The sequence below is a fragment of the Mustela putorius genome, unplaced genomic scaffold (assembly GCF_011764305.1).
Source record: "Mustela putorius furo isolate JIRA1106 unplaced genomic scaffold, ASM1176430v1.1 tig00003853_pilon_pilon_pilon, whole genome shotgun sequence".
Classification (NCBI taxonomy): Eukaryota; Metazoa; Chordata; class Mammalia; order Carnivora; family Mustelidae; genus Mustela; species Mustela putorius.
The window spans coordinates 9,221,080-9,463,165 of NW_025422005.1; the positions used below are offsets into that span (position 1 = coordinate 9,221,080).

A 242,086-nucleotide genomic window follows, 5' to 3' on the forward strand; every position below is an offset into this window, starting at 1 on the left:
GGCTTCCTCCTTCCTGGCAAATTCCAAGAAACCAGTCCCCTGGATGCACAAGCAAGACCTGCTCTTGGTTTTGTCTTCACAAAGACAGGCTGGCCTGTAGCGTATCATGTGCCATTGATTCAGTCTCTGGGCTGGGCTGGAGCGGGTTGTGTTTGTACCCCAATCTCTGGGCTGGGCTGGAGTGGGGTGTGTGCATGTGCGTGTGTGTGTGTGTGTGTCCTGGATGGTGAGAATCTTCCAGCAAGCCAAATAAAATCTCTTTCCTTTTGCAACAATTTATGAAACACAAACTGGAGGCGAGGGCTACAAAGATGAATGGATCAGTAAGCCCCTGGCTTCGGGGAACTCCAGATAGCCTCGGGAAGGTGGGCACCATCGCTTAGAAGACGTTGGGCTCAGTCCTTTACAGCGGGATGGGGGTTGGGTGGTCCTAATGCTGGGAGGAGGTCCAGCCAGGCAGAGGGACAGGGCAGGGTCTTTAAATTGGGGACACACACAGATTTCCCCAGGGGCATGCCAGCAAGGGAGCAATTTCTCAAATCCTCAACATCCATAAATGTTCCTCTAAAACCGTAGGGACAGATGAATCAGCATCTTCACAAATAACCCCTCTCCTGTTTACAAAAGACAGGCAGCTCCTTATGCAATCCCCAGTTTTATTATGGAGAATTTTCTGGGATGAAAAAAATCCGCTTTAGCTCTGGGGGCCCATTGTATACACTGGTTTTCCCTGTTTTCGCATGCATCCTGTTAAGGGTAGAGGATGGCCCAGGCTGGCTCGTCCTAAACTCCCGATCAGAATGCCTTATACGGGGGATCAAAGTTAACACTTGCCTGTGCTGGGACCTGCCATTCGGAGCTTCCTCCATGATGCACTGAAAAAAACTCTGGTCATTTCTGCCTCCTCTATCCAAAAATGCATACCTGAATCTAATCACGAGGAAAGATCAGATAAACCCAGACTGAAGGACGTTCTACAAAGTAACTAGCTTGTCATCTTCAGAAAGCATCAAGCTCAAGCAAGACAAAGAAAGGCAGTGTTTCCACATCTCCTGGGGATGTGACAGCCCAGTGCAATGTGTGGCCTTGGATTTGATTCTGGAAAAAAAAGAAAAAAGTCTATGAAGGATACAATTGGGACAGCCGTCAAAATTTGAATACGGATTGTGGATTAGATAATAGTATTGTATTCATATTCGATTCTGTGCTTTGGCCATCCCACAGCACTTACAAAAGAAGAGGTCTTTGTCTTTAGGGAATTCAGGTCCAAGTGTTTAAGGCTACAGGGCAGAACCTCCATTACTCTCAAGCGATTCCAGTCAAAACCCATAAGCAAACATTTTAGACCCAGAGGTAACAACGACAAAGAAGCAAATAAGGCAAAACACAAAGAGGCGAATTCAGGTAAATCTGAAGTTAGGTCAAAAGAAAAAAAAAAATGCAAACCCACAAGGAAATCCGGACACATAAAAAATTTTCTATTTTCCTGGTTTCCGCGTTTTCTTTAATGGATATATATTTTTATAATGAAAAATTGATAAACGCACACCATTTTATAAAAAAAGAATTTCTGGGAGTGCCTGGTTGGCTCAGTCAGTAAAGAATGAGACTGTGCCTATCAGGGTCTTAAGTTCAAGCCCCATGGTGGGTATAGAGTTTATATATTAAAAAATTTAATAAATAGATAAAAATAATTTTAAAATAAAAATAAATTTTAGAAAAGAGTATCTGTTAGGGAGGCTCACTCTCTTAAGCATAACTGGAAAGTTTTCTAGATCTTCTATCAAAAAATGACCATACGTATGGATTAAAACTCATAGATAAAGTTTTCATGTAACTTTTTCACGGTCAGCACTTATTCAATGTTAACAAATTGTATCGTGGAGTATTTTTTCCAATGACAGTCCGTCTTCACCTTATTCCTTTTTAGGAAGTAGTTAATAGGTCCTACCTCCTGCTAAGCATATACTTACTTACCTCTGTGATTAAAGATGTCTGGTGTCTTGTTTCTCAAAATTCTCTCTGGGGGTCTGCAAGGTCTGCAAAGTCATGTGCACCCCAATGAAATGGGCATGAGTTTGATTCTGGCTGTTGGAAGGGGCAGTCAGCCTTGGGGAGACCCCTAGGGGAGTTCTGGCAAATAGAAATCCAAGCCAGTTCTCCATCATTTTTGGAATGGCAGGATCCAGCCTCCAGGTAGGGTCCTGGTGCCGAGCACTCGTTCCCACATAGAACTAGGACATAATCCGGCTTCCCAGAGGGGTCCTTGAGGGACCCTGGACAGGGATCCTGGATAAGGATCCCAGGGATAAGGCCCGAGGTGAGGGCTGGACCTAACAGAGGACAAGCTGATGCGAAGTCCTCATGTACCGGACCAGCTGGGTGTCCTAAGGCGGAAAGGAACCAGTTCCACTGGGCCCATGCTGAGAACCTCTGACAGAGGGACTGGCTGAGGATTCCCGTGGGCACAGGGGGGCACAGGTGGGCGCTGGAGGATTCAAGAGGCTGAGAACCAGACAGGGCCCGGCAGAAACAACCATCATAGCAATCATGGCAATTACAGTGTTGGTTGTGCACAGAGTCCTTCCAAGTAGGAATAGCACGCCCATTTTAAAGATGCAGAAACTGAGACTTGCATTGCCCGAGGCCACCATGGAGCTGAACTGTTGAAGTTGTCTTAGAACTGATTCTAAAACACTCGGGTTCCTTCCAGCAAACCAAGCTGCTGTGAGTTTCTACAGCCCCACACCGCTCCCCACCTGTCTTCCCCACTCTCCGCCTCATCCCGTTCCTGCTAAATACATTTTGGACCCAGCTGTACACCTAAGTGCATGATTTACTCCCGAGTCACAGAGCTCACTCACCTTGACACCAGGTGCCATCTGGAGCAGTGTGTGTTGAGAAGTAAAAGAGGCTTGAGAAAGCTTCCCGGAGAGCATGGGGAAGCTCTCAGACTCTGTGGGGGCCCCCAGAGCAGGCAGGCAGAATGAGAGATCCCGACTTCTACTCTCCAGCATCCCTCCACAGGGAGGCTCTCAGGTAGGCTCTGTGTCTTCTCCTTCTGCAGCCTGGTCCCCCACCCACAGGGGCATCATGCTCCCAAAAAGCAACTTAGAGACCTCTCCCTCTACATCCTTAAGCAAAACGGAGCCCTATCAATAGGCTTGAGTTGTGCAATAGAAGGACAGTAGTCCTGCCACTCGCTTCCGATGACCCTGGAATGTTTGTGTTGTCTCTAAACCAGTGGTTCTCCAACTAGGGCCCCGGAGCCAGTGTGTCACTTGGGAACTGGTTAGAAATGCAAACCCTTGGAGTCTACTCTTGATCTATAATCAGAAATTCAGGAGTGGGGCCCAGAGATCAGTGTCTTAATTTTAAAAAAATTTGGGGGGGCGCCTGGGTGGCTCAGTGGGTTAAGCCTCTGCCTTCGGCTCAGGTCATGATCCTGGGGTCCTGGGATCGAGCCCTGCATCACACTATCAGCTCAGCAGGGAGCCTGCTTCCCCCTCTCTCTCTGCCAGCCTCTCTGCTTACTCGTGATCTGTCTGTCAAATAAATAAATAAAATCTTTAAAAAAAATTTTTTTTTAAAGAAGTTCTATGCCCACTGTGGGACTCGAACTCAAGATCCTGGGCTCAAGAGTTGCATGCTCCACGGCTCTACCAAATGAACCAGCCAGAAGTCCCTCGAGGTCTTATTTCTAACCAGCCAGTCCTCCACTCAAATTTGGTACACACTTGCTTTGGAAACCACTTTGGGAACCCGTTTCCTTATGTAACGGGTTTTATCAGTGTTCTTACCCCAGGGATTATTTTGAAGATTAAATGAGATGGTGTTAGAGTTCCTGGGGAATGGGGTGAATAGCACTGTTACCTTACCAGTCGCTGTTTTAGGGGGCCCAAACTCAAAGAATGGAGGAATCTCCTGGCACATCCTCTCTGCTTGTTTCCTTCTTCCTCTCATCTGGGCTGCTCTCAGGCTTCCAAATCTGACACGCTTTATCAAAGGCTCTTTAGCCTAACCTCGAGTCACTCAGAGGCATCCCGGCTCCGACCCCTATGCCGGAGACCGAGACCAGCATCACCCCTCTCTCCTCTGTTGTTTGCAGTACTGAGGAAGGTCCGTCCACTAGGTTCCTCCAGCCTCTCTCCCGTTACTCAAGCCAACAGCATCTGGACCATGTCCACAGACTCCTTTGGTCCTGTCCCTCCCCCCCTCCCCAGGATGGCCTCCAACACGGCGCAACTCCCTATGTCCTCCGCCTCCTTCATCCTCTACCAGAAGGTCCAGTAACAAACCTTGTAGAATTTAGACTCATTCCCCAAGCCCCAACCCCCCAGCCCCCCGCAGGCAGGTGCCTGGTGGTGGAGGTGGGGAGAGGGGCATCTCCTTGAGTAATAACCTAGCCCCAAGTGCCCCTCCAGATTAGCTGATTTGAACCCATTCTCTCCCACCCAGGCTTCCTTCCATCCCTGTTTCCAAGTGAAGAGAGTATCTTTATCTTTCTTTTATTCCACCTTTTTTTTTTTTAACTTTAGAATGGATTTGCAACGTTTCTCCATCGAACAGGCTGTATCATTCCATCTGTGAACAAACATTCCTGATAATGCAGTAATAAGCTTCTAAAAGATGGGGGAGGCAGCCCGATTATCTTCTGTTTTATCTCTACACTTTCGACCCCTTGACCCTGAGGGCCCTTTAGGTCAGATGTCAGCTCCTATCTTGTAGCTCCAAGATAAAACATTGTCTAGATTTTCAAAAATGCAGACTCTCCGCACCCAGACCCACAGGAGTGCACCTGCACTAACCACACCGTGGTGTTTCACAAGCAGTTCAAGAAGCAAGGCCAGTGGATAGGGTTTATTAAATACCCCTGTGGACAAGTTCTCCTGTGATCCTGACTTAACACGTAAATTCCCAAAGGGCCTGATTTAAGGAGTTGGGGGTGGGGCCCAGAAATCTGAGCCTTTAAAGCAGCCAAGCCCTAGTGATTTTTATGACACAATACATTTGGAATCAGGGTCTGGGATGAGGATCTGAAAATAACGAATTTTCATTCCAGCCAGGAGTTTGGGGCTTTACGTCTTCAGGTTCTTTCTGTGGAATGGAATTTGTGGCATCTGGGAAGGGGCAGAGACCACAACCCTATCGCCTCTTCTCAAAAAATTTTCTTTTTGGGACACCTGGGTGCCTCAGTCAGTTAAGCAGCTGCCTTTGGCTCTGGTTATGATCCCAGGGTCCTGGGGATCAAAGCCCCCAGCATGGCATCGGGCTCTGTGCTCAGCCAGGAGCCTGCTTCTTCCTCTGCCTCTCTCTCTGCTGCTCCCCCTGCTTATGCTCTCTTGTGCTCTGTCAAATAAATAAAACCTTTAAAAAATTTTTTTCTTTTTAGAAGAATTCCAACAGTTCAGAAGAAAAGATTTAAAAAAAAAAAAAACCCACAAGTTTATCTGTTGCTAACACCGGGTACCTGAGATCAGGGCAAGATCGCTTAAAGCAGTAAAGTGGGGGCCACATTCCAGAATTAAAAGGGATGGAAGCAAACACAGATCTGGTGATCAGGTGGGTCCTTGGCCATCCCTGGGCTGTGGCACCTCACTCACTGCCCATGGCTGTCCGTCTGCTCATCCATCTGTCCATCTGTCTGTTCGTCCATTCAGCACCGCAGCGTGGCATCCAAAGTGAGGAGAAGCCCATCTCCAACAACCTTTTTCTAAAACAGTCAGAGCTGGGGAGTCCGCCAAACTCCCCACCAGCTCTCGGGTGCAGCCCCCACCCCCCACCCCCGAGCTACTCTACCAGCCCGATCCGCCCCTGGCCCACCCAGATGAGGACAGACACTTAAAAAAAAAATCAAATTCAATATTTACAGGAACAATCCCAGGCTCGGTTGTAAAATTACTGGCCACACAAGGAAGAGTTTACTTCTCCTAACAAACAAACAAAAAGCCTGTGACTACTCTTTAGAAAAAACAAAAAACAAAACAAAACAAAAAAACAAAACCCAAGAATAATAAAGTAAAATATTTTTAAAAAGTAAAATAAATTGCTCACTGAGGCTCCCCCTTCCCCTCCTGTTGGGGCTCAGGGCTCTTCCCAAGCCCCGGGGCAGCCCGGCAGCTGTGGCCCTGTAACTTTAAACCTGGCCTGAGGTCATCATTTTAGCGCTAGCCAAACAGAGGCAGAGGGCGGTCCTAGTGAGCCCCAGACGGAGACCACCTTAGGGCCAGCAGCTCCCCGCCCTCCTAGGGAGAGATAAATGCTGACTCCTCGCAAAGTTTCCAATTGCAAAGTTTGCTCCTCAGCCGCAGAGGGAGAAGGAAGCTTGGGGATCCCTCCTGCGCTGGGTTTTGCTTTTATTTTTTTAATTTTTTTTATTTTTTTTTGCTCCCCGCCTCCCGGCCCCTGTTCTCTGGCCCCACTGGGCCTCTGACTACAAAGCTTTTTCATCTAACCCCCAGCACAGAAACCAAGGGCTCGGCCCCATAGAGAGCAAGTCAACCGAGAAGATGTGGAAGGTGCCAGTTCTGCTCTTGGTTTTGGGAAGCTCGTGGCTCTGGGATCCAGCAGAAGGAGGTAAGACCCAGCAGAATGGCTCCCTGCCACCACTGCTGGCGGAGATGAGCGAGCTGAGACTTGCTGGAATGCCTGGGCCTGGTATTTGAGGTTGCCTGGGAGAGCTGAGGGGAGCTGGGAAGTGTGTGCGTGCCCGAGTCCAGGGGACCTGCAGGAGAGACAGTGGCGTGGCTGGTGCCTGGGGCCAAAGCAATGGCTGAGTGGGGGTGGGAGGAGGAGCCCACGCATCTCATCCACAGGCAGCAAGGGAGGGGAGCAGAGGGGACCTCCCTCTGGGGCAACCCCCCTCCAGCACCCCCCTGCTCAGCTCGTGAGACATAGGGTGGAAGGCTAGAGACCAGGAGCCTTCCCCTGGCTGGACCGGGCTTTCCTATGGGGCTGTGTTTTGGAGGAATGCAGAAAGGCCTCAGAAGAAGTTGGCCCCCTGTATGGAGGTGAGGGGCCTTCAGCGATCGTTTCCCTATGGGGGCCGCCAGGTCTTACACCCTGCGCACCAACACTGGAAACCCTCAGGGCCCCATCCATGGGATGGTCTGGAAGAGGCCTCCGTTATCTTCCCTGGAGAGAATAGTGTGCACAGAAGGACTGGAGTGGGGAGGGCTCCTGAGTATTGGGAAGCAGGGGAGGATGGTTGTGAACCTTGCCGTGTAAGTTGGTTTCGGGCCGTGTGTTGTGCTGAACTTGGCCAACATCAATGACTGAATGAGTGTTCGCGTCTACCTTAGACCGTTCCTGTATTAGATCTGATGGTGGGGGCTCCCCTGGCCCTTTCCCCTTCCTGACTCCTACCTCCCCTTCCCATCTTGCTTCCTTCTGTTGTCTGTCAGCATTTGATTTGATTTTTCTTGGGCTTTTATTTTGATCTGTTTCCCCAACAGAATATAAGCTCCCAAGAACGGAGCTCTGTCTTAGCCTTGATCCCCAGGGTCAGAACAGTATCAGGCACATAGTATTTGCTCACTAAATACGGTGGAAGGAACTGTAAGCTCACTAGTGATCTTGGGGGTTGGAGGCTGCTGAAAGGTAAACTTCTACATTTTCCAAATTGAGGATAGAGGTGGGTCAAGTACCAGGCAAATCCTTCTTGGAGGGAGTGATTGTGTCTACCCCCTTCTTGAGGGGTAGACAGTAATACCCAGCCCTGGGGAAATTACACAGGGCGTATGACTCTCTGCCGGGCTGTAGGCTTCTGAGGGACATGAGCAACTATCTTTATAGGGCCATGGGCTATTCGTGGCCGTCCTATCTTTGGAACTTCTCTTTCCTTTGGAACACCCACAGCTCTGCACTTAACATTTCCCTTTTGTCGAGACAGTATGCAGATGATACCATTCTGTGCTCCCTGGGGCAAGGTGTGGGAGACCCCCAGACTGAGCCACATCCCAGGTCAGCTAAGGAGAGGGAGGCAGCATCCTCTGTTTCCTCCTAGGAAAGGGCTGACTGTAATTATCATTAAGCCAGTGTTTGAAAGTCAGAGGTCCTCTATCTGGAGTGGTTTGCAGGAGGGGGGAAACTGACCTTAGGCATCTATAAATCTGGCCTGGAAAAAAACCAACCAAACAACCAAACAAAACCATCAGCTGCTAGTCGGTGCTAGAAACTGGCTGTTAAAGACAGAGCCAGCCCCCCATCTCCCACCCCCACCTCCCCAGGCTGTGGGGGGTGCTGGCCATGTGTGTGGATGCTGAGTTGCTGGGCTGGCAGCAAGCAGCTGAGGCCCAGGAGGGGTTTTGTCTGAGGATAATGACTGCAGTGCAGAGAATATGGATGAATAACTTCATTGAGCTGAGCTATTGTGGCTCCTGGGGCTGGGGGTAATTATGGTGATGAATTTTATTATCCTTCTCCCAGGATCCTACTCCCCCACTGGGTTTCCCTCATCTCGTGTATAATCTGGTTCGGTTTTGTAATCTGGTCCCATGTGTCTGTCTCTTTGGAACGGAGTGGATTCAAAGGAGCTCTGTTGTCCACACATCTGGCATTTTCCTCAATTGTCAGGACCCCGCCCCCGCTCTGAACTTCCATCCAAAACGCCGACATCGGGGCCTCTCTGTGAGTTGGTTTATTTTGTAAAATTCTGCAAGCAGCCGCTTGCTGCGAGCCCGCACGTGATTTTCCGGGATGAGTCCACCCAGGATTCATCATGCGGCGAACAAATTTCCCTGTGATTTCCCCGAAATTCTTGGCAGTCAGTTTCGGTGCTTCTGAGGTCTTCAGGAGTTGCTAAGGGTTTTTGTTGCTCTGAAGGCATCTACCAAGCCTTGAATAAACACCAGGTCCGTTCGAGTCTTTGGGAGGGAGGTCTATCCATTACATTGGTATATGAGATTCAAAATAGCATTTAACGGTGTAAAAGCACATTTTTAAGAAGTATCCAAGCGTGAGAAGGTGAAGTCCAGACATGGTGAGTAAGGCAGAATGCTGGCCGAGCCTTCTCTCTTTCTCTGGTCTCTGACGTGCGTGGTCCATGAGTCTGTCCAGACCAGAGAATTATAAGGACCCCAAACCTTGGCATGATGGAGTGTGGTCTGGCCGAGGAGGGAGGACCCCACCTTACTCCCATTTCCACCCCCACCATGTGCTAGGAAAGTCACCGTTCCCTCATTTAATCATCTCCTTCAATTATATATCATAATCTTCAGAATATGCCAGAACTAGGATTCAAAAATGAGTCTAACTCCAAACCCCAAGCTCTTTCCAATATAGGACAAAGCCGCATGAAAAACTAAAGGTTGCACTTGAAATTAAAGATTAATGTCACTTTAAGCTCCTTACACATGAAAACAAAAAAAAGTTGGGGTGCCTCAGTGGCTCGGTGGGTTGAGCATCTGTCTCCGGCGAGGGCTTGATCCTGGGGTCCTGGGTACAAGCCCCTGCGTTAGGCTCCCTACTCAGCAGGGAGCCTGCTTCTCCCTCTGCTCCCCGCTTGTACTCTTTCTTGCTATCTCGGTCTCTCTCTCAAATAAATGAATAAAGTTAAAAAAAAAAAAAAAGAGGAAAAATGTTAAAAGTATTAAAAAAGTCCTTTATGTTAAATATCTGCCGTGTTATTCCTGTAAGAATGAAGATGTCATAGTGCATTAAAATAGGGTTCATTAATTCATTCCCCAAAAGGTAACCCAGCATCTCCTGAGCTCTTGGTACAGAGCCAGGGGCAGGATTTGAGCTGTGTGCTCTCTGGAGAGAGGCACGCCTAACTTTACAAAGCATTCCCTGAAGTCTTCGCCAGCAGAGCAACGGACCTGTGCTTTACATTCCGTTGGCTTATCTGAATATTTGTCATATTTCTGGCTCTAAGAACAGACACACCAGGCTACAATGTATGGAAGTGGTTCAGGGGAGGACGTAGAAAGACCGGAGGCTCAGATACCTAGCAGTGCCCTTCTGAGACTCATTGGAGCGATCTCAGGAAGATTCTGCAGGGCTCTCCAAGGAAGTCCCTCAAGGAAATTCCCAGTGGGGCTGATATGTTGGAAGAGAATCCAGTGATTGGGGGGATGGAGTGGAGAGCATTTCTATAGATAAGTCAACAGTTACGGAGATAAGTCTTAGGATTCCCGCAGGGGTGGGCAAGAGATAAAAGCAACTCTGGATAGAAATCTTGAATCCTTTCCTTGTCGATTTCATCAAACTTTTTGGGAAAGGAAAGAGATCAGGCATTTTCTCCGCAGGCTAAGAGATGGAGCCGGGTTAGGGAACAACGGGAGTTCTGCCAACTTCACCCGGGCGGAGAAAACAAGGTGGCTGCTTCTGTCCTTGCGGCACCCCAGGCCTCACCAACCACTGGCTCCCGGAGGGCTGGCCAGTCCCAGGCAAGCATTCCCTGGAACTTCAAAGATAGGGGTGAGCAGGCTCTCCCTTCATGTTGTCTGGCCAGGTGCTCTTGCTGTTTGAGGGGAATCTCGCTTAAGTCCAGAAGGAAACCTGCAGACCTAACCCCCTCATTCACTAGTTATCAGAGGACCTGCAAACTGACATTGTTTAGGGCAACCCTCAATTTCAGGCAGGGAGAAAGAAAAAACAAAAATCAGCAAGCATAGGAAGATGGGCTCTCCACCTGTATCCTGGCGGATAAGGCTACCAGTGGCCCCCCACGCCACAGTATCACTGTGGACGCAGTATCACTGCAGACATGGGGTCATAATTGACATTGTTAGTGTTTGAAACCTGCAGGGGGATGTCAGTTACACAGACTACAGATGGGAAGGGGGGAAAGAGGCCACAAGATAAGTAAACACATTATTGATGAGAATGCAGTATTTCCTGCAATTCATTACAATGTCTCCATCCAGGAGAATAAAACATGACTATAACTGACGGAAAAAGCTGTTATCTAATGAATAGTATCCTGCCTGAGGAAGAAAGGTGTCTGTTTGCATAGAATCCAGAAAGGGAGAGAAAAGGGATGAGGATTTGATGACGGTAAAGCTGCCCTGCCCAAGGAATTCATTTATTTAGCAAGTACATACTGAGTGACTGATTTGTGAGTCAGGCAAGGTACATGTTATCCAGGCTTACGGCTAGTATGCGAGATGTCCTGCAGGGTGGTTCTACGATGAATCAGGGAGCTCTGTTCCATCACAGTCTGGAAATGATTCCATCTAAGAGCCCCACCCTTTGCCTTGTATATACACCAGGTATTTCAATCTTTCGAAGGGCAGTGCCTTGCTTAGCAAATGCGCACAACATTGGAAACACATTTCCTGTTATAAATAAACTATTGGGTTTCCTGGCCTCTTGTAAGTTTGGCTAATGTGAAACAGCATCATGTGAGCTGGATCACCCGGTAATAAGATTAAATTTCTGAAACTATAAAGCCAAGGGAACTAGATTCTGCATGTGTGATGTTAACAGTAGTAACTATAATGGCTAACATCCACTGGCTTAGCACTTTTCCAGCACTTTCCAAGCCCAGGTTCATTTAATCTGTGCAACAGACCTACGAGGCAGGAACTATTTGTATTTTATAGATCAGTGTAGAGGCTCAGAGAAGTTCAGGAACTTAACAGGCAGACACAGGTAGTAAGCAGGAATGGTGTGACTGTTGAATCCAGGCAACTCAACCCCAAAGCCCATGCTCCTAACCACTCAGCACGACGACCTCCTGTGCCCTGGCCTCAAGGCTTCCAAGGACACCCAGAAAAGTCGGTCAATTGATTTCTTCAAGTACCTCTTACAGCAGCAATACCACGGTTGTTAGATGCGTACTTCAGACTGAAGCCTTGGCTGGCATTGGGGTACCGAACTGAAGCACATGGGCCTGCCCCCTTACGCATATACAGGGCATATACACGTTAGTAAGAACTTTAAGAGGTAGAGAAGCATTAAGTGGAATCACAGCTCACGGAGAGAGGCAAAACAGGTGTGTGTGGTGTACGTGTATAAAGAACATAGAGACAACATAAAATGGCATGTCCTGAGTGGCAAGGGCCATTTTTGCTGCCCAGAGTTTGTCAATGAGATTTTTAGGCCATTGTTGGCTGGAGAAGGTCTTGGGGAGCAGATGGGGCTTGATCTTGGCTGTGAAAAATGGTAGAATTGGTTGGACACGGTGGCAGGGAAGGGCAGTCCAGGCGGGAGAGATTGCTTGAACAAAGGCACAGAAGTTAGAACAATCTGGAGTTTGTATAAGAAGATTCATGCCGGCTCACTGGTGTTGGAGTGGGAGTAGTTGGGAAGCAGGATGAGTCCCTGCTAAGGGGGAGAGCTGAACCTTTTTCTGTAGGCAAGAGGCAATAATTGCACATGGGAGTAAGGGGGGCCATGAATGGCAGTTGTTGGGGGAAAAAATGATGACAAGAACCATACGGGATTGAATCTAGGGGATCACTTGGGTGGGGGTGTGGGGGTCAGGAGATGAGCAACTACGTGTGGTGATCACATAATGGGGGATGAGATCAGATTTGGGGGAATCATAGCCAGCATGACTTAGAGCTTGGAATTTCCTGATTTCTTATTCTCTCATTTCTTGAGTCCCTACTATTCACCTCTTACAACATAACATTATTAATTTTTTTTATTAGTAGATAATTCACAGATCATAAAATTAGCTGTTCGAAATTGAATAGGCAGGGGCACCTGGCGGGCTCAGTCAGTGGAGCATGCGACTCTTGATCTTGGGGTTGTGAGTTCAAGCCCCACGTTGGGTGTAGAGAAGACTTAAAAATAAAATCTTAAATGGAGAAATAAATTGAATACCAAACCATTAGAAGTTGCTCCCCTTTGCCCTCTCCCCCATTTCTGGCAGCCACAGAGCTACTTTTTGTCTGTCTGGATTTGCCCATTCTAGACATTTCACGTGAATGGAATCTGACAATATATGGCCTTCTGTGCCTTGTTTCTTTCATCCGGCATGATTTCAAGGTTCATTGTTGGTGTAGTGTGTGTGTCAGAATTTTATTAAACTCCAATGGCTGAATAATACTCAATCTGTTATTTATCTGTTCATGACCGATTGATGGACATTTGGCTTGCTTCTGCTCTGGGGCTATATGAATAGTGTGGCTAGGAGCATTCATGTACAAATCTTTATGTGGATTGATGTTTTCATCTCTCTCAGGTATATCCCTAGGAATATAATTGGCCAATCATATGGTAACTATGTGTAACTTTTTGAGGAACTGCCCAGCTGTTTTCCAAAGTAGCTACATTATTTTACATTCCTATCAATGATGCAGAAGGGTTCCAATTTATCCACATCCTTGCCAGCACTGGTTATTTTCATGTTGTTTTGTTTCTTTTCATTTTTTGATGGTAGCCATTTCCTAATGGGTGTGAAGGGGTATCTCATTGTGATTTTGATTAGTATTTCTCTAATGACTGACAATGCTCAGTATTCTTTTCATGTACTTGTTGGCCATTTACATATCTTCTTTTTAAAAAATATTTATTTTTAAGTACTCTCTACAGTGTGGGGCTTGAACTCACACCCCGGAGGTCAGGAGTCGCATGCTCCACCAACTGATCCAGCCAGGTGCACCCACATTTTCTTTCAAGCAATGTCTATTCAAACCTATTCCCCCTTTAAAATTGAGTCGTCTGTTTATTGTTGAAGTCTTTATATATTCTGGATACCAGACCCTTATCAGACACAGGAATTGCAAATATTCTTCCCATTAAATTTCTTGATGGTGTCCACTGAAGCAAAAATTTTAAAATTTTTGAAGTCCCATTTATCTGGTTTTTTTTCTCTTTTATTGCCTGTATGGTTTGTATCATATCTAAGAACCCATTGCCTCATCTAAGGTCACAAAGGTTTACTCTTAGTTTACTTCCAAAAGTTGTGTAGTTTTAGATTTTACATTTAGTTCTTTGACTCATTTGGAGTTCCTTCGTACATGTGATATGAAGTCGAGGGCCCACTCTTTTCTTTTGCATGGGGCTGTCCGGGTGTCCCAGAACCATTAGTTGAAAAGGTAGTTCTTTCCCAGCAAGTTATCCTGGCACCTTTGTCAAAAATCAACTGCCCATAAACGGAAGGGCTTATTTCTGGACCCTCAATTCTATTCCGTTTTTCTAAACATCTATCCCTATGCCAATGCTACACAGTCTAGATTATTTGTAGTAAGTTTCAAAGTTGGGAAGTGCGAGTCCTCCTACTTTGTTTTTTTTCAAGATTGCTGCACACTTGATCTTAGCCAAAAGGTCGAGAAGGGATTCGAGATTGCTTCAATTAATCACTGATACTCAAAGAGATATTTGCGTATCTCTTGCCCATTAGAGAAGAGGGCAGTACCCATGTCTTACTCTGCACTTGAAAGGACACATGATTGGTACATAGTAAACATTCATCAGGAGGAAGAGGGAGGGAACCACAAAGATCACAGTCTTTGGGCAGAAACAACAGAGGCAGGTGATAGAAATATAAAAATCAGGTTGGAGGGATGATAGGTTTGGAACCAGTGTTAGAAGGAGGAGTTCAAGTTCAGGCACTCCGTTTTAGATGCAGGGACTTGGAGGTAATAGTAGGACATCCAATTTGATGTATTTGATGGGTACCTGGAAAGATAATCAAAAGGACATCAGAGGTACACCTAGAGACACCGTTTGCTGCCTGAACTCCTTCCCATTTATCGGATCAAGGGGAAAAACATGGCAAGGAGGGTCAGAAGAGATTCACCCCAGCTAAGAAAGATTGTTTTTAAAAATCTACCGAAGCACACTTCAGACTCCCCAGCCAGGCCCAGGATCAAGGCCAAGGGCAGCTAATGGAAACACGGCCACATTCTGCACATTCCTGTAAGGCCTCGTCCTCCTCCGTGCACAGCTGGGCTGTCTGTGAGCTACATGGGTGGATGGTGAGGTCAGAGCCAAAGGGGCTTCTCTTTTCACTCTTGCAACATCAGGGCCTGCTCAGCTGACAGCGCCGAGTGAATCAGAAGCTCGGTTTCCGAGCAGATGGCGAGAAATTTCCCAAACACTCTGCCACCCCGTTGAGATGCTCTGCTCCGGGGCAGGACTTCTAAAACAGGTTTTAGTCCTTTGGTTTTTTCATGTACAAAACCGTCCTCTCTGTGAGGTGGCCTTTCCAAAGGGCCGCTGGACGCAGTAAGTTCCAGAAAAGTTGTTAGCGAGGTGTTGACTGCAGTTTACAAAGCTGAACTTATTTCCTCTTTTCCTGAGAACATTTCTGCTCTTGGTCAACAGAAAAAAACCTCTCCCCAGGTTGAGTAATCTTGGTAGAGGTTGTAATCAGCAGCCTTGAGTTTTAACACTTGAGGAGTTCTGAGCCCCAAGATTGTGGTTGCGGGGAGGGTTGGGAGGGGGAGCGGGGAAGCTGATCTGTGAATGCTGAGAAGTGTGACTGTCCATGCGTTCATTCATTCCGCTCTCGGAGGCCATGCCGGAGGCTGGGCCGCGAACCTATAGCAGAATGGGATGCTGTTCCCAGGAAGCTTATGGACGCTAGCAGAGCAAAAGAAGTCAGTGTTGGTGCTATCAAGCCTCGCTCAAGTTTAGGGGGATTGCTTTCTCTTGGCATCCTGGGAAGGCGCCGAGGGAAGAATGTCTCACCTGGGTCAGGTAGATGAGTAGGTAGGGTTTAGATGGGCAGTGGAGTTGGAAGGATGAAACTGCGGGTGACCTTGGCATCCAGAAGCCCACAGAGCAGCTTTGGTACCATCCCAGCCCTGGCCACGTGGCATAGAGAGCCTATGAGGGGAGCTGCAGAAAAGCGACAGGCATAAATACAGCCTGCGTGACACAGTGGTTCGAGCGGGGTTAGGCGTCTAAGAGGCCCGATGTCTAATCCCTGCATCACCACTTTCTGGCTGTGTGGACGGTTTACTCTCAGCCTCGTGGTCCTTGGTTTCAATATGAGAATGACTTGAGCATGTAAGGCTTTTGTAAAGAGTGCTTGGCACCATGTTTTGGACGTTCTCCAATAAATTCAAAATAACAACCATTTTTACAATATCCGCCTCCTTAGAAATGCAAACTGGTATAGCCACTCTGAAAAACAATGTGGATGTTCCTCAAAAAATTAAAAATAGAACAACATGGGCAACTGGGTGGCTCAGTTGGTTAAGCGTCCAACTCTTGATGACAGCTCAGGTCATGATCTCAGGGTCCTGAGATCGAGCCCCAGGTGGGGCTCTCTGCTAGGCATGGAGCCTGCTTGGGACTCTCTCTCTCTCTCCCTCTACCTTTGCCCCTTCCCCTCCTCCCTGCTTCCACTCTTGCTCTCTAAAAAAAGGAAGGAAGGAAGGAAGGAAGGAAGGAAGAAAGAAAGGAAGGAAGAAAGAAAATAATAAGGAAGAAAGAAAGAAAGGAAGGAAGAAAGAAAATAATAAGAACTACCACATGATCCAGTAATTCCACTGCTGGGTGTTTATCCAAAGAAAATGAAAATACTAACTTGAAAAGATACATACATCCCTGTGTTTATTGCAACATTATTTACAATAGCCAAGATACAGATGCAACTCAAATGTCCATCCACAGATGAATGGATAGAGAAGAATGGTAGATATAGACAATAGACTATTACTCAGCCCTGAAAAAGAATGAGATCTTGCCACTTGCAACGACATGGTTGGAGCTAGAGAGTCTAATGCTAAGTAAAATAAGTCAGAGAAAGACAAATACTATATGATTTCACTCCTCTGTGGAGCTGAAGAAACAAAACAAAGGAAAAAAGAGAGAAACCAAAAAATAGACTCCTAACTATAGAGAACTGGTGGTTACCAGAGGGGTGGTGGGTGTGGGGGGTTGGGGGAAGTAGGTGAAGGGGACTAAGGGTGTCCTTATTGTGACGAGCACTGACGAATGTGTAGAATTATGAGCCGCTATATTGTGCACCTAAAACTAATGTAACACTGTTATAATTATAGTGGACTTGAAAAAAATTAAATAATAAGATAAAATACAATACCTCCTTGTTGGGTGGTCATGGAAAATAACCTTGAAGATTTGTGAAAGGCACACAGCAGGCCTCAGTTGACAGGTGGCTGGGAAGCCTGGTGTCCTGTCGAGAGGACTCCATGTCCTGCTCCCTCCACCTGCTGGTGGCCTGTTGGGAGGTCTTGCTAGGGACCTGAAAGCTGAGTCCCCAGCCACATGGCCCTTCTCCTTTCTTTACTGCTCATGTTCAGTGACAGAGACCTTCAGAATGCTGTGTCTTTGGGGCATGGCATCTAATCCCCCCTCTTTGAAGTCCGGGAACACGGCTCCAAGTCTTTTTTTTTTTAAGATTTTATTTATTCATTTGACAGACAGAGATCACAAGTAGGCAGAGAAGCAGGCAGAGAGAGAGGGGAGGGGGAAGCAGGCTCCCTGCTGAGCAGAGACCCTGAGATCATGACCTGAGCTGAAGGCAGAGGCTTTAACCCCCTGAGCCACCCAGGCGCCCCTTCATGGCTCCAAATCTTAATCTGCAGCATTTCTCCTGATTTTCTCCCGAGGAACAGGTAACACTTGTCTGATCTCAGCCTTGACATGTCTCTCTTGAGTTTCATGGAAGAGGCACACGTCCCCAGTGCTGACAGTGGGTGATCGCAGCTCAGTATCAGCCTGGGCCTGCAGGGGACACGCGAGTGGACAGGCTGCTGATCACTACACCTTGAACAGCAACACCACGGAGCTTATCCACAGAGGGGATTGTCCTATTATCAGCCAAGTTCAGAGGAAGCTATTTAATAACCCTTGAGTGCAGCCCAGTGGACAGCAAGCAGCAAGAATATTGCAACATAAGAGATAATTCAAAAGAAGTGTCAGTGTGTTCATTCAGTCGTTCAACAAACATCTGCTAACTACTTACCATGGTGCCAAGCACTGGGAATATGGGGCGGTTGTGGGCTTTAGGGTAACACTGTGTGTCCTGGAGGAAAATTATGGATACTGTAGGATACTGAGTGGCCGGGCCGAGCCCTCAAGAAGCCGCCTCGATTTTCCATGGCCACACTTTTGATCCGGTAAGCAATTTACCAAGAACCAAGAGCCACAGGAAGGGTGGGTGTCGAGGGGAACTCACTGGCCACATCAGTGATCATACTGGCCGCAGCCCAGTGTCTGCCAGGAGTTGAAGGCCAGCACACAGCTTTGGGTCAGCAAGTGGTTTTCAGAATTCCAAGGAAAGACTTCCTCACAAGGTCAGAGGACGGGCCAGCCTGTAGGCAAGAGGATTGATTCAAAAGATGTGGTAAATAAAAGCAAAGGTCCTAACACCTTTCTTCTGGTTGCAGAAGCCTACTTGCTGGTAACTAAGGGAGCAGCATCAAACAGCTAAATTTGGGCCATTTGAATTGAGATGAAGGACCCTATGAAGATCTTAGCATCAACGTGGGTGGTCTGCGGGGTGCTAGGAAATGTTGGAGCTGGCACCTTCCCACTGCTCTAGGTGTGTTTGTTTTCAGCCTTCTGAGAGCAGGGTTGAGACATGATGGAAGGGTGATAAGCACAAGCCTGTGTCGGGGCAAAGGCATAAAAGCAGGCACTTTTGCTTGTGTTTTCCAAACAGATGTTTTGACCTCTCTCCAAAAGCATTGCTTCATCCCAAATGTAACTGGGAGGCCAAGGGGGTGGAAATGCTAGGATCAATTATTTAAAATTATTTATTAATTATCCTACAGTTACTCCTACAGGGGAAAACCAGAACTTCCTAGGATGTCGTAAGAAAAAAAAAAAAAAAAGAGCATTCTCTTTCTCAACGGTCCCAAAACCCATTCCACGGCCATGTAGTCATCCATCTTCAAAGCTTATCTGGGCAGTGAGATGCCGGAGCGCTGAAGATGCTGGAAAACCTCAGGCAACACGAAAGATTGCCTCAATCAGTTGGCTGATGCCGCAGGTTTTCTTTGAAAATCCCGAGGATAACTCAGCTTGTGACTTCTTTATTTTTAAAATCAACTTTCTTCTTTTTTTAAAAAATATTTTATTTGTTTATTTGACAGAGAGAGAGAGAGAGATCACAAGTAGACAGAGAGAGAGGGGGAAGCAGGCTCCCCACTGAGCAGAGAGCCCAATGTGGGGCTCGATCCCAGGACCCCAAGATCATGACCCAAGCCAAAGGCAGAGGCTTAACCCACTGAGCCACCCAGGCACCCCTAAAATCAACTTTCGTAAGACAAAATCAGAGAGGCATGCAAAGCACAAGAGACTCTTAACTATATAGGAAACAGAGTGAGGTTGCTGGAGGGGAAGGCGTTGGAGGGAGGGGGTGACTGGGGGGGAGGGGCTGTTAGGAGGGCCTGTGATGAAATGAGTTCTGGGTGTTACAGGGAACTGATGAATCACTAAACTCTGCCCCTGAAACTAATCATACACTCTATGTTAATTAATTGATTTTAAATTTAAAAATGTTGAAGTATACCTTTAAAAAGGTATAAAAAAAAGTATGGTTAAAAGTATATTATCTGAAAAAAAAGTATATTATCTGAAAAGCTACAGTTAATTTTAGAACTAAACATCGAAAGGTAAAACATAAAAATAAAATCAACTTTTCTGTTTTAAGATAAAATGCTTATTTTATGGAAGCTTCTCCTGCTGTCTGATTTTTGAGGCTTCGAGTCAGCAGAAAGAGGACAGCAGGGAGCTTCTCCCTCACGTGGACATGGAAACAGCAGAGGCTCTTCAACTTAGGGAGGGGACTTTCGTGGCTCTCTTCATAAAACAAGGGGGAAGTCCAGGAAAGGACCCCGTGTCATAGTCCCAGTACATCCCTTCGTACCCTGAATGTTGTATCTCCGCGGAGCTGTAACAGGTTGGAAAATGAATTTTCAGGTCCAAGGTTTGGTATTTCTTTTCCTTTTTCTTTTTTTTTTTTTTTTAAGATTTTATTTATTTATTTGACAGGGAGAGAGAGCTCAAGCGGGGGAGAGGCAGGGAGAAGGAGAGGGAGAAACAGGCTTCCTGCTGAGCAGGGAGCCTGATGCAGGACTCCATTCCCAGGACCCTGGGATCATGACTTGAGCCAAAGGCAGGCGCTTGGCCTTCTGAGCCACCCAGGTGCCCCTGGTATTTATTTCTGATGGTTGGTGGGTGATGAATTCAGACATATCCTGATCAATACTTGCCTGTTTATTTGTTTGTTTGTTTTCCCCTTGCCACCTCACTGTCCCGGTGCAAGCGTCAGCTACTCCTGCCAGGACAGCAGGGTAGCCTGGGTGGTCCCCCTGCTTCTGTCTAATCCCAGCGCCCTCCCCGATACACACACCCCATTCACATGGCACTCCGAGGTGACGTCATCTCCTAGCTCCCCTTCACATACTCCCAGTTGAAAGGAGAACCCCACCCAGCGGGCCCTCCACACCTCCTCCAACTCATTTCTTCCATCCAGCCCCACCCCCCACTCTCTGTTTCTTTCTTTTATTTTTTTAAGATTTTATTTATTTATTTGACAGAGAGATCACAAGTAGGCAGAAAGGCAGGCGGGGGTAGGGGGGAAGCAAGCTCTCTGCCAAGCAGAGAGCCCGATGCGGGGCTCGATCCCAAGACTCTGAGATCATGACCTGAGCCGAAGGCAGAGGCTTTACTCACTGAGCCACCCAAGTGCCCCCACCACTCTCTGTTTCTTGAATGTACACTGCCCCAAGCTCATTCTGGGCTTCCGGGTTCGTTAGGTCATTTCTTCCCATCTGGAGTTCATTGCTCATTCATCAGCTACTTAGTGTATCCTATGGGCCAAGTATTTTAAGGAGAAGCCAAGTAGGGAAGATACAGCACAATGAGTGGTTGAGGGGGCACCTGGGTGGCTCAGTGGGTTAAAGCCTTTGCCTTCGGCTCAGGTCATGATCCCAGGGTCCTGGGATTAAGACCTGCATTGGGCTCTCTGCTCAGCGGGGAGCCTGCTTCCTCCTTTCTGTCTGCTTGTGATCTCTGTCTGTCAAATAAATAAATAAAATCTTTAAAAAAAAAATGAGTGGTTGAATATTCTGCCACGTGTTTGAGGGTGTGTAGGGGAGGTACTGATTTCAGTTATGGGGGGGAGGCCACTGCAAGAAAGTGCCCTTTGAGGACAGATCTAAGGGGGTAAAAGAGTGCTATCTTGAAATTTTCCTTGTTTGCTTATTGTGAGAAACACCCCCCACCCCCAACAACAGTACCTAAAATCACAAGACATCTCACCTCTGTCTCTAGTGCCCAGAATGGGGCCCAGCACTTAGGTGAACAGGGACTATTTGGGGATATAGAGGTGAGCCTTGGGAAGGTTCTAGTCTTGATCGTTGCTGCTGCTTTCATTTGCAGAGCCAAGGAGAGCTGCTGCTGAAAGAGAAGGAAGCATGCTCTTAGAAAGCAGGTCACACCTGCCTTCTATAATCTACCACGTTGGAAAGCTTAGTCCCTAGAAGGGGCTCGCTTAAGGAGCCTGAGATTCTGGTTCCTAAATAATTGGACTGGAAGATTCTAACCAGGGATTTCATAAAGGAGGACACGTGATGCAAGAAGAAGCAGTTGCTTCTGACAACCAGGATTATAATTTATGAAAGGGTGAGGTGGTGAAGCGGAAGGATGTCAGAACCCAGGAAGGGGCCAGCAGGTATTCTGGCTCATGGGGACACAAAGATGTCTTTTATGTGTTGGTGAGTACACGGATGAGCCATTAAAACATTTGGCTTTGTGTCCACTCACTGACCAGGTGAACTAGGCAAATCATTAAGTTTCCAATGTTAGACAGCTATTCTGACACTTGATAAAACAGTTGGAAGATTTTATTTAAGACTACTGCAATAGGGGAGAGAGATGGTTCAAAATACAGCAACGATAGCTGGGGAATTATAACCAAGGAACAGAGTATGGGGGAGGGGAGATGGAAAAGTACAGAGAGAACACATCAAGGGTAGCAAGGGTTCTTGCTAAAGGCGAGCCTTCCACTTGGACATCAAAGGTGTGGAATGGGGAACTTGGTCAGGTGGAAGCACTCTCTCTCAGCTGACTTAGCAGGGTTCTTGCTGAAACTAGACTCTTGTAAGGATGGACAAAGAAACCCAACTAGAATTTGGTCAAGGAGAGATCTTTGTCGGCCTCACTTTCCAAATCTGATAAAGGGGACATTGATGCCAATGCAACTCACCCATGTGGCCATTTTGAAATGAAGTCAGTCAAAGGGTAATAAACAAATAAACCCTATGCGGTCCCCATGAGGGGGGTTGTTATAAAGCTGGGCCTCCCATGTGAAGTAGAACCTACAACTTGGGAAGACCTCAGTGCACTTCTGTTCAAGTGGCCTACCTACTCTTCCTGCTCACTCTCTCTACACACCTACACCCATGCTGCTGAATTCACGCGGCGGCGGTTAGTGGAGTTGAGGAGGAAGGGGGACCAGATGGTGAGGGGAGCATAGAGTTAGAAATCAGTTCTGGAAAGGTATGGAAGAGGTATGGAAGTGAGGGCAGAAGGTAGTGCGTGGGCCATTTGAGCTGGTCCTCGAGCTGAAGGTTTACTCCCATGGCCACGGCATGGTATTTGAAAGAAGACATTTGTCTCAATGAGAGCTAGTTCTGAAGCAGTGGGGGAGAGAGGGTTTATTGGGAATTAACCGCTCAGTCTTTTGGGGGGAATCAACATATACCCCCATTTTACATCATACTTCAAAAGAAACACAAGACAAGGAGAAATATTCAGTGTGAGAACAAAACCATAGGGACAATCTAGTGAGTATTCACAGAGGCTTGAGTTAGGGTTTGTAAGTTTCACATCCAAGGGGAAAACAAGCTTAATGTTTGATTGGCGATGGAGCTCAGGACTTATGAGAGATGTAAATGCCAGCTCATCCCAAAAAAAAAAAAAAAAAGGGTTTGTTGCAGCTCTTACAAAGAATATTTCCTAAGGTATAAACATACGAAACTGTAAAAGAGATGAATGCCATCAGAGAAAAATGGTCACAGAAGAAGACCTTTCTAATGGCCAAAAAATTAATGGAACAAAACACCACCATTAACCAGGAATGTAAATAAAACCAGAAGATTGCAAACACTTATTTAAAACATTTTTACCAGGCTGCCTGGGTGGGTCAGTGGGTTAAAGCCTCTGCCTTCAGCTCAGGTCATGATCTCAGGGTCCTGGGATCGAGCCCCGCATCAGGCTCTCTGCTCAGCAGGGAGCCTGCTTCCTCCTCTCTCTCTCTCTCTCTCTCTCTCTCTCTGCCTGCCTCTCTGCCTACTTGTGATCTCCGTCTGTTAAATAAATAAATAAAATCTTAAAAAAATTTTTTTTTCCTTGAGACCTTGGGACTATTACTATTCTAGTAACAGTTCTAAACTCTAAAATATTTTAAAAGGAAAGGATCCCATAAAAATAGGTAAACTGGAATAATTTCTTTAGAGAGATCAGGCTTCAATGCAAAGAGGAAAGTGGTTCCCAATTAGCACTTTCAGACGATAAACATCTCTTCAGTTCTTGCATTTAAGCTTGAGAAGCTGAAGGTAAAATTGATTTGTCCCATCTTTTCACGGTTAACGAAGAGGTTGGCCCAGCTTTCGAAAGAATAACACCTACACACAAATTACAAAGCAGATGGATGGATTGACACCTTATTTGGAAACTTCCATTGGTTCTAACCCGCAGGCTGGGTGAGGCTGGGTGAGACAGGAAAAGGTGTTCACGTGAGCCTGAGGGCACTGGGTCCAGAAGGGACACTGTTATTGTAGGTTCGTCACTGTGCTTATGTAAACAGCTGCGTGTGTGCCCTGTGCACATGCACGTGTCTTCAGAGGGAAAGAGAATCCGAGGATGGAGGCATCAATGCACAATTTGAATTTCACCGGCCAAGGGAACAAGGCGTCCATCGGTGGCTGGAAACTCGGGCAGCTGAGCTCGTAGGAGCTCTTCACCCAGGAAAGCCTTCAACCAAAAAAATAAGACAGACAATTGAAGATCTCTTGTTAGAGATCAACTTTCCCATGGAGCAAAAGAATGCCAGGGCAGTGTGACAAAAGCTATGCATCTTAATCATGACTGCCATTCTTCCTTAAAACACCCTTTGTCTACTCACGGTGAGGTTAGTCCTTGGCTCAGGGGGCCAAGTAAAGGAAGGAATTTTTATCAAATTACGTTTTCGGTGAGCTGAATGCTGTATGAAATAATTCAAACCAGCTTTACTCAGCACTTGATTTCTTTTTTTTTTTTTAAGCAAGGAAGTTTTGTTTCATTTTGTAAAGTTGGAGAAAGCCATGTAATACATGGTTTTGCTGAGCAGCCTCCAGAAAACGTTGCTAAAATTGATGATTTACTAACGGTTCAAACCAGGAGGGGAAGAAAAGAAAAACGGGATGTGGGTTGTGTGTGTGTGTGTGTGTGTGTGTGTGTTTAATAAGGACTACTTCCCTGGCAAAGGAATATTTCCCCCTTGAGCTCAGTAAATACATTCAACATTTGCCTAACATCGCAGTCATAAATCCTGATGCGAGCCCCTCGCTACCCACCCCCACCCCAGCGAGCCACTAGGAGGGGAGGCAACACTTTGCATGCACTGAAGTATTCAGTTATTCCTAACTGGTGAAAGCCACTTTCCCCCAGATGAAAAAAGAAATGCATTTGCTTAGGGAGCTCATCCAAAGCTGTTGATCGATATCACTGGATCAGGGCTTCAGAGGCGAAGAGAAGGCTCCCAGAACCAGTGAATTTACTCTTAAGGCTTTCTCTCTCTATGCATCAGTAGAGAAGTTGTGATCAAATATTTATTAGCTGTGCCTTTGGCTGGGCTTTCTAAGCACAGGGAGAAATAAGGTATCGGAAGGCGAGGACGGGAGTGCTGACTTGAACACTGCCCGGACACAAACACCTACTTTTCAATTACACAACGAGGTCTCCAAGCATGCCCCCACCTCCCCCAGTCTCGCCCCTGGGACGTGTATGCTTGCTTAGTTTGCAAGTGTATTTAGTCATGGAATTTCCAGAGGATGGGGAGGGGGCCCATGACCAATGACTCAGATTTTGAATTCGTGAAAAAGGTTATTTGATGAGCTGAGAAGATGTCCCTGCTTGGTCGTGATTCATTTGGATCATTGCGACAGAGGTGAAAGGAAAGGCCACTGCTGCTCTCTGTCCTGCTCCCCTCACTCCTCCTTCGTGTGGAATTCAACCTGCCACTTCCACTCCAGCCATCCCCTGATCCTCTGGAAACCTTTCTCATGGGTACAACAGGGTCATTCATTCAGTGTTAATGCAGAAAAGCCCAGGCAAGGGACACTGAGTTCCCTTATTAGCATAGCTCTCCCCGTAGTAAGACTTCTGTTGGATATCTCAGCACCGTTATGTACTTTACTGACTTTCCCCCATAGATAGTAACCTCAACTATAAAATCAGAGGTTGACCATACCTGTGATGTCTATGGTCAGAGCCAACGGTTCTCATCATTCAAGAAAACATCAGGCTCAAAATTAAATGGAAAGCAAGCTTGACTTTTAAGAGATTGGGATCTGCTTTTGGACATTCCGATTTGGTATGTTTAAGATGGAGCCAGCAAATTGGAATTTTTAGAAATCTTTCCAGGGACTCTAATTTAGAATGTTTCCAGGTCTAAATGATACATTATTTTAAGATTTTATTTATTTATTTTTGTGAGAGAGAAAGAGAGAGAGCACGAGTGGGACAGGGGGCTGGGGAGGGGCAGAGGGAGAAGCAGACTCCCTGCTGAGCAGGGAGTCCCATGTGGGAGTTGATCCCAGAACCCTGGGATCATGACCTGAGCGGAAGGCAGATGCTTAACCAACTGAGCCACCTAGGCATCCTTCAATGATGTTCTGTTAACCTGAATGCACTATTGTATGAACTTGTGCAAAATGGCATTAGAAATCTGGTTCCTTACCGAAAAGGCGAAGCATACATCCCTTTGTCACCCTGCCATGGCAGAGGCGGGAGATGGGGGAAGCTTCATTGTTTTGCATTTTTATCCCTCTTTGCTTTGCTATGGAGACCACCAGGCCATTTTATGCGATGGAGGTACAGCAAGGAGAATGGTTTGTGGTAAGCTGCAAAGGTGACCCCCCAAAAAAAAATTCCTAAAAGAAATGGTAAAGAAAATAATCTAATTGTAGCTGGCCAGTTAGGTCTGGCCACACTATTTCTACCTTAAGCCCTGACCTAGTCTTTCTTTCTCAGCCAGCACAGTCCGGCCAGAAGATGACATAACAGTCCGGCCAGAAGATGACATGACACCAGCTGTAGAAAACAGCATGGTGACCCAAGGTGTCGAAGATAACGTGATGACCACAGGCACCAGCGAGGACCCCTATGAGTCTGGCTTAACAGCTCTGGTGAGTGTTCCAAGAAGAGTGGAATTTGCTCCGTAGGCATGTGATCATATGCAAGGATTTTTATGACTGTCTTATTTCACTTAGCATAATATCCTTACGGTTGTAACACTTGTGACAATGTCCTTCCTTTTCAAGGCTGGTAATTCCATGGTATGTCCCAAGCACATGTTGTGAATCCGTTCATTGGTCATTAGATGTTCGGGTTTCTTCCAACTCTTGACTCTTGTGAATAGGGCTACTGTAAAAATGGGTGTGCAAATACCTCTCCCAGACCTTGCTTTGAGTCAGGTGTATACCCAGAACGGGGATGGATGTGTCCTATGGTAATTTTATTTTTAATCATTTTGAGGAACCTCCATCTTGTTTTCCATAGTGGTTGCACCATTTTATAATCACAGAGTGCACAATGCTTTCGGTTTCTCTACCTTCTTGCCACTATGTTATTTTCTGTTCTTTTGAGAGTAGCCATCCTAACGGGTATGAGGTGGTAATCTCATTGTGGTTTTAATGTGTATTTCTCTGATGACTAGGGGGTACTGAGCATCTTTCATATGCTTATTGACTGGATATCATCTTTGGGGAAAGGTCTAGGCCAGTCCTTTTGCTCATTTTTGGTTTTTTGTTTGTTTCATTTTTGGTTTTGATTTTTTTGAGAGAGAGCAAGCGAGTGAGCGTGCACGTGTACAAGCTGGGGGGAGGGGCAGAGGGAGAGGGAGAGAATCTCAAGCAGGCTCCACTCTTAGCATGCAGCCCAATGCAGGGCTTGATCTCATGACCCTGAGATCATGACCTGAGCCAAAACCAAGAGTTGGACCAACTTAACCAACTGAGCCACCCAGATGTCTCCTTTTTGCCCATTTTTGAATCAGGCTATCCGATTCTTTGTTGTTAAGTTGTAGGCATTGTTCATATCCTTGTAAGTTGTGGGAGTTGTTCATAACCTTATCAGGTATATGATAGGCAGATATTATCTCCCATTCCATAGGTTGCTTTTTGACTCCGTTGATTGTGTCCTGTGAGGCACAAAGTTTTTAAATTTAAGTGGTCTCATTCATCTAATTTTGGGTTTGTTGCCTGTGCTCACTGACATATTTGTTGAATGCTACATCGGCATGAACTTTGGAGTCAACAGAATCACTTCCAAGTCTTCTTGCTTGTTGGCTGTGTGATTTGGGGCATGTTGTCTAATCTCTCTAGGTCTCATTCAGACTATAGAACTATTAATAGGATTAATAGGAACTATTACAGGATTGTTTATAGACTAAATGAGAAGGTCTTTAAAGGGCCTAGCTACAGTAAGCTCTCCATAAATGCAAGTTATTGCACTAATTGGAGGAGGGAAGGCACTGAAAGATGATACAACATAATATGTACCAAATAAATCTTACAGGGAAAAAAATGTCATTCACTTTCAAGGGAGAGAAAGAATTAAAGCCCAGTGAATTGGTATTTTTTGAAGAATTAAAACCCTAGGAAGTCAACTTTTTAGATTAGATTAGATTAGTCAATTTAGTCATGCTAAATATTTAGTATTTATTTCTGGAGTACATTTGGTTTCATTCCTGTCCCCAGTCTCTCACTTCTGTTTGTTTGTTTTCTTGTTTCCACTTTAAATTTATGTCCTCATATATTTTATATATTCATGCCACTTTAAATCTTCTATTATAAGGTTGAGTATATATTTGAAAACATTAGATCTTATTTCTTTTTTGCCTCATTTCCTTCTCTAATAGGTGCCAACAAATCCAACAAATACAGAGAGCATAACAGACGTACGCATAGAGGATGGGCCAACTCAAGAAAGCACAGTTCATGCCAAAGAAGAAAGCCAGAGCACCACAACTGTATTGAATGTAGTGACTAGTCATTCCATAGGTAAGAAACTCCATAGGTCAACTCTATAGGTTGATCTTCTTTTCTATAATCAGTACATACAAATATCCACGAACAAAGCTAGTGATTAGTAGTATTGGAATGCCAAGAGCGAGCTCTGAACCAAGCCTTATGTGCTCGGTTCAGATTCAATGTATAGGGTTGCTAAATTGAATTTGGTTGATTGAGTTGCTGAACAAAGCTCTCCCCTTTCAATGACAGCTAGTGATCATGTCCCCACAGGGAGAAGTTAGCTACTGGCGTCATGTTGGGGATAGTAAGTTGATACAATATTACACTAAGAACTTGGTGTTGATACTCAAGAGCAGGAACCTTGACCAACCTACATAAGTTGTAATAGATTCTATACTAATATTTACCATCTCACCCTGAGTTCATGTCTGCACACACACTAAAAGAATCTATTCTTGGGGGCTTCACTTTGATTCATAGTTGGCACCTCCAGCTGTGTCAAAGACCACTGTCTTGGGTATTTGTCATTATTTGAGGTGTAGACCATCACCGAGAATGAGGAAAAATCATTGCCATTACAACTTAGCAATGGAAAGAAAGAGAGCCTTCTTTTCTAGAGCTTTCTTATGAGAAATGTGGCTATTTGGGATTTTTATTTTAAATTTTTTTAATTAAAATTTAAAATTGCCTTATTTTGTAATAAATAGTGTGGGAGAGGGAGAGGGAAAAAACTAATCCTTCTATAATTGCAATGAGTGCTTGTTAATGAGCAATTTTTAAGATTTTATTTATTTACCTGAGAGAGAGAGTGATAGCCTGGAAGGGTGGAGGGAGGGGGAAAAGCAGTGGGGAGCCCGATATGGGTCTCAACCCCAGGATCCCAAGATCATGACCTGAGCTGAAGGCAGACACTTAACCAACTGAGCCACCCAGGCGCCCCGTTAATGAAAAATTTTATATAGATTATTTTATATAGATGGGTATTTCTTTCTTTCTTTCTTCCTTTCTTTCTTTTTTAAGATTTTATTTATTTATTTGACACAGAGAGAGAGACAGTAAGAGAGGGGGACACAAGCAGGGGTAGTGGAGAGGGAGAAGCAGGCTTCCCACTGAGCAGGGATCCTGATGCTGGTCTCAATCCCAGGACCCTGGGATCATGACCTGAGCTGAAGGCAGACCCTTAATGACTGAGCCACGCAGTGCCCCTAGGTACGTATTTCCATTTAAACACTTAGAAAGTTACTTTGTTGTTCAATACATATTTCTAGACCCAACCACCACTCTGGTTTTATTTTTTTAAAAAGATTTTATTTATTTATTTGACAGATAGAGATCACAAGTAGGCAGAGAGGCAGGCAGAGAGAGAGAGAGAGGAGGAGGAAGCAGGCTCCCCGCTGAGCAGACAGCCCGATATGGGGCTCGATCCCAGGACCCTGGGATCATGACCTGAGCCAAAAGCAGAGGCTTTAACTCACTGAGCCACCCAGGCACCCCACCACTTTGGTTTTAAAAACTCTATTGCACTTCTGAGTTTTTTTTAAGAATTGCTTTATATTTGGGGCACCTGGCTGGTTCAGTTGGCGGTGCATGAGACTCTTGATCTCAGGGTCACGAGTTCGAGTCCTTCATTGGACATGGAGCCTATTTAAAAATTTTTTTTAATTGTGTTACATTTGTACACACAGTGTCCATAGCAGCATCATTCACATTAGCTAAAACATAAGAGCATCTCAGATGTCCATTAACAGAGACATGAGTAAACAAAACGTAGTATATCTATTTCATTCAGCCTTTAAAAGGAAGCACATCCTGATACCTGCTACGATATGGATAAACCTTGAGGACATTATGCTACGTGGAATAAACCAGTCACCCAAAGAAAACTACTGTAGAATTCCACTTAGAAGAGTCAAATTCATAGAGACAGAAAGTAGGATGGTGGGTGCCAGGGGCCAGGGGGAAAAATGGCTGGGGACTTGGTGTTTAATGGGGATGGGGTGTCGATTTTGTGAGACAGAAGAGTCCTGGAGATGGACAGTGGTGATGGTTGCCCAAGACTGAATGTACTTAATGCCACTCAACTGTCTATTTAAAAATGATGAGAACAGTAAGTTTTATGTTACATGTATTTTAGCACAATGGCGGGAATGGGGGGGGGATCTTTATGAAGTACTTTGAAAATAAAGCCTAAATAAAGGTCACTCTGAAATGACAAAGAAACGGTGAACATTTAAACACCCAATAGAACCAAATAGGGCTAAGCAAAGAAAGAATCATTGATATAATTTGTCACTGGAAAACATTTCAAAATTTTGGAGAAGAATTGATCATTTGTTAAATAAGTTGACAGCTCATTAGCTGCCGAAAATGGAGTGTCCCAAGTTGAGTATTCTTCCCATCACACGAGGATACCTCTCCTATCCTTTAAAACAACATTCTCAGTTTTCTGGAAAATACTCATGATTCTCCTCCTATCCTGTCTCCTGCCCCACCCTGTCACAAAAAGTGTGACTTATGGCCCATTTCCACATAATACATCAGTGTCCCAAGAAATTTTCACATATGAGTTTAAATGTCATTATAAGCACTTGGTTTTTTAAGAGGTGATTTTATTAGGGCAGCAGATGTCTTTCCCATGAAACACCCAAGTACGATGATGTTCACATACGTGACACACTGTCATGACTACAGTCCGTATAATTGGGCTGGAGCTAGGGAGGATAGAACTAATAAGTTCTAATTTGGTAATGAATCTTCCACATTTTTTGGTAATGTGTTTTCTGACCAATGGTGTCACTGATGGTGAGAATGATGTGTTAGAGAATTCTGGAACTCAACAGCCACCATGTTAGGACACGATAAACAAACAATTGACTTTTTCTACTGGTAGTTGGCAGCCAAATGGATGACCTTTGAGGAGCGATTCTGTGATACATTTGTTCCAGGCTGGCCTCAGACCCACCAGTCTTTGAGCCATGTGTGTGTGTGTGTGTGTGTGTGTGTGTGTGTGTGTGTGTGTGTGATGGGACCACCATCAGCTTGAGCTCCATGTAAATGCCCCAGAGCCATGGCTTCAGCTTATGCTGGCAGAAGTGGGTTCAGAGACCCCTGTCCTAGGGCCATCTTGAAAAGGTGCCCTTTTTTAAAGAGTCTTGGTACAAAGACTTCTTTCAAACCCACACATTAGAAAAAGGAAGCATTTGTAGATGATGTTTTCACCTTTGATTGGAAAAGCTCTTGGTTATCTGCGATATTTGCAAGTTATGAACTACAGTTCTAAGGTGGGACCTGACTGATTGACTTCTCTCCCTTGTCTCAATAAACGAAAGCCCTTTGACTTTTCCTCTGTTGGCAAACCTGGTAAATGACCACCACCCACAAGAGTTAAAGACTTGGTACGAAAAGAAGGTGATGGGAAAAACAAAACCAAACCAAAAACATTTACTCTTAAATTAGACATTGTGTAAAATTATCTGAAAGAAGCTCGCAACTTTATTGTTTACTTGCTGTGAGTTCACTCAAACCCATGCCATAGGTAAATGGGAGTAGTTACATTGTAACTATTGGACTAGGTCTGGCTGCAGAGAGAAATCCTAACATAATAGTAACATAAACACGAAGAGTAATTCCTTAATTAAACTTGGCTGGGTATGTTGCTGCCCTATAAGGCATGGGCTTTGCTACTAAAGATAAAAACAGGGAATTGCTGTCATAAGACAAATCAGTCTTCTAGAACTAGAAGAATCCCACCTTTTAGAACTAGAGTCTATTGCTCTCAAAATAAAATCCTTCAAAATAAACTTTATAACAATGGATGAGTTTTCTATGGTCTTGATATTAGACCAAGAATCAACAGCTTTGGTTTCTTTGGTTACCCAAACCCCATTTCTGTGGGCCAATTTCCCTGACTCTGTTCCCTAAAGTCGATGAGAAAACAGGAAGTTACACCAAAGTACTATGCACACATAGGTGTGAAGAGCGTTCATAAATTCAGTAATAACAGTTTTGAAGACAAGATCATGTCAGAACTTGCTTAAAAATCCTCTGATCCAATTTATTTAAGAAATTACATTCTTTGCTTCTGTCGTGCTACCTTCCACTTAAGGTAAATTCATCTTTTGCCAATTGTTAAATTATAGTTATTATATCCTAATAATTCTGTATCATTACATCTCTTTCTTTACAGAGAAAGTAGGCGCAGAGACAACAGTTCACACAGAGACAACAGTTGAAAAAGGTGGGTGAGATTTTGTTATCAAAATATTTTTATAGGAGTTTTTAAAAAGAAGCTTCTCTGAAACTAATCTTGTGATGAATTACATTCTTTCCTAGATTGTAGTCAACAAGAGAGGAATACAGGGGGCATCTGGGTGGCTCAGTGGGTTAAAGACTGCCTTCTGCTCGGGTCGTGATCCCAGGGTCCTGGGATCGAGCCCCACATCCAGCTCTCTGCTCAGCGGGGAGCCTGCTTCCCTTCCTCTCTCTCTCTGCCTGCCTCTCTACCTACGTGTGATCTCTGTCTGTCAAATAAATCTTTAAAATAAAAGAGAGAGAGAGGAATACAGAACCCTCTGAGAACAGGTTTCAAACTTCTTTAAAGAGAGAAAAGAAAATTGCCTGTATTTGAAAACATGCAAACCACAAATGAGTCTCATCACCTAAGGGCAACCATGGAGAATGGTGTCATATCACAATTTATTGTGATGAAGAATGAAAGTAGGGACTCATTTAATCCCAACGCTACCTCGTAATTCACAGTGAAGCCATCCAGTATGAATGGTATGCTGGGCAGATGAGAGCCAGGAACCTTTCCGTTCATATGGCGGAATGAGAGTACCCCAGAGTTTCATCTCCTTCAGGTCAACTTCCACTGAAAAAGCAGAAGCAAATTAGAACCTCATTTGCTGTCTTCAGTGGGGCGGTGGTATTGTCTATAAACGACACATTTTATCACAGGCCTATCATTTATCTTGGTCTCGTGCTTTCTCCCCCCCTCCTTCAGATGGTCTGGCGACAGTGACCCTGGTTGGAATTATAGTTGGAGTCTTACTAGCCATTGGATTCGTTGGTGGGGTCATCATTGTGGTTGCTCGAAAAATGTCAGGAAGGTACTCGTAAGTAAATATCTTACAGTCCTGTGGTAGGTAAATGAGAGCGGGCATATCCAGATCTCCAAATCTTAGAGCTAATTGAAATCTCTAACTAGAGATCATGTTCGTGGATGTCTAGCTGCCCAGTGGTTGGAGCATACAACTCTTGATCCCAGGATTGTGAGTTTGAGCCCCACGTGGGGTGTAGAGTTTACTTTTTAAAAAAGTCAATTTCAGCAGCCCCTTACCTCCGTGAGGACTATATCTGAAGTTTCCCCAGGAGAACAGGCATCTACTTGGCTCTTCTAAGTTTCCAAGAAAAGAGAGGTAGAGCCAAAGATGGCTATTTAATTGACTCCCATTGAGATCTAACCAAATTTGGCCTCTTGTCCTAGTTTTTCAACAAACTGAACTTGAAAGAAAACCCCAACCAAGTTTCAACTTGATACCTAATTGCCTTGACCCAGTCATCAGAGGGAGGGAGGTGGCTTTCAGAAGAACGGGCACTGCAGAGCCCAGGCACCATTCAGACGAGAATTCTCCTGCTGTAGGGGTCCCCCTCCCTCCACTTCTGCCCTGCACATACCCACATGTGGTAGTGAACTCCTAGCAGTGATTATGGGTGAAGGGTAGGAGTTCTTCTCTCTATGAAAATTCAGAAGATTCAAACTCATAACGAGGGGAACACTTTTTCTTATTTCTGTTGGGGAGATGATATATAATGGGAATTGGGGGTGGCAGAGAGGACAAGTGAGGGTTGAGGGATATGTCCCACAATATAGTCTCAGATTGATGTGCTTGGAAATGCCTGGGAACCTGCCCCTGGCGGTGTGAGGGCCAGACATGCAAGAGGAATGAGCAGGGACAGGAGAACAGCTCCAGGTTCCGGAACTCCCAGATTTATACGAAAGGACAATAGGACCATGACTCACAGGATTACTATTCACAGTGCCAGTAAGAGAAGTGACAGTCACCTTTTTCTTTGTTTTCACAGGCCCTAAAGAGCTGAAGAGTTGTTCCCTTCTACCAACACGTTTGAAAGAGAATTTTGGCCTTCCCCATCCCCGGGCGCGTGGGAGAAGATGACCCATGGAAATCACTTGGCGGTCCCATTCCAAATCCATGGTGATCCCTCCGCTTACCAAAAGTAACCCAAGGAAAGACATTTCACGAGACTCGCTCCTCTAGGCATTTGTCTTCTGAAAATATTTTTAAATACAAATTTTGTAAAAGATGATTAAAAAGACAAAATGTATAGAAAATGGAGAAAAGCCATGTAAACTGATTTTTAACTAAGACAATATAATTTAATCGATGTTAGAAATTATAATCCTGTCTCCGTTCTGACCATTCTCTGGTATTGTTAAAATGCAATCAAGTCTGGAAATATTTATACCGATGGAGTCCCTGAGATCGGTGGGTGCCATGCTCGTCAATGGCATAAAGCATTGTGCAATTTCCGCTCTGTTGAAATGGACACATTCCAGTCTAGTCTGGTCTGTTTTAAAAGCCTTAATTTCATGCGAATAATCAAGTAGAAAATCTAAACTTGTTTAACGTCGTGAGTAACTGCCTTTCACTGGTCCAGACAAATCATTTCCAAGGCACCCATGTTAGGTTATAAACAGGAAGTCTATAGTCTGGAGAAGGGATTTTTGTTTCTCACAGTAAGTTCATCGGGCAGGCTCTAGGCTGGCTTATTGCCTTCTCCAGCGATGACTTGGTGACTCAGATTTGCTCCTACCTGCCATCTTCTCTTCCCTCAGAGAACCAGGAGCCAGAGCTCCCGGAGCAGACTTTTCTCTTCCCATGACCTAAGCCCTCCAGATTGGCTGCTTTGTTCTGGAATATGGAAGTCCAGACTGTGGAGACTGATGGAGGCTCAGTGGTGCCTGAGGCTCAGATGTTCCAGAAGCCAAGAACCATGGTCCCCAAACAGAAGGAAACCCTGTGCATGCCTCTGGTCTCATTACCTTCTGCCTCAGAGGAAACATGCGGGACACAAAAATAATACCATAAGATAGTGATTTTAAGAAAGCATGTGGGTTTAAAGACTGGACGTAAACATAAAAGAAATTCCCAGTCTTTGTGACACATAGCACACATTTCCGTGGGGTCATCACTGAAAGGGTCCTCAGGGTAAAGGAGCCCACGTTGCCACCTGGGGCAGGCACCATTTGCTCAGTGCATTTCTTCCCGTAGGTCAGCTGCCTTCTTTCCCCCCAAACACAAAGTTTTTAATACTGAGCAGACGAGTTCAGTCATGATGGTGGCTGTGCAGGCTTCTATCCTCTCAACTTGTATGAAAAAGTAAACTGTCCTTTGGAAAAGCACCTCCCATTCCTCTCTTTCTTGTAATAACGCAGTGATGTTCTCTTAAACAGCATGCCCTTCTGTTACCCAAGTCTGGCTGGTCACCAACCCAAGGTCCGTATTTAAACATCTGCTGATGGAGAGAAGGGGCTTTAGAAGGGCTTTGTGTGCTTCGGTATCTGTCTGTTTCAACGCTCAGACTCCTGAACGGGAGTCGGGGACAAAGTCCGTTTTGTCTTGCGTGTCCTTTCTTTTTTTCCTCTTGCTGTGAACAACAACCGTCCACCCCAAGTCATACACTGGACCCGCTGCCTGCTGGGACAGGACCGTGGGTTTCTTGGTCACATCTGCGTTGGTGCTCCACGCAGTGTAGACCTGTTTTTAAAATAAAACAGATGATTGCGTATAACCATGAGTCAGACCTCTGATTGGAAAGATCCCTTCTGGGTCACGCTTTCGAACATTTCTAGAGACTCTTATCAGTTGTGGAAACCTTTGCCTCTTCACTTGATGGGGAGTGAATTATAAGTGGTTACGGGAAATACATCCACTGGAAAGAAAGAGAACTATGTCTTTCATGGAGGGCTCTGCCCAAGTGGAGAGGTGAAAGTCTAGCTGAGGCATGGGATGAGATAAGGTGGCACCGTGGCACTTATTTTGCTCTCTGGTCACCAAGGGTGGAAAGGTCCTGCCTGGCTCCTGACTTCCCTGCCCTGGATGGGAGCCGGGTCAGGGAGCCATTACACCTGCTCCTGCCAGCCCTGTCAGCCTGTCCCTCCAGAATTCCTGCTCCTGGGACATCTCACGGCTCCACGGCCCTCGGCTACAAGAGCTCTGCCTGGTCTGGAGACCGTAGTGACCAGACACTCAGCCTTTGTCCCTCTGTCCCTCTCTGGCCATTTACCTGTGGCTTCCCCACCTACACTGTTCCACATGGACTCCCGGGCCACACCCTCGGTCTTCTCCCAGCCAACCTCATCCCTGCTCCTAAATGTTGGATGCCAGGAGCAGGAGAGCCCTTAGCAGCATGCCGTCCCCATAGTGCTCCATTTCTGTTAAGTCAGGATTGTTGAATTTGGCAGACATCAGGAATTCTGAGTGCCTGTCTCCTAACTGGTGGAGCATAGCAGAAATTTACATATATATAAACAGGATTTGAGTGCCATTCTCTAGTTAACAACAGTCATCCCTGGGGTGACCTTTTCGGGCTATAGTTTCTTCCTAAGAATGGCCATGAGATGGTTGAAAAAGCATTCCTTTTCTGACAGAAAACTAGCGATGTCCACCCAGCCCCAGAGACAGGGAAAGAGAACAGGGAGGGCTCTTGGCTAGCTCACGTGTGCAGTCACAGTCCCTTACCTGCTCCCGGCACAGGAGAAACGCCCACTCACGGAGCTGCCGGGGCTGCTGGACGTTCAAGGGAACCGCGTGCACTCTCCCATCAGAAGCGCCTGGGAGCAAGGCACGCTTCAGTGAACCGCCCCCCATGAAAGCCTGGTTTTACCCCCTGCCCTGCCCCCTTCTTTGTTTCAAGCAGGGAGAGCCAGTTGCAAACCAGGACTTAGTTCTGCCTCATGGGGCACCTTAATGACCGGGGAGAGAACAAGCCACTGGATTCCTGGCTGCGTCTATCTGCATTTTCACTCGTATTTACTTCGTATTCAGGGCATGGGGCTGCTTGGGACAAATGCTTCCATGGGGAAAATTGTGTAATCGGACATGAAACCTTTTTTTTTTTTTTTTGTCTAATTAAAAGTCCAGTGGAAGTGGGGGAAGCGGTTCCCCGGAACGTGGCTGGATTGGGCACCTACTTGGAACACACCGTTGTCCGCTTGTGTGTCAGAAGACTTGCTTTCCCTAAGAGATGGCACTTCTCCGTCCTCTTCCCGAAGCTTAACATGCGGTTAGACTGTGTCGTAGACCTGGGTCCTTAAATTTAATACATGTAAATGACGTGGACACAGTTAATGGGCAATGACAGGATAAATTTAAAATTTCCGAGTTGGGGGCACCTGGGTGGTGCAGTCTGCTAAGCGACTGGCTCATGGTTTCAGCTCAGGGCATGATCTCAGAGTCCTGAGATCAAGCCCCATGTTGGGCTCAGTGTTCAGCAAGGAGCCTACTGGAGAGCCCCTCTCCATCTCTAAAATAAATAAAGTCTTTTAAAAAAATAAAAAATAGGGGCGCCTGGGTGGCTCAATGGGTTGAGCCTCTGCCATCGACTCGGGTCATGATCTCAGGGTCTTAGGATCGAGCCCCACATCGGGCTCTCTGCTAGGCGGGGAGCCTCCCCCCCCCACCTGCCTCTCTGCCTGCTTGTGATCTCTGTCTGTCAAATAAATAAATAATAAAAATCTTTTAAAAACATAAAAAAATAAAATCTCGGTGTTGAGGCATGAAGACAGACCTACTGCTGTGAAGAAAGTGAGATTTTTTTTTTTTTTTTATATTTTGTTTTGGCTGGTGGGTCCAGCGTACATGAATGTGCCAGCCTGGATTCCTCACTACCCCCCCAATTATTCCCCCATCACTTCCGCTCTCTCTGGGGCTCATCTTATCAGACCCTGATGGAAAACTCAGTGTGTTCTACCCCGGCATCCAAGGGCTCCAACAACCTGCAGGCAATCCGGTCCGCAACCCTGACACCGTGCTCCGCCCAGCTGTTTCTTCCTGCTCCCATCTCTGATTGAGAACTGGTCGATTAAAAAGCCCGAGTGATGGGGCACCTGGTTGGTTCAGTTGGTAGAAGGTGTAGCTCTTGATCTCAGTGTGGTGAGCTCAAGCCCCATACTGGTGCAGAGATTACTTAAATCCTTCTTCTTTTTTTTTTTTTTTAAAGCCAGTGTGATCATCTGAGCTCAGGATACTGGTGGCTCAGACCAGATGGCTATCCGGATGCGGCATGAGGTGGTCTGGTTCTGGTTGTAATTGAATAATGTCAACAGAGTTATCTGACAGGTTGGACATGGGATAAGAAAAAGGCAGAGAAGTCAAAGGAATCTTAAGGAGGACTTTGCCCTGGGCAACTGGAAAGTGGAGTTGCCATCGAGTCACTGGGGAAGGCGGTAGGTGTTGTAGGTTTGAAAGGAAAGAATAGGACTTCTGTCTGGGACATCTAGAATTTCCCTCCTGTGGTTCCTACGCATCACCAGCCAACACCACCCTATTTCCTGGCCTCGGCTGATAAACAACTTCCACAAATTCCCAGCTTAATCACAGATGGGCCAGTGGTGTCCCCTAGACACTTCCAGCCTGCCGAAGCGGCCTCTCTCAACTTGGGTTTCTGCCCACACTGGCCTGATTGACTCTGCATTTCCAAGGCGTCACTGCCCATTCCCTCTGGGCAGGGGTTGGTTCTGGAGGAAAGAGCAGGGGAAAACCATCTGCCTTGGAGCCTTACTATTTTTTCTACATGAAAAATAAAACCCGTAGAAAATAATACCTACCTCATAGAGCTCTTATCAGCCTTAAAATCATGAATGTTTACTGCCTGTTTGAAAACAGTCACTGCTCAGTCATTAGCAGCAATTACTCCAACAACCCCTTTTTGCCTCAGTTATTACAGCCTCATTTATTTTCCCTACCTCCCTGTGAAGTAGGCAGGAGATCACCCCCATTTTACAGATGAGGACATTGAGGTTCAAACAGGTGCCTAAAATTACAGAGTCACGCACGATGTGCCTGAAGCATAACCGAGGTGCAGGTATCTTGATTCATTCTCTGGATCTCCTTTGTTGGGTCCACATGGCTCTTTCCTTTTTCTTTCTTTCTTTCTTTTTTAAGTAATCTCTCCACCCAGCTTGGGGCTCAAACTCATGACCCTGAGATCAAGAGTCACTCGCTCCATCAAGAGTCAGCCAGGTGCCCCCACATATCATCTTCCAAAATCAATTGTTTCCCTATCAGCTCAACGGTAGTGTATTTTGAAGACACAGTTTCCCCAGCCAGTGGAAAAGAGGGAACTCATTTTTTAAATCATGAACTATTTTAAACATACAGAAAAATGCAGGAATGAGAGCAAAGCCCCACACGCCCACCATTCTGCTCTAGCAAATCCTAACTTTTTCTCATATTGTCTACATATTTTTTTTTTTTCAAGAAGTAAATCCCCTGCACATACTGTCCCCGGGGTCCCTCCTGACATCAGTTCCTTCCTGTTCCCTTTCCCAGATGGCCCATTCTCCTGAATCGGGTGTATTGCATTTGGAAACATGTCTATTTTTCCACTACTCTCCTTATCTTATAGGTAGGCATCCAGAATCAAGATACAGCATTGTGGTGCATGTTTTCAGCTTTAAATACATGGAATCCTTCCCTGCAGCTTGCTTACTGGTCTGGAGGCCACAAATTTGAAATCAAAGCATTGGCAGGCATCAACATTGTGAGATGGATCCTTGTGGAGCACGGGGCTCCACTGCGTCTCTGCAGCTGGTAGGGAGCACCATTTACTCAGCATTTACTCATGCTTCTCCTGCCAGTGGATAGTTAGGATGTTTCCAGATTTTTGTGTGTCTTTTTTGTTTTTTTTTTTATTTTAGTTTATTTATTCAACAGAGATCACAAGTAGGCAGAGAGACAGGCAGAGACAGAGAGGGGGAAACAGGTTCCCTGCTGAGCAGAGAGCCCAATGCGATGCGGGGCTCCAGCTCAGAACCCTGGGATCATGACCTGAGCTGAAGGCAGAGGCTTTAACCCACTGAGCCACCCAGGCGCCCCAGTTTCTAAATTTTTGAATTGCAACCATGCTCTGACAAATGGGGTCATAATAAAATAATTTCCATGTTCCTAGGCACTGGGATTTTTGTCCCTAAGGAACAATAAAAGTAAAAGTGGGTTCATGTTTTGGATATTTAATTATCCAGATTTGACTAGGAATTATTTAGCATCTCTTAGAATTGTGATGCTCAGAGGAAGAAGGTCTAGGTTAATTGGATTTAAGTGGGTAATAACTTCAAAATGACCTTTTATCCCTATTCATCTCTTCTCTTTCAGATGACCTCCTGATATTCTCTCCCATAGGAAAACATTTTAATAAAATACATTTATTGTTTCTTTTTGAAATGATAGCAATGTCTCGCCCACCTTCCATAACAACATTTTTAGAGCTAGTTAATTACTTCTAATAAAAACAGAACTTCGTGAATTTAAAAATTAACATTTTTTTTAAAGTACAATGTGATATATCCGACGTTGGAAGAGGTTTTCTAATAGGTAGCAGAAAAGGAGTTTAAAGATGTGAAACTGGCTCCTGAGAAAAATCCTTCTGGGGACCCAGAGTCCAAAATCTTTCCGGGGAAGTTGTCAAAATAGAAAGATTTCCTGATAGTCACCTTCTTTGAAATGAAAAAGAAACTTCCAGGCACACAAAATTAAATTGCACATTTTCCTCAATTCCAGCAGAAAACCAGGAGTACGCTTGGTACCAACAGGGAAATTCTCCACAATTGTTTTATGAGCACCACCTTCAGAAAGCAACTGGGGCCAACCCCACCTGGAGTGGTCGAATTGTGGTCCCCAAGATGGGAAGTCCAAGTCCCAACCCCAGGCGAAGCGTGGTCCCTGTGAAGGTGACCTTATCTGGACAAAGGGTCTTTACAGCTGTAAGATGAGATCGTATTGGACTAACTGGGTGAACTCTAAATCCTATAACGAGGGTTCTTTTAAGAAGAGAAGACACAGAAGAGGAGAAACAGAGGATGAAAAGCCATGGGAAGACATAGGTAGGTTGGAGTGATGCCGTTACAAGCCGACGAACATACACCCCCACCCCAACCCAGAACTATCAGAAGCTGGAAGATGCTGGAAGTCTCCCCTAGAGCCTTCAGAGGAAGATGTGCCTGCCAACGCCTTGATTTCAAATTTGTGGCCTCCAGACCAGTAAGAAAATAAATTTCTGTTGTTTTAAGCCACCCAGTTTGCAGTAATTTGTCACAGCCACGCTAGGAAATTAACACACCCCCTGAGCAGCCCCTCTGGGGAGGCAGTTCCCCACTGCCTATCCAGCCCATCCCAGATGGAAAGCAACCCTGACCTCTTCCTCTCTGACCTTGAGCCATTCCCTCGATTCTTCCAAACAATGGGATGGCAGCTATCATGCTTCCTTTGTGACAGACAGATGTTACTAGACCTTCCCATGCTGTCATTCCAATTTTTCACTCACATTGGAGGAATCCATGGTGAAAGAAATATGTAACCTAGAACAATAGGGAAAGCCAACTCCTGCCTGATGAGCGGAATTAAAGGCAGACCCAATGGCACTGATTTTCTCCACCCTTCGTGATGACTAACCTTCCAATGCCTCCCTCACTCAACACTCACCCTGCGTGATCCGAGATATTTTAATGAAATAAAACACCCACGGCGACTGAGGGAGCGTCCAGCAAACCTTCATGGCGCACTTCCCTGTGAGTCGGGCGCTGCCATAGACGTTCACAGCGAGAAGAATTATTCTAACAATTCATAAAGCGTGCCAATAAAAATACCCCTTTTTTTTCTGTGGCTAAAAGAAAAACTTTGTTTTCATAGGTCTTCATTCATAGACCTCCAATGGGATTAACTTTCAATGGCCAAGGTGTTGATGGAGTTACTGTCAGACAGCCGAGCACACAGCGCGGCAGAGATGGCGGCGGCCACCTTAGGGACTTCTGTGGTGTTCTCCCATCTCCCCTTTGTTCAGTCCTCTCCCCGAGGCTCCTTGTCTACACTCCATTGTCATGGGCCTGCCCTCAGCAGGTTGCCAACCGAGTCACTGACAACGGCTGAAAAACACCATGGTAAAGGCGAAGCACGGGGTTCAAGTTGGCCTGCCTGGCTTACAGTCCGTGTACAGCACATTACCTGTCTGTTTCCTCATCTGAGAAGATAGAAATGATGGCAGTCCACACGTTGTTGGCTTCTGGAACACATCCCTAGTATGCATGGAAGTGCTTTATAAATGCAAAGCAATGGGGGCTCCTGGCTGGCTTGGATGGTAGAGCACGAGACTCTTGATGTCGGGGTCATATGTTCAAGCCCTACATTGGGTGTAGAGATGACTTAAAAATAAATTTTTTTTTTAAGATTTTATTTATTTATTTGATAGAGATCACAAGTAGGCAGAGAGAGAAGGTGGGGAAGCAGGCTCCCCATTGAGCAAAGAGCCGATCCCAGGACCCTGAGATCATGACCTGAGCTGAAGGCAGAGGCTTAACCCACGGAGTCACCCGGGCACCCCTTAAAAATAAAATCTTAAAAAAAAAATACAAAGCAATACACAGGAGCAACAGGAGTTGCTGTTTCTTTAGCGACCACTACGTCCTGGCACGTGCTGGACTCCCTACATGTGTTGTGACGAGTCGTGAATGTGGGTACCGTTATTGCTCTTTTCCAGGTGAGAAGGCCAAGTGTGGTCGAATCACCCAAGGCCACCCAATAGGAGGGGAAGGAGCTGGTGCCCCAAATCCACGGCTCCTTCCCTGGGCCACTGTGCCCAGGATATAAGTCACCATATCTAAAACAGGCTCACTGAGATGAAGATTTTTGTCTTGTCTAGAGAGATAAATTGGTCGAAAAATTTAAGGAGCAAGTTATGTAACTCCCTCTCTCTTCTGGAAAACTTCACCTCACCGCCTAGATAGCCACTAGATTTGTTTTCCTTGTATCGTAGTCCATCATCTTCTTTAAGGGACTAAGCATGTTGGGAATAGAAAACTTAGGTGTAGTGGGTTCTATTTGGTGCCCCAAAAGATCAGTCCACGTCCAAGTTCCTATAATCTGTGAGTGGGATCTAATTTGGAAAAGGGGTCTTTGCAAATGCAGTTAATTTAAGGATTTTTATTTATTTACTTTTTAAAAAGATTTTATTTATTTATTTGACAGAGAGAGAGACAGCCAGGGGAATACACGCATGGGGAGTGGGAGAGGGAGAAGCAGGCTTCCCGCTGAGCAGGGAGCCCAGGGCAGGGCTCCATCCCAGGACCCTGGGATCATGACCTGAGCCAAAGACAGATGCTTAACCGACTGAGCCACCCAGGTGCCCCAATTTAAGGGATTTTAGTTGAGCTCATCCTGGATTACCCTGTGGGCCCTAAATCCATTGTGTCTTTATAATACACAGAAGAGGAGACGTCACAGGAAGAAGAGGAGGAAGCAATGTGACCCCAGAAGCAGAGGTTAGAGTGACCAGGATACAAAGCAAGAGACGCCAGCAGTCACCAGAAGCTGGCGGAGGCAAAGAGCAGATTCTCCCCTGGAGCCTCCGGAGGTAGTGGAGACTTCCACCTCCATGGCTTGGGACTCCTGGTCTCCAGAATCGTGAGGGAGTAAATTTCCATTGTTTTAAACCACCATGTTTGCTGTAGCTCGTGATGGCCTCCGCAGGAAACCAACACACTAACCCAGTGTCCTCCAGCCCCCAGGACTAAGGGTCTCCGCCATGACCCTGTCAAGGTAAAACCAGTGGGGACAGAGACCCATCTTCGAATGGCCCCCAAACCCTCCCCTGGGGTCCCTCCAAATGCGGTCATCAAGCTTCTGATGGAAGCTGGCTATTTCTCTTCCCTGAGCCCTGCACAGAGAACATGGCTATTTATCGGGGAAAGCTGGGCTCACGGGGATCAGGCCGTCCTCAGTGGCCCAGCTAACCTGAACTCAGCCCCCCAGCTAACCCCGGGTCATCAGCCTGTGGGTTCTGAAGGGCTTCCACGGTGAGCAACAAGATGGGGAGCACGCAGTCTGGGGGGCCAAGCAGAGGGAGTGCCTACAGTGACAGGCGTCTGAGTCACAGATCTGTGCTGTCCTCCGGCTGCAGCCCAAGCCCACTTGGTAAATAAACCCCTCATCACACCAGCTATGGGTCTCTCTGTCTGCGTCTGTGGGTCTAGGCATCGGACCAAACCCACAGACCCTCTGGTAACAAACAGCTGGGGCAAAGTACAAAGATCTCCATTCAACCTCCTGGCTTGTTACTCTCTCCGTGCTGAGGAGACCAAGACTTAAAACCTTGGGCAAATCAAATCTGAGGGCATTTGAATAGGCTGGGCTCTTTCCATGTCACCCGTTATCTGGTGTAAGGATTTATAATCAGGGGAGTGGCTCACTCATTTTTATCAGAAGCCATCTTCGGGACGCCTGGCGGGCTCCGTTGGTGGAGCACGTGACTCTTGATCTCGGGGTAGGGAGTTCAAGTCTCGTATTGGGTGTAGAAGGTACTCGAAAAAATAAAACCTAAAAAGAAAAAAGCCATCTGCAGGGGGAAAGCCAGTCACATGACAAGTTTCCCGAAGTTCTTAGTAGGACATGGGAGATTAAATATCTCTTCCACAAGCATGTGCTCAGGCCTGTCACACTCCCAGGCCCTGAGCCAACACAGGTACCCCCAGGAGTATGTCAAAGCCCTGGGCCCAGCATCTTTTCCCAGCCTGTCTTTGAGTCCCAACCCACACCTCCTCCCCCTGCCCGTTCTGTCTAGCCAGTCGCGCTGGCTCACCCTGCGGACCTCAACCCAAATGGGATAATCGTAGCAAAAACGCATGCAGCCTTTGTCCCGGGCTGGACATCGTTCTAGGTGCTTTACATATCCTCAACACCCCAGGAGGTGCCTGCTTTATTCATCCTCTTTCACAGCAGGGAAACTGAGGCTTGGAGAAGTCAAATGTCCTCAACGTACTCAGTGTACTTGGCAAAGCTAAGATCTGAGGTCTTAGCCTCCTGCTCTGCTGCCTCTCGGTGTCCCCACACCCCAATCCCAGACCAGGCTAGTCATCGGTGCGCCCCCCCGCTTCACATAGTCATCCCTGCTGTGCACCATACCTATCTCTGGGATTAGTCTTTAATGTCCGTCTCCTCTGCTGGGCTGGAAACTCCCATGCTAGTTTCCTTAGGCTGATGGGACAGATCACCCTAAACTGGAGGCTGGAAGTCCAAGACCAAGTTTTGGTCATGCCCCCACTTCCAACCACCCAGAAGCTTCAGGGAAGAGTCTGTTTCTTGCCCCTTGCAGATTCTGGTGGCTGCCAGCGTTCCTTGGCTTGTGGCCGCCTCCCTCTAACCTCTGTGTCCGTGTTCACATGGCCTTTCCTCCTTGTGTCTCTCCTCTGTGTGTCTGTTCCCAAACTCCCTCTGCCTCTCTCTTATTTGGATACATGGGATTGCCCTGAGGCTCCACCTGGCCAGTGGAGGATAAACCCCTCCTCTCAAGATCTATTACTTAATCACAGCTGTGGCCAGATAAGGTTTCCAGGGATTAAGACATGGACCCATCTGTTGGGGGTGGGGAGGTTGCATGGATCCACTATGATTCTTAAAGAGCAGGAAGAGGATGCCCTGATCCCCAGCTGTACTCCAGTGATGCTAGGGCTCCCTTAGGATTCTGGGTCCTCCAGTACATTTCTGTAAGCCTGCCAATAGCCCCAGCTCTCTGTATAAGGGAAAGCTAGGGCTGCAGTGTGTACAAATTGTTTTTCCTGTCTCTTTGGCAGCACTATCATTACCCCTCTGGGCTGAATCTGCAGCAGTTGTTCCTACAGGAAAGGAAAGCAGAAAACCTCTCCTCTCCAGGACTCCCTTCTTGCTGAACCCCATCAGTCAGTGTGTATTTGTGAAGGTCACCCATGTCCCCAGGAGGGATGAGTTGATTCAGAACTGCATGTTTCCCAGACACACTGGCCAACCTCACAGGGAATGAGTGAGGCTGGTGTTTTTTCTGAACCACAAGTTTTCCAAGGAGAGTGTGGTAGGTGTGTACTGGTGTGGTTGATCTACCAGCTCCAGGACTTGATGTGCAGTGGGAAACATCGGGATCCCCATGCCTGATGGATACGGAATCCTTTGGAAATGTGGGTTTGCCCCTCCCCAAACACTCCTCCTTTCTGAGAACACACAGAACCCAACTCCCTTCCACAGAACTTTCCCAAGCCAATAAACTCCCTTCTTTAAAACTTGAATGAGTCTTGTTTGCTAAGGAATTCACTGTGAAGACTGGTTCTGGAAACTGAAGGTCCCAGACTGCCACCCAAGGGGAGACCATACTTGGACTTCTGAACGCTCTGAGAACCAGAAGCAAGAAGCAAGAAGCAGAACATTGAGCAACATCAAGGCAAGGTGGCAGCCGCAAGAATGAATAAAGAATTTCTTCACTGCTTTGTGGACTTCAGGCAGAAGCCCCCACACAAAGAGCTCCTTACCTCGCTTCCCATGAGTGGTGAGTTCCACAAGGATGAACACAGTCCAGTTCTAATTCACGGATGGCAGAAAGTCGATAAAAACCAATGATTACAAGATAGAGCGTGGACACTTTGATGGCTTCAAAGAGACTGAAAATTATGTTTAAAACGTTATACATGTAGGATAATCTCATTTTCAAGACCAGCTTGAGAAAATACAACTTTGCATCCAAATACAACAGTCCAAGGAAGTGTCTCAGAGTCTCTCTCTCTCTCTCTCTTTTTTTTTTTTAAGAGAGAATGTGAATGAACAAGGGGAGGGATAGAGGGAGAGGGAGAGAGGGAATCTCAAGCAGACTCCACACACATCATGGAGCCCCACACAAGGCTCAATCTCACAACCCTGAGATCATGGCCAGAGCCAAAATCTGGAGTTGGACGCTCAACCAGCTGAGCCACCCAGGCACCCCTCAAAGTCTCTTTTGTTGGTACATAATATATCCTTGCATATCACTGAAACCTGGACTTTGTTTTCTGGGCTCTCCAGTTGTAATGGTTTTATACAACGGTTCTACCACCTCATTATTTGAGGAGAAAAATAAAGTCTTAACCTGCACCTTGGAAGTTAGTGTCCTGCATTGAAGAGTGGAGCAGAGTACACGCTTCTATGTAAAGAGGAAAGTTCAGGGCACTGATTTTATTTCAAATGAAATAAGTGATAACGATATTTTCAGAATTTATCTGTCACCATTTATCCTGAAGAGCTGCAATTGCACTTAAATAATTTTTCAGTGAAAGAAATGCAATCTGAATTTTGTATGCATTGGGGTCATCGCTGACAAACTAATTTTAAAATGCCATCCATTTCAACATGGTCTCATTGTCGATGACTACCCCAGCATGTGGCACCCCAGGTAAGTTCAACACCACCAACGTGGTCTACTGTAGTGACCATCTACTTGCTTCAACAGGGTTGGTCCCTGATGGGGAGCTTGGATGTCACAGCAAGGTCAGATTGCCATTAAATGTTCTCGGTGTTTGCTCTGGATCTCTGAACTTTCTGTCCATGAACCAGTAACAGCTCTCAGACCAGCACCAATCTGCTCACCGATCCGGTCCAATCCCCTCTTGGTACAGATTTATTCATTTACTTATTCATTTGTTCAGCAAAGAGAAGTAAAGCATCAAGCACGTCCCAGGTGCTGGAGCCAAAATAGGGAAAACTCCTGATACAGCCCCACCCTCACAGCATTTACACCGCTGTTGGGGAGACTAACTACAAACACAAATACATGATATAATTTTAGGTTGTGACCGTTGCTGTTCAGAAACACAAAGTGAAGGAAACAGGGAGAGAGTGAAGGGGTGGAGAGGGTCATGGAAGCCTCTCTGAGGTGGGAGAGGTGGGCCTCTGAGCCTAGAAATGAGAGGAAGCTCGGGAGGTGGCCATATGATGTTCTGGGAGAGGATGTTTCCAGATAAAACAGCAAAGGCAAAGGACCTAGGAGGGGAGGAGCTTGGTGGTTTTTGGAAAGAAAAAAAAGCCATTTGGCTGGGGAGGAGTGAGTGCAAGAGAGAGGGGTCAGGAGGGGAAGGTGGAAAGTTGTAGGAGCTAGATCACGTAGGGCTGTGGGGTCAGAAGATTGGTAAGGACTGTACCTTTCACGTTATGGGAGACAGTGGGTTTTGAGCAGAATAAGTTTGATGTCAAAATGAGGAGTAAGGTGAGTTAAAGTTGAGTGAGACTATAGCAATGGCTCCCAATGACCCTCACTTTGTGGTACTCACACCCTTTTGCAGACCCTTTCAACATTAACCTGTGTAACTAATAGAATACTACAGAAATATTGCAGAAATGGAAGAGGTCAGCTTACAAAAGGCGGTGTGGCTTCCTCCTTGCTTTCGCTCTCAGATCACTTGTCTGGTGGAAGTCGGCAGCCATGTTGGCAGGGTGCTCACACTCCTCCCCGTGGAGAAGTCCATGTGACGAAGAACTGAGTCCTCCTAACAACGACCACACTGACAAGGCAGTCACGTGAGCAAGCTGTCTTGGAAGTCGATCATCCAGCTTCAATCATCCAATGCCTCAGCTGATCGCAGCCCAGCCCGCCATCTTGACTGCAGCCTCGCAAGAGACCCCAAACCAAGCTCTGGCTGAGCTGCTGCCAAATTCCCCATCCACAGAAACTGCGAGATAGTTAAGTGTTGATGGTTCTTCAAAGATGCTAACCTTTGGAGTAACTTGTTTGCAGCCGTAGATAGATCACACAGGAAATGTTTTTAGAATCCTGGAGACTCATTTATCAATGCATCTTGCAGGAGAATGAGGGGATCCTACAAGGGAAGTGTCCCAGTACACAAATGTGCAAAGTGTTTGGAAATGAGTGTTAATCCTGACCTGTGTCAGTGAGAATTCCAGAAAGCGGAATGAAAAGTGCATCAGGCAAAGTGGAGAAGAATATTCAGTCTGACCATCACATGAACACTTGGCACAGCTCAGTGAGGATCCACTCTCACTGACTCATTTTTGTGTCTTCTTCCCAGAAGGGTAACGCATCCATGTGGAACATCTGCCATTCCTAAAATGAGAAGACTGTTGGTTGATGATGGTAAAAGCTAGCTCCAGGAGGATCCTTCCTTGTTTCCCTCTCTTGCCAATCAGTATGTGCTCTGAATTCCCAATGCCACAGCTCCTCCACAAACAACACTGTGAGAAGTCTGGGAGAAGAAATTTGTGGCAGGGCAGAATTGCTCTGGCTTGGAGCTTTGGGTGAGATTCAGTACCCCAATCACTATTCCAAAGAGGCTCCTTGAGAATAAGTGTCTCCAGCCTTAGCATTGAGCCCCAAGAACCCAAACAAACATTTGCATGTATTAACTTTCCTAAATTTGTCAGATGACTTTCAGTACAACCCATGATTGATGCTAATTTTTCTTCAAAGTGAACACGGTTTTCTTGTCCCCGAATGTGCGTTCGGGAAGTGGAAACCAATGGCTCCTTTAACGAACTGGTGCTCTGGAAAATTACAAACTTTCCTGCACTGTGGGGATAGTCAACCACTATAGACTTGCATGTCAACAGCAGTGACATCAAGAAATCAGTTCGAGTTATAGCAAAAGGACTTTGATGTTGCCAGCACTGGTCAAAGCGCCACGCCCAGCTGTTCAAAAAGACAGAAGAACACAGAGGGTGTACTATAGGGCTCCCCGGGACTATTGCCCCTGACTCCCACGGTCTCGGTGATTCAGACCCCGAGAGTTAACCCCATGGGCTGACCATTGTTGTAACCACTGGGAATAGTCTGATTCATAATGAGATACTGCACTTTTCTCTGGCCATTTCACTGTACAGATTTGTCATTTATAAAGGGAATGGACAATCTGTGGTTGACACCCCAACATCCATTATCCCTAAGCAACCCGTCTAAATCAATCACGGATCTCATTCTCCTTTCCAGTGACTGATTTAGAACCAGTGAGGGAACTACTTCTGACTTCTAAGCAGACAGGGCAAGTCTGCTGGGGCCAAGAGACTCTGGAAAAGGTGCTTTACCGCTAAGACTCCATCCTTCATCTGTGTCTTCCCTTCAAGAGCTGTTGCAAAGACTAAGTTTCATCCTTATCAAGAAGAGGCTAGAAGTAAAATGAGGTCAGATTTTTCTAGAGCAGCGGTTCTTAAGCTTTTTGATCCTGGGATTTCTTTACACTCAAATATGATGTAGGACCGCCAAGAGCTTTTGTTTATGTGACAGATCTACCAATATTCACCATATTTGAAATTAAAACTGGGAAAGTTTAAGAATACCGATTTACTTAAATGTATTCTTTATCTATTTTATCTATCTACTTTATTTATTTATTTATCTATTTATTTAAAGTGTAATCATAATCCCATATCTACATTACCCTAAATAGTACATTTCATATGTACTACATATTCCAAAACAAACCAGTTTCCTGAGAAGAGTGGCATTGTTTCCCAGGTCTGATGATCTCCTTCATGTCTAGCATAACTGAGGACAGTTGGGTTCCCATACCTGCTTCTGCATCCCATCAGTTGGGTTTTGGTTCAAGTATGTGAAAAAAATCCTGCCTCACGCAGACAAGTTACAAAGGGAGAACCGCCAGAAAGGGCTACCAGGATCCCTCAGGAATTCTCGTATCACACTCACTAGGGCATACCAGAAACACTGTCTAGGAAACCAAACATGGACCTGTGGATCCAGAAACAAGCTATTGTGTTTCATTGAAGACAGGCTCTCCAGCCAGAGGGAAGGTGGCTGATGGATCCCCACAACAGGAGTCTGGAGCTTCTTTTATTTACCTGTGAACACACTTCCAGGTATGAGAGCCTTTGGCTGAGAACTTACATTTGACATTCTGATGGACAACTTGTGTGCTCAGCTGGCAATGGGTTCCAAACATCCCAAAGGATCTCAAGAGTCAGACGGGAGCTCAGAATGATCTCCTGGCTCCTGTTCTGTTCATGCCGCACCTGCGAGCAGACATGCACTACCTCGTGAGATGCCATGTTCACAGAAGCACGGAACTGGGGATCCCTTGGACACTCTCTGACACACTTTAAGCGACTTGCTACAGATCCTACAGTTCATGACGAGTACAACCAGACTCTTCTCATTCTTGACCCAGTATATCTCTTCACCTCCTTACTTAAATTTTTTGAGTTCAGATCACAAAAACATTTGTCCTTTCATGTGCTTATACTGAAGAAGCACTTCTTCCTGGGAATGAATAAACCACATCATTTGGTTCTATACAGTGTATGTTTTGGATCCGTGCGGCACTTTTTGCTAAATGAGCCGTTTGAATCAGCCTGATCAGTTCAAGAATAGGAAGGTTTCGAAGTAAAATGTTTCTTTTAGGGGACAGTGAAGACACAGCAGCTCTCATGGCCTCTTGGAGCACCTCTCACTCCCGTCTTTGTACGCATTTCTTCTTCGGGCTACCTGGGGAGGTCGCCGTCAGCGCCTGTGTGCAGGAAACTTAAGGACCAGAAGGTCTACCCTAGGTGATCCACTCAACATCTGAAGTCTTTTTAGCAAAGTGCGCAATGATCGTTGTTTCATCTTTTATGCTTTATTGTGAACATTTTTATGGCAAAAGTACAGCAAATAAGATAACCCGTTTCTCTGAATTAGCAATGCCAACATTTTTATTTTGTCACATTGGCTTTAAGTAGCCAGTCCTTACCCCTCTCCTTCCTTTCTTTTCCTTCTGTCTTTTATCCCCCCCCAACAATAACTTAAAGCATATTCTGAACACCATGTGGTTTCACCTTGAAATGTTTCTGTAGCTATTTCTAAACTATAAGGCCATCACCCACAATAGCATCATCTCGTGTAACTTAGATTAAAAAATCCTGGGGTGCCTGGGTGGCTCAGTTGGTTAAGCATTTGACTCTTGATTTTGGCTCAGGTCATGAGAGAGTCTGAGATCAGGGTTGTAAGATGAAATCCTACATCAGGCTCTGTGCTCAGCGTGGGGTCTGCTTGGGATTCTCTTTCTCCCTTTCCCCCTACCCCTCTATTCTCTCTCTCTCCCTCAAATAAATAAATAAATAAATAAATAAATAAATAAATAAAAGCTTTTTAAAATAAAATAAAATACAAAATAAAAATTATAATTCCTTAGTACGAATGATTAGTTCATACTTTAATTTTCCACTCATTACATTTGATGATTGATTATTATGGCTCTTTTTTATCACCTGGGACATCTTCCTGCCTCTTCCACCCTATTTTAATTATGCCCTTGACTTTTTTAGAAACTGGATCTGTTTTCTACAGGACGTCCCACATTCTGCACGTGTTGGGTGACTTTCTTCCAGAGTCATTTAAATTGCTCATTTGTCCCTTCTTTGTTCTGTAAACTACAAATGAAGTTTTTTTTTTAATTCAATTAGCCAACATACAGTCCATCATTAGTTTCAGATATAGAGTTCAGTAATTCATCAGGTGCATATAACACTCAGGGCTCATCACGTTAGAAGTGAGGCTTAAAGGGGCCTCTGGCTGGCTCAGTGGGTGAAAGCCTCTGCCTTCGGCTCAGGTCATGATCTCAGGGTCCTGGGATCGAGCCCCACATCAGGCTCTCTGCTCTCTGCTCTCTCTCTGCCTGCCTCTCTGCCTGCTGTGATCTCTGTCTGTCAAATAAATAAATAAAATTTGAAAAAAAAGTGAGGCTTAAAGGCTTGATTGGATTCTCTGGGAAGAATACATCACAGAAGGACTTTCTACTGGACTCTGTTTACAGGTGTACTTTCTCTGGCTTCTCATCAACAGGCCCATAGTTTGGTTTGGTTGGTCTACCTGTAGTGATGCTGAGACGGACCAGTGGGTTCAGGTGACGCAATCTGATCCCTCCTTAGACATATCCCTGCCAACCAACATCCATTAGGTTTTGCATCCATCGAATCGCTGGACCAATGACTTAATTTGGAGTTGAAAACAGTGAATGGTGATTTTTCCTCCTGTTTTTATTCTATTTATTAGCTGGAATTTCTACATTTCTTAGCTGGGATTTTCTCGCAAAGAAGAGCTTTTCCTTTTCGACTAGAACTATTTAATCACCTAAAACTACAGTCCACTTGGAACAAGCAGGATGAATGCTTAATGCTTTCCCTTCGATCACCAATTCTCAGGGTCAGCAGTCAGTCTTAGTTGAGGCTTCCAGCGTAAGATACCCCACACTGGGTGCCTTCAATAATGTTTTTAGCTGCAGAGTCCAAGAGCCAGGTGCCGGCAGACTCAGGATCTGGTGAGAGCCCTCCTCCCAGCTTGGAGACGGCCACCATCCTGCTGTGTCCTCTTGGGGTGGGGAGACAGAGAGAGAGCTCCAAAGGCCCCACCTCTGACCACCTTCACTTCGGAGCTGGGGTTTCAGCATTTGAATCTGGAGGGGATACAAACATTCCCTCCGTAGCTGACTTCCCACAGTCAGCTTCGATAGTGCCCAGTGGATTTTTTTAGCTAGCGCAGCCATTCCTCTCTTCTTCCTGTTCTCACTCTGATTATCACTGTGAACTCACAATCTTATATATTTGTTATGTGATCAGTTACAGTCGTTGTTACAGTTACAGTTACAATCGTTACAGTTACAGTTGATCAGTTACAGTCGTTACTCTTGATGCTCCAAGTGTCGCATCGTAGGCCATGGCGGCCCGACATGTCGGCTTTCTGACGTGACCCCATTAATCTTTGCTTCCTTGCTTTCTGGTGCAACAGGAGCCCCCGGGATCCACTCATACATTTCCTGCCTCCCATTTGGACTGCTATTTCTCTAAAAAAACAAAAACAAAAACAAAATACAAAACCTTGTTAGTTTCAGTGGGGGAACAGTGTGTTCGCTGCTATCGAGTTCTTACTCTTCTAGCAACCAATTCAGAAAATACATATTTTTCCAAAAGCAGTAATCTAGGGGCACCTGGGTGGCTCAGCGGGTTAAGCCGCTGCCTTCAGCTCAGGTCATGATCCCAGGGTCCTGGGATCGAGCCCCCGCATCGGGCTCTCTGCTCAGCGGGGAGCCTGCTTCCTCCTCTCTCTCTGCCTGCTTCTCTGCCTACTTGTGATCTCTGTCTGTCAAATAAATAAGTAAATAATTTTTTTTTTAAAAAGCAGTAACCTAAAGTATTCGCTGTGATATTTCCACTTCGAATTTAACATCATGGGGTTTAAATTCTTTAATTTCATGCTTGAGTGTCTTTTCTGTCGTATTACAAATCTTGATTTCCTTTTTTTTTTTTTGAGTTTGGGTTTTTTTTTTTTTATTCAGTATAATTCTCTGAAGATTCATCCTAGCTTTTATTATATCAATAGTTCTTTTTATAAACATATAATATATTTTTATATCCCCAGGGGTACAGGTCTGTGAATCACCAGGTTTACACACTTCACAGTAAATCTTGATTTCTAACAAGAATTGCAGTGCTAGAACGACATATTCACCTACAATACACATATGATAATTTCAAAATGTCGACATTCATTCTCACAAACGACGACCAAATGACGTTCAAATTTTCTTTATAGTCCTCGTCAATCTTAGGATATTCTACGAAAGATGTGCGGTCCGAATGCTGCCTCCCCGAGTCCCTTGACATGGCTCCTTTATCCTTGTGGTTCGACATCAGTTTGATACATAATTTAGTACTTGGATTTGTTTTTTGATTTTAAGGAATGCTTCCCACCCTCACCCCCCACCCCGGCCTTTTGATTTAATGTTCTTTTTGGAATATGTAAAATATTTTCTGATTCCAAAGTCAAGGCTTTATAGTAAGATTTATTCAGAGAAATCTCATTTCTATTTCTGCTTCACCTCACAGTCTCTCCCTCTCCTTCCCAGTATTTTTCCCTCCTGGCTTATCCTTCTTGTATTTCCTTTTGGAAATATGAGGAGGTGTGTGTGCCAGTATCCCTCTCTCCCTTTACTCAGAAGGTGGTGCTCTATATGCGGTGTTTTGTGGGTGGTCTGTTCTTTTACCAATATATCCTGTATATCACTCCATTTAAGAGTATGGAAATAGGGGCGCCTGGGTGCCTCAGTGGGTTGGGCTCTGCCTTCGGCTCAGGTTATGGTCCCAGGAGTCGGGCTCTCTGCTCAGTGGGGAGCCTGCTTCCCCACCCCTTCTCTGCCTGCCTCTCTGTCTACTTGTGATCTCTGTCTGTCAAATAAATAGATAAAATCTTTTAAAAAAGAGATAAATTAGAATAAGCTTTAAAAAAATTATTATAGGGCGCCTGGGTGGCTCAGTGGGTTGGGCCTCTGCCTTTGGCTCGGGTCATGGTCTCAGGGTCCCGGGATCGAGCCCTGCGTTGGGCTCTGGGCTCAGCAGGCAGCTTGCTTCCCTTCCTCTCTCTCTCTGCCTGCCTCTCTGCCTATTTGTGATCTCTGTCTGTCAAACAAATAAATAGAAATCTTAAAAAAAAATTTTATAACAACTTCATGTGCACTAACAGGATGTCCTTAAAAAAAAGAGAATCTGGAAATATCCCACATTCCTTTTTACAACACAGCGTGCTCCATCATGTGACTTTTTCATACTTTATTCAACTATTTCCCCATGGATCATGATCTGATCTGTTTCCAGTGTTTCACCATTACAAGTTAACGTTGCTGTGAGTACCCAGATGCATATGAGTAATGAGTAATGTAGTTCAATTGTTGGTTTGCAGATGTTCCGCTGGGATGTTTCCTAGAAAGGGGATCTCAGCGTCAAAGGAAAAGTGCCAATGGGATTTTGCTAGATATTGCCAAAGATCCATTATTAGTAGGAATCCAAAATAACATAACCCCTTATGTTATTTTGGATTCCTACTAATAATGGATGAGAATTCCTATTTCCTCCCCACCCTCACCTATGGCATTTGGTGCCAAGGTTTTGAATGTTACTCTGATAGGTAAAAAATAGAGTTTGAGAGCAGTTTTCCCATTTCCCCTATTGTGAGTGAAGATGAACATCTTCTTATTTTTAAAAACTGTTTGCTTCTCATTTTCAATGATGTGTTTGTAAGTTTTATCCATTAAAAAAACACTTTTTCTTCTTGACTTTTAGAGGCGTTGTCTATAAATTCCTTCTCTTGCAAATACAGGGCACCAGGGTGGCTTAGTTGTTTAAGCGGCTGCCTTTGGCTCAGGTCATGATCCCAGTGTCCTGGGATCAAGCTCTGCATTAGGCTCCTGCTCCGCAGAGACCCTGCTTCTCCCTCTCCCTATGCCTACCACTCTGCCTACTTGCACTCTTTAGCTCTCTGTCAAATAAATAAATTAAATCTTAAAAAAAAGTTACAAATACTTTTCCCTCTTTATTATTTGTCTTTTGCCTTTGTGTATAGTAGTTTCATCATTTAAAAGGACTTTGGTGTGTTTTGCTTGCTTATTTGTTTATTTATTTATTTTTCAGATTTTATTTTTAAGTCATCTCTACACCCACCGTGGGGTTCAAAACCACAATCCCGAGACCAAGAGTCATACACTCCACCAACTGAGCCAGCCAGGCTCCCCTGTTTTGTTTTATTTGGGGGAGTTAAATTCACAATCTCTTTTCCTATTGCTTCTGGATTTCAAGTCATAATTACTGAGGTTTTTCTCCACACCTATATTACAAAGGAATTTACCCATTTTTTTTCTAGTACTTCTATAATACCATTTATAAAATTTAGATCTTCGGTCCATTTAGAAATCATGTTTTCTTCTTCTTTTTCTTTTAAGTAATCTCTACACCAAATTGGGGCTCAAACTCACGACCCCTAGATCAAGAGTCACGCGCTCCCACCGACTGAGCCAGCCAGGCACCCCGGGAGTCATCTTAACATACTGTGTGAGGGACAGACTTTTTCCAACTGGAATTGTGATTAATTGTGGTTTTGACACAGTTAGCTGAAATAACTCCTGTTCTGGTTCATTGGCCTGCCTTAGTTAGAGTAAGATAATATCTATCTCACATTTTCAGCACCTTATCACTGATGGGCTAAAACTCAAGACTACTTTAAAAGTTACAAGTCAAGGGCACCTGGGTGGCTCAATGGGTTAAGCCTCTGCCTTCAGCTTGGGTCATGATCTCAGGGTCCTGGGACCGAGCCCCACATCGGGTTCTCTGCTCAGCAGGGAGCCTGCTTCCCCCTCTCTCTCTGCCTGCTTGTGATCTCTGTCTGTTAAATAAATAAATAAATAAATAAATAAAAATCTTTTTTTAAAAAGTTACAAGTCAAGGGGTGCCTCAGTGGCTCAGTTGTTAAGTGTCTTCCTTTGGCTCGGGCCATGATCCCAGCATCTTGGAATCAAGCCCTGAATCCGGCAGAGAGCCTGCTTCTGCCTCTGCTTGTGTTCTCTCTCTTACTGTGTCTCTCTCTGTCAAATGAATACATTTTAAAAATCTTAAAAAAATAAATAAATAGAAGAATTCTATTTTTAAAAATTTACAAGTCAAAAAAATTACAAAAATGAAAGTTATCAGTCGGTATTATAAGAAAGGCTGTTACCTTCATTCCACCTGTCGTTTTAGGTTTTCTAACGACTCTGCTCACATTCGTGTCTCAACAACAGCGCAGCTCGCGACCTTCCGCGGGAAGCCAGGAGGAGTAAGCTCTTCTTGCTGGCTGAGCTGCCCACTTCCTCTCAGTTTCCGGTGAGATATTGCACACCAGCTACAGCTGGGGAGAGGAGACTGTCACGCTTGTGGACAAACACCTGCGGCTGGTTCACGTGTGTCACAAAACACTGCCCTCGAGAACACTTTCCATCCTTGATCCCCCCAGTGGGGAGGAACCACTCTAAGTGATCTTCAGAAATGCCAGAGTTAACACTTCAGATGCCTGAATTCAGAGAATTGCAAATAATGACATTTCTGACTAATTTCAATGGCTTTTACAGTTGTTGTTTTTTTTAAGGGTCTCTCTACACCCACCATGGGGCTCGAACTCACAGCCCCGAGATCAAGGGTCACGTGCTTTTCCGACTGAGCCAGCCATAAGCCCCTATTTCAATGACTTTTAGAAGCAGAACTTATAATGATGATAGTATAATAAAATGAAACTCAACTGGTGAAAATTTCTTGAATGTCTTGAAAAGCGATATGTATATCAAACTTAACCAGGAATTAAAAAATAAGAATAAAAAAATTAAAATAAATAAATAAATAACTTAACCAGAAATAGAATTGTCGGCATATTTTCATCCACAGACGAACCTTTTCGTCTTTGCCTTTTCCATCTTTCTGTTGTCATAAAATCTGCTCTTCTTCCCTTGTTGACGATAACAGAAGTGAACAGTGGACAGTGGGATATGAACCTTGTATTGTTTTTCCCATAATGGGAAAGACCGCACATTTGCAAAGAGGCTTTCAGACCTCTGGAAGGCAGTCTTCACCATATATATAAATGATCCAGTGTAAAATTGTAAAATAAAAAGAGAGTTCTGCCTACCTATCTAGCTCCGTTGCTCCCTTGGAGGAGGACTTTCAACAACACCATTTTGAGGATTTATATTTTTATTAGGATGCCTCTCTTTAAAATCGCTGGCCCCCAGATGCACCATGTATATGATAAGACTCAAGAATAACCCAACTAGGGCACCTGGGTGGCTCAGTGGGTTAAGCCTCTGCCTTTGGCTCAGGTCATGATCTCAGGGTCCTGGGATCGAACTCCCTATCGGGCTCTCTGCTCAGCGGGGAGCCTGCTTCCTTCTCTCTCTCTCTGCCTGCCTCTCTGCCTACTTGTGACCTCTTTCTCTGTCAAATAAATAAATAATCTTTTTTAAAAATAGAATTAAAAAAAAAAGAAGAATCCTACTAGCTTTATGTGTTGGAAGTGACAATAAAACCAGAAAACCTTGGTGCTGAAATTTTTATTTTTAAAAACTTTTAAATTTATTTTTTATTTTCAATTTTTATTTATTTATTTAAATAGATTATTTATTTATTTATTTAATTGAGAGAGAGAAGGAGAGAGTGCAAGTGGTGAGTGGAGGGGCAGAGGGAGAAGACTCCCTGCTGAGCAGAGAGCCCGATGCAGGACTCGATCCCAAGACCCTGGGATCATGACCTGAGCCAAAGGCAGATGCTCAATGACTGAGCCATCCAGGCACCCAAAAGAGACTTTAAAGCTCCTCTCATTCAAAAGGAAATCTCTTCGATCTTTGTAAGTGCAGCTGTGTGGCGGCAAGATTGGGGGGCTGCTTTCCTCCACGTCGATAAACTAGCGTGGAAATGACATAAGGGCATGTCATCCAGCAAAGAGGAATGACCCACTTAGGGTGACTAATCGGGGCAGAGTCGATGTAATCGAATGCTTACTAGCAGTATCCTAGCACCAGCTAGTGGCAAGAATGAATGAATACATTGCATGCCAGGAAAAATAGAATATTTGCATTAAGGACATTGTACATCTCAATTTCTCAACCACTTTTTTTTTTTAAGATTTTATTTATTTACAGGGAGAGAGAGACAGTAAGAGAGGGAACACAAGCAGGGGGAGTGGGAGAGGGAGAAGCAGTCTTCCGCTGAGCAGGAAACCCGATGTGGGGCTGGATTCTAGGACCCCGGGATCATGACCTGAGCTGAAGGCAAAGGCTTAATGACTGAGCCACCCTGGTGCCCCTCTCAACCACTTTTTAGGCACCTTCAACAGTACATAATTTTTATCCTCTTGACTAAGCAGTAGAGACATCTTTATTTAAAATACCAAAGGATGCTGTTCAGCTGGAAAAACTATGAGCAGCTTGTCTGATACGGTTGTCAGAATCCTGGGAGGAGGGTCCAGGATGGGGTTAGGAAAGAAGAAAATAGAAATATCTTTGTGCTTGGCAAAAAAAAAAAAAAAAAAAAAAAAAAAAAAAAACCCACCCTTGAATATGTACAGCTTTCCCAGAGCTCGTATGTAGCAATTTCTTGGTCGTTCACTATAATTCAGCCTGAAGGGTACTCTAGCTGTCCTTGAGAACGCTCATTCACCATCAGACCAGCCCATTTATCATATCCAACACTCTGACGGAAACTGGAATTTCAAGCAGACTCACCCCTCACATTCTGAGCCCGCTCTGACAATGTCTTGCTGGGTCTGTATAGACAAACGAGAATTAAGGACTTCGACGGCAAATGCGACATGGGTAGCTACCTTGCTTTGCCATGGACAGTGCAGCACTTTTGCACATCCAAAAAGTCAAGGGAGTCCACACAAGTACATGTAGCATTAATTCCTGGTGATCGTGAGGCGATGAAATGGAATGCAACAGCTATCTTGTGGGGCTATAGAGAAAAAACTGGAAAACGCACCCTTGTTATCCAAGGAAAGTTTCTTTAGGACTAGAAATCACAGGAATAAGTATTATCTTGTTGGGGTTAAAACACATTTGAAAAGATCGTAATCAAAGAATAAAAACCTAGGGGCGCCTGGGTGGCTCAATAGGTTGGGCCTCTACCTTCAGCTCGGTTTATGGTCTCAGGGTCCTGAGATCGAGCCCCACGTCAGGCTCTCTGCTTGGTGGGGAGCCTGCTTCCCCCTCTCTCTCTGCCTGCCTCTCTGCCTACTTGTGATCTCTGCCTGTCAAATAAATAAATAAAATCTTTAAAAAAAAAAAAAAGAAGTTGTATATGTGTTTATATATGGCCGTATTTACAACAACCAGACACAATGGAGTCCTTACCTGTGTGCTTTTAGCTGCCGAAAGGTAGCTGGCTCAACGTATATTCATTATTTCCCAAACAACGTCCTTTTTTTTTTTTTTAAGTAAACTCTACCCAAAATGTAGTGTTCTAACTCACGACCCCAAGATCAAGAATGGGGTCTATCAAAGCCAGCGGGGCACCCCATGGAATAATGTCCTTTCATGGCTGTGGCTTCTGTACCCTACAACTGTGAGTACCCCTTATTGGACTCCTTCGTGGCAGGAAGCTCTTCCCAGCTCACATGCTACTCACAGGCGGAAAGAAGCAGCTCACAGACTCTCCATCTCCACAAGTCAGATGGGTGGGACCTCGGTAACCTGCATGCCTCCCTCCAAAACAGAAATAGTCAAGAGAATTACCAAACATGTCCAGACCCAAAGTCTGAGAGTCTTACACCAGCTGCTGCCTCCCCTCCTGCCCCATTCCCCTTGCTTCACACCAGGACTCCCAGTCCATAGACACCGCGGTCTGCAGCCACAGTTCCCATCTCGTCCACACAAACCTTCATTCCCTGGCTCACGCAGCTGTTCAACACAGACTTATTTGAAACCACATGAGATGGATGCTGATATTTCAGCGATGAAGGACCCAGTCCCTGCCCTTACAGACCTCGCAGTTTAGCGGCAAGAAGGAGATGTCACCTGACAAATAATACAGAGGAGGAAATAAAAATTTTTAAATTCCTAAATTGTGCTAGCACCATGCAAAGAGACTAACAGGAAACATCTCATGTAATCCTCACACAATGATCAAGAGGAAACCCTTCCTATCTTCACTTTACTTATGCAAAAAAACAAAAAACAAAAAACAAGGCTTTGGAGAGACGAGCAGTTTGTCCATGATGATTCCACTGGAAGTGGCAGAGGTAAAAGGAAGTGACTCTGTCTCCAGAGTCTAAAAGCTAGCACATCTCTAAAGGCGTCTTCAAAAAATACAGCAAAAAAGCTTTCTTATCCTCCAACCCAGAATAGATTTATTTATTCTTCCCCGTTTATTTATATTATTAGGGACTCACCGATAGCCATTTTATTCTTCTGTTTACAATCCACTACTACCTTGTTTTATTGCTCAGGTTGTTCCAGCGATGACCACTGGGAGGCGCTCTTGCAGCTGACTCACGTGTTTCTTCTTTTTTAAAAGGTTTTATGTATTTATTTGACAGAGAGAGACACAGCGAGAGAGGGAACACAAGCAGGATGAGAGGGAGAGAGAGAAGCAGGCTTCCCGCAGAGCAGGGAGCCCGACACGGGGCTCGATTCCAGGACTCTGGGATCATGACCCCAGCCGAAGGCAGATGCCCAACGACTGAGTCACCCAGGCACCCCTCACATGTCTCTTTGACATGTCTCCATCGTTGTTAATTTTTATGTGAGGACTTTTTAATTTTCTGGCACTACAAGACTTGTCAATTTCCTTGTTGGCTATGATGAACAATGAAATTAATGGTATCAGTTTGGGCAAACTATCAGCCCCTGTGCGGAGAGCACAGATCTGTGGCGACAGACTGAGTTTCCACAATATTTTAGTTTGGTGTTTCTACCATTCTTTTGGATGGCATTGGTAGCCCTCTGGATTTGACCACAAACCTATGATCCTGACTTTGAACCCTTGACCCAAAGTCCCTGATCTGTACTGATTGACTCACGTAGAGTTCGGTTCATTCTTTCCATCGTGCCCAGTAAATGGATGAAATTTATCAGCCTCTTCACATCACGCTGTATTCTCCGTTCTGCTTTTGTTGAACATTTTTGGGAAAGTGTGGAGGCCATTCCATGACAGCAACACGAACATAAAAGTCAGTTGTTTCTCGTCCAGTTGGAGAAAAAGGAGGGCAGAAGAGCCTCCTCCACCCTGGCATTCTTGACATCTGGGGCTGCCTTCTTCTTCATCCTGGGGGGCTTCCTGTCCTTGCAGGTTACTTAGCAGGATCCCTGTCCCCACCTACTAGATCCCAGTAGTACTCACCAAGTTGTGAAAGCCACACCGTCTCCAGACATTGTCAAATGCCTCCCCTGGGGGAGAAGGGAAGGGCGAAATCACACCCAGTGGAAAATCATCGTTGTGTAGTAATAAACCAAGAGGGTTTTCTTAGCAGCATTACAAGAGAAAGGGGACTGGGACATCTTGGAGTAAACACCCTGGCCCTTTTAAACCCTGTCATCTGGGGGCGCCGGGGTGGCTCAGTGCCTTAAGCCAGGGTGGCTCTGTGGGTTAAGCCTCTGCCTTTGACTCAGGTTGTGATCTCAGGGTCCTAGGATCAGGGTCCTGGGATCAAGCCCCACATGGAGCTCTCTGCTCAGTGGGGAGCCTGCTCCACCCCCCCGCCCACCTGCCTCTCTGCCTGCTTGTGATCTCTGTCAAATAAATAAATACAATCTTTTAAAATAAATAAATAAAATAAACCCTGTCGTCTGATCAGCTTTGATTCCCTGGGCAGGACTGACCTGGGCAAGCCTTTGCAAAGGAGACCTCCAAGAACCAACCAGGGTGGAATTTGGGTAATTTGATAAGTGACTTAAAAGGTTGGAAGTTCGCTCCGGTTCATTCACTGGAACACCTGCCCCTAAGTACTGAGTTAACTGTGTGGTCCTGGCCCTTTTCCAGTCCAGGTGATTGCAAATTACCTTCTGCAGCGTTCCTTCCAATTTCCGGGGCGCATGGTCCCTTTCTTTACTTCTGCACCACACAGCATGACTAAACCGTAATTATTCTCTTAGCTTCTAGAGATTAGTTAGGGGATATTAATTTGTGATTTGCTTGTTAATGTTTAAAGTTGGCAAAGCACTGGCGGATGGAGAGGACAACTTGAAGTTTCTCATTCTGGCTCTGTGGGATGTAATAATGGAGAGAGAAACCTCCCTTAAGCTATCTTGCCAAAAGAAAAAAACAATTATCCAATTGTTCATAAATCTGCAAAAGGCTTTCTTTGATGAACACCAGTCCTAGAGAAAGTAGAGAAGAAGCCAGATCACAGTGTCACGCACTTTGCTGTGTAGATACAGTCAAAGGACCTCAGGTCTTTGTGTATAACTTCCCCCAAACGTGCCCCTCTCCTACCCCTAGTCTCTGATCTGATGTCTTACTTACACCTGACCTTTAGGGAAAGTATGCCACCCTCCGGGATTTTCTCAGTCCTTGTTCCCATTTAAACCACCAGCCCTGGGCACCTGAGTGGCTCAGTAAGTTAAGCAGCTGCCTTCAGCTCAGGCCATGATCCCAGGGTCCTGGGATGGACCCCACATCTGGCTCCTTGCTCAGCAGGAAACCTGCTTCTCCCTCTCCCTCTGCCTTCTTCTCCCCCTGCTGGTGTTCTTTCTCTTTCTCTGTCAAATTAATAAATAATCTTTTTATTTTATTTTATTTTATTTTATTTTTTTTAAGATTTTATTTATTTATTTGACAGACAGAGATCCCAAGTAGGCAGAGAGGCAGGCAGAGAAAGGGGGGGAACCAGGCTCTCCGCTGAGCAGAGAGCCCGATGTAGGGCTCGATCCCAGGACCCTGAGATCATGACCTGAGCCGAAGGCAGCGGCTTAACCCACTGAGCCACCCAGGTGCCCCTAAATAATCTTTTTAAAATGTTTAAAAAATAGGGCGCCTGGGTGGCTCAGTGGGTTAAGCCGCTGCCTTCGGCTCAGGTCATGATCTCAGGGTCCTGGGATCGAGCCCCACATCGGGCTCTGTGCTCTGCGGGGAGCCTGCTTCCTCCTCTCTCTCTCTCTGCCTGCCTCTCTAACTACTTGTGATTTCTCTCTGTCAAATAAATAAATAAAATCTTAAAAAAAAATAAATAAAATAAAATGTTTAAAAAATAAATAGAAAAACCACCAGCCCTGTAAATGGACTCCAGTAGAGGCCTGGCCTTAGGGCAGCAACAGAACGAGTAAGATAAACCTGGGGAAGGGGGCTGGAAGCAACATGTCCTGGTTTGTCCAGGAGATGCTCAAATTGTGGAAGTCCATGTCCCAGGCTACCTACCGTTCAGTCCGGGACAACCCGACAGTTGGTTACCCTAACTCCTTAAGGGCAACCACCAGAGTTCATCTCCTGTAACCTCACACCTGTCCTAACAATTCCCAGAGCCTGGGTCAGGACTTGATTTTGCATCTTTAAAAAAAAGGGCTGGCCAAGAGAGACCCGGAAATTAACCGCAACTCTCCTATCGGCCACGAGGGGGAGCGTTCTCCCACGTATTGTGCAGTTCAGCCTGGCAAGGGGAGGAGGAACCATCCTGGTTAGGAGAGACCAAGTTAAGCTCTGGTGTGAGGGTCAGGGACTGTGGGAGGGATAGAAATAAAAAGGGACAGTCCAGTCAGTGTCATTTCTGTCCTTAAAGCACGCACACACACACACACACATACACACGCACACACACACAAACACACACACACACACACACCCCTTATGAAATTAACCTTCCGTTCCAGTACCACCAGGTTCCAGGAGCCTTACACCCCTTATTCTCAACCCTCACCATGACCTTGCAAAGGGGGAGCGGCGGTTAACTAGCCTAAAGTCACAATACTGGGTGAAACTTCAAAGACCATTATCTTTTCACTAATACCACATCACCATTTTTAAGAACCATGAAATGGCGAAGTTACAAACTGTTTCCTTGGCTTAGGGTAGGGGTTGGGACACAGGTGGGGGCAGGGAAGGCCATGAGATTGATGCCTAACAGAGACCTTGATCCATGCCCATCATGGGGAACCGGGGGAGCTAAGGGCACTGCTTCACTGGATGGACACCAGTAGGGGGTCTGGGTGGGAAATGGGAACACACCAGCCCCAGAGTGATGGGGAGGCAGGAACTTGCAGCCTTAGATCCTTTTCGTTTCCAAGTCAGCTGAAGACTGTCACTGCTGCACCACATTAGGAAGCTCAGCGAGCAAAGCAGATGTTATTTAGGCACCATGTAGGGGTCCCTCGACCTGAGTACTAACTGGGAAGTCCTTCATCGAAACCTGGGCTAGGCAAGACTGAAGGTACCCCAAGCGCCAAGCAACCTGTGAATGCCGCCTGCCAAAAGGAGCTGGTGAAGCCAAACCAAACTCAATTCAGAACTGAAATTCCGAAAATACTCATAGAAGACAAGCATCTGACGTTCATCATCAAAGCAAAGAAAAAGGAAGGCTTTGGCAATTCTACTAAAGAGTTGTCAGATGTCTTAACCCTGGGGTTGGTGCAAAAGACACGCAATGTTCTAGAAAAGGGTAAGGTGGTTGGCGGGGGGTGTTAAGGTGGTGTGGGGGGACTCTTTTAGAAGAGAAATCTTTAAATTTGGTTTAATTTAGATTCCTCTGCTGCTTTTCACACTTTACAGATATGCTGCGGGGTCCTGGGTTTCCATTGTAATTTTCTCTCTTTTAATAAAAAAAACCTCAGCAATGGGTTTCATAGAATAGATTTTTTTTTTTTTTTTTTTTTTTTTTTTTTTTGGTCAGTGTCTATCATTTTGACAATTATAGCTGCTGAGCAGTCAGGAAAAGGACTCATCTTCACATTACTTTAACCAAAACAGTTATGGATTTTAAAACTATAAATTAGATTCCTATATCTGTCCCAAGTTACTTGGCTGCCACCAGACAAACTAGGCTACCATTCCTGAATTGCAAATAATCCTTTCTCCATGGATATTTTTATCCAGGGCAATATCCCTCTAATTCACGGCTTGAAAAATGATGCCCACGTGATTTCAAGAAGATGAGCACTTTTCAGTTGTGAAGCATGTTGTAGCTTAAAAAAAGAAAAAAAAAAAAACATAACCTTTCAGGAGAATTATCTCTCCGGTAACAACAAAGAACAAAACAAAACAACAACAACAACAACAAAAACCTACAAAAAACCAAAAACAGCAACATAAAACAAACTTGATGGAGACAGCTCTTTTCAAAGTGCAAATGAGAGAATGACAGCAAGAAGAGGTTTGGGGGCGCCTGGGTGGCTCAGTGGGTTAAAGCCTCTGCCTTCAGCTCAGGTCATGATCTCAGGGTCCTGGGATCGAGCCCTACATCGGGCTCTCTGCTCAGCAGAGAGCCTGGTTCCCCCCCTTTCTCTGCCTGCCTCTCTGCCTACTTGGGATCTCTGTCTGTCAAAAATAAATAAAATCTTAAAAAAAAAAAAAAAGAAGAAGAAGAAGAGGTTTGAAATCCTTACTCATTTAGATGGTACCTTTGCTCTTTTAGTGTAAATATTGATATATAATCCGGTTTTCCCTGTTGAAAATCAGTCGCGCATACAAACATGCTCAGAATTTAATACACATATTTTCTGTTCCTTTCCTAAATCCTATATTCTTTTCTTTATAACACCCTTCCCAGAAGAGCAGAGAGTGTGATTTACAGCCAATTTTTAAGATCTCAGCTCTGAAGAGCACCCAAAAAATTTGCTCATAAACCAGCAAAGGAGCCAGTATGTTTACATAAGCAAAGGTCTCAACACGTTCCAGTCCAGTTGCATTTTTTTCAAGAGGATTTTTTTACATTTTTTAAAAGATTTTATTTATTTATATTTGTCAGAGAGAGAGAGAGGGAGAGGGAGCGAGCACAGGCAGACAGAATGGCAGGCAGAGGCAGAGGAAGAAGCAGGCTCCCTGCCGAGCAAAAAGCCTGATGTGGGACTCGATCCCAGGATGCTGGGATCATGACCTGAGCCGAAGGCAGCGGCTTAACCAACTGAACCACCCAGGCATCCCTGGAGAGGCTTTTTTGAAAGAGTCCTGGGGGTCTTGGGTGGCTCAGTCAGTTGAACATCTGACTCTTGATTTCGGATCAGATCATGATCACAGGGCACGAGATGGTGCCCCAACTTGGGCTCCATGCTCAGTGAGGAGTCTGCTTGGGATTCTCTCTCTTTATCTCGCTCTGCCCCTCTCCTCTCTCTCTCTCTCTCAATTAACAAACAAATAAATATTTTAAAAAAGAGTCTCAAGACATACTTCCATACAGAACTGGACTGTGTAAATATGTTGTGGAAGACAGGATGGGAAGGAGGGATGATCCTCAGTCAGGGCTCCCCAAGCCAACAATATCAGCAGAGTATATAATGGGGTTTTAGTGTACAGGCAACTCCAAATTGATTTTAAAATTCTACGTATTTGGGGGGGTCTGGCTGGTTCAGTAGGAAGAGCATGCAACTCTTGATCTCTGGGTTGTGAGTTCGAGCCCCACGTTGGGTGCAGGGATTATCTAAATAAATAAATAAACTTAAAAAGAAAATAAAATTCAACATATTTTATAATTCATTACAATTCTTTTTCTTTTTTTTTTAAAGATTTTATTTATTTATTTGACAGACAGATCACAAGTAGGCAGAGAAGCAGGCAGAGAGAGGAGGAAGCAGGCTCCCCGCTGAGCAGAGAGCCTGATGTGGGGCTCGATCCCAGGACCCTGAGATCATGACCTGAGCCGAAAGCAGAGGCTTTAACCCACTGAGCCACCCAGGCGCCCCTACAATTCTTTTTCTTTAAAGATTTTATTTTTTCAAGATTTTTTACTTATGTATTTGTTAGAGAAGCAGCAGAAGCACAGAGAACTACAGGCAGAGCAGGCAGAGGGAGAAGCAGGCTCCCTGCTGAACGAGGAGCCCGATGTGGGACTCGATCCCAGGACCCAGGGATCACTACCCGAGCCAAAGGCAGACACTTAACAGACTGAGCCACACATGCATCCCTCATTATAATTATTTAGTATATAAACAAATAAAACATATTTTAAATAAAGAACAATAGTTTATATTAGTGAATAGGATAATGCTGTTTCTTCTCTTTTCTTTCTTTTTTTAAAAAAATATTTTATTTATTTCTTTGGCAGAGACAGATCACAAATAGGCAGAGGCAGGCAGAGAGAGAAGAAGAAGCAGACTTCCTGCCGAACAGAGAGCCCGATGCGGGGCTTGATCCCAGGACCCCGAGATCATGACCTGAGCTGAAGGCAGAGGCTTACCCACTGAGCCACCCAGGCACCCCTCTTCTTTTTTCTTAAAAGAAAAGTCTATGGATGATGGATCAGTTGAACCAAAAGTATGGCTCCAATGCCAAGTGGTTTTGTTGTCTACAACCATATCACCCTGCACGTGCCTGGTCTTGTCTGATCTTGGAAGCGAAGCAGGGTTGGGCATGGTTAGTACTTGGATGGGAGACCCATTGGTTTTGTTTTATATTTATTAGTTGCTTTCTTTCTCTTGAAGTGATAAATATCAAATTCGCTTAATTTTTCAAAAGAACCTACTGGTTGAGACAATCAGAACGTTCAAGGATACTGCTAATTTTAGACATGGCTGGATCTAGGCGCTCAAATGATACCATCAAGAACATGCCCCTTTTCATCTCTTGGATCTGGGTTTGGGGTTTTGTTGTTGTTTTTGTTGATTTTGGTTTTTTGTTTTGTTTTTTGCTTCCAATCTAGTCCTTCTGTCCATGTGGCAGCAAAGATGATCCCAAGATATTTCACACGTATATACCTTATTGCCTATGCTCTCAAAAGAACTGGGAGTGTCTCCTTCAACAAAAACCCTGTGAAAATCTCCCAAAGGGCAGATTGATTACAAATCCATCTGCCCAGATATAAACCAATCACTATGCCCAGGAAATGCCAGAATCACTGGACAGGCCCAGACTTGTTCCCATCCCTCAAACTTCGGTTGGCATCCACATGGACCACACAGCCTGAGAGGAGGAAAGAGATAATTTCCTGAAGAAAATTTAGAATTCTGTTATCAAAGAAGTGGAGCATATGTCTGCTGGGGAAACACAACATTTGTCCACTTCATACACTAAATTCCTCTTGGAGAATGGGACCGAACATTTGGTGGCTCAGATAGTTATGAATATGCAGCTAGCAGAAAGGCCAGAAATTATGGGCAGGTCTCCCAGGAAGTCTCTTTTCCAGGGCTCCGTACCTGGCAAACCCAACCAGCATGTCACACATGTTCTGGAAGTTTCCATTTCCATTTGGGTAGGAACCGAGTGCGAATTCCGGTCTCCTGTTTACTTGTTGCTGGCATGGATGGTATTTCTTCATGTTGTGTAAAACATTTGGATGTGGTCTTAAGATTGTTGAGTTAGGTCTTCATTGAGGATAAAAAATTATCGATTCTCGGGGGGTAAAAAAAGGAAATGATTGGACCATGGGCACCAGAGTTTAGTCTCCTAAAAAATCCAAAACCTTTGTGGACTCTGTGAAAAACTGTGCAGTCTCACCCTTAAGTGAGAGATTCTAGCTTGTGGGATGCACCCCTTGAACCCAGCCCCAGTCACGGCAGAAATGTTCTTTGCTGGATGGTCAGTGTCATGGACAAACACAATCACTATCCTTCAAGTCTAAGAATTTCTTAATTTTTCTTTTTTATTTCCTTTGCAACCATGGGTTCTTCCTCAATATTTTGTGTTTCAGACATATGGCATCTTTGTGGTCATCCTTCCATATTAAATTCTAATTTTCTGGGCACCTGGGTGGCTCAGTGGGTTAAGCCGCTGCCTTCGGCTCAGGTCATGATCTCAGGGTCCTGGGATCGAGGCCCACATCGGGCTCTCTGCTCAGCAGGGAGCCTGCTTCCCTCTCTCTCTCTCTGCCTGCCTCTCCATCTACTTGTGATTTCTCTCTGTCAAATAAATAAATAAAATCTTTAAAAAAAAATTCTAATTTTCTTACACGATAGTCAAAGAACACGGTAAATATGGCGTATGTGATCCTGTTCCTGTGGAATTTATTGAGGTCTCTTTTATGACCTGATCGATGGTCTACTTTTCTGATATATTCTCCATATGGACCCAAAAGTGTGCAGAAAAAGATGGTGTGTTCTGCTGTTTGGTACATAAACTTTCCTCTCTCTCACTACACATATACATAGCAAAACTCTGAAAAATACAATTAATATGTTCAAGCGATATAAAAATGTGTACATATGTGCATATAATATACACATATGTATACATTGCATATGCATGTAGGGCCCACATACACTAATGTGTATCAATGCCTCAGCCCAGCAGGGAATCGTGGTGCCTTCAGACACCAATGACCTGGGATTTCTGTGATAAAGGGGGAGAGGCAGTTTGGGGATGAAGCAAGAGGAGAACTTAAGATATTTTGAAGTGTATTTACTGCTCATTTCCTTTTCCATTATGCTCAAAGTTCGTAATTCCAGCATAGAGATTTGACTGCCTTTGCAATTTAAAAAAATGAATGGATAACCCACCTACCATAAAATTCACTCTTTTAAATTCACACTATTCAATGACTTTTAGCCCATTCCCAGAGTTGTACAACCATCACCAACTATGAATTCCAGGTAATTGTCATCACCGCAAAAGGAAACCTTATACTCATCACCCTCTCCTCTAGCAACCACTAACCTGCTTCTTGACTTATGGGTTTGATTCACCTATTCTGGGTTTCTATCATCAATGAAATCTTACAATATGTGGTCTTTTGCATTTGTTTTGCACCTAGTGTGATGTTTTCAAGGTTCAGGCTTGTTGAAGCATTATTCGTACTGAAGCACGAAGCATTCTTTGAAAAGCAGCGCTGTATCCTATTTTGTGAATGAAGAGTGTTCCATTGCATGGATATAGCACTATTGTTTATCCATTCATCCACTGATGGGCTGTTTGCACCTTGGGATATTGTAAGTCATGGTGTATTGAATATTTGAATAGACATTTTTGCGTGGACATATGTTTTCCATACTCTCAGATAGATATCTAAGAGTGAAATCACTGGGTCTTATGGCAACTCTACTTTTTACTTCTGGAGAAACAGCCTGCCTGTTTTCCAAAGCCACTGTGCCATGTTATATTCCTACCAGCCTTGAAGGAAAGTTCCAGTTGTTTTCATCATTCTTTGCCAACATTTGTTTTTTGTCTGCCTTTCTGATAAAAGCCATTCTGGCCGGTATGAAGTGGTATCTTGCCCATCATTCTCATTTGCATTTCCCTATGATTAACAACATAGAACACTTTTTCACTTGTTTACTGGCCCTTTGGATATCCTGTTTGGAGGGAAAACCTATTCAAATCCTCTGCCCTTCTAAAAAAAACTTAACTATTTTTCTTTTTATTGTTGAGTTGTAAGTGTTCTTTATATATTTTGAATACTAGACTCTTATCAGATATATGGTTTGCAAATATTTTCTCCCATTGTCTGAGTTGCCTTGCACTCTCTTGATAATGTCCTTCGAGGCACCAATGTTTTAAATTTGTGACTCATGCTGCCTGCATAGGATATTCAAATAAACACATCATAGTCTTGAAAAAATAGAAGTAAGCTCATACTTCTTGATGTCAAAACTTGCTACAAAGCGACAGCACTCAAAAGTGTGATGCCCGCCTAAGGACAGAGACTGATAGGATAGAATTCCGAGTCTGGAAATAAAGCCATATTGAGGAAGGGTGTGAACTATAAGTTGATATGCCCAGGTAAGGAGCTACAGCAGAGCAGGGAAGTGGGAGCAGATCCATGAGTATGAAGTCATCAGAAGAACCTCAGAGAAGGGGAGAGTTTGGGATGGGGGGGAAGGGGACCAGGAAGGACAGATGTCCATGCATGAGGAAGATGACGGTCAGGGTTGACAGCCACTTCATTATTGTCTTCCTGAAGGTCATCAGGGTCTGGAGAAGCAGGGACCAAGGGCCAGTAATGCTTACTCCGCACCCTTTCCATTCAAGGCTATGGACCCAAACTTCTACATACGACTGAAGTATGGTTAATCAGAACCTTAAGTATTTACAGGAAAACAGGACGAAAAATTGTCATTGCAAACATTTACACCCCAACTCACTTGGTAGATCAGACTCAATGAAGTAAGTGACTTGCCCAAACAAATCACTAATTCATTAAGTTCTTCATTCCGTAAGCTGCATCTATGGTGCGCAGGGCACTCTGAAAGGTGTGATCACAGAAATAAATAGCCTTGGACCCTGTCCTCAACTAAATTAACAGTCTACTTAGAGAGGTAAGATGTGGGTACAAATAATGAGAATTCTAAGGCAGAAAGTTCAAAATGCAGTAAAAGAGGCTAATAAGCTCTAGGAAGGATGGGGAATTCTGGGAGTATAAGAGTAGGAGGAACTTCTCCCCACCGCAGGATGAGGAATGGGAGGGGCTCCCCTGACAAGGGGACAGATGAGGAGTGGTTGTGAATGACCACTGGGACAAGTGGATAAGGGACTTCTTGGGGAAAGCAGAAGTTAGGGGAAAGCCAGTCTGCCGGGGCAAGGGTGAGACATGGGGAATAAAGGTAGACGAAGCTGAGAGGTAAGTTAATGGGGTGGGCTACAAGGCCTCGACTTTGCAGCAGAACTGAGGGTGCTTGGTCAACAGACTATCAATCCTAATCCCAGGAAGCCCAGGTCATGCTCTGTCATGCTCATACTCAACCTCCCAAAGCTTCGTCTCTGCCGAGAGACTGGGCAAATCCAGACTAACCGAACCTTCCCTTGACTCCAACTCAGCTTAGTGATCCAGACAGCCATATTGTCACAGTTTGGGATCAATGAATCTGAACATGAACAAGGAAGTGAAAACCGGTGAAGAAGGAAAGGCGAAAGGAAAAATACGAAGGTAAGGTACAGCAGGTTCTGTTCCTACAGAACTCTCAGGGGAAAGGAGTTGTTTAAGGGAGAAAATCATTTTTACACTTGATGTCATATTTGTATCTTCTTTAAAGATTTTACTTTTAGGTCATCTCTGTACCCAACGTGGGGCTTGAAGCCACAACTCCAAGATCAAGAGTCACACGCTGCACCAAATGAGCCAGCCAGGACCCCGAACTTATATTTGCATTCTTATTTTTTGCTTTCAAATTTAACCTCATGTGATATTTTTCCCAGTACGTGCTCTGTGTGTGTGTGTGTGTGTGTGTGTGTGTGCTTACATGTGTATGTTGGAACAACAACATATTTTCCTCTAAGAATATGGAGGTGCTTTAGTAGAAATACGTTTCTTTCTATTGGTTGATAATGTTCTTTAAAGATGTTTATATTAAGACTAAATGATATATGTTATAAAGCAGTACCGAAGCAGTGACAGAAGTTCTCAGACTTCGGGTCAGGACTTGCCCAAATGCCACACATTAATCTACAGCTAAAGACACGGAAATATAAAAGATCTATAAACACGATTGAGCTTGTTTTTTCTTTGCCTAAGTACATCTTTTTTCCTTTCCATAAGATTAGTCTTCACTCAGAAGTTCACACGCACAGAAAAAGTACAATCAAATGCGGAAGACTCAACAGCATTTAGTGCTACCCTTTAAGGGGAATTACTGTACATTTGTGAAAATCCAAGTTTACCCAAAGGCACGGCCTCTTACACAAAAGTTGCTGACAGAAAAAAAGAATTCTATTTGAATGTTCTAATTAAGATGACTATAAAATACTTAGGTACCAATGCTACATTGCCATTAATATTAGTTTTATGAAGATCCGATTCTTTTTTATAGTATTACTCTATCTTTGTGATGGTTTATTGTATGTATCAACTTGGATGAGATTCTTTTGGATGAGAGTAACATTTAAACTGGTAAACTTTGGTGGCGCCTGGGTGGCTCAGCGGGTTAAGCTGCTGCCTTCGGCTTAGGTCATGATCTCAGAGTCCTGGGATGGAGCCCTGCATCAGGCTCTCTGCTCGGCAGGGAGCTTGCTTCCTCCTCTCTCTCTGCCTGCCTCTCTGCCTGCTTGTGATCTCTCTCTTTCAAATAAATAAATAAAATCTTTAAAAAAATAAATAAACAGGGGCGCCTGGGTGGCTCAGTGGATTAAGCCGCTGCCTTCGGCTCGGGTCATGATCTCAGGGTCCTGGGATCGAGTCCCATATCGGGCTCTCTGCTCGGCGGGGAGCCTGCTTCCCTTCCTCTCTCTCTCTGCCTGCCTCTCTGTCTACTTTTGATCTCTCTCTGTCAAATAAATAAATAAAAATCTTAAAAAAAAATAAATAAACAGGTAAACTTTGGGTAAAGCAGACTGCCTTTCACGAGGGAGGGTCTTATGGAATGGGTGGGTCTAAGAATGGGTGGGCCTCGTCCAACCAGTTGATGGCCTGAATAGAAAAAGACTGGTCTCCACAAAGAAGAAATTCCTCGGCAGACTGCTGTCAGATTTCCTCTGGATCATAGGTTTTTCTGGATTTCCTGCCTATTGGCTCACACTGTAGGGAGATATATACCTATGAATACGTGTGTGTGTATTTACATATTTGTTTATTCATATCAGGTGTAGGAGATGCTCTATGTTTCTACCATAAAGATGTTGAGGTATTTTCACAGCAACTTCTGTTACACTCATCTCTTTTTTTTCCTTCCACCTTGTTTTCTTTATTCATTTTTAACTGTATGCACTAGTGTCACCCACCTGTATTATTTTAAAAAGTGAGGTGGAATAGAAATACATAAATGAATCCATTAATGGCATTCCTTTTATATATTTTTCTCAGAAATCTTAACAGGAAAGAATTCAGTGAACCCAGAAAAGATTAAAACACCATTACAATATTTACTAATCCTGTACATACCATTCTTATAATTTTGTTTTTAGAATAAAAACTTCTTTTAAAATAGACATTGCAGATTTAGAGAACATTATTTTTCTTGCTATTTCCAAGTCAACTCCTATTCTATTATTCAGAAATCTTCCAACTCTGGGGGAGAATTTGTAACAATTTCTTTTTTTTTTTTAAGATTTTTTTAAAAGATTTTTTTAAAGATTTATTTGACAGAGAGAAAGAGACAGCGAGAGAGGGAATACAAACAGGGGGAGTGGGAGGGGGAGAAGCAGGCTTCCCACTGAACAAGGAGCCCAATGTGGGGCTGGATCCCAGAACCCTGGGATCATGACCTGAGCCTAAGGCAGACACTTAATGACTGAGCCACCCTGGCACCCCGAGGTCATATAGATTCTTAAAAAAAAAATCCTTAACCACAAATTCTTAAAAACAAAGACAAAATACTAAAATAACTTCAGAGACTAAAACAAATATTTTTAAAAGGAACCTAGGAGTCAAGTTTACATGTAGGACCCATATTACCTTGCACAACGCATTACTTTATTCCCTGATAAAACATTTGTTTGCTCACCTGCAACTATTGTCATAATCTTCCATCACACTCAACTATAAAAAGTGGCTGAGGTTTGTGGTTTGTGATTCCACCTGGTTAAGTAAGAAACAACTCATGGGAATGTCTTTTGCTAATTTCAGTCATATCAGAAGAGAAAGTTTGAAAAACATTGCCTGGGGCATGCCGTGCCCTCATGCTTGGTTCTGTCTCTCTCTCCTGTTTGGCATAAAAGGATATTAATGAAGCTTCAGTCTTGCTAGTAAATATTTTTAGACATTTGCTCCCAGAGTAGTATACACAAAAAGAGTATGGTTAATATTAAGCTTTCCATATTGCTATCTTTATGCCTTCCATCAGGAGATACATTTAGAAAGAGGGAAGGTGCCTCTCTGGTCCAAATGCAGCCTGAGTTTGTTGATATGTTTAGATTAGGTCATCAAAGTACGAGGAAGTGGAGCTTTGGTTTTCTCCTTTTGGGGGCTTTTTTTTTTTTAATTTTATTTATTTATTTGACTGAGAGAGACACAACGAGAGAGGGAACACAAGCAGGGGGAGTGGGAGAGGGAGAATCAGGCTTCCCACAGATCAGGGAGCCTGATGGTGGGCTCGATCCCAGGTATTAAAGGCAAATGCCTAACAACAGAGCCACCCAGGTGCCCCTCCTTTTGGGGGTTTTAGTTCATTTTTGGGCATGCTGTCTCTTTGGATCTAATAAAGCACAATCCCGATCTTATAATGAAAAGCAATTTGGCATGAACAACATTCATTAGTAAAACTAATTGGGGAAATGTTATCTTATGGATACAACAGCCCTATTTTAATCAATGTATTCAGCCTTTCTACTAGTGAAATTTTTTTCTCATAATCAGGATATTATTAGTTTGAGTTACACATTCTCTATATAGGGGCTTAAATTGGTTCTGGTGGGATATAGAATCTTAACTATAAAACATTTAAAAATTCTTGGCCATAAATTCTTTTTTTTTTTAAAGATTTTATTTATTTATTTGACAGACAGAGATCACAAGTAGGCAGAGAGGCAGGCAGAGAGAGAGGGGGAAGCAGGCTCCCTGTTGAGCAGAGAGCCCGATGTAGGGCTTGATCCCAGGACCCTGAGATCATGACCTGAGCCGAAGGCAGTGGCTTAACCCACTGAGCCACTCAGGCACCCCTCTTGGCCATAAATTCTTAACAACAAAACAGAACACCCTAAAATTTCCAAGGCTGAAACAGATACATGGGATCTGAGTTGATATTTAAAAGCTATTTATATGCCCAGAAGTAAACCCTCACAGATCTGACCAAGTGGTTTTCAACAAGGGTGCCAAGACCATTCAATAGGGAAAAGCCAAATGGTGTTGGAAAAACTGGTTATCCACATGCAAAAGAAGAAGAAGGAAGAGGAGGAGGAGGAAGAGGAAAGGGGAAGAAGTTGTTGAATCTTTTCCTTATACCATACACAAAGATTAAGTCAAGATGGCTCAGAGCTCTAAACATAAGAGCTGAAACCACAACACTCTTAGAAGAAAACATAGAGGGCACCGGGGTGGCTCATTCGGTTAAGTGTCTGCCTTCAGCTCAGGTCATGATCCCACGGTCCTGGGATCGAGTCCTGCATCAGGCTCCCTGCTCTGCAGGGAGCCTGCTTCTCCTTCTGCCTCTGCCTCTCTCTCTTTCTCTGTCTCTCATGAATAAATGAATGAATGAATGAATGAATGAATCTTTTTAAAAGAAGAAGAAGAAGAAGAAGAGGAAGAAGAAGAAGAAAACATAGAGGGGGAACTCCATGATAGTGGATGTGGCACTGATTTCTTGGCTATAACACCTAAAGCGCGCATACACACACACACACACACGAGACAAATTGGACCACATCAAAATTAAAAACTTTTATGCATTAAAAGATACAGATGTACAGAGTCAAATGATGTACAGAGTCAAAGGAACCCAAGAATAGGAAGAAATATCCGCAAATCATGTATCTGATAGGACCTTAATGTTCAGAATATACACCAATTCTTACGACTCAATAGCCAGCACAATTAAACATTGAGCAATGAAGCAAAGGGGGAGAAAAGAGAGAAAGAAAGAGAGACAAATAAAAAACCAGACACTTAACTATGGAGAATAAACTGATGGTTATCAGAGGGGAGTGGGTGGGGTGATGGGAGAACTAGGGGGTGGGGATTAAGGGGGGCACTTGTCACGATGAGCACTGGGTGATGTACAGAAGTGCTGAGTCTCTCTACTGCACACCTGATACGAACATGGCACTGTCTGGTGTTCTTCTTTAAGATTTTATTTATTTATTTGACAGACAGAGATCACAAGTAGGTAGAGAGGCAGAGAGAGGGGAGGAAGCAGGCTCCCTGCTGAGCAGAGAGCCTGATGTGGGGCTCGATCCCAGGACCCTGGGATCACAACCAGAGCTGAAGGCAGAGGCTTTAACCCACTGAACCACCCAGGCGCCCCTGACACGGTATGTTAACTGTACTGGAATTTAAATGAAAACTTCTAAAAAATGAGCAATGAACTTGAACAGACATCTCTTCAAAGAAGATATACAAACACCCGATAGACACATGAAAAGATGTTCAATATCCCTAATCACTGGGGAAATGCAAATCAGAACCACATTGAGATACCACTCGTGACCATTATGATGGCTGCTATCCAAGAAACAGAAAATAATAAGTTTTGGCAAGGGTGCAGAGAAGTTGGAACTCTTGTGCACTTGGAAGGAATGTAAAATGGTGCAGCTACTATATAAAGTTGGGGGGCTCAGTCAGTTAAGCATCCAACTCTTGAGCCTGCTTAAGAGTCTCTCTCTTTCTCTCTCTCCGTCTGCCCTTCTGCCCCCTCCCTCTCTCAAATTCTCTTTCTCTTTAGAAAAAAAAAAAAAAAAACAAAAAAAAAAAAAAAAACAACAAAAAAAACCAGGATGGCAATTCCTCAAAAACTTAAAAATGAAACATCCAGGATCACCCCCCTGGGTGTCTATCTCCAAAAGAACTGAAAGCAGGATCTTGAACAGGTGTTTATACACCTGTGTTTGGAGCAGCATCTCCCAATAGCCAAAAAGGGAAAGCAACCCTCTGACAGATGAATGGACAAACAAAATGTGGTCCATACACACAATGGGCTATTACTCAGCCTTAAAAAGGAAAGGAATTCTGACACCTGGATGAACCCTGAGGCTGTGACACCCAGGGGCATAAACCAGGCACAGAAAGACAAATGCTGTCTGATTCTTCCAATTACATGAGGGGCATAGAGCTGTCAAATTAACAAAGAGAACAGAATGGAGGTTTCCAGGGGACCAGGGGAGAGGCAGAAAGGGAGTGATATTTTCAAGGATGCAGAGTTCTGGTTTGGGACCAAGAGAAGAGTTCTGGAGGTGGATGGATGGTGGAGATGCCTGCATACCTGCGTGAATGTTCTTACTATCACGGAGCCAGACGCTTAAAAACAGTTGAAATGGTGAATTTTATGTCATGGGTATTTTAACTTTAAATTTTAAAAAAGCTGTTTATAGGGGCGCCTGGGTGGCTCAGTGGGTTAAAGCCTCTGTCTTCAGCTCAGGTCATGATCCCAGGATCCTGGGATCGAGCCCTGCATCAGGCTCTCTGCTCAGCGGGGAGCCTGCTTCCTCCTCTCTCTCTGCCTGCCTCTCTGCCTACTTGTGATGTCAAATAAATAAATAAATAAAAATCTTAAAAAAAAAAAAGCTGTTTATAATCTTCTCTAAAAGATGAGTTTATTCTCGGCTAAAACACGTGTTTGCTCTTTCGTGACCATGGCTATAGTACTTCCGCAGAGTACAAAGCACCGATACACACGCAGAACAAAAACAGACAGACAGGGATATTAACACTTCATGGTGAGGGGGGCAATTTGAAAGAAATGTCTAAAGAGGCTTTTGGGATAGGAGATGTAACAATAACAAGAACAGTTGAGATGGGGTGCCTGGGTGGCTCAGTTGGTTAAGGGTCTGCCTTTGGCTCAGGTCATGATCCTGGGGGCCTGGGATTGAGCCCTGAGTCCAGCTTCCTGCTCTGTGGGGAGACTGCTTCTCCCTCTGCCTCTGTCCCACCCCACTGCTTCTGCTCTTTCTTTCACTCATCTCAAATAAATAAATAAAATCTTAAAAAAAAAAAAAAAGGAGTTGGACTAAAAATCACTAACACATGATCCCTAAGAAAGAAAAAGAAAAGAAAAGAAAGAAAAAGAAAAAGATGACCACGGGAGCATGGAGGCAGGTTTGGAGGGATGCGTCTACAAGCCAAGGAACACCAAGATGATCAGCAGACTCTAGGAGAGAGAGGCGTGGGGGAGATTGTCCCTCAGAGCCCCTGGCAGGAACCAGCAGTCTTTGCCAGCCCTTTGATTTCAGAGATCCGGCCTCCGGAGCTGTGCATTACATGTCTGTTGCTTGGAGGAATCGTGTCTGCGGTACTCTGTTGTTAAGGCAGCCCTGGGAATCGGCTATGATTCCTAATGGAAGATTTTATCACAACACCAGCTTCCGAGAAGACCCAAAATTCAGATGGAGGAGACGAAGGGTGATGGGTAAATTCCAGAGAAAGAGCAAGCTGGGGAAAAACAGAGCAAGCCATTTCCAGAACAGGGATGGGGGCAGTGAGAAGCGTGGCACCTGGTTCGGGCGGCAGATGAAGGGGTACCGTCTGCACAGGGAGGATGGGCCAACCTGTCCATAGACCACCCCGTAAAGGGGCACACAGGAGCTTCAATCTGGGGAAGCAAAGGCAGGCTTGGGGCTTCGCTGCCTCCATGCTTTCTGCCTATTTCTGTACCCGATGTATCTTCTATTCCTTCGTGTACTGCTTGCTATTTCCAGCTGAAAAATATTTTCCCTCTGTGTTTTTGCTGCCAACCTAGATGTTTTATTCATGGTCTCATGGTGGTGTATTAGTGAATTAATTCTGCCTTCAAGGAAAATGAAGACTGTAATAAACCTCCCTTTGTAATCTCTAGGACAAAACAGCATCGGCCTTTGAGCTTGTTATACAGGGGCTCAGAAACAGGAGCGGACGCCGCCACAGCGGACCTCGGCACAGCACATTCTGAACTTTTAAGCAGATTTATGGGTAAGTTTGTGTCTAAAGGTGTGGTGTAAGAAGTACGATGGAAAAATCTAGAAACAGCACTCTGAATTTTCTTATAGGATAGAATACACGTCTTTGGAGGGGATCATGAGTTTGACTTGGTTAGAAATGTTGGTATCTTGGGATTGGGGTTTTTTTCCTCTTTTTTTCTTCGTACATGATTCTTCGTTGTTTCATTCTAGGACAGGTTATTAGACAAACCACAACTGTTTTAAAATCTCAATTCATTCATATGCTTTTGTCCGGCCCCTCCCCAACACTCCATGTTTTTAAAAATAAAGATTTGGTATTTTTAAAAAAGGTTATTTATTTACTTGAGGCAGAGAGAGAGAGAGAGAGCGTGCATGAGCAGGACAGAGGCACAGACACAAGTGGACTTCCTGTTGAGCGGGGAACCTGATATGAGGCTCAATCCCAGGACCCTGAGATCATGACCTGAGCCGAAGGCAGAGGTTTACCCCTCTGGGCCACCCAGACTCCCCTGAACTGATATTTGTATACATTGTGAAATGATCACCACAATGTCTGATTGACCTCCATCAACCATACATAGTTACAGACCTTTTTTCTTGTGATGAGAACCTTTAAGATATATCTACCTACCTATCTATCTATAACTCTGTCTATATATTATGTTATATAACATATTGTTATATATAATGTCTAACATCATATATAACATATACTATGTTACATATACTACTTAATAGAGATACAGAAAGAATGTGGTATATGTATCATACACTAATGAAATAGGTAGATACCCAAATGTATTCACTCATCCACTGATGGGCACTTTGGTTGCTTCCATGTCTTGGTGATTGTAAATAATGCTGCAATAAATATGAGAGGGCATCTGTTTTTTCAAGTTAGTGTTTTCATGTTCTTTGAATAAATACCCAGAAGGAGAATTGCAGCATAATATAGTAGTTTTAATTTTAATTTTTTGAGGAACCTCCACAATGTTTTGAGGAACCTCCACAATGATTTACCTTCTCACCAACAGTGCACGAGGGCTCCCTTTTCTCCATATCCTCACCAACACTTGTTATTTCTTGTTTTTCTGATAATAGCCATTCTCAGTGGTTTTCTTTGCATTTCCCTGATGACCAGGGATGCTGAGTATCTTTTCATGGACCTGTTGGCTGTTTTTTATGTTTTCTTTGTGAAGATGTCTATTCGGATCTCTATCTCAAATAGTTTTTAATTTTCTTTTCTCTTCATTGGTTTTAATTTTCTTTTCTCTTCAGTTGTATGAGTTCTTTATATATTTTGCATGCTAATCCCTTATCAGATGTATGATTTGCAGATATTTTCTTGCACTCAGTAGGTTGCCTTAAAGTAATATCGATAAAAGAAGAATGGGACGCAAGCCCAGATGGAGCAGGGAGCATAACGATGTTGTTCTGCTCTCACACTGTGCTCTGCGGTGCTTTTGTAAGCAGGCTCAGACTGCTCCACTAGAGCCGAGTTCTTGGAGGGCAGGGATGGTGGCTCTGTCCCTTTGTGTTCTCTGCAGTGCCCAGAGACTGTAGTGCTAAGGGCTCCTCGGTGACTGGGAAGCAACAGCCAGTAGACAGATCACGGACTTTGACACAGGACAGGTTCTTGAGTCTTGTCTCTGGAAGTGACCAGCTATGCCCCTCTACTATCTGTGCTTTTGCTTCTTAGTCTGCAAAATGGCTGCTGTTGTTTGTCTCATTGGAAACCATTCGTACCAAGAAAGGAGACGCAGGTGTGGTTTTTTTTGTTTTTGTTTTTTGGTGTTTTTTGTTTGTTTGTTTGAAGTAAATGATGTGTTTCTTGGACAAATGTGAGTTCATCTGATGCCATTACCCTAGACACCCAGTTCTCTTTCCCTGTGATCATGAAATGCTCTTGCCCGACAGTCCAGGGGGACTACTTAGAATGGTCTCCTTATGCTGATACTGAAAAGACACATCCCAATTCCTACCACAAGTATCTGGGTTTGGGAACAAGTAGTTGAAATCATCTAGTGGGAGAGTTACCCGAACCAGCTCTCGGGCTTTCCAGTGTGTGCACATGTGTGTAGGGAGTAGAGTTTATTTGGTAAATCTGCAGCTTAAGAGGTGGCTAAACTGTCTAGATTGAAAACCTGGCTTTGTGACTCACTGGGCAGATTCTTGAACTTTTGCTGGCCTCGGTGTCCTCAGTTGTAAAATGAGGATAGTTCTCACCCTACAGGGTTGACCAGAGGCTGAATAAGACAGTCTATGCAAATTACCTCGAGTAGAAGCCCGTAGAGAATCACTATTGTTATCATTCAAGGAATAATGTCAAGCCCACTGACATTCCCATTGGTGATGTGTTGTAAATTCTTTAATCTTGGTTGTAAAATCTTTCATCTTTTTAGGAGCACTGCTGTAGGTCTTCTGGCTGCTCTGCTGAGCAGAAGTTCTGTGGTTCCTATTATAACCATATGCTGTCTTTTTAATGCACTGTGTCTTTGGTCCACACATACTTGCTGTAACCCAGCCAATTCAGAAGAGCCAGAGAGAAGACTTTTCCCTGTTAAAAACATCTATCTAGTGTTTACCATGTGCCAGACAGTTCTGCGTCCTGGGATGTTGTGGTGAATGACGATATGTCCCCTGGAAGGGTACCGCACCCCCAAATACAAAACAGGTCAGAACCTACACTAGATGTACCTGCAGAGAGTAGAGCTTCATTCATGTTACTGATTTAGACAAAGAGTGCATTTTATACTTCCATCCCAATATAGAAATTGTCCATGAGACATGATGAAAATGTCTGAATTTCCTTCCCTCATCTTTTAGCAATATATTTTATGTTTTCAACAAGGCAAAAGAGTAATGTTTAGCACATCAGACAGATAATAAACACTCATGAAACTACATTGTGTTCTTGACAGCATCTTTTTTCAGTTAAGTTGGTAAAATAAATGTAATATCTATCCTGAAAAGTGGCGCAGGTTGAAGAATATTAACACGCTCAAGAAAAATACAGAGGGAAAATATGCAGCGGTTGATTGGGGGTAATTTAGGAGAGCGGAGGATATACCCAGTGTGGCAGGCTAAATAATGCTCCCAAAGGTTTGTTCACATCCTAATTCCCATATGGAAAGAAGTCTTTGCAGAGGTGATTATGTGAAAGATTTTGAGATGGAGAGATTATCCTGGATTATCTGGGCGGATCCGAAATGCAATCACATATATCCTCATAGGAGGGACACAGATGGAAATCTGAGCTCAAGTGATAGATGAGAACGTGATGTGGAGCTGGAGCAGAGAGATTTAGAGATGCTGGCCTCAAAGACTGGAGGGATGTGGCCATAGCCTGTGAATGCTGGCAGCCACCCGAAGCTGGAAGAGGCAAGGAACCATTCTTCCTTAGAGCCTCCAGCAGGAATGTGGCCCTGCTGACACCTTGATTTTGGTCCAGTGATACTGATGTGGGACTCCTGGCCTCTAGAACTGTGAGAGAATCCATTTCTGGTGTTTAGAGCTGCACAGCTATGGTAACTTGTTACAAGAGCAACTGAAAACAAATACACCCAGTCATTTCAGATTAACGATGGATGGAGCCCACTGACTACTCTGTCAAACACCTCTTGGCATGATGTTATCTAATATATGTCTACTATATGTCACCGTGTTCCTTCTAACCTGATGTTCCTTTATTTTCCTTTGCATTCTGTTGAATGCCAGACGGCACGGAGATTGTTTTTTTAAATTTTGATTTGTATGTCAGTGTTTTAATTGTGGATGAAACGGGGGCATCTCTCATCTCTCTCTCTCTCTCTTTTTTTGCAGATACTCCAGATAATTTTAATGCATGGATCCTGTTGCAGGGCATTGATTTAGGTAAGAAATAGAAAGTCTGATGTCTGCTTTAGTAACATGCATAGGAGTATCTCCCAGATTAGGCTCTCTTTCCCTCTAATGATAGCAGAGGGAAAGAGAGCCTAAGGCTCTCTTTCCCTCTAATGATAGCAGAGGGAAAGAGAGCCTAAGGCTCTCCTTAGGCTCTGTGCTGACCCTGTCACTTTTTAAGGCCTTGATGAAATTTACTCTGATGAAGTTATCTTGATTTTTTTTTTTTTAAAGATTTTATTTGTCAGAGAGAGTGAGCACAAGCAGACAGAGTGGCAGGCAGAGGCAGAGGGAGAAGCAGGCTCCCCGCAAGCAAGGAGCGGGTTGTGGGACTCGATCCCAGGACGCTGGGATCATGACCTGAGCCAAAGGCAGCCGCTTAACCAACTGAGCCACCCACGCGTCCTTATCTTGATTTTTTTTTTTTTTTTAAAACTATACGGACTGGGTCATTGGCTTTATCAACCCTTTGCAATATTAACATGGTATATGTTATATACAATATGTTTTCTTAAGATTAAACCCCAGTTACCTAAATGGACTTGCACACCTGCCTCTCAATGTCTCTTCTTTAGGATGGGTCCTTTCCACGGAGGCCTAATGTTACCCATTCCATTTTCATTCTTCCCGATTTCATTCTCAGGCATAAATTTATTTTCAAGCGCTCATGGGCCTTCGATACCACCTATTCGTGAGACCCCCACCCCGCAACTCTCCCTCTCCCAGACTCCAGACTCCTTTCCTGCCAGCCAATCTCCCCATTCAACGCTGCCCTCCTCCGCAGCAGGGGTTATTCCGAGCCCCCCAAGCCACCGATGTGCTCCCTTGTTTGTTCACAGTTTAGTCCCACCAGGACAAGGACAAGGTCCCGTTCTGGGTCTGACGTGGCTGGGGCACCGAGCACAGGGCCAGGCACAGGGTGGGAAGGGGCAGTCCATAGTCGTGCGCCCTCAAGAAGCAAGTGACACCAGGTGCATCTGCCCTTTTGGCGCTTGAGCTTTTTGGGTGACGCTAGACTGGTCCTTCGAGGATGAGCCAAGAATGGGACGTATGTTTATCTGACAGGAACTCAGGGATGAGCCCATTTTTCTTCTTCCTCCGAAGGCTGCGGATTCCCGCAGTAACTTTGAGCCGCTCAGAATTCCAAGCCCTCGGTGCGGTCAGGCTGGTCGCTGCGAGCCGCGGGCGCCTGTCGCCGGGGTCCGCGGAGTCCCCGCCAGCGCGGCTGGGCCGGCGCGAGTCTGAGGGGCGGCGGCCGCTCGCGGCCCGGGGGCTTCCGCGCCTGTGCGACCCGGGGGTGGGGGCCCGCGCGCCCCGGGGTCGCGGCCCTCGGCGACGGTGCGGGCCGTGCGGGGTCCCGGGGCCGCGGCCGGCGCCGCCCGACGTCACTTCCGACCGGAGCCAAGATGGCGTCGGCGCGGCCGCGGACGCCGGGGCGGGCGGAGCGGCGGCAGCGGCGGCGCGGGCGGCGGCTCTCGGCGCTCTGAGGCGCGGGGCGCGGCGGGCGCAGGTAAGGGGCGGCCGGGACGGGCGGCTTCCGGGACGGCGGCGGGCTCGGCGCCGGGACGCCCGTCGCTGCCCGCGAACAGCGAGGAGGCGGCGGCGGCGGCGACCCGCGGGGACCGGGCGCGCAGGGCCGGGCGGGCGGGCGGGCGGGCGGACGCGCCCCCTCCGAGGACCCGGCGTCCCGGGCGGGCGGGGCTCCCAGAGCCGGGCGCGGGCCGCCGGGGCTCCCCGCTCCTCCTTCCCGCGTCCGAGCCCCCCCCCCCACCCCGGGGCCGACCTTGGGGGCCGCCGCGGCGAAGTTGTGTGCGGTTCGCTTTGTGGCCGTTGGGTCGCCGCGCGCCCCGCCAGGGGGACGCGTGTGCGCGGCGAGGCCGGGCGGCGGCTGCGGGTCCACCCGGTCCCCGTGTCCCCGGACGGCGAGGGCGCACGCGGGGTCCCGGGGCCGCGCCAGTTGGCAGCCGTTGATGCTCTCCTCTTTTGTGTTCCGCCCGAGCGTGGCTCTCCCCCTCGCGTTCTTAATTCGTTTTGTGTCTTGCGTCTTTGTGTTTCCTAAATAGTTTTTGTGCGGTTCCCACCTGGAAATGGTCGCCTTTAGTGTTTCCACCGCAGACCCACCGGCGTTTTTGTTTTTAGCCGACGTCGCACTTAGGTATTAATTTTGCTCCCCAAGACACCCACGGACCTGTTTTTGACGGGGCCAAGGGAGACGCGAAGTATCCCTCAGAGGTCCAGGGTATGCCCAGACCTCGGTGCTTCTCTCGGACCCACGCGTGAACCGCGGAGCCGCGACTGGGCGCCTTCTGCCCGGCGGGGGAGCTTCGGGAACAATCCCGCGATGTTAACCGGGAAGCCCAAATTCCTTGAGCTACGCAGCTGCAATTTCCCCTAAGAAAGGGGATTCGTGCTGGCCCCTCATTTTCCATTCAGTGTTGTATTGGGGTTTTTGGGTTTTATTTCACAAGTGGAACGCCTTTTGGTGACTTCCAGTCGGTCTTTGGGCCCCCGTTCATCAGACCTTTGAAAGGGTCGCCCCCAGAACACGACTAAAATATTTCATGAAGTTTTTGTTTATTACAGGTTTCTTGTTAAAAGGAACCATAACTGAGCCAGAAGCGCAACCTTTGGTGAAATCTTTTACCTCCCTTACCAGACTTCCTATCCCATCGATCAGTTATGGCCACGTACTGTGAAAATGTGGGCCTCCAACCTTTTTTTTTTTTTTTTTTTTTTAACATGTCATGAAATTTGTTGTACAAATATTGAGGAGGAACCGAGACATGTAATTATGTTTTTTTTTTTTTTTTATAGAGGGTTTTGTGTTTGAGATGGCTTGCAGCTGCCCCCATCATCTCTAGAAGCTTCCTTACAAACACTTCCTCAACCGTATTCATCATTTGTAGACTCTCATTGTAGCCTGGAGAGGACCTTCAAAGATGATGGTATTAAACCCCCTCGTTTCAGTCTGTAGAAACTGAGGTTGCAATCCACAGTGAGACGGAGATGGTTCACAGCTTCTCTCATTCCAGGGCTCTTTCTCCGGGTCCTTTTTGGTTTGATTTAAATAAGTTAATATGCTGTAGTGTTTAGGAAAATAACAGACACACAATAATAACACTCAGTGAAACTTCGCTTTTCTTGATTCGGAAGGTGGTTTCTTTAATTGAAAAGTTGGCACATTCAGATGTGTTTTTTCTAATTTCGTGGACAGTTCCGGAAACAGTATAGTTTAAATTTAATAATCTCTTCGTTTTGTGAGTACAGAACATAACATGATTCTCACTGTAGGACAATATGAACATGGAGAACAGCACAGAGAAGGGGAGAAATCAGCCCTGATCTTCCCAGTCCTCAGATCACCACCGTTAACGTTTTGGCATACCTCCTTCACCTGCATGTCTGTCTTGTGCGTGTGTGTATTTCTTATGTAAATTTACTCACTTCTATGTGTTTATATTTTATACAGGATTGATATCATTGTGTGTATTATTCATACCTATCTTCTTACTATATTCTTACTTCTTACTATATTACTCTATATTGGGGGTATATATTCATGCCCTGAAGTGTTAGTCAATATGATTTTTAGTGGCTGTGTAATATATATGGGTGGGCCATTATTTGCCAAGTCCATATTGATCAGTAAGGTTTCTATAGCCTGAAATTCTCTTTTCATTAAGATCTGTTTAGGTTTTCCTGTTGTGTATTATAAAGTTTTGTAATTAAAAAAAAAATACGTGGACATGTAAATTCTGTCTATTAGCGTTTAAATATGTATTTTTTCTGTCAGTGCAGTTATAAGAAGCAGCAGTCAATTTCAGCTCCTTTTATTCTCTTCTCCCTGAGCCGGGTCTGTGCAGTTCCATATACATATATATCTATTTGCACACATACTCTTTTGATGGTTATTTTACGTTAGATGTTTATTTATTCACGGGACTGTTTCTTTAAGCTGCCGAGCTCTTTTCAAGTTCCAGATCTGATTTACAAACCTTTTAAGTCCTGTTAAATCATAGACTTTCCGGGATGGAAAGCACCTCAGGTTATTTACTATTTTCACATCTTCCAACTTGCTTTTCATGCTATTTTTAATACTCAGGCAGAGGAAAGGAAAGCCTGTGGGCTGCACGAGAGAACTCCATAGTGGGAGTGAAAAAGGGAGTAGGCGGACAGTGGGGGAAGATCATCAGACTTGTGTGGCGATGTATAGATACGGGGAGTTTCCAGATGATGGGGACATTACCTGACAGTCATTATTACTGATACTGCTGACGTGTGGCCAGCAGTCTGTGGCTTGTGTGGTGCCCATACGTTGCGCTGTCACTCCTAGCATTTGGTTAGAGGTCTGGCTCTCTCCTTTTGAAGTTAGAAGTTTATAATTAGAGCTGCTAAAATCATCTTCCTAGAGAAACTGAAGGCTATGGACTCCATTACTGAAAGCATTATTTAGGTTCTATTAAAGTAGATTTCTTAGCCTTGGCACGATGAACATTTGGGGCTGCGTAATTCTTTGTTTGGGGGCTATCCTGTACACTGTAGGGTTTTTGGCAGTGTCCCTTATCTCTACCTGTGAGATCCCCCCAGTCTGCACAACTGAGAAAGTCTCCAGACATTGCCAGATGTCCCCTGGTGGGGACCCAGTTCTCAACCACTGCATTAAAGGAAGGCCCATCTGACTGGATGGTGGACTCAGTGAAGTAGTCTGTGGACTCTCTTTAGTCAAAGAACTGTAAGACTAGACTCTATGGTTTACATGAAGTCCACCTTGAAGGGGGAGAATGGACTTAACTGGCTTGTTTTGGTCTCTTCCTCTGTGTGTGTCTTTTTTTTAAGATTTTTTTTTATTTATTTGACAGAGAGATGGAGAGCACAAGTAGGCAGAATGGCAGGCAGAGGGAGAGGGAGAAGCAGACTCCTGCCTGAGCAAGGGAGCCCACATGGGGCTTGATTCCAGGGCCCTGGGATCATGACCTGAGCCAAAGGCAGCTGCTTAACCGGCTGAGCCACCCGGCGCCCCACGGTGTGTGTCTTTATGATATTTTTGAGTCGTCTACTTTCAGCACTTCTGTGGCAAGCGATAAAGCAAGTTGAGATAACCTGGAGACTATGAAGGTGTTTACATGGCCTAGGATCAACGTTGCCTGTATTTGGTTAAATTATTACGGATTTAAATAAATTTGTATAGAGTTGATGCGTGGTGACTCACGTAAGCTTGTGGCCTATTATACTTGAATAGCACAGAAACAACTGTCTTCTGGAAAATGATACTCCTTGAAGCAAACCGTTGAAGATTGGTGGTAGAGACCAGACTAGTTTTTCTAAGATCTTTTCTTTTTTTTTTCTTCTTGCTCTCTGCCTCACTCCCTTCCTTTCTTCCTCCCTTTATTCCCCTCTCGCTCTCGCGCTCTTTCTCCCACCTTCCCTCCCTTTTTCACTTCCTTCTTCCTTCCTTTCTTCCTACCAGTTCACGGAAAGTGATGCATTTGTCCCGAGGAAATAGTATCCTTTTGAAGGCTTATCTAACTTTTAACTTTATGATAAGTTTATAACTGAAAGATCACTCTTGATCTTTGTGGCACACGCGCATCATTAACACAGCTTCCTGTGGGCAAAGGAAGTGTAGGCTGTCACATCTTTCTTTGTAGTCTTTGAAAGTATAGATAGTGTGGATTGAATTTTTATTGTGGATTAAGTGATCTTTAGTTAGAAGTTAGTAGATAAGTAGAACATAGGAAAAGAGATGTGCTGTTGGACCACATTTGGTAATGGGGTGGCTTTCTCAGTTACGGAATACCTGCAGAATTTCACTGGAATGAATGTATGTGTCATTTAAATATTCTTTCGTAAAGGGAATGCCTTTCATTCCCTGCCCCCACTTCCCCGGAACATGAATTAGTTATTGTATGTAGTAAATCTGGTTCATTTGGAGTGAAATACACTTAGAATATTTTTCTCAGTACTGTATAGTATTTATTCTTGGAGTCTTGGTTCAAGTCATACCTATACTGTGTTTCATTTATTACTCTTTTGGAACATGCAATAAAGGAGGTTTCACTGAATTACTTATATGTTTGCCAGCCATTTTGGTGAAAAGAATATTTTGTAGCTCTTGCAATAAATCATCTGATAGGCTTTGCTTTGAAAGAGCTAAATTACTTCTTGGCACAGCTTGCCTGAAATATGTAAAGCTAAGTGCAACTGTTAGTTTGATTACTGTGGGCAGCCTTTCTGGGAATTGGTAAAACCTACAGCTTTTACATGTGCATATAAGTAGTTCCACGAAGACTACATTAAACTCTGGTGGGAAAACTCTATGGCATTTTCAAGTAATTTAAATGATGCTGTTTAAAACTGAAAAGAAATTGGAGATTCACCAAACCCTTACATACTTCAGTACGAATCCTGCGCATTACCCAAGGGGTTATTAAGACAGTATAAATTAAGCACAATTTGGAATAACAATGTAAATATGACATTCTAAGCATTTCTCACTCGGTGAGGCTTATTTTAGGGACTTCACTGTAATTCCCAAAGACCTTAGTTTTATTTTAAAGTACATCAGGGGGGTCCCTGGGATAAATTTAGGTTTTTCATTGTGAAGCTCTGTTAGTCTTTGTTAGAGGACGTTGAGCAAGTCAGTTTACTTGTTTTGGGAGGTAAGTATTGTGTCTGTGCAATCCCATAGTAATTTAATCGAGCCCTGCCTCAGTGTACGGAATAATGCATATCACAGATCACCACAGGGGCTGAATTATTTCTGGCAGTGGTGAGGGGTGGCTCAGTTATCCTCTCCTCTTCCTGTTTGTAAAGTGGGGACAATGATTACTTCTTTCTTTCACCAGGATGTTTTGTGACGGATCGATAAAGAATATGAAAGCACTTGATACTTGTAGGTTTCTTCAAAAATATTAATAGCATTTTTCTTAGCTACTTTTCTTAATACAACAAGTCCTGAGGGATAGCGTGGCAAAATTATTGCTGCGAGAAAGCCTTCCAAATCACCTCTGAGTCCTTAAGGTTTTTGGTCCCCCTGCCCCCGCAAGGTGGTGGAGGGCGCATGGTTTTTTCTAGTCCCTTCCATGACTGTCACAAAGCCAAATCCTTAGTCTTCTCTCTGGGTATTTTTGCCTTTGGCAGTTTCCCTAGGCACCCCCTTGCGGCTGCAGACTTCTGAATCTCCGTCCCTAGCTTTGAAGGCAGTCTGTGCTAGGACTGTTTTTTTCCATTTGATGGATGCAGCTTTCCGTGTGGATGTCTGTTCTCCCCAAAGTCTAAAATGGAGCTCACCACCGTCCACTTAAATACCATCCCTGCTCCTGGCTGCTCTATCTTGAAAGTACATTCATTCTTGCAGTCACATTCCCTGTATTGGACTCCTCTTCACCATCTCTTTTTACTGCATGCTCAGTTGGAACACGTTCTATCCATTCTTCCCTTGTGTAGTGTCGGTCATTTTGTTTTTTGTTTCTTTTCAGCTGTTACCTGTGGTTCACACCCGCATACCCCTATGGCTCATCATCTCGAATTCTTAACGGACTTGCCTGGTCTCTCTGGTCTCTCTGCCTTCCCTTTTCACACCTCACTCTTTCCTGTCAATTTCATCTTTTTAAATTGTTAGACATTGTTTCATTTGTGGCATTCCTTAGTCAGAAGCTCCCTGTGGCTCTGTGTTGCTCATCCTAAGTGGCCAAAGCTGCTTTCCTAAGGGGCAGTCGGGAAATCAGGCTCCTGCCCTGGTCTCCCAGCTGCATGTGCTCATGGGCTCTGCTTTTAAGTAAGTCCTCTTGCCTCTTTCCCTAAAGACCTTTGGGGCTTTTGTGGTGGGTCCGGAGCGGGGATGAGTGGAATAATGACTGCTCGTATGACATCTGGGGAGCCCAGCCGGCAAGTTTGCATTTAACCTGGGACTCAGACTCCTCTAGAACTGACATGTTTAACCTCCTGCTGCTCTGCACGGACCCTCACTTGAGTCACGCTCTCTGGTTTACCATTGCTGATGGTACCAAGAGATAGCCTTTCAATCTTTTTTCGTAAGTGGGGAGGCATGTATCTTTACCTTGAAACAAGAACTGCAAATTCTTTATTTGGAATCCTGCTTTCCTTTAAAAAATAAAAACTCGCATAGGTTCTAGAGCTACTTAAACTGCCGAGCAACACATGGACAGTGCTGTACAGGCAGTGGGTGTTGCAGTTATGTTAAAATGCTCTTGAGGACAGAAGGACTTGCATATTTAGATGGTGGACCCTACACCTCAGACTTTAGTTAGAGTGAGTCACTCCCTACCAAGATAATAAATACCTTAATAAACTCTTGGGAGAAGACCTTGAATCTTGTAGCAACAGAAGTATGCCTGGGATCTTAGCAAAATATAGTTGAAGTTGTTAGTCTGTCTGGGATAACTTCCAGTTTTGCATTAGGTTCTTTACTTGTGAATTCAGGAAGCCTTGTCATTTATGTATGGTTTGTGGAGGTTGAGTTTTCTTACGTATATTATCCTGTAGGCAAGAATCAAAAAAGCTCTGAACAGCTAGCCGCTGGTAAGGTGACTCTGTTGATTCTTAGAGAGTCTTTGTCCGAGAAAATGAATACTTGGGCGCCATGTTGCAGAAGTTTTCTTTCTTTCTTTCTCTCTTTCTTTCTTCCTTGTTTTTTTTTTTTTTAAGGAAATTCGGAATTTCAGAATTTCAGATTTTCAGGAATTTTTTTCAGATTTTCAGAATCTCAGGAAATTTCTGAATTTCAGAAATTCAGAATTGTAGGCTTCCTGAAAATCTCTCAGTTTTAAATGTTTAATCACAAAGGTGACACCTGTATTGGCAACGCCAGTGGAGAAACATTAACTCAAAGGGGTCAACTGAGAATTCATTTTATTTTGGTGGATTGTGAAATGAATGACCATGTGGTGTCTTGCTTTAGAAATTTTGTGTTTGAGTTGGAAACTTGACATTTGAGTGTTAGGAAAGAACTGACTTAATTTTCCTTTTAAAATAGTTTGAAGTTTTTACATGTCTAACATGGGAAAATATCAGAAAAGTATCATTTTATCATTTTATAGAAGTTCTTTGATTTGAATGCCCTTTGGCAGAATGTATAGTCAGCGGTTGGTTAAGCTGAACTGGGAGGGAGGGGAGTTGAGCTGTACTACAGCTCTTGAGTGGGGCAGTTTTCTTCATGGAGCTGGGGCTGGCTGGAGAGCATTCGTGTTCCTGCCCACCCAGCTTTTGATGTGGATTTTTACATCTCTACTTTTTGCCAGCTACTCTTGAAAATGAAGAACGGAAATTAACTTCTTAATTGAAGGGTATTTTGATTGGATGGAATTACTTCAAGAAAATTGACAGTGATTCTTTTTTTTTTTTTTTAAGATTTTATTTATTTGAGACAGTCAGGAGCGCATGCGCATGGGGGGCAGTGAGCAGAAGAAAAGGGACAAGCAGATTCCCTGCTGAGCAGAGAGTGCCACTTGGGCCTCCATCCCAGAACCCTGGGTTCATGACCTGAACCAAGGCAGACACTTAACGGACTGAGTCCTCCCTGGCGCCCCGACAGTGATATTTTTGTTTTTAGTGCCCTGAGGAAGAGTATCAGAGTAACATGTTAACATGAGAGTAATATGTTTTAATTTCTTTAGAGAAACTCGAGTATTTTTAATTGTGGGGTTAATTGAGGGGAATTTTTATAGGAACCCTAAACAAAACCTGAAATTTATGATGTAATAAGTTCTGTGTTCAGTGCAATATAATGACATAGATGCGTAAATTTAATCAGAAGAAAGGAGAGCATTTTTTAAATAGATGTCCATAACGAACCACATAAATGGTAAATAATCAGCATTTGCTATACATTGATTGCTAAGCCAGTTCTTTGTTAATGGCTGCTTGATGCAGTATTGTGTGAAAAAGTTTTTTTTTTTTTTTCTCTGTAGAGATATTCTAAGGGAAGGAAAAAAAACCCCTAGAATGCCAGTCTAACTTTGGGTTTATAGTACTTTCCTAGTCTGCAGATCTCTTATTTAACATTCTTGTTTCATGTAAACTTACATATGTATTTTCTTTAAGATTTATTTATTTATTCATGGGGGGGGGATGCAGACTTTGTGCTGAGCACAGTGCCCACCCCTGGCCCCATCCCAGGAATCCTCGAGATCCTGACCTGAGCTTAACTGATTGAATCACCCACCCACGCACCCCAACTTACGTATTTTATTTTATTTTTTTATTATTATTTTTTATTTTTTTTATTTTATTTTTTTACCAACTTACATGTTTTAAACAGAAGTTCTAACCAACCTCATTTTCTCATTGGATTTCTGCACCTCTGAAGCCATTCAGAACAATCTACTTTCTGTTTTTTTGCCTCCATCGTGTGGAAACTGTTGTCAGGATCAGATTGTCCCACCTGGAGTAAATTTGCTGGACTCTGCTTCCTTATTCAGGCTTGTGTCAGGACACCCGGTTCCAAGAATTTGGAGAACCGGGCCCTGGGATATTTGTCCGTGGTGTTCTGGGCTGCTGGGGGGAAACTGCTGTATTGAAGTGGGAGAAATGATGGGTTTATGTGTGAGCTTTCCATTCTGCGGATCCCCTCACTTACTTTGCAGGCAGGGAAATTCCTCTGTGTGATACATTCTGCCGTACAGTCGCCTTTTTGCCTGGGTGGAAATCATTCTAGAGTGGGGGAGACGTGAGCGTCGGGTTTTGAGAAGCGAGAGATCACACCCTCCAAATCTTTGCTGTATTCTCAGTCTCTTTCTCTTTATACACACACACACACACACACACACACAAGCACACGATCTTTATTCTTAAAATGATAAACATAACAGGTTTGATTTTGCCCTTCCGCTTATTTGGTTTGGTAATACCGTCTGCTTTTTAACTGACTGAGCCACCCAGGCACCCCTGTAGTCTGTCTTTTACAAGGGGACTTGGGGTATATTTTTTAGTGTGAAACTAGATGTTGAGATTATTTTTGTGAAATTGTATTTGTTATTTTAGAAAAGGAAAATGAATGATTTTGCATTTAACAAATTCCTGGGTAGATTCCGTATTCATGAATTACATGTTTTTGCTTAATCTGAGTAAGTGCTAAATGTTTTCATTATTCATCTCTAGAGTTTATAGATTGTAGTTTGGTGATTCCATTCTTCTGGTAGGAGTTATGAATGGTAGTTTTTAATTACAAATATGCTATCTGTGTTTGTAAGTTAATAAAAACTGCTTTTGAGAAGTTGGCGTAGTTTAGATATTTTTACTATTTTTCTAGAGGTTTCTGGATTGCAGAATTCTTTTGGTCATAGTAAGTTATGACCAGTGTTAAACACTGTACAGCTGCTCCACTAAAAGCTTAATCATCTCTGTGATTGCTGTAAAGATGCTTCTTTACCATAAAAGATCTACTCTGCGCAGTGATTCGTTTCAGAATATTTTTCTTTTCTTATGTAGGCTATAAACTTTCTAAGAATTCTTTCACAGATTAGTATTTTTAAAACTTCTTTGCATCTAGTCCATGTTTTTTTTTTTTTAAGATTTTATTTATTTATTTGACAGACAAATCACAAGTAGACAGAGAGGCAGACAGAGAGAAAGGAGGAAGCAGGCTCCGTGCTGAGCAGAGAGCCCGATGTGGGGCTCGATCCCAGGACCCCGAGACCATGACCCGAGTCGAAGGCAGAGGCTTTAACCCACTGAGCCACCCAGGCGCCCCACATCTAGTCCATGTTTTTAGTACATTTATGATCTGTTACATTTTGATTTACCATACCAGTTCTCTTATTTCCAGTGACTCTGAATGTGCAAATTTAAGTATTTTCCAGAAAGCTCCAAAAGAGCTTAACTGACCCAGAAGAATAATTGGAAAATAATATCAGTGACTTATAAGTGAATATACAAATCAGATCAAGTAATTATCTTCCCAATTCTCTCCCTTCCTTCTAGATTTAAACTAATCTTAAAGAATCTGCCATTGCTTTTACTTTGCCTCTCATACAGTTGTGTAGATTTTACAGGTCTGCAAAGGGCAGATGTGACAATTTATTTAATCTGTTATGTGTATTGCATTCATGTTACCTTGTGTCTGTCCTTAGTTTATTCTACCTTATCTCAGAGGATGAGTGATAGAGAGATGCGGGGGGCTCCTGGAAGGTTCTGACTCAGGGGCTGGGGTATCCTGTGTATCTCTCTCCATTCTCTGGTCTCTGGAGCTCCATGTCAGGAGACAGCAGCCTCGCAGTAGTTGAGGTTATCTTGACACTTTAAGAAACCAGTATTGGAATAAAGACCCTAATTATTGTTGCTGTATCGATACGGGTCATGTATAATCAAATCATTTTTATGATATTATTAACTTAAATATTTGTAAGGATGATTTGTCCTAGAATTTGGAAGTAATATCTTGAAAAGTTAAGTATGTACATATTACTGAAGCCACAGATATGTACAATCAGGACCATGCTCTTAGTTTTCTAAGAATGTGTGCTATATTGGGGTACCTGGGTGGCTCAGTCAGTTAAGTGGCTCCTTTTGGCTTGGGTTTTGGTCTCAAGGTCTTTGGATCCCACCCCGCATCAGGCTCCTTGCTCAGTGGGGGGACTGCTTCTCCCTCTCCCACTCTCCCTGCCTGTGCTCTCCTGTTCTCTTTCTGTCAAATAAATAATAAAATCTAAAAAAAAAAAAAAAAAAAAAAAAAGAATGCTCTTAGCTAAGTGTAGTAGGTGATAAAAATTCGCATGCTCTAAATTTGTGTATCTGCCTACTGTACTTTATCTGATAAATGTCAGCAAGCTGGAATGGAAGGGATGTGTAGAAATAGTCAAGGCAGTTTGGTCAGGTATAGAAATTGAAAAAAGAAACTAAGGCATAAGCCAGGATAGAAGTCTTGGTGATTTTAAGATTTTCAGTATTTGCTATTGGAAAACCAGAGGCACTTAACTATGTAGCATTTTTTTTTTTTAAAGTTTGGTGGCATTATTAAGTTTCAGTAATAGGTTTGGAAAGATTCCTCCCTGCCTCCACACTAATAGGATTGTTAGTTTTGGTTCTCACATGTGATAAAACTTGGACCTTGAGTATATTAGTTAAGTAGGTATGTGAAAACAGTGCTGTTGAGGTCAACACTTAATATGAAAATATGTAGGATTCTAGGCGGCTTTCACAGGGGGTTTGCACTGCCGGTGGTATCTTCGGGAAGTTCCTTGAGAAACAGCTTTTAGAATCTGGAGTTGCCGTAAAATATATTGTGGTATCCCAGTAAGTTACATGATTATTGTAGTTCATAGGTTCTCAGCTGGGAAGTTATTTGGGGAGGTGTTTAGGTATTTTTGATTTTCAAAATTACCAGAGGCACTGCAGGCCGTGACTTTTCAGGGCAGTGCTTGGTGGCTGTCATAGAAGGGACAGGCGAGGAGTGGTCGTGCGTCCAAAAGGCAGTGGTCTTCTCTTGAGAGGCACTGCCAGGTTCTCAGTTCTTGTGTTTAACATCCCTTGTTTTTAATATAGTTTAATAAAGGATTTAATTTTTTAAAATAACATCTGAGAAGTCAGTGTTGGATTTGCAGTGCTTTTGACATTGCAAAATATTTTAGATAAATAATTTGACAATGTTGTGAGTCAAGAGAGGGGAAAAAAATGACGCGCTGGAGACTGGTTTTTGGCAGTTGGGATTAGTTAGAAGTGATGGAGAGAAGAGTCCAAGCATACATGTATGTAGTGAACCGTTGAAAAAAAAAGATGGTAAGATAATTTTCTGTGGAAAGAAATGGTGAGTGTGTTCTAGTAGAACAAAGAGGGAACAGACAGTACAGAAAGTCAAAGAAGTTATTATTTAACAAGTTGAATTATTTGTTGTAACTTTTTATTAAGAAAAGACGAGATTCCCTGGGATAACAAATGAAAAACGAAAATGTTGTAAGTACTTTAATTTTTGAGTTCTTTGGGATTAGAGGCCAGATGCCATGGAATCTCAGTTGTTTGACTTGTGCCTGTGAGCCAGCAACCACAAAAGGGGAGGAAGGAAAGGAGGAAAGTGTTAAGTGAAGGGGAAAAAAGCAGTGACAGCAGATGGGAAGAAGGAGGCAGTATCTGCTTTGATGAAAGAAACGGCAGCTCCATCCTTTGGTGTTCTTAGGATAAAAGTCTTGGTGTCCTCTCGGACTTCCTCCTTCATACCTAACACCTACTGTGGCAGCAAATCTTGGGGGCTCTGTGTATAAAGTATATCCAGGATCTGATTACTTCTCCCCTCTCTTCTACTGTATGGGCCAAGTTGCCACCATCTCTTGCCTGGTTGGGGGCATTGGCCTCCTGAGAGGTCTGCTTGCTCCCACGCTTATGGTCTCTTTTAAACCGAAGTTTTATGGTCTCTTATGGTCTCTTTTAAACCGAAGTCACACCAGGTGCGCCACCTTGAGCCTCCCAGTGGCTTTCCATCCCTGATGGAAAAGCTCTAGCTATTTTGGTGAACAGTGTTTACTTTGTAAAATCCATACTTTATCTGTCTCCCCCCCCCCCCAATCCCTACGTCACCCCCACACCTTTCTGAATCACCTCCTCTACTTTCCTTTTCATTCACTGTGCCCCTGTCACCTTCCTTGCCCTCCCTCAAACACCCAGGCACACCTCCGAATAGGGTTTCTCACTGCCTTATGATGCTCCTTCCTCAGACCCTCCCTGGCCCACAGCTCTTCTTCTGGCTTTTATGCAGATGTCCCTTTCTTTTCTTTCTTTCTTTCTTTTTTTTTAAAATATTTTCTTTATTCACTTGACAGAGATCACAAGTAGGCAGAGAGGCAGGCAGAGAGAAAGAGGAAGGAAAGCAGTCTCCCTTCCGAGCAGAGAGCCCGATGCGGGGCTCGATCCCAGGAGCCTGAGATCATGACCCGAGTCGAAGGCAGAGGCTGTAACCCACTGAGCCACCAAGGTGCCCCGCAGATGTCCCTTTCTTACTGAGGTCCTCTCTGACCACAGTGTTGGAGTCCTAGGTAGGGAGACAGAGACTGTATTTCCTACCTCCCTCTTTCCCTACCACTTCTATTTTTCCTTAAAGCACTTTTGCTACCTGACCTGCCCATTTTACTGATTTGTTTATTGCGGTCTCTCCCCGCCAGAGGGCTGGGATTGTTCTGCTCACTGTATGTAGAGTGGCTCCTGACCTCCCTGAACTTGTCTTGTTAGTTGAGGATGCTAGTACTACCTCTGTAAAACTCAGCTGGGCTGATTTACATGAAGGTGTAGCATGGTTCCTGCTGGTCTTAGAAGACACCTCACAAATGAGAGCTGCGATGATGATACCGATGATTCTTGTGGGAAGAGGAAGACAAGCCGAAGGAAATGGTAAAGCATCATAGCTTTTTCCAAAGATCTTTCAGACAGCATTTGCATTTTACTGCGGGTTTTTAGTTCTGTTCCTGAAAGAGGACTGACTCCCTGTGGCCAATGTTAGTAAATCCATCCGTAAAAGCTCAGTAAGAGGGCAAGTGAAACCGTTGACATTTCATTCACTTCTGGGTGCCACGTTGTCCATCATGGTCCTCCTGGCAGACTGTGTGGCATTCAGTAGGCACTGATGACAGAGGAGGCAGAGGGGTGCACACCTTGGCATGTGACAACCGGATACACAGCTTAACTCCACGACGATTTCAAGTCTCAGAAAAGGATCGATTCTGCTCAGTAGGAGATGTATATACACTAAGGAAAGGCGTTTTCAGTATATATGAGAGAGATATTCAGTATGAAAATTTAAAGGGATGGACCTCATGGGTTGTTAATCTGCAGTTTTCTGAAATCCTATTCATGGAGTATTTCCTTACTCAGAGTATATACGGGTCCGCCTAGCACCGAGCTCTCCAACAAGATGTAAGTTACACCCCTGTGCCACTTGTGAGTAAAAACTAGTTCAGATGACCAGGTCCTGACTTACATATAGTACCTTTGATGGTTAAAGGTGATCAGGTGAGTGTTGTTAAATAGCCCAAGGGGGAAAAAAATCCCCCCAAACTGTCCTTATTAATGAACTGGGGTAAAATGTCAAAGTACTGTTTTTTTTATGATAAGTGGGTAGGCTGCATGTTCTTCTAAGATGAAGAATGTCATGAAGTCACACGTTCCTTTGTTTTATTAGCAATTAGAACATAAAGGTCCTACAATGTGAGTGGAGTCTTGTGCGTCTGGGAAGGAGGGAGAATCTATTAAAGCAAGTTCACAAAGAAATAGGAGATTATGCCTGATGGTGTGTGTGCGTACGTGTACCTGCTGGAAGTGTTTAGGACATCACTGTGGAAAGGCCACTTCAAGTGGTATGGCTTTCACTTGTGAGTGACTTCAGTGACTTCTGGGATGTCCATGACAGAAAGGAGCATCTTCACAGATTGTCATTTAGAATCAAGTATGTCATATGCATTTATAAGAAATGATTTTGTCTCAATGTTTCAGGGTACTGTGAATATACCGAATGAAAATTTTAAAGGGATAAGTGCGGTTCTTTCCAAACAGCCTTTATTAAAACATTTGCCTTTTACTACAAGGGTTCTGTTTTGTTCTTCAAAGACCAACTCCCTGTGGAAATGTCAGCCAGTCTACTTTTCTACTTCAGGAATGTGAAAAACTACATAATGTAAAGGGTCTAATTGTGTTTGCATTCGACACAGTATTGATATAAGTGAAAGAAGGACATTTGTTTCCATTGCATAATAAATTACTCAGCACTGCTTTGTGTTTCTGACTATTGACAGAGCTAATCTGTTTCTTCGTAGGAATGATGCAATTTCACAGCAAAATTTTGATGTCATTCTAATGAGTCTGCTTTCGATTGTAGAGTACAATGAAGGGCTAGTAAAGATTATTAAGAAATCTATTTTATTGTAGATAATAAACCTGCAAAGTAAGCTCTCAGCATAGATGGAAGTTGAGCCGGCACGGGGCTGCTTTATGAATAGCCCTTTGAACAAACTCTGCAGTTCTGTATGTGGTTTTAAATCACTGTCAAATTGTAGGCAGGTACATATTACAATTGTCTGTTTTTCTTTTTAGGGCTCATGTAATCAAAGAAGTTTCTTTGTTGTGTGTATCTTTTCAGAACACAACAGGAATTGAAAATGAATCAGGTGAGTTTAAAAATAAGAATTTATACAAATACATTACCTAGATGTTAGACCAGTTCTTGGTTTTTAAAAGATCAAAACACACACATTCATTTCTCCCAGATTTTCTTTTTTGTTTCTTAGTACCATTAACTAGTTCATCACTTTCATAGTGTGCATTTGTTCGCGGAGTGGCGTGTGCACTGTTGTGGCAGGGGTCGGCGTTTCTGTGGAACCCTGCACCGGGGGCTGGTTTTTGGAGACCTTGTGTCTCTGCCTTTCCCCTGCCACACTGTAGTGTTAATTTTTTGTTTTCGTTTTGGAACTTACTGAGCTTTCATTTTTAATACTTTTTATTTTGTCAATTATCCATTGGCTGAAAAGGGAAGATTGAAATTTATTTAATTTATTTTTACAGACTGAAACTGATCAAATGGGAGACTTTATAAGCATTCTGTCCTTGAAAAACTGTGGACAGAATAAAAACAAGAAGGCAGATATTAAAATATAAGATGTGTTTCTTGGTGGAGGGTGTGGGACTACCTGGGGATTAAACAGTTCTGCTGGGGAGATTTCTGCAGCCTCAGGGGTGTTCTGATAAGTAAAATCAGTTATGTGGACTTAACGTATTCTAGAGGATTCTAAGGATTCTTATTTCCTGGTCTTAATATCATTTCACTTGTAGTTGCAGAAATTCATGGGTGTTAGAAACACTTGAAAACATTTTGTGTCCCTCCTTTTCTGAAATTTTGGACACCTTTTTATCATTTACAGGTGCTTCTAACTGGAGTCCCAGTTTTATTAGGGTGGCCATGCTTAGTAAGTTCAGTCCCGTGTTGCATTGAGAGATGTGTGATTTTTGGAATGGATTCGATTTCTTTTCATAACTTTCCTTTATCAAAAATACGTTTATTTTAATGCAGAGGACCATACATCATAAAAAATGAATCTGGCGAACACATGGGGCACGTGGTTTCTATTATTTGACAACTTGCAGATTTACTGATATGCTTTTGAAGCCAAATTAGTTTTGAAGTGGTGAGGTGGGGGAGGGGAAAGGCGAACAGAGTGGATTTTCATAGTCCTTGTTCATCAAAGTCCGGTGCCTATATATGTCATACGTTTCATTTATTTTTCTATCTGAAGACTGATTCCACATATCTGTTCACCCAAAGGAACTTGCTCTTTTCCTGCCGAGAACTGCTCTCAGAAGAGCCTTGGGATTCTGGATGAGAACGACTGTGAATTCTTCCAGAGTGGAATCCAAATATTGACCTTGCTTTTGGGGCATCACTGTTCAGCAGTCAATTATTTCAGGTGGCTACAAGGTTACCCGTAGGCTTAGTCAGGCTTTAATTCTCACACTCTATTCAGCTACTCAGATTTTTATTTCTAACGTCTTTTGACCTGTTTTGACACCTCATACTTTCACTTTTTGGTTCCTTTTATATCAGGTGACCTTGTGTTTAGAGAAAGTCCACGTGCCGTTCAAAAGAGTTGTAGCCATAACCTTTTCTTTTTTTGGCTCTTTCACAATTTCATTTTGTTTTTGACAAGTTTTAATATCAGATTTGCAGAGGACTGCCTTTGATGCCAAATGCCAAATATCAGTGGAAAAGTGTCCTCTTATGTTTCTAATGGTTAGCACATTTCTGATTTGGATGTAATTTAAGTGGTCTGGTAGTAATGAAACTTTTATTTGGATTATAAGAATTGTCCACTTTTTATGAGTAGAATTTTCAGCGTCTTTAGTTATATTTTCCTTATTGGAGGGATTTTACTTGCATGATGTTTTTATGTCATGGCATAAAATCAATGAGTGTTTTTCAACAACTCAGTAATTTTTAAAAATTAAGAATTGTTTTAGGACATTTTACGTTTTTCCCCTCTTATATTTATCGTTCTCATTTTCAGCCAGTGAAAATGAGCAATCAGTGCTTCAGAAACTTGAAAGTAACCACACAAAAATTTGGATATTAAAAATGTTTTAACTTGAACCAGATTGATTTTTTTAAAGCTTATTTATTTAAGCAATCTCTCTACCCACATGGGCCTCGAACTCATGACCCTGAGATCAAGAGCCGTATGCTTCACTGACTGAAACAGCCAACCAGGCGTCGCTGAACCAGATTGATTTTTAATTAAAATCTTTATGGTCATGTTAGGGTCAGATTATTCTCTCTAGGGACTGACTCAGCAAGTCCCTAGATGAATTTTAGCAGTTAGCATTCAGGTCTGTCTCTTACAGTGGGCGTGGTCTGGATGATAGTAGCACAGTATCATTCATTCATATGTGTCTGCTGGTGGAGCTTTGGGGACTGAAGGCTCCCCAGAGTGAGCCGACCTTATTGTGCACAAACGGGTTCTGTAGAGGAAACAGCAGATGTGGGAGTCTCACAGTGTTTTAAGAGCTGACTACTGCACCAGTGATCTGAACCGCTCAGTCTTAGACCAGTGTTCCAAGTGGCTTATGGTGCGGTGGCTCCCCAGGCTCTTTCCCCCTCCAGCTCTGGGCTCTGCAAAGCCTCTAGACCCACATATTCTGTGTCCTTTCTCCTCCAGTTTGTTCTCTACTCAACACTTACCCCTTCTCTTATCTTCCCAGCTCGGAACTCCGATTGTGTTTTGCCTGTGAGTGTTTGTTTCTTCCTGCCCGGTCCAGGCCCTTTGGCAGGCAGGGGGGGAGCCGCTCTGCTCCTTGTCTCATTCTCGCATTTTCTTTTCTCTCCATTGTAAATCCCAGATACCCTCTGCTTGCTTCATCAGCATCAAGTTTGCAGATGTTCCACTGTTTTCCTCCTTTTCTCCCCCCGGATGTATCTAGGGGATTACAAACTTTACAAGAGAGTTTTTCATTGAGTAAAGAGTTTAGAGAGCTTCTGTAAAACAGAATATCAAGGGTGAGCTCAGTTCCCTAATTGGAATATGCTTATGGTAGTTTAAAATCCATATGCTGGAGTTTACTACCACGTCCTGTCGTCCTGTCTACTGACGGCTAAAGCAACACGCCAGGCACTCTGTTAAGTCTCGTGCACATTGTTTTCTCACTCACTTAGTCTTTGTGGACATTCTGTGAAGTGTAGGTATTATCTCCATTTTATGGATGAAGGCCTTAAAGCCCAGAGAGGTGGCCATGGCTTGCCCATGACCGCTCACACAGGAAGTGGTAAGAGCTCTGATTCACACCCTTGCTAGTCCAGAGCTCGGGTTCTTGGCCACCATGCCTTATTGATGCATCAGTCAGGATAAGCCATGTGATGCTGTGCTGACAGACCGCTCCGGAATCTCGGGGAATTAACGCGCCACCTTTAATTTCTCGTGCTGGGCTGCGTGTCCTATGTGGGTTCACTGTGGCGGTGGCTCAAGATCCAGATATGATGGGGGCTTGGTCTTGATATACATCACTTCTACACCTATGTAATTCGTCTGAGGTAGTCATTGGCCACATCTAACTGAAAACAAGGGGGTTAGGGGCCGGCTGGTGCGGAGGGCAATGCGGTCCGGTCAGGTGCCTGGAGGAGAGGAGAGCTGTGGTATTTGGGGATAGCATCGGTCATTTTGCCCCAGCTTTACTGAGATATAGTTGACGCGGAGCCTGGTGTAAGTTTTAGCTCTAATGAAGTACTACAACTGCCTTGATTTCTGGTTTACTGAGTCACGGTTAGGGTTTTTTTTTTTTTTTTTTTTTTCTTTTAACGAATCTTTGGGTAACTCAAGTTCTTCTTGATAACTTGAACCTTTCTGTGAACATAGTAGCTTATGATTGCGGCATCTCTCCGTCCTGATCACTAATCTACGGTATTGCCCGCAGCCTATAGCAAAACTTAGGTTAGCCACTTAGCCTTCCAGACTTTTTTTTTTTTTTTGCCTTCCAGACTTTTAAAAAAAGTTTTATATAGTAAAATAACAAAAGCAGCCTTTAATCACTGGATGCTGGAGCTCCAACCCCGAGAGCAACTCCAACCCTGAGAGCAGCTCCAACCCCGAGAGCAGCTCCAACCCCGAGAGCAGCTCCAACCCCGAGAGCAGCTCCAACCCCGAGAGCCATCCATAGTTGCGTTATTTTCGCTGTTCTGGATGTTCTTTCTTTGCCTCATTCGTCCTGCGCACACTGCCCCCCAGCGTGTTGTGGATTCTGCAGTGAACCAGAGAGGCAAGGGCTCTGCTCTGCATCTGACCTAGTCAGAGAGAGACGGTTGAAAAGCGGAACACGAGACCATTTCAGGTGGTAGAAAATGTTGTGCAGACAGTGAAACCCCGTAATACAGTTAAGAATGATGAGTGAAGGCAGGGGGAGGCTCTTCGGATTCCATGGTCAGGGAAGGCTGTTCTGGACAAGTGACTAACAATTAAAACAGAGACTCAGGTGATCACCAAGAATCAGATACGTGAAGATCCAGTGAAGAAAGAGATCTCAGTAGTGATGAGCCAGTAGTGAGCGCAAAGGCCCTGAGTTGGGAGTGAGCTTGCTGTTTCAAGGACCCAGACAGAACAGGCTGGGGGCTGGGCTTGGCAAGCATCAGGGACTCTGGGACAAGGTGAAGCTGGGGAGAGGCAGGGGTCAGATTCGTAGAACCTTAAGGGCCATAGAAAGAATTTGTTATTTTATTGGAAGTGCAGTGGAAAGCCACTGGACATTGACATGATCTCTATTCCGTTTTTTAGAGCATCACCTATGTCTTTGTTGGGCAAGAGGATAGCAATATGCTCACTTACTATTGAGATTAACACCGTATTTGAGGATAGTTTCTTCAGTTGGGCAATTTAATGGGCCTGCCAGCTTTTTGCAAGAGCGTACTTTCTTATGTGATTCAGAGCTATTTGACTACTGTTGTCTTCCAGAGACGGTCTGAAGGTTTTCTTGTTCTGTGTCCTCATCTCTTTATTGTTGTTACAGTCATAGTCATTCCTTAACCAAACACAATTTAATGCTGTTTCAGTGAGCTGAAGCTTGTTTCATCCCCTCCCCCATTGTTTGCTCCCAGAATAGTAGCTAAGAGTCTTGTTTGCAAGTTTAAACAAAGAAGCGCAGTTCATAGAATTTAAAGTATTAGCACTCTGCTTCTGGGATGTCTTTTGCCGCTAACAGCAATTAACTGTGGTGATTATCATTAGTCTGTTGCAGAATAATATGCATCTTAGTGTGAATGTACTGTGACATATTCTCAGTGCGAAGTGATGTTCAATCTAATCTCTTCTGCCAGCCTCCGCTGTTGCTCTCCAGTGTTTTGATTAAGTTGAATTTTTAAGAAACTAGGTGCCTTAATTAAATAGATTAAAACATGTATAATCGTCTATGGTCGTTTTCTGGGTGGAGTATGTAAAAAGACTGACTGGTATGGATTTAAATAAAATACCAGTAAAACTGCTTATGTTTATATTTTGAAAAATAAAGACATTTGTGTTTACGGCCTGTCTCAGATGCTACGTGCAGCCCCATGTCACAGCAGCCAATGCCAGGGTCATGCTACGTGGTGCTGTGTAGAGGAGTTATCTGCCCTGTTCCCCGCGTATCTAAGAGGTGGGGGGGGGGGTTGCAGGGAGTGGAGCAGGCTGTTGCCATGGCTACCTTGTGCCTGGAGCAGAGCAGGTGAGGGAGGAATGAATGGGCAGGGAAGTGTGGGTTCAGCTCCGTGGTCATCCTAAAGATAAGAGTAGACTTTGGGAGATGGGAAACTTGGAGGCTTTTGAGCAGAGGAATGCTTGAGTTGGGTCAGAAAAAAACTTTGAAAGAAAAAAAGGTTTTTTCTTGGCATCAGTATTTTTATACTTCATTTTCTGGGACCATTAAAGTTTCATTTGAACATGATCTAAAGAGAAGAGTGTAGAAGTCTCTTATTTTACTTTATAGATTTTATTTATTTATTTGAGAGAGGGAGAGGGAGAGAGAATTGGAAGCAGACTCCATGCGGAGCACAGAGCCTGATGTGGGGCTTGATTTCACGACTGCAAGATTGTGACCTGAACTGAAGCCGAGAGTTGAATGCTTAACTGACTAAGCCAACTGCGTGCTCCTATTTTATTTTAAAAACCAACCTTGAGGTATAATTTTTGTGTATTAAAATGTGCTCATTTGAAGTGTATAGGTCTTAAGTTTGATAAGGACTTGCCTATATCCACTGCTCTCAACGATGTAGAATACTTCCACCACCCCAACAGACCCCAACAGTGCTTTCTTGCTGCTCTGCCGTTAGTATTCCCCGCCCAGGCCCTGCCCCTGGCAAGCACCGATTGGCTTTCTGTCTCTGTAGGTTTGGTTTTTCCTGCATTTCACATGAGTGGAATCGTTAGTACTTGCCCTTTTGTGTTTGTCTCCTTTTTTTTTTTTTTAAAGATTTTGTTTATTTATTTGACACAGAAATCACAAGTAGGCAGAGCAGCAGGCAGAGAGAGAGGGGGAAGCAGGCTCCCTGCTGAGCAGAGAGTCTGATGTGGGGCTCGATCCCAGGACCCTGGAATCATGACTTGAGCCGAAGGAAGAGGCTTCCACCCACTGAGCCACCCGGGCGCCCCTTTTGGTTTACTCTTGAGCAGCAGTGTTGTTTAGATCCATCATGCTGTTGTCTGTATCGGTAATTTGTTCCTTTCATAGAGGACATTTTTGGGGGGACATCTGACCATGCAGATCAATCTTGTATATTGTTTTATTTTCTATAATTCTATTTCTTTTTCTTCTTTACTTTTCTTTCTTTCTTTCTTTTTTTTTTTTTTAAAGATTTGTTTATTTATTTGACACAGAGAGAGACAGCACAAGCAGGGTGAGCAGGAGGCAGAGGGAGAGGGAGAAGCAGGCTCCCCTCAGAGCAGGGAGCCCGATGTGGAGCTCGATCCCAAGACCCTGGGATCATGACCTGAGCCAAAGGCAGCCGCTCAACGACTGAGCCACCCATGCGCCCCTGTAATTGCATTTCTAAAGACTTGATGAAACCTTGGATGGCTTTCTCTCCTTCATTTTAGGTTATCTTCCCCTTTTCTCCTAGTCCTAGATACGTATACACAGACAGATGCACACACAAGGTGTAAAAAATTGAAACCACTTTTTCTGTTTTAGAATGTTAATCATATAGAATTACATTTATATAGGTAATTATAAATGCAAACTTGATTTTTCAGACCTCTTAAAAAGAGACTTCCAAGTAAGATGATTGCTGTGTGTGAGGACTTAAACCTCAATTAATGAATGTATAGTTTGGAAAATTAATATGTTTAATGGTGGTGGCACTTAAATCTCATTTTGAATCATGTGTTCTAACAGATAAAATAGCAATTTTTATGAGGTCTAGGGACCTTGTCTTTCTGAATGAAATATTATTTTTTTTAAGATTCTATTTATTTATTTGACAGAGAAATCACAAGTAGGCAGAGCAGCAGGCAGAGAGAGAGGGGGAAGCAGGCTCCCCCCGAGCAGAGAGCCTGATATGGGGCTTGATCCTAGGACCCTGGGATCATGACCTGAGCCAAAGGCAGAGGCTTAACCCACTGAGTCACCCAGGCACCCCGAAAATATATTATTTCTGAAATTTGAAAAAGAACTAGCAACTTGGATGACATTTCCTTATATAACTGTGGAAGGAACTATGGCAAGAAGGATTATATTTTTCCTTATTCTGATATTAATGCTTCGGTAGAGAAAAAGGTTATAGGATTGTTTAGCTCTTCTGCACCTTTGCTGTCTGGTGACTCACATTCCACCTCCAGTCTTGGCTTGTGACCTGTTGTGTGACCTTGGGCAAGTCACTTGACCACTTAGTATTTGTTCTCTTAATGTTACGTAGACCGAGTAGAGGTGCCCACCCCATGCGGTTGTGGTCAAGAGTAAATAAATTCATAAAAGTAAAGGCCAGTGCCTGGCATGTAGGAGACACTGTGCAAGTGTCAGCGTCATCATCATCATCATCATCATCATTTTCAGCTAGTAACCAGGTGTGGGTTCTGCCCTATAGCATACTTGTCAAGCACTGTTAGTGGTTAGTTCAGACCAAGGCATTGCTTGTTTGGACTATGAGAGAAACCCCCTCATTGATTGTTTTGCTGACTGTCTCTCTCCCCTTGGGACCATTCTCTACAGGCCTTGAGTTCTGTATTCATACAACATAAACCTGACCATATAGGGTGTCAGAAAAGTGGGCAGTTACGAGTTGTTTGGAACATCTTCCTGGATGAACTGGGATTTGAACTTGACCTAGAAGGATGTAGAAGATACTGACTGCTCAGCAGAATTGAGGGCAAGAAAGATCAGTGGTCGGGAGCCCATCAGCTGGAAGCCTGCCTTGTGAAAGACCCCAAGGATAGGAGGACCTCCAGAGAGTGGTGCCTGAAGGGACCAGGGAGGAACTTTAAGAGTAAAATTGGGATTTTTCTGTGATTTCTTCCAATAGAATCCCTACCACCCCCCAAAGCTGTAGATAGACCAAACACACTCCATTGGACTTGAAAGACTGTGGCTCCATAGTTCTGCTGCCTTGGAGGAAGGTAGGTCGAGATTTGGTTGCTGGCTCAGCAGTAACACACTCACTAGGAGGCAGTAGAACTCTCCTTCTGGACAAAGGGAAGGATTATGTTAGGTTGAGAAGAGCTCTCCCGTACCTAATTTACTTTGCCTCTCTCGAACCTTAAAAGACTCTAAAACCAGTAGAGTAAAGGCTGAGTTTTATTTAGAAAGTTTTTAAAAAGAATTCTGAACCAGATGCTTTTTTGAATGATTGATCAGGAAGGCAGAGGGGTTTAGAGAAGTTGATGATAGAAGAGACTGGAAAGCAGAAAACCTTCCCATCACATCACACTGGTCTCCTGCCCGAAGCCCTCCAGTGGTGTCCTGCTGCGCTCCAGAGGCATCCCAATGTCTGTGCCCCGGCCTTCAAGCTTTGCAGGTTCTGCTTGCTCCCTGGCTCACTCTGACCCGGCCACAGTGGTCTCGTTTTGTTCCTGAACATGCCAAGTTGTCTCCTCAGGATGTTTCCCTGGAATGCTCAGTCACTTGGCCATTCTCATCTCTCAATTCCAAGTGCCTGTGTCTGTGATCTTCTCTAAGATGTCCCTTGCCCCCATCCCCATGGCTACCCTAAGTAGGATAGTGTCCCTTCCTTATCTGTTTCTTACACTCTTTATTTCATGGGTCCCAGTGGGATACCCTGGCAGATGGGCAGAACCCGTCTTGTCTTCGCTGCTGCTTTCCTCAGGTGGCTCCATGCTGGCTTGTGGGGCTCATATTGGACATGTGTAGGATGAGGAGTTTGCTGGGTTATTTCAGATTGGAAGGATGATGGAAGCAGTGGGAATTGGGGAAAGGGATAGGATACGGCAGTACCACGAGCTCCCCGGTTGCGTTTGACTGTTGACCTCTCCCCCTCCTTGAACCTTTTCCCTGGCTTTTCTGATGTCATGTTCTTGGTGCCCCTTCTGCCTCTGTGACGTCGCTCCTGGCCTTGTCTTCCATTCTTAGTGGCATCCCGAGGGCTTTGTCCTGGCTTGTGTCTCATTCTCTGATCTCATCCGCCCTCCTGTTGAGTCTGCCCCTCTTTTAGCCATCCCTGTGCACCCAGACTTGGTGGCACTTGTCTGCGGATACGTGTGTGTTGTTTCCAGCAACCACTGCTCGGAGCGAGGCATCCCAGGTCAGGCACCAGGTGCGGTGACAAGTGACAGAACCTGCCCCCTGTGTCTGCAGCCTAAACTTGCCCCGGTGGAGGGGCCATTAAACGGGCCAAGCAGTAAGTGCGGACAAAGTGCAGAGTGCCCTGAGAGGGGGAGAGTGTGCTAATGGAGCCTTGGTGGGGGGGGAGATCCTGCTCCGTAGGACAGTGGGAACAGACTTCCTTAGGGTAGGGCAGAGGCCTCGGCCACGCCTGGTGGCTCCCTGATGGGTCTGGCCTTGTTGGTCTCAACCAAGCAGGTGCTTCAAGGAAAGGCGAGGAACTCTCTGCGGCTTTCCTTTCCCTTCCCTGTGCAGGAGCTTGAAGGGGGCACAGACAAGAAGTTGCCTTTAATTGCCTTTGAAGCTACTTATCCCAGTTTATATTTTGCTTGTTCTCCTTTAGCGATGCACAGGGAAACCCTTACCATGAACACCCACCCTCGTGCCCGCAGGGAGCAGCCTCTCCTGCCCCAGTCGAGAAGGAAGGGAGGCAGGACAGGGACGTGTCCCGGTGGAGAAGGAAGGGAGGCAGGACGCGGACGTGCGGGCCCGGCCCTCCTTCCTTGCTTTCCTCTGCTCTCTCCATCATACGATCCCTCAGAGTCTCTCTTGTTCTCTGCTTCGCAGGGCCGAGTTGGGAGGTGCCCAGGGAGCGGAGGTGGTGTGTTTAGTGTAGCAGTCCGCCAGCTTTTTGTCTCTGTGGGTTAGATTGGTGGATATTTCCCAAGTCAGAAATTGAAACACATTTTTTTTAAAGCTTAACTTGGGGCTTGAACTCAGAGATCTCGAGATCAAGAGCCCCATGCTGTACCGACTGACTGAGCCAGCTCCTTGAAACAGAAATGTTAATTGGTGGCGAGGATTCACAGGAAGTTGCAAGTAGTCCTTGGACTCTTACTCAGCCTTACCCAGTGGTGTAACATTTTCCCTTATTACAGGATCAGGACCAGGAAATAGACCTAGTTCAGGAGTTAGACTACAGGCTTTATTTGTAAACCAGAAAATTAAAAAAAACACAAGATCAGAAGCTACTTACCCCAGCTACCCCACATCCATTAGCTAGTGGAATTGATGACATCATCACTTGTCATGACCCCTGGAAAACTCCCCTCTTCACACTGGCGGATGAAAAGGGCAGGTGACATCTCAGTGTCATTGTAAAAGTAGCGCTGAGCTTGGGGACTCCTGGCAGGTGGCCCTCAATGATCGTGCGAGGCCCCGCTGATTTAGTGGTTGGAATGGGGGCTCTGGAATCCACCTGGATTTTGTTTGGGCTCCGCTGCTTTAAAACCACGTAGCTTGGGACCATTACTCCCATTACTTGACAGGACAGCTCTGGAGCAGAGTATTTGAGAGTCCAGACCCTGAAGCCTGACCGCCTGGGTTTGAATCCTGGCGGGGCCGCTTACTAGCTGGGACTGGGGGCAGGTTTCAGTTTCGTGTGGAAAGTGAAAGTACCCACACCTGGAGTGGTGTAAAGATGACAAGAAGTGACGTGCAGAAAGCTTGGCTCAGAGGAAGCCATGATGTCCTGCTCCTGAGCTGCTCTACCGACCAGCATGGGGAGGTCATCCTGGCCACAGGGAAGATACTCAGTATTAGGGAAAGGAAAAGAGGGCTCGTCTAAAGAGCTCTGTGAGGGCGGGGCCTGGATCAGCTTTATTGACCTTCATATCTTCACTGCAGCAGCCCAGAGCCAGCCTGGGGCAGGCTCCCGGGAAGTATTTGTTAGTCCAGTGATGGACTGAAGGAATGAAGAACTGCTCCTGCTCTGAATCGGGGAGGGGAGGGGGGGGGAGAGGCTGCTGACTTTCTTTGGGTTTGAGTTAGGAAGTTGGAGACATTGATTTAATGAGCTTAGTTGATAATAACTGAGTAATTTACTAAATTAGCTGCTTAAATGTAATGCATCCAATTTAACCTGTATAGCTTGAGATCAGTTAGTTCACTGATACATGTGTGGGAGCTATCCCTCACTAGGCTGTGTTTCCTATTACATAACAGGAAAGCAGGGAAGTCCTTCTAACGTCCCCTATGCTTACCACAGTGATCAGTGTCAGAAACCCTTGACATGGGAACATGCCTTTATTCTGGGGTTCAGCAAAGATGGGGTGCTGGTTGCTGTTGGCCACCCCAGAGGAAGGAGCAGCCAAGGTTTTCTGGAGTTTGCAGTTTGGCCTCTGGTTGGTTGCCTTCTACTCCTCTTAGTCTGTGTAGTCCAGCAGGTGATTCATCTCTCCTAGGGTACTACCCCTGCCTGCCTCTCCCACCTCCGCTCCAGCTGCTTTCCCCTTACCTTCTCTGCTCGGGACTTCTTGCCTGTCTGTTCTGTGAGCACGCAAAGCTCGCTGGATTACCCGTGTCCTTGCTGGTTGCCTTTCTGGGTGTTTGCCCCCCATCTCTCGTACGATGCCCTTCCCAGTTCTAGAGATGCTGCTTCTTGAAGCGCTTGTCTAAAAGAGCACGCTCTCCATCTCTGTCACCGTGTCCCCTTCTTGTGCTTGAGTTTTCTTCAGACCGCCAAGAAGTTCCAGGCATTGTCTATCCTTGCTTTATTTTGTCTGTCTTCCTCACCAGAGTGACACATTGTGAAGGCAAATGAGATAGCTTACAATGTTGGCTGGTTCTTCGAAGGGACTCAGACATTGAGTAGATGCTGCAGTTTCTTTTAGAAAGAAATTAATCTGGGAAATAGTCCCAGGATCAAGTTGTGATCTTTAGGGTAAGAACGAAGATGACCTTATTTAGAGTGTGATATTATATCTAATACTATAAAGATATTCATATGTGTATATATATGTGTGTGTGTGTGTGGGTGGGTGGGTGTGTGTAAATGAGATCCCTGTTTATAAAAGTGTGTGGAGGAGAGAAATTTTCTTTTAAATATTCTTTTGTTCCAAAGATTTACTTGTAAATTGACTGCTTGGAATTGAGAGCATATATCACACTTTCTAAAAAAGAATTATTTTATTGACCTAGAAATATACCTACCTCAAATTCAAGAAATTCAGGCACACATGGAAAAAATGCTTTCTGATTGATGACCCTCCTATTTTATTTATTTCTAGCCCTCCTTTTTCTAAATAAGGGTTAAGTCCATTTACAGGAATTATTTATTCATTCAAGTATTTAAGTGACAACAAACATGTAGTGTGTACTGCTCAGCCCTGGGAATGCAACATTGAATAAGATAGACACCATCTGTCTTCATTGTGGTTTATCAGGGGAGGTACATTAAACACATAATCATACAAATAATTACTTAAAATTGTGGTAAGAGCTACGAAGGAAGAACAAGGAAAAGGAGAGGCGATTTCCAGCCATAGGCACTGCAGCTGGAAAGGAGAGAGGAAGTTCTTAGAGCTGGCCAGGGTTGACTTGGTGTGGTTTGAGGTTCCTGAAATTTAGTTGAGTCTAGTGCAAAGGACACTAAAATAAACAGAAAAGAAGCTTTCCTCTACTAGTTAAATGAGCCTAAATTTAAAAACTTGGGTTCAGGGTCACCTGGGTGGCTCAGTGGATTAAAGCCTCTGCCTTCGACTCAGGTCATGAGACTCAGGTCCTGGGATCAAGCCCCACATCGGGCTCTCTGCTCTGCGGGGAGCCTGCTTCCTCCTCTCTCTCTGCCTACTTGTGATCTCTGTCTGTCAAATAAATAAATAAAATCTTAAGAAACAGAAAGCAGATAAAATAGATGCACAGGAATTTGTGTTATGTTTCTTGCAGTGGCAGCTCTGCTGAGGTCTTTTATATTCATAGATGTATCAGCAATGTAAACTTGCATGGTCTCCATATTATACTCAAGTTACAAATTTCCTGTGGGAATGACCATTTCCCATTCCTTTTTCCTTAGGAGCTGTCTCCTGTGGACACTTCCATGAAAGATTGGAGGTTTTAGGGTACAGGTTCTCAGATTTCTTTTTCCAGCACAATCTTTTCTTTTTTTTTCCAGTTTCATGGAGGTATAATTGACAAATTAAAAGATATTTAAAGTGTACGTCATGGTATTTTGATATATGTATAACCATCTAGTTAATTAACATATCCATCATCGCTCATATTTATTTGTCTTTGGGGAGAACATTTAAGTCCTACTCTCTTAGCAAATTTCAGTTCTATAATACAGTGCTATCAGCTGTAGTTAACCATGTTTTACATTAGATCTTTAGACTGTATCAAGGAGAATCTTAACTGGAAATGGCACGGTGGATATGAACTTGGGCTCAGGGTTAGACAGGCAGAGGTTCAGATCCTGGCCTTGAGGAATTTAGACAACTTCCCTAAGCTTCAGTTTCTTCCATTGTTTGGGCTGGGGGTAGGTGATGGTTGGGGAGAAGCTGGGGGAGGGGCTGCAGTGACAGTCCCTTCCCCTTGGGCTGTTTGGAGTAAATGCCATCATGCGTGGAAGACTGTTAGTACAGTGCCTTGCACTGAGGCCCGGAGGAGTTTCTCAGGAAATATCTGCTTGTTAGTATTATTGTCATAGTGCTTAGGAGGATCAGTTAGAGTAGCTGACACACTGTCTTTTCAGAGCTCTCAGGGAAGTTAAATGGTGTCAAATGCTTTTAAATCTTAGGCTAGGGACTCATCTAAGGAAGGAGAGGAAAACTCTCTCACACTGCTTTTTAATGTTGGCTAAGTACTTCTTAATATTGCTTAATTTATCAGTGCTAAAAATAATTATTATGTAGCCTAGGATACCAACTTCCAATTTAATACCTTTTCCTCCACTGGAAAAAAAAAGGTTTTTGTTGTTGTTGTTGCCAAAATAACTGTTTATAGATCAAAATTTGAAAAATGGGGGTATTATATTTAGAAATGAGAAATTTGTGTGTTAAATTTATTCACATTTTAGCTAATTAAAAATACCATAAGACCCATTCTCTGGGGGCAGTTTTGATATTCCCGTGTTTTGGAAGGCATTTAACTTGTGCTTGGTGATACTGTCAGGACCAGCCGTGGACAGCAGGATCAAAGCATTTGTGCTTCTGAAGGGTCTGTACTGTCGGCGTTGCTCTTCTGGAGAAATGGATATCAGTCTGTAGATGCCCACTTGTGTGCATTCCTACTCAGAGCAGACCAGAGAGGAGACCTTCATAATGAGTTGCTCACTGCCGCGGGATTTGTTTCTCTGGAAGCAGCTTGATACTTTAAAAAAAAAAAAATTTGAAATGTTTTGAGTACACACATTTCTATGATATTCTCATCTTTGCACAAAACATTCTTAAAAGCTATAAAAGCTTCACTGTGGGAAGATTAACCTCTTTAGGTTGGAGTTTGCTTTTTGCCTACTTTGATTTCTTTGAAAGTCCTTTAGAAACGATTCCCTTGCAGTGAAATACACCTAGACTATAGAACCCTTCATTCTTAGTGGTGGTGTGATCAGTTCTTGGAGTATATGGGGTAACAGTGAAAAGGCACTTGATTTTCCTTTGACTGAATGTTATTTTTACAGTAACAGTCATGTTTTACCAGTTGGCTCAGATTTCCCCTTTCTGTTTCCTTATATTCATACCTAGTAGTAATCTTATTTCTTAAGATTAAAGTGAAAACTGGGTGGTAATGTATAAAATTCTATTTCTTAAGACTGATATTCTGGCGACTTCATTAATTAGTGACTTGAGAGAAGTGGTAAATTACAGTTTACGTAATTTACCACTAGAAAGGTCACATTTCCATTGAGGGCCCAGAAAAAGTCGGAGTGTTCTGGTTGGAATTTTGAAACCTCCGTGAAAGCGGGTGTTGTTCCCGGAGGGATGAAAGCGTAGATGGGGCGGGGGGCCAGCTGACGGGCAGGTCCTTCACGATGTGTGCCGAAAGTGTTAAGTAGGGAGTATTGATTTTTATTTTTTAAATGTCCTAAAATGCTGATGGTAGCCTTTAGCTTCAAAGTAAGCTTAAGCTGTATTTTACTTCCAGATTCTGTGGGAGTGTAAAATAGTATGTTGCCAGATATTTACATAGTTGGAAAATGACTGTAGGTGGCTGGAACGAAGTAGGTTGACACAGATGTGCTTGAAGGGGGTAGTAGTTTCCTTCAAGACGCAGGAGCCACAGTGACGGCAGATCCTGAGATCCACCACAGCTCCGTTTTCTTGTGTCAGGTGTCAGTTGCATTTTTGCATATTTGCTTATTGGACCAGAAAAGAAAGAAAACACTAACCTGGTCTGCTTCCCTCTGCTCTGATCCTTCTGTTTCTTGACTTGCAGAACACTGAGCCTGTTGCAGCTGCTGAGAGCCTGGCCGAGGTACCTGAACACGTGCTCCGAGGACTTCCAGAGGAAGTGAGGCTTTTCCCGTCTGCTGTGGACAGGACTCGGATTGGTGAGGACCGGGGTCCCGGAAGGAGATGGGGAGGGGAAGGGAGAGCCGCCTGTATCCAGGCATCCTTTGGGAGCATGTAAGGTAGGGAGGTCATCATCAAAGTGACAGATTTACACTTAGACTTAGAAAATCATGGTGGAATTTCTGCATTTTCCAGTAAAGAATCCAGGGTGCACAGAGATTATAAAACTAAACCAGAAATATCCACACGCCTGCCCACTGTCCTTTGTGACTTCGCCTGAGTATTCCCTCCCACTGTCTCCTCGGGGCTCTTCTTCTACTGAGTGTGCTGGTCCCTCCTCTCTGATTTCACTGGGACTTGAGTGTGAGTGCGCTGTTAGATTTAATTTCATTGTTTTGTATTGGTTTTCCCATCTGCCCCCTTCATTGATAGCGAGTGCCTTCGTTTCTTTCCTCTCTCTGTCTCCAGTACCCGACACGTTCTGGACCTTAGTAGTACTTGAATGAATGACGACCTGAGTGGATCTGAATGCTTCTGGCTGGAATTTCCCATTGAATGCAAACCCAGCTTTTACTGGTTTTTTTCAGTGTTGTTTTTGTGCCCTAATCTTTAGACAAAAGGCTAATAAGCAAATTATAAAAATTTAGTCAAAGTATAGTTTTCGAATAGATCATGTTTGTATCCCTTTTTTGTTTTTTTTTTTGTTTTTTTTAAAAGATTTTATTTATTTACTTGAGAGAGAGACAGTGAGAGAGAGCATGAATGAGGAGAAGGTCAGAGAGAGAAGCAGACTCCCCATGGAGCTGGGAGTCCGATGTGGGACTCGATCCCGGGACTCCAGGATCATGACCTGAGCCGAAGGCAGTCGTCCAACCAACTGAGCCACCCAGGCGTCCCCCCCCCTTTTTTTTTTTTAAAGATTTTATTTATTTATTTGAGAGACAGTGAGAGAGAGCATGAGCGAGGAGAAGGTCAGAGGGAGAAGCAGACTCCCCGTGGAGCTGGGAGCCTGATGCGGGACTCGATCCCTGGACTCCGGGATCATGACCTGAGCCGAAGGCAGTCGTCCAACCAACTGAGACACCCAGGCGTCCCATTTTTTTTTTTTTTTTAAAGCCCCTTTTTGTTTTTTTAAGGTGTATTTCTGAGATTCCTGTTTATGTGTATGTGTGTGTGAATAAAGTGTTAAAATGCTTTTCCTAATTCTCATTGAGGAATTTTTCAGTAAATTACTTGAGCAGTTATATTGTTTTCTTTTTAATTTTTAATTTTTATAAACATATAATAATTTTTATCCCCAGGGGTACAGGTCTGTGAATCGCCAGGTTTGAACAGTTATATTGTATCATTCACATGAAGGTGGTTGACTGTTCGCTCCACTAACTGACTGTTAGCTTTGTTAGAAACTGGATTCATAGACCTGCAGAAGAGGGACATTTGAACCTCCTAGCTGGACAGGACTGGCTCAGCCTCCACCTTCCTTCTGTGCATCCTCTGAGAGCAGAAGATGCAGGAACATGTCCAAAGGGTTCTTGTCAGTGAGCATCACCCTGGGTGCTGGTTCCCTTGACGCCAGGACTGTCTCCCGCCGTTTGGCCCGCTGCTGCTTCAGCTTGTCCGCCTGCCTTCCGGTCAGTGCCTGGAACCCAGGAACCGCCGAGGACGACGGCGGGACAGCAGCAGGAGTAGCTCTGGGCTGTTGGAAGCTCTGTGGAGGGCGTTGTTAGAGCAGCTTAGGTTTCAGGAGACTTAGCTGGAGGGGAGAGGGTGTTCCACTTTGAGCAAACAAACTTCAAAAATACCATTCATAAATTGGCATTTCCAAGCCTTTATAAAAGCAGTTCATGTTCATTGGAGACCATTTGAAAGCCGCAGAAAAGTAGAAAGAGGAGTTTTGAATTATTTCTAGTTTCACTCCTTTCTCATCTTTTTCTCTTTATTTGTGACTGTGCTGTTCTCTGGGGATTTGTGATTGTACCGTCTGGGTAATTTTACATGTGAAAAATAGAAACAAATATAAACCATTTCTTTCCTACTGATAAAACAATGTAGGTTCTTACAGACTATTTGGGAACTACAGAAGAATATAAAGAAGAAAAATAAAAATCTTTGTGGAAGACTTGATTTCTTCTGACTTGACTTGCTCCCCTTTGACCTGACATTATCTTGCTAATTGCTAGCCTTTTAACTATTTTGTGAAACAGAATTGACTTTAACGCTTCAATCTTTAAAATAGCTACAATAACATTATAAAAATATTGCTTTTATTTTCCAGGTGTCTGGGCCACTAAGCCAATTTTAAAAGGCAAAAAGTTTGGGCCATTTGTTGGTGATAAGAAAAAAAGATCTCAGGTTAAGAATAATGTGTACATGTGGGAGGTAAGAATTCTGGCTCTTTATCAGTGTTCTGTACATTTTTTGAGAAATCGTTTTATTCTCTAAGGATTTGACATTGTGAAATTAAAAGTCATCTTAGTATGTGTTTTAAAATCAAGAATATGTATTTTTCACTACACTTGATCTTAACCAAAAGGCTGAGAAGCGAAGAATATATATTTTTTGGAAGATTTATTTATTTTAGGGAGAGAGCCAGAGAGAGGGGGGAGGGGCGGGACTGGAGGAAGAAGGGATGCAGACCCCCTGCTGAGCGGGGGCTGACCTGGGGCTTGATCCCACCACCCGCTCCCCCGAGATCATGACCAGAGCCAAACCAAGAGCGGGGTGCTCCACTGACTGAGTCACCCAGGGGCCCCTCAAGAATATTTTTATTAAAGAGAAAATGTGTTTCTTTGGACACAGCTGCTGTTGACATTTGTCTTTTGAAGATGCTTGGCTGTCCTCAACAATAAATGTCAGACCTACTTTTGAACATTACCTTGTTCAGGGTCTTTTGCTGAGGGCTGAGACTTTGGTCTGTCACTTTGCAGGCTTGCAGACAGACACCATAAAAGGCATTCCAAGGTGGCCACAAATCACCGCTAGGGTCTTCTCTGTGTTTTAGGAAATAATCTCTGTGTTGCTGGAATATTCCGAGCTGGATATATTTAGCACGTGGCACATTTATATTTAGTGCTTCAGACTCCTCAGAAGACTTTCAGTTTTGTTGATTTCACGTTCTGTCGAGGATGCTGGAGGAGCGCGGCGCAATAGCGTGTTCCTTACCGAGGTGAAGCTGTCAGAAGCGGAGGTGCCCTGCTCCTCTCGGGTTCTGGGCTGCTCGTGCAGAGTCACAACCCCTGCTTCCTGCCTGGCAGCGAGGCGTTGGCTTCAGATCCTCCCTTTAGCTTTGTGACTTTCTGGAGTATTTAACCTCTGGGCCCCAAACCCTCAATTTAAAGATGGGGTTAAGGGGTACCTGGGTGGCTCAGTGGGTTAAAGCCTCTGCCTTCAGCTCAGATCATGATCTCAGGGTCCTGGGATTGAGCCTCGCATCAGGCTCTCTGATCAGCGCGGAGCCTGCTTCCTCCTCTCTGTGCCTGCCTCTCTGTCTACTTGTGATCTCTGTCTGTCAAATAAATAAATGAAAAATCTTAAAAAAAAAATAAAGATGGGGTTAATAAAAAATATCCAGGATAGCCAGGAAGATAAAGCCGGTTCTAGCTATTACCTGGAGCGCTGTGTGCAAGTTCAGCATTTACGTGCAATTTAGTTCAGATCAGGTGCTCTGGGGAAGCTGCTCTTGTTCTGATAGGATCTCAGCTGGTGTGGCTCCTTTTCAAAACAAGGGAAGTTTTTTGGCGATTAGAAAAGCATTTCTATCAGATGGTCTCGAATTGACTCACATCTCTTTCACACGTAAACATATACAGGCCTAAATATAAAATCTGCCCAGGAAATGTCTGGATACTTTCCATCGAGAAGTTCTTTGACATTTGTACATCTGAGGTATTTTGCTGTTGTGTTCAGTGTGACCAGCAGTGTTTCTTAACTTGAAGATTTCCCGCAGTTTCTTCCAGTAATTTTGAGTTTGTTTGTTGTGAGTCCCTTGCAGTAAATCTGATGACAGTTAACGCCCGGGGGCCTTAGGAAATGAGGATTTAGCATGAGAATAATCACATTATGCTGTTTCACTATTTCTGAGGTAGAAGAGTGCTGTATTTGTAGAAGAACTGCCCAGCCAAAAAATGATACTAATTACTCAAGATAACGCCTGAATGATTAAAAATGTCTTGACCACAAAATTATGCCCCCAGGTAAATGACTTTTTTAATTTTAGAAATTTCCCAAGGGAACTGACAAACGTGTTCCCCCAGGTTACTGTCTGGAAACCAGGAAATGCATTGCTTAGTTCTGTGTGTATAATGCTAAGCTTAAACAAATGTCATGAATATTAATATTACCCTAAGTTTATTGTATCTGTTTTACCCAACATAACGATTGGGAGATTTTGGGCATAGTATGTAAATGATTAATACTACGCTTTGTAGATTAAGCTTCATTTGTATTGAAATTCGTGTGTAGTATGAGTTCATACTCAGCTTGGTGAACATTGTAATTTAGAGCCATGACCTATTAGCTGTTGTATTTCTACTTATAAGTGCGTTAATACTGCCTTGCTAACTTAAGGTACTCTGTTTGTTATACTACAGTTGGTGAATCCTACGACATGGCCAGTTCTTGTTAGTTTTAAAGATTTAGTTCTTGTCATGGCTGACTTTTCCTTCTTAACTTTAAAAAAACTGGATGTCATTCAGGTAGTTCAGACTACAGGGTATGTATTCCATAGAGAAACCTGTAAGCCTTCTGTTCTGTAAAATAGAAGTAGATAGGATCTGACATGTATGTAGAGATATGTCTTAGGCAAGGTATAGAAAGCATCAGTTAGAATGTATGTATTCTTCTAGAGAAAAAGAAATGCCAAGTAAAATTTAGTATATCCCCATTAATTTAGTCCAACCTTGGTCTTAGCCTCAGACTTGCATCAGAATGCCTCTTATTAACTAATAAGAACTGCTTATCATTAAAATCTCATCTTGGCATTTGTTCTTCCATTAAAGCCCCTTTAAAACTGGCTTATCTTTTAGCAGCCTGGTGTCTTGCCCCAGCTAGAACTCCATTTTCAAGCTAATCTAAGACAAAGTGTTAAATTGCTTTTCTTGAGCCCTTGATTATCTAACACAGTCTTAAGTCCTCTAAGCTTTCACTGAAAACATTCTATTAAATCAGAAACAACAGAAGAGAGACAAGTATCCTCAGGGTGAATGCACAAAACAGTCAGATTCTCCTAAGAGGAGAGCATTCTTTGAGCAGTTTCTGGGGAGGAACTGCTAGCTAGCCAGGGTAGCTGCGGTCAGTGCCCGCCCCCCCCACCCCCCACCGAGAGCCATCTGCACTATTCTAACCACTTCTGACAAAAGCCTTTCAGATTCACTTCATGGGTCTCAGATCTCTTCCCATGAGATGAACTTCTGGGTGGTTTGCCTATGAATTGTTCTAGTAAGTCTTTATTTTTTAGAGCAGTTTTAGGTTCAGGGCAAAACTGAGCTGAAAGTACAGAGAGTTCCCCACACCACCGTCTCCCCCACTACGGCAGCAGACTGGTGCCTCTGTTAGTCATTCGATGGACCCGCACTCACGCCCCGTTATCACTCAAGATTCCTCATTTTCATTAGGGTTCCTTCTTGGTGTACATTCCAATAAATCTTTTTTAAATTATAAATGTAATACATGCTCATTGTAGAGTAATGTAAATAATACTGTAAGCTATAAACAAGAAAGTAAAAATCATCTGTGAATATTTTGGTGAACATTCTTCTAAGTCTCTGCTCCTCTGTCTGTTTTTCTTCTGTCTGTCCCCTACACTGGTGGGTACACAAACACCATATATAGACACCGCACGCCACTGAGATCAAACAGCGCAAATGGCTTTGTGTCGGGCTTTTCTCTTTCAGTATGTAGTGGACATACCCATGTCAGATTGTTTCACCTCTGTCATTATTTCTTACGGCCCCCTAGAATTCCATTGCATTCCTTCCACTGTTGAACCTTTAAATAGTTTTAATCTTTTCATGATATTACCAGTTCTTCTGAGTATGAAACTCACTGTTTTATACGTGGCTGCTTGGCTCCATAGCTCAGGAGTTAGAGCACTGGTCTTGTATACGTGGCTGCTCACTTGCTTGGTTATCTTCTTAAGATAAATTTCTGGAAGTATAATTCTTAAGTCCGAGGTTATGTACATTTTCATATCTGGTGAATTCTGCTAATAGACCTCCAGAAGGATTCCACTAATTTACATAACTACCAAAAGTACGTATTTTTCGCTAGCTTTTGAAAACCTAGTATTGTTAATCTTTTTTATAGTGTTCCCTCCCCGTCCTGCCCCTAGCCTCATTCTTACAAATGAAAACTGATAGTTTTTTTTTTTTTTTTAAGATTTTATTTATTTGATAGAGGTCAAGAGAGTGAGCACAAGCAGGGACAACAGCAGTCAGAGGGAGAAGCAGGCACCCTGCTGAGCAAGGAGCCCTATGTGGGACTCCATCCCAGGACCCCGGGATCATGACCTGAGCCCAAGTCAGGTGCTTAACCAACTGAGCCACCCATGTGTCCCGAAAACCGATAGTTCCCTGGTTCTATTTGCATGACATTCATGTAGGCAACAACTTTTGAGTCGGGGATGGCAGGAAGATGTAGAATTGTGTTTCAACTAAAATTGATAAGTTCTTTCTGTATAATGAGAGGACTTTAATTGTCTGAACCGTTAGCATTTGATGTTAGCAAGTGCATCCTCTCGTCTTTGCTAGCTCAACGCTTCTAATTTCGGATTATTTCTAAGTTAAAAATGGAGGCAAGAAGAGAAAAGAGAGTAGAAAAGTCAGTCAGCTGATCCTGTAGAACATTTTTTCCAGAAAGTACTATTCAGCTCTTCTTTCCAGCTTCTAAGCCGCACGAGGGTAGTACTAGAGAAAAAGCCCGGGGTCACATGGACGTGCAGGCTGCCACCTGTTCTTTGCAGCCCTGCAGCTACGAGTGGTTTTTACATTTTTTTAAACAAAAAATCAAATGTTTCATGATACAGGGAAATGATAGGAAACGGAGATGTCAGCTGATGAATCGAGTTGTATTAGGACATAGCTGCACTCATTCACTTGCATGTTATCGATGGCTGCTGTGGCCCTGTGCTGGCAGAATTGACTAGTTCTGACAGGGACCGCGTAGCCTGCCGAGCCGAAAATATTTATTGCTGGTTGTTTACCAGGCTTGAGAAGCGCACCTGTTTAATTTTTAAATTTGTATTTTAGGATTGCCTACAAGTTTGCTGATTGTAGTAAAATGTGCCACCACCCATTGGATTCCCTTGTGTTTCTCTTATTCTAGAATATTCAGAATATTTCAGATATAATAATGTATTTAAATAGTTCTAAAAAGAAGCCTTTGGTTTTCTAAAGCAATCTGAGCAGTGAAGTAGTTGGTGCTAAAGATCCATTTTCGTCTGTAGTCTCCAGGGAGTTATTTCCGTGGGGTGGCAGTTTCGGTTTGTTTTGTTTGTTTTATTAATTAATTAATTGATTGATTTGACAGAACAGACAGAGATCACAAGTAGGCAGAGAGGCAGGCAGAGAAAGAGGGGGAAGTGGCTTCCCACTGAGCAGAGCCCCATGCAGGGCTCGATCCCAGGATCCCCGAGATCATGACCTGAGCCAAAGGCAGAGGCCCAACCGGCTGAGCCACCCAGGTGCCCCGTGGGGTGGCAGTTTTAAAGGTCCTTAACAAGCCCTCAGATTATCTAATTCTGTAGCTCAAGAATGGCTGGAATGTGAACATACCAAGAAGAAGGTGTGGTATTTTCCAGGTAGCAGTGTTAATAACTTAGGAAGATGTAACTTTCACTAAATATTTTCATTGAAATGCTCATATACCAAGTGACGCTGTCCTTTTCTTTTTTGTCTTACTTTTCGATAAGGATAGCAAGCTCCTCATAGGTTTATTTGGCCCAAAATAAGAAGACGTTTATGAAATTACTTGATAGAGATGAATATGGCTCAGTAAATATTAGCTGAACTTGAACATAAGAGAAAAACACTTGTATGATCTTACAGAGGACTAAAAACATTTGTAATACGTATTTGTAGTTGAGTACTTTTTAAAAAGATTACTGGTCTTCATTTTTGCTTAGAATTTCTTTCCCTTCTAATGTTAGAGAGCATGGGCTGTATTTTGAACCAAAAACCTAGAATAACTGTGGGGGCGGAAATCCTGAAACTGACTTCTGCAAGCTGAGTTGCTGTTTACTTACAGAGACGCTCTGCCTGTTGGGTTTGTAGAGATGTGAGCCTCCCCTCTTCCCTTTACTCCGTTTGTTAGTCTTTACGAACGACTTTACCAAAGTCTTCACAAAAGACTAACAGACGGAGTAAAGGGAAGAGGGGATGGTAGTAGGTACTGTCTGTCTTCCAGGAACACACGGGAAAAGTGGGAAACAGTGTATAGATCAAAATATTGGAAATTCCAACAAGCTAAATCCCCAGAGAAATAAAGGTGGAAAGGAGCCTCAGGAGCGTGAGCCTTCAGGAGAGGTTCTGTCCCACCGTTAATAATGCATTAGAGCTCTTTGAAGGGCAAGTCCAGAGAACAGCCAACAGAATGGTTTTATCTCTGTAGACTCGTAATTTTGGGGGGGCTGTTTGGATGCAGAAAAGACCTATCTCTGCCTAAGAGTTGGGTCAGTATGAGGAGGCATCCTCAGTGCCCTGTCTTAATTCCGGGGAGTGATTTCTTTCAGAGTAAGTTGGTTACTCTAGTTGAGAGCGGATAAGGACCTCACAGGCCAGCAGCTGAGGATTTGAACGATGGACCTTTGCAGTAACTGAATGAGAAGTTTTTCGGTTTATGATTTTGAATTAGCGCATGTAGAATAGAACAAGTAAATGATAAGGAAGCTAAGTGAAAACTCTCACCCCCCACCCATGAAGTCAGCGTGTTTAATAGTTTGATTTGTTTTTTGCAAAACATCCTTTATGTGTCAGGAGGCTTTAATTTTGATGCATTTTTAAATTGGAGTGTGTACTGAATTTTGATTTTATGGCTATTTCACAATGACTGGATTAAATTGAATGGAAGTTGAGTGGCATGAAGATGATGTTGTGTTTGACAAAGAGTCAACATCCAGTCTGTGCTCGGTGGTTAAGGGCAGAAAGGAGGTCCGGTCTCCATAACGGAGGGAACGTGCAGTGTGGGAGGAAGGGTTTGGAAAGAGGAGAATTGAAATGGAGGCAGAAGGGAGGGGACCGGGTTTGAATCTTGGCTCGGACTTTCAGTGACTTTAGTATTCTAGTAAAATTACCAACCTTCCCTAGTGTCTGATTTTTAAAAAGGGGCTTCGTAATATTTCATAGGGTTCTTGCAAAGGTTAAATAAATAAAAGAACACATTAAGCATCTAGCCCTGTGCTTGAGGTGGGTGAGATGAGTTCCTCCTCCTTGAGTTCTTCTTCTCCAAGTAGGGAATTTCCAGCTGAAGGTTAATGCGTAAAAATTGTCTGTATATATGCAGTCAGGTACCTCTGCTTTGTTAAAAGGGACTGCTTTATAGATTGAGTCAGGAAAAATTATTGATTATATGAAAATATTTTTTGGTCATTATAAAGATTTTGGAAATAGATTTGTTGCATATCATTTGTTGAGTCTGAGCTAGAGTGGGAGTTTTACCTGTCTCTGCATTACCTTTGAGGGAAAGGAAGGGATTCTGGTTGGTTCTCCTGGTGCTGCAGCGCTTTTGAGGTCTCGTACTAGTAGTTAACACTCAGCAGAGCGCGGGCACATCTCAATGTTTGGGTTTTGTGTGTCAGGCACTGAAGTGAATTCCGATTGGGAACCAAGGTTTGACCCGCTGAAGTAGAAATTGTATAAAAACATGTTTTCATCCCCGTTCCTAATTATAAGATTAGATTCTTAATAAATATGAGAAAGCTACATACTTTAAAAAAAAATGTGTGTGATGATAATGATGGCACGAGGAGGAGTGTCATCCGGCCTCGGCTGCCTTCAGTCACGCTGGGGCTTCCATGCTGGAGATGGACATGGTCTCCCCACCCACATTCATTTTTACTTAGAGATTATACTAAGCAGAGGAAAGGCAGGAAAATTCAGCTAAGCAGGAGAAAGAAAGTAAGGTGATGGGTAATCCCACTTCTCAGAGAAAACCATTACTAATGGGTTCGTGTATTTAGAATCAGGTAATTTTTCTCTAAATGTAGTCCTATGTTTAATTTTTTTTTTTTTTTAAGATTTATTTATCTGTTTGAAGGAGAGAGACAGAGCACAAGCAAGGGGAAAGGAAGAAGCAGACTCCTTGCTGAGCTGGGAGCCTGCTACGGGACTCAATCCCAGGACCTGGAGATCATGACATGAGTTGAAGAACCGTCTGAGCCATCCAGGCGCCCCTGTATTCTTATGTTTAAAACAGAGGTGGTGAGGGCAGTTGGGTGGCTCAGTGGGTTAAGCATATGCCATAGGCTCAGGTCATGATCTTGGGGTCCTGGGATCGAGCTCCACGTCTGGCTCCCTGCTCTCCCTCTGCCCCTCCTCCTGCTCATGGTCTTTCTTAAATAAAATCTTTTAAAAAAACCCAAAAAGAAAAAAAATGGTATCATCTTAAACCATACTTTCTTTAAGTGGCTTTATTCATTTGTCAGTAGTTTTATGACTATCTTTTATACCAATAAAAATATTCCTCCAGCTTTTCGTTGGCTTTGTTTTCTTCCAATTATATAATGTGTATTCATTGGAAAAATTCTTACGGGCTATAGAAATATGTAACAAAATAAAAGATTCCACACAAACCAACTAATTGTTTACACAAAAGTACTTTTTAATGTCTGTTTAGTATTCTGCTATGTGCATGCATTATCATCCCGAGCTAATCCATTGTATTTTCCACTTGGCAATTAATTGGAAACAGTCTGTATTAAAAGACACTGTTGTTCTTTTTTTTTTTTTTTAAGTTTTTTGTTTTTATTATTATTTTTTGTTTTTGTTTTTAAAGGTTTTATTTATTTATTTGTCAGAGAGAGAGTGAGAGCACACAAGCAGAGGGAATGGCAGGCAGAGGCAGAGGGAGAAGCAGGCTCCCCGCCAAACAGAGAGCCCCATGTCGGACTCAGTCCCAGAACCCTGGGATCATGACCTGAGCTAAAGGCAGTGGCTTAACCGACCGAGCCACCCAGGTGTCCCATACACTGTTGTTCTTGTACATATATCTTAGTATAATTGCCAGTTATGTCATGAGAATAAATTCCTATAAGTGTATATGCTAGCTAAAGTGTGTGTACATTTTAAAACTTTTTTTTTGTTATGGACTACTAAATTCCATCCAAAAAATGATAACCAGTTTATTCTCTGATCAGCATTGTGTGGGGGGATGTTTGCTTTCTAATTTTTTTTTCCCTCTTAAAATCTTTTTTTACCAGTTTGATAGGTAAAAATTATTTCATTTGAAGTTATTTTTGACTATTATATTTCTAGTTTAGTTTAATGAACTAGTTTAATTAAACTAATTAAACTAATTAAATTAAATTAATTTTAACTAATTAAAGGTAAGTATAATTTTTTTTCATGAGGTTTTGGCCATGTGTGTTCCTTTTTGAATTATTTCTGTACATTTAAAAAATTGAGGTGTTCCTCTTTTTCTGTGAAATAAATGTTTTAGTTTAAGTATGACTTAACTAATGTTTTCATCCATTTTGAAACAAAATGAACCATACATAAATAAGGAATTCACACAAATGGACCAGCAGAGGTCTGTGTTGACCAGAGGGCCAGGAAATTTGGGCACAGTTGGTATTGTCATCCTCAGGTCTGTGGGCAGACTTGGTATCTCTCCCCAGCTGCCTTCTTTGACTATGTGGGGTTTTCCAGTACCATCTCTGTTCGACCTGTTGATTTCTGCATCTGTGTCAGTATGTCTGTGGGGAGTGAGTAGGACTGTGCCATCCACTGTGATAAATCGAAACAATACTTTTGGTCCCCAAGCTAATAAAAAGTAACAGAGACAGACTGCAAAGTACAGTTACTTCCTTTCTCTTCTCCTGTCATTGGCAAACATGACGATGTCTTTTAAAGATTTTAAAGTAAAGCCCCCTTGCATTCTAAAAAAAAAAATCTTGCATTGGGATGCTGTTTCTCTCTCTTTGTAACATGCCATTTGGGGACTTCCCTTTCTCTGAAGGGAGGGGAGTGTGTGTGCACGCACGTGTGTGTGTGCATATGTATGTGTGTATGTGTGTGTGTGTGTGAGCAATTCGAAAATGGATCTAATGTGACATGGATAACTTTTCTTTAGTGTGGTGCAGGTAGATGTTCAGTAGAGAGCTGATTTCTGAATAAACTCGGGCAACAAATAAAGGATAGTGAAAATACTCTTCTTGGCATGGCATCTGTCACCTAGCTGGTGGTCCTTGCCTGAGGGCAGTGACACATTCGTATTAACAGCATCCTTTTATCCTTTCCGTACTTAACTCATTGAGAGCCCTACGCAATGCCAGGCTCCGGTCACATCTCCAGAGTGCTCCAGTGAGCGAAAAGACTGACGTGTCTTTTCTTCACAGAGTTAATGCTCTGGTGTGAAGATGCAGTCACTAAATAAAAGAAGGAAGGAAGGAGATGATCTCATACTGTAAAAAAGTGTAAATGCTATGAAGAAAAATAAACCGGGGATATGGCTGGGGGTTGATGGGAAGAGAAGGATTTATGGTTTTAACCGGGATGGTTAAGGGAGGTGCTGTTAAGTATGGTCCAGGTCCGACAGATTTGGTTTAAGTATGTGGGTCACTTCAGGAAAGACCAGTTGAACTCATAACCCTCATTTTCCCCATGTTAAAAAAAAAAAAAATGAACCTGCTTCATAGGGTTAAATGAGATGATAACACTAAACTCCTGACATCTGACTCCCACCAGGAAAGCAGAATGGTTTGTACCCAGTGAGGGGGGTGCCGCCTCCCGATAGACACAGGCTGGGCTACGCAGGCATGCTCGAAAGGGCTGAGAGTGGGGGCGCCTGGGTGGCTCCGAGGGTTAAAGCCTCTGCCTTCAGCTCAGGTCATGATCTCAGGGTCCTGGGATCGAGCCCTGCATCGGGCTCTCTGCTCAGCTGGGAACCTGCTTCCTCCTCTCTCTCTGCCTGCCTCTCTGTCTACTTGTGATCTCTGTCTGTCAGATAAATAAAATCTTAAAAAAAAAAAAAAAAAAGAAAGGGCTGAGAGTGAAGAGTGAGCGCTTTGTTCCAGAGGGAAAGCTACGGTAAAGAAGTGTGTGTCATGTGGGCAGGAGAGAAAAGAAGAAATGGGGGGGGGGTCATGAGGATTACCAGTTTTGGATCTCCGTTTTCATTTTTTCGTTTTCTTTTCTCCATTGCTTGTTTTGTTTCTGTGAAATGTAGAATATTGTGTATATTTTTTTTTAAGATTTTATTTATTTATTTGACAGAGCGAAATCACAAGTAGATGGAGAGGCAGGCAGAGAGAGAGAGAGGGAAGAAGGCTCCTTGCCGAGCAGAGAGCCCGATGCGGGGCTCGATCCCAGGACCCTGAGATCATGACCTGAGCCGAAGGCAGTGGCTTAACCCACTGAGCCACCCAGGCGCCCCAATATTGTGTATCTTGAAGAATTGTTTTGAAAGTTGAAAATGGAAACATTTAAGAGACCCTCCTGTTTGAACAGCGGTGTTTCCTCCCTTCTTCCCCCAAGGTCTATTACCCAAATCTGGGATGGATGTGCATTGACGCCACGGACCCAGAGAAGGGGAACTGGCTGCGGTATGTGAATTGGGCTTGCTCCGGAGAAGAGCAGAATTTATTTCCGCTGGAGATCAACAGGGCCATTTATTACAAAACTTTGAAGGTAAGAGTGTTGGAGCTGGTCTGCTGTGAGTTACTCTGCTTGCATTTTTGTGACAGACAGTAATGACTCTGCTGGCCTTAAAAGGATTTATGTCTGAAAGTGGTTCATCAACACATGGCAGGGTCTTTGTTTTTAAATATACAGTTGCCACTGCTTTGTGTGTACGAAAGCATGAAGATTGGGTTAAGTAATTACATGCTGTATCTTCATAGATACTGATGAGTTAAGCGTGTGGCAGCCACTTCCCTCCTCCTAAGATACAAATGCACCAGCCACTGTTTGACTGGCAGATTTATCCAAGCGTAGGAGACCCATCGCTGGCTGCGGGGCTTCTGTGTTAACCGAAAACACATTCTTGGTTTTCAGTGTCAGTAACTGTGGATTAGCTTTTCATTTCCCTAGATTTTATTCAGAATGGAAGTTCAACAGAACGGGTTTCTTCTTGCTCAGTTTTGGTTTGGGGACATTAATCGGTGAGATGAAAAGAAGAGGAAAGTCATCTTCTAGAGTTTGTGGTGGGGTTGGAGGTCACTGGGTGCGTGCAGGGCAGTTAGCATGAGGCAGCGTTGAGTGGTCTTGCATTCCTGCCACAAGCAAGTCCCTGGCTCTGTCCCTGTCCTCGTGTCCTCTGAGAAGGTGACTCTGCACTGATCCTGTATGGGAATGTTCTCTAAAGAATAGATACGTTTACTAAAATTGCTGCGTTCCAAGTTTCTGTTTATTCACTTCCATTTAAGAATGTCCTAGACTGGGGGACAGTCCATGGAGACACATGATGAGCAGACTTGAAGACAGTGGTCAGCCTTGCAGCATGGTGAATTTTACTAATATGGTAGCACTGGCACTTCTGGAGATTTAGTTAACAGAGCAGTTTGATTTTCCTTTGCTGTGTTTTTCCTGTCATCATTAGCCAGTTGGACTGCCTTTTATTTCATATACACCCAGCTTCTTGCTTCTAGATCCTCTGGGAAATATTTTTCTTTTGTGGTATCTTCTCATGTAAAACATCTACTCTCTTCCTTCTCATTTTCTTTCTTCTGGATTGTAATCGCACGATCTCCTAGTAGGTATGACTGTGCAGTGCTGTTATACTGCAGTTTGAAGTTGGATTCAGAACCTGATTCAAGAATTCATTCATTGTTTCCCTGCAGTTTGAAGTTGGTTTCAGAACGTGATTCAAGAATTCCTTCATTGTTTCTCAAACTGATTTAAAGGGAGAGGTACCTCTGGTTAAATTGGTGAGGCGGAAGCCTGGTGGAGGTGAACTAGCAGTGAGGGGCTAAGTGGGAGAGGGGACCAAGGGAGAGCAAGCCCAGGGCGATCCTCAGACGCTTTGCATTTCCTTCATCAGACTTCCAGTTAAAACATGTTCATCTCTGGTAGCAGCTCTGAGAAACACTGAGAATGGGGAGAGAATAGGGTTTGGGAGAGTGAGCTCTGAAGCCAGACTGCCAGATTAAATCTGGGCTTGCTTTTTGACCCAAGGCAAGTCACTGGGACTGTACTGGCCGTGTAACCATAGGCAAGTCACCTTTCTGTGCCTTCGTTCCCTTATTTGTAACATATAGATAATTACAGTTTTGACCTCATAGGGTGATTGCGATAGTTGCATAGGTTAGTAGAGGTAGAGCGCTAGTTCGTAATAAGGCTAAATGCTAGCTGTTATTTTTGGTGAGGTGGTACAGTCCTGGGGTTCAGAGTGGGGACTCTGGAGCAGATTGCCTTGTGAGCGAATTCTGGCTTCTGGATGTGTGACTGGGAGAAGTTATTTAACCTCTCTTAATTTTCTCATCTGTAAACAATGGAGGGAATAGTACAATTAATACGGTTGTTGTGAAGGTTCAACAAGCCACTAGTTGTAAGGTTCTGTGAACAGTTCCTAGCCTAACCTGAGTACTCCTGTTAACCAGTTGTACCATTGCTATTCTTTTTACCTGTCTTTGTTTGAAATAACATAGTTCTGTCTTTGCAGATGTCCCCCAGTCCTGACCTTTGATGTTTGCTCACGTACGCACAAGGCCTTTCAGATTCCTTGCCAGTGATTATCTCAATATAATCTTCTAGATTAAGCTTTCTGTGGGTTAGGTTTTGTAAATAAATTACACGTGATGTTCCTTTGGGCTCTGTATAGCCTTCTCAACTATCACCCAGATAATTAGGAAATCTCCACACTGGCCTTGTTCAAAACTATTTTAAATTCCCAAAAGTTTGATGTTAGCCTGCCCTCCGTTCATTCATCTCTTCATTAGTTTGATAAATATTTATTGAGAGTCTGCTGTGAACTAAGTACTTCTGTTGTAGTGAGCAGAACAGACAAGATCTGTGGTCTCATGGAACTTCAATTTATGGATAATATACAATGAGTAAAATTATAATTTTACAAAATTATATAATTTTATATCTGTTCCCTGGGAAGACAAGACATATAAACCCTGTCCTTCCTACCCTGCTAGCATGGGAACGAGTGTCACAGAAAGGTCCCTGCAGGAAGGGCAGTCTAGGAAGAGGGTCCCGGTGGAAGCAAAAGCCTTAAAGCAGTAATAAGTTAATTTTTTTTATTTTTTATTTTTTTAAGGAATGAAAAAAAGGCTAGTGTGTCTGGAGACACTGGAGAGGAATGGTAGATGAGGCTGGTGAGGTGGCTAGGAGTCAGATCAGGTGGGGCCTCGTGGCCCACAGGGAGAAAGATGAATTTCAGTCTTGAGTTCACCTCTTTGAGAGCTGAGGGTCTGACCCGTGACTTGGAAGAGTTCATGCTGGCGAATAGACTGTAGGTGGCTGAGCGTTGACCTGCTTTGTGTATTCTTGTAATTCTAGAGTAGTTCTCTTATTTTGACCTAGTGTCAGGAATATTTATTGGAACCCTTGCCTCTTCCTAATTGGTCTGGTAAAATTTCAAGTTTATATTTGCTGATATTTAGATAGGAAAGTACGCTTGGTTCTGTAAGCCTGTCAGAACTCACAGGAAAAGTTGAAAGATCTTGAAGTCATCTTGTTGTTTTGTTGAACATCACAATATAATACATAAAAAAGAGGTTGTTTGGTCTTAAACTTTATTTTTTAAGATGTGTGTTTATATTTCCTGTGTTGAAGGACATAATTTTTCTTTTCTGAAATTTGACTTACAAAATCTCAAATGGGCTAAGCAGTGAAGAAAAAACAATGTAGTATCGAAGCAAACAAGCACTGATTAAAAAAAAATATATATATATTATTTTCCTCTTCATAAAGGTCTCTTAGTTGTGTCACTGTTTTACTATGAAGTGGGGAAGTGATTAGCTCTATGATACAGTGATCATCTCAGCTGCTAGCAGTTTTGAAGGTGTTCAGTAGCTAATAAATCAGGTTGCTCTTAACCTAGCTGTTGACCAGCTCCTAACCTAGCTGTTCCTTAGCTATTTCAAGATGTTATATTATGAGGCACCTGTGTGGCTCAGTTGGTGAGGCATCTGCTTTGGCTTGGCTTGTGATCCCAGGGTCCGTGCATCGGGCTCCCGGCCCAGTGGGGAGTCTGCTTCTCCCTCTCCTTTCGCCCCTCCCCTGACTTGTTCTCACTCTGTGTCAAATAAATAAACTCTTAAGAAAAAAAAGAAATGTTACATTAAATTTAAGAACAGATCCTGTTGTTTTATATTGTGTTTTGCAACAACAAAGGAGTACCCTCCTAAGTAAAGAGTTGGTGCTGATACTTATCTTCAGGCAGTTGCTAGTACAGTCAGTACTCTGCAGAAGATTGCAGTGGAATGAACGAGGAAACTAAGCTCTGAGTCTCAGAGGTATGTTCAGAACGTCCAGTGGGTGTCTTTGTGTTAACGCAAAATGCTGTTTGGGTTAATGACATATTGGGAATACATATTTTCTCTTTCCTTCCTGTGTTTCTTTTTTACTTTGGTTTTATTGAAGACATCACTTATTTCTGTGAATGCCAATCATTTCAAATGTTACAGGATACCACCATTCCATAAATATGTGACTTATAACAGAAAGAGAAGCAGAGTATACATTTGGAACTAGAAATAGCTTATTTAAATAATTAGCTCATCAGATTGCCAAAAGTTATCTGCAATAGCTACTTCAATTTATTAAAAGTTATATATTAGATTTAGTTTTTTGGTTTAGGTGTAACTGATTCAAGAAGGGAAATAAGAGTACATTGGTTTAAAGATAAGAAAATGGCACATTTTAGTCATCTGTGGGGCGCGGGGGAGCAAAGGAAACAATAGCTTGTTCTTTTATTTTAAAGAATTTAGACTATCTTAAAATTCGGACTACATTAACTGAGTTCTATAGAGAATGAAACAAAATAAAGTCTACTTTCAAGGGCTTTATTTACACGAGAAGGTACCTTAAAATGAGGAATTACACTGTTTCTAAACTGGCATCTTAGGTGGAATTCACCTGCATCCAAAACCGAGGGCTTCCTCTTCCATAATCCTCGTGCAGTGATCAAAATCAGGGCGCTAACACCGGCGCCGTATTTCATTAGCTCATCTATACACCTTACTCACACTTTGTCAGTTGTCCAGCCGTGTCCTTAGAGGAAGAGAAAATTCAGTTGCATTCAGTTGTAATGTCTTATCAGTCTCTTTAGTGTGGACAGTCCGTCAGTCTTTCTCTTGTATGGCCTTTCAGTTTTGAGAGAACTGGTCAATTACTTTGTGGAATGCCCAGCAGTTTGGGGTTGTTCATATGTTTCATCATGGTTAAGTTGCGGTCATGCATTTGGGGTGGAGAACTCCAGAAGTGATGATAATCTTTCCTGTGCCTTTTATCAGGAGGCACAGGGTGTCGATTTATCTCATTCTAAGGATACTGTTTTTACCTTTGTAATTCATGTTTTATGGGGAGATGTTTTGAGACCATGCTAATACTGTTACACACAAAACTTATTCCTACTAGTTGTAGCATCTGTTGAGGAATCAGATATTACTGCTATGATTACCAAGGGGTGGTTTTCTAATTCCATAATTTGTTTTTTCTTTGGTTAGTTGGGATCTACTTTAAGGAAGAGTTTTTTCCTTTTTATTTATTTACTTGTTCATTCATTACATTTATATCAGAATGGACTCTTATTCGCTGGGTTTTATGTGCAATTTTACTTGTGTTGTTACCCTTGGGACGTTTTGAACAGATGAGTCATTGTGAGAGAAGCCAATGAGCCATGTCCTTAAATTGTTTAGGAATGTGATCGTCCCACTCGGTTATGTTCTTCTTTAGGATCTTCTGGGTGCAATCAGCGTGGTGGCGGTCCGTGTCCTCACCACTCCTGGCTCTTTCAGAGTTAATGTTTTAGGAGCATGGTCCCTGTGTGGTATTTATAGGCACTTCCTTCTGCATTTAAAAGTTGTCCGGTACAGAGGGCAGGGCAGTGGGTTCTCCTTGGGCCCCAGCAGGCCGGCGGCGGTGCCCGAGCGCTGAGGGCGGGACCTGCCTCTGCTCCCGGCGTTCCCGTGGTGTCAGTAGCGGTGCGTGTACAGATGTGCCGTGACTCCCAGGTCCTGCATGCTGCACTCGCTCCTGGCATCCGAAACGGACGCGGGTAGTTAGCTTCCAACACTTCTCCTTCCAAGCCGCCGCCTTCTCTTACCTTGTGCTTTACGTTTCTCCTGAGCCTAGATTTCGGGGGCAAAATGGTTGCGCGTCTTATTTTTCCTGCTGCGTGGGCAGTCGTGAGGCTTGGAACAGTGAGGTTCGGTGAGGTGGGGCCCTGCGGAGTGGACAGCGGAGCCGCAGGTCCGCCCGCGCGGTCCCGGGGAGAGGAGGCGGGCCGGGAAGTGAGGTCCTCCCTCCAGCAGAGGGTCCCTGCCGGGGCCGCCCAGCCCCGCGGCCGCCAAGGGTTAAGGAGCCCTTCCTGCCGGGCTGGCCTGGCTCGCCGCCCCAGCTGGCAGCGCCGCCCCCGCCCCGCCCCGCCCCGCCCCGCCAACAACCGCCGCTCTGATTGGCCCGGCGCCTGTCTCTTCTGTCCCCGCAGCCAATCGCGCCGGGCGAGGAGCTCCTGGTCTGGTACAATGGGGAAGACAACCCCGAGATAGCAGCTGCGATTGAGGAAGAGCGAGCCAGCGCCCGGAGCAAGCGGAGCTCCCCGAAAAGCAGGAAAGGTAGGCGCCCGCGCCGCCCCGGCTCCCCCGCCGCCGCCTCCGCCGGGCCGGACCGGGGCCCCGGCGGCGCCCGCGGCTCTCGGTGACCTTCCCCGGCCCGGCCCGGCCCTGGCCCCGGCCCGCGATCCCGGTCCCCGGGTCCCCCTCCCCCCCGGGCGGCTGCTGAATCACGGCCGGACGCCGCGCTGGGGCTCTTGGCTAACTTGGGGCCGCGGAGCCGGGCGCGCGAAAGTGAGCGGACCGAGCGCCGGGAGGCCCGGCCGAGGGCGACTTGTCACTTGGCTCGGAACCTCGGAACAGCGCGCTCCGGGTGGGAGCGGCGGCCGGTCTCTCCGGAGCCCTGCGCGCCCGGTGTGTTCTCGGCTTTTTGTGCTGTTCGCCCGCGAGCGCGTCCGGACAGGGTTGCGGCGGTGACAGTTCCAGGTCCGCAGATTCGGCGGCCTCGGGGCCGGCCGGGAGCGCGCGGGCAGGGCCGGACGCCGCCGCGCTGCCCCGGGCCGCCGCCCCGGGCCGCGCCGGGCCCTGCCCCTCCTCTGGGCGCGGGGCCGGGCCGGGACAGGCCCCGCCACTCCTCCGGCTCCGCTGCGCGCCGGGCCGGGCCGTGCTGAGCGCGATTGCAACACTCGGGGTGGGCGAAGGTCTGAGCGCGCCGGACCTTCTCGAAATTAGGCCAGGAACAAAATGGAAGTTGAAGAGTGCTGTTGGGTCACTCTTGACTCCACTCCTGCAGCTTTATTTTGTTTTACGGTGGTTTCGAACAAAAGATAAAGCGTAGTCACACTTAAAAAGGGGAGGGGATAATTTCTGGGTAGGAAAATAGTTTGGTTGGATGTATCCTATTTCCAGCTGGCATTCGGACACGTTGGGATTTTTTTTTTTTTTAAATAAGGAATTTTAATGTGAATTCGTGAATCTTTCATCGAGCCCAGTTTGAATATATGCCAAGGCAGGGTATGGTAGTTTCTTATTCCTGTAAATCCTTTTTTGTTCGTTTGGGTTTTTTTTTTTGTTGTTGTTGCCTGCCTTAGGTCTTAGGTAAATTTTTGTAGTCATCACAACTTAGGGGTCCGTCCTTTACTCAAAACATTGCCACGTGAGTTGTGGAAATCACTGTAAATAAAATCGTAAGGTAAAGTTAATTTTGGAAGAATGCAAAAAGAATGTTTTAGGCAAGAAGTCAATTGTGGTTTTTTTCCGTTACATATTCTTTGTATTTCACAGTGTAATGCGAATACAACTAACTCATTCAAGAGAAAGTTAGTGGGGTCTTTTCCTAAATACATGTGTTCTGTTTATCAAATGTTACTTCACTGTTGTTTTAGGCCATTAAATGCTTTGCTCCTGCATCAGATGATCTGGGTCTAGAAAGTTCCCAAGTGTTTCTTCTGCTGCTATAATTATTAAGGTTTTTGTTGTTTTTAGGCTTAGAACATAATTGTTGGCAAAGCGTTTACATATTTCAGTTTGTTCCTTTATTTAGTGTTCATTTGTAAGTAATGCCACCAGCCTCTCCAGGTAAGTTGTGATTTGTTTATAGGGGTGGGAGTTGTGGTTGGGGGTGGGGGAGATCTTTACTCTGCTACTAAGTATAATTAATGATATGTTTAAATATATTCATAGCTTCCTAGCAGCTTCTCTCAGGCTTTTCTCTGTTCAGCATATTTTGGTGTGTACGTTTAGAACATTTCATCACTTTGCTTTTTTTTTTTTTTTTTTAATCTCTAGATTTTTTTTCCTGCTCATTTGATTGGATGTAGAGGAAAAAAAAACTGAAAATAAACTTTGTGTTATTAGTGATACATGAATCTACACATTTACATTTTTATAAACCTGCCTGGATTGCTGGGTATTTACGTTGAATTAAGTAGTTCATGTTATCCTGTTATTATTTTTGTATTTACTCTGGGAAGCATATAATCCACTGAGTCTTAGGTTTTAATGAAACCATTTGGATGAAGCTCACTCTGGGAACTTAATAGTCTGTTTTGAACAACTTACTGGTAAAGAGTCCTGAAGTTGAGCGAGTTTAAATAATGAGTCAAACCTTCTTTGCTTTCAAATTAAATACTCGGTGAACACTAATTTATAGCTTGCAAAGACCTGAAACGGAGAACTTTTATTATAACTTGGTTCTGTTTATGTCTTATGTGTGACCTCAGACACTTGAATATTTTTTCGGGTGGTGATATCAGAAAGGAAATCAACACACATTTCATTCAGTAGCATGTTAGCTTAGGAATTCTGAAAGCCAGATGTTGAAGACTCGCAGCTGACAGGTAGACCGACGGTGGACCCAACTTCATGTTGGTTATGAGGCAGGCAGAGAGAAACAAAGGGCCGAATTCTTCAGAGTTCTGGGCCACGGCTCCTTTGCAGGACAGCTGCTCTGCCTACAGCTGTGCCTTGCATGTGGCGCCTTTCAGAATTCATCCCGTCATGAGATCATGAGGCATGTTCTGGGCAGTCAGAAGGCCCACTTCCTTTACAAAGTGGCCTCTTCTCTCTCTGTCTGTCTCTCTTACTCTTTCATTCATTCCGTTCCTGTTTAAGTCCCTGCCGCGTGCTAGGCACTCTGCAGGGTTGAACAGTGTGGTGGTGAGCAGAAAAAAAGCAGTGACTCTTGTCGTGTCCCCTGGAGTCTAGTTGGGGAGACTGACATTAAATCAGGAAGTCCTGGTCCGTACCTTGATGGTTGGCATGGAATAGGCCTGTGGAGTTTGTTGGCTGATTTGCAAACAAAACCCCACACTAACCTTGTAACAAAGGAAGAGAATGCAGTGCTCTGCTCGGAGAACATAGTTCATATTGTCTCTGACCAGGGAGCATGCAGTTTTGCCATGGGCCAAAGATGTGCATACTTGAGGTGTTTCAGATGAGAATTTTGAATTCTCGGCTTTGTGATTCATCCCAACTTCTTACATGTCTGAGCAGCCCGTCAGGAGATGGAGCATAAAAATTTCTTGGAGGGGACGGCAGGTAGAGAAGAAGGGAGGGTTCTTAGTGTCTGATTCTTTGGTTAATTTGATTTGCACCACAGTAAGATTGTGATCGGAGAAGTAACATAGAAAAGCCATAGAAGAATTTATCATCTTCTTGATTTGTGTCTTGTTTGTTACTGTGAGAAAATAAAGAGATCGAACTTGCTTGTTAGCAGTAAATAATGATTATTGGCAAAAGTTCTTTCAAAACACAAACTATAATAGCAAATTTGATGTTTCCCTGCTGTCTCCTGGCCACAGAAGAGCCTTACCTGATGTTCTTTCATTGTCAAAAAACAGTAGTGGCTCTTATACCTGGACTTAGCGGAAGGAATGTAGAACACGGGATTCCTGGGTTTCTACCAGGTGTGTGACTGGGGAAGTCACATCACCTTTCTGGTGGACAGTTTCCATCACTTTAAAAACCGGTGTTTTAACATGGGAGGGTCTCTGTACTGCCTGGCCTCATGGGGTTGCTGTCAAGAGCAAACGAGATAATAAAAGAGAGTAGTTAGCGCAGTGTGCGGGTCCACGGTGACCCGGGGACAGTAAGGGCTTCCGAAGGAGTGAGGCTGGCAGCTTGTCTCTTGCAGAAGAACTCTTGAGTTTGTGACTCATTTAATCAGTCGGTATTTACGGAGGATTTCTGTAGGCCCAGGCAGTCAGTGGGCCTCGCCACTCGGCTCTTCTGTGGCAGAGTCTCGCCCTTTGCCAGTTCACCCTGATTTTTGGCCTACTTCTAACCTATTGACTTTTCCGTTCACAGCAAACTAGAGAGCGGAATTATTTATAGCAGCAGACAGTTTTTAGAACTGATAGCTGGCCAGAAAGGAAGGCGGTTTATGACAAAACTGGCAGTGAATTGTGAAGAGTATGTTGCTCCTTCAGCTTCCTTGAGAGGTTTAAATAATCCTTTATTAGAAACTGTAAGTAGGGACGCCTGGGTGGCTCAGTTGGTTGAGCGGCTGCCTTCGGCTCAGGTCATGATTCCAGAGTCCTGGGATCGAGTCCCGCATTGGGCTCCTTGCTCGGCAGAAAGCCTGCTTCTCTCTCTGTCTCTGCCTGCCTCTCTGTCTGCCAGTGCTCGCTCTCGCTCTCTCTCTCTGACAAATAAATAAATAAAATCTTAAAAAAAAAAAAAGAAAGAATGAAAGAAACTGTAAGTAGCCCCTGAGAATGCCACCTACATTCTAGTTTCTGTCTAGGTGACTTGTAGTCATCACAGACGTTAAATTACAGTCAGCTTAAAGAGGAAATGTTTCATGTGTCTCTCTAATCAGAGTCATTCAAGTAAAAAATCGTGGTGCCGTGAAGAACACCTACGTTTTCAGTAGTTGCACGTGTTTGAGATGTTTTCTCCTCCAAAGGTGACAGAGCGTATACACACTTGGGTCAGGTGAAGGAGGTAAGAGATCCTTGTGCAAAATGATTTGGTCTGAGGCAGTTTGAGGGAAGGAAGTAAGCACTGACCCGCCTGTGTGGGCGACAAGGACCCCTGATGCCCAGAGAAGGGAGGTCGGCTGGGCGCGCTGAAGGTGGAGAGTAGCAGGGAGGTCGTGCGCAGGGGCCTTATGGGACTGTCAGAGCCAAGTGGCGAATGTCCAGAGGGTCTCCCCTCTGCCTCACGTGACAGGCATTTGCTGTGTCTGTGTCGGACAGTGTGGTAGATGCTGAAGTTACCGCAGAGAACTGGGACGACCAAGGTCCCTGCTTTCACGTAAGGTGTCGTTCTGGAGAGCGGGGGATGGCCAGCCAGCCGAGCAATGGTGGGACTGTTGGAACGTTAGGTGTGTGAGCTTGGGGGGCCGGGGTGAGACACGGCCAGGGATGTGTAGCCAGGGATGGCCTTTCAGAGGCTGTGACATAAAGGACACAGGGGTGGGCCCCGTCCAGTTCAGCTCCAGGAAGATGGACTGATTGGGATGTTCGGTCAGCAGCTTGGGGGGATTTATTGCCTCAGTTGGGGTGGGGGCATGGAGGGGCCACCTAGAAACCCACACAAGTGTTTTTGCATCTTTTTTTTTTTAAGATTTTATTTATTTATTTGACAGAGATCACAAGTAGGCAGAGAGGCAGAGAGAGAGAGGAGGAAGCAGGCTCCTTGCTGAGCAGAGAGCCCGACGCGGGGCTCGAACCCAGGACCCTGGGATCATGACCCGAGCCAAAGGCAGAGGCTTCAACCCACTGAGCCACCAGGCGCCCCAGTGTTTTTGCATCTTGAAACTCTGTTCTCCAAGTGGACGTATGGACCCCTTTTCTCTCAGGCACTGCTTTCGGTGGCTGGATTGGTAGAGAAGATGAGCGAGATGAGTGAAACATTCAGGGAGGAGCCTGTCGCCTTCTTAATGCAGCTCAGTGCAGGTCAGGCTCCCTAGGTGGTGTGGTTATGTGTGTTTGGGGTCCAGGGTGGGGGGGGGGTGGTAGCCAGGATCTCTTTGGGAGAGGACGTGATGCTGCATTGTAGGGACAGCAGAGCACATTGGAGAGGACTCCTGCAAAGGATGCTGAGGAGGGGAAGAAGGAAGGACCTTTCGTAGTTGGGGAAGGAAGAACTTGGAAGGACATGGGAGGTCGCAGGCCACTGCTGGACAGCAGGTAGGAAGCAGGTGTAGCAGGAAACTCCGATGGCGGTGCAGGAAGTACTTGGGGTCAGAGGCATGCGGGTCAGGAGCCCTGAGCAGTGCTGGGCTCTCTGCTTTGGCCGAATATTCCTGTGTAGTCTCTGCTGCCTCCAGAGGAGGAGATGGGCCCTTAGCCACCTTGGCTGACCTGTCCAGACTCACTGCCGCTGGGTGTCAGAGTCAGAACTTGAATCCTGGTTTTCTGTGCCTCTGCTTCTACAGGATATACTGTTTTCCATCTCCTTACCCACGGGATGGGCAATGGCAGCAGACGGGACAACACTGGTTCCATTTAAAGTGACCATTTGAGGGTGCCCGTGATAAAAGTTGAGAACAGGGGTGCCTTGGTGGTGTTTGCTGTCCTGGTCCCCCCTAGCAGCCCTCCCTTAGCAGCCGACGGCTCTTTTAAGGCTCCCTGGCCAAAGCTGAATGGCAGAGGCCTGGCTGAATGGTGAAGCCTGGCCATGTTGCCTGAGGGTGACGGCAGATGGGCCCTGAACCTTCCGGGTGTCTGGTAGGCAGACACTCACTTCCTTGCAGGGCACTCCTTGGTAGCCCTTTCACAGGTGCTGGCGGTGGGAGGTGGTGATGTTCCCGTGGAAATGTGGTCCCAGCGTTAACCTGTCACGTTGACCCAAGAGAGCAGTGTCCTGGCTGATTCCCACTGTAGCTCTCACTTCTAGCTGAGCGATGCCTCTGCTGAGTGTAGGGCCCCATCTCTGGTGGGTGCCTGCTACGCGGATCCATGCTGCTGTTAATGCGGGCCTTTTTTTAAAAGCTTGAGACAGCTTCGATATTTTTTCAATAGTAGGAAGCAGCGTGGAGTTGTTTTGTTTTGTTTTTTTAAATTTCTAATTTTATACTTCTGCTACTGACTCGCTCCAAATTTAGGTAAGAAATTGGTGAGTAGTTTTGCCTTTTTTTTCTTTTTAAGATTTTATTCATTTATTTGAGAGAATGAGAGAGAGCATGAGAGGGGAAAGGTCAGAGGGAGAAGCAGACTCCTCACTGAGCCGGGAGCCTGAAGTGGGTGGGACTCGATCCTGGGACTCCAGGATCATGACCTGAGCTGAAGGCAGTTGCCTAAGCAGCCCAGACACCTAGGTGCCCCAGTGTTGTGCCTTTCATCTTTGCTGTGTATATATAATTGGTTCATAGGGAAATTGTGTGGATTAACTACAAATTTTCAAAGCATTTTGCACATTTTTCAACTGTAGTTCAGTGGATGAACTTGGAAAAAATCCCAGTACATGTCCCAAGTAGGCTGTTAACACTGTTTCTCCTGTCCATATGTAAATTGGAAGGTAGGACTTGGCCTAATGCAGAAAATAGGTTTGATCATGATGAAATTTTCTAAAAGGAAAAAGGAAACGGGACCCTTAATGTGGTGAGTTCAAACTAGTTTATTTGATTTTTAAAAAATTTGGTTATAATTTGAAAATAAAAAACAAAAACAAAACTCAATTTTCTGTGCCTTCCCTAAATTGGAGTACTAGGTTCTTTTTCAGAATTACGGATTAATTGCTTTTGAAACTCAGTGAGTGCTTCCTTTCCGTAGGCAGTTTCCTGTTCTGGTTTATAGAGGGGCTTCTACATGCACGGACTTAGCAGAACTACAGAAAGGAGTGTTGTCTTGTATTAGAAGTTGCCTGTGAAGAAGCGAGGGATAGCGTGAGGCCCCCAAGGGCGTGGTGCGGCGGGTTCTGCACACAGCCTACGGGTTCTGCACACAGCCTGCGGCTGAGGGAAATGCGGCCCGTTGCCCTCGCAGGTAGACCCGCCTGGCTGTGGCGGCCCTCGCGTGACCTGTTTCTGCTGTACCTGCTGCCAAGGACAGTTCCAAAGTTTGGATTTGATTAATGTTAATAATCTGGTTGACGAGTTCAGGGACTCTGAATTCAGGCACGGAGAAGCAAGAGTTCTTGAAAAGCTTGCTGTTGTTTCTCCAAGTGAAAAGGATGAACCCTGAAAGTAGCCGGTTTTCTTTATCTGCACTCCCATTAAACCAGTGTTCGACAGTCTGGGAGGTCCTGGTTCGATTCATTGCTTATAATGGGTTTTGATAGGTTCGTCTGTGGTGATCTGACACTTCTCTGCACATCCTGTTCTTTCGTGATGAATCACAGCTTTTTGTTGACGGTGAGGGTGACAGCAGTGGTCAGCGGTCAGCGAGCTGCACGTGTGCCCGGCACTGTGCTTGGTTCCGGAGACAGCATTGCTGAAGGCCCTGCTGGTGGTGCTGCTGGGTCGCCAGGCTGCTTCTCCTCCTGTGTAGTTGAGGGCACTGGGGCTGTGGGGGTTATGTGGGTGGCCCAGGTTCACCTTGGCTCCGCCTTGCCTAAATCTAGTTTTTATTCAAAATGTTTCTGAGTAGGACAGTCATACTGAATAAGTAGCAGTGTTTTATAAGGCTTTACTAATTAGCCGAGATGAATGTTTGCTACTCACTGTAGAATTGCCCACTTTAATCCTAAATAATAAGGCAGTGTGATTAAGCGAAGCCTTTGGTATTAGAAAGCTCACTTATGCTGAGAACTAATGCCTTCAGTTATTCTTGCCTTGGGGGTTTATGGATTGAATAGATTTATTGTATTCCTTTGAGCACCTCAAATAAACAGTTCTTAAAAACACTAATAGATTACATTTTGTCCCTTGTTAGCTGTCATCTGTTAAGTGTTTTTACAGTGTCATTTGTTGGTTTGGGCTTCTTCTGAATGTTTCATTTTTCCTAAGTTTTATATTCTTTTTGAAATCAGTTGGCGCACCTGCAGGAACAGAGTAAGACGTTGCCTTGGTCTGAGTCCCTCTGCAGTGCGGGCCGGTTGGGGGTGGCGGGGGTGGGGGACACTTCCAGGACCAGGGAGCTCCAGATTTCAAGAAGATGCTGATGTTCTGCTTCCTTCTCCGCACCACAGTTCTTGTGTTGGGAATGACTGGCTATTGCAGTGAATACAGTGTGATTTTGAAAGTTTTCTTAAGCTGAATGTTAGGGAGATCACAAACATGTTTTAATTTACATACACTCCCAAGAGTTCCGTGTGGGAGCTTGGGGGTATGTGCAGTGCTGATTTGTTGTAGAGTTAAATCATGCTTGTTACTTTCTTTCACTCTGAAGATGTGACACCGATGAAAAGTGGGGATTTTGTCTGTTGGGTTTTTTTGGTGGTGGGGGGGGTCAAAGTGTTTATTTGGGGGGTGGCTTTTTATCTGTTATTTGTTCCTTTAAGGGGAACTCATTTGAACTGTTGGAAGCAGCACTTTCTTAAGAGGTTTTGTTTGCTCTTAAAGCTGTTCCTGTTCTAGTGGCTTGACTCATTCCGGAGGAAAAGCGTGAAAAGAAACCAGGAGGAAGGAGCTGCCCTAACCTGCCTTTGTGCTGTAGTGAATTTTCCTCCTGAGGGGCAGAGGTTGATTTCTTAATTGTATTTACCCGCTCTAGAGTCTTTGGAATACTTAAAAAGTTCTGAAACTTTTTTTGAAATTTCCTGAATTTGTAACAAAACGTAAGATGGTCTTTTCTACCTGAAACTTTTAATAAGAGTTTTTTACTCAGTTGTTCCTTGAAGATTTGGTCATTAACTAAGGTCGTTAATGCCTCACCCCCATGCTCAAACACACACGGAAGACTGGGCAGAACCTCTGCCTCGTAATCTTTGCTTTTCATTTTTTCCACAAGCAATTTCCTTTCGGTTCTGTCCTTTCCGCTAGAAATTAGGCGGTAGCTTTGTTTTAAAAGGTTAAAACTTGACAACATATATTAAGAAGAAAAAGTTCAGCAGGATTATGGGTAAGAGACAAAGTTCTCAGCATTCTGAGCCCTCTGCTGTACCAATGTCCTCTTCCCATTTTTGTGGTTATGACCCTGAAATTTAGAAATATTTTTTTGATGGGAATTTTCACACTAAGCTCATACATGTATAGTTATTTTAAGTATTATGTATCAATACATTTTAGTATGCATATTTTAATATACACAATACATTTTAAAATACAGTCTTTGAATATTTTCAGAAGCTAGTGACTTACCCTAATGATAAAATAATGATACTGTATGTGTGTGATATATAAAAATACCAGTTTCTAAAACAAGATTATGACATTCAAAATTCTTGTTAATTTGATACTTGGAAAACTTTTCCGTTTATATGTTCTTATTAATTTAATCAGTATCTGAATGACCCAAATCTGATTTCATCCTTAATAAATTAACTGTATGTTACCAGTTATGTGTAGTTGCAGAGAATTATCTTTGCTTTGGTTAAAAAGAAAACCAGTAAGTTCCCACTTAGGCTAACCACCCTCCAGTTAAAGCTGTGGGTGATCAACAGTCTTTCCCCTTGTATTTCTAATCCGTCCTATTGGGGCAGTCTTTTGTAGGTTTCCTGAGACCGCACATGCCACAAAAATGAAGACAAACTGGTTTGTTCTCCCCTGTTTAGAACCCCAAAACCAGTCGTGTGCCGTATTTGAAGTTGCGATACAGTTTAGAATGGGCAACCCTGCAAATTCCTGTGCCTTTATTTAAATTTTAGTTTTTTCTATTGTTTGGCTTCTTAGGTTCAGTTTTCATTCTCTTGCCAGTTGGAGGGGTAGAATATGCCTTTCTGGTTCCGTATTTTTTGTTAACATAAGAGATTTTTAGACCTTGTTACTCTCTGTTACCAAGTGACTGTTGGCGTTAGGCAGAGTGTGTGAGGGTCCTTGGGAGGAGGGAGGGCTTCCACCTCCACCGCCTGCCTTGGGTACCTTCTGTGAACAGATTGATGTCGGCGTCAGCACAGACCCAAGACCGAAGCCTCACATTCCTCTCCTGGGTTCAGGCAGCCGGCAGCGCGGTGCTGGCCTTGCACACGTGGAATGCTTTCCTCCTGCACTTCCACATTACGGATTGTTGTTTCTGTAGGATTGACAGTGGCGTTGAAGTTACCGTTTCCTTCTCACTGGCATTCCAGACAAATAATCAAAAGGAATAATTAGATATAGTCTCAGTCTTGGTTGGATTTTTGAACAGGGGGCTTAAAATCCCAAATTCGCTTAAGTAGTCTGATTAGCGGCTGAAAATCTATCGTCATAGGAAGTTATCTTCTTTGTTGTGTGTGATTGTGTTGTTGATAATAAGATCAAATTTGGGTGGTAAGCTTGATATTTATAGTTCGGATTCCATCAAAATTACAAATTCAAGAATTCAGAATGTAAAATGTAAATTGCTGCCTGTGTGCCAAGATAAATTCAATTTATGGTTGCACGAGAGTGTAGAAAATGTTAAATCAAGAAGTGATGCTGCATTCACGCTCTTCCTGGCCCTCTTCAGTTTTAGAGAGGCAGGATCCCCTCAGTCTCACAGGCAGTTGGCAGAAAGGGCACGGAGTTGGTAAGCTTTGTTTTCTCGGTGAACGATTATTGTGCTCCCTCCAGCTTCCAGTTTCGTGCTAAAGTATGTACAAGTACACTGCCTGAGCTCCATTATTGCTTCTCTGATTACAACTTGATGACTACTTGGCACATAGATAACCTGTTTAAAGTGAGCCTGAGCTGTGTGTGGGGGGCGGGGGGGAGAAGGGAAAAACTGCTGACCCAGCTGTACCTCTAAGTCCTGGGAGATGTACGATGTGTGGACTTTATTGTGGCATGCCAGAACATGGCCTTGGAATTAGGAGGCCGGGTTCATATCCCAGCTCCACCAGTTAATAGCATTATGATTTTAGACAGGTTACTCCACATGTTTTGCTCTTCAGTTTACCTGTCTGTAAAATGGGGATAAGATTTACCTCGCAGGATTGCCGTGAGCATCCAGCGGGAGCCTTGTGGGAATATGCCCGGCACACTGAACCTTGGGTCTGTGCCATTTTAATTGGGGGGCACTGGCAAAATTAGCTCTGTGGTAATTCTGTCCATCCTTCGGTTTGTTGTGGCCCTTCTGGAAAAAAATGAAGGAATAGTTGCAGCATTTTCTGGTATGGCTTTCTGAAATCCATATGTTTTGGTTTGGCGACACAAAGTGAATTAAGTAGATTGAAAATTATGTAAGAGTTAAGAGGGTCTGTAGATTTGCAACTGGATACACCTCATGGCATTCGAGAGCTCCTCATGGGCTAGAGACCTGCTTCTCTCTTAAAAGCTCTCTCGTTTTCCTGGTTATTCAAACTAGGACTCCTGTGGTTACATGGATTGTTGGGTAAGATAACTCCTACAGTTTGATTTATTGTATGTGCCTGGGCAGAAGTAAACACGTTTGACTGTTTGTTGCCCAAATGAAGGGTTTGCTGTTTTCGTGTTCTTTCTTACCTCTGTGTGGTCCAGACCACTCATGACTCCTGTAGTGTTGTGACCAAATTTTGAGTGGTTGACATTCTGGATGGATTTGGGGTATGTTTTCTTAGACTTGAAATGATCAGACAGCCCCGACAGTAACTGTGTGGGAACAGTTTCCTGGCGCACGTGACCGATGAGGAAATCTGTCATTTTACGTCTTTCTGGATGTGCAGTCAGGAAAAAACAAGAATGTTGAAGAGCCGTTTTCTTACAGGTTACTAGGGAAGCTGACGGCAGCAGCTTTAAGGAAACAAGTGTCCTGATTTTCTGTGCAGCATTTCTGTTGAGCAGTCTAAGGAATGGGGTCTTTCTCCGGGGTCACACAGGTATACATACCCCTCAGTATGCATGTTTGCATGAATTTAGAGCTGGACTCTGTGATGATGCAGAGGTCCATGAGCCTCCAAGTGTGGTTATCTCTGACTGCCAGGGGAGAGGAGCCTTAAGTGTTGGCTGATCTTAAAAGGGTCTAGGGTTTCTTTCCCACAAGATTAAGTGAACTGTTAATGTTTAGACAGTTGGTTAGAAGCAATAATAAAATCAGTAGTTTGCAGATTTAAAAAACTGAAATGTAGGGCGCCTGGGTGGCTCAGTGGGTTAAGCCGCTGCCTTCGGCTCAGGTCATGATCTCAGAGTCCTGGGATCGAGTCCCGCATCGGGCTCTCTGCTCAGCAGAGAGCCTGCTTCCCTCTCTCTCTCTCTGCCTGCCTCTCCATCTACTTGTGATTTCTCTCTGTCAAATAAATAAATAAAATCTTTAAAAAAAAACAAAACAAAACTGAAATGTAGTCACGGCTTCTGTTCGAGCATTACTGTATATTGATAGATGTGTTAGTGAGTGTTTGCAGCACTGAAGTAAACTTCTGTCCTTGTACCTTTCCATAGTGACATCTGGGTGGGATCGTGTGAATCACTGGGGAGCAAATGAACAGAACAAATGGATGAATTCAGAATTGTTAGTGGAAGCAGAATGTCATTGTCTTCATAAGAAGGAACATATGCTGACAATTCAGACTTGTAGGCGTGGGGTTTCTGTAATTTGTTTGGTAGAATTTACTGTGGGTAATCCTTACAATTGATTCCATTGATGGAGTCTTTGTCAGGTACTGTGCAGAGTTCTGTTTCTCCATTACATGATTTATTCCTGATGACACTACCAGGTATTTGTCACTAGTGTGTATTATAGTTGGTTCCTATCTGCCTTAATCAGGATTACTTCTACTTAGATCATGGCCCACGGTGGTGCTATATTGTTTGTTTTGTGAATTTCAGTTTTTGTGGGTTTGTGCCCTTCGAGAATCTTTTTTATTCCGAGTACCACTCCCAACACACAGGGGAGGGATATGAGAGCCCGTTCCAGAGTCTTAAGTTGGGGAGCAGGAAAGATGTATAACTTTGGGGGCACAGGAATCTTTTGGGAGCAGATGAAATGGGTGGCTGGTGTGAGAGGGAGACCCTTCTCCAGCCTCAGGCACCAGCCTAGGAGGCAACTGTTGGAAATCCTAGTCCTTGGTGAGCCCTTGCCCCCAGGCTGCTTCTCTTCCTTGAGGGGTTTTATTTTATCCCGGTGTTGGTGAAAGAGAGAAACATCAACTCAGCAAATTGTGGCATAATCCTGGGAGACCAGCACTGAGAAGATTTCATGTTTCAGAAAGGCTGCCATGTCAGTGCTTGGGATTCCGTGGCTTCCATGCCTGAGCAGGGCCCTGGCTGCGCATGCGTCCTTGCTTTACCCAGCTGGCTGCAGATTTACTTCATCCCCTCCCTTGTCTCTTACTGTCCCTTCCCTCCCTCTCCTGGACCTCTATGGTCTTCCCTCTTCCTGCTTTCTTCCTCTCTCTTTCCTTCTCCTTCATTTTTTACTTTTAATGAGATCAGATTCTCTTGAACATCTTTTCCAATCAGCATTTGCTTCTTGTTGATATTAGGTAGGGCCTTTCTGCAAAGGGACTTGGTTTTCGCAAAGTTGGATGTAACTTCAATTTTAAGTTCCTTTGGAGCAGCCATCTTTGTAGTTATTTATATATATAGTTTTCCCTGTAGCTCGTAACAAACTGTCTTGTAGGTTATAAGCATCCAAGAAAAATCAAAATACTTCTGCTTCACCGTGGTTCCAGAAACTTAGTATTTAGAAGGAAAAATTCTAATCTTGCAAGAATTGAGCTCAAGCTAAATTTGAACAGTAATCTGATACAAGCTGGTGTGTCTGAGTGTGAGATGTAATGTTAAATAGACTATAACTAGTAGGATTTAGTTTTTAGGTTCAGATCTTAAAAAAAATCTCCCAATATAAATGTTATTTGTGGCTTAAATAATTACTTTATGAGGAGAACACATTCTAGTTCCTTCTCTGCTTGAATCTGAAAGACAGCATTTTGCGTTATCAGAGTGGGCAAATTTGTGCTGGTCTGTGCGCGTGCATAATCCTCTAAAGGTCCAAGCCCTTCCTGGTGGAGCAGCGACATGTCCATTCACAGGCTCTGGTAGAGATATGTCTGCAGGTGTGGAGGCCAGAAGACGGTTGAGGTCTTGGAAAGAAGAGAACGAGATTGCTGAGCAGTGGTGACGAATAGCCTTAAAAATGATGCCGGAACAAAAGTGTCCCATGGTAGATCCAAGTGATGAGTAGCTTAGTATCTCTGTAGATTGTTTTATAACCTGTTTCTTAAACCTGTGTCAAACATGGCATATTAATTTCACATTCTTAGGAGAAGAAAAATAAAAGCCAGGAAACAGTACTCTCAAGATGATCACCATTGACTGCCTGCCAGCACACTGACCCTTCACTTACACCTGGGAGGCACTCAACACGGTTATTTAAATTAGATTTTTGATTTAAATAATGAGGGATAAAATAACTGAGTGCAGTGAAACAAGAAAAAGAACGCAGGCTGTGTGGCTGCTCAAAAGGAGGAGGGAAATTAACTTTCGGTTTGAAGTCACATGATGCACGGGGAAATGAGTTGAAGACGACCTGCTGGAAGGTTAGCGGTGGTGATGTGAATCGGGAGCAGTGTCGGCTGCTCAGTAACGTCTCTTCTGACTCTTTTACACTCCCTTCCAGTGTGTGTCTGTTGTGAATTTTGATGTTTTTTTTCCTGGACGCTTAGACTTGGTGTTCAGGTGGGAGGTAGAAGAGAAGCTCCTGTTACTTTCTGCTGTGTAGGCAACATAGACCATTGAGACCTTTTCCAAATTGTACTGTTATAAAATGGCATATGTTAATCTCAGCCAATAGTGGCCATTTTCAGTTGGCTCATTAATTTTGCCTTTGTTAGCTGTTTCTTTGAAAAATAACGTATTCATTTGTTTTTTGCATACTGTAACCAAATGTTCATCTAGAAAAATGAGAAAATACAAACACAAGCAGGTATTCTACCTTCCTTAGTGATGAGGCTTGACCCCTGTTCCTCCGAGCATTTCTGGAAATCATTGCAGATAATGATTTTAAGTATTGTAATGGTGTTTTCTCTCAGATTTATATCTAGAATTCACTTCCTGAAAGTATTTTTAATCTAAATTTCACAGTTAATCCATCAGGATATAGTTCCGTAAAATTCATTGTAAATGAATTTCCTTTCAGCTGAGGACGGGGGGGGGGGGGGGGGGGGGTTGCTAGGCGCAGACCACACACCCCCTCCCTACACAGCTCCAGTCCCTGTTTGTTTGGCCTCCGGGGATTGACTCTTGAACTGGAGTTAATGTAGTTGCCAACGCACTACATTAAGTCGGTTTTCCGACTTGAGAAACATTTTTCCCCCCATAAAACAAAAGCTACTGAAGATCCCTGAGAAAAACCAGAACCCTAGAAATTAAAATAATTATAAAGTAGAACAGGCTGGTAGCTTAAGTTTCAGAGGTATTTAGTTAGTTAGTCTCTAAAATCATTTTGTTCATGCCACAAGACTTTGAGGTTCCAAAGAGTATAAGGAAATGTAATGGTTTCTCAATTTGAATTTATTTGAGTTTATTTGGGGAGTCTTTTCTGGTATTTGGGATTATGCAGTCAAAGCCACTAAAAGCCTTTTTTAGAGAAACGAAAAGCTCCCCTCAGATGTGATCCTTGCTGTTCCTCCCATGAGCCTGGCATGTGGATGAGTTGCGGGCCAGACCCTCCACAGGGTGCAAAGGCTGTGCACCCCCGCAGCGTGAGGCAAGCATCCCAGGAATTTATGCCGGGATCTGCGGCACTGAAAAATCCAGAACTTTTCCATTGTTTCTGTTGGAAGCAAAGCCTAGAGTCCCGTTTTAATACTATGAGCAACTTAAAACCAGAGAGGTTTTATTTTTACAATTTGTCTCCAGGATTATAGACAGCTTTCTTGGCGAGTGTAACTACAGAAAAAGGGTGAAATTATGCCCAAGCTACTCAACAGAATAGTTTTACTATCAGGTACATTTTCAAGTTATTTTAAGTATAAAAGTTATTTTAAGTCTAAAGGAAGTGTGTAGCATATTATTTTCGTGAAAACCAGTTACTGCCCGGCATCGTGCCGGTTCAAAGTGTTTCCCTCCCAGACACTGTGGAGAGCCGGGGCTAGGCTCCGAGTGGCTCGTCTTCCCCCAGTGTCACCTTGGGCAGCCGTAGCGGCCACTCTGACCATCTGATGGACACACCCCATCCTGTGTGCAGCTGGGCCGACCTTTGCTGGAGCCTTTCTGGCCGTGGTTTCAGAGGCTCTGCTCTTGCCTCAGTTCTGCAAACCAGTTCCCGCTTGTCCTCACCGTGACTTCTGCTGACTTCCCAGAGTCATCATCTTCTGGTTTTCTTTTTTAAGCATACGTTAAAATTATCGAAATGGACTGTTAATTCCTTATGGAAAACTTATCTGCATGTGTTCCAGCTTCTTTCCTCTGTACTCACCAACACTAACAGGAGAACGTTAACCAACCCCAGACAGAAAACTGCTGGGGTCTGACTCTGTTCCCTTGACCAGCCTCCACGGGGACATCTCGGTTATCATCCTTTCAGCCATGACTTTGCTGTCGCCCGTCAGTGCCCTTCCTCACTACCGGGTCTGCTAGAGATGGCGTGTGTGTGTGCGCGCGCGCGCGTGTGTGTTAATGCTGTGAAGAAGTCATTTAACAAGAACTTTATGCTTTTTAACATTTTCTAATTTATTTTTTTAAGTTCACGCCCAGCCCGGGGCTTAAACTCACAACCCTGAGTTCAAGAGTCAAGTACCTTACCGACTGAGCCAGCCAGGCCTACTGAACTTCATGCTTTTCTACCAGCCAAGCCTTTCACCTTGCCTGTGGAGCTTGGACTGCGCTCTGAAGCCGGTGTTCTGAGTGCTGCTGTCAGGGCCGTGCCAGCCTGCTGTCAAGAAAGCTACATCCTTGTCTTTCACAAACTTGAAAAGCTCTATACTGACTTGATGTTTTTATGATAAATTTCTCAAACTTGCCTGCAATGCAGATGGCGCCATTAATTATCTTTCATGAGGGTGAAAGAATTAGGGCCCAGAAAGTGTCACTCACAGCAAGGCCTCTAGAACACGGTGGACAGAACAGTGAATCGGATGGGAATTAAAGTCCCAGTTTCGCTGCCAGCTTGCTGTGAGATTTGAGGCAACTCCTGCAGCGAGCTGAAGCTTCCGAGAGGGATGTCGGTGGCGTTTGGGGAGCAGAGAAGGCCACCTTTGAGGCTCCTTCTGCTTCAAATCTCAGGTTCTTCTCTTTTCCCTTTTAACAGCCCATTATTCCCCCATCCCGTGTCCGTTCTGTGTGCCCTCGGCTCAGCCTTTTTAAATCCTTGTACGAAAGCCTCCAGTTTTCAGATTTCTTAGGAGGGACCCTCTTGGCTGAGGCCAGGGAGAAGAGGAACACCGTGCGAAGGAATGCTTGCAAAAGGAGATGTCTCAAGGCCAGGGAGAGGAATCTTAGGAATGTCAGACCCGTGAAACCCTGGGAAGCAGAGGGGAAACCTGAGGCAAATGAAGCCCAAGGAAATGGGGGGTTTTGTAATCACAACATCAGAGGTAACCATGCAAAGTGGGGGCTCCAGTGGAGGCGAGTAGATGGAGGCACATGGCCAAGGTGAAAGGCTCAGTGAGATGCAAGGCCCTGGAGGTGGCAGGCGCAGCCCATCCTTAGGGCACTCCTTCCAGGGGTTCCTCTGGGGGAGTCTGGAGGCCCCTGTTCAGGGCAGCTCATGTTCTTGGTGACCTTTCCTGGCAAGTGCTCAGAGATGGAGCCTCACCTTGAATGGAATCAGCTGTGGATGTGAGTAAGATGGTGAGCTCCCGAGCCCTGCTTCTCTGCACCAGTACTGAGTTCTGATGTTGTACCTAGGAGCTGGGTAGCTCCCCAGTGAGGAGGCGGTGCATGCAGAGTTCTATAGGGTTCTAAATTTAGTTCACTTAAATCACGAAGTGCATGAGCCTTCGCTGTTGTGATGAATTTTTAATGGAACTTGAACACGCCTTCCAGAATTTGGTGTTTTCTCTGAAGCCTGCACATTTTAAGTGAAACATTATTCTCTAGAATTTGCTAGGGTTTGACCAGTTTTATTAGACTAGTAGAACACAGTCCAGACCTAGGTTAAACTATTTATGTGATGCTTTAGGCAATGTTGATTTTGCAACTTGCATCTGAGACACCAGAGGTATAATGCTAGACATTATCTTTAAAGAGTAGTCATTATGACTGTTGACTTCTCTACATGGTAGCTATTTCACTAGAAACCCCAGTGTTACTGATACTGTTTAATGGTGAATCATATTTGCTTAGGTTGAGGTTCTGTGCTATGGACTGATGAGCGTTTCTGGCATCAGATGAAATTGAAATGGAAAAAAAAAATCTGCCTTTTCTATAAACGGCAGTGGATGTCTTTGTCACTTTTTCTTTCATTTACCTTTGAAACCAAGTGAGATAGTGCATAGAGAGTGCTTTGTAGGGGCGCCTGGGTGGCTTGGTCGGTTGTGTGTCTGACTCTTGGTTTCAGCTCAGGTCATGATCTCAGGGTTGTGGGATCGAGCCTCAAGTGGGGCCCCACACTCCGCCAGGCGTCTGCTTGGGTTTCTCTTTCTCTCTCTGTCCACTCCACTCCTGCTGATGCACATGCTCTCTCTCTAATAAATAAAATCTTTAAAAAAAAAGTGCTTTATACAGCATATGATGTTTTTATTATGTCATTACTGGTCTTAAGAAACGTAGTAACAAGAACAATTTTAGCCTCATCATCCTTGCTGGTGCGTTCTGGCTCTAGAGCTGATTTAGTTGCGTGACCTTGGGCATGTGACTTCACGTCTCTGGTCCTTGGGTCTCTGCAGGATGAGAGGTGCGGATGGGGCCTTTGGCGAAGAGGGGTCAGAGGGTCTGTTTTGCAGCAGGGATGTGGTGCGGGCCTGAGAGTAAGTATACCGAGTGGGCCCTCCTGTCTGTGGCTGAGACCACAGTTACAGATTAATTTATTTTTATCTGCGTGTGTGTGTGTGTGTGTGTGTGTGTGTGCGCGCGCGTGCGTGTGCCTGAGAGCTGATGCAGTAGGTGACTGCTCTTTTCCTTCTGCTTCATTCAGTTTCCTTTATAACTGTGTATCTTTTCCTTACGGGCACGAAGTTCGTCCTGTCCTCCATTGTGATCTGTCCGCGTTTCCATTTCACTTTCCTTGTGTTTCATTCCTGTATCTTTCTTGTTTAGACCAAGTGGAGCGCGCAGCTGGCAGTAGCTTCTATGTAGGACCCTTCAGGACCCCGATGGTAAGTGCACACGTGTGCTTACCAGGCGCCCAGCGGGCTCTGCCGGACCCGTTCCCGAGGCCCGTCCCGCCTCACAGACACCAAGAAGTCCCTGCACCCTTGTGTAAGCGTCCTTAGAGGTGGTTTTTGGTTATAGGCTTATTTTTATTTTCTCTTTTAGTTTGATTACAAGTAGAACAGAAACCAAAGTAGCAGGAAAAGAAATTTACTTACTTAAGGAAATGTAGCAGGTTCCCCCACCTGTTACGGCAGTATTTGGCTTTGTGAGTGACCCCAAGCCGGCCTAAATGTGAGTTGGGACACCTGGGCCCTAATTTCTGTTCTCTCGTAGACTGATTAGCTGGTCCCTCTGGGGCCCTGGCCTTCATTTTTCTCTCAGAAGAGCAGGTAGGGCAGGTGGTTTTGATAGCCCCTTCATCTCTGGTCTGCGGCCCTAATGGGAAGTAACTCAAGTGTTAGATGGTTCTGATTAAGATTATATCATTTCATGTGTCTGGGAATCTCTGTCTCACAAATGATAATTAGATTCATGATAGGCTCATTTCTATGGTAAGTTAAGTCTGTCGGTGTTCACCAAAGATACTTAGGAGTATATTTAATTGTTCTTTAGTTTTTACTAGTGGTTTATTAGTAGTATTCGCATACTTTTAAAATTCATAAATATATAGACTGCAGAGCCGCATTATGTCTTTGGTGACCTGTATTGTATTGGTTCAGCCCAGTGGTTCTTAACCTGGGGAGACCTCCCACCCCTATCCCGGACATTGGCCATGTCTGGGGACTTTGGCTTGTCACCGTTCAAAGTGGGGTGGGGGTGCTGCTGGCATGTAGTGGGTGGAGGCCCGGGGTGCTGCCGAGCGTCCTCCAGTATGTGGGACAGCCCCCCAGGGAGGATGTGATTCGTGGGATGCCCAGGCAGCCTGTGGCCCTCTCAGTAGGATGCACATGTCCCTGCTTCCAGTGGTTTCTCTTCATAGGGCGTCAAGGTTACCTGGTCTTGTTTTTTAAAGAGGACACCTGGAGGGGGGCGGGGGGCACTTCTCACTGATTAGGTTTGCGGAGGCCAGAAGCAGACATGGACATTATCAGCTAGGTGTTTTAATATTCTTTCAGGCCGGGAATGAAACTTAAAGTGGTACTTTTGACTTTTAGATAGTCGTGTGATTTCAGTCTGAATATGTATTAGTGAGTGATATTATTAAGGTTGTGCTGTTCTATTATAAATCTAGGAACGTCACGTATTTAATACTCTTGTTTACATATAGGCCAGTTTTTTTGTATGACCTGCTAACCAGCTTTGTATAGCGCTTGAGAGGCTGCAGAAAATCTCTGAATTGCTTTTTTAAGGGATTCTATTACAATAAAGGACATCTGTTTTTCTGTTAAATTTCACAGTGTGACTTGTTTTAATGTCCCTAAGCTTCCTGTGTACCAGACAAAGTGTACACTGTACAACCGTATTGTACCTTCACCTTACTTACTGCAAAAGCTCAGGCCTATGCAAAGTAGAGAGTAGGAGGTAAGAAAGGGTCGTTCCTTGGGCTCTCTGGGGTACATGAGGTGGTATGTGATGTGATGTCTTAAAACATTTTTGTGTTAGGGATGGAGGGAAAAACTTTCCTGAATCTAACTTTGAATTAAGCACTCTGCGGCTCAGGAGTCCTCCCGGGGGTCTCCGCAGACAGGAACTGCGGCATTAGAGGAACTTAGTAGCCGGGAATCATTTCTACCTGTGTTGTTTGTGCCCAGTGATCTGATAGGGATTGGGCATCGCACATAGGGAAGGGCGTCTGTCGTCGGGAGGATAAGAAAATTGTCTGGAAGCAGTTGGATTGTAGGCGTCCTGAAGCACAGCCGGATTCCTCAGGAGCCTTGTCGTCATCACATTCGGGCTTAGTGCCCTTCAGTTGACCAAGGGAGAGAGAATTGCAAGAGGATCTTCCGTCTTCTGCTGTGGAGAGGGGTCCTTTGTGTCCTTGCCCTTTACAGGGGGGGATTGCTTTGTAATCCTCCCCTGCACGCTCATGGCTTCTGTTCCCTCCAGAATGTGGTTTCAGGGAAGTGCTTGCTTGGGTTCTGAGTCCCATTTTAGGTGCCTTTGGAAATGAGGGATGGAGGTGTTACCAGGAACTTATTTGCACAGACTGTTACCTTATTTCTTGGCAGAAAGCATCAAAGCATTTTTTTTTTCATGGACCAAAGAATAGGGATTTAAAACCGTATTGGCCAATTATTGAGTATATTGTACCCCCCCCCCCGTTTCATCTCTTAATTATTTATCAAAATGTGGTGGTGTTTTTTAGGATTATTTGATTCATATTATAATGGATGTTTCCATTTTTTAACCGTTAGGAACTTTTCAGTGTTATTTGTATCTCTCACCTCATTTTTGTTTGTTGTCTGTAGTTCAGTTAGTGCTGCTCCGTAGTGATCCTTTTCCAGGAGCAGTAAGTGGTTTCCACTCGTCATTTTGCCAGTTCAGACAAAAAGGTCTCACGAACCTTGTTTTGAAAGAGGAAGGACCGCCCTGCATTGCAGAAGGAGAGGGAAGGAGTGTTTGGGGAGGATGAAGAGGAACCTGTTCTGAATCTGAAAACTGAAAAGCAGGAGCTACCAGGACAAACTCGGAATTTAAAAAAAATACCAAAGAAGGGCCACAGATTCTGGTTAAATCCCAAAGAGACTGAGCTTCCAAACGTTCGGTACTGGTACTTTTCCGGAGAATTGCTTGTCCGTATCGAATATCTTGGTGACCTGAGCTCCTTGTTCTAGCTTGTCAGAAGTGCTTTGCATTTTAATCTTACCTCCTGAGCTGTGGTAGCGGTTGGAATCCAGTTAGTGTTTCCTGAATTCCATTCTTCCCGTTGTTGAGGGAATCCTGAATTGTACTGGACCCGGAGTCCAGTCCGTGGGCACCCTCAGGATTCATGCCGGCTCGACAGTGAGTTATTTCTCATTACTCTGCATTTGGTATTGGAGCCTCTGCGCATAGGCGTGCGTCCTTGGCAGTTCAGCGGAGCCTCCTCCTGCCATTTCGCTTCACAGTTATGGATACACACGTCTTAACTAAAAAGAGCCCAGGTTCTACTGTCTTGTTTTTCCCCAGTGTGCTTCTCACAGACTTGCCAGTCCTTATTTGTGTGGTATTGAAACTCGATGTTAGTTATCGCTCTCATTTCCCTCCAACATCAATATTTTTAACTTTTCTGGAATAGACGATCTGTTAGTTTGGTAGGGGAACTCATGCCCAAGAAAACGGGATTATGGGTTTCTTTTTTTTTTCTGACACGACTTAAAAGTATTCTGATTCATCGTCTGTTCCTTTCTTTAGAAATCTGATACAGTCGCCTAGAAATCTGCCATTTGCTGTCACTGGATTAGTAATTGTCTTTTTCGAGAATTCAGGGTAATAGTGAGTGCGTAAATAAATAAATAAATGTTGTGTTTTAGGGAAGAAAAAATCCCAGGAAAGTAAAAACAAAGCAAACAAAACCGAAGACCTACAGCTGAAGACAAGTGAGCCAGATTCTGCTTCTGCAAATATGAGAGATTCTGCGGAAGGTAAGCTTGGAAGTTGGCCTTGTATAATTTAGGTATGTATGAGAAGTTATTGTAAATCTCCTTGGGATGCATGCCCTTCTGAGACTTCACCCAAGAACTGGAAAGGGTTAACAGCAGAAGGCTGCCTGAACCTAACATGGCGAACTGAGCCTTCCACCTCCCACTTCCCTTAAAAATATTACTATACTAAAGACCTTCTTTGTTGAAAACGGAATTACTCCCTGGTTAAAATGAAATGAAACATATACTGTATGATGACACTTTATAATAAAGTTCAGAACCATCAAAAACAAATCTCTGGTGATTGAAGTGAGACTGGCAGGGGCTTGAGAAGACTTCGGGGACACTGGCACTGGTCCATCCCTGAGCTGCGTGGGGGCGTGTCAGTGTGTTTACTCCAAAGTATTTTATCCAGCTATATGCTTATGATTTATATCCTTATATTATGTTTGCACTTCAGTTAAAAGCTTACTTGAAATATCGTACACCTTTGATTTTATATATCAGCATGAAAAGTGTGCAGAGTGAAGAGTATTCTTGTTTTTGTGTGTGGTTTTTTTTTTTTTTAAGATTTATTTGAGAGAGAAAGAGGGAGGGTGAGTGGGGGTGGAGGGGCTCAGAGGGAACTGTGGGGCTCATCCTAGGACCCCGGGATCATGCCCCTTGTTTTTTGTTAGAAATTAAATTCCTATTTTATTTCTGTGTGTTTCTCCATACCAGATTTTCTTATCATCCCTTCTGAGGATTGATATTCTAGGTCCTCCACGAGGTGAGAATTCAGAGAGAGAGGCATGGATTGCAGATTCATCAGAAAGGCAGATTGCTCTGTGCCCCTTGCAGCTGAGCGACCATATTGAGACCTTTGATAATAGAAATGAATTTGTTACGTGGCAAATATGTGCAGACTGGAGCTTTCTAAGAAGTGTCTGTAGTGACCCAAACAGGCACATTTCAAAATGTAGGCTTGTGACTCTTCCAAGAAATATTTGTAGAGGAAAAAACCCAACAAAATATTTCGGATGCCTTTTAAAAAGGGCGAAAAATTGATGTGATCTGAAGAGAAACCAGAGTATTTGGATACCTTTTAATAAACCACTTTATTAGCACTGTTTGCGATGATGACATTCGTAAAGGATTAAATCCTGTGGCATTTTATGAAGCAAGAACAGACAGGTTGATTTCCTAGAGCCTTGTGACACCAAGTTCTGTGTGCTGATAGCAGATTTGCTAATTAAGACTTTTGTTTGAACGATGGCACAGATACTAAAGAACCGAAGTGCCTTTTGTGACAGAATTAAAGAAAATCCACCAGCTGTCTCTCACCTTCAGTAATTGAAGACAGGTTATTTATTCCTGACATGATGTTTGGTCCTATGAGGAAAAGTACCTAATACTTAACCTGTTTGTGGAGTAGCTGATCCAAGTGTGATTGGTTCCTCACAGGCTAGCTGTCAGCTTCTCCTGAATGTTCGGCATTGTCCTCAGCAAGCAGTCTGTGTACTGAGCAAACAGTCCTGACTCTTCTTTGTGTTCCCTAAACCTTCCTTTATTTTTAAAACTCAGCAGACCTCATCGGGTGTGTGGATACACGTTGGTGTGGGCCTTACTAGTTAATTAATAGAGCTCTGAGTGTTTTGCTCCATATGACTTTGGACAGTTTTAAGTCTGGCACTGTTTACCAATCAAAGGGAAAGAATCCCCCCCCCCCCTTGTAACAAAAACCACAGATTTTGGCTAAAAATGGACTCTAAAATTACTAAGCCTTAGAGATGTTATTTTCATTTTCTGTTGTCTCATTTGGATTTTTTTTTAGCAAGATGCTGAGTCTTTGTTGAAAATGTACGTGGAAAGGGAGTTAGCTCCTGCCACCATCAAATGACTGGTGTCCCTGTCTGTGGGGGAATCGTGGGATTAATGAAGTTTGTGAGAGGAGTTTGGGAGAGACGGCTGGTCTGTTGGGAGAGAAGTAGTGGACAGAAAAGTGAGACTGAATTCCCTGGGGAGGGGGTCGGGGGGGGGCAGGGCTGAACAGGTGAGCTTGTCGGGAATACCTGGTGTTTGCCGAGCTAGGAATGGTTGGCCTTGTTAGCCGCCCCCCACATCCAGGTGGTCACCGGGTCTGTGGACAGGTGTCTTCTCCTGACAGTCTGGCTGCTCTTTTCTCTGTCCATTGCTTCCTTCCATTTCCATCTTTTAGTCTCTCCCTTCTGATACCCTCTCCTTGGAACTAGTCTCGAGCCTTCAGGACTGTCCTCCTCCCAATCCCATAAGCCATCTTGCTGCCAAATCTCCCATATGACACTCTGCTGCTTTAAAATACCTTAATGGAGCCCCATTGCCCCCAAGTAAGTCCACACTGATTCCCAGTGTGCGACATGTTTTCATTCCTCCTGTTTGCTTTTCCTTTTCTGTCCTTGACCTCCAGGTTCAGCCTGCTCAGTCCTTTCTCTACGATGCATTCCTTCCCTGATGAGCAAAGTAGTTGTTGGGTGTTTCTCCTCCGTGCTTCCGTAGCAGCCCGTACTAACCCCAAAGCATGGCCGGGCATTCATGACAGTCTTGGTGCCTGCCTACTCGTCCGAGGCTGGAGATGAAGCTCTGTGAGGATAAGGGTCTGGACAGTCACGTGCACCAGTACAGGCATGTAGTAAATACCGGCGCAGTGAGGAGCCAGCGGTCAGAGTGGCTCTGCGTCCTTTACAGAGCTTTTCTTAACGCGTATTCCGTTTTCTTAAAAGGGGCCTCATTCAGCAGGGACTCGGGTGGGACTGTGCCGAGAGCAGCGCTGTCAGCTTTAAATGGGCTCGTGACAGGACCTGGCTTCGAGTTCCTTGCTGTCCCTGTGATTCTTCCCAGCCACTTCTCCGCTTCTCTGCTTTCCTTGATAGCTTCACTATAGTCTCCCTGTCTCCCCACTCTGTCCCTTCTCTTAGGAACTCCATTAGGCGTTTGTCCCCACTGTTGTCTCCGCCCCCACACCTCCACCTGGTGTTCAGCCCTGTCCTTTTCTTAGCCAAACCCCTTCGTAGTTCCGGACACAGCTGATTGCTCCCTCCTTTTGGAACTTTCTTTACTCTTCTCGGCTCTCCAGATAACCTCACTGGCCATTCTTCTGACCTGTAGGTACTGGAGTCCTCTGGGGGCCATTTCCCCACCCTTCGTTCTGCGTTCATTCTCCAGGTGGCCGCGTACAGTCCTTGCTCCAAATACCACTTGTAGTTTGAGAATTTATACAGTCTGGGCTCAGCCTCTTTGTTGAACTTGAGTCCTACAAAACAGATGACTTAATATCTTGACTCAGGTGTGTGTGTCAGTGTGTTTGTGTCTCCAAAGTAACTCTTGACTCCCCCTCAACACACACACTCAAGGGGGGGGGGGCATTGCCTAGACCTACTTTCCCTCAGTCTTGTTAGTAAATAGGATTATTCCAGTTGCTGTGGAATCCTCCTTGGCTCCTCCTTCCCCTCCCCCCTCCCCTCCCCATCACAGCCAGTCAGCAATCTTGTTAGCCTTTCATCTTCAAAATACATCTGTCCCGGGGCACCGGGATGGCTCAGTGGGTTAAGCCTCGGCCTTCGGCTTGGGTCATGGTCTCAGGGTCCTGGGATCGAGCCCCACATCAGGCTCTCTGCTCAGCGGGCAATCTGCTTCCCTCTCTCTCTCTCTGCCTCCCTCTCTGTCTACTTGTGATGTCTGTCTGTCAAATAAATAAATAAAATCTTCAAGCAAAACAAAATACATCTGTCCAGTGTCTGACCACTTTCCACCACCTCTCCCTGCCTTCATCCTTGTCCACCTAGAGTCACCTAGAGTTTTCTTTTTTTTAATTTCTCAGTTCCTTCTCACCCCAGACCTTCTGACTTCTTGCTGGTTGTTTTTGTTTGTTTGTTTGTTTGAGCACATCTAACCTTTGTCTCAGAGCTTGTGCATCCGCTGTTTTCTCTGTCTGGAGGGCTTCCCTCCCCCAGATATTTGCATAACTCATTTTCTTTAGACTTATGCTCCGCTGTCCTCGCTGTCCTCGTACTAGTGAGTCCCTCCCTGAGTCCCTCCCTGACCACCTGTCTGGGCTCAGGTGGGTTTCTTCTTTTTTCTTTTTATTAAGTTTTTACTTTAATTCCAGTGTCGTTAACATCGAATGTGACACTGGTTTCATATAGTTAACATACAGTTAACCTCCAGTGTGACACTTCTCATCGCAAGCAGAGGCCTGTACAGAACTACTGAATCACTACACTACTCTTAATCCCATCTCCTGTTTCACCTGTGGCCCTCCCAACCCCCCGTAACTACCAGTTTGTTCTTGGTAGTTAAGAGATGTCCTTTATTTGGTTTGTCTTTTTCTGTTTTCCCCTTTGCTCATTTGTTTTTTTTTTTTTTAATTGCGCACTTGAGTGAGATCATACGGTATTCGTCTTTCTCTGACTGACCAATTTTGCTTAGCACTAGACTCTCTCGCTCCATCCATGTTGTTGCAAATGGCAAGATCTTATACTTTTTTACGGTTGAGTAATATTCATGTGTGTGCATACCACATCGTCTTTATCCATTCAACTGTCGGTGGGCACTTGGGCTGCTTCCACAGCTTGGCTGTTGTAAATAATGCTGCAGTAAACATAGGGGTGCATATATCCTTTTGAATTCGTGTTTGTATTTTGGGGGGTAAAAACCCGGTAGTGCTAGATTGTCCTAGATTGTGGGTAGTTCTATTTTTTTACTTTTTACTTTTTTTGAGGAACCTCCAATACTGTCTTGCACAGTGGCTGTACCAGTTTGCATTCCCACCAACAGTGCATGAGGGTTCCTTTTCTCCACAGCTCCTGAGTTTTTAATAATTTGATTTGTCTTGGGAAACGTCTTAGCTGCTAAATATATAGTTTTGGTCGGGAAGGAGGGAGAGAATCATTCTGTTCCAGACAACCTATGAAGAACCTAACCTGGTGATGCGATTTACAATTTCCTAGTTTCAGTTTGGAATCAAGAGGAATTAGAATTCAGGACCAGACTCCTGATATCATTATCAGTATCATTGCATACTGGATCCAAATCCCGTATTGTGTCAGTATCAGATGCCGGTGGATTTTTTTGTTTGTTTGTTTTTTTAGAGGTTTTATTTATTTGAGAGAGAGGGTACATGTGAGATAGAACAGGCATGAGGAGGGCAGAGGGAGAGGGACCAGCAGGGAGCCCAGTGTAGGACTCAACCCTAGAACCTTGGGATCATGACCTGAGCCTAAGGCAGACACTTAACTGACTGAACCACCCAGGCTTCCCTCCAGCACGGTTTTACCTAATACACTTTCTGTCAACAAAATTGAATTTACATGTGTGTGACTGAACACAGAAGAGATTCGGAGCTCCCCGTGGGCATACCGTGTTCGTACACGTATCCTCACCACACGGCGTGTTGCCTGGTGTGTGGCAGGGGCTCCGTGAGTGTTTGTTGAATAAATGAACAGAATGGATTCCTGTCCACTGTAGCTTCCTACACGAGGAGGTAGAGCGTTCGGTTGCTGGTCATAGTCTCCCGCACCCATCTTCGGTGATAAGAGGAATCGTTTGAATACTAAGAACTGATCCTCAAGTGACTAGTTTTCGTCCTCACGCCCATGCTTCTGCTTCCCTGTGCCTTCTAGGTCCCAAAGAAGAGGACGAGAAGCCCTCAGCCTCAGCCGCGGAGCAGACCGCCGTTCTGCAGGAGGCGGTCAGTCAGGATGTGCTTCCAGAGCTGGTAGCTCCCCCCGCTGCCTGTGAGCCCCACACAGAACCAGACGAGAAGCCAGAAGCCACGAACTGTGAGGGGAATGATTTGGAGGAAGAGGAGGAAGAGGAAGAAGATGAGGAGGACGAGCTGGAGGAAGAGGGGGAGGAGGAAGCGGACATGCCAAATGAAAGCTCTGCGAAAGAGCCAGAAATACGCTGTGATGAGAAGCCAGAAGATTTATTAGAAGAACCAAAAAATGTTTCAAAAGAAATGCTTGCGGGCTCTCTGGAGGTTCCACCTGTTCCCAGAACTCCCAAAACTAAAGAAGAGGCCAACGGCGATCTGTTCGAGACGTTTCTGTTTCCATGTCAGCATTGTGAGAGGAAGTTCACGACCAAACAGGGGCTTGAACGGCACATGCACATTCACATATCCACGGTCAATCATGCTTTCAAGTGCAAGTACTGCGGAAAGGCGTTCGGCACGCAGATCAACCGGAGGCGGCACGAGCGGCGCCACGAGGCGGGGCTGAAGCGGAAGCCCAGTGTCGCGCCGCAGCCGCCCGAAGAGCCGACCGACGGCAGGGCGCCTGGGGACGGGGCTGCCGCGAAGGATGACTCGCTGCCGTCCGGGCTTGGGCAGGACTCGCTGCTCACGCATCCAGAGAAGGCCCCCCAAGAGACCATCCAGTCTTCTGTTGGAGAAGAAAATGGGGAAGTCAAAGAGCTTCATCCGTGCAAATACTGTAAGAAGGTTTTCGGGACGCACACCAACATGAGACGGCATCAGCGCAGGGTGCACGAGCGTCACCTGATTCCCAAGGGCGTGCGGCGGAAAGGGGGCCTCCTGGAGGAGCCGCGCCCTCCCGCGGAGCCTGCCCCGCCCGCCCCCAGTGTCTACGTGCCCAGCACAGAGCCCGAGGAGGACGGGGAGGCAGACGATGTGTACATCATGGATATCTCCAGCAATATCTCGGAAAACCTGAAGTTCTATATTGATGGCAAAATTCAGACCAGCAGCAGCACGAGTAACTGTGACGTCATCGAGATGGAGTCAGGCTCGGCAGACTTGTACGGGATAAATTGTCTGCTTACTCCGGTCACGGTGGAGATCACCCAAAACGTCAAGACTGCGCAGGCCTCCCTAGCAGAGGATCTTCCTAAAGAGCCTTCCAGCGGCACAAACAGTGAGTCCAAGAAACGGAGAACCGCGAGTCCTCCCACACTACCTAAAATCAAAGCCGAGACGGAGCCTGACCCCTCGGTGCCCTCGTGTTCCTTATTGCCTCTCACCATAGCCACGTCAGAGGCCGTGTCTTTCCACAAAGAGAAAAGCGTGTACTTGTCATCGAAGCTCAAACAACTTCTTCAGACCCAGGACAAGCTAACTCCTCCTGCAGGCATTTCCACGACCGAAATCCCGAAGTTAGGGCCCGTTTGTGTGTCCGCTCCCGCGTCGATGCTCCCCGGGACCTCGAGCAGGTTTAAGCGGCGGACCAGTTCTCCTCCCAGTTCCCCGCAGCACAGTCCCGCCCTTCGAGACTTTGCGAAGCAGAGCGACGGCAAAGCATCGTGGACTGATGGAGTTCTAGGTTCCAAAAAGCCCAAATTAGAAAGCCACAGCAGCTCACCGGCGTGGAGTTTATCCGGGAGAGAGGAGAGAGAAGCCGGGAGCCCGCCGTGCTTTGACGAATATCCAGTATCCAAGGAGTGGGCAGCCAGTTCTACTTTCAGCAATGTGTGCAACCAGCAGCCGCTCGATTTATCTAGCGGTGTCAAACAGAAGGCTGAGGGCACAGGCAAGACTCCTGTCCAGTGGGAATCCGTCTTGGATCTCAGCGTGCATAAGAAGCCGTGTGGCGACTCGGAAGGCAAGGAGTTCAAAGAAAACCATCTGGTGCAGCAAGCCTGCAATGCTGTAAAGAAAAAGAAACCAACCACGTGCATGCTGCAGAAGGTTCTGCTCAATGAGTACAATGGCCTCGATTTACCGGTAGAGAGCGCTGCAGATGTGACGCGGAGCCCGAGTCCTTGTCAGTCCCTGGATCCCCAGCCAGATGCTGGCCTTGGCCCGGATTCCAGTTTACCGGCCCCTGTGGCTGAGTCCCCACCCGACGTCTCTCCTTCCTCACCTGCCCTGCAGACCTCTTCCCTTTCTTCTGGGCAGCTGCCTCCTCTCTTGATCCCAACACACCCCTCTTCCCCCCCAGCCTGCCCTCCGGTGTTGACTGTTGCCACGCCACCGCCTCCACTCCTTCCTACTGTCCCTCTTCCGGTCCCTTCTTCCGGGGCTTCTCCCCGTCCGTGTCCCTCTCCTCTCTCGAATGCCACCGTGCAGTCCCCGCTTCCCATTCTCTCCCCTACAGTGTCTCCGTCACCATCTCCCGTCCCTTCCGTGGAGCCGCTCACGTCTGCTGCCTCGCCCGGACCCCCCACCCTTTCCTCGTCTTCTTCCTCCTCGTCTTCCTCCTCTTCCTTCTCCTCTTCGTCTTCCTCCTCTTCCCCCTCGCCGCCACCGCTCTCAGCAGTATCCTCTGTTGTTTCCTCCGGGGATAATCTGGAAGCTTCTCTCCCCATGATAACCTTCAAGCAGGAGGAACTAGAGAATGACGATCCGAAGCCCAGGGAAGAAGCCCAGCCTGCAGTTGAACAGGAGATTGTTCAAGAAACATTCAACAAAAACTTCGTCTGCAATGTCTGTGAATCACCTTTTCTTTCCATTAAAGATCTAACCAAACATTTATCTGTCCATGCTGAAGAATGGCCCTTCAAATGTGAATTTTGTGTGCAGCTCTTTAAGGCTAAAACTGATCTGTCAGAACATCGCTTTTTGCTTCATGGCGTTGGGAATATCTTTGTGTGTTCAGTTTGTAAAAAAGAATTTGCTTTTCTGTGCAATTTGCAGCAACACCAGCGAGATCTCCACCCAGACAAGGTGTGCACCCACCATGAGTTTGAAAGCGGCACCCTGAGGCCCCAGAACTTCACTGACCCCAGCAAGGCCCATCGGGAGCACATGCAGAGTTTGCCAGAAGATCCTTTAGAGGCGTCGAAAGAAGAAGAAGAACTGAATGATTCCTCCGAAGAGCTTTACACAACCATAAAAATAATGGCTTCTGGCATAAAGACGAAAGACCCGGATGTCCGACTGGGGCTCAATCAGCATTACCCGAGCTTTAAACCACCCCCATTTCAGTACCATCACCGGAACCCCATGGGCATCGGTGTGACGGCCACAAATTTCACTACACACAATATTCCACAGACGTTCACCACTGCCATCCGCTGCACAAAGTGTGGGAAGGGTGTTGACAACATGCCGGAGTTGCATAGACACATCCTGGCGTGTGCTTCGGCCAGTGACAAGAAGAGGTATACCCCTAAGAAAAACCCAGTGCCCTTGAAGCAGACTGTCCAGCCCAAAAACGGTGTGGTGGTTCTCGATAACTCCGGGAAGAACGCCTTCAGACGAATGGGACAGCCCAAAAGACTGAACTTCAGCGTCGAGCTCAGCAAAATGTCCTCGAACAAGCTCAAACTAAACGCATTGAAGAAAAAAAACCAGCTGGTCCAGAAAGCAATTCTTCAGAAAAACAAATCTGCGAAGCAGAAGGCCGACTTCAAAACCGCCTGTGAGTCGTCCTCGCACATCTGCCCGTACTGTAACAGGGAGTTCACGTACATCGGGAGCCTGAACAAACACGCCGCCTTCAGCTGTCCCAAAAAACCGCTCTCTCCTTCCAAAAAAAAAGTTTCCCACTCATCCAAGAAAGGCGGACACTCCTCACCTGCAAGTAGCGACAAAAACAGCAGCAGCCACCGGCGACGGACGGCGGACGCGGAGATTAAGATGCAGAGCACGCAGGCTCCTCTGGGCAAGACCAGAGCGCGCAGCTCGGGCCCCGCCCCGGTCCCGCTGCCCTCCTCGTCCTTCAGGTCCAAGCAGAATGTCAAATTCGCGGCTTCGGTCAAGTCCAAAAAGCCAAGCTCCTCCTTAAGGAACTCGAGCCCAATCAGAATGGCCAAAATAACTCACGTTGAGGGGAAAAAGCCCAAAGCTGTGGCCAAGAATCATTCTGCTCCGCTTGCGAGCAAGACGGCCCGCGGCCTGCACGTGCGGGTGCAGAAGAGCAAAGCCGTCCTGCAGAGCAAATCCGCTTTGGCCAGTAAGAAAAGAACAGACCGGTTCAATGTAAAATCTAGAGAACGAAGTGGGGGGCCGGTCACCCGAAGCCTCCAGCTGGCAGCCGCTGCCGACCCGGGGGACAGCAGGAGGGAGGACAGCGGTGGCAAGCAGGAGCTGAAGGACTTCAGGTAAGCTGAGCCTTCTGGGGCCGGAGGAAGTCCGAGCTGACCGGTGCCGGGGGGGGGAAGACGGTTGGAAGAACACAGTATTCTTGCCCAATGGCTATTTTTTCCTGTAGAATTTTGACACAAGTGTTTAAAGGAAGTAGCTGTTGGTTCAGTTGGAGGCATGAAGAAGGGTCACGCTGCTTTGACTGCCTCAGACCTGAATTCCCAGCTTTTGTGTCAGATCTAGGACTCACTGAGTGGAGTGGTACCGTTTCTTTGACAGGGCCGGTTGTGAATTGGATTTGAAACCATGAAAAAGCTCTCAAAAGTACCCTGTTACGAAAAGATGAAATGCTTTCACGCTTCCTTCATATCTTGGGTCATATCTCAGTGTCACATTGTGTTATTTCTGGACCATAGATCATCGCTCATGGTTAAGGTTGTTGGATCACCGAGTTCATTGAAACCACATTGTAGTCTTGTTTAATATTTCTATGACTGGAGCATAGTTACAGTAATCGAGCATGCTTTTATCATTCATGCTTTCTTTTATCGTGTTTTAATTTGAAAAAGTTGCCCCATTGGTTAAAAGAAACACACGACACCGTACTCCTTTTAAGATGCCTTATGTCTCCCCACCCATTCCCCTCTCCAGACAGAGGATAAGAAAAACGGGCCAGATTCCGAAGAAAGGAGAGGAGGGAGCGCTGAGAGCCTTGCATGGGGGCGCAGAGCCTGGCAGGTCCCTCAGGCGGGGGTGTCCGTGCCTTTGTTCCCCCCAATAATGGCAGAAGAATTCATCTTAGGGTGGAGGTGACGTCACCGTTTTATTCTGTGTCCTCCCTGTATTAAGAACTGTTCTCAGTGACACATTAAAGACACAGGGCAGTGGTTAAATTTGTCATACTGACTTTCACACTTTCCAAGTTACTCAGGTAACCTGAGCTGATGTGTGGTCTCCGAATCCCTGCTCCTGGGTGATTCCTCCCGGTGAATCCCGTGTGACATAGGCAACATCAGATAGAATTGCTGCAAAATAACTTCCAAATCTTGTCCTTTCAGAGTGACGAGCTGCTCGGCTCTAGGCTTTCTTGGCTGTAACTTTGAGTGTCTGAAAACTCTGGTGTTTCAGGCAAAGCATTAGTATGAATTCTGAGGAGTGAAAGCGTTAGAATGAATTCTGGGGCGTGACTGCCATTTCAGAGTCCTGAGGATGCCGAGGTGCTGTGGTCACTGCACAGTTGATGAGCAGAGTCCTTGGTGCAGGTGTGCCTTAAGTCATGGCTGAAGAACGATGTAGAGAAGGGTCATCAGCCAAGGCTGATGGGAATAATTTACTGTAGGAAGGAAGGGTCACAGTTTTAAAGAGCGACTTTCATGAGTGAACTGAATAATCCGTCACGGTAGTTCCAGATTGGCGTCTGGTCTCCGGCCATGGCATATGCCTAACATAGCATCTTGGAGTTTAGCCTCAGCAACAATGCACACCTGTTTCTCAGCTCTTCAAGCTGCCTGCCTGTGGCAGTTTAACTGTGTACCTGTTTGTACCCCGTCTGTGTTCTGGAAGTTCCACAGCAACAGGATGTTCTTGAACCCAGTCCTTTTCAAGGTTAAAGAACCAGAAAATGCCATCATTTTCATAGACTGTACTGAAAACACCTCCCAGGTGGTTGATGCTCTAGAATGTACTATGCATCCCTTTTTGTCTGCAGTGTTACCTGAAAGCATCACTCATTTTATACCGGATCCCAGTTTATACAGTTCAAGGGTGAGGTTATGAAAAATTAAAGTACAATGAAGATAAAGTCTCTGAGTGACTATACATGTATGAAGTTCATTCACTTGGCCTCTTACTCATCCAGTGCTTTTTTTTTTTTTTTTTTAAATTTTTATTTATTTATAAGAGAGTGAGGGAAGAGGAGAGAAAGAAGGGAGCACAAGTGGTGGGGAGGGGCAGACAGAGTGGAAGAAGACTCCAGACTGAGCAGTGAGCCAGAAGTGGGGCTCGATCCCAGGACCCTTGGATCATGATCTTAGCCAAAGCCAGACATTTAATCAACTGAGCCATCCAGGTGCCCAGTAAGACATTTTTAAATAGAGGTTCATTACCTGGCAGTTCTCATCACTCATGAAAATTTTAAAGTATGTACATAAACAAAAAGAAGAAAAATAATCCCAAATAGAAATTCTGAGATGTAAGAAGAGAAGAAAAAAGTTAAATATATAGTTCAGTTTAAATGAACATTGAGACTACAATATGAAAGTTATAAAAACGTCCATTATTTTTTAAAAATACAAGACAGAAAACACAAAGCAACAATACATGTAAATTTGAAGTCAAGTAAATTGAGTTAAACATATTCAAAGTTCCTTGTATTAACATTATCCATGGACAGGAGAAAATCCTCACTAGGATATTAGCATATTAATAGTAGCAATGTATGAATCAAATGAATGAAATCACAACTTAATTCAGTTTTCCTGAGAAATGCAAAGTTGGTTTAAATGCAAAATTGGTTTAACATGAGCATATAATGTAATTCACCACTGACAAATTATTAAAAATATTATCTCAATATATGCAAAATAAACCTTCATTCATTTAACATTCATCCATGATAAAACTTAGAAAACTAATAATATAAGGGATCTGTTAATATAATTGTCAAATAAAGACCCTCAGTGACCCCATAACAAATGCTGTTTGGTGTTCTCACCTTTTCTAATCCTTTTCCCTTAAGTGTAGCCAAGATCTGTGACTTGACTCTAGCCATTAGAACATCACAACTGTCAAGGAATCTTGCAGATATAATTAATTGTTAATTTCAAGTTAATAAAAAAGGGATTATTCTATGTAAGCCTGATTGAATGAAGCAGGTGAAATCCTTACAAGACTGAGCCCTCTCTGCAGGGAAATTCTTCTTACTGGCCTCATGAAGTAAAAAGCCATATTGGAGAGGCCTACCTGGCAAAGAAGAAGGAACAGCCTTGCTATAGACTGACTATTTCTGTCCCTCCAGCTCCCAAATTAGTGTGTTAAAATTTAGTGTTCAATGTAATTGTATTTGGAGGTGGAGACTTTGGGAAGTGATTACTCATGAAGGTGGAGCCCTCATGAATGGGATTAGTGCCCTCATAAAGGAGTCCTGAGAGAGCTCCCATGGCCCTGTGCAGTACGAAGAAACAGGAGGAAGACCACTATCCATGAACCAGAAAGCAGGCCCTCACTGGACACTGAATCTGCCAGTGCCTTGAATTTGGACTTCCCAGCCTCCAGAACTGTGAGAAACAATATAATAAGATAGTTTAGCAAGATAGGTGAATCTAAGCTCAATATGCAAAATAATTTTATTTCTATAACCTAGCAACAGGAAATGAAATTGATTTTTTAAAATAATATTTATGGTAGGATCAAAAGTATCAAATAACTGGGAATAAATCTAAAAAATATCTGCAAGACTTTTATAGGAAATTTTTTAAACATTGAGAGTTAATTAAAATCGTGTTTGTAAAACTCAGTATTTTGAGAGAGAAAACACAAGCAGGGGGAGCAACAGGCAGAGGGAGAAGCAGGATCGCCAGTGAGCTAGGATCCCAATGCAAGACTCAATCTCAGAACCCTGGGATCATGGCCTAAGCCACCCAGGCATCCCTGATCTGAATTTTATCATAAGGAAACATAAAAAAAAAAAACCTGCACTGAAAGACATTCTACATTACTGGAATTAACTCTTCAAAAGATTAAGTCATGAAAGTCCAGGAAAGACTGACTAAGTAACTGTTCAAAACTGAAGGAGACTAAGAGACACAAAATCGGAATTAAATACATGGCTCTGAACAGGAACTTGCTTGCTGTACAGACAAGTGACAAAACTTAAAAAGAGCATTAGGACTAAATGATTAAATGATAGAATGTATAGGGTGCTTAGGTGGCTCAGTCGGTCAAACAACTGCCTTGGGCTCATGTCATGACCCCAGAGTCATGGGATGGTGTTCTGTATCGGTCTCTGTTTTCAGCAGGGACCCTGCTTCTCCATCTCCCTCTGCCTGCCACTCTGCCCACTAGTGCTTTCACTGTATCTCTCTCTTTCTCTCTCTCTCTGTCAAACAAACAAACGAAATCCTAAAAAAAAAAAAAGAATATATATAGTTGACATGGTTTGAATGGGTGTAGTTATATGCAGATTTTTTCAGTAAATACAGGACAGTACTATAAGTGTATTTTCTTTTATGATTTTTTAAAAGATCTCTATTTATTCATATGACAGAGAGAGAGAGAGATCAGAAGTAGGCAGAGAGGCAGGCAGAGAGAGAGAGGAGGAAGCAGGCTCCCCGCTGAGCAGAGAGCCCAATGTGGGGCTGGATCCCAGGACCCTGGAATCATGACCCGAGTCGAAGGCAGAGGCTTTAACCCACTGAGCCACCCGGGCGCCCCCTCTTCCTTATGATTTTAATAAGATTTTCTTTTCTCTAGCTTACTTTATTGTAAAAGTATAGTATGGAATACATATAACACAAAACAAGTTAATTAACTGTTTTTGTACACGGAAGTTTTCTGGTCAACAGCAGATTATTAGTACTCAAGTGCTTGGGGAGTCAAAAGTTATTCACATATTTCTGACTGCAAAGGGTCTGTGCCCTTAACCCCCGCATTATTCAAGGGTCAACTGTATTAGAATTAATTGTCTGATTGTCAAGGTTGTACAGTAGTTATGCAGAATGTACTGACTTGTAGGATATAAATGCTATGGGAATCAGGCATAATTTAACAATTGTCTTGCAAATGGTTCTGGGGTAAAAGTTCTTTTTTTTCTTCTAATTTTAAGACTATTCTGAAAAAAGTAAATAAAAATAAACAGAAAAGGTGAAAAGCCTTAGGCAAATCTTATTTCACCATGAGGGAAGAGCTATGAAACAGTATTTATTTATTTATTTATTAAAAAATTTTTTTTTAAAGATTTCATTCATTTATTTGACACAGAGAGAGAGATCACAAGTAGGCAGAGAGGTAGATGGAGAGAAAGATGGAAGCAGGCTCCCCACTGAGCAGAGCGTCCGATGTGGGGTTTGATCCCAGGATCATGAAACCATGATCTTAGCTGAAGGCAGAGGCCCAACCCACTGAGGCACCCAGGCACCCCAGAATCAGTATTTAAAATTAAAATTATATATAGGTTTTATGGCACTATAAAAATTAGAATACGTGTAAATATTGACAAGAAACTTAGCAGCAATATATCAAAATAATGTCTGTCTAAATCTCCAGGTTCATATGTAATAATAAAAATTGGAAAATACCAAAAAGTTATCAGTTAACATGACTGAAGTATTCATGAAAACTTGGTTGGTTGGGTGCTGTTTAGAAAGCTGGTATTTGGGCAGCCTGGAGAATGTAAAACCCATGATGCTGATTTCCACATAAAAAATCTGCTTAAAAGTTAATTAGCTGCCCAGAAACTTAGCTTAAAATATTATATAAACTTTCATTACACACATGGTCCAGAAATATTTTCCTTAAAGATTTTTGCATATCATCCATTTAATAGGGAACAATTAAAATGTTGTGTAAACATCCAGTAAATAAATTTTTACTATTTATCTTTCAGATGCTATCCTTTTGCTTCAGAAACTCTGAGTACTCTCTGTATGCTTTCATTATGTCATCACAATCTGTATGTCTTGCAAAAGTAGATTCTAAAGAGGTGGTCTCACCAGATGAGCCTGATTCAAATTCAGCAGCCGCTTCCTTTGCTGCTCTAGTCATAGTTTCTTCCAACTCCTGTTGCACCTTGGTGAAGTAAGTATCGATGTCATTACTTGAACGCCGTGAGTTTGAGGTACGAATCACCACGTTTTCTCTTAGAGCAACATTTCTATTGAATAGTGAACTATTGTTATTAACGTTTCTACCATAAGGCAGACCAAGGGCTGGCCTCACATTAATAGTGTCAAGCAAATTTTGCTTTTGCTGCTTCTCCACCAGAAGTTTGGTAGTGGTCTCTGCCAGCCTCTCACTAGTCTTATTCAGTTCATTTGTCAATGACATTCGATGTGTTACTTCTTCTAGGTAGAGGTGCTTGTATCTGTCCAATTCTGTTTTAGTAAAGTCTTGACAACTTTTCATTTTGGATAATTCAAATTCCAGTTCTTTAATTCTGAGTTCCATTTGACTTCTTACTGAAGCATTATTATTTTCTCTTAACTGTGCTATGCTTTCTTGAAATGCTACTTGCGTCACGTTGATTTCTACACAACTTCTGAGGTTTACTACTTGTCGTTCCAGCTTCTTTTTATTCTTCTCTAGCTTTTCACATGTCATCTGTTTTCTTTAATAGATGATAATTCCTGAATAAAAGCCTGGTTTCTTGAAGACACAGTTTCCAGTTTTGCTATACGATCATCAACCTGATTCCTACTCTGAGCCAGTTTTTCCTTTAAGTCTTTTACCTCATCTTCTAAATTCATAGGACAATATGATGTCACCTCCAGTGAAGCCACTGACACAGATAGTTTTTTTAGGGTATTGGCCAGTTCTTCTTGAAGCTGTATCACAGCAACCTGATTGAAATTATTTCTTACAGTCCTCAATTCCATATCTAGTGCTCTAAAATTAAATTCAAGTTCTTGTTTCATTTCATCTTCTTTCTTATACTGCTCTTCTCTTTTTGTTAGTTGCTCCTGAATCTTTTCATATAAGATTTCAGCATTTATTCTTTTTTGTTTTTCTTGTCTTAAAAGTAAATCTCAAACTGCAGAGTTCATGCTCCCATTCTATTTTTTGAAGCTCCAACTTAGATATCATTTCTTTTGTTTCTGATAGCTGCTTTTGTAGTGCCTTAGCCATATTTTCCATTTTTTAATTTTTTCTTTTAAGTTGTTCACCGTGAAATTTTTTAAGTTCTATTAATCTTTTATATGAAAGAACCGCATTCTGGATTTCCAATAAACTGACAGAATCTTTACAATCCATGTCATGCTGTTCAGTTAGCAACATGCAAGTCATATGATTAGAGTAAGGCATGTGGAAATCCTCCGAAATTGTTTCAGATGACAGAGTTAAGTCATTGAAGTCATCCATAGAGTCAATTTGTTTTTTGACCTCTTCCACGTCACTAGATGTTTTCTTTGAAGATCTTCCTTCATCTTGATCTGTTCCACTTGAAGTGCTGTCATTATTCATTTGCAGAGGATGAGAAGTTAGAGAAGGGGCTTTCTCAAACCTTGATGTAATCACAGATTCTTTTGATGTTTGTTTTCCTTTATCCTTGCTCCTTCCTTCCTTTATATCCAAAGCAGGATCACTTGAACCGGCCGCAGGCTCGGGGAGCTCGGAGCGCGGCCGGAGGTCAGGCAGACGGGAGTAACTGGGCGCTGTTCTCTGAGGGCGCACTGAGGAGTGGGGCCCCGGGCTCTCGGCTCCTCCGGGCCAGAGACCAGGAGGCCGCAATTTTCATTCCCGTCTTCCGGAACTCTACGGAAAGTCTCATCCAGTGCTTTTTGAAGAACCCTGAAAACTTCAGAGGACCAAAGTGCCTAAGAAAATTTTGTCTCTTTTCTTTGCTTCAGTTAATCTTAATAATTTTGCTTTATTTGATAGTTAATAGAGGGTTCCATGGCTGGAATGGATTTGGCCTAAAAGGAAACACTGAAGAGTCTGATATGAAAACATTGCTGTTATTTCCAGCGGGTAGATGGTGGTGGCAGCAGGACTCCCCTTCCCGGTGGTGGCCCCGGTGGCATAAGTTGCTGGCACTGTACTGTGGGCACATCTGAAGGAAGGACGTGTGTCTTACACTGGGGTGGAGGTGTGGAGGGGGAGAGGGAGAGGGCTGCTTACGGGTGACCACAGATTTGTGAAGTACTTTTGGGAAGTGAAAAAGTCAACATGTTCCATAGGACTTCATAGTTTAATTATCTGCACCCAAAAGCGGGCATTTCTTCGGAGAGTTTGTGATCTTCTTAGCACCTTGTTTTGCATTTGCTGTAAAACTGGGATTCCTAAGCTCCGGGCTCGGGCAGTTGGGGGGTCATCACTGTCCAGCCCAGAGCTCTTAGAAAGCCAGGCTCATCCTCCCTCCGTGCTGGGTGTATTACTCTGGAAAGGAATTGTTTTCGCTGTCGTCTTCGTCCCTTCTCTATATTTCCGCTTGCAGATTTTATTCAGGGATGATTTCATGGCACATGTTGAGAAGGAACTGCTTTGCCTTGGTTTTTTCAGTGATTTTGCTTTACTTGGTGCATTGCATATTCAAGACTTGCACCGAATTGGCCATACATCCTTTTCCTGTGTGTCTCAGCCTAACAGACTGTGATGGAGAGCTAGTCCCTAGCCCTCGGACATTTTGCATTTGAATGCCAGTTGAAGATTCCACAGTTTCTCAAGCCATGTGAATGAAGTCAGAGTTTCCCACTGACTACTGAGGGCTCAGCAGAATTTGCCAGTTGGTCATTTCCTGGAGCACAAGACATTGTGCCAGTCAGGGTGTAACAAAGACACGTGTTCCAAGTCTCTTAGCACAGAGCCGCAGAGGACACCAGGCATACCACCCATCTTTAGATGGTCCTGGGACAGCTGTCAGCCCAGCGTGCTCTACTCTGTGTTGGGCTCCCCTCCCACGGTCAGTGGCAGGGGCCACCTGTGTGTTGTGGGACTGGAGCTAGAGCTTTTGCTAAGGGCTCACCTCCACCTGCTGTAAGGAGGAGAGACCAACATCTCTGGTCTTTGTAAATTTCAAGGTGTTCTTACTGTTCTATTTAATGCTTCTCTTAGAGCACTTAAAAAAAAAAATACTGTGTACCTGTTAAACACTTAAAGACTGAGAAGACCATGTTTTCCTGCTGGCCATGGATTGATTTAAAATACACGGTGATGCTAAGTTTTCACATACCTGGCTCTGCCACACACTGCTCCAAAGAGACCTGCTTGTGGTCCCTTCCAGCCTCTCCTAAGTTGGCTACCCAAGTTCCTGTGCACCTTCAGAGTCCTTCTGTTGCTGTCGTAACGACATTCGTGGAACGGTCTATGCACTGTTCCGTTAGCATGGTCAAGTCATGTCAGGTGCTGGGACGGTGCCATTCATCTTCAGTTTTCTTCTTTTCTAGGAGTTTCCTGTAGAAAAGCCCCCCAGACAAAGCAAACCTTAATAGGCTAAATAAAGATTGCATGCTGCACTTAAGATAAGCACTACGGCGGAGGATACGAGATCTACCACGCTCGCAAGACCAGTTGAAGTTGACTCAAAAATCCTAACACACAGGGGCACCTGGGTGGCTCAGTGGGTTAAGCCACTGCCTTTGGCTCAGGTCATGGTCTCAGGGTCCTGGGATCGAGTCCCGCATCGGGCTCTCTGCTCAGCAGGGAGCCTGCTTCCCTCTCTCTCTCTTTCTCTGCCTGCCTCTCTGCCTACTTGTGCTCTCTCTCTATCAAATAAATAAAATTAAAAAAAAAAAAATCCTAACACACGACTGACTGTCGGCAGGCTTCTCACTGCCCTGGTTAGGGTCTGGTCTCCACTGCTTTGCCAGAGTCCAGGCACGTGCGCTGGGCTCCCGGGTGATCGGGGCACACGGAGGAAGGCATGTGGCCACGGTATTGGGGGCTCAGATCTAAGCACAGCCCTGGGTCTTGGCACACAACAGAGAAGGGAATGATTGGATGTTGTGGTTTATGATTAGTTCTCTGTAGATTTCAGGGATGACATATTCTGCGCACTCACTCTGAAATGTCTTGGTCACACACCAGCTCTTGATGCCATCTTTTAAATGAGTTCTGTACAGAGAGGCCTTTAGCTTCTCTCAGCTTATTGGTTCTTTTTGTTTGTTTTTGTTTTTTAAACAAGCAGATTGCCAGCATAATGGAGAGGAAACCAGATTGGATATGGACTTTTTTTTTTTTAAATACTTCTTCCACTGTCATTTTCTTATATCCAGATGGACATTATCCTCTCCCATGATTATCTGGCACTAATTTATAACTATTATCAGAGACTATGTAGCAATATATCTGCAGCCAGGATGCACCGTAGGCCTCTATAGATGTATGTGCACACGTAAGTATAAATGAACTTACATGCCAGGTTTTACACTTCATCTCTAAAAGAGAGCAGAAAGCCCCCAAATTGGCCTTGTCCTGAGTAGATGTAAGTGTTGCTTCTCTCTGCATTCTATGCCTTCCCCTTAATTGATGACTGAGTTGGTGGAAAATGGCTTGGTTTTATTCATGTTGTTTTTGTTCTCAACTTTAAAAGTAATCTACCTCTGAAAATGTGCAGTTCGATGCTTGTTTGGTGAATTTGTGCCACTTTAACCCTTTCGCAACCATTCCTGTTTTGTTACGTTTCTGTTATCGGGACTTTATGTTGAAATGTACAAAGCATTTGTAGCAGTTTAAAAATAAAATATTTAAAATTATTTAAAATTGTTTTGGACACTTCAATTGTACTATATGTGATTTACGTTTTACATTTTTGTTGGAGTTGTTAACCTGAAGAGTGTTCCTGTATTGAAGTTTGCTATTAGTTATTTTATTGTTTCTTGTTGGAGAGTGATATAAAAGACTATTCTAATGAAAACATTAAAATTTACAATTTGACATACAAAAGGGGTTGTCCGTTGATTTTCACCAATATAGCCTTGAGAGAGAGAGAGAGAGAGGTTCCTTCTAGACAGACGTGTCCTTTGGTGTTCTTCCCCTTCTGGCATGAAAGAGATCGTTGGAGCTTGTTAGATGTTTTTATGCTGTTGCTAGCAAGCACTTTATAACTAGAGGGAATTCAAGTGATGAATTTTATATAATTGTAACCAATAAAACACTTTCTAAACCCTTGTGAAAGGACTGCTTTTGTATATCCTTGGGAGCAGTGAGGGAGGAAGAGGAAGGGGCCGCATACCTCGGTAGGCAGTGTGGCACGTAGGGTCCCCCCCAGATGACCCCTCTTCAGTCGTCCTCTTTGGCCTTCACCGGATGTCGGTTACACGGCTTCCATCCCAGTGAGCGGGTAGACGCGCAGTCGGGACAGTGGCGCACGGTGGTACTGAGAAGCACCTGGTGAACTTACTTTGTGGAGAGGGAAATAAAGGATATCATGTGTGGGATCTCCGCTTCCTCCTCTGTGCCTGTTAACAGTTTACTTTGGGGTCTTTTCGTTTTAAGAGTCCCCGGAAGAATGAAACCAGTCGTAACGTTTGCATTAAGCTTATGTGGAATTGCTGTGCTTTTTGTTTTTGAAAATTAAAAGCGGTTGTATATAAGCAGTTCCATAATGTCCTCCACCGTAGCACTTGCTTTTCTCATACTTCGTTTCTCTGTGTGTGACTGCATCGGGGCGACAGTGGTGAAGCCGGAGGTGATTAGCCTCCCTTGGCCACATAGTCCCGTCTCTGGCTTATGGTGCTTAATGGTGCTCTGCTGTTATAGAGACCGGGGTGGAGACAGGTGTGGAGGAGGAGGATCCCTTGATTTAAATGTTGTGCTAAACTGGGCACTCAGCTGACCCAGTGCCCTGTTGATGAGTTGGGCCTTGTGCCTTGTGAGGTCGAGATCGAGCACTGGGCTGGGGCGGAGAAGTGGCTGGGGCCGTCATGGCTCAGGTGCTCGCCATTCATCCGTCCCTTCATGTGTCAGTGAACAGACATCTGACAGGTCCCGTCTGTGTCCCTGTTGTGGGTGGCTTCACCTTGGGCAAGTTCTTTTACTTTGTGGATCTTAGTTCCCAATCTGCTTAGCAGGGAATGGGCCAGATAGTCTGTCTCTCTGTTTTCCTGCCAGAAGGAGGTCTTTTTCTACCGGGTTTGGTTATGTGCAGACTGCGTCACTGGACTGAAAGAGCAGGGCCAGGTCTGGCTCCTTGGGATCCGGGTGCTGACAGCAGGGCTCGAGCGCAATAGGTGTGTGGACACTGACTCAGTGGCAGAGTCCCCAGGAGGTCCAGTAACTCCCACCCCACCAGGAACAAACTGCCCCTGGTCTGGTTGCTTCTACCCTTTATGGAGTCAACATTTTAAAAAATTCAAAAGGCTAGTAATTGAAGCCGTACGTTTCTGCTCTTTTGAAGCGCCTCTCACTGTTTCTGATTACAAACCCTTCCCTGGGCTGGCTGTTTGAATTTGGTTTATTCAGGTGCTTTCTAGCAAGATGTTGTGCAGAATCACATGAGTTTATCGAGCACCTGCCATATGCCAAGGCTGCGTTCGGGTGCCTGGGCTACGTCAGTGGACCAGAATCCCGGTCCTTGTAAGTTCTTACATTTGCTTGGTGGTCTCACCTGTTTATATGTAATATCGAAAACCTCACTCTGTCACAGTTCTCCAAAGGCTGGGTAGTCAAGAAGATGCCTCTGGCTTCATATTTGAGGGTGGATATCTAGAGGACTGCCATCTTGTAATACGTTCAAGTGACCCTACTGAAATGATGGCTCTTTTCCTGCATTTGATACTTGGGTGGATTTTGATTTGCTGTCATACCTTCAGACGGATTGACCTATATCCATAAAAGAATTGTAAGTGGCACTTATCCTTGAAAGTGGATTGCCTTGCAGGCGAGCGAGAGAAAGGCCGCCTTGGATACCAAGGCCGCATTTAAGGACCAGGCTGGTGGTTCGAGGAAGTGGTTTGCCATTTGTCCTAGTTTAGGAGACCCAGTGGCCTGTGGCCTGTTCCTACCTCATGCCACCGGCCCTGCTGCACCCACTTCGGGATCTCATCTTTCAGTGACTGTCCTCCTGAAGCACCATGGAGGGGTTCATTCTAGAGTACAGAGAGGGATCCAGTTGTCCCGAGAGACTCTGCAGGGCATGCGGCAGTGGCTGGCGCGCTGGTTGGGCGACCCACGTGTGTCTTGCGCAGTGCTTCTCTGACAGCCCAGAGCGGGGGCTGAGCTCCCAGCTCCAAAGCCTTACAACCAAGCTTCTAATTTAGACCGTGGGTGGGGCTGGGTCATCTGTAGTTGAAAGCCCCCCGGTAATTTCTGTGCAAGTTGCAGACTTCCTGAAGTGAGGCGGAAGAAATGGTGATGAATGTGTGTGCCTCATGGCTCAGGCACTTGTGTGCTCCCCAAAGTCTAGGTGCTGTGTTTCTGCCCCATTTTTCTGAAGGGCGGGGGGTTGGGGGTGACCTGGGAGTTGGGGGAGTAAGGGACTATTCTGAAGCCAGGCTTGAGCCTTGGGCTGTGGGAAAGCATGTGTACTTCATGGGAAGAAGAGGGGATAGGCCTTGAGGGGAAGAGGAAGCCTGGCGGTTGTGTGGATTCTTAGCCAGTATTCCAAGGTCACAGCCCCTGTTGGGTCCCTCCTTCCGGGTGCCCTGACCTTTTTTTGGGAGTTTGCCTACAAGATGCGGGACCTTTAAGTACACAGTGCTAGGAGATAAAAAATACATAGTAGGAGCAAGGTCTAGATTGGTGGGCATGATGACCTTCATATGACTGTTAAAATTCTTTTTAGACAAAATGAAAAGAGTATCAAATAAAAGATTGGATGGAACAAAGCTTGAGGTTTGAGTGGGTGCAACACTGGCCCTATGGCCCAGTCTCCTTTTCAGGGACCGCCCAGGCTTCCCCACCATGTGCCTCCCACCCACGTCCTGCTTCCAGCCCCACGGTGCAGCCCAGCTCTTCTTCCACCTCCCGGCCCTGTGTTCCTTTCTCTTCCAAGGGGTTTTAGAAATGACCTGATAAACCTCCTTAAGTTTGATAACAGCTTTCTAATGCTTTTTGTGCCGTGAGGGACTGTGCTAAGTAAACATCATTCAGACTTGACTCTTGACTGTAACACCTTGAAGTTGGTATCGTGTGCAGTTGGGGACACAGACCCCCGGTGGGGGTTGGAGGGGTGATTTTTCTTTTTTTGTGTGTGTGGGGGGGGAGGTCCTACCAGTCTCAAGTAGCAAGTTGGGATTTGAGCTGCCTCCAAGCTGCGCCATCCTGTTGATCATTCTTACATATATTTCTTTCTTTCTTTTTTTTTTTTTTAAGATTTATTTATTTGACAGAGAAAGCACAAGTAGGCAGAGAGGCAGGCAGAGAGAGAGGGGGAAGCAGGCTCCCTGCCGAGCAGAGAGCCCAATGTGGGGCTTGATCCCAGGACCCTGAGACCATGACCTGAGCTGAAGGCAGAAGCTTTAACTCACTGAGACACCCAGGTGCCCCTTACATATATTTCTTAAAGCTTCATTTCCTCTCAATGTAGAATATAGGCCTTGATACCATCTCTGTCCAGGGTTCGTGGCTTGGGGAACAAGTAGAGTCAGCACTGTGGGAAGGGAGTCTTCTGGTGCAGCCAGGAGTGCACACGGTCAGGAGCTGGCCCGCAGACGCACGTCCGTCCGTCTTCACTCTGACCGTGGAATACGCCTCTGCCGGTTGCAGACCTTGCAGCTCTGACTGGCTTTATAGGTCAGTCTGCTTAATCACGAAAAATCTGCTTAATAGAAACCAAGCTCGTTAGAGTAATACCCTTTGGTTTTGAAAGTGGTCCTAAGGAAGGGGCTGGGGGGTCATTGGGTGTCCTGCTCAGATGTCACTTGAGAAGCTTGCCCTGTGGGGCGTTCACCCAGAAGGATAGTTGATCCGGGCTTGCCTTCCCACCCCAGCCCCGTGGAGAGCAAAGGGTTAAGTTTCTGCCGGTAGTTGTTTTTGAAGCATAGGATTAGAGCCTGGAGGGTATATGTAGGTTTTATTTACTTTCTGGATTAAGAATAAGAATTGGGGAAAACCGTCATGACTCTGCATTGCATTACATGCAGTTGGAAAAAGGATATTCTGTTGTGAGCCATGAAGGTGGTCTCGGAAATCCTTTTTTTAATAAGAGAAAACCTGCTGGAACCGTTGGGATAGTAGCATATGTACACGCTTCTGTCTTTTGCCTCACTTGGACCGGCTGGATTCCATTTCAACTGCCTCCTCCAGTTGTTAAGCTTCTGCTCTTGGCTCAGGTCATGATCCCAGGGTCCTAGGATCAAGCCCCATATCGGTCTCCCTGCTCAGCAGGAAGTCTGCTTCTCCCTCTCCCACTCCCCCTGCTTGTGTTCCCTCTGTCTCTCTCTCTGTCAAATAAATTAATAAAATCTTAAAAAATTTTTTTTTAAATAAAATTAAAAAAAAAGAAAGTGACCTGAAATTGAGATGGATATTCCAGAAAAGTATTTTATGTAAGTATTTTATGGAAGAAGTTAGTGCCTAAATGTGCCTTCCTGTGTCCAGCTAGTCAGCCACCACAGGAAGGCAAAGCATCCGCCCGATGAGGGGGGGCATCTCACTGATGAAAGAAAGCTACGGACGGATTTTAAAGTACGAGTTTATGGCTTGAGTCTGCGCACATTTAAGCGAGGCGTATTTTCGTATCCGTCCGTGGTTGGACACGCACCTGCAGTATAATCTGAAATTGTGCTTGGATAACTACCAAGTCCTAGTGTTAAGTCTAAATAGAAGTTTTTAATAGGAATCATTAAAAAAAGACCTGGCATCTGTGGTACAGGTAAGGTAATAACCCAAGGGGATGTAGACCTTAGGATACTGGTTGTGGCAATTTTAATTTTTAATTTAAAAGTAGGACTTTAAGATAACTGTGTGTGTTTTAGTATTTAATAATTGCCCAGAATATACTATTTTAATATTCTCAGTTTGAGTGGAGTTGTTTGACACTCATATGGATTCGATTTTTCCCTTGTAGGAACATTCCCCTCTCACTTGCTGTTTATAAGTGCTTGCAGACCTTGCCAGGCCAGCTCGAGTTTAGGAACATTTTCAGATGGCTTCTATTTCCAAGCTATTATTGGACTTGCGAACTCAGGCACATTCTCCTGTAGTGTTTTAGTGGGCCAGCCATTCAGAAAACCTCTTCAGTGGCCAGTGTGGGTCATGAGGCGTTGGGCTGCAGGTCTGACGGACTCTCCCTGTGCCCCAGGCCCCGAGAAGGACCTGGGGTATAGCTGGCCGCCTCGGGGGAGCAGGGGGCGTGGGTGCTCCTGGCCAAGCTTGTGGGCCAGCCCCGTTCTGAGTGCTTTGCTGGGCTCACCTGCCTGGAGGGAGACGTGAGGGAGAGAGCGTTCTCATTTACAGATACATGGACCAAACGTGAGGGGCATCAGCCCCTGGATTATGTCCCAGCACTGTAAGTGGGGTCCCCAAACTGGCCATGTGATTGCCGTCTCTTCACCACAGTGACTCCACCCACTTCATGGTGCCCCTCAGTGTTCGAGGCTGTGGTGTCTCCCAGATGACTGATGGTGACGTCGTCGCGCCAAGGGCGGTTTTGCTGCAGAGTCTGTGTACCACAGTGGCAGTAAACCTCGGCCTTGAGCCCTTGTGCCCTGGGTCTTCGTCCCCTTCGGTACCACTTGTAACCTAGGTGGGCCTACCTGACCACCTCGCCTGTACACTCACAAATAAATCTTGGGGGGGGGGGAAAGCAGGGGGACGGGTGCCTGAGTGACTCAGTCTAAGTGTCCAACTTTTGGTTTCAGCTCAGGTTGTGATCTCAAGGTCCTGAGACTGATCCCCACGTCGGGCTTGGTGCTGAGCGTGAAGCCTGCGTAAGATTCTCTCTCTCTCCCTGTGCCCCTCCCACACCCTCCCCTGCTCTCAATAAATCTAAATAAATCTTTAAATAAATCAACCTTTAAATCAGTCAATAAATCAATAAAATAAAAGCACAAGCAGTTTCTGCAGGAGCTCTTCCAAAAGCGCCACAGGATCACCATTCAAGTCCCACCTCTTCCACCCGGGCTGGCTGCCAGGCCGTTGGCCTCTTTCGTGGGGCGGGGAGAACTCGCCACCACCACCCCAGCCACTGGCTACTGAACCCTTATACTAAGCATACGGCCCGCCTCCTTGGGACATAGCAACCTGCATAGCAACCTTGAATTTGCCTGCAGGTTGGTCCTACTTTTAAAGGCTGTGGAAGAAAAGGATACCTTCATGGCAGCTGACAGACATCAGTTTCTGTTAGTCCTAGAACAGATGGTTTCTACCTTTGGTGAGATTAGAACGTCAGTCAGAATTTTAGAAAACTCCTAAAGCCTTTGTGGGTGGTCTTCTTCCCTCCATGGGGCCCACCCTGGCCTCCTGGGAGGCCCTCATGGGAGCAGTGTGGGCCCACGTAGGGCTTCAGCCTAGAGAGGCCAGCCATGACCACGCATGAATGGAATTCAAGGTTCAGAATTCTCCAGTGGCCTCTGGCCTTCCCTGAGGGATAGTGTGGTGCAGGCCAGCAGTGGCCTGGTTTTGAGGTTTCACTGTGATTTCATTGAAGGCAGGCAGTGGGATGTAGGTAAGGGCATTGAACAGCTCTGGGCCTGGAGCTGCTGAGCAGTTGTCACCTCCTCCAAGAAGCCTTCCCAGACCATCGAATTGGAAATACTGCCCTTGGCCCTCTCCATCTCCGTACTCTGCCCTCCTGTTCTTGGGGACACTTAACCCTAGTATACATTCTTACTACCCATGTGTTTACTAGAATGGACATTCTGCCTGGGAGGCTGGACCTTGGAGTCGTTCCCTGCTGCATTTCCAGCATCTGTAGCAGTGCCGGGCACATAGTAGCCACTGAATAAATACTTGACTGACTAAAAGATTTGAATCTTGGGTTTATTACTTACCAGCTCCGTAACCTTGGACAAATGACTCAAGTGCTCTGAGCCCCTGTTTTCCTTTCTGCAAAATGACAGTGGTGATCCGACAGCAAAGGCTGGTTGTGAAGACAACGGATGAGCCCATGAGGACCACCCATGCCGCCTGCCGTAGTAAGGGGCTTCGTAAACCATAGTGGCTATGCGGTTCCTGAAAGATGCCCTCTTGAATGTCCACTGTGGCCCGTGCTCAAAGGTGACGTGCCACGCAGGAGATTTTATACGCTGGCACACTTTGCAGTAGCTGGAACACTGATCGTGCCCTGCCTCTGCCCAGAGAGAAAGCTCTCTGGTGGCGAGGAGTTGCCGGTCCTGCTGCCACCGACCCCTGGGCCTTTGCTGCGTCCGAGCCAGGCCTGAGCGACTTCCTGTCCTCGTCAGGCACTCCCACATCAGAGATAAAGGGAAGGAGCTATCAGACAGGGTAGCTGTTGTTCAAATCAGGGTGAGGAAAAAGCACATTGTAATTTTATCACCTCTCCACATAATGTTATTTCTCTCGGTTTGGAATTTCAAACCCAACATGGAAATTTTTAAAAAAGTCAAGTTCAGAGGAAAACCTTCATTAGCTCTGTGTAAAGTCATGAAAACCCAATCGAACCCCAGTTCGTTGAAGTAACAGTAGTGTACAAATGATCGCTGTTTACTTTCAAGGGTCTGCTAGCCATCGTTTTCAGGGCTTTTCAGCTCTTCTCCCCTGTGATCATTACGTCTCTACGAAGACTACCCTTTCGTGTTCTCCCATTTTACAAGTGGGGACACGTCACACACCGAGGTGAGGCCATTAGCCCGAGGTCACGGCAGTGTGGTTCCATCTCCGGCAGGAGTCTGGTCCCCCTCTTCCCCGCTGATCTGGGAGTGAGGCCCCCATCCTTCCTGCGGCTTCCTGCAATGGCTTGTCCTTTATGAAGCAGGGAGGAGACCGGCCTTACTTGCCCGTGTGTTGACAAGAAGCACCTGCTACCACAGAGGTGCTCCAGCGGAGGAGGCAGACCGAGCCGCCGACCAGGCCGGGTCCCCGGTGGTATAGCGTGCTCCCAGGAGACAGGGCTGTGTGCTTGCAGCTAGGCCTGCGGTTTGGCCCCATCGCCACCGGAGCTGACCCGGGTGCTGACTGGTTCTGACAGTCAAACCTTGCTTCCTAGTGGCCCCACTTGTCCCTGTCTTCCCCAGTCACGGTTGGCAAGTGGGTTTCCTTAGGTGCGTGGGAGGAGCTGCTCGGTGCGGCACAGGCTTGCCTCAGAGGTGGGGTTGCGCTTGGGGACGCAGGGCCGGGCTCAGTGCCTGGTGTCCACCTCAGAAGCAGGAAGGAGTGGCGCTGCCGGGAGTGGGCTGCCTCTGGTCCTAGCGCTCTGCCACTTCCCTGATGTTGGAGACTACACTGGGCAGAATTTCACCTCTCATGGAAGGCTCCAGGTAACCAGGGACTTTGTCGTGAAAAGGTGATGCTCTTCGAGACAGTCCAGGCATGGACGGGAATGGGTGGCCTGTGCGCGCTCCTCCCATGGCCAAGGTGTGCCGCTTCTCTTCTCTTGGCCTAATGGCTGCCCTCTGTGTCTGGGGATGTGCTTGATTCAGTGTGACGTACACAGCGGTGGTCGACTCTGCAGGGAAGTCAGGGCTCACCCATCTCGTCACGTGGCACACGGGCTGGTGCACCTACACGGTGAACTTCCTCCCTTACCTCCAGATCTTGATCCAGAAGCTTTTCAGAATTCTCGGATAACTGGTGCCTAGGATTGTAGGTGTTTATGCCTATCTTTGTCATCTATATCTAGACTCTTGATTGAAATATACCAGCAAGTTTGGTGAAAACCTATGTTAACTGCTTTCGTGTAGGAACCAGCCTTTTCTTTTTTTCTTCTTTTTAGAGCGTGAGCAGGAGGTAGGGTCACAGGGAGGGGCAGAGGGAGATGGGAAGCCTGACCCGGGGCTCGATCTCACCACCTTAAGATATGACCTGAGCTGAAATCAAGAGCCAGATGCTTCACCCAACTGGGCCACCCACCCAGGCGCCCCCAGAACCAACCGTTTTGATGCATCTCAGTGAACCAGTGCCAGACACTGTCGTTGAAGTATGTGCTGTTGTAAATGATGTCATCGCCATCATTAGTATGCTTTTTGTGCTTAAAACTGTAAAGATCACAATATGGCCATTAGTGCCAGCTGACGCAAGTGTTTTATTAAGGCGATGTCTGGAATTGTGTCGGACAGGTGCTTAGGTGAGGCGGGGGAGTGTTTTGCTGGTCCCGCGGGCATCGTCTTCTTAGCATCCGTGTGAGGGGCTGCATTGCCTCCTGGTGTTCCCATGTACATGAAGGGGCCGGAGTCTGCCTCACCAGCGTGTTCCCTTGGTGGGCCACCTGCACCAAAACCCATTTGGGAGGCTTGCTTAAAATTCCCAACCTACTAAACCCTGATCTCTGGGCTGGGTCTTTGAAATCTTTGTATTTTAGCTGCTGGGCTGCTCAGATAAGTGTTAAGCAGACTCAGGAGTTCTCTGGGTCTTAAAAAGAAAAAGCACAAGGGACACGGTATCACCCCCTCTCGTTACTGAAATTGTTTCTGGTCTTCGTTTGAAATCTTTTTCTTTTGTTTATCAGCAGTGTCTATCCAAGCGGCATCTGCCAGTTTTCAGAACACTTCACGTACATTTCTCCTTAATCCTGATAACCACCCCATGACGGGTAGGCGGCTCCCTAGGTGGAGACACTTCTGGGTGTCAGAGCCGTGGCGGAAGTGAGGATTCTCTGCCTTGGCCTTGGTTGCTCTTTGTGTGTCTTTCTGGGGGTGGGGAGGGAAAGATGACCCTTGGCTCTTACGTTGTGTAGCCTTGGTGCTGTGTAGTCCTGCCAGTGCGGATTCACCGGTCCCCTGCCGCTTTGCGGCACCCGGCACGCAGTCGCTGCTCCCTCAGCGTCTGTGCGAGACAAGGGGAGAAAGCCTCCAGGAATCATGGAGTCAAAATTAGACCACCCTGCTTAGCGGACCCTGACTTAGAGGACTTTTTGGCTTCAAGTGTGAATTTTGGGGCACTTAATTGTTGGGAACTGAATAGAGAGCATCAGTTGCATAAATAAATGACCAATTAAGATCAGGTTGAAAGAAAAGGATTAGTTATTTGGCGATAGTTAATTACAATTAGCATTAAAGTGTTGCCACCTCGGGGCACAGGCCTCAAGGTTAAGGATGAGGAAGGGAAGCCGAGCAAGAAACCAGAGAGGCAGGAGGAGGTTGTATGCTGAAGTCCCGCGTAGCCGGCGGCTCGTTAACTCAGGGAAATAGGGAAACTGCACCAGCGCCCACACAGGCCACCTGTGACTGTCATCAAGCTTCCTGAACTTCATGGGGGCTGGAACTATCCAAGTATTCCTTTACATTTTTAAACCCTTTCTTTCAGTTTTGGCTCTGAAAGTAGGGTCACCCTCCCTCCGTCACCAGATTTAATTCTGCCTCCTGATACTCGACATCTCTTAAGGGTCCCTCACTCGTAGGACCTCCAAAATACACAGCCGTGGAAAATACTCGTGTGTGTTCATATTTTTGCTCAAAATAGCGAATCCCTTACTCTCAGACGGATTTCAACCATGTCATACACCTGTTACAGGGCTGTGCTGGACCAGGCTGTTCGGCCACCGGGGCCCGGAGCTCAGTGTCACTCACCGGGGCCTTTTTCCCGCTCCCTCGTGTTTGAGCTGCAGGGTGATGTGATCCCGCCACCTGCCGAGGTCACAGGGTGATGTGTGCTCCGTGAAGGACGCCCTGGGCTCGCCCATGTGTATGTCTGTCTCCGTGTCCAGCACGGTCACCGCCGCCTGAGGACTAGTGTGAGCACGTCTTGCCGAGTGCCGGGTCGGCCAGGGCAGGTGCTGCCAGGAACCTTTCGGAACTTCTGGGACGATATCAACTGGGGATCAACCAAAGTACAGTTGAAGTTCAGCCAGTGTTTTGTTGACTCAACCCTCCGTGTTGACGGATGCTGTGCGTTCCCTCCGGAACGCATCCTGACGACACCCGCAGGGAGAGCCGTTGTTTTTCTATCCCCAGCGGCCAAGTTCAGGGCTGCCAGAAGTCCGCTGTATTTGTTCCCAGGCCTGTTTATGCCACTCATGTCTGTTATTGTCCTCCTGTGACTCGTTTTGTCCGTTTACAAACGGACAAAATATGAGCATGGAGTTTATGAAAAACAGGTCGAATGCTTAGCAAGTCTCATGGTAATTTGCTTAAACACCTGTCATCCAGTTAGGTGTGGGTGAGAAGCCTTTAGAAATTTGCATGAAGGCTTAGAAAGATTTTGCACTGTGATCGCTTTTATAAGTGACTTAAGTTCTTGTCCCCACTTTACACAGTACCCAGAAATCATGGGCCATGCATCATGGGGATGCTTTATTTTGGGAAAGGCAGTCTAGGTCTTAGGGTTCCATCTCTTCCTTCCGTTACCTAGACATTTGGATGTCGGGTGCCGTGTGCCCAGCACTGTTGAGGGTGTAGCAGTATCTGAAACTGATTTTCTAGGGTGGGGGAGACGGACTGTGAACAAGCAAGAAGCTACATGGAATGTCAGGTGGTGAGTGCTGTGGACAGAGGTAAAACAGAAAAGTGGGATAGAGAGATCTGAAATCAGAATGGGGGCTACCATTTAAAATGGGGGTGAGGGCGGTCAGAGAAAGCCTAGCTGAAAGGGGGACGTTTAAACAAAGACTTGGAAGTGAGGAAGCAAGTGTGGGGACCTAGGGAGGAGGGTGCTTGGCAGAAGGACTCAAGTGCAAAGGTCCTGAGGCAGAAGCATCCTTGGTGTGCTCAGGGAACACTGGGGAGGCCGGCTTGGCTGGAGGGGGATAGGGGGTGACGTCAGGGAGGTACCTAGGAGCTGCTGCAGCCATTGTAAGGACTTCCCTTGTACTGAGTGAGTGGAAGGCATTGGAGGGCTCTGAGGGGGCTAATACGGGATGACTGGCCTTCTGCAAAAATCTCCCTTGCTGATCTGTTAAGGATCGACTAAAAGGAGCCAAGAGCAGAAATACAGCCTAGGAAGGGAATGCGGTAGCCCAGGTGAGGAATGGTGGTAGCTGGATGGGTCTGTAGCAGTGGAGGTCTGAACAGCCCCGGAGTTCTGGGTGTATTTTGAAGGTGGAGCCACAAGATTTGCTGAGGATCAGCTGGGGATTGGATGGGAGAATTGGGGATGACCACAGGTTTTTGTCTTTTTGTTTTTTGCCTATGTTTTCAGCATCCAAGCGCCTTCTTTTTTTTCCCCTAGTAGGTGATGAGGTGAAGACTCTGATTGGATCCAGTTTGTATGGTGCGTGTGTGCTGGGGATGCAGGTTCAATGATGCAGTCTGCGATGCTGTGAGGCCCTCATGGAGAGATGTGGACAGGGTAGATGACTGAACAGTTTGAAGTTCAGAGGGAAGGACACAGCCAGAAATGTAGATTTGGGTGTCTCACAGGACACACAGTGTTGAAAACCACAAGATTGGAGCCCCCTAAGAGCGAGTGTAAATAAAGAAGAGATGCCCAGGAATTGAGTCTGAGGGCGCCCCAGAGTTGGGGAAATTTGGGAAGAGCCCAGAGGTGTTCTGGGCTGAGGGGGAACCAATGTAGCATGTGATGGCGGGGGGAGGGGGGTTCAGACTGGGCTCCGTGTGCTGGGGGCACCTCTCCTGGACTTGGGGAGGCAGGCCCTGCTGTGCAGCTCTCAGAGGCTTCTCTCGGGACCCCTACGGCTCTCCTCTGGGCCTGCTCAGTGGGTGGAGATGCCCCTGACCTCCCCGGGGAGGCATCTCCACCCCAACCATCCCCACGGAGCTGTCCCGTTTCTCCAGGGCTGTTTCCTATCTGAATCCCAATTGGAGCAAGCCAAGAGTGACCCCGTTGAAAATGCAGGGACTGTCCTCGGCTGTTCACAGATTGTCAGAGCCCCTGATAGTAAAAACCAAAAGATCCCCGTGTAACTGTAACTGCTAGTCACAGTTCAGAAAAGGCCCAGGGTAGAGACTGGGTGGCTTCTTACCCTGGTCTTGTTCCGATTTGTCAAGTCCCCAAATCAACTTGCTCTGAGACTCAGGAGGACAGGAAGGATCTGGGGGTGTGAAATGGTAGTAACAGTTCTCGCCCCTAGCCCCTGTCCTGGAGGAGTGGCCTTCAGGGACAAGCAGGACTTCTTTGGGAAGTGCTTCCTGGGGGTAAAGTAAGTTATGCATTTTCTGCTTTCTTTACCTTCCCTCCCTCCCCTTGGCCATAAAATAAAACTAAAGGCAACAAGGTAAAGAGAAACAAATCTTGAAATGTATTTCAGATGTCCCAGAGCCCAAGTGTCAGGGCGTAAACAGAAACTGTGCATACACACACACACACACGCGTGCGCACACACACTCACACAGACACGCACAGTATTTCTGTGGTTCGTTCCCTTGTTCTGAGCTCTGGTAGTGTCTATTTTCCACACTTAGTGATCATGTATTTACATCTATATTATACAAATGGTGACCTTCCCCTTCTAGGACACATGCCTCCGGGGGGCAGAGACCAGTGTGTTTGGTTTATGGCTGTGTCCCCAGGGCCGGGTATACAGTAGGTGCCTGACTGATGCATACTTCTAATCACTGGAGTGCCTAGCTTTGTTTAGTGTGGAGACAAGAAGGCTGGCACCCCAAGTCTCAAGGACATGTCCCCTCGAAGGCACATGGCAGCACATATGTGCAGAGCGGGGAACCCGACCCAGAGATTGTACTAAATCAAATTCAGGACACATTGCTTCATACGGCTGATTTTATTTTACTTTATTTTTTACTTTGTGAAGTTTTATATCTTTATTTGACAGAGCGAGAGAGCGAGCACGAGTCAGGGGCAGAGAGGCAGAGGGAGAAGGAGAAGCAGACTCCCCGCCTAGCAGGGAGCAAGACAAGGCATCAGTCCCAGGACCCCGAGATCATGACCTGAGCCAAAGGCTTAACTGACGGAGGCACCCAGGCGTCCCCTAAGTGGCTGATTTTAGAAAATTTCTGTTCAGAAAGGCTAAATTAATTTTTCTGCAGGGCCCTCCCCTCCCCTCCCCTCCAGAGGCTTAGCGTAGATCAGCGCCATCCCCTGGCAGAGTCTCGTGTCTTCAGCGGGCACATCGGCTCGGCTCCCCACCATGTCCTGTGTACCTAGCACAGAGCAGGCCTCCATCGCATCACTGTTACCACATCAATGAGGGCGACATAAGCTTGGGGTAAGTGACAGCCTGCATCCTCCTCTTGGGAATTTATACGCCGTCAGCACAATAAAGGCTCAGGAGTCCTGCAGAGACACGCCTGTTTGGCTTCTAGAGCTCGTGCTCCGGAGGCGAATGGCTCGGGCTCTGATCCCAGCTCTGCCTCTCACCAGCACTGTGTTTTTGGGCGAGGTGCCGAACCTCTCTGTGCCTTTAGTTCCTCGTGTAGAACATCTAGCAGTTCCCATCTCACGAAGGTCTTGCGAGGATTAAATTTGTGATTCCAAGTCAAACACTGGGCACGGCCCTTGGCACCTAGTAGGCATGGAATGTTTGGCGGCCAGGGTGCAGATGAGAACGCAGACACACGTGGCATCTGGGGGGACCGGTTCTACTGAACCTCGGTTTGGGAAATGCCGGGTGCATGGGAGATGCATTAGGAAGGTCTTCATTCCTCGCCTGTCACTACTTGGCTGTGGGTCTCTGGGCCCGGGGGTCTGTCCCCCACAGGAAGGTAGCCTATTTGAATGGCCTCCCCATTAGCCTGGGTCCAAATCACCGAGGACCCTTGCCTTTTGGGCGGCATCACTGCTGCTGACCAATGTCCCTGTTCAGGCCCAGAGCAAGCGTGCCTTTCTCATGGCACAGCCAGGCCTCCTGAGATGAGCTGGTTGAGAAGCCTCCATAGCAAAGGAGCCCCCTGAGCTCCCACAAGGCCTCTCCCTTAAGGCAGCCGCCTCTTCTTGTTAGTGTCCGGGGCTGGGCACCAGCATCAAGAGGTAGAGACCCCCTTTGGAGGATGGACCCACACAGGGCTCAGGAGACCCTCAGTCCCAGCGGCTACAGACCATGTGGGCCTTTGTCCCGGGGGTTGAGTCATCTCTTTGACCTTTGCCTCGTGTCAACTTTAAACGACAGGAATGCTCATAATAATGAAGACTTAGCGTCTTTATGGAATTGTGCTGTTTAAAAGAGCTTTTCAATGAGGATCTCAAGGGAGGCCTGTCCGTCCCTTTCTGTCCCAAAGGAGAACCTGCTTCGTGTGTGTTCATCTTACTGACAATGCATGTATTTGCTTGGGTTTCCTTTTGGTCTCCCTCCTGGTTGTAGATGTCTCCTTGGGTGTTCGAAAGCAGCCTGTTTCTGCTCAGTCAGAGGGGAGAGGGGACAGTGTTGGGGGCGCACCGGGGCTTAGGGGGGCTGGAGTAAAGTGCGGTGCTACGTGTCCGTGCCCGAGGCTCCGCTCGTCTGTCCGTCCTGCTGGGTCCTGCTGGGGCTGCTTGGGCCTGAGCTGGGCTCGTCTGGGACACCGGCTGTCCTTTGCCCGTGGGATGCAGCCAGACCTGAGCCTCTGCCCCGAGGGGAGCGGGGAGGGTCTGTCTGGGACCCCTGAGGCCTGTGGAGTCGCGTTCAAAGAATTGTAACCGTGGGGACCTGGTCCCGTGGTTTGGCAGGGGCCTTGGCAGTGAGAGGAAGTTACGTCCCGGCATGATTTGGTTTCTGAGCAGGGAAGACAGGCGTGTTTGGGGATCTGGGCTCCGGGTTTGCTGTTTACCTGTCCAGGGAACATTTTCCAAGCACCGCTTATGCGAGGCGGGTGGGTGAGAAATGGACACAGATCGTGCCCCTTGGGGCTTGAGTTTGGTCTCACGTGGGGCACCTGCCTCCCATGGCTCTTTGTCCCAAGTCTGTTGAGGCTTCACTGTGCCCTACCTCCCCATTTTCGTGTCCCCAAATAGGCAATGAGGCCACTTGTGTCCCCTTGCTGCTTCCCCAGAACAGCTTGCCATGTGACCTTGAGTGAGTGACCTTCTCGCTTGGCTCAGTTTCCTCACTGAGAAAAAGGCGCTGCTTGGCATGAGTGCGGGGGTCCCCTGCTCCTCTCCTGGCCTGGCAAGGTGGGAGGTGCCACCCTGGCAGGGATCTCCCTGCTGGCAGCTCCCTTTGGCTGAGGTCACCACAGGCCGGCCCAGCCTTCCTGTTGCCTGGGCTGTGTTATGAGCTGTCACATGCTGGGTATTTGGAGTTCAAGCCAAACAGGTTTGGGGATTAATGGCCTCTGAAGACCTCAGATCCTGGCACGAAATGCCCGTGAGGCAGGGACACGATTGGTGTTGTGGATGCGTGGCGGCCAAATCCAGAGCCAGCATGGGCACGTGGCCGCCTTCAGAGCTGGAGAGAGGGAAGGAGAACCCGTGTGCTGAGCCGCAGACTTCAGGTCTGATCAGATCTGTGAGTCCCGGCTCCTCCCTCACCGCCCTTTCCCATCTCTCCGCATCTCTGTGTGGCTGCAGTTACTTAACACGTCTGTGTTACTGTCCCCTCAATGGCCTTTCTCATGTGGTTAGAGGGAAGAGTGAATGAAAATACTGTCAGAGCACAGGGCTGCCGGGGCTGGTGATGCCCAGCGGCCCGCAGTAGCTGCGCGTCCCCCCGCCCCATCCCCGGCCCCCAGCGTCTCCACTTGAAGCTCAGTGACTGTGCAGGCCCGTGGTTTCAGACTTTGCTCCTGTCCCCCAGAGGCCACTTGCATTGTCCTCGTCTAGGCTTCAGAGTCCCTCTTAGGCACGGCCACCTAGCACGTGGCCTGCATTGACTCCCTGCTGAAGGTGTGCCCAGCCCCTCTATCCCCTGACTTCGGTGTACAGATCCCCTGTATGCTCCAGGGAGCTTGTTAAAATTCAGGTTCCTGACTCAGGAGGTCCTGGGGTCGCCGAGCAGTGGCATTTCTAACAAGCCCTAGGGGACTGCGGACCACACTCTGAGGATACAGACCTAGACCAGTGGCTCTCAGAGTTGGCTTTTATAGTTTTCAACGCCTGGCATGCAAACCAGCTCAGTTAAAATCTGTAGGGCTGAGGCACGGGCTGCAGGGTTGTTTTAATCTCTCCAGGTGACTCCAGTGAGCATTGGAGTTTGAGACCCCTGCCTCCCACCCCCCCAACCCGCCCTGCCTCTCAAGCCAGGGTTCCTCTGCACGGACATGGTTCCGGCTCCAAGCCCGCTCCTGGCCACACGGGTGGCTGACCTGTGGGCAAACGGTTAACCCCATCTGGCTTCTTGGAATATTGAGAAACACTCTTTGGTCCCCATCACTACAAGAACTGCCTCAGGGAGGGGCACCCAGGCACTGGGCTCCTATGGGCCTGGATTCAGTTTGGCTGCACCCCTGTTGGCCAGGAGAACTTGGATGGGACACTGGGCTTCCTCACCTCTCTGAACCTCTGTTTCTTCCTTTGTAAGACACAGATCATCCTAGTTTCTGCCTTAAGGGCTGCTGGGAATATTTAGGGAGCTCCTGTATAGCACCCAAAGTAGCTCTAGGCGCATAGTAGGTTCTCGAAGTGATACTGTTGCGTAGTGTTCCTTGCTTGACATCTCATCTCACGGGTGGGATGGCTGTGGTCCAGCGAGGTGGAGGCACTCTCCCGAGGCCACACAGCAAGTCAGCGGCAGATTCAGGGCTGAGCCTTGGGCACCTGCATCCCAGTGTTGGGCCACTTTTCCTGCCTCTGACGCCTAGCCTGGGGACTTCATCTGAGGGGCAGGGCCTCCCTGGAATGGAAGGGGCTGTCTGCTCGCGGAAGGAAGATGCCACCCTGCCCGAGGTGGCTGGCGGCTGGCGGCTGGCGCCAGGACGCAGGCGGTGACTCCCACAGCCCCGACGTGTGGGCTTCACCCAGCCTCCAGGGAATTCCAGCGGCGTCTCCGGTTGTCCCACCTTGGCTCCAGCTCCCACACACCTGGCCTCTCCCTTCACCTCTGGCTAGACTGCAGAGCATCAGACACGGACTTCAAATGGATGGTGCTCTGAGAGTTTATAGAGAGTTGTGTAAGACTCCTGTGTGGCCGAACCAGCTCCAGGGATGACGTTCTAGGACATTGCCCTTGACTCCTGCGGAAGAAGCGACAAGGCAGGCCAGGGGACGCTACTCAGTAGGTCGTGGCATCCTGGCAGGCGGCAGGGAGACTCCTGCGGGGACCGGAGAGCCCCTGGCCTCTTCCTCTCCCAAGTCCATTCCTCTCTCGGCCTCCCTGGACCCAACTCTCCTCGAGGGAGGTCTCTGGACCCTCCTGTCTTGGATTCACTTGGGGTTTGTCTCTGCCATGCCCTGAAGGCTGCTGTTCCCATGGTTACCAGCAGCTCTGGGCCCCTGCTGATGACCGCTGTGGTTCTCCTTCCTGGCCTCAGTGATCTTTGGCAGTGGGGGACTCCCCCTGGACAGGCTTGCCACCGCTTCCTGACATCACCACCTGCCCCTCCCCATCCCGTCCTGGGTCCCTCCCCTTGCTGAGCCATCCAGGCCGCCCAGATGCTGATCAGCCCCAGACTCATCAGTTCCATTTCAGCAACCCACTTGACCTCTCTCTTGGGTCAAGTAAACACTTCACATTGAATCTTTTTTAAACTGATCTCTCCCTGAATCCTCTCCTGCTCGCTTGTCATCTTGGCTAACGGCAAACCCTCCTGCTTTGGAGGTAGTCGAGACTCTGGTGTCTTCCTGGCCCTAGCCCCAGCCCTGACATCCAGTTCATCCACCCCTCCCCCCATTCCATTCTTGTCATCTTATCGTCTGTGCCTAACACAGTGGCCAGGTCATGTCAGTCTGCTGCCCAGAAGGACACCCTGGCTTCCGCCTCACTCAGGGCTCACAAGATGCTCTCTTCTGCCCCCTTTTCTCTGGCATTCCAGGCAAATTCCACCTCAGGCCCTTTGCACATACCATTTGCAACATGTGCAATGTGCCATGCCAATGTGCCACGCCCCCTGCCTGCAGGTTTGGCTCACATGATTCAGCTCTCCCCCTCCCCATGCATTCCCGAGCTCTCTCTCCTCTGCTTCATTTCTCTCTGTGGGGGTCACTGCGGTCTGGGAGGGTGGGGTTTTGACCCCCTTGCTCTCGCTGTGTCTGTAGCGCTCACACCGTGCTGAGCGGCAGTAAATGCTCCTCCCCAGGGCTGAGGTAAGCAGCTCTGAGAAAGGCGAGTTGAATAGGCTCTCCAGAGCAGGGGTGGGGGGTGCTTGGCCCTCAGAGGGTCAGGGAGTGGGGGAGCCGACCTTGACCTGGTCACATTCCCTCATCTGCGGGCACCATGTTTACGGAGCCTGTCCCCAGTCTGCCCAGTGACTGTGGTCTGTTGTGTTAATAGGCTCTTGTTGGACACCAGGATGGTGCCATATTCATCAGCTGTGTGTTTTCTGTAGCGTCTCTAAATTATGTGTTCAATGATGGGATGGCCTTGGCCCGTTTTCTTACTAGTTTCGCTGTTACATCGCTCCGTCTCTGTGACTCCCGCATCCCCTGTTCTCGGAAGGCTCTGAAGAGGCTCAGGTGTGGCCGCCGCTCCGTGATGTCACTTCCCCCCAACTCCCCTGGACTCAGTGGTAGTGGGGCTCTAGAACCCCATGTGAGGGGACAGAGCCCCCTTCCCTGTGACCCCTTAGCTCGTGGAGATGCCCCAGGCAAACTGACCAACCCTTGTAGGTCCCGGGGGTCCTTGGGTAGTTCCCTACCCAGGCCTTGAACTAAGACCCGCCACTGTTGGAAACCTCCCGGGGCCCCGGACTTCACTCCTGTTTCTTGTGTGTGGCTCCGCGTGCTGGTGCCTCGCCTCCTGGGGACCCGTGGGGTCGAACAAGAAGGTGGTCGCCAGGAGCCCGAGTGCTGGCCTTGCACTGGTGGCAGACTTCTGCACCCAAGCGCTTTTCCTCTCCGGGCTGCGTGGTGAGGGGGGAAGTGTCTGTCGTACTCCCCGGCGCCCAGCAGGTGGCGACTCCCTGCTCTGTTAGGCAGAAGGCCTGGGGTCCGGGGTCGCTCGAGAAGCCTCCGTGCAGCCAGGGGACAGTCGGGGGGACGTGGAGGGCGCTGATGGGGGCGAAGACAGTGAAGTGAAGGGACCGGAGGCAGGTGGGGAGGGCGTTTGCGGTTTCCAGTGGATTGCTGAGGGGACTCTCACGGAGGGGGATGCCCTTGAGCAAGAACTTGAAGGAAGGAGGGGCAGGGCCGCCCCGTGTAGACTCCCTGGAGCGCCGACAGAGGCCAGTGCCCCATGCCGCCCCCAGAGATGCTCATGTCACGGGTGTGGTGTGCGGACCTGGCCTCCCCGTGAATGCAGAGTGTGGCCGGGGCTGAGGGCCGCGGGGGGAGGGCCGTGCGTGGACGCGTGTGTCATTGCTTCAGGGGCATCCCACATGTGCTGACGTCTCGGAAGGCGAAGCGCCCTCACATCCTGGTCCCTGGGCTTGGCGGGCCGGCAGGGATGGCCTCTCTTTACAGACGGGGAGGCCAAGGTTCGGAGCCTAGTGGGCAGGGAGGGGCTTCCCCCCGGGCCACCCAGCCAGCGAGGACAAGGACCGGGACTGACAGCCATGCTGCCGCCGCCTTGGGATGTGTCACAGCCCCTGGCATCCCTTCAGTTGGTCGGCCCCTTGCGTCAGCACCGACTGCCCCTGTGTAGACACGTGCACATGGATATACTCGCGGGCCGGCATGTCAGGTGCTGAGAGCGTCCTCTAAGTGTAATCAGCACAACCGCCCAGTGGCATTACTACTGCTCCCGTTTTGCAGATGGTGAAACCAGAGCCCAGAGAGGCCCCTGACTTGCCCGGCTCACACAGCCAGGAACCTAGAATCAGGTCTTCGTGTGGTAGCCGCGGCTGTCTGAGAAGGGGAGAAATGTCTGGGTCCGCAGATGCTGTTCCTCAGCGCCTCACATCTCCGCTCCAGGCCGCCCCTGGTCTCTCTAGAGTTCTCTGACCACAGGAAGTGTTTCATGGTCAAGGAAGGAGACTGTCCTGCTGGACATCACTGTCCTAGACACTTAAGTCGTGACCTGGTGTCTCCCCAGAGATTGTGGTCCGTGGAGCTGAAAGCCCTGGGCTCTGCTCCCCCGGGAAAGTCTCCGAATCTCTGTGAGCCTCAGTGTCCTCATCTGTGAAATGGGTGTAAAAAGTGCGTTTTCTCCTCACCTCCTGAGCTGCTGGGAGAGTGCGGTGATAACCGCCCGGAAAGTACTTGGGAATTACAGGGCTGTGTGCATGCCAGCTGGGGTTGCCCTCACTGGGCCAGGCCGTGTGCTGAGAGGTGGTGAGAGGAGCCTGCCTAGGGGGCCTTTACCCCGACCCTAAACTCCACCAACTGCCGGATGCCCAGGGATGGGGAGAAAGCCTGCCCCCTAGTGGAAGTGGCTGTGGTTGCCTCGGCTGCAGGAGCCTGAGTGCAAGGGAGCAGAGAAATATCAGACGGCAGGTGGCTAGAGACCAGGGGACATAAGTTTGTTGGACTGATCTGATTTTTGAGCATTTAAAAGTTGTGAAATTCTGGTAACAGAGAGGGAGACGTGGAAATTGATGATGCAGATCCTGCCTCTCTTCAGAGCTGCTGCTTATTCTGTTCCTGTGCATTAGCGACATTTCTGCAGACGGGGGACAGTGTAGGGGCCCTGGCAGGTGGCTGGGACTGTTCTTTCTTCCCCAACAGGCCCAGGGCATCCTAGATTTCCAGGCTGCCTCACAGGAGACTGTCCCTCCCACAGGCACGTCGGCCGGCTGAGGGGCTGAGTTCACACTGGGGTCCCCGCCAGCCTCTGTGGCCACCTCCTGGGCTTTGGATGGTCCATCGGGGGCACAGGCTTGCCGCTGAGCATGGGGTGTCCTTTAGTTTTCTGCCTTGAGCCTTGCTTGGCTAGTAGAAGCAGCTGACCGCAGACCTTGATCTCACAGTGGTAGGGGGAATCCCCACGGGGCAGCCCCGCACCTTGACCGAGAGGCCCTCGCTTGTCTGTTTACATGTTTGTTTAATACATTCACTTACTTCGCTTATTGTAATAGGTATGTTTCGGTAGCTGCCTCTGCCAACTTTGATGCGATTCACTTTTCGGGTCATTCTCTGCCCCGGGGGCTGTCCTGAGCGCTGTGGAGTGTTTGACAGCATTCCCTGACGCCATCCACTAGGTGCCGTAGCAATGTCCGGGACTCCCCTCGGAGGTGACCACCAAAAACGTCTCCAGACATTGCCAAGTGCTTGTGCTTGTGCTTGTGAACAACCACTGATCTAGGGGCCACCCGCGTGGCTCATTCGTTAAGTGTCTGCCTTCTGCTCAGGTCATGATCCTGGGGTTCTGGGATCAAGCCCCGCATTGAGTTCCCTGCTCAGTGGGAAGCCTGCTTCTCCCTCTCCCCCTGCTTGTGTTCCCTTTCTCGCTGTGTTTCTCTCTCTCTCTGTCAAATAAGTAAATAAAATAAAATAAACATAACCACGGATCTAAACCCTGATGTGTCAACTTCGAGCCTGGCCCCATTCCCATCTCTTGCCCCCTCAGGCACAGCTGTCTCTGAGCCAACACCTGACAGGGGTGAGGCTCACCCTTCCCGCTTTCCCGCCCACCCCACCTTCCTCCTCTCCTGACCGGAGGGCCTGCTCACTTCTGTCTGGGGGACACATTTGGGATGGGACAAGTTCCTTAGCCTCCTGTGACCTGTTTCCTCATGTGCAGTTCGGGCTGGTACAGTAGGCGCCTTGCTAGGGGTACGTAGAGTAGGAGAGTTGTATGTGTAGGTACTCAGCATGTGTTCAGTGTGCACGTTGTTCTTATCGAACGGCTATTTATTTTTGCTGTGCTAAGATGGGGGTGCGTCAGTGAATAGGACAAAAGCCCTGACCTTGGGATTTCATAGCCCATGAGGGAGGCAGGTACATGATCCCACCATTGCGATTCAGTGTAATGAGTGCTGTGGTGGGAAAGTGCGAGGGGGCAGTGGGAGCCTGCAGGAGGGCTGCCCCATGCGGGAGTTAAAGAAGGAAGGCCTCCTGGAGGAGGTGGTATCCCGGCCAGGACCTGAAAGATGAGTCTGGGTTAGCGAGGTAAAGGAATGGGGTCTAGGTTATCTCTCTTTTAAAAAATCCTTAAATGCTTTCCTGGAAAAAAAAAAATATATATATATATATCTTATTGAATGGGCTCTGGTAGCAGAAAGGGCCAGACTGTGTCATGGGATCCAGGCTCACACCCCCTCAAGGATGCCCAAAATGAAAGTGCTTGGTGCAGTGAGGCTGGGATAGGGGGCCAAGTGCAGAGCTCCTGGCCTGGAGGAGACCACTGCAGGGGATGGATGTAACGTGGTACCGGAAACCTCCCCAGATGCTTCCAAGGAGGGGGTGATGCCTGGGAGGCAGCTGGGGCACAGCACAGCTGCTGTGCCTGCACAGCTGGGCTCCATTCCCAGCTCGCCTGTCCCTTTCTGGGGCTCGTCTGGACAGCACTGTGCAGTGCAGTGTCACAGAACCCGGCTGGGGTTTGCTTCTGCTCACCCTGTCCCTTGCAAGGGGAGGGAAGGTGGTGGGCAGAGCTCGGTGGAACTCAAGTGGGTCATTAAAGCCCACATCCCGTGGGCCTTGAGGTGCCATCCGGGGCTGATGGTGTATATCGTTTCTCTCCCCAACAGCTACAGTCTCCGCCTGGCATCCCGGTGCCCTCCGCCAGCCGCCCCGTACATCACCAGGCAGTGTAGGAATGTCAAGGCCACGGCAGCAGCCCAGTTCCAGGGACCCCTCTTCAAAGAGTAGACCCTTCGCCTGCTCCCTGACAGGTACGAGGAGGGTGGGGAAGCTCTGGGGGTTGAGGGGCACCAGGCTTGGGTCTTGGGGTGGGCTGGGAGGCAGAGAAGAGGGTGGGCGTGATCGCCTGGATGCTGGGGGGGCGGACACTGGGCCTTTCTGCAGGCAGGTGTGGACCCCAGCCCTGTCACTCCCTGGCTGCGGGACTGCCGCAAGGTACTCAGTCTCTCTGAGCCTCAGTTTCCACATCAGTAAAATGGGGAGGACAGAATCACAAGTGTCACGTGTATGCAAAACAGGTAGAAAGTGCCTGGTGCACAGACAGCACTCGCAGTCACTAGCTATTTTAGGACTCGCAGTTAGCTGTGACTTTTAATTAAGAATGGCAGGGACAACCACAACAGCCAGCACTTACTCGAGACTTCTAGAGGCTTTAAGCCCACAGAAGATTGTGTGGTCTTTACTCCCACAATGTGTTTGAAAGTGAAAGTAATAGTATTCTGCAAATATAAAACGTAAACTTAATGTTGAACCTGAAGTCTCTTTCTAGATTTTCTGGTGGTAAAACCTGAATTCCATCATAGAAGCTGGACTTTCCCTCTCCAGGGGGGCTGGGCTTGGCCAGTGAGCTTTAGCGGGCCTGGACTTCTTTGTTGGTGACGTGGCGTGTCTTCTGTCCCTGAGACGGTGATGGGAGGACCCCATGTGCCAGGACACGGGGGCACCAGTTAAAAATACAGACCCCAAGGTGCAACTCCAAACTTACTAAACAAGCATCCTGGTGTGCAGGGCCTGGGAATCTGTATTAGCAGGTGGCCCCATGATTCTGGGACACATCCAGGTGTGGGGATCCCTGCTTAATGCAGCAAGGGTTGTTCAGGATGAGAACACAGTTGTTTCGGGCAAGAATGGACTGAACTCTGAAACTTTGGGGTCTTCTGTCCTATACGTTCCTCCCTTTGCCTGTCCTGCTACCTGGTGGGCTCACTCGCTCCTCCCTTCCTGAAGCTGCGGGAGGCTCTGGGCTTTATTTCTCTGGGGATCAGGGAGCGGCATGGAAACAAAATCCGCTTTCTCCAGGGACTCTTGTCTTGAGCCAGAACTCAGCCTGTGTCTCCAGAACAAGGTCCAGAGAGGGCACGTGCCCCTGAGTCAGAATGCTGGGGGGCAGAGTTAAAATGTGCGCAAAGCGCAGAACTGGAAGGCCCTGGAGAGGAGAGGCCCCAGGACAGTTCTGAATCCCGGCACAGCCTGGGCCCCTCCCTGTGGTGGCCGCTGCCATGTGGACGTCTGTGTTGATGGGCGCCAGGGTGTAGCCTACAGCCCAGAGCGGGTGTTCTTTATGGCCCAAGGCCGAGCCGGGAGTAGTTGGATCGATTGGGCCACGGACTGGGCCGTGACCGTCGGCCACTCAGTCTCTGGTGGCGATGCGGGGTTTGCCGAGCACTGCTAATTCAGGCTCTGCCCCCGGGGGCCGTGGCATGACCCTGGAAGGATGCCTTCTCTTCCCTTACTGGCAGACATGTGCAGCTTCCCCAGCAAGATGTTCAGATGAGTAGAGGCCCAAAGTAATTTAGGTCTGTGACTGATTTATTTATATTTATATATATATATATAATTAAAATTATATGGATGTAATATATGATATATGATATATTTTTATATATATATATATATATATATATATATAATATGATTTTAAAAACACCATACTTCTACTGTTTGTATAAGCTCAGGCTGCATAACAGAGTGCCGTGGACTCTGGGGCTTAGACAAGACATTTAGCCTCCATGCTGGAGGCTAAGCCTCTGAGTATCTGAGGTCAGGGCACCAGCATGGCTGGGTTCTGGTGAGGACCCTCTTCCTGGCTTACAGAGGCCACTGTCTTGCTGTGTCCTCAGTAGTGGAAAGAGGAAGCTCTGGTGTCTCTTGTGAGGTCACCAAACTGGTCACAGGGGCCCCTACCCTCCTGACCCCATCTAAACCTCACACCTTCCAGAGGCCCCACCTCCAAATCCCGTCACACTGAGGGTAAGGGCTTCCCCGTATGAATTTGGCCGGGGAGAGGGGCAGTTCCACATGTTTGCAGAATGATTTTTTAAGTGCTGTGACAGAGGATTTTAGCATGGGAAAGATGTGTGCGTCAGAATCCCCATTTCACAGGGAGGGAGACAGACACAGGGGCAGGTGGCAGAGCTGGAGGCAGAGCTGGAGGCATCTGACTCCCCGAATGGAGAGAGGACTCCAAGGGCTCTGTGCTGCCCCCCTCAAAGTCGTTGTGCTTATGGGGTCTGTTTGGGGAAAGAGTGATGTCCTGTCTGTTTGGGGAAAGAGTGATGTCCTTGGGAGTGCCCAGGCCCTGGGACTGCGCCTTCCCTGCCGCCCTTACCCGCTTAGAGGCTCTGGCTGGTTAACTCAACAGTCGGAACCCAATGAGGAGCTCGCCTTTTCTCCACGGCTGACTTCTCGTGTGCCTCCCTCCTCTGGCCTTTATCAAAATTGTGGAAAGCCCAGGGCTTTCTGTTCACTTTTTGGCATAAAACACACCACCCTGTCTAGTCCTGCAAGAAAATGCCCCAGCACGTGCTCTCTGTCTCTCTCTGTTGCCTGAGGCCAGCACACTTGGGCCCTGGGGTCCTTGAGGGGGCTGTCCAGGGAAGGGCTTGGCGTCTCTCACTCATTTGGCCACTTCCCTGATCTTTCCCTCGGCTGCCGCTGGCCTTGGGTAGGCTTCCCAACACTGGTTGTCTCCTGGGGTTCTAGGGGCTGGGTGGGGTGACAAGAACCCTCCCCCTACCCGACAGCCTCTGCTCCCCTCCAGCCCCAGTGGTCCAACCCACAGCCCCTGCTGCTGGGGTCCCCACCCTGGAGGGCTGCTCCTCGGGCTGGGGATAGGCAGGCTGGCTTCTTTTGTGGATCCCACTTGATGACCTGCAGGTGACACACCCCAGCCACACCAGATGGAGGAAATGCACGCCACTCCTACGGCTGGCCCCTGTCTCTGTGTTCTTTTTCTCCCCTGGCTCATTTGGGACACACACAGGCCTCCACTAGGAAAGGAGGCCCCTGTTTCTTTAAGGTACCCTCATCTAGTGCCCCATCAAGAGATTTTGTGGGGGGGGAGTTGGAATGGACCCAGTGTAGTGGTTTAAGTGTGCATTTTCTGGAGGTGAATCCAGCAATCCTGGTAGGTATTTCACTTCTCTGTGTTTCAGTTTGCCCATCTGCAAAATGGGTTACTAGTCATATCTGTCTCATGGGTGTACCATAAGGAGGGCGCAGGTTAGTATATGAAAAGCCCTTAGGAAAGCGCCTGCCTGCTATGTCATAAGTCTGCAGTCAGTTGGCGCGGCTGTTACCGTTGTTCTCAGCCAATCATCACAGCAGTGGTAGAGTAATAATAATACTAGTTAGTGGTCAGAGTGGCAGTTCTAGCACTGATGACCAGGTCCGCAGGGCGAGAGAACGGAGCGCCTGAACTTGGCCCAGCACGACGCCAGGCTCATCTTCAGGCCCGGGCAACAAGTGTTACTAAGTCCTGACAGCACCCCCAACCACCTCCATTCCTGGCTCAGGGTCAGGGACTGTGGGTGGGGTGTCTGTGGCCGAGGCACGCAGGAGAAGCCGGTCCCCCGGAACCAAAAGCACTCACAGGCTCTGAAGTGGGCTTGACCCGGTTCAAGTCCCATGGCTGCCGCTTGTCATCAGCCTGACCTTGTAAAAATCACTTGTCCTCTCTGAGCCTCTGTTTTTCCGTGCCAAATGGGGATCTGGGGATCTGTGTCACCTGCGTGAGGGTTGTTGGAAGCATTAGAATGAAATCAGGTGGTGACGTAGTTGACTGTGGCAGAGTCTTTGGCAGGATTGATTGAAGTGAACATCTGTGTCCCCGGATCCAGCAGTTACACCACCAGGGAGACACGCGGTGGGAATGCGTGTGCATGCCCACCAGAACCCGCACACGGGGGAGGTCATACATTACGTGTGCACGCCCAGCACTTCTGCTTGGATGAAGTGTGCACACATGTGCCCCTGCACGTGTCCTCCAGACATAGATAAGCATGACTCAGAGTGGCCCCAGATTGGAAACTGCCCATTTGTCCTTGGCCGTGGACCAGCCAGATGAAGGAGGCACGATCCTCCAGCAGACTCCCGTAGCAAGGAGGTGGACGGAACCGCACGCATGGGCTCGGGAGGGATGGATCCCAGACATGTGCAGAAGGAGCCAGATGCAAAGTATACGGACGGATTGATTCCACTTATTTTAGTTAAAAATGGACAAAATCAGTCTATGGTGATAGAAGTCAGAGTGTTTATTCTGGGGATGAGGGTTAGCAGTGGTCCTAGAAGAGAGCCTGGGATGGGGGCGAAGGGGAGGTGAGTCATGTTCGGTTTCCTACGTGGGAGCGGCTCACGCAGGCGTGTTCACAGTGAACATGCATCAGGCTGTGCTTTTCTGTGTGTCAGTGGTGTACCGCAGTCAGTCCTTTTATTTTTCATTTTTTAAAAAGATTGTATTTATTTGTCAGAGAGAGAGAGAAACAAGAGCAGGCACGTGAGCACAAGCGGGGGACACAGCAGCCAGAGCAGGCAGAGGGAGAAGCAGGCTCCCCACTGAGCAGGGAGCCCGAAGCGGGGCTCGATCCCAGGGCGGGATCATGACCTGAGCCGAAGGCAGACACTTAACCCACTGAGCCACCCGGGTGTTCCACGGTTAGTCCTTTACTTGTAAGAATTAAGTGAGGTGATGCTTCAGCGGCCCAGGGTAGGCACTGAGGATGCGGCCACTGTTACCGTTTTTCTTTTCTTTTTCTCCTCAGCACCTGAAGTGACCTGGAATCAGTGAAGCCAAAGGGACTGGCCTTCTGCCCTGCAGGGAGTACCGACCTATTCCACTTTCATGAGCCTGCGAGAGAAAGGAAGAGTGCGTGTGCGTGTGCGTGTGTGTGGTCTTCAGACGAGGGTCCCAAACCCCAGGGAGGCAGGAAGGCAGCTGATTCCACACCATGGACGACACTTGGGTGCAGCCGCTGGGACCGTGTTCTGCAGCTCAGCCTTCCTGCTGGGGGCGGGGGGCCTCTCCTACTATGCAATTTTTCAAGAGCTCCTTGATCCTGCTTTTTGCTTCTCGAGTTGTCTTTTGCCATGGCGGGGACTGTGGGCTGGCTCAGGGGTCGGCTCCAGTCCTGTCTGAGGAAGGCCTTCCGGAGGAGGCCGAGTTTCCCTTTTAACCACCCCACCTTCCCCAGCCTTCCACCATCTCTGGGAATCAGCGGCGTGTGGACGTGTCGGACCCTCACTGATTGACCTCATTGGCCTGCGCACTTCGAAAACCTCCCTTCTTTGCCTGAGCTGCTGGCTTGAGATTTAAAATTCTACTCAGTCCATTTCCGGAGAAAGTCCCTGTCCCCATTTGCAGATCTGGCTCCTCCCTTGAGAGAGGCAGGGGATGGGACAGCATGTGGGGGGAGGAGGAGGGCTCCCCGCCCCCACGCCGCACCCCTCTCTGCTGTGCTTCTTTTGCCTCCCTTGGTGGGACCATCAACACCTTTAGTGGCTGACCTCCTCAGATTAGCTGAAAAGGGAAACAAAAATTGGGAAATGAAAAATAACTTGGAGGATTAAGAAGCACAGGGGAGAGAAGAGATTTCCAGAGGCCAGTCGCCTGCCAGGGAATGATGGAGCTGGCTTCCGCTTCGCACGGGACCACTCCGTGTCTCGGAGAAACGGGTGAGCAGAGCAGGAGTTTGGACCCAGTTCAGTGAGGGTCTTGGGGTTTGTGCCTTTGGGGCAGACCCTAGACACGGATGTCTGAGACCACTTTAGCGCTGTTTTCTCAGCTACTTTCAGTCGTGATGTGCTGAACCACAGTGGAAGGACAGCACTTGGAAGGACGTGAGTGGTCACACACAAAAAGGGACTTTTTTTTTCAGGGCTACTATGGTTGATCTTGCAACTCTGTAAATATGTACGTAGACACTTTTAAAAGCACGTATTTATGTCCCTGACTGTAAATGCCCCCTTTTTAAAGTTTTATAACTTGTGTTATTTAATTAATCAGTCGACTGGCTGCAGTGTAGGGTCTGACGATGGTCCGGGAGGAAGGTCTCACGAGACCCTCACATGGGCAGAAAAGTGCCGATCGCCGGCCTCCATTCAGTTTTCCAACTTGCCACCCAGCTCCAAACCATCGTTTGTTTCCAACTTCCATAAGCTGGCATCCTTTTGCCCACTCCGAAAATTAACCCTCACAAGCATGAAAAGCTGTGGCTGTTCCTTATCCTAACGATACGGTTTTGTCCCATAAATGTCGACACTCACGAACTGTACCCCAGCCTCTCGGTTCTGAGGGTTCCCGTTTGCAGCGGCAAGGAAGGCTCACGAATCCAAAGCTTCGAAAGTCACTTTCAACCAACGGTGAATTCCAGAAAATGTTGTGGGGGACTGGGGGACACTAATTTCTGCATGTGCAAATGTGTGGATCAGCCTTCGACCCTCTCAGACCAGCAGAAAAGGCTACGAGTGTCCCAGTCACAAAGACGGAGGCGGGGGGGTGGTCTTCTAAAGAGTGGTGTTTCCTGGTCAGTGGTGGTTTTCGGGCATGGGTGTGGATCACGGAAGAGAACGGTTCTGTATCTGCCATGTGAAGAAAATTAACAATAAAAGTGTGAAGCGCGATTGTAAGCAACAAGCCTGGGAGTGATCATTTTGGTTTCTGTGTTTTGCGTCCATTTTGGCAATTTCTGTGGGGTGGGGGTGGGTGGGTTGAGGCGGGCCCCGGAGGCCCCATTCCGACAATGAGAGCAACGCGAGGTTTCAAGGAAGCTCACTGTGGAAATATCCTGCGGGGTGAGCAGTTTACTCTGTCCTCAGATCACTCTCCCTCCCTGCCAGCGAGGAAGCTAAGCCATTTCACTGAGGCTAGACAGGACTCTGTGATTGTCAATACATTCTCCTCTTTAGCTTTATTGGGATTGCTTTTACGTACCGTACAATGAACCCACATAAGTCAGTGTACAAATCGGGGTTTTTTTGTTTTGTGTTTTGTTTTTTATATTTGGAATTGCGCAACCATCACTGCATTCAATTTTAGAACATCTTCAATCATCCCCGAAAGAAATCCTATACCCGTTAGCAGTCGCTCCCGATTTCTCCCTTTGGGTGCCCTAGGCAGCCACAGGTCTACTCTCTATCCTTAGGTTCGCCCTTCCTAGACATTTCACGTAAATAGAATCACATGGTGTGTGATCTTTTACGACTAGCTGCTTTCACTCCGTGTTTTCGAGGCGTACCCAGGCTGCAGTACGTATCAGCACTTCATTCCTTTTTATGGCCTAATAATCCCATTGTATGCTTTTATTTGTGCAATATTTGGGACATAGTTACACTTAAAACAAGGCATCACTCATTGTTGATCTGGAACTCAACTGTGACAGGTGTGCTGGATCCTACCCAGTAAGTCTGCCTGTGCAGCAGTGATTCCAAGCCCACGGCTGACCTTTTAGGGACCATTTACTGTGAACTGCCATGGGCCAGATACTCCCCGCACATTCATTTTTTCCTATCAGGGCATCCCAGCAGGAAGGGTACCTCGACAGCCATTTCACAGATGAAGGAACAGGCTAGACACCTTAAGCAATTTGTCCCGGGGTCACACAGCCGGCAGATGTAGGCTGGAACTGCATTCAGCCCTTTAGGGCCCAAAGTTCTGTGTTCCTACTTGCCTCTTGCTGCTGCCTCTGCTGCTGGTTCCTCCAGCTCTCCAGCCACCTGGCAGGTGGGAACACGACAACAGAGGTCAGTCCCCAGCTACCCAGAGCATAGCAGTTGGCTGCTGGACTTCGGCTCCCCCCCAGGTGCCTGGCAGGATGAGAAGCATATGTTTAAAACTATGGGTTCTGTCCCAGGTGCGCGCCCTATTGGCCACGTGACCTTGCTTGGGCTTCCACTGGCCTCAGCTTGGCTCCTTGTTTGTATAAGGGGACGATCACCCAGCTTCCTGGATTCTAGCCACCACTACATTTGCTTAAAGTTAACTTATACCCCTCTGGGATCACCTGGCTGATTGTTAAAGGAGAAATCCCTGGTGTCTGCACCCCCCTCCCCCGCCCATCTGTCGCATCAGAAGCCCGGGCGGGGTGTGTGTGGGGGGGATTGCTACCGGGCTGACCAGCTCTGCAGGGCCCAATAACTTTAACGCCCGAAGCATGTCTGGAAACAAGCATCCGGGCCTCAGGCAGACCACTGAATCAAGGGCGCCCCAGGGATTTGCATCAGACGGGGTCTCCCTATGCTTGTTCTGAGCGTCAAGCTGTGCCTGGTGCAGGGCACCGCCAGGACTGGGGGACGGGCTCCAGAGACTCAACCCCGCCAGGTGCTGGGCAGGTCCTTAAGCCCGCCCGGGTGGCCCGCGGAGACCGGGGAAGCGCGGCGCTGGGGGCGGGAGCGGGCCGTGGGGAGCCCCGCACACCCTGCGCCAGCTGCCCCGGAAGGGTTAGGGCGGGGCGCGGGGTCAGGTTAGGGCGCCGCGGCGCAGACTCCAGGGCTGGCCGCGTTCCGGTTGCCCGGGCAACCGTTCCCCCGCCCTCGCCCCGGGTGCTCCTCCTTCTGACGTCGAGTGCCAGGTCACGAGCAGCCCGACGCTGCGTCACGCTACGTCATGCGCCTCCCGCCGCCGGGTCACGTGGGCATCTCCTGGTTCACGTCATCAGGGCCAGGGGAGCGCAGGGCCGGCAGGGGGCTTGGCAGAGAGCCGGAGCGCGCTCCACGTTCCCTACAGTACGTGGCACTGATTGTCTCGCGGTGTTGTGACTTGTTACTAACCCCGCGTCGCGCGTGCTTTCTCACCGAAGCTTTCTGTCGTAATACCCCGAGCCTTGGTCTGTACCTGTGTGGGGAAGCGCGGGGTCTCCCCGGGACATCAGGGGACGGCTGTGCGCACCGCTGTCCAGACCCGAGGCTGGCGCCGGGGAAGCTGGGCCACCGTCCTGGGCACCTTGGCGGGAGCAGGTGGGCGTCCTCCCGTGGCCCCCTCGAGGGTGCCCCTCGTTAATGCTGATGGAGGTCGAAAGGAGCCCGGAGGCCTCCGAGCCAGTTGGCAGAGCGGGTGGGTGCAGCGGGTCCCTGAGCTCCCTGCTCTGACGCGGGTGGCGTGGAGGCCGCCCCCCTGCCAAGGGGTGAGCTGAAGGCAGGCCCCGCGGTGGCAGGCCAGCTCCTGACTCGCCGGGCTCCGAGGGCGCAAGTTCTCCAGGGTGGGAGACTGGAAGCCTCAGACTGCCCCACCAGCCTTGCCATGGCTCCGCGTTGGAGACCGCGGCTCCGAGAGGGCCTCCTGGCCCAGGGTCTGCCCCTTCTGTACAAGAATCTGGCTGGTGGAGCACGAAGCATCTAGTGGAAGGTGGCCTGGGCCCCAGGGATGGAGCACGAAGTAAGTCTCTCTCTTCTGATCTGCCCTCCCACTCCCGGAGCAGGCTCAAATGAGGAGCAGGTTTGCTGGTGGGGTGAGGTAGGGGAAGGCCAGTGTCATATGACTTCCAGTCAGTGGACTTCCGTGCTGGCTCCGGGTGAGGGGTCCACTGAGAGTCAGCACTTGGAGGCCACTAAGAGTGTGGGTGTTTTTGGATTTTGCACCTTGAAGTTGTCCCATTTGTGTCTTCCGAGCCCTGGTCTTGGCAGCTTGTGATACTGTGTGTTTCTCTGGACTGTGTGCCCATCTCTGAATTGATGTCACTAGAAGAATCCTCTGAGGATTTCCTGTGCACTTAGGATAAAACCCAACTCCCTTCTCTGGTTTAGAAGTCTTACTGGCCCCAGAGTCACCTTACACACCACCATCTTCCTCCTTGCTCTCTCTGATCCAGCCATACCAATTGTATTTTTGCTCTGTCTTCTGCCACAGGGCCTTTGCACAAACTAATCCTCCTGCCTGCATGGAGTTTCCACCAGAAGGCATCCTTCCCTGACCATTCAGTCTAAGGTGGCCTCCCTGTCACCTGTCATTTGGCCTTGTTGATTTGATTCACCACCTGACATTTTCTAGTTTCTCAGCTTCTGTAGAATGTCAGCCCTGTAAGTGTAGATGGACTTTATCTATCTATTCCTTTGTTGGCTACTACATCCAGCGCCTAGTAGGCCTTCAGGGTTTACTGTGGGAGGCACTGTAAGTCATCCTGGGGGGAATATGACCTCAGAGAAGGTCTTGATGGGTTGGGGATTGAATGCAGCTGTAGGAGATTGGCTGGTTTTTAGCAGCCTCTGACCTGGGTGGAATTTTCAGCCGTGGCCTGCTTCTGTGTAGGAGTCTCTCTGTGCAGACTGTTTTCATGGCCAGAGGGGGAAATAAGGTGGCTTTTCTTTTATACTTTTAAAAAATGTATTTATTTATTTTAGAGAGAAAGAGAGTGTTGGGAGGGGAGGAGAGAGAGACTGTCCAGCAGACTCCCCGTGAGCATGGACTCTGATGTGGGCTTGATCCCAGGACCCCGAGATTATGACCTGAGTTGAAATCAAGAGCAGACACCCAACTGACTGAGCCACCCAGGCACCCCAGGTGGCTTTTATTTTAAATGTCACTACTGTAGACGTAGGGTTGTCAGGTAAGACCCGGCACATTTGAATTTCAGATAAGGAGTGATTTCTTTTTCTTTTTTTAAAGTATAAATATGTACCAAGTATGGCATGGGACATGCGTCCACTAAAAAATGGTTTGTTGTGGGTCTGAAATGAACATGTAACTAAGCATGCTGTGATTTTATTTGCCAAAGATGGAGACCCTCTTCAGAGGGCTAAGCCCCTGAGCTGTGCCCTTCTGGGACGTCCTGCCCGGTTCCAGCTCTCTCTCTGAGCTTGTCAGCCAGCGCTGGCCCTCAGCCCGGCGGCTGGGGCGGCTACTCCCCCTGCTTTTAAAAATAGCTCACGGCTTTGGAAGTGAAGGCCACCAGTGTCAAGTGGGGCCCTGAGGGCTCTAAAGAGTGTTCAAGTGGCTTTTGACGCCTGCCTACATCTGGGGGTTGTGGCTCTGACTTTTGCTTGATGCCTAGGATTTTTGTTTTTTTAAGCCATCTTGTCTTTCTTGCCATCTGACGTGGAAGATTCTTGGACAGCGGTGCAAACAGCTGGGCCAGTTTTATCATTGGTTGGAAGGATGTTGCCAGATGCTGTCATCCTTGGTCAAGGTACGGTTTCTACGGCTGTGCCCCCCACCTCTGTGCCTTTCCAGAGCCATGCTGGGTGAGACCTTCCATGCCAGCTGATGCATGGTTCAGACTTGCTTCACTTCACCCAAGTGCCTTCAGGTGTCGCTGGCCAGACTAAGGCACAAACTGGGAGAGCAGGGACGTGGAACACTCAGGTGCTCACCTTGGAGCCCAGAGAAGTGTGGCCTGCCCTCTGGGCCATCCATCTCTTCTGTGACTTTGTAGTCCTAGGGGGATGTGCCCAGCTCCCAGTGAGCGTCTCACCTGTGTGTGCTGCCTCAGCGCCCTGGGCATGGGACCAGTTCTCGTGTGATTCCTTAAACCAAAATATTTAGTTTTCTCATTGGAAATCGTACATTGAAGTAACCTGAGAAAAATAGAATCCAAAGATCTCCCCAGATACCGACTGACCCTTCTGTGCCTAATCCGTCGGATTTTTATGTAAACAAAGATTAGCTAACTGGCTGTGCCACCAACCCACCAGTGTGACCTTGAGATGCTCTTGACCCTCCCCGTGCCTCAGTATCCTCATCTTTAACAGGGAGATTATCGCCGACCTTTCCTGCAGGTGTTTGGGGAAAGTTAAATTGATTGCTGTGTCAAAGGCACTTAGGAGAATGCTTGGCTTTGAGTATACTCAAAGGGTTCATTATGATCATACTGGGCTTTTACACTGGAAGATTTTTACGACCGCATTTCTCTTAATGATGGGAGAGGTGGCGGAGGGCTCAGGTTGTAGTTAGCATTTGGATTACTTCTGCCTTTTGACGTGGGCATCCGCGTCCTGATTTGCTCACAGTATGATTTTTTTTTTTATTGGAATGGAAGTGGAATGGCCATGTTAAAAGGCAATAATTGATAATCCTTATTAAATACACACTGTGGGGGCACCTGGGTGGCTCAGTGGGTTAAAGCCTCTGCCTTCAGCTCAGGTCATGATCCCAGGGTCCTGGGATGGAGCCCCGTGTCGGGCTCTCTGCTCGTCAGGGAGCCTGCCTCCTCCTCTCTCTCTGCCTGCCTCTCTGCCTACTTGAGATCTGTCTGTCAAATAAATAACTAAAATCTTTAAAAATAAATAAATAAATACGCGCTGTGTACCAAGCCCTGGGTACATGTTTGCCTTATGGAAATCCCATGGAGGCAGGCTTTTTCATTAGTTCCAATATTTATGAAGAAGCCATCTTCAAGAGGCTGAATGCCTCTAAAGTCACAAATGGTTTATTTTTTCATTTTTGTTGTGGCACAAGCTAGTGCTCCAGTTTCAGACTTCTGCATACGTGGCTGTCTGGTTTTCCCAACACCATCTATTGAAGAAACCGACCCTTCTCTGTTGTCTCTTCTTGGCTCCTTCATTGTCACTGAATTGACCATAGATCTGTGGGTTTATTTCTGGGCACTGTACTCTGTGCCGTTGATCGATGTATCTGTTTTTATGCCACTACCATACTGTTTTGATTACTAGAGCTTTGTAATACAGTTTGAAATCAGGAAGCATGATACCTCCAGCTCTGTTCTCTCTCAAGACTGCTGGGCCAGTATGGGGTCTTCTGTGTTTCTATGGGAATTTAGGAGTGTTCTATTTCTGCAAAAAAATGCCATTGGAATGTTGATAGGGATTGCATTGTATCTGTGGGTGGCTTCCCATGGGAATTTAATAGTATCGGTTCTTCCAGTCCATGAACACAGTGTATCTTTCCATTTATTTGTGTCTTCAGTTTTTTCATCAGGATCTTACAGTTTGCAGTGTAGAGGTCTCTCACCTCCTTGGTTAAGTTTATTTCTAGGTATTTTATTCTTTTTGATACAATTGTAAATGGAATTGTTTTCTTCTCCTTTTTTTAAGGCTTTGTTTTATTTTAGAGAGGAGAAGGAGCGTGTGTGAGCGTGGGGAGCAGGGGCAAAGGGAGAGGGACAAGCAGAGTCTGCACTGAGCGTGGGGCCCAACTTGGAGCTCAATCTCACGACCCCAAGATCAGGACTTGAGTTGAAACCAAGAGTTGGACACTCACCCAACTGCGCCACCCAGGCACCCCAGGATTGTTTTCTGAATTTCTGTTTCTAATAGTTTGTTATTAGTGTATAGAAACATAACCGATTTTTGGATCCTGATTTGGTATCCTGTAACTTTACTGAATTTGTTGATCTGTCACGGCCGGCGTGACAAATCGACCAGGAACGTGAGGGTAAGAGGATGGTGAAAAGAAATTAAGAGACAAAGTGTTGGGGGCAGGAGGAGCACGGAGGAGTATGTCCAGCAGTGCTAAGTTCATTCAAAGCATTAAGGCCATATATATAGTGATAATAGGAGAAGCAATACACCTGTGTCTAGTTGAACAACCACACGCGTTCCCATAATAAGTTTCACATTTAACTCTAAGCAGACCTCGTGACGCCAAATGGCTGATGCCAGTACAGTTGTTCTGTATTGATACAGCAAACCTGAAAGTAATTTATGGGCTGGACTAGGGCAGCAAGGACCAGCAATGAACTTTGGACCCCAACCGAATTGTTCTCATTTGTTTAGCAAGCGTGTGGGAAGTCATGTAGGCGAGCGCACAACACACAGCACAGACCCTTTCTCAGTGCTACTCGACTTTTCCCGAACTAAGCCTTTTATTAGGTTATTCGGACTTTAAGGGAGGCACAAGTCAGGGCCTGGTTTGGTCCTGTCTCAAGCCTTATTGTGGCCTCCCACATTGATCAGATGTGACCACTGGTCTGTTCCTAAAGGTTGAAGTGGGAGACACCCTGTGCCCCCGCCTCCATGGAACATCTTCCAGTTGCTGCATATGTGAGAGGTCCAGGGCTCTTCCTTAGCTTCCGAAGGCTCTCTGCTTTGCCTGATGCCGCCCAAGACCTCCCACATCCATCTTCTCTAAATCAGGGGACGCTGCAGACTCCTCCTGGGAGAGAGTGGGAGGGACTTTGGGAGAGTCCGGGAGCAGGGCCCTCCTGGCACAGGGCAGGGGTTGGTGAGGGCCAGCTGCCTGGGGGTCTGTTTCCAACTCGGGTCTGCAGTCTTGAAGAAATTACATTTTTGCCAGAGTGCCGTCAGTCTCCGACAAACAGCTACGTGGCGGGGGCGGTGGGGGGTGCGGAGGGGCAGAGTGATGGAGGGTGGGGAGCGCGCCAGTGCCTGCATGCTCTCCTCCCGACCGGTGACTACCTCCCCAACCAGCTGTCCCAGGCGGGCTTCTCGGGCTCCAGCTCTGCGCAATGCAGACCCTCTGATGCTTCCCTGGCTTCCCCTGGCTTGGCATCGCCTTGTAGGTGCCAGCCGGGGACCCAAGTCCCCGGTGCGGCTGGATGTGAAATAGGGAAGGGAGACTGCAGAAGGTGCCGTCCATGGGACCCACGAGCCATACCCTTGGATGGCCGAGGCTGGATTTACTCGCTTTAACGTGTCCCAGCTCTCTCTGTCTTGCCAGCACCTGCGTATGCCCACTGCTCTGGGGGAAACAATTTCCAGCCACGTGCCAGTTGAGACACAGTGTCCCTTGCTTCACTGTGCTGGGCTGGTGGCCGGGAGAGGACCCTGGTTTCAGCCTTCCTTCCGAGGGGCTGGCTACGGTTCCCAGGCTCCGTCCTCGCCTCCTGACACCAGGCCTGCTCTGTGCTGTGTCTCTTCTGCACCTTGTCCCTCTGTCGGTCCCCAGCGATGGCGTCAATCCACAGTCCGTGTAGGAGAGCCACTGTGAGGGGAGCCCTGGACCTTACAGGAGGAAGTGAAACTTGGTAACACGGAGAATGATTGTGATTGTGTGGCCAGAAGGAAGGGGACGCTTAGGGTGATAGAAGGGTGTACTTGTCCCCAAATGCTAAAGCTGTTTCTTCCATAACAGAACTCCAGGAGTGGCCTCAGGGCAGGGCTGGGACTAGTGGCATAGAAAATGCCTCCTGTAAAGGCTGGATTGCATTTTCTTCTAGAAATAGGCCGCTGATCAAGTCTGTGATGGGCCAGTCCTCACGCTGAGCTTTCACACCTTCCCGACACCTCTCCGAGGCCGGCGCCGTCACATGGCCCCTGGTGACTGGGACCAGTCCCTGCCTGGCTGTAGGATGTTGGGTGGAGCTGGGGTTGGAACCTGGGGCTGGGGAGGGTTTCGCTTGGGCTCCCCTGGGAGCAGCCACTTGCATTTCTTTTCAGCCTTTCATGTTTTGTTTTCATTTTTGTTTTAAATCTGGTTGGGTCGCACGCAGGCTTGTTAACAGACGTGCCTTGTATCTGGGATGCTTTCAACTCTCTGAAAAGCAGAAGAAGCCCTTTGCGAAGATGTGCATTTCCCAATGGCTAGACGGGTGAGGAGAGTCAGATGATGACCACTTGGGGGTATGGCACGGGACTGGGCGACTTCCCTTCCGGGTCAAAGAAGGAAAGGGGGTTGAGGGTGAGTGTTCTTCCTGCGATCACACAGGGGAGACCTCCCCACGCCCCCTGCTCCCCACCAAGGTCTGGCTAACCTCCTGAGACCTTGATGGATGTAGGGGCGCCCGAAGCTTGTCAGAACAAGCTGTGCGAGGGGCTCTCCTGGAACCCGTCTGCTTGGATGGCTCTGTGTGACATCTGGCTGCTGGGCAGGGGCCACGCTAGGCCACTCTGACTCTGGACTCCAGGAGGCAGGGGGCTGCCTTTGGCTGCCCGTCCTTCACCCCTCATGGAGGGGACCACACAGAGCCGCTAGAGGGGCTCCCTGCCGGCTGAACCGCTGCCACGGGGACCCCCAGTCACGTTCTCACTCAGGCGGGGTTTTCAGAAGCGCTCCGTGCTCCCCCCAGCGTTCCCTGTTCGCTCACGTGCTGACCCCCATGTTACCGCAGCCCGCCCTTGCGCCCCCTGCCTGTCCTGCTGGGGTGGCCCGGCGAGGGTAGGCTGCAGCATGGTGACGGGCTGGACTCTGGTTGGCCCCGGGTCTGATCCTGGTTCTGCCCCTGTGTAGGACAACCCCCACCCCCAGCCAGTGGGGGGGGCTCCTGGGGAGCGAGAGAAAGACGTGGAAGGTACCGGCTGGCGTCTGTCCCTTAGTGAACCCTCAGGGCCAGGGAGGCACTGTGAATTCACTGGTCTGTTGTTGGCGGTGTGCCATCATCTGATGTTTTAGGGGCGACTTCTCTTCTGGATTGTCGTTGTCTCTGTGGCTGCGGTAAAGGACCACACACTGGGGGGCTTAACTCGTTTGTTTTCTCACAGTTCTGGAAGCTGGGAGTCCAAGGGGAAGCGGTGGGCAGGGTTGGTTTGCCCTGAGGCTTCTCCCCCTGCTCGCAGGCGGCCGCCTTCTCCCCATCGGCGGGTGGCTTCCCCTCTGTGCACACTCGCGTCCCTGCTGTCTGTCCTGCTCCTTGTGAGCAAGCCTGTCCTATAGGACAAGGGCTCCCCCTATGACAGGTAGCCCTAACCACTGCTTTCAAGGCCCCAGGTCCACACACAGTCACAGTCTCGAGTACACCGGCAGTGAGGACTCTGTGTGAGTTTGGGGGTACAATTCAGTCCATGACATAAATATTCAGATATTTTTCTGTCTTGTTGAAACTGCAAGGGAGGTCCACAGAAGAGACCTTGAGTCTGTAGTAGGTGTGGGCCTTGGGGTATAATGCAGGAAATTGGTCTGAGTCTTTGCCTTTTTTTTTTTTTTTTTTTAAAGTAGGCTTCTCACACAGTGTGGAGCACAGTTTGGGGCTTGAACTCACGACCGTAAGATCAAGACCTGATCTGAGATCAAGAGTTGATGCTTAACAGACAGAGCCAGCCCGGCGTCCCTGAGTCTTTGTCTTTGTCTTTTAACCTCATGCAGCAGCCCATTCCCCCTCCCCGAGGGTGCACGAGTATCTGTTGCTGGTTCAGTGTTGGTAATTCATCTCTGGGTCTCGGGGTCCAGACACCTTTACCTTTGTGCTCACTCTCCCACGGTGCCTGTATCCATCAGGCTGGGCTCTTCATGCTGCGGTGACCAACAGAGTCTTCGTTGCCAAAACAAATGCTTTCTTCTTGCTTATGCCACATGTGGATGGTGGATTGGTTAGGAACACTTTCCCCACGTTTGCAAACTCCTGGCTGGACACAGAGAGAACGGCTGCCATATACACATATAGGTGAATTATATGAAGGAAACTCCTTGTACCACCCAGGACGGGAATGGAACATCTCCGCCCCCCCAGGACCAATTACAGCTGCTCTCTTTCCCTCCCAAAGTAACTACTGTCTTGACTTCCATAGTGATCACGTCTTTGTATTTTGTTTGTTTTTAATGAAACTTTAAATTTTGAGATTAATTGTAGATTCATGTGTAGTTGTAAGAAAATAATATAGAGATCCTGGTTGCCCTTTGCCTGGTTTCCCCTAGTGGTACCTGGAGAAGTCTGCACAATGGAATATTGACTTGGATTTGGTCAAGATACAGGACATCTCATCACCGTGGAGACCCCTCATCTGGACCTTGTGTAGCCACATCAACTTTCCGCCCTTCTCTTTAACCCTTAATCGTCTGTTCTTCATCTCTGTAATTTTGTCATTTGGAGAATGTTACACGTGGGCTCACACTATGTATAACCTTTTGGGACTGGCTTCTTTCACGTGGCATAGTTCTCTCCAGTTTTCTCCAGGCTGCTGGGGTCTTGCCACTTTGTTCCTTTTTATTGCTACCTGCTGTTCCATGGATGCTCCTCAGCGAACACTTTCCCAGTGGGAAGGCATCTAGGTTGTTTCCAGTTTGGAGCTCCGGTGAGTAAAGCTGCTGTAGATACACTCTTGCACACATTTTTTTTTCCCCTGTTTGCACAGTTTTCATTTCTCTGAGATAAGTTCTTGGGATTGTAGTCTTTGAGATGTATGCCTACTTTGGTTTTATTTTTAAGAAACTGCCTGTTTTCCAGAGTGGCTCTACTGTTTTACCTTCTCCAGAGTGTTATTCAGAGAATGACTTCTGTGCATCCTTGACAGCATTTAGTGTTGTCATTATTTTTTATTTTAGCCCTTGTGGTTTTAATTTGCATTTCTCTAATGGCTAATGGTACAGATCTTTTCATGTGCTTATTTGCCATCTGGGTATCCTCTTCCAAGTAATGTCTGCTGTCTTTTGTTCATATTCTAATGGCATGTTAGTTTTTTACTGTTGCATTCGAGGGTTCTTCATATATTCTAGACAGTAGTTCTAACCTAGATACATGGTTTGCAAATACTTACTTCCAGTCTGTGGTTTGTCTTTTTGTCCTTTTAACAGGAATTTTCACAAAACAACAACAGAAAGAACAAAACATTTTTTTATGAAGTCCTATTTATTCTTTTATGGATCATGCTTTTGGGTCAGGTCTAACAACTCTTTTCATGTCCCTAGGTCCCCAGAAGTTTCTCCTGTGTTTTCTTTTCTAGAAGTTTTCTATCTTACATTTAAGCTGGTGATCCTTTTTTTTTTTTTTTAAAGATTTTATTTATTTTTTTGACAGAGACACAGCGAGAGAGGGAACACAAAGCAGGGACAGAGGGAGAGGGGGAAGCAGGCTCCCCACCAAGCAGGGAGCCTGATGTGGGGCTCGAACCTAGGACCCTGGGATCATGACCTGAGCTGAAGGTAGAAGCTTAACAACTGAGCCACCCAGGAGCCCCTGGTGATCCATTTTTTAGTTAATTTTTGAATAATGTGTGAGACTTAGGTCAGGGGTCTTCTTTCCTCTTATGAATATGTGTTTCAGTGTCATTTGTTAGAAGTCTGTTTCCTTCATTGAATTGCTTTTGTATCTTATCAGAGGTCGCATGGGCATATTTGTGGATACTCCTGGATTCCCTGTTCTGTCCCCCTGATCTGTTTGCTTTCTCCTGTCTTCCTAGGGCAACATAGTCTTGATTATTATGACTGTACATAAATTCTTGAAATTAAATTAATTCTTCTAGCTTTATTCTTTTTTATTTTTATTTTCTCTTTTTTAAAATCCCAAATTGTTTCACTGTGACAGCTCCTTTGCATTTCCATACAATTTGAGAATAATTGTAGAAATTTAGGATAATCTTGTCTGTATGTGCAAAAGAAAAAAAACTCACTAAGACTTTGACAGGAATTATGTCAAACCTACATGTCAATTTGGAGAGAATCGGCATTTCACTATGTTGACTCTTTCAAGCATGAACAAGATTTATGTAGACATTATTTGACTTATCTGTGTTGTGTAGTTTTCAGCCTAAAAGCCCTGAACGTGCTTTATTTATTTATTTTATTTTTTTAAGGATTTTATTTATTTACTTGACAGAGAGTGGGCAGGAGCACACAAGCAGCGGGTAGTGGCAGAGGGAGAGGGAGAAGCAGGCTTCCTGATGCAGGGCTTGATCCCAGGACTCTGGGATCATGACCTGAGCCGAAGGCAGACATTTAACCAACTGAGCCACCCAGGCACCTCGAACATGCTTTTTTAGACTTTATCTAAATCTTTTATCTTTTGAGTGATTGTAAGTGGTATTGGATTTTTAAATTTGATGTTCATGTGTTCCTTGCAAGTGCAAGAAAATACCATTGATTTTGTGTGTAGATCTTCTATCTTGTGACTTTGATGAACTCATCTGCTAGTTCTAAGGGTTTTTGGCAGAGGCCTTGTCAAGGGATTTTCTATGTAAACAGTCACGTTATCTGCAAATAAGGACAGTTTTATTCTTTTCTGACCTGTATGCCTTTTATTTCCTTTTGTGTAAAATTGGTATTCATTCTTCTTTAAATATTTGATAGAATTCTCAAGTGAGACCAGTTGGGCCTGAAGATTTCTTTTTTGGGAGTTTTGTATTATGAATTCTGTTTCCTTAAGAGCTACAGAGCTCTTCGAGTGATTTGTCTCCTATTGGGTGAGTTGTGGTCAATAGTCCTTTCTTACCTCTCCAGTCTTCTTGTTTCTTTGTCAGTCTTGTCTCTTCCAAGAACTAGTTCTTTGTTTCATTGATCCCCGCCCCTCCCATTGTTTTACTCTTTCCAATTGCTTTGATTTCTGATCTGTAGTGTTTCCTTCCTTCTGCTTGCTTGGGATGTAATTTGCTTTTATTTTTGTAGGTTCTTGAGGTGGGAGCTTAGATTATTGATTTAAGACTTTTCCTCTTTTCTAATTGTGCATTTCATCCTCTGAATTTCCCTCTCAGTGTGTGCCTTGTGCCAGAAATTTTGATATGTGGTATTTTTATTTTCATTCTGTGTATTTTTTATTTCTCTTGAACCTTCCTCCTTGACCTATGAGTTATTTAGAAAGGTGTGGCTTAGTTTCCAAATCCTTGGAGATTCTCCTGAGATGTTCTCTTTTAGTTTCTAGTTTGAGTCCATTTGGTCAGAGAATCGACTCTTTGTGATTTCAGTTCTTTTACATTTGCTGAGGTTTTTTTTTTTTCCACTTTTATGAAACTGTAATTGATGTATAGCATTGTCTTTGTTTCAGACATACAACATGATGACTTACTTATATGTAGCAAATGTTTATCACAACCGTTTAGTTAACATTCATCCCTTCCCATAGTTATACATTTTTTTCTTCTGATAAAAACTTTTTAGGTTTACTCTCTCAGTGACTTTCAAATATGTAGTACAGTGTTGTAAACTGTCATCCCCGGACCCTGCATTATGTCCGCAGGGCTTTTATTTTATATCTGAAAGTCTGTACCTCTGACTGAGGTACAGTCGTTTTATCCACCACCTTCCCCCAGCCCCTGGCAATCACGAGTCCATTCTCTGTATCTATGAGTTGAGAATTTTTAGATTCCACACAGAAGAGAGAACATACAGTATTTGTCTTTCTCTGACTTGTTTGACTTAACATAATCCCCTCAAGAGCCATCCATATTGTTGTAAGTGTCGGATTTTCCTTCTTTTTATTGGATTATATTATTATATATTAATATTATATAAAATAAAATATATTATACATTATATAATATATAATATATAACTTATTGCATTGTACTATTATGCATTGCACTGTATATGTAATCTATTCCAGTATACACACACCACATTTTCTTTATCCATTTGTCTGTCACTGGACATTTACGTGGTTTCCATCTCTTGGCTCTTGGGAATGATGCTGCAGTGAACATGGGAGGGCAGATCGCTCTTTGAGATCCTGTTTTCATTTGCGTTGGATCCATACTGAGAAGAGGAATGGCTGGATCATAGGATAATTCTATTTTTAATTTTTTGAGGAACCCACACACTGTTTCCCATTAGTGCAGACCCATGTATAGTCCCACCAGCCATGCATGAGAGCGCCTTGTACAGCGTTTGCTTTTTCTTGTCGTTTTGGTAACAGCCCTTCTAACAGGCACGAGGGACATCTCAGGATGGTTTTGATTTGCGTTTCCCTGATCATTAATGACGTTGAGAACCTTCTGTGCATCTGTTGCTTGATCACATATCATGCTACTTGATGGTATTCTTGTTTTTATACCTGTTTTGTTTTTTCAGAATTTTTTAGGATCTTTTTATCCTTGATGTTCAGAAACTTCACAGTGTGACTAAGCATTTGTTATACCTGGTGGGTACTCTTTGGGGAGTTTGACACTTTTTTAAAAAAGATTTTATTTATTAGAGAGAGATAGCAAGAGTGCAGGGGGCAGGGGCAGAGAGAGAGGGGGAAGTAGGCTCCCCGCTGAGCAGGGAGCCCAATATGGGACTGGATCCCAGGACTCTGGGGTCATGACCTGAGCTGAAGGCAGACGCTTAACCGACTGAGCCACCCAGGGGCCCTGGGAGTTGAAAACTTTAAAAAATATATATTATAAAATATGTGAAATCTAAACAAACAAACAAAAAACAACTCCAATGAATAAACAAGCAAAGAAAAAGCAGAATCAGACCTGTAAGCACAGAGAATAAACTGACTGACGTTTGCCAGAGGGGTGGCCGGTGGGGAATGGTCAGAATGGATGCAGGGCTGTGAATCATAGGCGTTCAGTGACGGAATGAGTGAGTCACCAGAGTAAAAGGCACGGCTTAAAGAATATAGTGGTATTGCAGTAGTGTTGTGTAGTGACAGATAGTGGCTACACTTGTGATTACTTATCCAGTCCCTATCTTGTACATTTGAAACTAATGTAACATTGTGTGTTAACTCCACCAAAATAACAAAATTAAATCCTTGTCAAACTTATCCAAGTCACTCATGTCATTGATCAATGCGTGGTGTTTCAACACCCATCTTTATTGTTCACTTTCCTATTAATCATTAACACTGATAGAAGTATTAGCTAAGGGGCACCTGGTGGGTGCTCAGTGGCTCAGTGGGTGGCTCAGTGGATTAGGCCTCTGCCTAATAAATAGATAAATAAATAAATAAAATTAAAAAAAAAAGAAATATTAGCTAAGATACTTGTTATTTGCATTAATTATACTTGTTATTTACATTATTTATGTTAATAGCTGCCTACAGATAAAAAGGTTTGGCAAAACCCAATGAAACATTTTGTGAGAATCAATTGACTACATAGGGTTCTCATTAAAGAGTATTGTGTATATATATATATTTAAAGATTTTATTGATTTATTTGACAGAGAGAGATCACAAGTAGGCAGAGAGGCAGGCAGAGAGAGAGGGGGAAGCAGGCTCCCTGCTGAGCAGAGAGGTCAATGCGAGGCTCGATCCCAGGACCCCGAGATCATGACCTGAGCTGAAAGCAGAGGCCTTAACCCACTGAGCCACCCAGGTGCCCCATGAGTATTGCATATTTTAATACTACCTATAAACTGTGTGCTCTCTACTCCAAAAAAATGTAAAACATGTATGTGCCAAAATAAACAAACAAACAATTTGTCCCTCAGAACTTCTGTTGTTTTTATGTTAGCTCCTGGATTGATTTTTATTTTAATTTTCTTTTTTTTAAATCTTGATCTTGATTCTTTATATATTTGTGAGAGCCTCTTAGTACTATCGCTCTTCTGTTTTTAACTTCAGTCACTTTTAAATCTTAAGAGCTATACATTTTTCTGTACTTTTGTGTTAATATCCCATGATTTTATGTGTACAAAATTATCTTCACTTTTTTTCAGTCATCTTCTACATAATGCATTGCCCAACTGTTTCTACAGAACTGCTTTCTGAAGCATTTAATTAGACATTATATAGTTCTTTTATATTCTGGGCACTGTTCTACATAGTTCTACGAGTGCTTACTTAATCCTCCCCCCACGGGATAGTCCTTTGTCCCCAGCCCACAGCTGGCCAGGGGCAGAGCTGGGGGTTCAACCAGGGGCCTCTGGCTTCAGAGCCCACTGTGCATAAGTACTAGGTGGCCCCTCTGGGGTCAGCTGGTTCGAGCTGTCTTGTCACACTTGGGTGACAATGTCTGGGTGTGCTGAGGGGATGACTTCTCCCTGTTGATGGCGTTTTAGGTAGGAGAGGTCAAGTCCATTGCTTGCCTTCTGTTTCTTTACCAATGGGGCACGTCCCCTCTCTCACCATCCTAACCTGCGTGTGAGCCGGGGACCCAAGCTCTTCCCAGCAGATGCCCATGTCTGAGACTTTGACTCCTGAGAGAGTGAGAAAACATTAGGAAAAGGAAAAAAAAGTTAGCAGTGGTGCATCTCCGCTGTTGCTCCCTGACCAGATACCTGTGCCTTGATAAGGCTTCTGTGATTTTTTCTCCCAAGTCCCTGGAGGTCTCTTACATGTTCTTGTACCTCTTAGAGTTTTGATAGTAAGTTATAGTACTCACTGTCTCTTTTTTCAGTAAGGAAACCTATTGGATTTCCTTATAAGGAATCTATTGGAAGGATATGGAGGGCCAGATTTGAAACATGGGTACTGACCAAGGCTGTTCTGGAGGGTTGAGAATTTGGAAGCACATAAGTCCTATTTCAGGAGGAGCAGCCCACTGGAACAGATACACAGCTGCCAAGCCCACATCCCTCCACTGCTGCCCTGGAATGATTCGTGATTGTCCCTTTGTTTCTACTCCCTCCAGATTCAAAATCTCCACTGGGTGGGTGGGGAGCCAAGCCCACATCACATACCTGCCCACTGATTGCCAGGAGCTGGAAGGAGGAAGGAAGAGGCCCCTCCCCACTTGGCTTCTATAGCTAAAGGTCAAGGCAACACATACCACGCCTGTTGGGGATTGCCCCAGAATAAGTCAGATTCTAGACAAGCCCACCATACTGCTCATTTCCATTACAAGTTGCCCTACCTTTGGGTTTTGCAAATTTCCCATTTCTTTCCAATAAGCAGTCTTTGGTTACTCACTAGAATCCTGTGTCCTCGGAGATCCCTAAGTGAAGTACGTCCATGGGTCCCCTAGGGATTTTGTTTGTTTGGTGCATCCCAGAAGTTTGGGGCCCTTGAGGTCTAGACACGCAATTTGTTCTCGTCTCATTAGTTCGATTAAAATGTTTAGGGGAATAAATACCCTGCAAGTCTTCTGCTGATAGCAGCTTAGTGAGGCCTGGCCATGAAGAACATTTTCCATATTCTTGGCTCAAGAGCTCGCTGTTCTCACTGACGTGTCAATATTGAGCCAGAGTGCCTGCACTTGGAGACGGGGCTGTGGAATGAGTCCGTGTGGCCAGTCCATTCCAATTTGGCGCATTCAGGCTTGACTTCTTTTCATCAAGGAGTTCTTTATTTGGGGCTGGAAGGCAATTTTCATGTGAAAATGGATATGAAACTTCTTTGCCCACTGCTGTGATTTGGTTAGGGAGACTTGGCCAGATCAGGGGGGACCAGTGCTCCCTGAAGTGTTTAAAATAGAGAGTCCATGGTCTTCGGGGCCTCAGAGGAGTTCACAGTACTCAGAAAGATCGAGTCATTGATTTGTTTCTTGAATGCTGAACTGCTTAAAAATGACCTTTTACATAGGGGTGGGTCGTTGTGTAACTCCGTAAATTTACTAAAAGCCACTGCATTGTGTACTTTGAATGGGTGAGTTGTAGGGCCGTTGAGTTGGTTTTCAAAATTGTTAAAAATGGACCTTTCGTTAACCTATTTGTAAGTAGGGGACTGCCTAAACAAGGCACACGTCTTGGGTCCTCAGTGAATCTGGGAATTATTGAGCTTATTTGTGTGTAATTGCCCATTTGTATGTATTCCTTTGGCTCTGGATGCACCCAACTCTGATAATTTTGTGGTGCTTCTAAGCGCGTTATTTGGCCTTATATGTACTGCACTGAGAACCGTGTCTAATTCTACGGTGGGTTGAAAGCCAGAGCTAATTTCATTTATTGCCCCGTAAATTGTGGTAGTTCTAGTAATGGGAGAATACGTGAGCACAGTGAAAGTTTAGCGAAGTTCCCTTGTTTCATGACCCCCATTGGTATTTCGCGCCGTGTTACGGGATTACGTGGTAAGTGACCAAATGCTTAAGACGTTTAGGGGAAGAGCTAATTGATAGCAGTGTTGAGCCTGCAGGGCTGTAATCGAAGCCACAGCAGAAGGCCGACTGACGGCATTCCCACCTGAGGTCCCACCGACTGCATCAGAAAATAAGGTTGACTTGGAAAGCGTCAGGTAAAAAGGATTTATTTGTACCTTGCATGTAGCCCCTCAAAGGCAAGTCTGACTGCGTTCTGTTCCTGGTTGAGTCTTGGATGGCTTCCCGTCATTGCAACACCGCTAGTCTGTGCCCATTTCTGCAGTGTGGGGTGCCCTGACTCTTAAAGACCAGAGGCCACCTGCCCTGTGGGGCTCAGATGGCTATGTTGTAGGTTGCTGGCAGGGCTGTTGATAAAGGCAGGTTAGAGGGGATTGTGGGGCCTTTGGTCCCAGTGCAGAGCTAAGACTCGCCAGTTAGCAGGATGAATGGAAAAGGGACATGAGGGCCACAGGTGGCTGAATGTCTGCTGCTGAGGTAGAAAGTCAACAGGACTCTTCCACGGTGCCTTCTAGCTGCCCGGTTGATCTGCCCCCTGAGAACTGTCCCGTCTCCTCCCGCCTCCTAGGAGAGCTGAGGAAGTCATTCATGTCCAGGAGATCGAACACAGTTCATCTTCATCAGGCTTCAGCAAACCTGTCTGTATGTACGTCGTTCTGTATCTACATTCCATAAACATATGGATACTCTCCAGGCTAACTGGTGTTGAAACAGGTGAAATGTTCTGTTGCTGCCCTGTTGCGACCAACCGTCCCTAAGCTCTTGCTAGGTGCCAAGCTGTGTGCTAACTGCTTTGAATAGGTCATTTTTCACTTAACCCTCTTAATCCCATGAGGTTGGATATACCCATTTTTGTGGAAGAGAAAGCCAAGGCTTAGAGAAGTTAACTGAACTGCCCAGGGCTAGACACATAGCAAGCAGGGTAAGAGAACTCTGTCCTGGGTCGAATTTCATTGCTTTTAACCACTGTTACGGCTCCCCCATTCTAGACTGTATTTCTCTCTATGCTTTCTTGCCTGGTTCTTTCTTTTTGTGCTTGTTTGGAGGTATTTTACCTGGGAAGGGGCCTGAGCAGCTAGCTGATGGCTGTCCTCCTGTGCCATGGGTTAGCAAATCAACCAGCATCTAGACAGGGCAAACATTGGGCTGTGGGTCAAATATAGCCTATAGCCTATAGTGCAGAATGATTTTTTCCATTTTTAAATCACTGGGGGGAAAAATCAAAAGAATGATACTTCGTAATACCTGAAAATTATATGGCATTCAAATTCCAGTGCCTATAAATGAAAGTTTTATTAGAACACAGCCATGTCCATTTCGGTTCTGTACTTACGGCTGCTTCATGCTGCGGCGCCAGAGACGAGTAGCCGTGACTGAGACTGGACGGCTCGCAGAGCCTAAAATACTGATTATCTGGCTCCTTGTAGAAGGTCTTTGCCCACCCTTAATCTAGATGATAGTGTTTGCTCTCCCAGATAAGAATGACTTCCTGAGCTCTTCTGGGAGGTGGGAGTACAAAGTCGATCAATGAGATCTGTGCATACCAGCACTGTTGTGCCGTGTCCTTTGCAGCCACAGTGCGCTTGCTCTCCAGGGGGTCCTGGTGACCCGGGTTCCATTCCTGTCCTGGACAGCTGTAACTGCACATCTGGAGCCCCAAGTCATAACTTTCTATGTATGACATGGAGGGGTTCAGAGTATACAATCCCAAAATATGCCCTTTGATCTAAGGATTATTTTGAGCTAAAGGCAATTGAGAGAAAGTAGACCCAAGAAAAACACTCTGCCCTCTTCTCACAATAATTCCTAATCACGGGGGACAATTCTTGATTCTTCTTGGGTGCGGAGATAGCAACCTGGAGAATCTGTACAACCGACCATCCCTACACGCCTAAACCTGTTCTCTCGTTTCTTTTTGCTTCTCTACAAATGTGTTGTCCTTTGTTCAGGTGTCGTGTAACGGGAGGTTCCAAACACCCCTTTGAATTCCTCCTCCAGCTGTCTCCCCTGCGCATGTGCACTGTGTGGGTTAGTAAGCTTCTGTTTTCGTGTCCCTTGTTGGTCTGCCTTTCGCCTGCCTAATTTTCCCGGCCCCAGCTGGAGAGCCCTGGGTGGTGGAGGGAAAAAGTGTCTCCTCTGTTGCAGACACGAGGCCAGGTAACAGATGGAGGGCTGGGGGCAGCAAGCTTAGGTCAGGGGTGTCCCTGCACACCACTCTATGCCTTAGGGAACAGGCTGAAGGTTGGACCCGTTCTCTGATTGGCGGGGAATGGATACACACAGGGCATGGACTGTGTTGCGTGTTTTGCCTGGTGTTTGATAGAAACCTCATGGTCTGGAGAGGGAACGACACCCTCTCCCTGTAACGATGCTGCAGGTAAGACTGATGCTGGGTGACACACAGTCAGGCCCAGTTCTTGAGGACCCGCCCAGGTTCAGGGGCCGAGCTGTGGGTTCCAGGCCTAACGGGCCAACTCCACGCCCTTGGGCTCTGACTGACAAATCCTGAGGTGGGCATCTGGGTCCAGACCTGTGTGCCTGGGAGCCTGATGTGTTTCTCCTCCATCACGTTGGTCTCTCAGCGGTCGATCTTGAGCAGCTGTGCAGATGTGTTTCCTGTCAGACTGACCGCTCTCCACACAGCCGGTCCAGGTGGCATCGCTCCGTGATTGGCACAGGGAGTTTCCACTCGGGGAACTGGTGAGCAGGTGCCGTGTGCCAGACCCAGGGTTAGGTGCTGAGAGTGTGAGTGTGGGACAGCCCTCTGTCTCAGGCCGTCTCTGTAGAGTGGCTGGTGATACAGGACCTCAGGGCTTTGGGTTGTCAGCAGCAGAGGCAGACTCCGGTGAGTTACTGGAGGAAGGGGTAGGTGCTGTGAGGCAAGTGACAACCAGGATCTGTGTGTCATGGACCGTAGGAGTATAGAGGAGAATGCCCAACCCAGCCCCAGAGGTCAAGGAACAGTTTCTGGAGGAAGAAGCCACTAAACTGAAACCAGAATGACAACTGAAGTTAGCCATAGGGCAAGAAGGAAGCAAAACGTCACAAGCTAAGGGCACTGCATGTGCAAAGGCCCAGAGGCACGTTCTTCCCTGTTGGCCTCTAGGAATGACAGGTCATTTTGCCAAGGACTTGTGTTTTTAAGGATCAGTGTTCATCCGTCCTTGAGCTCCCCAAGGTCCGCTGAGCATCATGGAAAACCCCAGGTCATGATTTCCTGCTTCCCAGGGAGTCTGCAGGATTGAATAAAATCTTGGGCCCTCCTACGCCGAGAGCCGGTAGAAAGAAAAATGCCGCCGCAGCCCTGAGCGCTTCGATGATCGCACCTTGGCTGCAGTGGGGGAGGCTGCTGGTCACGAGCTGCCTGAGCGGATCTGCTCCAGCGTTAGTCACAGAGTGTGACTTGACAGTTGACAGCAGCTGTGATCCGCACCCATCGATTATTTAGGAAACACCATAGAGCCGAGATGGCCGGGCGGCTGCCTTGTTGAAAACCTACTCTAGTCGCATTTCATCCTGATGGGAGAGGGGGCACGGACTGGGAAAGGGGGGGAAACACGATCTAGCTTAGATCTTGTCCATGTCTCCATGGGTAGCAAGCGGCTTTTGCTCACCGCCTTTGATTAATCAGCTCTTGGACTTGTGTAAACGTCAGACACCCAGGAGCTCCTTGGAAGGAATTATTGCTCTTCTCTCATGCGCACTTGCTTCCGTATCGTGTCCGTTGGGCAAATGAAAGCCGGCGATGTCTCTACTGGCTGTGCTCTGATGAATTAGCACTTCGCCTGCAAACTGTATTTCTCTGATTAAGCTGAATTTGTTTCCTTCCCCTGCCCCCAGCGCAGCCATTATGAGGTTGTTTCTTCCATGCTAATGACCGTGGGAGCCACAGGAGGTAGGCCCCTTCCGTTCGGGGATCCCTTGGCCTCTCCATTACAGTCCAGATTCGGAAGGGGCAAGCCCAAAGAGAAGGACAGGAGCTGCCGTGGTGCCAGCTCCAGTGTGGACAGACGCCCAGCTCCTGCCTGCGGCTGAGGGGCTCAGTGGCATCGGGACGTGCAGAGACTGTCCTTCCGCGGTGCGTGGGAGGCAGACAGACCCCAGCGGGCGGGAGTGTAGGCGGAGGCCTGCTGGAACCTCGACGAGCTGCGGGCTCTCGGACAGAGTTGTGCCCTCTCCGAGGAGAGGACTGGGCTCCCTGAGTCTGTTCGTCTGCTTGGGCTGCCGCGACAGAGGATCGCAGCCTGAGTGGCTAAAGCAACAGAAAATTATTTTCTCACCTCTCTAGAGGGTGGAAATCCAAGATCAAGGTGACTGCAGGGTTCTTTCTTTCTTTTTTTTAAGATTTTATTTATTTTTTAGAGCAAGTGAGCGTGAGCAGGCAGAATGGCAGGAGAAGCAGGCTTCTGGCTGAGCAGAGCCCAATGCGGGGCTCCATCCCAGGACCCCGGGATCGTGACCTTAGCCTGAAGGCTGACGCTCAACTGACTGAGCCACCCAGGTGCCCTGGGTTGGTTCTTTCTAAGGGCTGTGAGGGAGAATCTGTCCCAGGCCTCTCCTAGCTCCTGGGGGTTTGCTGGCTGTCTCTGGCCTCCCTGTAGGAGCCTCACCCCGGTCTCTGCCCTCATCTTCACATGGCATCGTCCCTGTGTGCATCCATGTCTGTGTCCGAACTTCCCTTTCGTAGAAGGACATCGGTCCTGTTGGACAAGGGCCCACCCTAAGGACCTTGTCTTAAACTTGACTACGTCTATGAGGAGCCTGTCTCCACATCAGGTCACATTCTGAGATACGGGGGGCTTGGACTTTAAAATGTATGTACTTTTGGGGCACCTGGGTGGCTCAGTTGGGTTAAAGCCTCTGTCTTTGGCTCAGGTCATGGTCCCAGGGTCCTGGGATCGAGCCCTGCATCGGGCTCTCTGCTCAGCAGGGAGCCTGCTTCCCCGCCCTCCCCGTCTCTGCCTGCCTCTCTGCCTACTTGTGATCTCTGTCTGTCAAATAAATAAATATAAAAAAAAAATGTATGTACTTTTTTTGGTGATGGGGGGAGAGTGATTTAACCTATAAAATCTAGCCTGGGACTAGTTATGTGATGATAAATCTTATTGTTTAAGCCTCGTGATTGGGTGATGGTTCCCTGTAGTCTCCCTGAAAGGCTGACAGAGATCACAGCAGCCCCACTGGGTCTAACCTGCGGTGACATGAGTTTTCTCTTCCCACCGCCATGTCCTGCTGGGAATGGTTTCCTTTTCTTGCTGTTGGAGATATTCATGTCCAGGCCCAGGATCTAGAGTCATCTTGCGTGAACCTTCCAGCTCAGGGGAGAGCATACGTGGCTACCGTCATCCTGAGGGGGGAGAAGGAGTTCTGAGGGTTTGGAGAAGCAAAAAAGTGAGGTAGCACCAGCGTCTGCTGGGAACGCGGCCTCTTCTGTCTGTGGTTGCCAGACCTCATCCTGCTGGCCCCGTTCAGAGGGGCTTTTTCCAGTGTGTCCTCCAGGTGTTCTGTTGATGATCTCATTATGGCACTTGGTGTCATTGTGGTAAGGCTGGACCCTTGCTTAGAACGCCGGAGGCCATGCCTGGTTTGTGTTAAAAATGTATGTCCCGGCACATGGAGCTTCTTGCACTGGTCTAAGGGACACAAAGCTTGGAGCCAGGTGAGGACAGTGCGGTGGCCTTGGGGTGAGAAGCATGAGCTCGGGGCTTAGCAGGAGGAAGGGAGTGGTGGTGGGGAGGGGACAGCAGGAGAACCCTGCACGTGTGTCTAAAGCTGTGCATGTTTTTCTGAAGAAGGCTCATGTGTTTCATCAGCGTCTTAGAAGGAAGGCTGGCCCTGCCTTGAGCAGTGTTTTCGGTGGGATGCTCGTCTATACTACATGCAGGATTTTTAGGATACAGATCTCAAGGAAAGTGTGAGGTCCAACTGTATCAACATGGTGCCCTTAGGTTGGGGCGCACTAGGATTGCCCGGAGCTCAAGATGAATGCAAACCAGATGGTCCCTATCATGGACGAACCAACATCTGTTTTCCCGTCCCGTAGAACACAGCCCGCCCTCGTGGTCAGTTCAAGGCACTGCCAGTTCTGACACAGAGTCTGGATTCGATTCCATGCTCTTCCCCTCTCGGCTATGACGACAGGGGCCCTCACTGTTCTGGATCTGTTTTCTCGTGGAAAATGGAAATGAAAATAGCTTCACGAGAATGGTGTTGAGGTTGACGTAAGATTGCGTGTGTGAAGGGCTTGACTCCGAGCTTGGTACCAAGCGTCTGAAATTCAGTGTTACGAGGGGAGGAAAAGATGGTGAGGTATAGCGGTCACCAACCTCTGTCCTAGTCCCTGAACCTTGCCTCTGTCCCTGACCTGCTAGTTTTATGGCTGTAAGGTAGAGCATCATTCTTCCATTTTGTAAAAGAGCCGAAATGTCCTTTTCACAGAGCTGTTGGGAAGGTCAGTGATACTGTGTGTGAGAGGCCTGGCTGAGGCGAGTTCTGTAGCAACATGAACATTACCTCTCGCTGGGTCCTTTCAGGTGGGGGGTATTTCTGTCTCCTATGGCTGCTGGAACAAACCGTCACAGACTCAGTGACTTTAAACTACACGTTTTCATTTTCTTATAGTTTCAGAGAGCAGGAGCCCAAAATAGTTTGGCTGGGCTGATCTCAGGACGTCCTTTGGGCTTCTGGAAGCTCTGGGGGAGAATCCAGTTTCCGTGACTTTTTCTCATGGCCACGGTTTTCCTTGGCTCATGGCCCCGTCCTCCGTCTTCAACGCGTACCTCTCCTGTCTTTCATTACATCAAGCCTTCTTTCACCTAGAGGAGGTGACCACTTTGGGACCACCTGGACCATGCACGCTGGTCTCCCCCATCTCTAGAGCCCTAAGTCAGTCACATCTGCAAAGTCCTTTTGGTCACAGAAGGTAACGTCCACAGGTTATGAGACATGAGGACGTGAGATTCTGGGGGTGGGGGGTGTCATGCAGCCTTCCACAAGGGGTTAGCCTGTCGGCTGTCCGTCTGCTTCACAGTGCGGCTCTCCTGCCCATTTCTGCTCATGGCATAGAAGCAGTTGTTTTTCTAGACCTTGATGTGGGGAGGAGGTAGGCAGTGGGCTGAGCATACCCCAAAGCAGTGGTTCTCAAAATGTGGCCCCTGGATTAGGGGCCACATCTCACTTGGGGACCAGTGAGAAAGGCAGATTCTCAGCCCCACCTGAGACCTCCCCCGTCAGACACTCAGAGATGGGATTCAGTGCTCTGGACTTTTAACGAGCCCTACCCTGCGATGAGGCCTTTATTTTAAATTTTGATATTGGGTTCATTGTGAAATTTTTTGCATTCATTTTGACCTCTAATGAATATTGCAGTAGGATACAGTTTGTTCTGGCTCCCAAAGGCCTGCTCCTGAGGCTGAATGTCTCACTCGTTTTACCCTCGTTCTGGCCCTGGAGAAAGCTGTGGTCATCACGTCTCATTTCAAGATCTGGGTCCTCCCAGGAAGTCTGGGTCCTGAGTAATGGAGACACTCAACCTACAGGGCCGATCTGAGCTGTATTCCGTGAGGCAGTGATGTCAGGCCTCGGAGTGGAGGGCCAGAGGAACGGGAAGCGGCATTTCAGGCAGAGGGCGGCAGGTGCAAAAGCGAGGTCTGGACGGGGTATAGCATGTAGGAAGGACGGGAGAGACCACGGTGCCATGTGACTCCCTTAGCACATGTTTACAAAGCTTCTAGAGCTTTCAGTAGACCGGAATTTCAGCCCTGGTGTTGCACAGAAAGAGCCTGAGAGAGGCAGCTGGAACAGAGGTTCGGTCTCAGCGTGCCTGTGGGATGTTGCTGAAGCGTGCCCCGGGCAGTCTTCCTCCCAGAAATGGTATTTGGCACCTAGCAAATAAGGCAGAGAAAGTACAAGAGGCCGCGTGTCTCATAAAAGATGCATTTAGTGCTGGTTTCTATTTCAGAGCTCATAGCATTAGCTGTTACCTAGAAAGTAAGTGAACACAATTACCCTGTTTTAATAACAAGGTTGACAGCACAGCCCTAATCCTGGAGGAGCCTTGCTTTGTGTTTTGAGTTTTCTCCAGCCATTGAGTTCTTAGCCCCAAGCCAGCTTGTAACCTTAAGTCTCCGTTGTCCGGAGTGGTCCTGGTGTATGCCTGGCATACCAGTATAAGTGTTAATAGCGCTTCCTTTCAACTCCCAGTGCCCAGGTTTAGGCAGTAGATGACGTGACCACCGTAGTGATACAGAACCGAGAAAACTAAGCCAGACTTGATGGTGCAGCTCCCGACCAGCTCCTTAAAGAAATCCTCCCTGGGCGGAGGGACTATCCGCGAAATCTCCGACTGCCCATCCATCCACGTTCTGTGGGGCTGTCCGTGCCAGGGACTGTGCTAAAAACGAGGCTGAAGGACATCTTAGGAACTGATACCAGCATTTTTATAGGATATCCGTGTTTTAACATACTCAGGAAAAGCTGAATTGGAATGAGAGGGAAGGGAAGACGGAAAACGGCATAAGATAAAGCACCGTTCACAGTCATTTAACAGCTCAGTTTGCAAATGTTCAGCTTTTTTCCAGTAACAGTGGCTGGAGAATAGGAAACTTTCCCAGTGAAAGCTAATATATTGCCCAGACTCAGTGTTTAATTAGCTTAAAAATTCCAGCTGTACAACTTTGCAGTAAACAATGGGAAGGTCCCCTCACTTGTCCTGCTGCTTGAGGCCAAGAGCTAAGTTTGGTGTGTATCCACTTGGACCTTCAAAGTGACTTTTCTTGAAGTACAACAACACCACAGATGAGAGAACATGATTGCAAGCCCCCAGGTGTCCCCTGGGATCCTCCCTATGACTCCCATCTCTCTCCTCCTTAAAGATGGCCGGTGTCCTGACCCCTTACATCAATGGTTAGATGAAGTCCTACAAGACAATCTAGATAGACTCATCGGTGTAGTTCATGTCTGGCTTTCCCTTTCAACCTTGAGAGTCATCCGTGATGCATGCTATCTACTTCCATTCCCAAGTGTATGGAGTACACAAATTTATCTTGTATGGCTGCTGATAAAACTGTGGGTTGTTTGCAGTTTGGGGCTGTTCTGAGGAATGGACGCCTCCATGAATGTTCTGATGAAACGCAGTGTGAATTCTGTTAGGTGTCTACCCAGGAGTAGCATTTCTAGGTCAGAGAGCAGGTGGGAAGGTCAGTTTCAATATGTCAGATGATTTTCCAAAGCATTCGCTCAACCTCATGCTTCCACCAATAGTGTGGGAGTCCCTGCTGCTCGACACCTTTGCCAACACTTGGAATTGTCGGTCTTAAATTTTGGCTGTTCTGGTGGGTATGAGATAGTGATTTCATGGTGGTTTTGATTTACCTTTCCCATTTTAAATATCCTCTTTTGTGAAGTGCTTGTCGGAGTCTCTTGTCTGTGTTTTTATTAAGTTCTTTGTCTCACGGAGGGGAGGGAGTTCTTTTTGTAATGAGAGTAGGAATCTTTTCTTGGCTGTTGGTGATGCAAATTTCTTCCCTTTGTCAAGAGTCATGGTTAAAAGAGTGGAAAGACAGGCCACAGAGTGGGTTCAGTTCTTGACTTTGATGTCAGATTATCAATCTTTTTCCTTATGGTTAGCCCTTTTTGTGTCTTATTTAAGAAACCGTTGCTTACCCCAAGTTCATAAAGACCATCTTTATTATCATCAAGAAGTTTTGTTTTCTTTCTCTTTCTTTAAAGATTTAGGTATTTGAGAGAGCCAGAGAGAGGGAAAGAGAGCATGGGGGAGGTGTGCACATAGGGACAAGCCAACTCCCTGCTGAGCACAGAGCCTGACCAGGTACTTGATCTCATGACCTGAGCTAAGGACCCGAGCCAAAATCAAGAGTTGGACACTCAACTGTCTGAGTCACCCAGGCACCCTAAGTAGTTTTGTTTTAAACTTCCCATTGGAATCTATAATCCATCTAATGATTGACTTTCGAGTATGGTGTGAGGTTGGGGTCAAATTTTACTTTTCTTTTCCCATATGGATGTCCATTTGAGGACCACCGAGCATCTCTGTTGCTCTGCCATGGTGGGTCACCTTCTGGACCCTTTTTTCTTGTCTCTCAGTCCACTTATGTATCCTTGGGCCAACAGCCTACTCTCTTAATTACTGAGGCTTAAAAAGTCTGGATTACTTGGTCTCTCAAGTGGTCTTCAAGAGATCTTGGCCCTTTGCCTTTCCAAATAAATTTGAGAATCATTTTGTCAGTTTTCATTGAATATCTGTTCAAATTCTAGTAAAATTAAATCTAGATCAACATGGGGAGAATTGAACATTTTATGACATTGGATTGCTGAATCCATGGCCTAATGGTGGATTTCTTCATTTGTTTAGATTAGTTTCTCTCCATCTTGTAGAGTTTTCTCTGGAGTGGTGCTGAGTATTTTTCATTAGATATAGTTCTAGTCATTTGACATGTTTTAGTGTTATTATAGTATAAATTTTTTATCTTCTGTTTTATGTGCAGAAATATGATTTATGTCTTCTATATACCTTATATCTAACAGCCTTGCTGAATTTATTCTAATAATTTATCTGTAGACTTTTCTTTTTGGATTTCCCTACAACAGTCATGTCATATGCAAATAGGGACAATTTTATTTCTTTTATTTCAAACCTCGAATTTCATTTTTTTTTAAACTTCCAGTAAATGCTGAATAAAAGTGATGATAGTGGTCATTCTTATCTCAGCCCTGGTTTTAGGGGGGAGCTTTCGACATTTTACCATTATGAATTATGTTTTTGTATATTTACCATTATGAATTATGTCTTTCTGTGGGGTTCTTTTTGTTTTTAGTTGGTTATGTTGCCTTTTTATTTATTTGGCTGTTTCTGTCCCTATCCTGGCTGGGAGGAGACTGGTTAGATTAGTCTTTTTTTTTTAAATTTTAATAAACTTTATTTTTTTAGAGCAGTTACAGGTTCACAGAAAAATTGAAGGAAGGTACAGAAATCTCCCATAATCCCTCTGGTCCCCCACGTGTACTGCCTTCACCATTATCAATACCCCCATCAGAATAGTACGTTTGTTACAATCGATGAACCTAAGTGGACACATCATTACACCCAGAACCCATGGTTTCCATTAGGGTCATTCCTGGTGTTGCACCTTCTGTTGGTCTGGAGAGCTTTATAATGCTATTATCCATCATGATAGTGTCATATGGGGTCTTCTCATTGCTCTAAAACCACT

The 242,086-nt window shown here is 46.1% G+C and overlaps 2 protein-coding genes across 11 annotated transcripts; both read left to right on the plus strand.

The window, feature by feature from the left end:
- Positions 1-6,189: 6,189 nt before the first annotated feature.
- On the plus strand, positions 6,190-35,924 carry PDPN (podoplanin). Of its 2 annotated transcripts, none has more exons than XM_004741440.3 (6): positions 6,190-6,576; positions 26,113-26,267; positions 28,001-28,142; positions 32,299-32,349; positions 33,115-33,226; positions 34,197-35,924. In XM_004741440.3, the coding sequence occupies exons 1-6, from the start codon at positions 6,510-6,512 to the stop codon at positions 34,201-34,203; spliced, it is 534 nt and encodes a 177-aa protein (XP_004741497.1). In that variant the 5' UTR covers positions 6,190-6,509; the 3' UTR covers positions 34,204-35,924. The 2 variants fall into 2 exon arrangements, with proteins under 2 accessions (XP_004741497.1, XP_004741498.1); XM_004741441.3 differs by having other exon boundaries at positions 33,115-33,220.
- Positions 35,925-86,249: 50,325 nt separating this feature from the next.
- PRDM2 (PR/SET domain 2) lies at positions 86,250-212,037 on the plus strand. 9 transcript variants are annotated; one of them, XM_045063775.1, is made up of 11 exons: positions 86,265-86,375; positions 101,894-101,967; positions 117,788-117,902; positions 120,140-120,243; positions 131,550-131,702; positions 137,674-137,800; positions 160,865-160,975; positions 166,612-170,992; positions 187,430-187,498; positions 205,235-205,378; positions 210,167-212,037. In XM_045063775.1, exons 2-10 carry the CDS (start codon positions 101,959-101,961, stop codon positions 205,353-205,355), a joined length of 5,190 nt encoding a protein of 1,729 aa, XP_044919710.1. In that variant the 5' UTR covers positions 86,265-86,375; positions 101,894-101,958; the 3' UTR covers positions 205,356-205,378; positions 210,167-212,037. The 9 variants fall into 9 exon arrangements, with proteins under 9 accessions (XP_044919718.1, XP_044919714.1, XP_044919710.1 ...); XM_045063776.1 differs by lacking the exon at positions 86,265-86,375 and adding an exon at positions 86,919-87,020; XM_045063777.1 differs by lacking the exon at positions 86,265-86,375 and adding an exon at positions 100,181-100,198.
- Positions 212,038-242,086: the final 30,049 nt, after the last annotated feature.

Excerpts from the sequence above, each read along its gene's own strand:
- PDPN (XM_004741440.3), top strand. The coding sequence starts at position 6,510 with ATGTGGAAGGTGCCAGTTCTGCTCTTGGTTTTGGGAAGCTCGTGGCTC. Across the intron at positions 26,268-28,000 it reads AGTCTGGCTTAACAGCTCTG|GTGCCAACAAATCCAACAAA; the intron begins GTGAGTGTTCCA and ends CTTCTCTAATAG. Across the intron at positions 32,350-33,114 it reads AGAGACAACAGTTGAAAAAG|ATGGTCTGGCGACAGTGACC; the intron begins GTGGGTGAGATT and ends CCCCTCCTTCAG.
- PRDM2 (XM_045063775.1), top strand. Across the intron at positions 117,903-120,139 it reads TGTGGACAGGACTCGGATTG|GTGTCTGGGCCACTAAGCCA; the intron begins GTGAGGACCGGG and ends TTTATTTTCCAG. Across the intron at positions 137,801-160,864 it reads CTCCCCGAAAAGCAGGAAAG|GGAAGAAAAAATCCCAGGAA; the intron begins GTAGGCGCCCGC and ends GTTGTGTTTTAG.